This window comes from Balaenoptera acutorostrata, chromosome 9, assembly GCF_949987535.1.
Source record: "Balaenoptera acutorostrata chromosome 9, mBalAcu1.1, whole genome shotgun sequence".
Lineage (NCBI taxonomy): Eukaryota > Metazoa > Chordata > Mammalia > Artiodactyla > Balaenopteridae > Balaenoptera > Balaenoptera acutorostrata.
In genome coordinates, this window is record NC_080072.1 from 11253696 (window position 1) to 11542053 (window position 288358).

General features: G+C 41.3%; 8 protein-coding genes, 1 long non-coding RNA gene, 1 other non-coding gene and 2 pseudogenes across 19 annotated transcripts; 8 read left to right on the plus strand and 4 right to left on the minus strand.

The window, feature by feature from the left end:
• Positions 1-14163: 14163 nt before the first annotated feature.
• On the minus strand, positions 14164-58670 carry OOSP3 (oocyte secreted protein family member 3). The gene is given in 6 exon segments (XM_057552495.1): positions 14164-14238; positions 14722-14875; positions 17137-17225; positions 17938-17943; positions 23713-23900; positions 58604-58670. Coding segments are annotated over 6 exon segments (579 nt in total).
• Positions 58671-58726: 56 nt separating this feature from the next.
• On the plus strand, positions 58727-72895 carry TCN1 (transcobalamin 1). Its single transcript, XM_007196513.2, has 9 exons — positions 58727-58873; positions 61419-61598; positions 62637-62777; positions 64469-64624; positions 65901-66088; positions 68259-68445; positions 70068-70254; positions 72438-72556; positions 72729-72895. Exons 1-9 carry the CDS (start codon positions 58762-58764, stop codon positions 72788-72790), a joined length of 1332 nt encoding a protein of 443 aa, XP_007196575.2. The 5' UTR covers positions 58727-58761; the 3' UTR covers positions 72791-72895.
• Positions 72896-86606: 13711 nt separating this feature from the next.
• On the plus strand, positions 86607-101267 carry CBLIF (cobalamin binding intrinsic factor). Its single transcript, XM_007196512.3, has 9 exons — positions 86607-86685; positions 87383-87559; positions 88305-88418; positions 88834-88974; positions 90854-91035; positions 95128-95305; positions 96678-96879; positions 99032-99150; positions 101206-101267. Exons 1-9 carry the CDS (start codon positions 86607-86609, stop codon positions 101265-101267), a joined length of 1254 nt encoding a protein of 417 aa, XP_007196574.2.
• Positions 101268-111894: 10627 nt separating this feature from the next.
• Positions 111895-118097, plus strand: MRPL16 (mitochondrial ribosomal protein L16). The gene is made up of 4 exons (XM_007196511.3): positions 111895-112087; positions 112450-112515; positions 116419-116567; positions 117415-118097. The coding sequence occupies exons 1-4, from the start codon at positions 112033-112035 to the stop codon at positions 117898-117900; spliced, it is 756 nt and encodes a 251-aa protein (XP_007196573.2). The 5' UTR covers positions 111895-112032; the 3' UTR covers positions 117901-118097.
• Positions 118098-118175: 78 nt separating this feature from the next.
• STX3 (syntaxin 3) lies at positions 118176-162727 on the minus strand. 7 transcript variants are annotated; one of them, XM_057552548.1, is made up of 11 exons: positions 162407-162668; positions 145827-145910; positions 134890-134989; positions 134224-134298; positions 133028-133095; positions 129681-129789; positions 128751-128824; positions 128486-128620; positions 126603-126713; positions 120621-120718; positions 118176-120093 (listed from the first exon to the last, which is right to left on the minus strand). In XM_057552548.1, the coding sequence occupies exons 1-10, from the start codon at positions 162434-162436 to the stop codon at positions 120641-120643; spliced, it is 864 nt and encodes a 287-aa protein (XP_057408531.1). In that variant the 5' UTR covers positions 162437-162668; the 3' UTR covers positions 118176-120093; positions 120621-120640. The 7 variants fall into 7 exon arrangements, with proteins under 7 accessions (XP_057408531.1, XP_057408532.1, XP_057408533.1 ...); XM_057552550.1 differs by lacking the exons at positions 118176-120093; positions 120621-120718 and adding exons at positions 121250-123184; positions 124971-125084 and having other exon boundaries at positions 162407-162727; XM_007196502.2 differs by lacking the exons at positions 118176-120093; positions 120621-120718 and adding exons at positions 121250-123098; positions 124971-125084 and having other exon boundaries at positions 162407-162664.
• LOC103019566 (uncharacterized) lies at positions 162185-168892 on the plus strand. 4 transcript variants are annotated; one of them, XR_009009215.1, is made up of 7 exons: positions 162185-162462; positions 162844-162983; positions 163328-163464; positions 164060-164225; positions 165014-165179; positions 166353-166486; positions 167295-168892. It is a non-coding gene; the product is annotated as an uncharacterized LOC103019566 (long non-coding RNA). The 4 variants fall into 4 exon arrangements; XR_009009213.1 differs by having other exon boundaries at positions 162860-162983; XR_009009214.1 differs by having other exon boundaries at positions 162860-162983; positions 163348-163464.
• Positions 168893-172481: 3589 nt separating this feature from the next.
• LOC103009313 (olfactory receptor 10V1-like) lies at positions 172482-173420 on the minus strand (annotated as a pseudogene).
• Positions 173421-188022: 14602 nt separating this feature from the next.
• On the minus strand, positions 188023-188955 carry LOC103009016 (olfactory receptor 10V1-like). The gene is given in 1 exon segment (XM_028162420.1): positions 188023-188955. A coding segment is annotated over 1 exon segment (933 nt).
• A 14850-nt stretch (positions 188956-203805) lies between these two features.
• Positions 203806-204735, plus strand: LOC103017512 (olfactory receptor 10V1). The gene has a single exon (XM_007196501.1). The coding sequence runs from the start codon at positions 203806-203808 to the stop codon at positions 204733-204735; it is 930 nt and encodes a 309-aa protein (XP_007196563.1).
• Positions 204736-207691: 2956 nt separating this feature from the next.
• Positions 207692-207797, plus strand: LOC114235791 (U6 spliceosomal RNA). The gene has a single exon (XR_003621888.1). It is a non-coding gene; the product is annotated as a U6 spliceosomal RNA (small nuclear RNA).
• Positions 207798-227958: 20161 nt separating this feature from the next.
• Positions 227959-228879, plus strand: LOC103008724 (olfactory receptor 10V1-like; annotated as a pseudogene).
• Positions 228880-249868: 20989 nt separating this feature from the next.
• On the plus strand, positions 249869-286171 carry PATL1 (PAT1 homolog 1, processing body mRNA decay factor). Its single transcript, XM_057553317.1, has 19 exons — positions 249869-250152; positions 252124-252235; positions 259876-260093; positions 260397-260477; positions 261074-261268; positions 262205-262306; positions 262738-262827; positions 263049-263269; positions 264659-264748; positions 273120-273300; positions 273811-273934; positions 274405-274502; positions 274946-275005; positions 276042-276190; positions 277816-277975; positions 281858-282013; positions 283843-283934; positions 284031-284180; positions 284499-286171. The coding sequence occupies exons 1-19, from the start codon at positions 250138-250140 to the stop codon at positions 284518-284520; spliced, it is 2316 nt and encodes a 771-aa protein (XP_057409300.1). The 5' UTR covers positions 249869-250137; the 3' UTR covers positions 284521-286171.
• Positions 286172-288358: the final 2187 nt, after the last annotated feature.

Consider the following 288358-nt stretch of genomic DNA (forward strand, 5'->3'; position numbering starts at 1 on the left):
AATCCAACAATACATTAAAAGGGTCATACACCATGAACAAGTGGGATTTATCCCAGGGATGCAAGGATTTTTTAATATCCACCAATCAATCAGTGTGATACACCACATTAACAAATTGAAGAATAAAAACCATATGATTACCTAAATAGATGCAGGAAAAGCTTTTGATAAAATTCAACATCCATTTATGATAAAAACTCTCCAGAAAGTGGGAATAGAGGAAACCTACCTCAACATAATAAAGGCCATATATGACAAACCCACAGTTAACACCACACTCACTGTTAAAAACCTGAAAGCTTCCTATACACTAATGATGAAAAAATCTGAAAGTGAAATTAAGAAAACACTCCCATTTACTATTGCAACAAAAAGAATAAAATATTTAGGAATAAACCTACCTAAGGAGACAAAAGACCTGTATGCAGAAAATTATAAGACACTGATGAAAGAAATTAAAGATGATACAAATAGATGGAGGAATATACCATGTTCCTGGATTGGAAGAATCAACATTGTGAAAATGACTCTACTACCCAAAGCAATCTACAGATTCAATGCAATCCCTATCAAACTACCACTGGCATTTTTCACAGAACTAGAACAAAAAATTTCACAATTTGTATGGAAGCACAAAAGACCCCGAATAGCCAAAGCAATCTTGAGAACGAAAAATGGAGCTGGAGGAATCAGGCTCCCTGACTTCAGACTATATTACAAAGCTACAGTAATCAAGACAGTTTGGTACTGGCACAAAAACAGAAACATAGATCAATGGAACAGGATAGAAAGCCCAGAGATAAACCCACGCACGTATGGTCACCTTATCTTTGATAAAGGAGGCAAGCATATACAGTGGAGAAAAGACAGCCTCTTCAATAAGTGGTGCTGGGAAAACTGGACAGGTACATGTAAAAGTATGAAATTAGAACACTCCCTAACACCATACACAAAAATAAACTCAAAATTGATTAAAGACCTAAATGTAAGGCCAGACACTATCAAACTCTTAGAGGAAAACATAGGCAGAACACTCTATGACATAAATCACAGCAAGATCCTTTTGGACCCAACTCCTAGAGAAATGGAAATAAAAACAAAAATAAACAAATGGGACCTAATGAAACTTAAAAGCCTTTGCACAGCAAAGGAAACTATAAACAATACCAAAAGACAACACTCAGAATGGGAGAAAATATTTGCAAATGAAGCAACTGACAAAGGATTAATCTCCAAGATTTACAAGCAGCTCATGCAGCTCAATAACAAAAAAACAAACAACCCAATCCAAAAATGGGCAGAAGACCTAAATAGACATTTCTCCAAAGAAGATATACAGATTGCCAACAGACACATGAAAGAATGCTCAACATCATTAATCATTAGAGAAATGCAAATCATAACTACAATGAGATATCATCTCATACCAGTCAGAATGGCCATCATCAAAAAACCTAGAAACAATAAATGCTGGAGAGGGTGTGGAGAAAAGGGAACACTCTTGCACTGTTGGTGGGAATGTAAATTGATACAGCCATTATGGAGAATAGTATGGAGGTTCCTTAAAAAACTAAAAATAGAACTACCATACGACCCAGCAATCCCACTACTGGGCATATACCCTGAGAAAACCATAATTCAAAAAGAGTCATGTACCAAAATGTTCATTGCAGCTCTATTTACAATAGCCAGGACATGGAAGCAACCTAAGTGTCCATCATCGGATGAATGGATAAAGAAGATGTGGCACATATATACAATGGAATATTACTCAGCCATAAAAAGAAATGAAAAAGAGGTATTTGTAGTGAGGTGGATGGAGTTAGAGTCTGTCATACAGAGTGAAGTAAGTCAGAAAGAGAAAAACAAATACAGTATGCTAACACATATATATGGAATCTAAGGGGGAAAAAAAAGTCATGAAGAACCTAGTGGCAAGATGGGAATAAAGACACAGACCTACTAGAGAATGGACTTGAGGATATGGGGAGGGGGAGGGGTGAGATGTGACAGGGTGAGAGAGTGGCATGGACATATATACACTACCAAATGTAAAATAGATAGCTAGTGGGAAGCAGCCGCATAGCACAGGGAGATCAGCTCGGTGCTTTGTGACCACCTAGAGGGGTGGGATAGGGAGGGTGGGAGGGAGGGAGATGCAAGAGGGAAGAGATATGGGAACATATGTATATGTATAACTGATTCACTTTGTTATAAAGCAGAAACTAACACACCATTGTAAAGCAATTATACTCCAATAAAGATGTTAAAAAAAAATAAAAATAAAATAAATAAATAAATAAAATGAAAGGGGAAAAAAAAAAAAGCTGAAAGCCTTTCCTCTAAGATCAGGAACAAGACAAGGATGTCCACTCTCACCACCTGTCTTGGAAGTCCTAGCCAAGACATAGAAGTAACCTAAATATCCATCGACAGATGAATGGATAAAGAAGATGTGGTACATATATACAATGGAATATTACTCAGCCATAAAAAAAGAATGAAATAATGCCATTTGCAACAACAAGAATGGACCTAGAGAGTATCATATTAAGTGAGATAAGCCAGACAGAGAAAGACAAATATCATATGAAATCACTTATATGTGGAATCTAAGATACAAATGAACTTATACACAAAACAGAAATAGACCCACAGACATAGAAAACAAAGTTATGGTTACCAAAGGTGAAAGGGGGTGGGAATAGCAATAGATTAGGAGTTTGGGATTAACATATACACACTACTATATATAAAATAGATCGCCAACAAGGACCTACTCTATAGCACAGGGAACTGTACTCAATATTTTATAATAACCTATAAAGGAAAAGAATCTGATAAAAATTATATATATACATATATATGTGTGTGTGTGTGTATAACTGAATCACTTTGCTCTACACCTAAAACTAACACAACATTGTAAATCAACTATACTTCAATTAGAAAAACAAAACTAAAGAGCTATACAATGTGGGACTCACTAGGAAGTCTTACATATCCAATAAAACTCAGAAGTCCGTGTTTGGTTCCTTGGAATGTACTGCAGGACAGTTAAAAAGTGTCTATCTGCAGACACCTGATAGAACACAGAAATTTGAGTGGAAGTTATTTCATATGTCATGAGAAGTTTTGCATATTTAAACTAAGAAGCTGATAACATATGAGTGCTCTTTGAAATGACCTTCATGTCTGTTGACTCTCATTTACCTTTCAACCCACTGGGGAAAAAACTATCTTCATATTAAAGGGTCTAGGAAGTTCTGTTCACTCAATGAAGCAGAAGTTACTGGATTCAGAAGATACATATGTAAGTTATACAGAGTTTTAAATAGAGCAAGAAAACAATGTTAGTTAACCAAAAAGGATTACTTTAGAACACTAATGTTACCACGTTTTTCAAACAATTTAGCTGGTAATAGATGTCCTCACCATTTTGGGACATTATTGCATGATTAAGGGTATTATTGTACCTACTCATAATTTATATGAATGATTTGGGACACTGTCTAGTAATGTAAACATCTCATTATTATGACGAAAATGTATCAAGTCCAAAACACTCCTCTGCAAACATTAAGTGGTAATGATAGTACAGTTGTACAAAAACACTTCCCAAGAATAAGTTTAGAATGGAAATTAGATATTATAAAATGCTATGAAGAAGGACCCCAAAAAAGGTTAAGCTCAGAGATGCAAGAGTAGCAACTGCTACAATACAGTTGGTCCTAAGTCAAACTATTGTTTGAATTTAGTATTTTGGGGTGACCTGGAAAAAGGCAATAGTAATACCAAAAGTCTTACTACAAGTATTTATTGTGCTTTAAATTTTTGACGTTTCTCCATTTCTGTCCACCAACACATCCATCTTGTCTTATTTTGTGGGGATAAAAATAAGTCTTTAATTAGTTTTGAAATACGAGATCTGCAGCAAGATTGTTTCCTGCCCTCATCCCACCTACAGTGAGGCTATGGCTAGAAATTCCTAGGACACCACCTGGGGCCACTGAGAGCTTCCCACAGACATCTCCCCTTTCAGAACCAAGGTCGTGGCTGGCCCACTATTGTGGTTTTTCTTAGGATTGCAAGATGCCCTCAGCAATAACCATCAGGAAAGTTTGAAAGACAAGGGTTCTTACTCACAGGTCCTGGAGGGTACACAACATATCTAGGGCCACATGATGAGGTCACAGGTAGAAAGGGAGCCTGGGCCTGGGGTTCTGCTTTTATTGGGGTCCAGGGTTGGGGACCTAGGTTTTTGCAGACATACCCTTTATTGATGAGTTTATAACATTAAGAGTAGGAATTAGAGGCCAAATGGTCAGTTATCTAAGTCAATAAGAGATGGGGCCTGACTCATCTGGTGATGTGTTTTTTTGAGATAGCCATCTTTGAAGTGGATGCATCGGCAATCAAAAGCTTACGTCAGGCACTTGCATTATAATCCAAAAAACTGTCAGGAGTTTATACTACAAAGATATACCTTATATAATGTAGAGCTAGCCTATGTAAGCTAAGTGGGTGAAACAAAACCAAAAGAAGAGGGGCTTCCCTGGTGGCGCAGTGGTTGAGAATCTGCCTGCTAATGCAGGGGACACGGGTTTGAGCGCTGGTCTGGGAAGATCCCACATGCCACGGAGCAACTAGGCCCGTGAGCCACAATTACTGAGCCTGCACGTCTGGAGCCTGTGCTCCGCAATAAGAGAGGCCGCGATAGTGAGAGGCCTGCGCACAGCGATGAACAGTGGCCCCTGCTTGCCGCAACTAGAGAAAGCCCTTGCACAGAAACGAAGACCCAACACAGCCAAAAATAAATAAATAAATAAATAAATAAATAATAAAAATTTAAAAAAAAAACAAAAGAAGAGTATTTCATGACACATGAAAATTATGTGAAATTCAAATTTCAGTGTCCATAAAAAAAAAGTGTTATTGAAACACAGACATGCTCATTCATTTGCATATTGTCTATTGCTACTTTTGAGCTACAATGACAGAATAGTTGCAATAGATATCATGGTTTACAAGGCATGGCTCACAAAACCTAAAATATTTGCTAACTGCCCCTTTCCAGGAAAAGTTTGCCAACCCAGCTAGAGTGTCCTGTATAGAGGATACCCCAAGTACATAAATGAAAAGGGAAAACTCACTCTTCATCTCCTACTTTAGTAAATACCCTCATTCTTAGTAGAAAACCTACTTTTCCCTCATTCTGCATTGTTTGAAAGCAAAATTAGTAGCATAGCACCTTATTACAAAGACAAATTCGGAGCAAGTATTTGGACTTTATAAAAGCAAAAAGACAAAAGTGTGAGAAATGCATCCTACTCTTACCTGAATCTCAATCTCACAAGCCATGACAGGGTAAAAACAAAACAAAACAAAACAAACAAAAAAAAACCCACCTCAAATCAGTCTGCCAACTCATGGGTCACTGGACCCAAATATAATTCATTGCCGTATACACATTTTTGAGATTCAATCTCCTCTTCCATAACTAAGAAATCAAAGTAAAAGAAGTCACATTCTATCCCTGTTGAAATAGAAAAATATCATGTTGCAATTCTGATCCCCTTCCCCAAAAGTACTCGGAAACTCAGCACAGCCAGGTGACAAGCAAGAATTAAGAACTATTCCAGTAAAGATGAGTGATCCCCACCCATCGGCACACAATTCTCATTCTTCACACTCTTACTTCTTTTCATCCATTAAACCCTCCCCCTTCCACCAAAAAAATTGTACCCTGGAAAAAAGATTCCTTCCCCCTTTTCTGTGTCCATGGCTGAAAATTCGATACAGTGGATGCTCAGTACACGTTTGTTGAAGTGATGAAGCGGTACCCAAGATAGCCTAGCCTAACATCAGAACTGAGACTAACACCGGGGTTGTTGGCTTGGTTCAACCTGAGCCCTTGTTTGGCTCCCTCTCTGACTTGTCCAGGATTGTGTACCTATTTGCCTACCTGACATGGCCACTTGTCCAGAATTCATCTTTCTCTGCAAACTGTTCATCAGTAAGCGGCATCATAATCCACCTGACTACCCAGGTCCCAAATCCTAGACATTATCTTTGATCCATTTCCTTTACTCCTTCACCCTCCATACCTAGTCCACCAACAACTCCTGGTCACTGTGCTTTTCAAAAAGATCCCAAGTCTGTCCACCTGTGTGGCCACATTGACTTCCTCTTTGTCCTTGGATGGTGCTATGCTCTCTTCCACATCAGGGCTTTTTTTTTTTTTTTTTTTCATATCAGGGCTTTTGCATTTTGTGTTCCCTTAGCCTGGAATGCCCTTTCACTGAAGCACTGGTGGCTGGCATGCTCTCATCCTTTCTCAGCTTGGACATCACCCCCTTAGGAGGCCATCCCAGGGCATGCTGCTTCTAAGCCCTGCCCTTCCCCACCCAGTTTCCATTTTTACCCACCACTATCACTTTAAACCACTTGCTGCAATATGAAAGTATCAATTATTTGTTTATGTGTTTATTGTTTATCTTCTATGCCAGAAAGTCAGCTCCATGAGTTCAGTGGCCTTGTGTTTCCTGCCAACTGCATATCTCCTGGGACCTAAAGCAGGGTCTGGCATTGAACAGGTGCTCAAACATTGTTCATTAATATGTGGGAAAGAGAAGAGTTTGACAAGAAAGGAAAAATCACCCTTGTGTTTCCCCGTGTTCAGAGAAGAGAAATAAAAGGCGTACAATATCACTTTGAAGAAAAGGAAAAAAAAAAAAAAGATTTTCTTGGTTAGCGAGTTGGTTCTTGAAGATGAAAAATCTCTGCTGGAAGAAAAGACAGCCTCTCAAGCTAGACTGAAAATACCTCAAGGCTCAGACCTTTTCTTTATACTCTAGATCTTCATTCTCTGCCCCGCTCCCCTGCAGCATAGACTAGGACCCTCCCCTGCCCACTCCACGAATACACAGGCACACACACAGGTGATCCTGGAGAGACAGCAGTGAGCAGTCCCAAAGAGAGATCTCAGTTCCCTGCCCAGGAATTCAACCTGGGTAGCCTGGATGAAAACCAGGAATCCTAGCCACTAGACCACCAGGGGCTAGAGGCTAGAAGCCAAGTTCCCCTGGCTCTTAGCCCCATTGAAAGCAAGAGTGTTTCAAGGAGGTAAAAACTGTAAAAACAGGTCCAAAGTTTATTATTAGAGACACAGCATAACATCTGGGAGAGCACACAGAGAAACTGTTTAAGTCAGAAGCAAGGCAGAAAGGATATGGGCGTCCTCTCTAATGAGGAGTGCAGCCCTTCCAGGTCTTTGTTTACATTTGGCCAATTATCTTGTTTCTTTTTCACACCTGACCTGTCCTAGGACTCTCCCCAACATACATGTGCAACTTTTTGCTAAGATGGATCCCACTGCAGAGGCCTATGGGTGCATGTCCACACTTATTATGGGGTGGCGCCCCATCCCCTTTTGTTCCCCAAGGAGCCTTCCTGTGCGTGTGCAGACAGGGAAGTTTTCCTTGACCTCAGGAGTGGTCATCTTATCTCTTTATTCCAGCAGAGCTCAGCTTCTGCCACTACCTTTGTCCTTGGAGTGTCTGGGTGAGAACAAAGCTTCAATTTTGCTCCACTTGACAAACACCCGCTGTCCAGCCCAGGGGCCCATCTATCTCCTACCTCACAGGGAAGAAAAACAAATACTGACTTCTCTGGGGACTTCACAACCAAACCAGACATCATGAGCTGCCTTCCCTGCAGATGGCACTGTTTCATAGGTTTAGAAGGAGCCATGAGGGCCTTTTGGAGAAGAAAAAAAGTCAGGGTGAATTTCCATTCGCTCATTTAACAAATCTTTGAGCATCTGTTCCAGCTGTTTCCTTGAATCTAAGATTCTTCCAACTTTAGATACACCATTATTTTATGGACCACTAAGATTAAAGAAGCTACCAATTAATCTGACACATTTCGTTACTTAATCTTAGAATCATTCTATGCAAATTAAAAGAGCTCTGTGGACAGTTTTAATCATATCACTCACATGCTACACACAAAAGCAAATGTAAACAAAGTAGCTGGTGAAAGTAAATCCTAAAATATTTTCATCATGAGTCTGCGTCTTCCAAATCGCTTCCTGGCTCAGAATCATCAGTCCCTGTTTTCTCACATAATTATCATGCTTTGAGCCATCACAAGCATGGATAATGCAATATCTCTTAAAAGAATGCTCCACTCTTATCTCCAGAATTGCCTGTCCATGGGTGACCCCAATTTCTCAAGTTTTCATGCTGACCCTCTCTGATCTTACCAGGAGGTGTCAACAGAAAATTTCAGATCAAATTCTTCACGTGCAAGTGATCGCAGCTACAGCACACCTGTCCGCCAGCCAACTGGAATGTCATTGATTATAAAGCCTCTAAAATTCGGATGTCTTGTTATATGAAAAAAAAAATGTGCTTGTTAGAATGAGTGAAATATGCTATATGCCAGGTTCTGTTCTAGGCACTGGAGATACAGAAGTGGGGGAAGGAATCTCCTGGAGCTGATACTATAATGAAGGGATACAGAGAATATGAAATAAATAAGTAAAATATTATCATATTAGATGGTGATAAACACTCAAAAGGCTTAGAGCTGTACATGGGATAACATTTAAAATAATTTTCTCAGTCAAGGAAGGCCTCACTGTATAACTGAATCAATTTATTGTACACCAGAAACTAACACAACATTGTAAATCAACTATATGTCAACAAAAATTTATAAATAAATAAATAAAACTTCACAGCACAAAAACAAAAGGCCTCACTGAGAAAGTAACATTTAAGCAGAGACCTGAAGTTGTCAGGTGAGCCAGCCATAGAAGAATAGGCGGCAGTGAGAATTCCAGGCAGATCATCAAGGTGCCAAGGTCCTAAGGCAGGAGCATGCCTGGCCTATTCAACGAATGATAAGGAGGTCAAACAGCTAAAACAGAGTGAGGGCAGACATAGAGAACAGATGTGTGGTTGCCAAGGGAGAGGGGAGCAGGGGAGGGTTGGGCTGGGAGTTTGGGATTAGCAGATGCAAACCATTATATACAGGATGGATAAACAACAAGGTCCTATTGCATAGCATAGGGAACTATATTCAATATACTGGAATAAGCCATAATGGAAAAGAATATGAAAAAGTATACATATGTATACTTTTCATGTGTATAACTGAATCACTTTGCTGTGCAGCAGAAACTAACACAACATTGTAAATACTTCAATAAAATAAATTTTTAAAAAATAAAGTAGAGGGCTTCCCTGGTGGCGCAGTGGTTGGGAGTCTGCCTGCTAATGCAGGGGACACAGGTTCGAGCCCTGGTCTGGGAAGATCCCACATGCCGCAGAGCAACTAGGCCCGTGAGCCACAACTACTGAGCCTGCGCGTCTGGAGCCTGTGCTCCGCAACATGAGAGGCCCGTGCACCGCGATGAAGGGTGGCCCCCGCTTGCCACAACTAAAGAAAGCCCTCGCACAGAAACGAAGACCCAACACACCCAAAAATAAATAAATAAATACATTTATTTTTATAAATAAAGTAGAGTGAGGAGGATGGGGTAGCCTGGTAGGAGCTGAGTGCTGGCACTCCCTAGCTCTCTTCCCTGGAATATAATAAAACCAGACTGCAGAGTGCTTCCTGGGCCATAATTAAGACTGGAGCTTTTACGGTGAGTCAGAATGGATGAATAGGCAGAGCACAGAGGTTTTTTAGGGCAATGAAATTATTCTGTGTAATACTTTAATGGTGGACACATGTCCAAACCCATAAATGTACAAGAGTGAACATTAAGGTAAACTACAGAATTCGGGTGCGTATGATGAATCTACGTTGACACATCAACTGCAACAGAGGTGCTACTCTGGTGCGGGATGTTGATAATGGGAGGCTGTGCCTGGGCGGGGGTGGGGTAGGGGTTTATGGGAAATTCCTGTCCCTTCCTCTCAATTTTGCTGTGAACCTAAAACTGCTTTTAAAAAATTAAATATTTTTTAAAATATAAGAATACATATTATCCCTCTCTGTTAGTAGTATTTAAAAAAACACCTTTACACATATTTTTTCCTCCCATTCTCTTATTTTTGTGCATGTGATAAGAACACTTAACCTAAGATCTATCCTCTTAACAAAATTTTAAACGTACAGTATTGTTAACCACAGGCACTATGGTGTACAGTAGATCTCTAGGACTTATATAGCATTGGGATAACTAGATATCCACATGCAAGAGAATAAAATTGGACCCCTATGGTACACCATTCACAAAAATCAACTCAAAATGGATTAAAGACTTAAATATAAGACCTGAAACTGGAAAACTCCTGGAAGAAAACACAGAGAAAATCTTCTTGACATTGGCCTTGGCAATGATTTCTTGGATATGACACTGAAAGCACAAGTAACAAAAGCAAAAATAGACAAATGGGATCACATCACACTAAAAAGCTTCTGCACAGCAAAGGAAACCATCAACAAAGTGAAAAGACAACCTATGGAATGGGAGAAAATATTTGCAAACCACATATCTGATAAAGGGTTAATGTCCAAAATAGCATAAATAAATAAATAACCTGATTTTAAAATGGCCAAAGGACTTGAATAGATATTTCTCAAAAGAAGACATACAAATAACCAACACATATATGGAAAAGTGCTCAATATCACTAATCAGGGAAATGCAAAACCACAGTAAGATATCACCTCACATCCGTTAGAGTGGCTATTATCATAAATGAAACATAACAAGTGATGGCAAGAATGTGGAGAAAAAGGAACCCTTGTGCACTGTTGGGGGGAATGTAAATTGGTGCAGCCACTATGGAAAACAGTAGGAAGAGTCTTCAAAAAATTAAAATACAACTGACATAGGATCCAGCAATCCCATTCTGGGTATATATCTAAAGGAAATGAAAACAGGATCTCAAAGAGATATCTGTCCTCTCATGTTCACTGAGGCACTATCCACAATAGCCAAGATATGGAAGCAACCTAAATGTCCATCAATGGATGAATGGATAAAGAACATATGATATTTACATACAATGTGATATTATTCATCTTTTAAAAATAAGGAAATCCTGTCATTTGCAACTACATGGATGAACCTGGAGTACATTATGCTAAGTGGAAGAAGCCAGACAAAGAAGAACAAAAAATACATGACCCCACTTATATGAAGAATCTAAATAACCTAAGTAATTAAACTCATAGGAGAAAGTATAATGGTGTTTACCAGGGACTAAGGCAGAAAGGAGATGCCTTCGTCATCTAACGAGGAGATGTTGGTCAAAGGGCATAAAGTTTCCCATTGGCCTTTGTTATTAGGAGCAAATACTCCTGTCAAAGCCACCACGCTGAAGGCCCATCACTGGCAATCATTCCATTAAATCACCATCAACCCAATATTTCTCACCTATTTGGCAACAGCCCAGACCTAGTAAAAATCAAGGGGCTAAGGAAAAGCAGCTCTCTTGACCACATAGAGGCCTTCATCTTGATAATGAAGACTGCCAGCAAGGACTGTTCAGGAAACAGAAGGTGAAGGTTTAGGAAGCCTCGCAAGATTTTAGGCCTGTGCCTGTGCTCAGGTGCAAAGAGTTATCCACCAAAGGAAAACTTTTACAGCACTATCACTCAGCCTCCTGAAAGGAACATTTTTATGACCGCTCTGGTACTCAAAAGTGTATGTAGGTCTCATACAATTAAACAGCTCTTTTCCATGTTCGTGGACCTGGGGGATCTCTGAAATTCCTGAGAGTTTGTCCTACATAGGTCAAGTGACTTATAGGGGGCTTTGTGGGATCAATTTAAGGATGCCACAAAGCTTTGTCTTAACTGATGGGGTTGTTTGATTACGTACTCGAAGTCATTATTTCAGATTTAAGGTGAATCCTCCAAAAATATTTTGTTAAAATGCAATTATCTCCCTCTGGGGCACTGAGGGGGGCAGCTACAACAGACTTGAAGGCTTTTATCCACCTAGACAGGCAAGCTGAAGGGGATTCAAACCTAGAGGACCATCCTAGCCTGCTATGGAAATAAGCTTGGTGGAATCCCACCCTCCAAAGTGAATTCTTAATTAGTTTCAGATCAACTGAAAGTACTGTCAAATAAGAAATCCAAAACTCATTAGAAAAAAATATTATCAATTTACCTTGTTCCTAGAATCCAAGAATGAAAATTAACCTCATCCTATTGATCTTGGAGAAAGGTAAAGAAATATTCTTACTACAGCTGTTCCCAATAGGCCTGCAGTGTAGTCAAGCTTTGTATTCTGTCTCCTTGTTGACCCAATGGTGTTCATTTCCACCATGGCTACTAAACCTTTCTTAAAGGACTTAAGCTACCAACAGTAAAGGATTATTATGTTTCTACTGAATTGAAAATATGACGTGTCCACAATTCAGAAAACTGCTAAACAGTAGAACACTACTGCCTGCATCTGCCAATATTAATAACATCTGTGGAAGATTAGAGTATAAAAGACACCATTCAGATCTGGCTTTGCTTCTTGCTAGCAAAGTGAACATGGTGATTCCACCTCTTAGGCTTTGTTCTCTGATTTGGAAAGTGAACTTGATAAAGAACACCTTGTAAAAGTGCAGACATACAAGCCAGTGTTATTCGGGCTCTATATTCAAGGTGTAATATATAAGAAAAAGAAAAGAACTTTTCAAACAACTGGAAAATTAAAGGATATAACATTTATATGCCCACCACTCAGCTGTAACAGATTTTAACATTTTTATGTTTGTTTCAGATATATTTTAGAAATAAAACATTACAATGGAGATCCCCCCCCCACCATGTGCCCCTACTTAACGTAACTCTCCTTCCCTCTCCTGAGATAGTAACCATCATTCCCATGCATGGTTTTACACTTTTACTAAATGCGTATATATAGATAGCGTTCGTTTTACAAATATAGCGCATTTGCGTATTTTTAAAGCTTTACAAGTGAGGTCATGCTAAAAATATTCTGCAACTCGTCTCTAATAGTATTAAACTGACAGACCTATGGCTTATTCATTGTATCCGCTCCATAGGACTTAAAGTTTGAACAGAGGTTGTTCTCAAAGTTTTCCATAAATTCATTCATTTAGTCATTAAAACAGTCCTAGGAGGTAGATATTATTTTCCTCCAATTATACAGATGATCAAGTGATACATGGAGGAATTAAATAACCTGCCCTGAGCCACACAGCTAGTAAGTGGCATGTAATCTGCATAGGATCAGACTCTGAGATAAGGGTTCAAAGCTCAAGATTGGTTCAAGAGGAGCACAGTAATACAATAGCTAATATTGAGGAGGGTTCCTGGTGGGAAGTTGTGCTTAATTAAGTGACAGGTGGACCCACTCACTCACCTTTCTGAAAGTCCTTTATCAACTCTATCTTTTCCAACTTCATCTTCACTCACCATAAGAAGTCAAACTAAAAGAATTTGAATGCGTTACCCAACTACCAGTACCTCTGTGAGTGGTTTATTGAATGCTACTAACAGCTGTGTGGGTGACAATGACCCTTCCACACCAACCTCCCAGCTTAGGCCCTATTTTGAGGTTATTATTCAGACATCAAGAAGTATAGCCACAAAGACACAGCATGTTTTATTTGTAAAATCATCTCTCCATAAAGATTATATATTTATATATATCTTATCATAAGAGAATACGCAACGGCTACATTGCCACTTGTTTATAAGAAACACTTTTTAAAAACATAAAGCAGGGCTTCCCTGGTGGCTCAGTGGTTGAGAATCTGCCTGCTAATGCAGGAGACACGGATTCGAGCCCTGGTCTGGGAAGATCCCACATGCCGCGGAGCAACTGGGCCCGTGAGCCACAACTACTGAGCCTGCGCGTCTGGAGCCTGTGCTCCGCAACAAGAGAGGCCGCGATAGTGAGAGGCCCGCGCACCGCGATGAAGAGTGGTCCCCGCTCGCCGCAACTAGAGAAAGCCCTCGCACAGAAATGAAGACCCAACACAGCCAAAAATAAATAAATAAATTAATTAATTCAAAAACAAAAACATAAAGCATTAGGCACTACCTGAACCCTAACCTCTAGATGAACTCTCAGGACGTGGCACAGAAAAGTTCCAAAATCTATAATGATTGGTTTTAAAATTAAAGAATGCTATCGTAACAGAGTTATCAAGATTGCCACGGAATAATCTAGAACAGAGCTACATTTGGACTCTCATGAACTAAAGAATGAGGCATTTTAAGTGGAAGTGACTGATGGGATGGCTTTACCAGCAGAATAAAAAGACAGGGAGTTAATAAACAGCTGCAGTGTAGTTGCTGACACACTCGGTACAGAAGACACATTGACTAACACTCTGACCACTGAATATTGAGCATCTACTCTGTGCCAGTCATCAGAGGGGATGGTTGAGGAGATTGAGACCCTTGACAATTTTTATCCCAGTAAAAGCTATTTAAAGTAAATGGTTTGCTTATCAGATTATGTTTAAACCAGACTGGAGATTTACTGAATCTGATGTGATAACTGGGGTGACGGAAGATTTATCAATAAGACCAGAACATATATAAACACGTGTAAATAGCATTTTTTTCCAAACATGATTGTAATTAATGTAAGACATCACGTAGACACCATTTAAAACAAAAACCAGAAAACCAAAACAAAAACACTAATTGGCAGAGCTTTGGGCTTTTTCTCTCCTTATATCAAGCCCAGCACCTGCTGCCTGTTCTAAGGGTCCTCACCGAGGAGTGTTGGAAGTATGGAATCCAAGGCAATGCAAACGGGCAAGGGTTGGTTAAGTTCCAGGAAGAGCAAGAACTGGCAGAGGGAATATCATTTTTGAACTTTGTAAGATTGTTGTTGATAGTGCTTGGAGTGGTATCCAAAAATGATCAGCTACAAGTTTTAAAGAAGAGAAAATCTGCATGTCAGGTTAAATTTAAAAATAAACCATTGGTGGGGCTTCCCTGGTGGCGCAGTGGTTGAGAATCTGCCTGCCAATGCAGGGGACACGGGTTCGAGCCCTGGTCTGGGAAGATCCCACATGCCGCGGAGCAACTGGGCCCGTGAGCCACAACTACTGAGCCTGCGCGTCTGGAGCCTGTGCTCCGAAACAAGAGAGGCCGCGATAGTGAGAGGCCCGTGCACTGCGATGAAGAGTGGCCCCCGCTTGCTGCAACTAGAGAAAGCCCTCGCACAGAAACGAAGACCCAAAACACAGCCAAAAATAAATTAATTAAAATAAATAAATAAATAAATAAATAAATAAATAAACCATTGAGTCTCATTTTGGCTGGACTCATTGCTGTCCACCCTACTTTAACAGTCATCCGTTCAAGGCCACCACCACGCTGCCCCTACTTGATTTTTTTTAAATTTTAGTGACATGTACTTGACTTACAATATTATATTAGTTTCAGGTGTACAATCTATTAAAAACTGCATATTTTTCTAGATTATACTCCATAAAAAGTTGTTATAAAATATTGACTATTTCCCTCTGCTGCACATTACATCCTCGTAAATTATATTATACCTTGTAGTTTGTACCTCTTAATCCCCTTCACCTATGTTGCCCCTCCTCCCACTCCCTCCCCTTTGGTAACCACTAGTTTGTTCTCTGTCTTCGTGACTCTGTTTTATGTTTGTCTTATTTTGCAGAGTCTACCCATCAGCAGATGAATGGACAAAGAAGATGTGGTATATATATACAATGGAATATTAGCCATAAAAAAGAATGAAATTTTGACATTTGTGACAATGTTGATTTTGGGGGAGGGGGAGTGGGAATAACACTAATTCTTAATAACATTAAGAATTCCCCCTCCGCCTCCCAATGACCCACTATTGAAGAATCTATTCCCCAATATAGAGAATGTTAGCTCTGATAGCCTTATGAAGAAGTTATCCAAAGACAGCTCTCACTAGCATAAAGTAAGAGCCCCAGATCTTTTAAATTTTCCACTCATAAAATACTAGAACAGTAAAAGGGTTATTTCATTGATCCTTAAAATATAAAAAAAAAGTTTAGGACGTTTTCCCAAAAGCCATAGGGCCATGGTATCTGTATTAAACAAGCACTCGAATTCCCTTTTAGAAAAAAACCTTTTTCAATCCAATTATGTGCATTTGGGTGTACAGGATTTACCTAAGTTACCAAAATTGGAAAACATTAGGTCTTGTATAGAATAAAGAATTATAAACTGAAGTCAGGATTTAATTTCTTCTAAATGTTTGGCCTTAAAGAGTGGACAATGAGTGCTTTGTCTACCATTCCTATTTTTCCAAGCATCTCCAGATCTTTAGAGGCAGCTATATGAGACGGTGTGTTTAGGTCCTGACTTGCCATCTCCTAACTACATGATCTTGAGCGTGTCAACCTTTGAGCTGTATTAACCCATTTTACTGTCTTTGTAGTGTTCCCCCAAAGCAGAATCTGACAAAGAGATTTATATACAGGAGATTTATCATAGAAGTGCTCCCAATAAAGCAAAGAGGGAAACAGACAAGGAAGATAAAGATAACAAAAGTGTGCTATTTCGGTCAAAGTCCTAGCCTCAGCAGAACCTGCAAGAAAGCTTTCAAGTCAAATCCTGCCTCAGAGTTTGTCCTTGAATCAGGCAACAGAGCCAGGCTTTCGATCATAGGGGCAGAGGAAATTTTGTAAACTCCCAGGCCTAGTTGGGGTCAGTAAAGGCCAAACTGCACAGAATCAAGGGGTGGGGCACACAGAAATGGTGACGACAATCCAAGGGGATCTGGGCAGAGCATCTGCAATGAGCAAATGACATGGATAAGTATTTCCCTGGACTGAGGAACTGTGCCCACCAATCATTCCAGGACTTAAACTGCACTGAGCTTCACTCTCTAAACATTTTTTTTTTTGACCTCTAAATCTGGATTATTATTTTTTAACATCTTTATTGGAGTATAATTGCTTTACAGTGGTGTGTTAGTTTCTGCTTCATAACAAAGTGAATCAGCTATACATATACATATATCCCCATATCTCCTCCCTCTTGCATCTCCCTCCCTCCCTCCCTACGCCACCCCTCTAGGTGGTCACAAAGCACTGAGCTGATCTCCCTGTGCTATAAACATTTTACTTTTAACAAGTAGTTCATAGAAAGTAAAATGAGAACCAGCTGGCCCGTGACACTCCCCTGAAAACAATACACCTTAAAGGAATTTTTCCAGTGACTCCTCTGTGCATTATGTTACAATAGAGAACTGAATAAAAAAATCACTCCCCTGGAGAAAACCTAATGGGACCAAAAAGACTTTTTAAATTGAAGTATACCATCTCACACAGGAGTTTTAATGAAATTTGAACAAGAAACAGATCAATTCAAGATGTAAGATCTTTACACTAAAGTCTCTTCCCATGGATTCTGAAGAGACTGTTTCCACAAAGACCACTAAGAAAATGCCAGCTCAGGCTCTGGACCATCGGTGCCACCAGTTAGCGTTTCTGGAGACTGAAATTGTGAAACTGAAATGATGAATGGCCAGGCTAGAAACAAAGGCTACAGCTTCTACTTAATAATTTTACTCTGGAGATTTGGCTTTCAAACATTACCACAGTGCTAGAAAGATTACAGAGAAGCACTTTTATTTAAAACCATAATTGGAGTTTTGTGTCTTCTGACTACGTGCTTATTGGGGAGACATTCAAAAACACTGTGTTATGGCAAAATAAAAATTTCCATAATCCTAACACAGGGACAACGTCTGTAAACACATTTAGGTGTATACTTCTGCTATTACTCATTTTTAAATTGTCATACTGGATTACCATTTTTCAACCTGTTAATTTATACAATAAATATTCTCATGTAAATAAAATATTTCCAAGGACATTTAATAGACATATAACATTCAGTAACATGTGTTGCTATTAAATGTGTTATTTCAGTCAAAATTCTATCAATTGTATATAAAGTATGGAAAATGGATACTATGTACTCCTTATTTCTCTTATTAATTAAAAATGTATTCAGTAGTAAGTTCCAGTATAGCAGAATAAAGATCACCAAAAATTCACTTCTCCAAAAGGGAACCCTCCCTACACTGTTGGTGGGAATGTAAATTGGTGCAGCCACTATGGAGAACAGTATGGAGGTTCCTTTAAAAACTAAAAATAGAGTTACCATATCATCCAGGATTCCCACTCCTAGGCTTATGTCCAGAGAAAACTCTAATTCAAAAAGATACATGCACCCCAATGTTCACAGCAGTACTGTTTACAGTAACCAAGACGTGGAAGCAAACTAAATGTCCATCAACAGATGAATGGATAAAGAAGATGGGGTACATACACACAATAGAATATTACTCAGCCATAAAAAAGAATGAAACATTGCCATTTACAGCTACATGGATAGACCTAGGGATTATCATACTAAGTGAAGTAAGTCAGACAGAGAAAGACAAATATCATACGATATCACTTAACATGTGGAGTTTACAAAATGATACAGATGAACTTATTTACAAAACATAAATAGACCCACAGACATACAAAACAAACTTATGGTTGCCAGAGGGGGAAAAGGTGGGGTAACGGATAAATTAGGAGTTTGGGATTAGCAGACCCAAACTACTATATGCAAAATGGATAAACAACAAGGTCCAGCTGTATAGTACAGGGAACTAGATTCAATATCTTGTAATAACTACAATGGAAAAGAATCTGAAAAGAATATATATATATATATATATATATATATATATATAAAACAATCACTTTGCTGTACATCAGAAACTAACAACATTGTAAATCAACTATATTTCAATTAAAATCAAAAAACAAAACCAAAAATTCACTTTTCTAAAAAATAAAAGACAAAAAAAAAACTGGCAGAAACTGTCAAATTTAACTTTCTCACAATTCTAGAAATTAACCTAAGGCTTGCAACCATCCAAGGAGCATGTATTCAAGACTAACGGTGGAATCTCAGTAAGAACAATGAGCTTTGTGACATTCTAACTTGTTCTATGCCAATTCCTATCTCCCCAGCTCCATAGTAGTCATGAAAACCAACAGCCTAGCAGAACCCAAAGAACACAGACCAGTCTGGGGCTCCCTAAAATCCCATCCCCAGAGAATTGTCATTATTTGAGCTCTCTGGAAGTTTTCCTGAAATCCTGGTCTTAATTTGACTTAACTCAAAATATGCTCAATTTGAATAGACCTAGATCAAGTAAGCAGATTGAATTAATAATTAAACACTACCCACAAAGAAAAATCCAAGCCTACATGGCTTCACTGGTGAATTCTACCAAACATTTAAAGAATTAATACCAATGCTTCACAAACTCTCCCAAGAAATAGAAGAGGGCAAAACTGCTCAACTCATTCTATGAAGCCAGTATTACCCTGCTACCAAAACCAGACATCACAAAAAGAACTACAGACCAATATACCGTATGAATGTAGATATGAAATTCCTTAATAAAATACTAGAAAAGTGACACATAGACAAATGGAAAACAATAAGGAGAGCCCAGAAGTAAACCATTACATATATAGTCAATTAATTTATGACAAGCCAAGAATACGCATTAGGGAAAGTACAGTCTCTTCAATAAATAGTGTTGGGAAAACTGGAAAGCCATATGCAAAAAATGAACCTGGACCACTATCTTACACCATATATAAAAATTAACCCAAAATGGATCAAAGACTTGAATGTAAGATCTGAAACCATAAAACTTCTAGAAGAAAACATAGGCAATATGTTTCTTGACACTGGTCTTGGCAATTTTGTTTTGTTTTGTTTTGTTTTGTTTTGGATCTGACTCCAAAAGCAAAGGCAACAAAAATAAAAGTAAGAATAAACAAGTGAACTACATCAAACTAAAAAACTTCTGCACAGCAAAGGAAGTCATCAATAAAATTAAAAGGCAACCTACTGAATGGGAGAAAGTATTTGTAAATCATACATCTGATTAGGGGTTAATATCCAAAATATGTAAAGAACTCATATAGTTCAATAAAAAAAAAATCCAATTTTTAAAAACAGGCAGAAGATCTGAATAGACATTTTTCCAAAGACAACATGCAGATGGCCACCAAGTACATGAAAAAATGCTCAATCATCAGGGAAATGCAAATCAAAACCACAATGAGATATCATCTCACACCTGTTAAAATGGCTAATATCAAAAAGGCAAGAAATAACAAGTGTCAGTGAGGACGTGAAGAAAAGGGAACAATTGTGCACTGTTGGTGGGAATGTAAATTGGTGCAACCACTATGGAAATCAGTATGGAAGTTCCTCAAAAAAAATTAAAAATAGAATTCCCATATGATCCAGCAATTCCACTTCTGGGTACTTATATGAAGAAAATGAAAACACCAATTCAAAAAAATTTCTGCACCCCACCATGTTCACTGCAGCATTGTTTACAATAGCCAAGACATGGAAACAACCTAAGTGTCTACTGATGAATGAATGGATAAAGAAAATAAACACACACACACACACACACACACACAAATGGAATATTATTCCAGCATAAAAAATAAAATCTCACCATTCACGACAACATGGATGGACCTTGAGGGCATTATGCTAAGTGAGATAAGTCAGACAGAGAAAGACAAATACTGCATGATCTCACTTATATATGGAAAGTATATATAATATACTTTAAAAGCAAAAACAAACAAAAAAACCCAAGCTCATACAGAGAACAGACTGGTCAGATTGGTGATTACCAGAGGCAGGGATTGGGGGTGGGCAAAATGGGTGAAGAGGGTCAAAAGGTACAAACTTCCAGTTACAAAATCAATAAGTGATGGAGATGTAATGTACAACATAGTGACTCTAGTTAATAATACTGAATTGCATATTTTCAGTATACTTTTAAGTATATCTTGAAAGTTCTCATCACAAGAAAATGAAATTTTGAAGCTATATGTGGTGATGCATATTAACTAGACTTATCATGGTGATCATTTTGTAATATATATATAAATATTGAATCATTATGTTGTACACCTGAAACTAATGTAATGTTATATGTCAATTATACCTCAATAAAAATTTTTAAAAAGAAAGAAATTCATCCCATAAGTACATTAAAAGATACACAATATCATTAGTCACCAGGGAAATGCAAATCAAAACTACAATAATACCATTTCACACCCCCTAAGGTTACCAGAATCCAAAAGACAGAAAATAGCAAGTATTGGCAAGGATGTGGAAAAATTGGACCCTCATACACTGCATGTAAAATGCGACAGTCACTTTGCGAAAGTCTGGCAGTTCCTCAAAAATTTAGCGTTACCACATGACCCCGCAATTTAACTTCTACATATTTACCCAAGATAATTCAAAACTTGTGCACAAATGTGCATAGCAGCACTATTCATAATAGCCAAAAAGTGGAAACAACCCAAGTGTGGTATATCCATACAATGAACTATTATTCAGCAATGAAAAGGAATTGAGTATTGATATATACTATAATATGGATAAACTTTGAAAACACGCTAAGTGAAAGAATTCAGTCACAGAAGGCTACATATTACATGATTCCATTTATATGCAATGTCGAGAATATGCTAATTTATAGAAAGAGAAATTAGATTAGTGGTTTCCAGGAGCTGGGGGAAAGGAGACTGTAGAGTGACTGCTAATGGATATAAGGTGCCTTTTGGGGGTGACTAAAATATTCTGGAATTACATAGTGATGATGATTGCACATCTTTGTAAATATACTAAAACCACTATATTGTACACTTTTTAATTTTTTAAATAAACTATTCTTCCCTACTCCATGATGGGTAGTTAAACCGAGTAATAAAGCCCTGCTTTTTTTTTAATGCTAACTAATGGAATTCTAGATGCTACCCTTTGATGGAAAATCTTCATAATAAATAAAAGTAAACCTGAGAAAGAAATGAAGCCACCAAGGAAGAGATCCTTTGTACCATAAAACTTGTTCAAAGAATCTGACTTGGTAAGGTGTAAACCAAAATCCCCCTCCCCCACCCCTCCACCCACTCCTGGAACTTGAGAATTTTCAAAACTGTAAACCAAATTGTTCCACACATACAAATCTATCCTTGAAAGTATAATTTCAAAAGGGTCTTGTAATACTGAAAACTTTAAAAATGGTTTTCATGGCCTGAGAAAATAACCTTTAAAGAAATCTGTAGCTCTGATGGATTGTTTCATTTCATAGTTTTTTGTCCCTATAAAAACATTGTAGTTGATCTCTGCATCGCTCTTAGTATCTCTTATTTAATTGTATAAACTTTGTAAAGCCATGCTATCAATCTTTTAGTCTTTGTTGTTTTTTCCCTTATGCCCATAATAAGTCATGCTTTGAAATATGAGAAAGGTACATGAAGGCAAAAGAAATTAGAAATATGAGTACTTCAAAAAAAGAACTTGAGGGCTTCCCTGGTGGCACAGTGGTTGAGAATCTGCCTGCCAATGCAGGGGACACGGGTTCGAGCCCTGGTCTGGGAAGATCCCACATGCCGCGGAGCAACTAGGCCCGTGAGCCACAATTACTGAGCCTGCGCGTCTGGAGCTTGTGCTCCGCAACAAGAGAGGCCGCGATGATGAGAGGCCCGCGCACCGCAATGAAGAGTGGACCCCACTTGCCACAACTAGAGAAAGCCCTCGCACAGAAACGAAGACCCAACACAGCCATAAATAAATAAATAAATAAATAAAAATTAAAACTTAAGAAAAAAAAAGTTGAATTAGCAAGTTTTGTGGATGTAAAGTAGTAAATTGAAGGAAACTGGAATTGTTTATATCACTCACAAACCACACACCTCTCAATAGATAGTTGAGTTATTCTCCACATGTTTCTCTACATACATATTTTTTTAGCTCATGTTGTAAAACCACTGCATGTTAAGTGCAAAGTCCACTTTTTCTTCCTCCACCAAAGGTCAATGTTGAATTGCCTGAAAGTTCCTGTCAGAAAATTCAGGATCATTCCCGCTCTCCCGCTCCCTAGTTCTATTACCTTAGACAACTCACCTAGACTTGACTTCACTCTAGCTATATAACCACAAAGAAAAATGAAAAATAGGAGGTTTTACCTCCAAGGATCAAAAAATTACAATCTTAGCCAATAACTCCAAGGAGTATATTTGAAAGGGCAATTATAGACCAAACTCATTCACGGACAGAGATGTAAAAATTATCCAAGTACTAACAAATTCACCTCTCATCAAACATTCTCAGATCTTTCCTTCTGAATCCCCCTAGTGCTTTGTATCTCTGACATACATTGCGATCCACAATTTTCCATTGCCTCCTTCTTCCAAAGAAGGATGTAAATCTCAATTTACCAATATCTAAGCTTCAGTCCTTCCTCTTTTGGACAGCTGCATGACTTTGGGTAAATTGTTAGCCTTTTTTAGCCTCCGTTACTTAATATGAAAACTGGGAATGATACCTTCTTTTCAGTGTTTCTAGACTTTAGGAGATCTAAGGACCAAAGATGTACGAGTGGTTGAAAAGTCATAATAAAATATACTGCAATGTATTCTCCCCAATGGGCCATGAGCTCTTCAAGGGCAATTCCTGGGTCCCATTGGTCTTTCTATTCTAAAAGTATCAAACTCAAGTGTCATAAAAATGAGCAGGTTCTTCACCTTTGGCTTTGACCTTGACTCCACCCATCTTGCACCAGCTAAGCACAGCAGCCACTGCAAGGTAAGATCTGGGGGTAGTTTGTTATTTTGAAATGGTCACAGCTCTTACCTTTTTCCGAATCCCACACTCAATGACAAGATAATTAAACTCATACCCCTTCTCAGTTATGCTGGTGACAGGAGAGCCAGTTCCCAGAGACACGTCATCAGAATGCAAGAGGCGGCCTTGACCAAGTAGAGTCAATGGAACAACAGCCCAGAATGTAGAAGAAGTACACCCTATGGACACTGTTGAAAGAATCCAAAAAAGAAAGATTCAGACAGAAATTTTTGTCCTAGAGGACACTGAAAGAAAATCTGAGCTTCTTATTATAATATATATATATAGATACATATATATATTTATCTATGTATATGTATATATACCCCTTAGAACACCTTTGACAGATGCAGTGTGATTGTTCAGATAAAGCCATAACAGTTGTGAGTGAAAATTAACCTCAGGTCAGACTTGCAGGCTTATCTGGAGACAACCTCCATCTCCTTCACCCAGTGCCATTTCCTTAAAAACTACAGACCTATGCTAAACATGAGATGCTGTCTCTGCTTCACTTGCTGTGTGGGACTGCCCCCAGACTGGGGGAGCCTCAAGCTGGTGTGATGGCCTTGGGTCTACATGACAAAGCCAGTGTAAATGATGGGTGGGACACGAAAACAGCAGCTTCTCTGTTAGCCTCTGGCTCTCCTCTAAAGCAGCCAAACACACCTTTTGTGGGTGAAGGGACAAAGGAAACCATATATTCAAGCAATATATGGTTCTGCCAATTAATGAAGATCTGTACCTGCTGTGTCTCCTGCCCTGTATCCTTCTATAAAGCAAAATGAAGATAGTCTTACATTAAAGCCTATTGGGCTACACTGGAGGATTAACCAAGATGGCGGAGTAGAAGGACGTGCTCTCACTCCCTCTTGCGAGAGCACCAGAATCACAACTGGCTGCTGGACAATCATTGACAGGAAGACCCTGGACTTCACCAAGGAGGATACCCCACGTCCAAGGACAGAGGAGAAGCCACAGTGAGACGGTAGGAGGGGCGCATTCAGAGTAAAATCAAATCCCATAACTGCTGGGTGGGTGACTCACAGACTGGCGAACACTTATACCACAGAAGTCCACCCACTGGAGTGAAGCTTCTGAGCCCCACGTCAGGCTCCCCAACCTGGGGGTCCGGCAACGGGAGGAGGAATTCCTAGAGATTCAGACTTTGAAGTCTAGTGGGAATTGATTGCAGGACTGTGACAGGACTGGGGGAAACAGAGACCCCACTCTTGGAGGACACACACAAAGTAATGTGTGCATCGGGACCCAGGGGAAGGAGCAGTGACCCTGGGGGAGACTGAACCAGACGTACCTGCTGGTGTTGGGGGGTCTCCTGCAGAGGCAAGTGGTGGCGCTGTTTCACCGTGGGGATAAGGACACTGGCAGCAGAGGTCCTGGGAAGTTCTCCTTGGCGTGAGCCCTCCCAGAGTCTGCCATTAACCCCACCAAAGAGCACGGGTAGGCTCCAGTGTTGGGTTGCCTCAGGCAAAACAACCAACAGGGAGGGAACCCAGCCCCACCCATCAACAGTCAAGTGGATTAAAGTTTTACTGAGCTCTGACCGCCACAGCAACAGGGAGGGAACCCAGCCCCACCCATCAACAGTCAAGTGGATTAAGGTTTTACTGAGCTCTGACCGCCACAGCAACAGTCAGCTCTACCCACCACCAGAGCCTCCCATCAAGCCTCTTAGATAGCCTCAACCACCAGAGGGCAGACAACAGAAGCAAGAAAAACTACAATCCTGCAGCCTGTGGACCAAAAACCACAGTTACAGAAAGACAGAGAAGATGAAAAGGCAGAGGGCTATGTACCAGATGAAGGAACAAGAAAAAACCCCAGAAAAACAACTAAATGAAGTGGAGATAGGCAACCTTCCAGAAAAAGAATTCAGAATAATGATAGTGAAGATGATCCAGGACCTCGGAATAAGAATGGAGGCAAAGATTGAGAAGATGCAAGAAATGATTAACAAAGACCTAGAAGAATTAAAGAACAAACAAACAGAGATGACCAATACAATAACTGAAATGAAAACTACACTAGAAGGAATCAATAGCAGAATAACTGAGGCAGAAGAACGGATAAGTGACCTGGAAGACAGAATGGTGGACTTCACTGCTGCGGAACAGACTAAAGAAAAAAGAATGAAAAGAAATGAAGACAGCCTAAGAGACCTCTGGGACAACATTAAACGCAACAACATTCGCATTATAGGGGTCCCAGAAGGAGAAGAGAGAGAGAAAGGACCAGAGAAAATATTTGAAGAGATGATAGTCGAAAACTTCCCTAATATGGGAAAGGAAATAGCCACCCAAGTCCAGGAAGCGCAGAGAGTCCCATACAGAATAAACCCAAGGAGAAACACGCCGAGACACATAGTAATCAAAGTGGCAAAAATTAAAGACAAAGAAAAATTACTGAAAGCAGCAAGGGAAAAACGACAAATAACATACAAGGGAACTCCCATAAGGTTAACAGCTGATTTCTCAGCAGAAACTCTGCAAGCCAGAAGGGAGTGGCATGATATACTTAAAGTGATGAAAGGGAAGAACCTACAACCAAGATTACTCTACCCAGCAAGGATCTCATTTAGATTTGATGGAGAAATCAAAAGCTTTACAGACAAGCAAAAGCTAAGAGAATTCAGCACCACCAAACCAGCTTTACAACAAATGCTAAAGGAACTTCTCTAAGTGGGAAACACAAGAGAAGAAAAGGACCTACAAAAACAAACCCAAAACAATTAAGAAAATGGTCATAGGAACATACATATCGATAATTACCTTAAACGTGAATGGATTAAATGCCCCAACCAAAAGACATAGACTGGCTGAATGGATACAAAAACAAGACCCATATATATGCTGTCTACAAGAGACCCACTTCAGTCCCAGGGACACATACAGACTGAAAGTGAGGGGATGGAAAAAGATATTCCATGCAAATGGAATTCAAAAGAAAGCTGGAGTAGCTATACTCATATCAGATAAAATAGACTTTAAAATAAAGAATGTTACAAGAGACAAGGAAGGACACTACATAATGATCCAGGGATCGATCCAAGAAGAAGATATAACAATTATAAATATATATGCACCCAACATAGGAGCACCTCAATACATAAGGCAACTGCTAACAGCTATAAAAGAGGAAATCGACAGTAACACAATAATAGTGGGGGACTTTAACACCTCACTTACACCAATGGACAGATCATCCAAAATGAAAATAAATAAGGAAACAGAAGCTTTAAATGACACAATAGACCAGATAGATTTAATTGATATATATAGGACATTCCATCCAAAAACAGCAGATTACACGTTCTTCTCAAGTGCACACGGAACATTCTCCAGGATAGATCACATCTTGGGTCACAAATCAAGCCTCAGTAAATTTAAAAAAATTGAAATCATATCAAGCATCTTTTCTGACCACAATGCTATGAGATTAGAAATGAATTACAGGGAAAAAAACGTAAAAAAGACAAACACATGGAGGCTAAACAATACGTTACTAAATAACCAAGAGATCACTGAAGAAATCAAACAGGAAATCAAAAAATACCTAGAGACAAATGACAATGAAAACACGACGACCCAAAACCTATGGGATGCAGCAAAAGCAGTTCTAAGAGGGAAGTTTATAGCTATACAAGCCTACCTAAAGAAACAAGAAAAATCTCAAGTAAACAATCTAACCTTACACCTAAAGAAACTAGAGGAAGAAGAACAAACAAAACCCAAAGTTAGCAGAAGGAAAGAAATCATAAAGATCAGAGCAGAAATAAATGAAATAGAAACAAAGAAAACAATAGCAAAGATCAATAAAACTAAAAGCTGGTTCTTTGAGAAGATAAACAAAATTGATAAGCCATTAGCCAGACTCATCAAGAAAAAGAGGGACAGGACTCAAATCAATAAAATCAGAAATGAAAAAGGAGAAGTTACAACAGACACCGCAGAAATACAAAACATCCTAAGAGACTACTACAAGCAACTTTATGCCAATAAAATGGACAACCTGGAAGAAATGGACAAATTCTTAGAAAGGTATAACCTTCCAAGACTGAATCAGGAAGAAACAGAAAATATGAACAGACCAATCACAAGTAATGAAATTGAAACTGTGATTAAAAATCTTCCAACAAACAAAAGTCCAGGACCAGATGGCTTCACAGGTGAATTCTATCAAACATTTAGAGAAGAGCTAACACCCATCCTTCTCAAACTCTTCCAAAAATTTGCAGAGGAAGGAACACTCCCAAACTCATTCTATGAGGCCACCATCACCCTGATACCAAAACCAGATAAAGACACTACAAAAAAAGAAAATTACAGACCAATATCACTGATGAATATAGATGCAAAAATCCTCAACAAAATACTAGCAAACAGAATCCAACAACACATTAAAAGGATCATACACCACGATCAAGTGGGATTTATCCCAGGGATGCAAGGATTCTTCAATATACGCAAATCAATCAATGTGATACACCATATTAACAAATTGAAGAATAAAAACCATAAGATCATCTCAATAGATGCAGAAAAAGCTTTTGACAAAATTCAACACCCATTTATGATAAAAACTCTCCAGAAAGTGGGCATAGAGGGAACCTACCTCAACATAATAAAGGCCATATATGACAAACCCACAGCAAACATCATTCTCAATGGTGAAAAACTGAAAGCATTTCCTCTAAGATCAGGAACGAGACAAGGATGTCCACTCTCACCACTATTATTCAACATAGTTCTGGAAGTCCTAGCCACGGCAATCAGAGAAGACAAAGAAATAAAAGGAATACAAATTGGAAAAGAAGAAGTAAAACTGTCACTGTTTGCGGATGACATGATACTATACATAGAGAATCCTAAAACTGCCACCAGAAAACTGCTAGAGCTAATTAATGAATATGGTAAAGTTGCAGGTTACAAAATTAATGCACAGAAATCTCTTGCATTCCTATACACTAATGATGAAAAATCTGAAAGAGAAATTATGGAAACACTCCCATTTACCATTGCAACAAAAAGAATAAAATACCTAGGAATAAACCTACCTAGGGATACAAAAGACCTGTATGCAGAAAACTATAAGACACTGATGAAAGAAATTAAAGATGATACCAACAGATGGAGAGATATACCATGTTCTTGGATTGGAAGAATCAACATTGTGAAAATGAGTATACTACCCAAAGCAATCTACAGATTCAATGCAATCCCTATCAAATTACCAATGGCATTTTTTACAGAGCTAGAACAAATCATCTTAAAATTTGTATGGAGACACAAAAGACCCCGAATAGCCAAAGCAGTCTTGAGGCAAAAAAATGGAGCTGGAGGAATCAGACTCCCTGACTTCAGACTATACTACAAAGCTACAGTAATCAAGACAATATGGTACTGGCACAAAAACAGAAACATAGATCAATGGAACAAGATAGAAAGCCCAGAGATTAACCCACGCACCTATGGTCAACTAATCTATGACAAAGGAGGCAAAGATAGACAATGGAGAAAAGACAGTCTCTTCAATAAGTGGTGCTGGGAAAACTGGACAGCTACATGTAAAAGAATGAAATTAGAATACTCCCTAACACCATACACAAAAATAAACTCAAAATGGATTAGAGACCTAAATATAAGACTGGACACTATAAAACTCTTAGAGGAAAACATAGGAAGAACACTCTTTGACATAAATCACAGCAAGATCTTTTTTGATCCACCTCCTAGAGTAATGGAAATAAAAACAAAAATAAACAAGTGGGACCTAATGAAACTTCAAAGCTTTTGCACAGCAAAGGAAACCATAAACAAGACGAAAAGACAACCCTCAGAATGGGAGAAAATATTTGCAAATGAATCAACGGACAAAGGATTAATCTCCAAAATATATAAACAGCTCATTCAGCTCAATATCAAAGAAACAAACACCCCAATCCAAAAATGGGCAGAAGACCTAAATAGACATTTCTCCAAAGAAGACATACAGACGGCCACGAAGCACATGAAAAGATGCTCAACATCACTAATTATTAGAGAAATGCAAATCAAAACTACAATGAGGTATCACCTCACTCCTGTTAGAATGGGCATCATCAGAAAATCTACAAACAACAAGTGCTGGAGAGGGTGTGGAGAAAAGGGAACCCTCTTGCACTGTTGGTGGGAATGTAAATTGATACAGCCACTATGGAGAACAGTATGGAGGTTCCTTAAAAAACTAAAAATAGAATTACCATATGACCCAGCAATCCCACTACTGGGCATATACCCAGAGAAAACCGTAATTCAAAAAGACACATGCACCCGAATGTTCATTGCAGCACTATTTACAATAGCCAGGTCATGGAAGCAACCTAAATGCCCATCAACAGATGAATGGATAAAGAAGTTGTGGTACATATATACAATGGAATATTACTCAGCCTTAAAAAGGAACGAAATTGAGTCATTTGTTGAGACGTGGATGGATCTAGAGACTGTCATACAGAGTGAAGTAAGTCAGAAAGAGAAAAACAAATATCGTATATTAATGCATGTATGTGGAACCTAGAAAAATGGTACAGATGAGCCGCTTTGCAGGGCAGAAGTTGAGACACAGATGTAGAGAATGGACATATGGACACCAAGGGGGGAAAACTGCGGTGAGGTGGGGATGGTTGTGTGCTGAATTGGGCGATTGGGATCGACATGTATACACTGATGTGTATAAAACTGATGCCTAATAAGAACCTGCAGTATAAAAAAACAAACAAAACAACTAATACTAAACTTTCATTGGGTTATTTGTATGGAAATATGTTAATATAAATGTTTCAGACATTACATGAAATTTCTAAAAATCTTATATTTGTATTTGTATGGAAATATGTTAATATAAATGTTTCAGACATTACATGAAATTTCTAAAAATCTTATATTTGTATTTGTATGGAAATATGTATGGAAATATGTTAATATAAATGTTTCAGACATTACAGGAAACTTCTAAAAATCTTATATGTTCTGGTATAATGTTATAAGTAATAATCCTAGTTATTACTTTAAAATGTATATCTCAGAAATAACTAATTTTCTTGTCAACTGCATTATTATGAACTTTCATCAAATCTTTAACCATGGTCATTTTTAAGTCTTTTGTCATTTACAGACAGTTCTGGGTGTACTCTGATGATTTTGCAAATATGTTCCTATAAAAGGGTTTCATCTTCAAGAAATTCATGGAAAAGACTCTGACAAGTACAGGTTTCTGGTAACTGACTGTACTGCTGAACTGAATGAATAAGCATTTTCAGAACTCTAATGAAAAACTGATGAACTCATAAAAGTGCTAACAAAAGATCAAGATGAAAAAAAAAATTAATTACATGGGACTGAGTGAACTGATGAGGATCAGTATAATTTTTGTGACTTTCTGTCTGAATTAAAAAAAAAAATCCCACAAGGACTCAGAGGCAAAAAAAAAAAAAAAAAGCCTATTGGCCTCTGGTGAGTCTGACTGTGAAATCGAATCATCCACATCTGTGGGCCCCCATTAATTCTACTACAAGGAATATATCCTAAGGAAGTTTTTAGATAGAGATGTAAAGGCATTCCTACAAATAAAGCTATCCGTCACTATATTTTCATGATAAGGAAATACTAGAAATAACAAAATGTTTAAAGTACTACATAGAAAGTAAACTTATCTAGTGACTTTTTTAATAAAGAAAGAGATATATAGTTTAGGTGAGAAAAAAATGACTGTAAAGTAAGCCACGGGTATGACACATGGACAAAGTAAGTGGGTTGCAAATAACACAACAGATATTACCAAAAAAAAAAAAAGAAAAAAAACCCCCCACTAACTCAAAAAGATACATGAACCCCAAAGTTCATAGCAGCATTATTTACAATTGCCAAGACATTGAAGCAACATAAATGTCCATCAACAGACATGGTATGCATGTGTATGTGTGTGTGTGTGTGTGTGTGTGTGTGTGTGTATACACACATATACATATATACAATGGAATACTACTCAGCCATAAAAAAGAATGAAATTTTGCCATTTGCAGCAACATGGATGGACTTGGAGGACATTATGCTAAGTGAAATAAGTCAGACAGAGAAAGATAAATACTGTATGATATCACTTATATGTGAAATCTAAAAAATATAACAAACTAGTGAATATAACAAAAAGAAGCAGACTCACAGGTATAGAGAACAAACTAGCGGTTACTGGCGGTGGGTGCATTATAGGGGTGGGAGAGTGGGAGGTATAAACTATTGGGTGTAAAGTAAGCTCAAGATTGTGTTGTACAACACAGGGAATATAGCCAATATTTTATAACTGATTAAATGGAAAGTAACCTTTAAAATAGTATAAAAGATTTTTAAGTAGATATTAAAAGATAACTTTATGACATAGGAAAAATAAATGAGGAGAGAAAAATGAAGATCTTTGTTTCCACACCTCGATTTAGAAGTAACACACAAACACTCAAATAGAGTTACAGATGTAGAAAACAAATTTATGGTTACCAGGGGGTAAGGAGGTGGGGGTGGGGATAAATTGGGAGATTGGGATTGACATACACACACTACTATATATAAACTAGATAACTAATAAGAACCTGCTGTATAGCACAAGGAACACTACTCAATACTCTGTAATGACCTATATGGGAAAATAATCTAAAAAAGAGTGGATACATGTATATGTATAACTGATTCACTTTGCTGTACACCTGAAACTAACACAACATTGTAAATCAACTACACTCCAATAAAAAATTTTTAAACTAAATAAATAAATAAAAAGAAGGGGACAGGGGATGACCGGAGATAGGGGGCTGGATAATGAATAGATCAGGATGGGACATGGAAAAGAAAGCTGAAACTTCAAGCATGGAAATCTTTTCCCCCAGGCAGGGTGAATGGGGTGCAGAGCTGCGCAGTGGAAAATACCTACATCTAAAAGGAAAAATAAAAAATAGCTCTTGACATCCACCAGAGGGCAGACAGCAGAAGCAAGAACAACTACAATCCTGCAGCCTGTGGAACAAAATCCACATTCACAGAAAGATAGACAAGATGAAAAGGCAGAGGGCTATGTGCCAGATGAAGGAACAAGATAAAACCCCAGAAAAACAACTAAATGAAGTGGAGATAGGCAACCTTCCAGAAAAAGAATTCAGAATACTGATAGTGAAGATGATCCAGGACCTCAGAAAAAGAATGGAGGCAAAGATCGAGAAGATGCAAGAAATGTTGAACAAAGACCCGAAGAATTAAAGAACAAACAAACAGAGATGAACAATACAATAACTGAAATGAAAACTACACTAGAAGGAATCAATAGCGGAATAACTAAGGCAGAACAGCGGATAAGAGACCTGGAAGACAGAATGGTGGAATTCACTGCTGCGGAACAGAATAAAGAAAAAAGGATGAAAAGAAATGAAAACAGCCTAAGAGACCTCTGGGACAACATTAAACGCAACAACATTTGCATTACAGGAGTCGCAGAAGGAGAAGAGAGAGAGAAAGGACCTGAGAAAATATTTGAAGAGATTATAGTCGAAAACTACCCTAACATGGGAAAGGAAATAGCCACCCAAGTCCAGGAAGTGCAGCGAGTCCCATACAGGATACACCCAAGAAGAAACATGCCGAGACACATAGTAATCAAATCGGCAAAAATTAAAGTCAAAGAAAAATTATTGAAAGCAGCAAGGGAAAAACGACAAATAACATACAAGGGAACTTCCATAAGGTTAACACGTGATTTCTCAGCAGAAACTCTACAGGCCAGAAGGGAGTGGCATGATATACTTAAAGCGCTGAAAGGGAAGAACCTACAACCAAGATTACTCTACCCGGCAAGGATCTCATTCAGATTCGATGAAGAAATCAAAAGCTTTACAGACAAGCAAAAGCTAAGAGAATTCAGCACCATCAAACCAGCTCTACAACAAATGCTAAAGGAACTTCTCTAAGTGGGAAACACAAGAGAAGAAAAGGACCTACAAAAACAAACCCAAAACAATTAAGAAAATAGTCATAGGAACATTCATATCGATAATTACCTTAAACGTGAATGGGTTAAATGCTCCAACCAAAAGACACAGGCTTGCTGAATGGATACAAAAACAAGACCCATATATATGCTGTCTACAAGAGACCCACTTCAGACCTAGGGACACATTCAGACTGAGAGTGAGGGGATGGAAAATGATATTCCATGCAAATGGAAATCAAAAGAAAGCTGGAGTCGCAATACTCATATCAGATAAAATAGTCTTTAAAATAAAGAATGTTAGAAGAGACAAGGAGGACACTACATAATGATCAAGGGATCAATCCAAGAAGAAGATATAACAATTATAAATATATATGCACCCAACATAGGAGCACCTCAATACATAAGGCACCTGTTAACAGCTATAAAAGAGGAAATCGACAGTAACACAATATTAGTGGGGGACTTTAACCTCACTTAAACCAATGGACAGATCACCCAAAATGAAAATAAATAAGGAAACAGAAGCTTTAAATGACACAATTGACCAGATATATTTAATTGATATTTACAGGACATTCTATTCAAAAACAGCAGATTACACTTTCTTCTCAAGTGCGCACAGAACATTCTCCAGGATAGATCATATCTTGGGTCACAAATCAAGCCTCAGTACATTTAAGAAAATTGAAATCATATCAAGCATTGTTTCTGACCACAGCACTATGAGATTTGAAATGAATTACAGGGAAAAAAACATAAAACACACAAACACATGGAGGCTAAACAATACGTTACTAAATAACCAAGAGATCACTGAAGAAATCAAAGAGGAAATCAAAAAATACCTAGAGACAAATGACAATGAAAACACGACAATCCAAAACCTATGGGATGCAGCAAAAGCAGTTCTAAGAGGGAAGTTTATAGCTATACAAGCCTACCTCAAGAAACATGAAAACTCTCAAATAAACAATCTAACCTAACACCTGAAGGAACTAGAGAAAGAAGAACAAACAAAACCCAAAGTTAGCAGAAGGAAAGAAATCATAAAGATCAGAGCAGAAATAAATGAAATAGAAACAAAGAAAACAATAATAAAGATCAATAAAACTAAAAGCTGGTTCTTTGAGAAGATAAACAAAAGTGATAAACCATTAGCCAGACTCATCAAGGAAAAGAGGGAGAGGACTCAAATCAATAAAATTAGAAATGAAAAAGGAGAAGTTACAACAGACACTGCAGAAATACAAAGCATCCTAAGAGACTACTACAAGCAACTCTATGCCAATAAAATGGACAACCTGGAAGAAATGGACAAATTCTTAGAAAGGTGTAACCTTCCAAGACTGAACCAGGAAGAAGTAGAAAATATGAACAATCACAAGTAATGAAATTGAAACTGTGATTAAAAATCTTCCAACAAACAAAAGTCCAGGACCAGATGGCTTCACAGGTGAATTCTATCAAACAGTTAGAGAAGAGCTAACACCCATTCTTCTCAAACTCTTCCAAAAATTTGCAGAGGAAGGAACACTCCCACTCCCTCATTCTATGAGGCCACCATCACCCTGATACCAAAACCAGACAAAGATACTACAAAAAAAGAAAATTACAGACCAATATCACTGATGAATATAGATGCAAAAATCCTCAACAAAATACTAGCAAACAGAATCCAACAACACATTAAAAGGATCATACACCACGATCAAGTGGGATTTATCCCAGGGATGCAAGGATTCTTCAATATACGCAAATCAATCAATGTGATACACCATATTAACAAATTGAAGAATAAAAACCATAAGATCATCTCAATAGATGCAGAAAAAGCTTTTGACAAAATTCAACACCCATTTATGATAAAAACTCTCCAGAAAGTGGGCATAGAGGGAACCTACCTCAACATAATAAAGGCCATATATGACAAACCCACAGCAAACATCATTCTCAATGGTGAAAAACTGAAAGCATTTCCTCTAAGATCAGGAACGAGACAAGGATGTCCACTCTCACCACTATTATTCAACATAGTTCTGGAAGTCCTAGCCACGGCAATCAGAGAAGACAAAGAAATAAAAGGAATACAAATTGGAAAAGAAGAAGTAAAACTGTCACTGTTTGCGGATGACATGATACTATACATAGAGAATCCTAAAACTGCCACCAGAAAACTGCTAGAGCTAATTAATGAATATGGTAAAGTTGCAGGTTACAAAATTAATGCACAGAAATCTCTTGCATTCCTATACACTAATGATGAAAAATCTGAAAGAGAAATTATGGAAACACTCCCATTTACCATTGCAACAAAAAGAATAAAATACCTAGGAATAAACCTACCTAGGGATACAAAAGACCTGTATGCAGAAAACTATAAGACACTGATGAAAGAAATTAAAGATGATACCAACAGATGGAGAGATATACCATGTTCTTGGATTGGAAGAATCAACATTGTGAAAATGAGTATACTACCCAAAGCAATCTACAGATTCAATGCAATCCCTATCAAATTACCAATGGCATTTTTTACAGAGCTAGAACAAATCATCTTAAAATTTGTATGGAGACACAAAAGACCCCGAATAGCCAAAGCAGTCTTGAGGCAAAAAAATGGAGCTGGAGGAATCAGACTCCCTGACTTCAGACTATACTACAAAGCTACAGTAATCAAGACAATATGGTACTGGCACAAAAACAGAAACATAGATCAATGGAACAAGATAGAAAGCCCAGAGATTAACCCACGCACCTATGGTCAACTAATCTATGACAAAGGAGGCAAAGATAGACAATGGAGAAAAGACAGTCTCTTCAATAAGTGGTGCTGGGAAAACTGGACAGCTACATGTAAAAGAATGAAATTAGAATACTCCCTAACACCATACACAAAAATAAACTCAAAATGGATTAGAGACCTAAATATAAGACTGGACACTATAAAACTCTTAGAGGAAAACATAGGAAGAACACTCTTTGACATAAATCACAGCAAGATCTTTTTTGATCCACCTCCTAGAGTAATGGAAATAAAAACAAAAATAAACAAGTGGGACCTAATGAAACTTCAAAGCTTTTGCACAGCAAAGGAAACCATAAACAAGACGAAAAGACAACCCTCAGAATGGGAGAAAATATTTGCAAATGAATCAACGGACAAAGGATTAATCTCCAAAATATATAAACAGCTCATTCAGCTCAATATCAAAGAAACAAACACCCCAATCCAAAAATGGGCAGAAGACCTAAATAGACATTTCTCCAAAGAAGACATACAGACGGCCACGAAGCACATGAAAAGATGCTCAACATCACTAATTATTAGAGAAATGCAAATCAAAACTACAATGAGGTATCACCTCACTCCTGTTAGAATGGGCATCATCAGAAAATCTACAAACAACAAGTGCTGGAGAGGGTGTGGAGAAAAGGGAACCCTCTTGCACTGTTGGTGGGAATGTAAATTGATACAGCCACTATGGAGAACAGTATGGAGGTTCCTTAAAAAACTAAAAATAGAATTACCATATGACCCAGCAATCCCACTACTGGGCATATACCCAGAGAAAACCGTAATTCAAAAAGACACATGCACCCGAATGTTCATTGCAGCACTATTTACAATAGCCAGGTCATGGAAGCAACCTAAATGCCCATCAACAGATGAATGGATAAAGAAGTTGTGGTACATATATACAATGGAATATTACTCAGCCTTAAAAAGGAACGAAATTGAGTCATTTGTTGAGACGTGGATGGATCTAGAGACTGTCATACAGAGTGAAGTAAGTCAGAAAGAGAAAAACAAATATCGTATATTAATGCATGTATGTGGAACCTAGAAAAATGGTACAGATGAGCCGCTTTGCAGGGCAGAAGTTGAGACACAGATGTAGAGAATGGACATATGGACACCAAGGGGGGAAAACTGCGGTGAGGTGGGGATGGTTGTGTGCTGAATTGGGCGATTGGGATCGACATGTATACACTGATGTGTATAAAACTGATGCCTAATAAGAACCTGCAGTATAAAAAAACAAACAAAACAACTAATACTAAACTTTCATTGGGTTATTTGTATGGAAATATGTTAATATAAATGTTTCAGACATTACATGAAATTTCTAAAAATCTTATATTTGTATTTGTATGGAAATATGTTAATATAAATGTTTCAGACATTACATGAAATTTCTAAAAATCTTATATTTGTATTTGTATGGAAATATGTATGGAAATATGTTAATATAAATGTTTCAGACATTACAGGAAACTTCTAAAAATCTTATATGTTCTGGTATAATGTTATAAGTAATAATCCTAGTTATTACTTTAAAATGTATATCTCAGAAATAACTAATTTTCTTGTCAACTGCATTATTATGAACTTTCATCAAATCTTTAACCATGGTCATTTTTAAGTCTTTTGTCATTTACAGACAGTTCTGGGTGTACTCTGATGATTTTGCAAATATGTTCCTATAAAAGGGTTTCATCTTCAAGAAATTCATGGAAAAGACTCTGACAAGTACAGGTTTCTGGTAACTGACTGTACTGCTGAACTGAATGAATAAGCATTTTCAGAACTCTAATGAAAAACTGATGAACTCATAAAAGTGCTAACAAAAGATCAAGATGAAAAAAAAAATTAATTACATGGGACTGAGTGAACTGATGAGGATCAGTATAATTTTTGTGACTTTCTGTCTGAATTAAAAAAAAAAATCCCACAAGGACTCAGAGGCAAAAAAAAAAAAAAAAAGCCTATTGGCCTCTGGTGAGTCTGACTGTGAAATCGAATCATCCACATCTGTGGGCCCCCATTAATTCTACTACAAGGAATATATCCTAAGGAAGTTTTTAGATAGAGATGTAAAGGCATTCCTACAAATAAAGCTATCCGTCACTATATTTTCATGATAAGGAAATACTAGAAATAACAAAATGTTTAAAGTACTACATAGAAAGTAAACTTATCTAGTGACTTTTTTAATAAAGAAAGAGATATATAGTTTAGGTGAGAAAAAAATGACTGTAAAGTAAGCCACGGGTATGACACATGGACAAAGTAAGTGGGTTGCAAATAACACAACAGATATTACCAAAAAAAAAAAAAGAAAAAAAACCCCCCACTAACTCAAAAAGATACATGAACCCCAAAGTTCATAGCAGCATTATTTACAATTGCCAAGACATTGAAGCAACATAAATGTCCATCAACAGACATGGTATGCATGTGTATGTGTGTGTGTGTGTGTGTGTGTGTGTGTGTGTATACACACATATACATATATACAATGGAATACTACTCAGCCATAAAAAAGAATGAAATTTTGCCATTTGCAGCAACATGGATGGACTTGGAGGACATTATGCTAAGTGAAATAAGTCAGACAGAGAAAGATAAATACTGTATGATATCACTTATATGTGAAATCTAAAAAATATAACAAACTAGTGAATATAACAAAAAGAAGCAGACTCACAGGTATAGAGAACAAACTAGCGGTTACTGGCGGTGGGTGCATTATAGGGGTGGGAGAGTGGGAGGTATAAACTATTGGGTGTAAAGTAAGCTCAAGATTGTGTTGTACAACACAGGGAATATAGCCAATATTTTATAACTGATTAAATGGAAAGTAACCTTTAAAATAGTATAAAAGATTTTTAAGTAGATATTAAAAGATAACTTTATGACATAGGAAAAATAAATGAGGAGAGAAAAATGAAGATCTTTGTTTCCACACCTCGATTTAGAAGTAACACACAAACACTCAAATAGAGTTACAGATGTAGAAAACAAATTTATGGTTACCAGGGGGTAAGGAGGTGGGGGTGGGGATAAATTGGGAGATTGGGATTGACATACACACACTACTATATATAAACTAGATAACTAATAAGAACCTGCTGTATAGCACAAGGAACACTACTCAATACTCTGTAATGACCTATATGGGAAAATAATCTAAAAAAGAGTGGATACATGTATATGTATAACTGATTCACTTTGCTGTACACCTGAAACTAACACAACATTGTAAATCAACTACACTCCAATAAAAAATTTTTAAACTAAATAAATAAATAAAAAGAAGGGGACAGGGGATGACCGGAGATAGGGGGCTGGATAATGAATAGATCAGGATGGGACATGGAAAAGAAAGCTGAAACTTCAAGCATGGAAATCTTTTCCCCCAGGCAGGGTGAATGGGGTGCAGAGCTGCGCAGTGGAAAATACCTACATCTAAAAGGAAAAATAAAAAATAGCTCTTGACATCCACCAGAGGGCAGACAGCAGAAGCAAGAACAACTACAATCCTGCAGCCTGTGGAACAAAATCCACATTCACAGAAAGATAGACAAGATGAAAAGGCAGAGGGCTATGTGCCAGATGAAGGAACAAGATAAAACCCCAGAAAAACAACTAAATGAAGTGGAGATAGGCAACCTTCCAGAAAAAGAATTCAGAATACTGATAGTGAAGATGATCCAGGACCTCAGAAAAAGAATGGAGGCAAAGATCGAGAAGATGCAAGAAATGTTGAACAAAGACCCGAAGAATTAAAGAACAAACAAACAGAGATGAACAATACAATAACTGAAATGAAAACTACACTAGAAGGAATCAATAGCGGAATAACTAAGGCAGAACAGCGGATAAGAGACCTGGAAGACAGAATGGTGGAATTCACTGCTGCGGAACAGAATAAAGAAAAAAGGATGAAAAGAAATGAAAACAGCCTAAGAGACCTCTGGGACAACATTAAACGCAACAACATTTGCATTACAGGAGTCGCAGAAGGAGAAGAGAGAGAGAAAGGACCTGAGAAAATATTTGAAGAGATTATAGTCGAAAACTACCCTAACATGGGAAAGGAAATAGCCACCCAAGTCCAGGAAGTGCAGCGAGTCCCATACAGGATACACCCAAGAAGAAACATGCCGAGACACATAGTAATCAAATCGGCAAAAATTAAAGTCAAAGAAAAATTATTGAAAGCAGCAAGGGAAAAACGACAAATAACATACAAGGGAACTTCCATAAGGTTAACACGTGATTTCTCAGCAGAAACTCTACAGGCCAGAAGGGAGTGGCATGATATACTTAAAGCGCTGAAAGGGAAGAACCTACAACCAAGATTACTCTACCCGGCAAGGATCTCATTCAGATTCGATGAAGAAATCAAAAGCTTTACAGACAAGCAAAAGCTAAGAGAATTCAGCACCATCAAACCAGCTCTACAACAAATGCTAAAGGAACTTCTCTAAGTGGGAAACACAAGAGAAGAAAAGGACCTACAAAAACAAACCCAAAACAATTAAGAAAATAGTCATAGGAACATTCATATCGATAATTACCTTAAACGTGAATGGGTTAAATGCTCCAACCAAAAGACACAGGCTTGCTGAATGGATACAAAAACAAGACCCATATATATGCTGTCTACAAGAGACCCACTTCAGACCTAGGGACACATTCAGACTGAGAGTGAGGGGATGGAAAATGATATTCCATGCAAATGGAAATCAAAAGAAAGCTGGAGTCGCAATACTCATATCAGATAAAATAGTCTTTAAAATAAAGAATGTTAGAAGAGACAAGGAGGACACTACATAATGATCAAGGGATCAATCCAAGAAGAAGATATAACAATTATAAATATATATGCACCCAACATAGGAGCACCTCAATACATAAGGCACCTGTTAACAGCTATAAAAGAGGAAATCGACAGTAACACAATATTAGTGGGGGACTTTAACCTCACTTAAACCAATGGACAGATCACCCAAAATGAAAATAAATAAGGAAACAGAAGCTTTAAATGACACAATTGACCAGATATATTTAATTGATATTTACAGGACATTCTATTCAAAAACAGCAGATTACACTTTCTTCTCAAGTGCGCACAGAACATTCTCCAGGATAGATCATATCTTGGGTCACAAATCAAGCCTCAGTACATTTAAGAAAATTGAAATCATATCAAGCATTGTTTCTGACCACAGCACTATGAGATTTGAAATGAATTACAGGGAAAAAAACATAAAACACACAAACACATGGAGGCTAAACAATACGTTACTAAATAACCAAGAGATCACTGAAGAAATCAAAGAGGAAATCAAAAAATACCTAGAGACAAATGACAATGAAAACACGACAATCCAAAACCTATGGGATGCAGCAAAAGCAGTTCTAAGAGGGAAGTTTATAGCTATACAAGCCTACCTCAAGAAACATGAAAACTCTCAAATAAACAATCTAACCTAACACCTGAAGGAACTAGAGAAAGAAGAACAAACAAAACCCAAAGTTAGCAGAAGGAAAGAAATCATAAAGATCAGAGCAGAAATAAATGAAATAGAAACAAAGAAAACAATAATAAAGATCAATAAAACTAAAAGCTGGTTCTTTGAGAAGATAAACAAAAGTGATAAACCATTAGCCAGACTCATCAAGGAAAAGAGGGAGAGGACTCAAATCAATAAAATTAGAAATGAAAAAGGAGAAGTTACAACAGACACTGCAGAAATACAAAGCATCCTAAGAGACTACTACAAGCAACTCTATGCCAATAAAATGGACAACCTGGAAGAAATGGACAAATTCTTAGAAAGGTGTAACCTTCCAAGACTGAACCAGGAAGAAGTAGAAAATATGAACAATCACAAGTAATGAAATTGAAACTGTGATTAAAAATCTTCCAACAAACAAAAGTCCAGGACCAGATGGCTTCACAGGTGAATTCTATCAAACAGTTAGAGAAGAGCTAACACCCATTCTTCTCAAACTCTTCCAAAAATTTGCAGAGGAAGGAACACTCCCACTCCCTCATTCTATGAGGCCACCATCACCCTGATACCAAAACCAGACAAAGATACTACAAAAAAAGAAAATTACAGACCAATATCACTGATGAATATAGATGCAAAAATCCTCAACAAAATACTAGCAAACAGAATCCAACAACACATTAAAAGGATCATACACCATGATCAAGTGGGATTTATCCCAGGGATGCAAGGATTCTTCAATATACGCAAATCAATCAATGTGATACACCATATTAACAAATTGAAGAAGAAAAACCATATGATCCTCTCAATAGATGCAGAAAAAGCTTGTGACAAAATTCAACACCCATTTATGATCAAAACTCTCCAGAAAGTGGGCATAGATGGTACCTACCTCAACATAATAAAGGCCATATACGACAAACACACAGCAAACATCATTCTCAATGGTGAAAAACAAGCATTTCCTCTAAGATCTGGAACAAGACAAGGATGTCCACTCTCACCACTATTATTCAACATAGTTTTGGAAGTCTTAGCCACAGCAATCAGAGAAGAAAAAGAAATAAAAGGAATCCAAATCAGAAAAGAAGAAGTAAAACTGTCACTGTTTGCAGATGACATGATACTATACATAGAGAATCCTAAAGCTGCCACCAGAAAACTAGTAGAGCTAATCAATGAATTTGGTAAAGTAGCAGGATACAAAATTAATGCACAGAAATCTCTTGCATTCCTATACACTAATGATGAAAAATCTGAAAGTAAAGTTAAGGAAACACTCCCATTTACCATGGCAACACAAAGAATAAAATGCCTAGGAATAAACTTACCTAGGGAGACAAAAGACTTATATGCAGAAAAGCATAAGACACTGATGAAAGAAATTAAAGATGATCCCAACAGATGGAGAGATATACCATGTTCTTGGATTGGAAGAATCAATATTGTGAAAATGACTCTACTACCCAAAGCAATCTACAGATTCAATGCCATCCTTATCAAATTACCAATGGCATTTTTTACGGAACTAGAACAAAAAATCTTAAAATTTGTATGGAGACACAAAAGACCCCGAATAGCCAAAGCAGTCTTGAGGGAAAAAAACAGAGCTGGAGGAATCAGACTCCCTGACTTTGGACTATACTACAAAGCTACAGTAATCAAGACAATATGGTACTGGCACAAAAAGAGAAACATAGATCAATGGAACAAGATAGAAAGCCCAGAGATTAACCCACGAACCTATGGTCAACTAATCTATGACAAAGGAGGTACGGATATACAATGGAGAAAAGACAGTCTCTTCAATAAGTAGTGCTGGGAAAACTGGACAGCTACATGTAAAAGAATGAAATTAGAACACTCCCTAACACCATACACAAAAATAAACTCAAAATGGATTAGACACCTAAATGTAAGACCAGGCACTATAAAACTCTTACAGGAAAACATAGGAAGAACACTCTTTGACATAAATCACAGCAAGATCTTTTTTGATCCACCTCCTAGAGTAATGGAAATAAAAACAAAAATAAACAAATGGGACCTAATGAAACTTCAAAGCTTTTGCACAGCAAAGGAAACCATAAACAAGACAAAAAGACAACCCTCAGAATGGGAGAAAATATTTGCAAACGAATCAACGGACAAAGGATTAATCTCCAAAATATATAAACAGCTCATGCAGCTCAATAGTAAAGAAACAAACACCCCAATCCAAAAATGGGCAGAAGACCTAAATAGACATTTCTCCAAAGAAGACGTACAGGCTTCCCTGCTGGAGCAGTGGTTGGGAATCTGCATGCCGATGTAGGGGACACGGGTTCGAGCCCTTGTGGGGGAGGATCCCACATGCCGCGGAGCAGCTAGGCCCATGTGCCGCAACTGCTGAGCCTGCATCTGGAGCCTACGAGCCACAGCTGCTGAGCCCACGTGCCACAACTGCTGAGGCCTGCGTGCCTAGAGCCCGTGCTCTGCAATGGGAGAGGCCGCCGCGGTGAGAAGCCTGCGCACCGCAGTGAGGAGTGGTCCCCCACTCACCACAGCTAGAGGAAGCTCACGTGCAGCAATGAAGACCCAATGCAGCCAAAAATAAATAAATAAAAAATAAAGTATATAATCTTTAAAAAAAAAAAAAAGAAGACATACAGATGGCCAAGAAGCACATGAAAAGCTGCTCAACATCACTAATTATTAGAGAAATGCAAATCAAAACTACAATGAGGTACCACCTCACAGCAGTTAGAATGGGCGTCATCAGAAAATCTACAAACAAGAAATGCTGGAGAGGGTGTGGAGAAAAGGGAACCCTCTTGCACTGTTGGTGGGAATGTAAATTGATACAGCCACTATGGAGAACAATATGGAGGTTCCTTAAAAAACTAAAAATAAAATTACCATATGATCCAGCAATCCCACTACTGGGCATATACCCAGAGAAAACCATAATTCAAAAAGACATATGCACCCGAATGTTCATTGCAGCACTATTTACAATAGCCAGGTCATGGAAGCACCCTACATGCCCATCAACAGACGAATGGATAAAGAAGATGTGGTACATATATACAATGGAATATTACTCAGCCATAGAAAGGAACGAAATTGGGTCATTTGTTGAGACGTGGATGGATCTAGAGACTGTCATACAGAGTGAAGTAAGTCAGAAAGAGAAAAACAAATATCATATATTAACACATATATGTGGAACCTAGAAAAATGGTACAGATGAACCGATTTGCAGGGCAGAAATTGAGACACAGATGTAGAGAACAAACGTATGGACACCAAGGGGGGAAAGCTGCAGGGGTGTGGTGGTGGTGGTGGGCTGAGTTGGGCGATTGGGATTGACATGTATACACTGATGTGTATAAAATTGATGACTAATAAGAACCTGCTGTATAAAAATAAATAAAATAAAATTTAAAAATTTTAAAAAAAAAAGAAAAAAGCTCTTTCCCAAGCATGAGGATAAACTAGAGAAATCACTTTCTTTGGGAGGGTGGGGAGGTAGAGGGCAAAAGAGAGGAAGCAACACCACTACAGAGGTCAGGAAAATAAAATGGCAAGTCACTTCTACTCAAAATAGCACAGAACAAAAGACCCAGCAACCTCTACACCTTCAGCAAAACACGAGGGTTGTTCTTGTACCTGACTCTTGCTCAGAAAAAGCCAAAATTATGCAGAAAAGTAAAGATGATCGTAACCCCACAGAAGCCTTCACGATGTCAGCTCCCAACCAAAAACCCTGGAAAAACACAGGAAATTGGCAGCACCTGGCCTGTTTTGAATAATTTTATAGCCAATGCCACACCCAGCTGACTGCATTTACAAGTCACTTTGTCCTGATTGATTTTATTTTCCAGGAATATGGTTTGTTTTTGCTGATCCAAATCGCTTACTATCTGGAAAATATGGAAAGCACAAAGAACGAAATTAAACTCTTTATAAAAGCCACCATTTTTTATATTCAGAGAAAGACTTCTTTCTACCATCTGAAACTTGACATTCTCCTGATCACTCCATTACCGAAATCAAGGATGCAAAGAAAGTGCCACCAGCAAATCTTTGAGAACTGTGACTTCTCCAGGCCCTCTGAAGTTCCTGGGAGAAGATATTCAGAGTGTCAGTGTGTGTTTATTGAATCGTTGGGGAAAGACATTTAGGGAGATATTTTAAGCCAGTGGTTTTCAAACCTTAGCAGAATCAGAATCACCTGCAGGGCTTGTTAAAACACAGATTGCTAGGCTGTGCCCCAGATTCTAATTCGGGGCTGCCATGGGGCCTAAGAATGTGTGTTTCTGAAAGTTCCAGGTGATGTTGATGTGCTGGTCCCAGGACCACACTTTGAGAACCACTGACTCAGATAATATTACTTTAGAGGACCACATATTTCAGTGGCTCACAAACTTTAGGTTAATTATCAAAATTATCAGGAGGGTTATTTAAAAATATAGATGTCTTAGTTCCACTCCAGTCCAATGGGATCTAATTGTAGCTGAAAGCTTTAGAGGACATCTGAATCACTGCAGGTTCTTCTGAGAAAATGTACATTTCCAGAGTCTAAACCAGAGGGACAAGGCCCAGGAATCTGCATTTTTAACAATTGTCCCAGGTGATTCATGGAGGTTTCTCATACTTTGAGAAACCTGGAGCAGAGGTCCTCAGGACTACTGATGAGGGAGGGAGGGAGGGAGGCCTCCAATTCTCCTTCGGTGATTTCCATTTCATTTTCATCTGTTTTACGTTAGAGCCTTTTTTTTTAACCACCAACGTTACAAATCCTCTATGTCCTTTGAAGTGTAAGATCTTAATATTAAATTAAAAACTAGATGTGACTAGAGATTGCTCCATAAATGTCATCTTTGATACATCAACGAGGAATAAAAAAATGATTCCAAATCCTACTTCCCTTCATATATTCTCCTGGTATTTCCAACACCTATATAATATAAATGCTGTAAAACATTTATGTTATTTGTGCTAGTAGTTGTGCCCTTTTGAGGATCTGGAATGATCTAAAAGAAAACAGAGAGACCAGTCCAACCAGCATGATACTGGGTCTAATTCCAGAATCAGCAATCTGAACAAAGCCTTTCCATAAGAGGAAAAAAAAAAAACCTTCACCCAAGGCAGCACTTCCCTCCTCCCAATTGTAGCTTCTTCTAGACATCCACATATTATAATAGGAAAAAAGGGATGGGATAAATCAGCATGCCACCAGGCCATTTTGTATCACCTCCAGATCTGGGAAGGAAGGACCTCTGCTCACGACTCAGGCTTTAGAGGGCTTCACTCTGGCCTTCTCCACTGTGCCCTTCGCCTGGGGGAGAAGATGTGTTGGATCAAGAGGACAAGCCACCAAGAGCCCAAACCTCCAGAATTTTCTACCCAAATGGCCCTCATTTCACACCCAAGGCCCACAATGAGTCTCTCCCCTGAGTCTGTCCTCCCCGGTGTGGGTACCCCTTGGCCCAGTGGGTGACCAAAAGGTAGTTGCCTACTAGAAATATGACCAGAGCTTGGACACGTCATCTGTAGTGTCCACACCCATGCTCTCCATGTGTGGGGGGCCCCTCACAACACAGATCGGAGTGGGATTGGGAAGAGAGGAGAAATCGGGCCACAGGCTATGGGTAGGAGAGTGAAGTGGAGTGGAGATAAATGATGGCTCTCACCACATTGCAATGTTCCAACACAGAACTCTGAGGACTCTGAAAATTCCAAATTAAAATCTGCCTTTCTATCTCATTATGAAAGTTGGTTCGTCAAAATAGGAGGTCAGAACATATCTTGTTTAACAGTTTCTTTGATTGATTTATAACTTTTATAAGATATCTGGAACATGTGCTTCCATTTGTACCCTTGCTCCTGTCCCCATATATGCTGGATAGGAACAGACCTGGGCCATTTGGGCTCAGCTCAGAGTAGCTGGTCCTGGGCCATATCTACTGATCTCCTTGGAAGCTCTTAGGACCTTGTCTGGCTCAGCCAATGACCTTGAAGGACCCGGATTTTACTAGACATCTTGGTTCACCCCTCAATGTTCACCTCTAGTAAATCAAGCAAATAAACGGAATTACATAAGTCGTGTTTAACAGCATGTACAGAGGCCAAACAAAAGGAGTACAGATTATCTCATAGTGCATTTACTTGATTAGATAAAGAAATACTGAATAATAGATGACTCTAACGTACTTAATACTTGGGTGACCTTGACTCCAGACCCCAGATGCTTAAATCCTGAATTCTCTCTCAATCTTGCTGGAAACCACCTCAATCTTTTACTTTTATTTTCTAGTTTGTTCCTATGTAAACTTCTAACATTTATTCCAGTTGATTATAGGTCAGTACATGTTATTAATTTATTATTTGGTTTAAGCATCTGGGGCAGTTCCTTTCAGCAAATATTTGACAACCTCTCCCATAGCAGGCATTTTACATGGTGCAGTAGGAGATACAATGGTGAACAAGGAAGATTTACCCTTGCCTTTGAGGAGCTCACTGCCTGGCAGGGAAACAAACATTAAACAAACACAGTTAAGAAATATTGATAATTCTTCTGCAAATAACTAATTGCAGTTCTCCTATGTGCTACAAAGGAAAGTACAGAGTGCCAAGGATGTAGATAACAGAGGAACACAACCAAGTCTGGAGGTGCCAAGAGAGTGTCCCTGAGGAAGTATAGTCCCCCTTAACCACAAGGGATGCCTGAAACAGAGGATAGGACCAAACCCTATTTATACTGTTTTCCCTATACGTACATAGCTATAATAAAGTTTAATTTATAAATTAGGCACAATAAGAGATTAAGAACAATAACTAGTAATAAAATAGAACAATTATAACAATATACTATAATAAACGGTAGGTGAATGTGGCCTCTCTCTCCCAGAATACCTTATTGTACGAATGTAATGCCTTTTCCATTTTAACTAAGCACTTTTCATGCACTGTGGCCTTCCCTTTTGCAGTTTGAGGTGTGACAGCCAAACTAGCACGAATTTCTTTTTCCCTCTTGATAATTTCATGGGTAGAAGATTCGTTCTTACTGTAGACCTTAGCAACTTAAGCAATTTTTTTTTCTTTCCTTATTAAGTGGAGAACTTTCATCTTTTCACTTAAAGGAAGCACGTATAGCTTCTCTTTGGCGTATGCGAATTGTTAGCGTGGCGCTTTGCTACTCCAGCACTTTGGGGCCACCATTAAGTAAATAAGGGTCACGTGAACACGAGCACTGTGATACCACAATAGTGGATCTGATAACCCTGACAGTTGCTAAGTGACTAATGGGCAGGATACACCTGACAAAGGGATGATTCAGGTCCCAGGAGGGATGGAGCCATAGACATGAGATTTCAACATGCTACTAAGAATGACATGTAATTTAAAACTTATGAATTGTTTATTTCTGGAATTTTCCATTTAATATTTTTGGACCACGGTTGACCACAGGTAACTGAAACCACAGGTAACAGAATAACCATGGATAAGGGGGGACTACTGTGGTATTTAAGCTGAAGGATGAGCAGGCCATTTGAGGGAACAGGAAGCATCGCCACCTGAAGGCAAGCACTCAAAAGAGGAAAACCACACATGCAAATACTCCTTGAGGCAGGAAGGAACATGGCACAATAGAAGAACTGGAAAGAGTGAGGCTGGAACCTAATATACCAGACAGTGAGGTAACGCTGGAGAGACAGGCCAAGGTCAGAAGGTACAGGTCCTTAGAGATCACATTTAAAATATGGAGTTTTATTCAAAGAGCAATGGAAGCCTGCAAGGTTTTAACTGGGAAGCAAATAATCAGAATTATGGCTTTAGGTGTGAAATCGAATACTCCGAGCCCAAAGAATCACAGATATATTTTCAATTCTGTGGGTGTTTAAGTAACTTGTTGAAAACATTACCAGCACAATGATAAAGAATCTCTACAGCAAGGAAAATTCAAAACTGACATTTTCATAGATTAAAAGTCTTAGGAGAGTGGATGTCAAACTGTGTTCCTTGAGAATTCCTTTCCTTTAAATGGGGTCTATGTATTAATCAAGTTTGAGAATTGCTGCTCTAGGAGTTGAATGGAGAATGAATTGGAAGGGGGTACAAGTGGCTAAGACAAAAATTTGGAAGTTACTGTGAGGGTGCAGAAATTATGGTAATTTAAATCAGAGTCGTGGCAGTAACGGCAGAAAGAAGCAGGTTCCAGAAAGTAGAGTGTTTGATTAGATCAGTGATTGAGGGAGATAGAGGTTATCAGGCTTGACAACCAGACTTCAGGTATATACAACTGAATTGATAGTTATTAGTGAGATAATAAGAGTTAACAATTATGTACTGCCTATTATATACAGGGAACTATTCTAATCACCCTTACAGTAACTCATCAAATTCCCACAAAAACTTAGGGGATAAGAACTATTATTATCTACAATTTACAGACAAGGAAACTGAGACTCAGAGAGGTTAAGGCACTTTCCTAAGGTCACACAGCTATTATTTAGTAGCAAGGATGGCAGTACTAATGAAGGAGCAAGTTAGCAGCAGAAGAAAAAGATTTCAATTTTGGATATGCTGATTTTGAGATTCCTATGAGACATCCAAGTAGAAATGTGGAGAAAACATTTGGCCATAAGTTGGGACTGAGAGAGGAATCTAAGACAGGAATAAAAATGTGGAAAATATTAGAATATTTGAATGCTTCAACCTGGATGTGAGAACATCTAGAGTACGTAGCATGAGAAAAAATAATAGCTTAATACAAAGCCCTGAGAACATACAACATTTAAAGTTTAAAAATATATATATTGGTAGTGAGTACAAAGAAGGAGTAGTCAAAAAAACTGGGAGGACAACAGGGGTGGAGGTTGATGCTATTGCCACAAAAGTGATGTGGGAAATATGTCTCAAACTGGAGAATCAACTATATTCAAAGCTTTTAAGAGTTCAGGTGGAAAAGACAACCCACAGAATGGAAGAAGTTATTTGCAAATCATATATCTGATAAGGGCCTTGTATCTAGAATATATAAGGAACTCTGCAACTCAATAATAAAAAAACAAATGTTCCAATTTAAAAATAGGCAAAGGATCTTTTTGGAGTGATGAAAATGTTCTACAATTGACTGTGGTGATGGTCGCACCTATCTGTGAATGCTCATATCTGTGAATACGTGAAAGACCATTGAAACCACCTGACATGGCTGAAATGTATAGGACGCGAATTATTATCTCAAAAAAAAAAAAGCTGTTTTTTCAAAAGGGGGCCAAGTTAAGTGAAAACTGAAATTTGTCCATTGCATGTGGAAACAATTTGTACGTAATGTCAGCTGAGGAGTTTGATGTGATGGTAGAAGCCGAAGACAATTGTAGAAGTTAAGAGAGTCTGCCAGTCACTTGACTACTCTAAGAGCCATTCCCTGCCCTTCCTCTGCTCAGCTCTGAATCAGAGGGCTGATCCCTGCAAACATCTGCCCCACACGCCACCACACCCCTCTCCTAACTGGCTTCCAGTTAGGAGTCATCAGTGGGAAGCCAGATGGTAAGGATTTACAGCTGGGTCTATGGCCTGTCATCTCGCTTTCATGGATGCCTGGGAATCTGACCCTCAGTTAACTCTCCTAACGTTAACTCAAGAAATTGTTATAAATTCACCTATACCAGGTACAAAATAAATGACAATCTAGATAAAGACTACGTATTGCTTTGTTGTTGCTGCCCCCAGAAAGTGAGAGCTAGTCACGTATACTTGAGGAGGTGTATAACTAGGTAGGTATAAAAGGTGAAGAGACCCCAGCACTGCTGGTTTCTTTGAGACAAGGTTGTCCATCTTACTCAAGCCACTCATGGCCATGCTCATATCAAGCACAGAGTGACCAGAACATCAGAAGCTGTGCCTGGGACTTGTAACGTCTCCTCTATGTTGATATTGTGCTTGCTGGTACTTTCATGTCCTGTATCCTTTCTTATGGCTAGGTAGACTTGATCCTGGGTGAAGCCTACTGTGCCTCATGAGTTTGATCATGAATCTGTATCCAACCTCACTGGTGTTGGTAGAGCAGAGTAGACATCGCTGGCAGGAGATCGGAGGGTGGGAGAAAAGGAGGATCTAGGGTAGTTCTCCCCCTTAATCTCTCTTCATGAGACATCTCCAGTGAGGGTACCCCTGCCAGGCAGCCCTACCTTCCACAGTTCCATGGCTTCCGTTGGCCCCTCCAAGTCTAGGGTAGTGACAGTCTGCAGTTGCTAAACTCTGGGGTGCCTCATCTTCTCCTATTTACTCTTTCAGCTCTTCTAAAACCCCTCATTATTAGCAGAAAATGAGATATTAATAATCTGTGGCATGTGGTGGCATTACACTACTTAATTTGTCACCCCTTGCTTCTTATGATGATGAGCCAGCTGAAGGCAAGATTTCTGAAGATCAGTTAGCTTCTGCAGTTGGCTGTGATAGCAACAATAATGATTTACGAGAACATGGGGTGAGACAGCTACGTCTGACATTATGGATCAGCTTACAGGAATACAATTTTAAGTTCAAGATCTTAAGTTCTCTGTTTGACTTATGTTCAGAAAACAGAGAACTTCTATACAAGCCTGACAAGATGTCATTATTTCTTATACCCACAGGCCAGAGGAGTCTGAGAATTAATGCCAAGATCTAACTGTACAGCTTGCAGAATTACAATGCAAGTATAGCTTACAGCCCACCAAAGTCTCTGTTGTAAGGATTTGATCGTTGACTAGGAAGGAGTGGGATCCTAAGAATCAAGATAGGTATTTTGCATATACTTGAAAGGACCTGAGAATCTTAATCATCTAATCAATTTGAAACTTTCTTGTTAAAGGAATTAGCTTCTCCTATCCTGGCTGAACAGCCTAGGCTTCCTTTGCTTAAAGACCCTGTAACAATCTAATTTGAGGCAGTTTTCCTGCAAGGATACGGCTGTTCTCCTGAAAGCCTAGACCTATGACCACTCATTGTCTCTGGAACCATCACTAGGGTTAGATCCCACTATGCCCCAGGAACACAAGTGCAAAGTTTGATCCAACAGGAGACAGCTTAAATACAAAAATAATTATGAGGGCTTCCCTGGTGGTGCAGTGGTTGAGAATCCGCCTGCCAATGCAGGGGACACGGGTTCGAGCCCTGGTCTGGGAGGATCCCACATGCCACGGAGCAACTAGGCCCGTGAGCTACAATTACTGAGCCTGCGCATCTGGAGCCTGTGCTCCGCAACAAGAGAGGCCACGATAGTGAGAGGCCCGCGCACCGCAATGAAGAGTGGCCCCCGCTTGCCACACTAGAGAAAGCCCTCGCACAGAAATGAAGATCCAACACAGCCAAAAATAAATAAATAAATAAATAAATAAATAAATAAATAAATATTTAAAAAAAAATAATTATGAGATCTTTCTAATTTACATTTGCAGAAACCTAGGAAAGATATTTGGAATTGGATTCGTGGCATATTAGATCAAAGAAAACAGAATATAATGTTGGATCATGCCAAATATTAATGTAGATGCAGTTACCAGAGACTATGAATTGTGCTAACTTTAGCTATAGGAAGTGACCCCAACATTTTGCTTGGTTGAAAGCAGGACTTAATAGTGACCTACATTAGGAAGAATGAGAGGTCAGAAATGCACTGTCAAATGCTTAAGGAGATGGGAATGTTGAAGAGAATTTATATCATGTGCAACCCACTAACCTAGCCTCTCTCTTCCTTCGGAAAGTCCAGAGAATACTCTCCTAACTATGACATTAGGAAATGAACTAGTGATGGGAAATGGTTGAGAATGATAGTGAGAGACTTGATCATTGAAATTATCTCAGTCAGTCTAATGTGATCCTAAATTAGCCAAGATTAGATGACACTACTTAACCATCAAAGACAAGGTTGGAGCAATTACTATAACTGGTAACAGAACCAGAGTGACAATAGAAGTGTTTTGACTGATAGACATCAGCTAATGAATAATGAGGTAGCTAGAAATGAAATAGATGGTCAGCTTACAAAAGTATTGCTTGAACTATATAACTGGAAAAAACTCTAAGTATCACATGTCAGTTATCGACTGCTGTGTAACTAATCACTCCAAAATCTAGTGGATTAACAATCATTTTCTCACAAATCTATGGGTCATCAATTTGGGCTGGATTTAGCTGGATAGTTATTCTATTAATTTTGCCTGGGGTTATTCATGTTATTTTATTCATCTGGTGGCTAAACTAACGCAAAATGATCTAGAATCACCTCACTCCTTGCTGGGGGTTGGCAGGCTGATGGCTAGACTGTCTCAGTTCTCCACAATATGGCCCTTCCAGCAGGCTAGCTCATGTTCATACACATGGTGGGTCTCCAGATTCACACAATAGAACTCAGTGCAAAAGCAACTTTCAACCTTCCACTTACATCATATTTGCTAACTTCCTATGGACCCAAGTAAGTCACATGACCAAGCCCAAAGTCAAGTCTAGGATTAAGGAGATCTCCTGTATGGAAATATAAATTTTACAAACGTTAGTATACAGGTGTCGCATAAAGCCTTGAGATTTAACGAGATCGCTAAAGGAGAAAGAAGCGTTCCAGGAACTGAACCCTAGAATATTACAACTTTTAGAAAATCAGGCACGTTAGGAGGAACCAGCAAGAGAAAATGAAAAAAGGATCACTCAGAAAGGTAGGAAAAAAACTCCATAAAAGGATGGTGTTCCAGCCAAGTAAAGTAAGTATTTGAGGAGAAAAGAGCAATCAATCATCAGGTGAGGTAAATGAGAATTTTAAATTCACAATGAAAGCAGCAGTGTGGAAGTGACTTGTGATCTTGATAAGACCAGTTTCAGCGAAAGGGTGAGGGTATTCAAGTCTAAATAGAATAGTTTTAAGCCAGAAATGAGAAAACAGTTTTTAGCTGTAGGACATTGCTTCTGATATAATAACTAGGAAAAAATGACACATTTTTTATTTTTCTAATTTTTATTGGAGTATAGTTGATTTACAATGTTGTGTTAGTTTCAGGTGTACAGCAAAGTGAATCAGCTATACATATACATATATCCAGTCTTTTTTTAGGTTCTTTTCCCATATAGGTCATTACAGAGTATTGAATAGAGTTCCCTGTGCTATACAGTAGATCCTTATTCGTTATCTATTTTATATATAGTAGTGAGTGTATGTCAATCCCAATCTCCCAATTTATCCCTCCCCCCCTTAGATTGGAAAACTGTGGAAGTAATGCAGACTGAATGAATTAGAGGTAGTAGAATGTGACCAATAAACGGATCTGTCCACTGTAATGGACAACAGAGGCAAACCCATCAGTGATCAACATATTAGCATTAGCAGAGGAAAAAAATGGAGGAAAAGATGTCGTAATTAAGCCCATAGCTAAGGTGACATATTCTCTTTTTTCCCAACTTTATTGAGATATAATTGACAAACAAAAATTGTATATATAGTAAGGTGAACAACAAGATGATTTGATATACATATATATTATGAAATGATCACCATAATCAAGCTAATTAACATTTCCGTCATCTCACACAATACCATTTTTTTGTATGTGGGGGGAGAACACATAAGATCTACTCTTAGCAAATTTCAAGCATACAATACAGTATTATTAACTATAGGCACTATGCTGTACATTAGATCCCCAGAATATATTCATCTTATAGCTGAAAGTTTGTACCCTTTGTCCAACATTTCCCTTTTTCCCCCAACCCCTGGCAACGAGCATTCTACCATCTGCTTCTATGACTTTGACTTTTTTTAGATGCCACATATAAGTGATATCATACAGTATTTGTCTTTCTCTAATTTATTTCATTTAGCATAATGCCTTCAAGGTCCATCCGTTTAGTCACAAATAGTAGGATTTCCTTCTTTCTCATGGCTGAATAATATCGCATTGTATATATATACCACGTTTTCTTTATCCATTCATCAGTTGATGGACACTTAGGTTGATGCCATAATCCTGGCTGTTGGCAACCACGCTGCTAAGAATGTAGGAGTACAGATATCTCTGAGATACTGTAACTGTGCTTGTTTTTCCACCAAAGAATGGTTAATAGTTAAAGCTCAGGGGTTTGATGGACTGGTTCCTGTTTCACTTTGAGTTTTTTGCTCTGTTTCTGCCTTTGTTCTTATTTTTACAGAAATATATGACCACTGACCCACAGAACAGGTATGCTGATCTGGACAATGTAATGACCACACTCAGGTTCTAATATCACCAAAGCACCTCGTGATTAGGGTACACATCTCCGAAAATAGAAGAGCAGCCTACCCCCAGCAAGTAGCCTGCAGCCGTTTCCTGCTTCCCTTCTTATATAAATCCTGGCTAACACTTGAAGAGTTGGGAGTTGGTTCTTTCAGGCAGGAGTCCACTTTCTCCCCAGGTTGTCGGCTTCCTTAAAATAAAGTTACTTCTCCTTTACCCAACACTTGTTTCTCAGTGTTGGTTTCTTGAGCAACAAGCAACAGAAACTGAGTTCCATAACAATACTGATTTCATCTCCTTTGGATATATACCCAGAATTGAGATTGCTGAATCAAAAAATAGATCTATTTTTAACTTCTTAAGAAAACGCCATACTGTTTTTCATGATGACTGTACCAATTTACATTCCCACCAACATGGCACAGAGGTTCCCTTTTCTTCAAACCCTCACCAACACTTGTTACTTCTTTTCTTTTTGATTATAGCCATCCTAACAGGCATGAGGTGATGTCTCACTGTGGTTTTGATTTGCATTTCCCTGATGAGAGTGAGGTTGAGCACCTTTTCAGGTACTTACTGGCTATTTGTGTATCTTCTTTGAAAAATATCTGTTCAGGTCCTTTGCCTATATTCCAGTGGGATTATTTGGGTTTTTCACTATTGATCTGTAGGAGTTCCTTATATATTTTAGATGTTAATACCTTATCAGGTATATGGTATCTAATAAATATTTTTTTCCCATTCCCTAGGCTGCCTCTTTATTTTGCTGATGGTTTCCTTTGCTATGCAGAAGCTTTTCAGTTTGATATAGTCGCGTTTGTTATTTTTTTTTAATATAAATTTATTTATTTATTTTTATTTTTGGCTGCGTTGGGTCTTTGTTGCGGTGCGTGGGCTTCTCATTGCGGTGGCTTCTCTTGTTAGGGAGCACAGGCTCTAGGCACGTGGGCTCAGTAGCTGTGGCTCACGGGCTCTAGAGCGCAGGCTCAGTAGCTGTGACACACCAGCTTAGTTGCTCCGCGGCATGTGGGATCTTCCTGGACCAGGGCTCGAACCCGTGTCCCCTGCATTGGCAGGCGGATTCTTAACCACTGAGCCACCAAGTAAGTCCCCTGTTTGTTATTTTTGCTTTTGCTGTTTATGCTCTCAGTTTCATATCCAAAAAAAAATCATTGCCAAGACAAATGGCAAGGAGCTTCTTCCCTATGTTTTTTGTACATGTCTGTTAGGCCTATTTATTAGTTTCATTTGGTGGTGTCATGTTTGCCTACTTCTTTGTGAACACAAGTCTGTTTCCTTTGGTTTGCTTTCTCAATACAGTCCTCCTTGATGGCTCCACTGGCGTTTTACAACCTCCTACCTGGAACCCATAGTTTCCACATAGGAACTTTTGTCCATGGATGGCTGCTAAGATTACTGTTGCTGTGGGGTTATATATGAGAGACCTCCTATTCCACCATCTTGCTGACCCAGAGCAAACATTGTAAAGCCAAACAGAGTATTCTCTAACAGCTTTTGGAAGAACTATGATAGACAACATTTCCTACACGGAGCATGTAGCACCCTTCCTGGCACACCCGAAATCCACATTTGATGTGTATCTCTACGGTTTTCCTCCTGGGCTAGAAAGCTCTCAGGGCATCTATCTTAGGAAAATATCATAGGTCAAAAACCACTATGCTTATGGGCTTCCCTGGTGGCGCAGTGGTTGAGAATCTACCTGCTAATGCAGGGGACACGGGTTCGAGCCCTGGTCTGGGAAGATCCCACATGCCGCGGAGCAACTGGGCCCATGAGCCACAACTACTGAGCCTGCGCATCTGGAGCCTGTGCTCCGCAACAAGAGAGGCCGCGATAGTGAGAGGCCCGCGCACCGCGATGAGGAGTGGCCCCCGCTCTCCGCAACTAGAGAAAGCCCTCGCACAGAAACGAAGACCCAACACAGCCAAAAATAAATAAATAAATAAATATATATATTTTTTTAAAAAAACCACTATGCTTAAAATTAAAAAAATAATAATAAATTTTAAAAAAACACTATGCCAAAGACCTTCCCATGTGCCAGGCTCCCCCATCCTGCCTGTTCCAACTTCAGACTTACAACTTCTACTTCCATTTTTATACCTTGTCCCCAAAACTTAATCTCTCAGGAGACATCAATAAAACACAACCAAAGTGGAATGGGAAAGAGAGAACATTACTGAAAACAGTCATTCACATAATTTCTTCTCATTGGGCTGAAGGCAAGTAGGGAATATGAATCCTAAAGGTTTGGGATAGGAAACAAAGAAAAATTATTTCCTCATTCTCCCTGACCATACCTTTCAAGTCTTCTTCCTGGTTTATTACGTTATTTGGACAAACACACTTGACCACACCTCCTGACATTACTCAATATCTGCTTGAGTGAAAGAGACTGAGGCAAACTGAAGGAGCGGCTCTCATTACCCTCTGTCCATCACCCAGTAAATAGCCAGCCATGTCCTCACCATTCCTGTACACTGTTGGAGAGATGAGACCATCACACCAGCTGCCCCTGCTGGGGTTGCTATTGTTTTCTCTTATTCCAAGTCAACTAGGCCAGATCTGTGGTGAGTATGCTTTGACCTAAAATTGCTCTAGCATGATAGTCTGAAGGCTACTGTCAGGGAGCTTTGTGTAGAGTTACCTGAGAAAAGACCCTATTCCAATTCTGTATGCTGTTGGACTCTATGAGTAATGTAAAGGGTGGCAGGAGATGGTGAGGAAAGTTCCACAATGTATGTTGTTTTAAGAGGGATCATAGATTCAACATTAACTTGCCTAACTCTTCTTCTTATGCTAAGATCCTTTCTACCACAATTGGCCTCCCCAGTAACTGTCTATTCTTATTCATTTTCACTGATAGAAAATTCATGACCCAGAAATTATTCAAGATCATGGAAAGGTATCTTTTGATTTTGAGATGCAATCTATTTTTCTGAAGTTCAACCTATGGGTTTTAGGTTAACTCCTTGTTTAACTACGAAGAAAAAACTAATGTTAATAATCTCTTTCAAATAACGAAGACTGCTCTCTTGTCATTATTGAGTTCAGATATCCCAAGCTACACATCTTCTTCTTTTCAACTCTTTCCCACAGGACGTGGGTAGAAACCCATCATCTCTCCTCTGGGTGTAGGCTCCAGAGAGTATGTGATCCTATTTCAAAAATACTAAGAGAAAGAAAAACTGGGGTCAGGTATAGTCTGACCCCTTAATAGCCAAATGATCCAATGTTTCTGAACTTTTTTAGCTTCATCCATAAATGGAGGATAATCAGGGAAGGGTGTTGAAGCAGGTGATTTCTTAAAGTCCGGTATAGCTCACAGGCGCATGATTTCTCTATTATAAGTCTTTACCCTGGAATTGAGCTTCGAACCAGTCCAGAGGTGGTGCCACAATGTGGTATCAGCTGCAGCTTCATGTTCCTGGTCTCTGCAGCCCACAAGAAGCGATCCATCCCACAGCAGAAACACTAAAGTTCCGAATCTGCCAGCTCGAATTGTTCTTCCTGGCCTGTCATTTCTTCTGTTGTATCCTGAGAACAGGGGGTCTCCATGGAGGCTTTGGAGTTTCATTCATTGTACAAAATAATTAACTTTGTTTTTAGTGGTTAAGGAAGCTGATTTGAGTTGTTGACCAGGAACTAAAAAGTCTACTTCAGTGCCAGAAAATCTGCTGAACTGGATGCTTCCACCAAATCTCAGAGGTGACTCACAATTGTCCAATTGTACCTGTAACAAACCATGACCCTTCTACAATCACTCCATTCAGATCTTCCTGACTCTCTCTTTTAAAGTGAAGAAAGGTGGGCAAGGAAAATAACATTTCCTGGACTCTCTAAGTATAGTGATCCTTAGAAACTCGAGTTGAGCTAGAGGTAATAATATGTACAGTATTTTATAGTTTACTTAGTGGGGTTTTTTGGTCCAATATCCATGGAGTAGGTGTTAATATGCATCATTTCAACTGAAGTCAAGAAAGTTACATAACTTGGGACTTCCCTGATGGCGCAGTGGTTAAGAATCCTGCCAATGCAGGTGGCACAGGTTCGAGCCCTGGTCTGGGAAGACCCCACATGCCGCGGAGCAACGAAGCCCGTGCGCCTAGAGCCCGTGCTCCACAACAAGAGAAGCCACCGCAGTGAGAAGCCCGCGCACTGCAACGAAGAGTAGCCCCCACTCACCGCAACTAGAGAAAGCCCGCGTGCAGAAACGAAGACCCAACGCAACCAAAAATAAATTAATTTAAAAAAAAAAAAAAAGAAAGTTATGTAACTTACCCCCAGTTATAAGTTAAGGAGCAAAGAATCCAGCCAAGGTCTGCCTGAACTCAGGGTTCAGATTCTTCTCACTATTCCACAAACCCATGAGATAATCTGGAGGTGGGTAGGATTTTCTTAAGATTATGGTCGAAGAATATTTAGAAATGTTTTCAGTGATAGTTAACTCTTCTTATTCTCCAGTTCCTGGGAGGTCCGGATTCTCCTTTTACTTCCACAATGTAATGGGACTCCCTCCATCCTTGCCCCTGGGATTTGGACACGTCGTAGGCTAAAACCAGAAGGTTTTCCAAAGGGTCCATAATGCTGAATAATGATCTTGATGCCTGGCCACTTGGGCAATCAGACAATGCAGCTTTGGGCTCAATCACCAATGACATGTAGAATTTTTGCCTTCTTTCTCTTCTCTCTTCTTCTCTTCAGCATTAACCCAAGTGAATTAGAAGAAGATGGAGAAGGAAATAACTGAATCCAGAAAGTGGATTGGGCTAGGCTCCAATTACCAAGGTCTCTTTAAGGATACCCTCTCTAGGCCTCAAATTAGGTAACAGTACTAGATCTACCAGGCAGGACTTATATTCTGCCGGGACACAATGGTAAGGCTGAATAGTTGTTAAAATAGTTAACACTTCCATGCTGGTTGGCCAAAAAGTAATACCTGGCAGAGCGGGGCTCCAGACCCACTTTTGTATTGTTACAGCAACACTGCCAGAGGCTACTGGAAGGGTCTATGTCTGTGCCATATCTGTTACTAAATCTTTTAGTATCATCCTTGTTCCTAGTCCTAATATTTTATGAGTGTGTGTTTCTTATTTCCTCCCTCCCTTGCCACAGAGGTAAGCAAAGAAAACTGCTCCTATCTAAATCCTCTAGTAAACACAATGGTAAATTCAAACTATATCAAAGGAATCCAAAGTGCCAACATCCTGTTGACCCTCAGACTTGTTGGGATTCAGAACCAAAGGCTAGAACAACAGCTGACTCAACAAATTCAAGAAGATACGAACAGGAGAGGTGAGTGCCTATATTCCCCGGAAGAGTTAGGAAAAGACTTACCTATCTATAAAGATGATCTCCAGTGAATTCTAAAAACTGTGTGTCCAAAACATCCTTGATACATCAATCTTAGCTGTAGAAAACTTGAGGTGAACAGGGGTAGATATAAAATGTAGTACACATGAAACTTATTTAATGTTATGTTACCTAAATGTACCTAAATGTTACCTAAATTTTTAAAAAATCTAACACAAGTATGTAGTGGGGGTTTTTTTTTTGATAAAGTTCACATGAAATTCAAAAAAAAATTGAGATGACACAATGGTACCTCAAAACATCAATCCCCTGCCACTTACTCTAGAGCTAGGCCTTCCTTCTTTGAGCCCTGAAAATCATATTCCTTCAAGAAGTTACAAGGAAAAGCAAAAGAAATTATAGACTCTCATCCATTAAGACTGTTATATGATATAGTTGAGTTCATGACCAGAGAGGGTGTGGACCACAACAAAGAAAGCTGACAGTAGAGAGGCAGCCATAGAGCAACAGACATATGGACTGGGTTTGAGACCAGATTCCACTTTGAGCCTTTCATTTCAATATCGAGCTTTAGCTTTCTAATGAGTATAAGGGGGAAATATACCACCCCTAGCTACCTAACAATATTATTGTGAGAATTAGGAGCAGCCTGAGAGTTTGGACGCTCTATAAGGCAGAACATACAAGTCAATTATTCCTATCCAGGAAAGGTGGCACCCACAAGGAGAGAAAATTCCAAGGCTTTATTATTTATCTATTTTTATTCTTTGTTCATTTTTATAAGGATTGCATGATTCCAAAAAGAACCCATAATTTCATGGGAAAGATTAAGATCCCGCTTGCATTTATACAGTACTGCTAGAAAAGGCTCTGTTTTGGGGATAAAGAAGAGAACAATAAAATATTAGTAAAGAGTAGAACAGGAGAAAGGAGTGACAACAATATAAGTCACAAGGAAGACAGGAGGCCAAAAATATTATAAGCATGTACCTTGTTTAACTTGAATACTTTTCTTTTCAGAGTCAGAGATAACCTCAGGAGAGCTTGCCTTGGTTATCCTGGCTTTGGGAGCGTGTAAAAACCTTGATGAAGAGTTTATACGTGATGCTCATCTGGTTAGCAAACTAGGAGAGAAATTCAAAGCAGAAATTGAGAATATGGGTGAGAATCAAATGTTCAGAGACCCTGGACATCCTTGTCTTCTCCTCCACTGATTCAGAACTGTATGAAGTTTCCCCCTACTTTTCCCATCTCCTCTTCACTTCATTCATCCCACTATACCTTTTTTTTTTTTTTTGAAAAGTAATTTTAAATTTATTTATTTATTTATTTATTTATTTTTGGCTGTGTTGGGTCTTCGTTTCTGTGCGAGGGCTTTCTCTAGTTGCAGCGAGCGGGGGCCACTCTTCATCGTGGTGCACGGGCCTCTCACTATCGCGGCCTCTCCTGTTGCGGAGCACAGGCTCCAGACGCGCAGGCTCAGTAGTTGTGGCTCACGGGCCCAGTTGCTCCGTGGCATGTGGGATCTTCCCAGACCAGGGCTTGAACCTGTGTCCCCTGTGTTGGCAGGCAGATTCTCAACCACTGCGCCACCAGGGAAGCCCCCACTATACCTTTGAAGATCACTTTCCCTTCTTCCTTCTTTCAACATGCATCTTGAGTTTTCTTTTCCAATATGTTCAACTGAGCATTGACCTTACGTAGGATGATGAATGCACACACCAACACACAAACATACAGGTCACAGTTCTCTAGTCCTCCAGAAGCTTGGCATTTAGACAAATTACACCAGAAATAGCTGAGCAGTACGAGACACTGTGTCATAAGTATCAAAGCATATACATATGATTCTATAATATTACAAGAGCTAAAGATGGCAAAAAGCACTTTATCACTGGGAAAAATAGGTTGACCATCACGGCTGCTAGTGAGTTTGTGTGTTCTAGTCCTAACTATGTAGCCACCTGAACATCAGGATAGTATTTTTTTTAATTTTTATTGGCGTATAGCTGATTTACAATGTTGTGTTAGTTTCAGGTGTACAGCAAAGTGAATCAGTTATACATATGCATATATCCACTCTTTTTCAGATTTTTTCCCACATAGGTCATTACAGGGTATTGCCCTCTGCTATACAGTAGGTTCTTATTAGTTATCTATTTTATATATAGTGGTGTATATGTCAGTCCCAATCTCCCAATTTATCCTTCCCCCCCTTATTCCTTGGTAGCCATAAGTTTGTTTTCTACATCTGTGACTCTACTTCTGTTTTGTAAATAAGTTCATTTGTACCCTTTTTTTAGATTCTACATATAAGCGATATCATATGACATTTGTCTTTCTGTGTCTGACTTACTTCACTCAGTATGACAATCTCTAGGTCCATCCATGTTGCTGCAAATGGCATTATTTTGTTCTTTTTTATGGCTGAGTAATATTCCATTGTATATATGTACCACATCTTTATCCATTCCTCCACTGATGGACATTTATGTTGCTTCCACGTCCTGGCTATTGTAAATAGTGCTGCAGTGAACATTGGGGTGCATGTATCTTTTCAAATTATGTTTTTTTCTGGGTATATGCCTAGAAGCGGGATTGCCAGGAGTATTTTTTATATCTTTAATGCTGAATCTCCTCAGTTATAAAATGAAACGAGTTGAGTTGAATTTGGTGGCCCTTAAGAACCTTTAAATTTCTCAAGTTTGCCGATTCTATGAGCAATATCTCCCCTCTGTTATTCACCTCTCTTTAAATGTAAAGAAATGGAGATAAAGTAAGTAGAAATAAGTTAAAAATGTACTATTCTGGTACCACTTCCGTGAATAAGGTATTTCTTTTCTCTCTGCCAGAAACACACAGTGGCAATCCGCTGACTAACTATTACCAGCTCAGCCTGGCCCTCTTGACCTTGTGTCTGTCTGATGGGAGCTACTCAATCACCAACGTTATTCCTTACTTCACTCCTGAAAATAAAAACTATTATTTTGGTGGCCAGTTCTCAGTTGGTGAGTCATTTAAACCCAATTCCCTTGGTTTCGAGGACATAGGCACCAATAGGCCTTGCCCTTTGAATTTTTCTACCAGTAAGTACTTGAATTTTTTCTATCCTCTTTACCCTGGTCTCCTCAGAAGAGAATATTTGTTTAGAAGAATGGATATTGAGTAGTATTTAAGCCTCTTTATAGATGTGCAGTATAGTAGAAAGACATGGTTCCTACTCACACTTTTCTTTGAGTAACCAACGGATGTTAACTCTTGACTTTAATTTTCCCATCTTTAAAATGAGGATAGATCATGAGACTCTTCAGATAAGACATCTTAGGAAGTATAAATATTAGAGAAAGGGAATGCAGTGGAATTCATTTATCTCAACCCTGCATCTTTCTCTAATCTATTGGGACCATTTGGATGTGTGGGATTACTTGAATAATACAACCTCTCCAGTGGTCAGGCCCAATATTTTGATCAATAAAGTGTGTATCCGCCATGGAGAAGGACCAGAAATTTCCCACTGGATCAGCTTACACATCCAAAAAGAAGTCCCCTTTAGACAAGTAGTGTTGTTGCTCAGTCCCTAGGGGCCCAGAGCCACAAGCTCATTTTTCTCCAAGAAGTTCAAAGAAAACCACCATTCAGTGTCTCAGGATAGTAAGGAGAAAGTGAGTTTTTATACTCCTTCTTCTATGAGAGAGGGAAGGCACCGTGCCTAAAGAACATAGAGGAAACCAAGTAATGAGCCAGAAAAAAAAGACCTTATCCTCCATTCTTCCCATCTCTTGCCTCCTCCTCCCCATTAAGAAGGTTTATTGAATAAACTGCTCTTAAGCGCTATTTCTTAATCAGTCTAATGGAAACCTTGGAACTTTACAAAGACATATTTGTTTGGAGTATTATCCTGGGTTTTCTCAATTTCTTTGCCAATATGGCTAAAAGATAAAAAAGATGAGAGCAACCAGTATGTAAAAGCAGACCATTCATGTGTTTGCACCTACAAATCCATATGTGTTTCTATGACCAAGATGTGAGTTTCTGAGCACAAGGTACATGGCTATTCAACATAAGGAAGGAATCTTGCAATATTTGAGAGGTTAGTGCCAGAGGGATGACTGCTGTACCTTGAAATTCTTCTCTTCCATCATTAACAAGCATGACCCACCATCCCAGTTTGCCCAGATTTGTCCTGTTGTTAGTACTAGAAGTCCCACATACCAGGAAACTACTCAATCCAGGGTGAACCAGGATGGTTAGTCACCCTATCACCGGTGTTTTGCTTCCTGACAGATACTGGAGCAATGGCTGTTCTTGCTCTAACCTGTGTGAAGAGGAGTATAGAAAAGGAGAAGATTGAAGCAGATAAAAAGGATTTAAACAAAACTAATGTTTATATAACATCACTGGTAAACAAGATTCTGTCTGCAAAACATGATGGTCTCTTTGGAAACATATTTAGCACAGGAGAATCTATGCAGGTAAGTCAGAGGGTAAACCAGGAGACAGAGAAGGGATTCATGGAGGAAAGCAACATCTTCGTCCTCCCTTACTGGCCTCCTAAAGACTTATTATCCATTCTGTTTCCTATACTGATTTTGATTTTACTCATGTGATTCCCCTCCCCTGCCTGAAATGTATTCTCCTCTCCTTTACCTTTCTATATCCGATGCTTCTATGAAGCTCTTCCTGACTACATTTAAGAAATTCTAGAGCCTGCTACAATCTATCTTGTTGTTTTATCACATGCAGTTTCACACTTTACCATATACCATTGTTTGGCGTTTCACCTTACCTCCCAAATTAGGTTACTGGTATGGAAATAATAAGTGGTAGTGGCAGTAACAGCAGCTGGTATTTATTGACATTAAGTCATTAATGCACAACCACCCAGTGAAGAAAGAATTATTGTCTCTATTTCCTAGGAAGTAATAATAATGAGTGTGAATCATGGAGTACCAGTAACTTGCCTAATAGCACAAAGCCAAAGAGTGATGCAGATGGGGATAGGACTGAAATAATTGGTTTCAAAACTCATACTCAATGCCAACACTATCCTGTATATGTTTCTTGAAGACTGATAATTTATTCCTGCATTTACTCACTGATCTACTCAACTCTAAGGGGTAGATGCAAGAGGAGATGAAGAAAGTTTATAGAAAAAAAAAAGACTTCACTGAGTCTTTGGTATGAATTTGGGTCTGCTAGGCTGACTCAGGGTGAGAGGACTTTCAAAGGGAGAGAAGAAGCAAGGACAAAGGACAAAGGCACAAAAGAACATTCCGTATTTTAGGAAGATCAAAATGTTCAGCACAAGGTGCTTGGGAAAAATTACAAGATGAGGCTGATGACGTAAGCAAGGGTCCAATCATAAAAAGTGTTCATATTATTGTTACTGTTCACACTTGATAAGTTTGAAATTAATATAAAACCGTGGTTTCCCATTCTGGCTGCACATTTGAATCACCTGGAGGAGCTTTTATAAAATACTAATGTTTACACCCTACACCAACCAGTTAATACAGAAATTTAAGGGTCGAACATGGGCCTTGGTCTTGTTTAAAAACCCTACAGGTGGTGTTCATTCACAGCAGGACCAAGAGCTGCTTACCTACCAGACAGTTTATAACAGAAGATATAATACGATGAGTTTTTTTTTTTTTTTAATATCCCACAAATGCTGGTTGACTACTTGGTTATCTTTAAGAGTCTTCAAGAAAAAATGAAAAGGAGAACTGTCCTTCCTTGAGAAACCACAGAGCAACATCTTCAAGTTTAGTCCATTTTAGTCCTTGTCTTACTCACTCTAATACCCTCTTAATTTTTCCTACCCTGTAATTCTGCCCCTTCAGTCCAGTTTATATCTGCTGCCTGGATAGTTTCTGTTTAAGAACCTGTTAGACTTCCCACTGTCAAGCAAATGATGGCAGACACCGCACCGTGAAATTCAAGAGTCTACCAATCTGGTCCCAACCTCCTTCTCCAGGCTGTCCTTCCACAATTGCCCTGAGTGTTCCCTCTACACCAGTTCTCCTAAGCCAGGAGGAATCCTCTGGGGATTTTACTAAAACGCAGATACTCTCATCATGGCCAGGCCAGGCTCTGGCCATTCCTACTTTATCTCCTTTGGTCAGGTTGTTGCCTCCTCATGTCACCTACTGAAATGCCATCATACCACCAAGCCTATTCAAGTACTGCCTTCTCCACCAAGTCTTTCCTCAGTCTCACTAAATGTTTATGAGCTCTTCCTCTTTGGAAAGGCCATGCCGCTAGATGCTTCTCCTAGGGCATTCAACTTAGGGACTCCTTTACAAGAATCTGTTCACACTATTTATGGATTGCCTCCTATATGACAAGTACTGTTTCAGCATCAGTGGTACAAGAGTAAATACGGTATAGAAAGTCTGTTCTCATTGACACTATGAGAGATTGCGTGATTTAACAATTCCCACCTCCCCACCCAAACTAGCTTATAAGCTTCTTGACAGTGGGAAAGGTATTTTAGTGGTCTAAGGTGGTTCCTATGTAGTCAATGTCCAATAAAGGTTTACTAAATTAGTTAGATGCAGGCTTTCCCATTATGTGAAGTTTCTCTCATTTATTCTCATTCTCTCTCTGTCTCTGTCTCTCTCTCTCTCTCTCTCACGTTAGGCTCTGTTTGTCTCATCAAACTATTACAAAAATGAAGGGAATTGCCAAGAAACTCTGCACACAGTACTTTACAACATTTCTCAGGGAGCATTCCATCTGCCAATTGCTGCAGCCCAGATCTTACCTGCCCTGATGGGAAAGACCTACTTGGATGTCAACAAAGACTGTTCTTCTGTCTGCAGTCCAGGTATAGCACTAATGAGCAAACTGTTTTGTCTTTCAGCATAACACCCAAAATGTGTGTGACTTAGGTTTCCTCAGGGACCAAAAGTGACCAGTTAAACCTCTAAAGCATAACAGTTCCCAGATAGAACTCAGTCCTCCATATGTGATCATAAGCACCTGAGGATTTGTCCTTAACAGAGTAGTAGATGCTGTTCTTGGTTCAAACACTGATGAACAAGGTAGACTTTATTAAAGGACGTCTATCTCCAAAGGGATGTTTTCTGACTGCTGGATACAGAGATTTTCTGAGCATCATTCCCATCCTAAAAAGTATGGTGTCTCTAACTTTTCATTATGCTCAATGAGTGGTCCCTCAGAGACATAAGACATTAATGTGGAAAGAATATGGCAGTATTATAAGAAAATTGCAGGATGAATCATTAACCAAACAACTGATTTTGCAACAAGGTACAAAGAAAGAAGACTTTTCCTTCTGTCTTGTTCATTTCTGGTTCAGGCACATGTAGGTTTAGGGATCTTAGACAAAATGTTTAGCTTCTAAGCTTCAGTTTTCTACTATAAGAAATGCAAATGATAATAGTATGTAACATAGGTATTTGTAAGGACTGAAGGAGAAAATCCATGTAAAATGATTAGTACAGTGCCTGGCACATAATGTTTTCAATAAATGTTAAGAAATAAAAAGGCCGGGGATTGAGAAAAAATAGGGGAAGGGCACTAAGAGATACAAACTTCCTGTTGTAAAATAAATAATTCAGGGCTTCCCTGGTGGCGCAGTGGTTGAGAGTCTGCCTGCCAGTGCAGGGAACACGGGTTCGAGCCCTGGTCTGGGAGGATCCCACATGCGGCGGAGCGGCTGAGCCCGTGAGCCACAACTGCTGAGCCTGCGCGGCTGGAGCCTGTGCTTCACAACGGGAGGGGCCGCGATAGTGAGAGGCCTGCGCACCGCGATGGGGAGTGGCCCCCGCTTGCCACGGCTGGAGGGGGCCCTCGCACAGAAACGAGGACCCAACACAGCCAAAAATGAGTAAATAAATAAATAAAAAAAAAAAATTTTAAAAAAAAATAATAAATAAATAAATAAATAATTCATGGGAATATAAAGTACAGCATAGAGAGTATAGTCAATAATATTGTAATAACTTTGTATGGTGACAGATGGTTACTAGACTTTCCATGGTGATCAATTCGTAATGAATATATATGTCGAATCATTGTTTTACACTTGAAACTAACATAATATTGTATGTCAACTATACTTCAATAAAAAAATTAAAAGACAAAAAAAAAGGGGGGGGGGAGCATTATTGTATGCTACACCAAAGCAAAAAACAAAAATCAGGAGCCTGTGTGGGAAATGGGAGATGGGGCAATTGAATTGCTGAAACAGCTGGAAGTTGACGCAGGCACAAGCCTGCACAAGCCGGTGAGTATGTAGTTTTAATTTGTGCTTTAGTCATATGACAGATCTGCCCCTCGACTGCTGACCCTTGTTCCTTGTACAAACCTTCCTCTGCATCAAGGGAAAGAGTCGTTGCATAGGGGTTGTATAGGTGTGCAGACTCTAACATCATTTTTATTATTCCTTATAATCATTCTTCTCTGCTTTTCTGTCTCTGCCAGTTAAATTCAACATCTCCACTGACAAGCCTGTAACTGTGACACCTATCATCTCACCCTCGTATATTTCAGTCAATTACTCTGTGCAAATCAATGAAACTTTCAATTCCACCAGAGTCACCGTGAGAAAGGGTTCTGTCTTCCTCGATGTGATGAAGGCAGCTCAGAAACAAAATGAGGCTGCATTTCGGTACGTCTGTACGTAACCTAAGGTTAAGGAATTTAATGTGATTATGACTCAGCAAGAATACATCTGCACCTGAATACAATGTACATTTAAAACACCTCTCAGTCAGTACTTTTGCTGTTCACCAACATCGCACGGCAGGGGTTAAAAAAAGGGAGGTGAGGGCTTCCCTGGTGGCGCAGTGGTTGAGAATCTGCCTGCTAATGCAGGGGACATGGGTTCGAGCCCTGGTCTGGGAAGATCCCACATGCCGCGGAGCAGCTGGGCCCATGAGCCACAACTACTGAGCCTGCGCGTCTGGAGCCTGTGCTCCTCAACAAGAGAGGCCGCGATAGTGAGAGGCCCGCGCACCGCGATGAAGAGTGGCCCCCACTTGCCGCAACTAGAGAAAGTCCTCGCACAGAAACGAAGACCCAACACAGCCATAAATAAATAAATAAATAAATAATTTAAAAAAAAAAAAAAAAAGGGAGGTGAAACTTCTTCCTCTTCTAGCATGTAGCAAGTATTAAATTATTGCTCAGTGAATAGATAAATAAGTACCAGGGATCTCTCTTCTGTCAGTAAAACTCCTTCAATAAATAGAACCTCTTAAGTCAGACATTTTGTGTCTGGAACAGTGGTTCTTAACTATTTTTGAATCACTGACCCCTTTGAAAGTCAGATGAGTGGGATTATCATCCCAGAAAAAGGAATATACACACAAAATGTGTCATTTGTTTTTTTAATTTTTAGTTTATATTGGAGTATAGTTGATTAACAATGATGTGTTAGTTACAGGTGTGCAGCAAAGTGATTCAGTTATACCCATAAAAGTGTCCATTCTTTTTCAAATTGTTTTCCCATTTAGGTTATTATAGAATATTGAGCTGAGTTTCCTGTGCTATACAGTAGGTCTTTGTTGGTTATCTGTTTTAAATATAGTAGTGTGTACATGTCAATCCCAAACTCCCAGTCTATCCCCCACCCCCGCTACCCTTTACCCTTTACCCCGGTAACCGTAAGTTCATTCTCTAAGTCTGTAAGTGCAAAACTTGTCATTTATGGTTTTTTTACATGTGCGGGTTTTTAAAAATTAATTAATTAATTTTTTTTTGGCTGCGTTGGGTCTTCGTTGCTGCACGCGGGCTTTCTCTAGTTGCATCAAGTGGGGGCTACTCTTCGTTGCGGTGCGCTGGCTTCTCATTGCAGTGGCTTCTCTTGTTGTGGAGCACGGGCTCTAGGTGCTTGGGCTTCAGTAGTTGTGGCACGCGGGCTCAGTAGTTGTGGCTCATGGGCTTAGTTGCTCCACGGCGTGTGGGATCTTCCCAGACCAGGGATCGAACCTGGGTCCCCTGCATTGGCAGGCAGATTCTTAACCACTGCACCAGCAGGGAAGTCCCCAAAACTTCTTATTTAAATCAGAGGTTTTACAAATGCCCAGAAGCTTCTCCATGCCTCCCCCACCTTTCAGGAGGTTCATGGACTCCTAGATTAAGGTTCCCTGGCCTAGAGAGTTCAAATATTAAAATTAAGATATTGACTTTGCCTCTGAAAAATATGGCTTATTTGGCTCCTTAAACCTAACTGACAATAGCTTATTGTGTTTAATAACATGCTGTAAGATGCAACAGAGAAAATCGTATATATATGAAAATATATGTCTATGTGTATATATATAACTATAAAGCCTGCTTTCAAGTGTTCCCAGGAAGGTAGAGAAATGTGAGTAAAGAATGTGAAAAAGACATTGACTATGTCACTTTTTAATAAACAGATATGAATTACTAAGTTATCCTTTCCTGTTCCTCTTTCCTAAGTGCCTCTAGGACAACCAATTAACACTTTCTTTTACTGCTTTAGTGTCTTCATCAGTTACTGTCTTGGGTAGAAGATTCGAAATTTTTGATGGCAAAGTGTCTACTATGGCAGGAAGGAGGGGGAGAAACCAGGGGAATCATTTCGTTAATTTTGCATGGATTGTAGAGGGCCTGCATCAGAATGACCTGGAATGTTTATAAAATGTGCAGATTCCTGGTCCCAGCCCAGACCGACAGAATCAAGGTATCTGGGGATAAGGCCAGGAGATCTGTGTATTTTGAAGCATCTTCAAGTGATTCTTAGGTATGTTAAAGTTTGAGAAACGCCCATGGAGAGTTGCCTTTGACCATTCTAAGTTCCTGTAACCCATTCACTGTCCCCCACAGTTTCAAAACGGAGGACAGCCCATGGGGGCCCTACATCATCTCTGTTCAGGACATAAGGGCCAACAATAATGACAGAACCTACTGGGAACTTCTGAGCAATGGCCAACCGCTGAGCCAAGGTAAGGGAGAGTACGACAAACAACGCTGCAGAGTGAGATGCCCAAAGCATTCAGGTGTGAGGGTGTAAGCTTTGGCAGGGAACGTGCCAAGGAGTTGGGAGAGCCATATCCATTATCTGATGATTTGGTGGTCAAATCATTTGACCCGCTTCTCCTTCTTCTTCCTTTTCAGGAGCTGGGAGTTATATTGTCAAAAATGGAGAATATTTGGAGGTTCGTTGGAGCAAATACTAATAAACCCAAACCATCCTCAGCTGGGTCTAACCCTTTTGTAGTGAGATTCCATGTGGAAATTGATCTTACACCTTCCTTTTCATTTATCTCGATGGCAATAGCATAGTCAATAACCTCTAATTCTCTCTTTGCATGTTCAATAAAAGATCAACAACTATACAAAAAGAGCATGTTCTAATAATTTCATAGCAAAAAGGAATTACTATTAGAGAGAAGACTACCTCAGGAGGAAACAAAGTGAAAGAGATTAGACCCACTTGTCTAATAAACTGAGTTATACTCAAGGTTCCCCTGCTAACTATCTGGGTGACCTTGGGCAACTGGGGAAAATGGAGATAAAGTTCTAGGTCTAATGGTGCAGCAGCAACCAATGAGATCAAGGAGAAAGTTCATAGGGAGACTGAGCTCTCTGAGACCCAGATGCAAGGGAGGAACTGAGTGGATGTATTGGCCTCATACAGGCAGTGGGTAGAGAGAAAAATATTGCCCTGGAGAAAGGGTAAAATGTGAGGCTTACACATAAAAGTCAGTCCACAAAGTTTGAGGAACACTTTCATCCCCTCCTCCAGCTGCTTCCCCTGGGTCCCACTTGTTCTCTCACATTTATTTTCCTTTCATTTCACCATAAAAATCACCCTTATAGTCATATCATCAAAATACACATGTAAAAAAAATGACTCCAATGTTCATTTCAGCAGAATTCACTTAAAAAAAAAGTTGAATCATATCTTAGCATGAGCTGGGTTACACCTTTTACTGAGTACCTGAGCTATGTGCACATTCAGTCGGGAACCAGAAGTGCCTTTAAGAAGCTGAAGGACAAAAGGTGCTTCAGATAAAGCATAAAGTAACCCACTTAAAATAACCTCCAAAAGGAAGAGGCCTTGAGGTAGAATTAGTTAACTTATTTCAAAAATGTCTTCCTCATTGCTCCTTGTGTTTTCATGATACTCTTCTCTTCTCCCCCTCCACCAGCAACCCTGATTCATTCATAGTCAGGGTTTGAACCCTCTTCCTACACACTGTTTTCTGGCACTGATCTTCAACTCTCAGGTTCAGCTCTGCCCTGGCCTTCATTAACCGGGTGTGACAGATGCCTTCACAACTACACAGCAAGGGATTCCATCCTCTTGGGTCTGTGTCACATCTTGAAAGCTAAGTTAGAGACAGGGGGATCTCCATGGTGCTGTGTGTGTGCAGTACCAGCTGTCAGATCTATTTGTAGACTATACAATCTATGTGAAATTGAAGGGTAATGGTTTAGGTCACAAATATGCAAAATATTAGGACTGGCATTGCTGTCCATCACAGTGTGACCATACAGTTAATCATCCAACCATAACTCTGTTAAGAGTGAAAGTGAACATTATTGATAAATATACTCAGAAAAAAAAACAGATTAAAAACTGGGACTATCCTGGGAAAACCAGAACATATGGTCAATGCTGTCCAAAAAGGGAGCTCAAGCAAAAAATATAAATACAAATATGTCAAAATAACAGAAAATATTGCCCCTGAAATAACCAATGAAACTGAATCTCAATATAACAAAGTTGGAATAGGTCTCTCCAACATCCCTAACTGTCTCTCAGTGATTCTAGCTCATTTTCTGTAATATTCAGTCAATACCAGTAAAGCACCCAATTTGTATTAGACCTATTTTCCCAAATGTGGTACAAGAAATTAATCTCATTGGTATACCAACATGGAGTCAAATAACATGTCATCACAACATTAAAGTCATTTTCTTTTCAATTCTCATTTAATTCTGATTGGATTAAATATCAAACCTCACTTTATGCCACTATGTTTTCCAACACCCCCCTCTAGCACTGCTAACCTCCGTTTCTGACGGAGAAAGATGAGCTTCTCCCAGCCCATGGTCTTTAAGTAGAAGGTAGTAACACTGTTGTCTGATAGAAATGCCTTCAATCTCTGAAACAGACATGAAGGTCAATGGAATAACATTTCTTTAGCATTCCACTAACATTGGCCAGTGAAACCAGCTCTGGCCACACTTGCATTCTGAGAAGATCCTATGGCTTGAGGTTATGTCAGAACCTAGACTGAGTCTGAGGGGAGAAACTTACACCTGCAAAGAAGTAATCAACACAAATAAACATTTCAGATGCCCAGAGAAAATCGCAGTGCTTTGATACCAGAAAATTAGGCACAGGAAAAAACAAACAAGGAAATAAATAAGTCCAGTCAAGAGTTAACCAAAGACTGTCAAAACATATTCTTTAAGAAACTATAGAGGAGATTGGTTCAAGATGGCACAGTAGAAGGACATGCTCTCACTCCCTCTTTCGAGAATACCGGAATCACAACTAACTGCTGAACAATCATCGACAGGAAGACACTGGAACTCACCAAAAAAGATACCCCACATCCAAAGACAAAGGAGAAGCTGCAATGAGACGGTAGGAGGGGCGCAATCACAATAAAATCAAATCCCATTACTGTTGGGTGGGTGACTCACAAACTAGAGAACATTTATACCACAGAAGTCCACCCACTGGAGTGAAGGTTCTGAGCCCCACATCAGGCTTCTGAACCTGGGGGTCCAACAACGGGAGGAGGAATTCCTAGAGAATCAGACTTTGAAGGCTAGTGGGATTTGACTGCAGGACTTCAACAGGACTGGGGGAAACAGAGACTCCACTCTTGGAGGGCACACACAAAGTAGTATGTTCATTGGGACCCAAGGGAAGGAGCAGTGGCCCCATAGGAGACTGAACCAGACTTACCTGCTAGTGTTGGAGGGTCTCCTGCAGAGGCAGGGGGTGGCTGTGCCTCACCGTAAGGAAGGACACTGACAGCAGAAGTTCTGGGAAGTACTCCTTGGTGTGAGCCCTCCCAGAGTCTGCCATTAGTTCCACCAAAGAGCCTGACTAGACTCCAGTGTTGGGTCGCCTCAGGCCAAACAACAAACAGAGAGGGAACCCAGCCCCACCCATCAGCAGACAATCGGATTAAAGTTTTACTGAGCTCTGCCCACCAAAGCAGTAGCCACCTCTACCCACCACCAGTCCTTCCCATCAGGAAACTTCCACAAGCCTCTTAGATAGTCTCATCCACCAGAGGGCAGACAGCAGAAGCAAGAAGAACTACAATCCTGCAGCCTGTGGAACAAAAACCACATTCACAGAAAGATAGACAAGATGAAAAGGCAGAGGGCTAGGTACCAGATGAAGGAACAAGATAAAACCCCAGAAAAACAATTAAATGAAGTGGAGATAGGCAACCTTCCAGAAAAAGAATTCAGAATAATGATAGTGAAGATGATCCAGGACCTTGGAAAAAGAATGGAGGCAAAGATCGAGAAGATGCAAGAAATGTCTAACAAAGACCTAGAAGAATTAAAGAACAAACTGAGATGAACAATACAATAACTGAAATGAAAACTACACTAGAAGGAATCAATAGCAGAATAACTGAGGCAGAAGAACAGATAAGTGACCTGGAAGACAGAATGGTGGAATTCACTGCTGTGGAACAGAATAAAGAAAAAAGACTGAAAAGAAATGAAAACAGCCTAAGAGACCTCTGGGAGAACATTAAATGCAACAACATACACATTATAGGGGTCCCAGAAGAAGAGAGAGAGAAAGGACCCGAGAAAATATTTGAAGAGATTATAGTCGAAAACTTCCTTAACATGGGAAAGGAAATAGCCACCCAAGTCCAGGAAGCGCAGAGAGTCCCATACAGGATAAACCCAAGGAGAAACATGCTGAGACACATAGTAATCAAATTAGCAAAAATTAAAGACAAAGAAAAATTATTGAAAGCAGCAAGGGAAAAACGACAAATAACATACAAGGGAACTCCCATAAGGTTAACAGCTGACTTCTCAGCAGAAAATCTACAAGCCAGAAGGGAGTGGCATGATATACTTAAAGTGATGAAAGGGAAGAACCTACAACCAAGATTACTCTACCCGGCAAGGACCTCATTCAGATTCGATGAAGAAATCAAAAGTTTTACAGACAAGCAAAAGCTAAGAGAATTCAGCACCTCCAAATCAGCTCTACAAAAAATGCTAAAGGAACTTCTCTGAGTGGGAAACACAAGAGAAGAAAAGAACATACAAAAACAAAGCCAAAACAATTAAGAAAATGGTCATAGGAAATACATATCGATAATTACCTTAAACGTGAATGGATTAAATGCTCCAACCAAAAGACACAGGCTTGCTGAATGGATACAAAAACAAGACGCATTTATATGCTGTCTACAAGAGACCCACTTCAGACCTAGGGACACATACAGACTGAAAGCGAGGGGATGGAAAAAGATATTCCATGCAAATGGAAATCAAAAGAAAGCTGGAGTAGCTATACTCATATCAGATAAAATGGACTTTAAAATAAAGAATGTTACAAGAGACAAGGAAGGACACTACATAATGATCAAGGGATCAATCCAAGAAGAAGATATAACAATTATAAATATATATGCACCCAACATAGGAACACCTCAATACATAAGGCAACTGCTAACAGCTATAAAAGAAGAAATCGACAGTAACACAATAATAGTGGGAGACTTTAACACCTCACTTACACCAATGGACAGATCATCCAAAATGAAAATAAGGAAACAGAAGCTTTAAATGACACAATTGACCAGATATATTTAACTGATATTTACAGGACATTCTATTCAAAAACAGCAGATTACACTTTCTTCTCAAGTGCGCACAGAACATTCTCCAGGATAGATCATATCTTGGGTCACTAATCAAGCCTCAGTACATTTAAGAAAATTGAAATCATATCAAGCATCTTTTCTGACCACAATGCTATGAGATTAGAAATCAATTACAGGGGAAAAAAACGGAAAAAACACAAACACATGGAGGCTAAACAATACGTTACTAAATAACCAAGAGATCACTGAAGAAATCAAACAGGAAATCAAAAAATACCTGGAGACAAATGACAATGAAAACACGACGATCCAAAACATATGGGATGCAGCAAAAGCAGTTCTAAGAGGGAAGTTTATAGCTATACAAGCCTACGTCAAGAAACAAGAAAAATCTCAAATAAACAATCTAAACTTACACCTAAAGGAACTAGAGAAAGAAGAATAAACAAAACTCAAAGTTAGCAGAAGGAAAGAAATCATAAAGATCAGGGCAGAAATAAATGAAATAGAAACAAAGAAAACAATAACAAAGATCAATAAAACTAAAAGCTGGTTCTTTGAGAAGATGAACAAAATTGATAAACCATTAGCCAGACTCATCAAGAAAAAGAGGGAGGGCTTCCCTGGTGACGCAGTGGTTGAGAATCTGCCTGCCAATGCAGGGGACACGGGTTCGAGCCCTGGTCTGGGAAGATCCCACATGCCGCGGAGCAACTAGGCCCGTGAGCCACAATTACTGAGCCTGCGCGTCTGGAGCCTGTGCTCCACAACAAGAGAGGCCACGATAGTGAGAGGCCCGCGCACCGCGATGAAGAGTGGCCCCCACTTGCCGCAACAAGAGAAAGCCCTCGCACAGAAACGAAGACCCAATGCAGCCATAAATAAATAAATAAATAAATAAATTTAAATAAAAAAAAAAAGAAAAAGAGGGAGAGGACTCAAATCAATAAAATTAGAAAGGAAAAAGCAGAAGTTACAACAGACAACACAGAAATACAAAGCATCCTAAGAGACTACTATGAGCAACTCTATGCCAATAAAATGGACAACCTGGAAGAAATGGACACATTCTTAGAAAGGTATAACCTTCCAAGACTGAACCAGGAAGAAATAGAAAATATGAACAGACCAATCACAAGGAATGAAATTGAAACTGTGATTAAAAATCTTCCAACAAACAAAAGTCCAGGACCAGATGGCTTCACAGGTGAATTCTACCAAACATTTAGAGAAGAGCTAACACCCATTCTTCTCAAACTCTTCCAGAAATTTGCAGAGGAAGGAACACTCCCAAACTCGTTCTATGAGGCCACCATCATCCTGATACCAAAACCAGACAAAGACACTACAAAAAAAGAAAATTACAGACCAATATCACTGATGAATATAGATGCAAAAATCCTCAACAAAATACCAGCAAACAGAATCCAACGACACATTAAAAGGATGATACACCATGATGAAGTGGGATTTATCCCAGGGATGCAAGGATTCTTTAATATATGCAAATCAATCAGTGTGATACACCATATTAATAAACTGAAGAAGAAAAACCATATGATCATCTCAATAGATGCAGAAAAAGCTTGTGACAAAATTCAACACCCATTTATGATAAAAACTCTCCAGAAAGTGAGCATAGAGGGAACCTACCTCAACATAATAAAGGCCATATACAACAAACCCACAGCAAACATCATTCTCAATGGTGAAAAACTGAAAGCATTTCCTCTAAGATCAGGAACAAGACAAGGTTGTCCACTCTCACCACCATTATTCAACATAGTTTTGGAAGTCCTAGCCACGGCAATCAGAGAAGAAAAAGAAATAAAAGGAATACAAATTGGAAAAGAAGAAGCAAAACTCTCACTGTTTGCAGATGACATGATACCATACATAAAGAATCCTAAAGATGCCACCAGAAAACTACTAGAGCTAATCAATGAATTTGGTAAAGTAGCAGGATACAAAATTAATGCACAGAAATCTCTTGCATTCCTATACACTCATGATGAAAAATCTGAAAAAGAAATTAAGGAAACATTCCCATTTACCATTGCAACAAAAAGAATAAAATACGGAGGAATGAAGCTACCTAGGGAGACAAAAGACCTGTATGTAGAAAACTATAAGACACTGATGAAAGAAATTAAAGATGATACCAACAGATGGAGAGATATACCATGTTCTTGGATTGGAAGAATCAATATTGTGAAAATGGCTATACTACCCAAAGCAATCTACAGATTCAATGCAATCCCTATCAAATTACCAATGGCATTTTTTACAGAACTAGAACAGAAAATCTTAAAATTTGTATGGAGACACAAAAGACCCCGAATAGCCAAAGCAGTCTTGAGGGAAAAAAATGGAGCTGGAGGAATCAGACTCCCTGACTTCAGACTATACTACAAATCTACAGTAATCAAGACAATATGGTACTGGCACAAAAACAGAAATATAGATCAATGGAACAGGATAGAAAGCCCAGAGATAAACCCACGTACCTATGGTCAACTAACCTATGACAAAGGAGGCAAGAATATACAATGGAGAAAAGACAGTCTCTTCAATAAGTGGTGCTGGGAAAACTGGACAACTACATGTAAAAGAATGAAATTAGAACACTCCCTAACACCATACACAAAAATAAACTCAAAATGGATTAGACACCTAAATGTAAGACCAGACACTATAAAACTCTTAGAGGAAAACATAGGAAGAACACTCTTTGACATAAATCACAGCAAGATCTTTTTTGATCCACCTCCTAGAGTAATGGAAATAAAAACAAAAATAAACAAATGGGACCTAATGAAACTTCAAAGCTTTTGCACAGCAAAGGAAACCGTAAACAAGACGAAAAGACAACCCTCAGAATGGGAGAAAATATTTGCAAACGAATCAACGGACAAAGGATTGATCTCCAAAATATATAAACAGCTCATTCATCTCAATATTAAAGAAACAAACAACCCAATCCAAAAATGGGCAGAAGACCTAAATAGACATTTCTCCAAAGAAGACATACAGATGGCCAAGAAGCACATGAAAAGCTGCTCAACATCACTAATTATTAGAGAAATGCAATTCAAAACTACAGTGAGGTATCACCTCACACCAGGTAGAATGGGCCTCATCAGAAAATCTACAAACAACAAATGCTGGAGAGGGTGTGGAGAAAAGGGAACCCTCTTGCACTGTTGGTGGGAATGTAAATTGATACAGCCACTATGGAGAACAATATGGAGTTTCCTTAAAAATCTAAAAATAGAATTACCATATGATCCAGCCATCCCACTACTGGGCATATACCCAGAGAAAACTGTAATTCAAAAAGACACATGCACCCCAGTGTTCACTGCAGCACTACTTACAATAGCCAGGTCATGGAAACAACCTAAATGCCCATTAACAGATGAATGGAAAAAGGAAATGTGGTACATATATACAATGGAATATTACTCAGCCATAAAAAGGAACGAAATTGAGTCATTTGTTGAGACGTGGATGGATCTAGAGACTGTCATACAGAGTGAAGTAAGTCAGAAAGAGAAAAACAAATATCGTATATTAACGCAGGTATGTGGAACCTAGAAAAATGGTACAGATGAGCCAGTTTGCAGGGCAGAAGTTGAGACACAGATGTAGAGAACAGACATATGGACACCAAGGGGGGAAAACTGTGGTGGGGTGGGTATGGTGGTGTGCTGAATTGGGCGATTGGGATTGACATGTATACACTGATGTGTATAAAATTGATGACTAATAAGAACCTGCAGTATAAAACAAACAAACAAACAAAACAACTAATACTAATCTTTCATTGGGTTATTTGTATGGAAATATGTTAATATAAATGTTTCAGACATTACATGAAATTTCTAAAAATCTTATATGTTCTGGTATAATGTTATAAGTCATAATTCTAGTTATTACTTTAAAATGTATATCTCAGAAATAACTAAATTTCCTTGTCAAGTGCATTATTATGAACTTTCATCAAATCTTTAACCGTGGTCATTTTTAAGTCTTTTGTCATTTACAGACAGTTCTGGGTGTACTGTGATGCTTTTACAAATATGTTCCTATAAAAGGGTTTCATCTTCAAGGAATTCATGGAAAAGACTCTGACAAGTATAGGTTTCTGGTAACTGACTGTACTGCTGAACTGAATGAATAAGCGTTTTCAGAACTCTAATGAAAAACTGATGAACTCATAAAAGTGCTAACAAAAGATCAAGATGAAAAAAAAATTAATTACATGGGACTGAGTGAACTGATGAGGATGATTATAATTTTTGTGACTTTCTGTTTGAATTTTAAAAAAAAATCCCACAAGGACTCAGAGGCAAAGAATACACAAATCAATTTTCACTGCAAAGTAAAGGAGCTGTTACAGTGGAGGATTACTGGACTGAATGTCAATATTATGACATAGTATGAGTGTGTTTCGTGTTTGGTAATTGCAATCATTGTTGCTTTTGTTGTGGCATCCATTTACAATGCTTGATGTCAGTCTATTTATCTCTTGTAAAAATAAAATACAGTGTGTGTGGAAAAAAAAGAAAAAGAAAAGAAAATGGTATAGCTGAACCGGTTTGCAGAGCAGAAATTGAGACACAGAGGTAGAGAAAAAACATATGGATACCAAGGGGGGAATGTGGCAGGGGTGGGGGGTGGCGGTGGGATGAATTGGGAGATTAGGATTGACATGTAAACACTGATGTGCATAAAATGGATGACTAATAAGAACCTGCTGTATAACAAAATAAATTAAATTAAATTAAAAAAAAAAGAAACTATAGCCTCTGTGGTTTCTGTTCTGAAAGTTATTTGCTAATGGAAACAACTGTGTCAACAATAGTCTTGAAGCAACCATGGCTGTAAGAAAGAGTATGTTCAGAGAGCAGGCACACCAAGTGTGCACGGGTTATCTCAGGACGGTTATGAGCAGGTCTGGAACCCAAGGTCAGCACCATGCTGGTTCCTAATCCTGTATTAGATCCTTACTGCTGCTCTAACAAATTACCACAAATGTACTGGCTTAAAACAAAGATAGATATATTCTCCTACACTTCTGGAGGTCAGAAGTTTGAACTGGGTCTCACTGGGCTAAAATCAAAGTGTTGAAAGGGCTGTGTTCTTCAAGAGCTTCTAGGGGAGAATCCATTTCCTTGTGTGTTCCAGCTTCTGGAGGAATCCTGCGCTTCTAAGCTCACGGCCCCGCCGCCTTCAAGGCCAGCAATTGTATCATGCTGACCTCTGCTTCCTTCATCACCTCTCCTTCTCTGACTCTAAGTCTCCTGCCTCTCTCTTCCACTTATGGACCCCTGTGATTATATTGGGTCCATCGAGATAATCTACAATAATCTTCCTATTTTAAAGTCAGTTTAATAACGACCTTAATTCCCTTTGTTATCGACCAGGGTTTTTGGCCTCCTTAGTCAGTAGAAATTGATCAGAGGCCAGACAAGAAATTCAGGCAAGGCTTTATTGGGACCCCTGCTTAGGTGGTCTGCCCACCCCTTTGGCGGTACTGTGCACAGGAGGCATGCACAGTACCCTGCTTTTGTTCCCAGCTTTTCAGAAGTGCCAGTTGAGCTTGTTTGGTCTTTTTGTATTTTTTGTCCAGAATTTGCCCCAACTGCACATTCATGAAGTTATTTTTAGACCCTTATAGTTTCTTTGTATTTTGTTGCTCAAGGAGACGTTTGTCCAGGTTCAAGCGTTGCAGCACTGCACAAAGGGTCCCAGGTCCCAGCCTGACTCACCTTTACCATGTAATTTAGCATATTCACAGATTCCAGAGATTAGGATATGGACCTCTTGGAGGTGGGGGAATTATTCTACTCCTTCATATGGCATACAAGGCTCTCTACCATGCAGACCAAAACTGTCTTTCTGGCTTCATCTCCCACCAAATGCTGTGTATTAGTGATATATCGCTGTATAACAAGTCACCCTAAAACTTAATGGCTTAAAACAACAACACTTATTATCTCACAGTTTCTATGGGTGAGGAATCCAGGGACAGGTTACCTGGGTCCTCTAGCTCATGGTCTTTCATGAGGCTGCAATCAAGATATCAGCTGGGGGGCTTCCCTGGGGGGCTTCCCTGGGGGGCTTCCCTGGTGGCGCAGTGGTTGAGAATCTGCCTGTCAATGCAGGGGACACGGGTTCGAGCCCTGGTCTGGGAAGATCCCACATGCCGCAGAGCAACTGGGCCCGTGCACCACAACTACTGAGCCTGCGCGTCTGGAGCCTGTGCTCCGCAACGAGAGGCCGCGATAGTGAGAGGCCCGCGCACCACGATGAAGAGTGGCCTCTGCTTCCCGCAACTGGAGAAAGCCCTCGCACAGAAACGAAGACGCAACACAGCCAAGAATAAAAATATTTTTTTAAAAAAAAGATATCTGCTGGGGCTGCCTACATCTCAAAGCTCAACTGAGGAAGGATCTGCTTTCAAGCTCATTCTCGTGACCCTTGGCGGGATTCTTTCCTCCCTGGCTGTGGGCTGGAAGCTGCTCTCAGTTCTTTGCTGCGCGGGCCCCTCCATAAGGCAGCTTACAGCGCGGCAGCTGCTTCATCACAGCAAAAACCAAGAAGAGCCAGAGAGACTGCAAGCAAGACGGAGCCGGTCTACTGCAACCTCATCCCATCACTTTTGCTGCATTATATTTATTAGAGGCAAGGCCAGCCCACACGCTAGAGAAGGGGATTATTACTTAAGAGCATGAATGCCAGGAGGTGGGAACATGGGTCGATGTTAGAAGCTGTCTAGCACACCCCAATACGTATCCTGTGTTCTCACCTACGAAACCACCAAATTAATCCAAGAAAGAAAAAAAAAATGCTTTTTTCTTTATCACCCATGCTATATATTTGTTCATTAATTCACTCATTCAGAAAGTATTCATTTGATAATGCCACTTGCAGCAACATGGATGGACCTAGAGATTATCATACTAAATGAAGTATGACAGAGAAAGACAAATATCATGAGATACTTACATGTGGAATCTAAAATATGATACAAATGAACTTATCTACAGCACAGAAACAGACTCACAGACTTAGAAAACAAACTATGGTTACCAAAGGGGAAAGGGGGTGGGGGAGGGATAAATTAGGATTTGGGGATTAGCAGATACAAACTACTATATATAAAATAGATAAACAACAAGGTCCTACTGTATAGCACAGGGAACTATATTCAATATGCTGTACTAAACAAAATGGAAAAGAGTATGAAAAAGAATATATAACTGAATCACTCTGCTGTACACCAGAAACTAAAAAATAAAATAACATTAAATAAATAATATGAAATAAAATTTAAAAATAAATAAAATTTTTAAAAAGTATTCATTTGATTCCTACTGTGAGCTGGGCAGTGTCTCAAGTACCTGGGACAAAGCAGTGAACAGAATAGATTAAGCTCCTGCCCCTTTGGAGCAGACATTCTAGTGGGGAAGGAGACAGACAGTAAGTGAACTACACATAGAGTATGACAGAGGGAGAGGAGCTAGAGCAGGTAAGGGGCACGGTGGGTGTCAGGGGGGTGAGGCTGTCTCATATGGAATGGTCTGGAAGGCTTCTCTAAAAACTGACCTTTGAGCAGAGACATGAAAGAAGTGAGGGAGCCACCATGAGAGTATTTGGAGTAAGGATTTCCCAGGCAGAGAGGACAGCAAGAGCAAAGGTGGCTGATGGGTTCAAGGAACAAGAAGTGCTGCTGGAACAGAGTGAACAAAGGAGAAAGTGGGTGGAGGTGAGGTCCAGAAGGAAACCAGATGCCAGATCTTACAGGGCCTGGAGGTCGTTAAAAGGAATTTGAATTTTTTTTTTTTTTTTTTTTGCTTTTTCATCATATGGTATATTTTTTCAATTTTTATCGGAGTATAGTTGATTTACAATGTTGTGTTAGTCTAAGCTGGGAGTCACTGTGAGAATGGCCTCCTAAAAGGAGCTACTTAAAATGCGGTAGTTAGAAAAAAAGTAGCCCCCTCCTTCATAATCTCATTATTTCCAGTTCTCTGTGTGAGGGGGAGATATACTTTGCTTTATTATACAGCTACAATTCTAAAAAAATTTTTAAATATATACATATTACTAAATATAGTTCATTGATCTCACGCTTTGCAATTACTTACTTTAAAAGATAATATCTGGGGGCTTCCCTGGTGGCGCAGTGGTTGAGAGTCTGCCTGCCGATGCAGGGGACACAGGTTCGAGCCCTGGTCTGGGAAGATCCCACATGCCGCGGAGCAACTAGGCCCGTGAGCCACAATTACTGAGCCTGCGCGTCTGGAGCCTGTGCTCCACAACAAGAGAGGCCGCGATAGTGAGAGGCCCGCGCACCGCGATGAAGAGTGGCCCCCGCTTGCCGCAACTAGAGAAAGCCCTCGCGCAGAAACGAAGACCCAACACAGCCAAAAATAAAGCTAAAAAAAAAAAAAAAAAAAAGATAATATCTGAAAGCCCTGGGTGTTTGAAACTGCTTTCATCCCCAGATAAGGAAAGAGAAATCAAACAAAACAATTTATGGCCCACTGCTTTCCCAACATCAAACAACTTCAAAGAGCCTAGGCCGGAACCCAGGTCATGTCAATTTAATTCATTGCATAAAGCCAGACCTCACCTGGCCGATGCTCACCTGAGAGCCTAAGAGGGCTTATTGGAAAGCAAGTGCCTCAGACTGTAAGTGAGGTGGTGCCTTAGGAATCCCCCAAACCTCAATGAAGTGGTTGCCGATAAACAGCCAAGAGGCTGTCTGGGTGTGCAAAGGCTTAGGAGAAAGTCTCTGTTATACGCACACATTAGCCGGCCTCCCAGGATTTTAGTAAAGGACACTTGGTCATCGCTGCCTTCACCGCATATTAAGCCCTGAGTGTCTCCTATGACTGTGCGGCCTAGATGTGACCTTCAGGCACCTTGGAGGCTCTATAGTAGGTAAACTTAGATAAGCAAATGGAAATTAGTTTTATCAGGGAGAGAGCATAAGTCAGCATAAGTGGTTAGGAGTGGCTGGAGGATGGGGGAGGAGGGCAGATTGTTTTACAAAGAGAAGCGTATATAACAAAAAGTAGAGAAATACTCTACTTGCAAACACTGGGACTTGTGAACGGGAGACATGGACAGGACAGGGGAGAGTGGGATGACCCGGGTCACCCTCCAACACCTGACCCTCCTCTGGGCTATGACTGGGACCAGCACCCAGACCCGAAGCTCATGCTGTGAGTAGAGCATTTTTTCCAAGGTCAGGGAAGCAGTTACCCTGGGGATAGGCAGAAACCTCAGACACTGACGTCTGCTCATGAGATAGTGCCTGAAAATAGCGATCACTCTAGGAGTTCCAAAACGGGTGAGTCAGGATGTGAGTGTGTGTGGTGCATCTTTCCTGACTTAATAGCCTAAGTTCTTTGAGAGGCAAGTCTATGCATTTTACTTTAAGAGAAATTGAAATACCATTGCAGGAATGATGGTTGATGATACAGAGAAAGACCCTCAGTGGCCGTTCTGACCAGGTACCACTACTAGTGAGAATGTTGGGTACCTGCTGAGGATAGGTCATATCCCAAATCTTTCATATTTTTCATGTAAGAGGGAGAAAAAAATGGATGCAAGGAAATCAGTGACTTCTAGGAACATGCTAGAAATAGCATGAAATGTCTGTGAGCCATAGTGCTCGATGTTACAAAGTGAAAAATCATTTTCTTAAAGATAAGGGTTATTTGGGAAGATGTAGGGACTAATTGGCCTCAAAAGAAAAAGCCCAATGTTTTCCCCATTGCTCTTTAAAAATCACCCCAAAGGGAGCATCCCTGAGGATACCAAGGCTAATCCTGTCTTCTCCTAAGAGACACAGGAAACATGTTTCTGAGAAGAGGGAATGAGGATGACGGGTTTGGTAAACGGCTTTGTCCCTTGCAGCTGTTCCCTTAGCAGAGCAGCCCTTGGTTAATGGCATCCAAGTGCTCATGGAGAGCTCCGTGGTCAACTCTGCCTTCCCAAACCCCAGCATCCTGATTGCCATGAACCTGGCCGGAGCCTACAACTTGGAGGCCCAGAAGCTCCTGACTTACAAGCTCATGGCCAGTAACACAGCCGGTGAGAAGACAGGGCCCCTCTGCCCGCTCCCTGAATCTCCACCCCCAGGGCCCACCTCCATGTCGCCCCACCCCAATGCTACCTGTGATGGTACCTGAATCACCCAAACACCTTTCCCTGCATACCTGGAAGGACTCATGTGTGAAGTCAGGGCATTCACACAGGAGGGCAGTAAAGCAGAAAGAGCTCTAGATTAAATGTAAAAGAGTGGATTTCCAGGTCTGGCTCTGCCACTTACTAATTCTGTGACCTTGAACTAGTCACAGATCCCCATCAACCACAAGTTTGTCATTTGCAAAATGCAAATAATTCTAATAACAATAACACTAATAGCAATAACAACAACAATAACAATAATAATAAAATCTCTGTTCTGCCTACCTCACAGGAGTTGCCTTGAGGTTCAAATTAGATAAACTTGAGTAAAGTTAAAATTATCTTGTAACTATACATTTTTTATATAGGAATTTGTATGGGTATTCTTGCTGTTTTTCTAAACAGATACCAGGAATTCCTATGGGGTTGTCAAGTCACATAGAGGCCACTAGATTAATGGCCTACTTAATGTTTTTCCATACTTCTTCAATGTTTTTCCATACTTCTTTCCTTAAGAAAGATCAAAAAACTAATCACATTATTTAAAAAATCGAAATGATCTGGAAAGAAGCAGAGAGCTCAGCCTGGCCCCTGGTGCTCTCTCCCCTGAGAATGCCTTTGTTTAACTATATTGTTCTCTCTTCTACAGACCTTACCATTGGTCAGCTTGCCCTCACCATTATGGCCCTCACCTCCTCCTGCCGAGACCCTGGGAACCGAGTATCGATTCTACAGAGACAAATGGAGAGCTGGGCACCCGCCAGTAAGACCTCATCAGAAGGGATGGGGAAGTGAGGCAAATGGCCCTTCCTGAGAATTTTAAATCTATAAAGAAAAAGGAAGGGAGAGTGGAAGTTTAGGCAAGAGACACAAAGTACCTCTGATGATCCCACAAGTGAGATCTCCACTTCCAATCCAATGAACTAGAAAAGACCACTATCCCAGGGAAACAGTTCTATGCCATCATTGAAGAGAGCAGCATCCCTTTTATTCTGTTCTCATGCCAGATGACAGTCTTACTCTGAGACACATGGACGTTATCTCTTGCCATATGGTATCTTTCTTTTTGGACAGGTTTTCTAGCAATGTCTCTTTAAAAGGTTTGGTTTTTCCTTTTTCACAAATATCTTCTTTATGGTGAATGTTAGTCTTATGAAGTCCCTCTATCCCTTTCCAAGGCCTCAATACCCATGCTTCCTCCTTCTATGGGCCCAGTCTGGCGATCTTGGTGCTGTGCCAGAACAACCCGGAGAAGACCTTACCCATAGCGACCCGCTTTGCCAAGAGCCTGCTGGCCAATTCCTCTCCCTTCAACGTGGGTGAGTAGGTCACCACTTTCACACAGTGCCCTGAGCTGGGAACATCAAGGTCACTGAAGGGTAGAGCTGGAGGGAAAGTGGGAGGGGGGGGAGCTTTCCATGGAAGAGGAGCTCAGGACCATGAAAATGTCTGTAGATGAGAGATACTTGGCAAATATTTGTTGGACATGTGTATTAAGGTATAAATGAAAGAGAGAAAATAAAACAGAAACCAGGACAATACTTGACATGTCTGACAGTTACAGACAAATCAGAATCTCCATTGAGAACAATAAATATGTCATCCAAGTCAGGAGTTGTTCCCAGACGAGTGATTAAATTATTAAATCAGTGTCTGGACTCAGTCCCACCCTGAACCTCCTCTTAAATCGCTGCTGATGCTTCCACACTCTATTCTTCTTGATGCTTCTCCTTACTACATCCAAATATTCTCTCTTTTTTTTTTTTTTTTTTTTTTTGGCTGTGTTGGGTCTTTGTTGCTGTTTGTGGGCTTTCTCTAGTTGTGGCGAGCAGGGTTGGAGCATGGGCTCTAGGTGCATGGGCTTCAGTAGTTGCAGCACGCAGGCTTCAGTAGTTGTGGCTTGCAGGCTCTAGAGTGCAGGCTCAGTAGTTGTGGCGCACGGGCTTCGTTGCTCCGCGGCATGTGGGATCTTCCCGGACCAGGGCTCGAACCCATGTCCCCTGCATTGGCAGGCGGATTCTTAACCACTGTGCCACCAGTGAAGTCCCCAAATATTCTCTTTATACTAAACAGCTACTCTCTGAACATTAAACCCATAATGCTCCCCTTCAAGGATGCACTGGAACCATCTTATTCCTTCATCCTGCAAGCACGTGGCTGCTTGTGAATGGAAGCTCTATCCTCTACCACACCATGTCCTTCTTCTGCACATAACGATCCCTTCTCTGTATGATGCCCTCTGTGGGGGCCACTGTTATGTCCCTCATTGGTGGTCATCTTTTCTCCTCTACCACTATCTAAGCAACAGTATTATCTCAGGTTTTCACCCCTTATACATGCCACATGAGCAACCTCTCTCCTTTCAGGCTTTATCAGACCAGCACACAGGTAGATATTTACTCAAGTACCCTCCCCATGGGTCAAACACACACTGGCCTCTGTTTCCCATCTGGGACCTCATGCATTGCTGGGACCTCTCTGCCAGTTCAGGAAATTGGGACTTCTTTGCCAACATTGTCATCCTTAATGAGGTGATGAAATTTTGGGTGGAGATTAGGGTGGGGAGGAAAAGATTGATGAAAAAAGTGCCATCTGGCAAGTCTTTGATTTGTTCAGGTCTCGTCATGCCAGAGTTTGCCCATTCAGTTCACACATAATAAGAATGAAATAATGAAAAAAGCCCTTGTGCTGGGTACTATGGGAGATGAAAATCCCCGCCCTCCCCCCATCCGAGAACACACAGGGCACAGTAACAGCAGAGAGTGCCGAGATTGCAAAACAGGTACAAACAACAAATGCTAAAGGAATCCAGAAAAGAGACTACACTTGTTGTATGGGGTGACAGAGAGGACTTCAGTGAGAGGTGGTGATGGCTGGACCTTCACCACTGCTGACATTTTGAAAGATAAACATTGGGACAAGAGAAATGGGATTGAAAATGCTGCTAGTTGACTTTCATTCAAAGCATGAGCTGTGGAGTCATACAGATCTGCATTCAGGTGTGTGGCCTTGGGCAGTTACCTAACCTCTCTGAGCCCCCATTTCCTCATCCCCTAAATGGAGATAATTATAGGTCCTATTTCACAGACTGTCCTGAAGGGTAAAGGAGGTAATGAACCTGAACACAATAAGCACACAAATGTTAGTTGTTCATATTGTGGTGGTGGTGGTTGTCTTATCCCGTGCTGTGATTTTCAGACACAGGAGCAATGGTGACCTTGGCTCTGACCTGTATGTACCACAAGATCCCCGTAGGTTCAGAGGAAGATTACAGAGTCCTGTTCAGTCAGGTACTAAAGAATACTGTGGAGAATATCAGCATGAGGATCCAAGACAATGGCATCATCGGAGACATCTACAGCACTGGCCTTGCCATGCAGGTAAATGCGTCATTGATGCCCTTTGCTGGGTCCATGTCCCTAAGCCTGGATTGTAGGACCAAGAGACCAGGCTTCTGGTAGTATCTCTGGGGAGGACCAGCTACTGTGACTAGAGGTAGATTCCTTACGGTACCTGTGCCTCAGTTCCTCTACTGGTGAAATGCAGGTAAGTGTTAATTCATCCCTACCTCACAGGTAAAGTATAAAACCAAATATGCATGAACTCTTTTCCCTTCCATGAAAAAAAAAAGAAATAAATAAATCCAAGAAATTTATTGGTTTATTATGAATAATGATCAGTTTGTTCATAATAATTATAGACAATTGAAAGTTTGGTGTATTAAAAAATAAGGATATTCAAGGAGGTCCTCAAAAAATATTGAATCTTCTGATTCCATGCTGCCAATCAAGTGTTCTTTTATCAGATCTTTACCTTGATCAAAAAAAGGTGGGATTGTATTCAAAATGATTAATGAAAATAATCTAAAACTGCCTGGACATCTAGTCTTTGTCAAGGTCTTTTACTATCTCAGTCTCAGTTCAACCTCACAAAGATCCCTAATATATGGCAGCGCCAGATGTGTCTGGTCATCAAGTCTATGCTCAGTCCTATGCTTCCCTAGTATAGAGTCTCAGGCTTGGATTCTATAAGATGCTGCTTGATATAGCTCCAAATACAACCACACACACACACACACACACACCCCTCCCCTTCCGTTGATTAGGGCAACATCTTCCCATGGAAAACACACCAATAATAACGGGGTGAGAGAACCAACTAGAATCAAAAATTAAAGGGTCATCTGTGGCCAAATCCTGTAGTCCAAACTAAGAAATTTATGCTCCAGGGTCTCAAAATGCCCCATGGGATTAATAGAAAAACTACATCATGACCTTCCCAACTTGGAAATCCCAAGAAACAGAGAATCATAATATTATGCTTAGTGAATTAAATCAAGCAAAGAAAGATGAATGCTGCATGATATCACCTATATGTGGCATCTAAAAAATAATACAAATGAATGTATATGCAAAACAGAAACAGACTCATAGATATAGAAAACAAACTTGTGGTTACCAAAGGGGAGAGGGAAGGGGGGAGGGACAAATTAGGGGTGTGGGACTAACAGGTACAAACTACTACGTATAAAATAGATAAGCAACAAGGATATACTGTATAGCACAGGGAATTATACCCATTATCTTGTAATAATCTATAATGGAGTATAATCTGCAAAAATACTGAATCACTATACCATATGCCTGAAACTAAAATAATATTGTAAATCAACTATACATCAATAAAAAATAAAGAAACAGAACCATGGAGTTACAATGCCAACCCTAAATCTAATTTAGCTCTGGACTAGTGCAGGGGGTTGGAGACTGGTCTGATATTCTATACATTAAAAATTAGTGATGTAATGTACAGTATGGTGACTATTGTTAATAATACTGTATTATATATTTGAAAGTTACTAAGAGAGTAAATCTTAAAAGTTCTCATCACAATATAAAAAATGTGAAACTATGTGTGGTCATGAATGTTAACTAGACTTAAACTGTGATCATTTGACAATGTATACAAATATCAAATCATTTGTTACTACACCTGAAACAAATATAATGTTATATGTCAATTACATCTCAATTTTTAAAATATTTTTTAAAATTAAGATTAAAAAATGAGCAAAGGGCATAAATAGACTAGAAATTAGTTCATGTTAAACATAAGAGTAAATACAAAGTCCCCACTCCAACGTGCCACAGGACCAACTAATGAAAATAAAGTCAGTTTCTACATCATGTCGTGGTCAATAAAATTTTGTCAGAGAACAAAACACTGCCAGGGCTCAGGTCTAGAAAGCTTTGTCGGGGAACAAAGGAAGTCTTGAAGAAATCTAAGGCAAGTTTTATTCATGACTCACTTAAAATAACCTTGCTCACCTTAGAGCCAGACAGAGAAGTGTTTGCTTTTGCTAATTTGGTTTGTGAATTCTATTTGGGATTTTAGCACCTGCAGAGTACACCGTGAAAAGCTGTACCTGGGAATTAAAGTTTTTCCTTGGAAAAAGGCAGGACCTCCATATCCAGATATCATCCATATCCAGATATCAAAGGCCACGTGGATTACTTATCAGTTAGGATACATAACCTCTCCCTACCTGAGTTATGCCAGAGTTTACCCAGGCAGTCTGAAGTCTGAAATCACCAGATATCTACTATATAAACTTTTTCTAATCTAAAATGTTCTGGTGTCAAAAACAAAGGGTTTCTAAGGCTGTAACAACTTGGGTTTGCATCCCAGATTGGCCACCATCTTAGGCAAATATTGAATTTCCTGGAATTTCATTTTCCCCATAATAGCAAAGGTATAAAAAAAGTCACAGGCACAATGTGGCATTTAATAATTGTTTGTGATCTCTCCCAGTGGAAGAGAGGTGATATTTAGCTTCCTTTGCAACCTTCACTCACCCTCTGCCAGCTGTCAGTGCCCTTCAAGTGACCTAGGCCACCCACATTGTTTCCCAGAGGTATTTCCTCCTATTTCTTCCATAAATATTCCAAAGCTTTCAAGGTTCCTCTGACAAGAACCTAACTTGGGGACATAAACTTCTTCATGCGAAGTTATTATTGACTTCTAACTGGCTAATGCATTACTCCTTTCTAAAGAGTTGGTGTTGTGATGTTTTATCCCAAGGGGATACATCTCACTTAGTGGGATTTGGGATATGAATATGGCAAGTGGACGAGATACAGATACGGTTGCTGGGAAAGCCTAACTGATGCCCTTTAACCAAACTGCCCTGTAAAGGGGCCTCTGGGAAGAGCCATTGTCATGGTTAGGGAGGTTAACAGAGCCTGTCAAAACTGCCTAGTTGCTCACAGTACTGCCTCTAGCTCACAGTCATTTCTGGCTCCCCTCCCTTCTCCCATTTCCCATTCAAAGCTTCAGGTGAATGGGTCATCAGCAACCCCAGCCCATTAACATGCTCTGGTGGATGAGTCAGCACAACCCTAAAGGCAGGGAGGTGCTAAGGACAGCTTCTGCAGCACACCATTACAAAATGCTTTTGCATAGCATCCCATCTGAACCTCCAATGACCGCCCCAAAGGTAGGCAGGAACTATGATTTCTATTTTACCCACGAGACAGAAAACTCAGCAAAGTAGAGTGACTTGCTTGGTGTATTCATCAAGACTTATTTTGCAAATAACAGAAACCCAAATAATTTTTGCTTAAGAAAAAAAAATGGAGATTTACTATTTCACATAAACTGGGGGATCCAGGGCTCGATTAGGTGATTTCAGGATTAATCAGAATAGAGGGCTCAAATCATATCAGGGATCACTCTTTCATCATCTCTCAGCCAGTTTTTCTCATTCTCTCCTGCTGTATGGCTTCTTCAGAGTGGCTGAGAAAGATGGTCACTAGCACCTCAATGACTACTAACCCCTCAATGATTACTAACCCCAGCAAGGCGGAAGAAATGTTTCTCTCTCCCAATGTCTGTGTATCATGGAAGGACTCTGATTAGTGCATGTGTCCATCAATCACTGTCACCAAGAGGATGGTACTCTACGATTAGCCCAGCCCACAAGTCCACCCTTGTGGCCAGGATCGTGGAGCCTCTAGCTGACAGTACTGACATGATCAAAGAATGTGGGAAGAGTCCACCAAAGGGTGTGTAGAACAACAAAAAACAAAAGAAGTCTACTACTGTTAGATGGCCAGGTTGTCCTACACTAAATCTTCCCCAGGAGCTTGCTTTGCCAGCTCTCATCCTCCTTCTACATGCAAGAACTGTTAGTAAATACAGCAGCCCTAATAGCACTCCCTGAATCTGAGTGTAGCTCAGATATTTATTGTGTGACTGCTATGTGACAGACACTGAACTAAGCAGTGGGGACACAGCCGTGAATAAGACAGATGTTGTCCTGGACCTCATGCAGCTTCGGTTTTGGACTCTGGTTGATCACAAAGATTAGTGATCAAGTCTGTCCCTTATAAAGCTAATAAAGGCCAACTCTCAGCTATACCTAATCTGTCTCTCTCTCTCTCCCCACCCTCCCACCCCAACCCCGGCCCCAGGCTCTCTCCGTGACACCTGAACGACCTAACAAGGAGTGGAACTGCCAGAAGACCATGGATTCTGTACTGGATGAGATTAAGGAGGGGAAATTCCACAACCCCATGTCCATTGCCCAAATCCTCCCTTCCCTGAAAGGCAAGACATACCTAGATGTGCCCCATGTGTCTTGCAGCCCTGGTAAGAACTCTTAACATCTGTCTCTCCCTATAAAGTGGCAACTTATGCCAGGAATGATACGTGGACCAATTTTAAGTGGCATAAGGGCTTGTTAAATCCATGACTGCCATGTAGGCAGGGCCAGTTCCTAAGAGTTGTGTGTTAGCACGCAGCCGTGCTGTCCTGCCCTCAGAATTCTGCTCCCACGTCCACTTCATTCAACACACATTTACTGAGCACCTACTACAGGTAAATCATTTTGTTGGATGCTTGTGGAGAGAGAAGATCCATGGTCCTAACAGTCAAATAACATATGACTTCATTCATTCATTTGACAAATGCACCAAACATTAGGCAATATCTTATCATATCTGCTATTTACAAAGTCAGGAGATGGTATGTAGACAAAAACTACAATATTTGGAAGAATGAAATAAGTATTAAACAGAAATAGAAACCATATACAGTGCAAAAGCAAAGAAAGTATGACCAATCATTGAGTTTGGGAACCTTAGGAGAAGAACAGAGTTGACATTTCAGCCAAGACTTGGAGATATAAAAATGTGCTCACAGCACACCAAAGGGATGGGGTGGAAATCTGGCACATTACTTTTTTATTTGAAATATCTTTATTTTATCCATTTACAAATATAATACAGAGATACTTAAAATTCAAACATGGCAGAAATATACATCTAGAAAGTAGAGTCCTACAAAAAAATTTATCACCCCAGAGTCTTTGGTATAGAGTCCTCCAACTCTTCTTTCTAATCAAATACTAACATAAAGTATGATTCATCTTATGTTGCATGGACTTCCTGAGATAAGCAGAGATTAGTAAGCTCCTTGTCTATCTCAGTACAGAATCTATAGAGACCACAATTAAGCAATCTGACCACAATCATACCAAACATAGCCACATTCACTAACTCCTTAGGCTGCTTCCCAAATATTTCCCAACTTGAACAAGGTGGCCATGGAGTCCTTCCTAGGATTCTACACTAGGTGCCCAGGTATTTTGTTAAATGGTCTGAAACTTACTACCTTTGCTTCCAGATTCTTCGGGTTAACAAAAAACCCCAAGTGAACAGAGAGCACCATGTAAAATACATGACTTAGGGCTCACAATCCTCCCTTCAGTTTACAAATCCTTTTAACAAAATAAACGTTCGTTATTAAGCTAGCTGTCAGTTCTTCAGCTACGATCAATTCTCTAGGATGGAAATGAGAGCTTCATAGGTCACACCAGTTCTTCAGAACAATCCACAAAGGACACAAAACCACTGTCATCTCTTGAAATGTGTTCTGGGATAAGCTGCCAATAACAGAGATTTTGTACCTATACTACAAACCCCATAATCTTTAACAAACTTGGCCTCTTTGCTCTTCCCAGGTCATGAGGTGCAACCAACTCTACCCAACCCTCCTAGCCCTGTTCCCACCTCAGCATACAATATCACCGTCAAATACACCATAAATAACCAGCTGAGGGGTGTGGAGCGTCTCTTCAATGAGACCATCAATGTTAGTGTAAAAAGAGGATCAGTGCTACTTGTTGTCCTAGAGGAAGCACAACGCGAAAACCCCACATTCAAGTGAGTGTTACAAGTGACATGCACCACTCCTCCCAAGCCCAACCTGAATTCCCATTCTCTCTCTCCTTCCTTCATTTTCTTGCTTTTTTCCCTTCTGATAATGTAACAGATCTTTATTTAATAGCCCTTTGAGGAGCCTGCAATCTAGTAACTAGGCAAGGCTCTCATAAAAATTAAATCATTCAAGTCAATATAAGATGGAGTTTTTAAAACAGGAATTCAAAGGAGAGAGAGCACAGTGTGGATTAGAAGAGTCAAGGAAGGCTGGTGGCTTTGGACCACATTCAAAGAATAGGTACCATACAGGAAGATATGGAAGGATGGTATTCAAGGAAGAGGGGGATGGTGAGGACAAAGCATTCGAGACAGGACTGAGCAAGGAATTTAAGGTCAATGAGTAGACCAGCTTGACTAGACAAGAGAATACAGGACTGAATTAAATGAATGATGTCTGGAAGGATAGATTGGGTGATATTGTAGAAAGCCTGAAATACCAGGCTAAGGAATTCGGACTTCATGTTGCAGAGAAGGGTTGAAAGTTTTTGAGTAAGAAAAGTCATATTGTAAAATGTTAATTGGTCTGGGGAATGAGTGACAAGGAGGAAAGCTAGGGCATGACTACAGAAATGAAGCTGTAAACTGATGAGGACTTCATCTAGGAGAAATGTACTCATACCAAGGAAGATGCCCCAGGACTCATGAGTGACTGGATGTGGGGGTCAAGAGCAAGAAGCTTCAAAACTATTGGTAGGAGTGTCAGGAAGAAAGAATGTCCTTCAGAGAAAAACCCAATTCCTTTAGATGATTAATTGTTGGCATTCAAAACTGAAACATTAGGAAGCTTTTGGAGGTATAAAGGAAGTCCTAGAAAAAGAGGTCAGGACAAGCAAAAGAGATTGGGTAGTCACCTGATAGAGTTGACGACTGAAGTTAGGGACAGTGTAGTAGGTGGCAGATACAATGCTTCCAATAAACCACGAGACAGATATAATTATTCCCATTTTACAGATAGAACCACTTAGGCCCAAAATGGTTAAGTAATATTCTGAAGATCACATAACATGCAACTAGTGGAATTGAGATCTGAACCCAGATTTGACTGACTCTTATGTTCTTTCTACTACCCAGTTGGGAAAGGGAGAGATATAGAAATAAATCACAAAGGAGGACATTAAACTTTGGGGAATGTTTATAGTTTGCAAAAAGAGGGAACAGTAGAGAAATATGGAGAAGCCTAAGCTATAGGAGGAGGAGGGGGAAGATGCCAGGTCATGGAAAGGAAAAGAGGAGATACTTTCAAAGGAAAGATGGCCCAATCCAAATTCTGCAGACAGATGTCCAGGAGAAAGACTGACAAAGGCCAAGGAATACACGAGTGACATGGGATCTATTCTCCAGGGTTAGGATAAGTACATGTGTCTGCCGCCCACAGACCAGCTCCATAACTTCCCTAACTTCTGTAGAACAGGTCAAGATAAAGATCGCATTTCGAGAATACTTAATTTTCCAACAACCTGCTGAATATACTTTACTTCTTCTCTAAGCTTAGCTTTAATTTTGCCTGATTTAACTTTTCCTAACTATAAATGTAATAAATACACATAGAAGAAATTTTGAGGGGGGAAAGCATAGAGAAGAAAACAAAGCATCTATAGTCTATCCACAATATAATCACTGTTGATATTTTTTATAATTTTATAGGTATTTTCTCCATGCATATTACAAATAGTTGTGATCCATAATATACGAGATAGATATTTCTGATACAACGTGTATCCCACATTTTCACTTAATATTATTGCATAAGCATTTTCCCATTTCACTGAAAAATATTGAAAATTATGATTTTCATAACTGCAAAAGAGTCAATCTTGGATATTCATTCCATCACTCACCTCATTTTTTTGCCCATTGTTGGACATTTACATTTTAAAAATTTGCTTATTGATAGGTTTTTAAAAAATCTGTTCATTTTATTTTTATTTAATTCCAAGTGAAGTAATTTTATGTTCATTAGTCATTTGCATTTTCTCTTTGAAACATGATTTTTTCTGATCTTTAAAGCATTTAGAAGGTCTCTGTCCCTTCATCTTAACTTCTTATTGCCTGACTTAAAGTGAGGTATTAATCGTATATGATTTTATTCTTACAGATTTGAAACCACAATGACATCCTGGGGACCTATGGTCTCTTCTATTAACAATATCGCTGAAAATGTTAATCACAAGACGTATTGGCAGTTCCTGAGCGGCAAAACACCTTTAAATGAAGGTGAGAGAAGAAAAGGAATGTGGGCATTTTCTCCATCGTTTGAAGGCTAATTCTTTCATTGCCATATTTAATTTATTCATTTATTTCATTGATAAATAATTGTGAGACTGTATGTATATACAATAATTGTACATATAGCTGTTACATACGTATGTACATACGCAGATATATTATGAATATATATACAGTGTTGATAGATAGATAGAAAGATAGAACAGATGGGTTGCTCTCTAAAATAGCTTTTGAAAAAATCAAGAATCCTAACTCCACTCCGAGCCAGTGGGAAAATATCCAGTGAACAAGAAAAGTGGATTGACCTAAAGTAGTAAGAGCTAAAGAAGGAAAAAGCAGATGTGAGAAAGATTTTTTTTTAAGTGTGTGATCTAAGAAGATGGCCAATTTGGGGTTAAAAAATTAAACACGTATGTGTAAAGCAAAAGAACAGTGAGTTCATAGCCAGTGGGAAATAAATGAGAGGGATAAGATAACATCTATTAATGTAGTAACGTTATCTTATTTCATACTCACATCAACTCTGTAGGCATTAGTGACTCTTTTTACAACAAAAAATCTAAGTCTCACAAACAAAAAAGGGACTTGCCCAAGGTATACACATAGTATGTGATAGAGCAGATAATCAAGACCACAGCTTCACTCAAAATCCATTCTTCGCCTTCTTTTGTTGTAGTGTTGTTAAAAATCACCAGAAAGAAGAATGTTTGGGTGGGGAAAGGGGGAAGAATAAAACTCAGACTTCAGCAAAACCTTAACAATCTTTAAAATGTTTGTGCAAATACTAAAATATCCTGCAACTTAAAGAGTACTGGTCTATGGTTTTGTCGAAGGATGATGTTACCTAGTTAACCTGATGTTCATTGTCACCGTGCTTTGTCAAGATGCTTCATTATCCAAGTCTACAATGAGAGAGACGTTTTTCCTAGAGCCTACCATGGATTTGACAAAAAAATCTGTTCAGAATTTGTGGAATTGAAGCACAGCATTTAAGAAAGATCTTAGAGTCACATAAGCCTTGGTTAGGATACCCTTCTCTCGCTCCCTCTCTCTCTTTTTTTTTTTTTGCCACACCATACAGCTTGCAGGATCTTAGTTCCCTGACCAGGGATCAAACCTGGGCCCAGCAGTAAAAGCGCTGAGTCCTAACCACTGCACCACCAGGGAATTCCTGAAGCCCCTTCTCTTATTTTCTAGCTATACTAGGCAAATAATGAATCTTCTCTGAGGCACAGTGCCCACAGCCATAATATGGAAAGAGCAATAACCATTTCTTAGGTTATTGTGAGGATTAGAAATAATGTGTTTGAAATGAGTAAATTCAGTACCTTTTGCATGGCATTTGTTCAAAAATGCTAATCACTATTGTTATTAATTCTCTTACCACCTTCATCTCAAGAATTGCCCTGGGAACTTAAATCAGGCTAATTCTCATGTCTGCCAGTTACTTTTCTTCTCTGGGGAAAAGAAAGTCCTCTGAGATCCAAAAAGATTTGGGCCTGAAATTGTCATGCTTTCTGATGCCTGGCTGCTTCAGAGTTAATCATCGATTATGTCATCATCTGTGTTTCCTGCCCAGAAAGACAAGAATTCTCAACCCACTGCCCTTCCTCACTTCTTACAAAATCTTCCAAAATGAACATGAGTTCCCGCCTTGAATGCTCTAAATTTGGCTTACATAAGCCACTTTAATAGTAACTACTTTCTTGCATACTTATTATGTGTCAGATACTGTATGAGGCATTTGGCAGTCATTATTTCTAATCCTGAAAATAATTCTTCAGCATAAATACTAGTAGTACAATAGTGTATATGAGGGAAGGAGGCTGGCACAATATAAGGGGCTTGGCCAAAGATGTGCTCCACATGGCAACTGAGAACCTGGAAACAAGGACCCCTGAATCTCAGTTCCATGCTCCCTTCATACTAATCAACTCTTTGGCGATTTTGTCTCTCTAACCAATTTAATGGGCTGGTCCCGTGGGAGGGTGGTGTGGTTATGGGCACCATGGGCACCTCGTGTTGTTCTCTGCTTGTTTCCAGGAGTTGCTGACTACAAACCCTTCAACCACGAGCACATCACAGCCAACTTCACACAGTACTAAGGAGGAGAAGGATTGAGCTTCTATCAAACGTCCCCAGAGGACGGCTGGAATTTTTTTTTCACCTCATTTCAAATCTGTGCAAAAAAGTCGGTATTTACAATGCTACCATATTCCTGGTTAAAACATGGAAACTACAATGTAAAATAAATGATGCAAACTTCACTGGAGTTTCAACATCTGTGACCCATGAAAGAAAAAGTCCGGCTTCTCAAGACAATGACGGCCAGTCATCATTTAAACCTAGGGTGAGGGGGAAAAGGGGGCGTCTCGCTGATATTTTGGAAGGTCATTCTGATCTTTTTGATTAATTAACCAACACACTCTTTTATTCTATAAAGGAAATGATGTATCTTTAAAACTTCTATTTTTATTTCTTATACCAAGTACTCCTTTTCAAATCACTTAGTGTAAACATATATATGTACACACACATTCATCCATACATAAAGTGACCAAAATTATTTCATATGAAGCTCCCAGATGGTTCAGAACTAGGTAAATCATGTTATCAATATATCACAACTCTCCCCTTCCATTTCCAATATTTGTTCTGTGTAAATCACATTTCAAATATATTTTATATAATTTATATATGTATTTAATATATTAATATGAACATAATGTGTATTTAATATTAATATAAATTTAACATATAATATGTTTTATATATTAAATGTAGATATATAACTGTGTCCCATAAATAATACATATAATATTTTAGATATAAAATATAGATCTATAATCTCACCCTGTCCTACATATGTATATAAATACAGAAGTTACAGATCTTTGGGAGAAAAATTTAAGACAATCAACTGGTAAATTCTGCTTGTTGGAGTCAACACTGGAACAAACTTTCTAGAGAAGAATATGAACATTTGTATCAAAAGACATAAGATATACACTTTGATCCCCAAAAGTCCTAATTCTGAAATTTATAGAAAGGGGGAAATCATAAGAGGACACAGATATATATATAAGAATCTAAATGTCAGCTGGGATGATTAGAGAAAAAAACTTAGATATGCAGCCTCAATACAGTTCCTAAAACTGAAGCCCAGAAGTGGACAGCCTTCACGGCCCCATCACAGGCCTCCCCTCCTGGCAACTCAGAGTAAGAACCTGCTCTCTGGTAACAATCTGGCTCCCAGGAGAAAGAGGCGTGAACCACACAGGCCCAGATCCTCACACCCATCACAACTATTAGGTAAGTCACCGTATCCCCGAAAAAGACCAGGACTGTTACAATGATAGAAACCCTCAGGGAGTGGTGAATAAGTGCTCTCTCATAACATATCATAATGTTTGTAATATGGAAAACATGGAAACAATGTGTATGTCCAAAAACAGAGCAATGCATAGGTAAACCCTGGTGGGTCTGTATGATGGGATTCTTATAAGTCACTAAAATTCATGTTGAAGATAAATACTTGATGACATGAAAAGACATTCATGCATAGCCAAGTGAAGCAATCAGACTACACAACATCACAATATCATCCGTCCCAGGGTGTGACAGTGGTTATCTCTGCATGATAGAATGATTAGTGATTGATGTTTTTTTGTTTATTTGTTTCTCTGGTTTTAAGTTTTCTCCATTCAACACATAATAATTGAGCAATGGAAATGGGGGGAAATTATTTTAAACAAAGATGACTTTTTCTCCTTTAACAAAAACTTGGGCAACCAAAGGAAGGTGTGTGTGTGTGTGTATTCTACACCCAGCATTTGCTCTAATGATAGAAATTGAAGGAAAAAGAGGGGCATGAAAGACTAGGGGGAATCTCAGGCTGGTTTCATGTATGAAAACCTCGTTTTAACTATCTACCTAGTAATTAACTGTGTTCATCTGTATTGGCAGGGGTGGGGGACAGGGGAGTGAGGTTGACAATGGGTCTGCTATAAGAAGTTGCAATTCCCCTTTGAGGAAGCACCTTAATTAAATGTAGTCTGTGTGGGTTCATTTTTGCGTAATCTGTAATGCCCCAGACTGCATTCCGTTGTTTCAGTGACTACAATAAGTGCTTTTGTGACCTCTAGTGGTCATGGCTGGTAAAGGCTAAGCCTCCTTTAGGGAGTGGTCAGTTATGCATAACCACTTTTGTGAAGATGCAGGAGAAAGAGGAAGGAAGATTGCTACCAAATACTTTCCCCCTATTTAAAAATAGTATGGAATTAACAAAGTGGATATAGAGGGAACATACCTCTACAAGATAAAGGCAAGCCTACAGCCAATATCTTACTCAAGCATGAAAAGCTGAAAGCATTTCCTCCAAGATCAGGAACAAGACAAGGATGCCTATTCTTGCCACTTTTATTCAACATAGTATTGGAAGTCCTAGTCACAGCAGTCAGACAAAGAAAAAAGAAATAAAAGGAATCCAAATTGGAAAGGAATAAATAAAACTATCACTGTTTGCAGATGACATGATATTACATATAGAAATTCGAGACATTACCAAATAACTAGAGCTAATAAATGAATTCAATAAAGTTGCAGGATACAAATTAATATAAAGAAATGTCATGTTTCTATACACTAACAACAAACTATCAGAACAATTAAGAAAACAATCCCACTTATAATTGCATCAAAAAGGATAAAATAAGAATAAATCTAACCAAAGAGGGAAAATACTTGTACTCAGAAAACTATAAGACACTGATCACAGAACTAGAACAAATTCTAAAATTTGTATGGAAACACAAAAGACCCTGAATAGCCAAAGCAATTTGAGAAAGAAGAACAGAGTTGGAGGTATCATGCTCCCTGATTTCAAACTACACTTCAAAGCTACAGTAATCTAAACAGTATGGTACTGGCACAAAAAATAGATCAAAGGAACAGAATAGTGGATCCAGAAATAAACCACACTTATATGGTCAATTAAGCTACAATGAAGGAGACAAGAATATATGACAGGGAAAAGACAGCTCCTTTAATAAATGGCTTTCGGAAAACTGAACAGCTATGTGCAAAAGAATCAAACGAGACTACTTCCTCACACCATATACAAAAATAAACTCAAAGTGGATTAAAGTTGTAAATGTAAGACCTGAAACCATAAAACTCCTAGAAGGAAACAGAGGCAGTAAGCTCTCTGACATCAGCCTTAGCAGTATTTTTTTGGATATGTCTCCTTAAGCAAGAGAAACAAAAGCAAAAATTTTTTAAATGGGACTACATCAAACTAGAAATCTTTTGTACAGCAAAGGATACTATCAATCAAGTGAAAAGGCAGCCTACTAAGTGTAAGAAGATACTTACAAATGATGTATCTGATGAGAGATTAATATCCAAAATACACAAAGAACTCATACAACTCAACATGAAAAAAAATACCGTGATTTTAAAATGGGCAGAGGACCTGAATAGACATTTTTTTTTCAAAGAAAACATACAGAAACCAACAGGTACATGAAAAGATGCTCAATATTGTTAATCAGCAAATCAAAACCACAATGAGATACAACCTCACACCTGTCAGAATGGCTATCATCAAAAAGACAACAAATAACAAGTGTTGGCAAGGATGTGGAGAAATTAGAACCCTCGTGTACTGTTGGTAGGATTGTAAGTTGATGCAGCCACTATGAAAAACCATCTGGAGCCTCCTTTAAAAATTTAAATAGAACTGCCATACGATCCAGCAATTTCACTTCTGAGTATTGACCTGATGAAGATATAAAAAAATATAATTCAAAAAGATATAAACACTGCAATGTTTATTGCAGCACTATTTACAATAGCCAAGATATGGAAGCAACCTAAGTGTCTATCAATAGAAATCTTACCATTTGTGACAATCTAGCTGGATCTAGAGGGTATTGTGCTAAGTGAAATAAGTCAGACAAAGAAAGACAAATATTGCATGATCTCACTTATATGTGGAATCTAAAAACAAACAAACAAACAAAACAAAATGAAAACAGATTCACAGATACAGAGAACAAACAGGTGATTGCCAGAAGGGGAGCAGTGAAATAGGTGAAGGGGGTTAAGAGGTACAAACCTCAGTTATATAATAAATAAGTCAAGGGAATATATAGCATAAGGAATGTGGTCAATAATATCGTAATAACTATTTATGGGTCCAGATGGTTACAAGACTTATCGTGGGGAACATTTCATAATGTATGCAAGTGTCAAGTCATTATGTAGTACATCTGAAACTAACATAATATTGTATGTCAACTATATTTCAATTAAAACAAGTTTTAAAAGGTACAAATGAACTTATCTACAAAACAGAAACAGAGTCACAGATGTAGAAAACAAACTTATGGTTACCAGGGAGTAAGGGCGGGGAGGGATAAATTGAAAGATTGGGATTGACATATACACACTACTATATATAAAATAGATAACTAATATGGACTTACTGTACAGCACAGGGAACTCTACTCAATACTCTGTAATGGCCTATATGGGAAAAGAATCTAAAAAAGAGTGGATACATGTATATGTATAAGTGATTCACTTTACTGTACACCTGAAACTAACACAACACTGCAAATCACCTATACTCCAATAAAAATTTTTTAAAAAACCAAAAATATTCCAAAACAACTGACTACAATTAAATTTCACAAGTAAATGATTCTTGTTCCTTTGGGTCTGGGTTTGCCAATCAGCTTTCATACAGTTGCCTGCTTCTGGAACCAAGTCCTTGACTTTGTTTGCAGGTACACTCTTTAGAGTTGTCTCAGCGATGCCAGCTTTAAGCTCCGAAACCTATGCTAATAAATCAATTTCCTGAAATACCATTAAATACATAAATAAATAAATAAATTTTTAATAAAAAGTAAAATAAAAACAATATGCAACGGTACTTGCCTTTAACCAGCTATCTGAATGACTTGTAGCAAGTTCATGATTGAAGATAACATGCTGATGAGGACGTAGAACTAAATACTTGACTCCTCTAGCCCCTCCCAACTGAGAGCCTGTAGTTCTTTGAAACAGCAAAAGCCTAGAGTCTTGCTCAGAAGTGCAAATGATTCTGAGATTAAAATGAACACACACACACAAAAATATGAAGAACAAGAATTCTGGCCAAGGAAATAAAAATGGAAAGGGAGAGAAGATGGAACTTAACTAAAAGTTTTAAATTTTATCTTGAAGACCAAACATGCAAAATGTGCCCTAATGTTTTTTGCAAAGTAAAGTGCAAAAATGGAGACCTTGACAAGACATATATAAAAATGTGTAATAAAGTAACAATGATTAAAACAGTGTATCGCTGGTTTCAGAATAGAGAGAACATCAGAACGGAATAAAATGTCAAAAGGAATCAAAAAAATTATGTGGGAATTTAGTACATTATAAAGTCACATATTAAATGAGAATTTTCAACTTGGAAAAGAATTATGTTAGATCCCTACCTCTGGCCCTTATAAGCATATGATCAGAGTCAAAAACTCTTAAGAAAATTACTGTCAGGTTTTTCTGCTTAAAAAAAAAACATAATGGGGAATTCGCTGGCGGTCCAGTGGTCAGACTCCTCGCTTTCACTGCCAAGGGCCCAAGTTCAATCCCTGGTCAGGGAACTAAGATCCCACCAGCTGCGTGACATAGCCGAAAAAAAAAAAAAAAAAATCATAATGGTCATGCCTCCAAAAAAAATTAAAAGACATACTGAAAAATGAAAAAAAAATCAAAACATATACAACTGAAGAGGAGTTAATGTACTTATACATAACAAGCAGTTTTGAATCGATAAAAAAATGAACAGTATGATCGAAAAGTACACAAGCAAGCAAATCACACATACAGTAAAACAAACAGACAAAAACATATGAAACCAAAGAGATGAGAAAAAGTTCAACATTGCTAGTTATTTTTTAAAATTTTTATTGCTAGTTATTGCAAACTAAGGGACTTCCCTGGTGGTCCAGTGGTTAAGACTCCGTGCTTCCAATGCAGGGACTGCGGGTTCAATCCCTGGTCTGGGAGTTAAGATCCCACATGTTGTTTGGCCAAAAAAATAAAAAATAAAAACAAAAAAGCAAACTAAGTATAACCAGATGTAAGTTAGATCACTAAGTAGAACTCAGAGAAGGCTATCAGAAATCAACTTTAGTTTACCTTGCTACTATTTATCCAAATCAACTCTGTATTTGCATTTTCTCATTACTCTTTCATTTTCTCATTACTCTCTGATATTTTCTCATTACTCTCTGATATTAAAAAAAAAAGTTGTGTTGTCACTTCTAACCACAGAAAACATATTGATTTCAGTAACTAAAATGTCCAAAACTGTGTAAAAATCAAAACTCTGAATTGCATTTGAAGGTAAAGCTGCTCCCCGCTCCCAGCTCAGCCCAACTCCAGATAGAAAGTGGGGAAAACAAAAATGGAGGCAAGGGAAGAGGTCTCTATTTCCTCACTTCTGCACATTTACCAATCACTTAAGATCTTTTCTGTCCCTGACCCCTCACCTCTGACCCCTTTGGGATGGCTTACCATCATGGCACCTGTTATGAGTTGACTTGTATCCTCCTCTCCCCTGAAAAAAACACAAGTTGGAGTCCTAACCCCTAGCACCTCAAAATGTGGCCTTATTTGGAGAAAGGATCTTTACTGAGGAAATCAAGTTATAGTGAGGTAATTAAGGTGGGCCCTAATCCAATAAGACTAGCGTTCTTATAAAAAGGGGGAATTTGGACACATGACAGACAAACATAGAGGGAAAATGATATGAAGAGACACAGGGAGAAGACGGCCATCTACCAGCCAAGCAGAGATCCTTCCCCACAGCCCTCAGAAGAAACCAACCCTGCTGACACCTTGATTTCACACTTCAAGCCTCCAGAACTGTGAGGCAATAAAATTCTATTGTTTAAGCCACCCAGTCTGGGGTACTTTGTTACAGCATCCAACAGTACCGACTCGGGTCCGGGTATAGTTTAAAGTATACTCTTTCTCTTATGGTGCTTTATGGAGTCTTCAGAGGACACACACACACACACACACACACACACACACACACACACCCTAACCCTAACTGCTGAGGACATCTCAGTTCCCTTGATGCAGGCAAATTCACCTCTGCTAAACGTTTGGCTGTTTGCATATAATTCTTCTCACAGGCCCTGGACATCCATCATTACACCTCTTCCACCTTCTCTCTCCTTGTCTCTCCATGGGGTCCCACTGGACAGGATATAAGAAAACCGTAAACCCACACACTGCACTGGGGTCCGCATCTGGTCAAGAAGATATTCACACTTTTGACCTGCCATCAATAGTATTGTGGCTACTTCTCTCTACTCTGATGTCACAGGCTGCTTTGATCAGCCTCCAAACATAGACTTTCCCAAGCCTGTGTCAACACCAACCCTCTTCAAACTGCAGAGGCCTCATATCAAGCTCTCTGCATGATCTTGAAGTGTCTCTCACTAAGCTTGATGGATCACCTCACCCCGAACCATTGGAGAGGGGAAGTGAAACTCACAGTATATCAACTCTGTCCAAAGAAATCTTTATTGTCATTGCCAGTTTCCACTTCCTTTCTTGATTTTTCCAGTGCTTTTTACAGGCTGGAGGAGAGTGGGTAGCTAAGGAAAGCAAAGCCACTTCCAACCAGCTCCTTTATAAGTCCAGCCTAGGAGGCCCAGCTTCTCACTTTGGAATACGGGGATTACCACATACCTTGGGCCCTCAGGCAAAACTAAGTCAGAAGCAATTCTGCTTTAAAACCCTGTTATAAACATAACATTGGATGTGGTTTTTCACCTTTCATATTGGCAAAGCTCTAAAAGAACTTTCATATCCTTCCTCAGAAAGGGTGTATAGAAACAGTCACGCTGATACATTGTTGGTGAAGGCCAGTTTCAAGCAATTTTATGAGGTAAAATGATTTTAAATGAACATCCCTTTGATCCAGTGATTTTTTTTTTAAAGAAATTCACGTTCTTTTATTTATTTATTTATTTATTTATGACTGTGTTGGGTCTTCGTTTCTGTGCGAGGGCTTTCTCTAGTTGTGGCAAGTGGGGACCACTCTTCATTGCGGTGCGCGGGCCTCTCACCATCGCGGCCTCTCTTGTTGCGGAGCACAGGCTCCAGACGCGCAGGCTCAGTAATTGTGGCTCACGGGCCCAGTTGCTCCGCGGTATGCGGGATCCTCGCAGACCAGGGCTCGAACCCGTGTCCCCTGCATTGGCAGGCAGATTCTCAACCACTGCGCCACCAGGGAAGCCCCCTTGATCCAGTGATTTTTCTTTGGAATTTGCTCAAAAGAAATACCAAAACAGTACGAAAATGGTTATGTATAAGGATGTTTATTACAGCATGGTCTATAATAACAGACTTGTAAATAACTTGACTAAGCCACAATAGGGAATCATTTATTATGGTGAAAAAATTCACAGGAATACCACGGATCTAGTCTGTAAACGCCAAGACAAAAGCATGAACAGTAGTTGGCATTGTTCCCTCTTCTTGGCCAAACAATTAGGACTAGATCCATTCTTCGTGCCTGTTGACTTACTCCCTGAGAAATGCTGGAAATAGCTCTCTTGTAAAACTCTATTAACTCCCCAAGTTGGGACTGACTCTAATTTGGCTGGAAAGCTCTGGAATATGTGTAGACACATTCCTTTTTCTCATGGCAGTAAGGTGTGTGTGTGTGTGTGTGTGTGTGTTTGTGTGCCATTTAAGTCAACAACCGGACCTGGGGCTGGGCTACAAGTTTCTGTTATCTCTGGATGTTTAAATAAGAAGATTAAAAACTGAGGTGTTAGATAATTTTTATACAGGTGGGAAAAATATACATCCCAGTGAATACTGGCCTGGATAGTCCAGAAACAATGCCTTGTACCTATACTCTACTTCTTAAATTTTCAAAGTGCTCATAGAGCACCGATTCCCAAACTTGATTGGTTATTAGAATCACCTGTGGGGCTAGTTCACACTAGGACTTCCTGAACCCCACCTTTAGAGTTTCTTAGTAAGTGGGGACCAGATATTCACATTTTTAACAGAGGCCTCAGGAAAGTCCAAAGACCAACTTTTGAGAGATGTTAGCAAATGCATTCCAATAAAAGTAAGTTCATCAAGGTTCTTAATCCTACTTTGCATCATACTACCTGTGTAGCAAATCGTTTAATCCCTGAACCTCAGTTTCCTACAAATAACTGCCATTGAACTATCAGAAGAGAAGAGTAAATCAAAGAGCTGTGAAAAATCGAAGGGAAAACTGATTTTCTGTGATCAGGGAAGACCTCAGGTCCACCCTTCGATTTTTCACAACGCTTTATTTAAACTTCTCATATCTCAACGTTAGCTATTTGTATTCTCATCATATCATCCCTACATAAATATAAATTCATAAAGGATCACTGATTTTTCATATTTGTATCCTCCATTGTACTTAACACAACTCTTACAAAGAAAAATAGATATTACAGTTACTCCTTAAATGTAGAATTTTGAGTTAGTTTTTAGTTCTTTTAAAATAAGCAATGAGGTAGACGTTTCAGGGCACCAAAAGACTTAGAGACCCATCAAAGAGTGATTGTACTGCAGCTTTATTCTCCATCCAAACAATCTTATACAATATTCAGCTTGAGATTTTTAAATACCTGAGTACATTTGAATCTCCCACTTTCGGTGGAAGGGAGAGGGGAGCACAGAAGAGCTGCCCAGAATCCGACAGGGGCTGAGGGGGCGGGGGCAGTTTAACCCTTTTAAAACTGCTCTTGGGACAGAAATGATTGGCTGTAATAAAATTGACTAACTCTTTTGATACAGATTCAGTGCGCAAATAATCAAGAAGTACATAAAACTGTGGACAGGGAGCGTTCTTCCAGTAGCTTCGCGAGATTACATGTTTTATTTGTTGCCATTTACGATATTAATCCTTGGAGAAAGACCACGCACAGAGTTAGCACGATTTAAATACAACAGACATCAGCCTCAATTGGTAATCCCATCGGTGTCCTAGAAGCTTGGAAAAAGATACTCCCTCTTTCTAAATATTAAAAAGCTTCAGGCCCATAAAAATGATTTGCCCAACATTCTCCCATAATAATTATACCTTTTTTTCATGTTAACTTGATATCGAGTCATATTGTCCGTTCACTGGGGTCTGTGGAGTCACACCGACTGTGCTCAATTACTGATTGTACTGTTTTCCTGCTGTGTGACCCTAGGGAAGTTAAATCCTTTGAACTTCGAGATGGAATCTGCAAAGTGGGTGTCATGACTTATCGCATGGATTCGTTGGGAGGACTAGACGCAAGGATGAGGTACTCATCGCCCGACACATTGCAAGAGCCAGTAAATGTTAAGACAGTGATGAGTCCTTCGCTTTTTTCTAACGTCTTGCGGGAGAGAAAGGGGCTAGAGACGCGGCGTAATGTAGTGAATTGTAAGGAACCAACTTGCCATATGAACCCAGGCTTTCTCAGCATGGTACTTCGCGGAGAAAACCGCCCGCCCTGCCGCCCTCATCTCCGGAGAGACCCCAGAAAGAACCCAGAAAGACCCCAGAAAGAACGCAGAGCCCCCAACAGCCAAAGGTGCGCCGGGGCGTGACCCGCAGACACCAGGCCGGAACCCAGGTTCCGAGGCTCCGGTTTCTACCGCTTCCACCCGCCCTCACTGCAGGGGGCACCGGCGCGAACGCAACTTCCGGTCCGACCAGGTGGGGGCCGGAGCCGGTTCCGGCGTGGCTCGAGAGTGCCGATTTCCCTGCCCGCGTCGAAGTGTCCGCTGCGGTCGCCGTGGGGAGCCCGACGCGACCGCCCGCGCGTGACCATGTGGCGGCTGCTGGCTCGCGCCCGCGCGCCCCTCCTGCGGGCGCCTTTGTTAGGTCAGAAGTCCCCTGTTGTTCCCTCCGGGCCTTGCCTCTCTCCACACCCCTCCCCCGCATCGGGTATCTCGCACAGTCCCAAGACTCTGAGCACGGTTGCGGAAGCACGGGGAAGGGGCTTCGCTTTGCTGCCGCCCCTCCCGCCATAAGATTCGTGCAAAAGGGTCAACAGCGTTCGTGCAACCTGGGGATCGGCGCCCAGAGTCCCCGGTTTGTCCTTTGGGGGCGGGGGGCAGTGAGCCCCTTTAGTGGAACCCACGTCCCAAACCCACAGGACACCTCTGTCAGGAGTATATTTGGCCCAGAGTGTACCAAGCCCTGGCCTTCTCGCCTTCGTCGTTTAACTTGATCTGTCTTTGTAGATTCTTGGGCAGCGCCGCCCGCCAGCGCTGGCCTAAAGACGCTGCTCCCGGTGCCAACTTTTGAAGGTGAGAGCTTATGTTTTCCTGTTTGTAAGCCTTTTCTGTGATGGAACCCAGCGGAGGATAGGTTAAGAGTAGGAGTATTCTTGTGCCCCCTATCCCCATTCACCCATTCAGTAATTATGTATTGAAGGCATACTGATGCCAGGCAGTGTTCTAAACGCTAGAGAAAAATCGAAGAAAAAGAGACTCAAAAAGGCTCCTGCTTTTAGGGAGCCAACCTGTCATGGAATATCTCCCCTATGGCCTACCACTGGTGCGTGGCCCACAGCTGCCCACTCAGCTAAACCTAATTGGCCTCAATTCAGACTTTTGATGTTTTCTCCAAATGAGGTTACACATGTGCAGTCAGTAACAATATTATGTGAAAAGCATTAATTTGTTAATATAAACAAGGTAAGCCACAATTTGGTATATCTAACTTACTTTTTTTTTTTTTTTAATATATTGGAAATCTCAAAAAAAATGAAAGGGGCCTTGACCTCTGAGGGCCTTATCTTCTACACATAATTGTGAAACTACTACATGCATTGGAGTACATATGGCTGTGGAGGCAAGAGAAAGCATTACGAAGTTTCTCTTTAGCTACATATAGAAATGGTAGTGGGCAGTTTCTGTAGCCCTTAAAGTCTCCTGTTTTATATTGGACTCCATCACAGAGCCATGCTTGTTTTAATATAGCAATACTTTAGATGACTTACAAGTTAATTTTTTTTTCCCATATTGTCAAAACGTCAGACATGATAAAGACGTAGCATGTCTGGCCCTCACCCAGCAAGCACATTGTAGTACAGGTCTCAGCATGAAAAGCCCCTGTATATATAAAGAGCACTGATCAAAGGAGTACTAGGTTGTAAGTTGCCCAACAGGAATGTGGCACAGCAGGAGAACTTAGGTATTTTGATGTACTATATAGTATCCTTTCCACTACCTCTGTTATCAGAGAGGCAGTGTGGTATTTTTTCTTAAGTGACATACTGTCTAGCTTTGCTGTTTTGACTGGATGACCCGAACCAAATTATAAAATGTCTCTAGGCCTTAAGTTCCTCTTCTATAAAATGGAGATTAAAAATACTACCTGCCTAATGTTCTATTTCTTGATGTGGATGATAGTTATGTGGGTATGCTTGTGTGTTCACTTTGTGATAATTCACATTTTTTTATGGGGCCCTTTGATACATGTGTGTTAAACTTTTAAAGGTTTAAAAATATTAAAAAGGAAGCCCTAAAAGATACCAAGGCTATCAAGTTGTTTTAAAGATTAAATGAGATAATGCATGTAAAGCATTCGGCTCAATTCCAGCACTTAGTAAATATTCACACACACACAAAAATGTTACCTAGTGTTATTTTGTGACACTCTCATATCTCTATACCTTCTCTAACAGTCCCTTTTTCAGTGTTAGGTACAGAGTAGGCATTTTAAAAAAGTGTTTTGGTTTGAAGGTTAAAACTCTGTTCTCTTAATTACCAGAGTAAAATGATGGAATTAAAGATTCTTCTTGCAACCTAGTTGGGTATTTAGTGTTTGATGAGTGCTGGAAAAGATAAATACATTTTTCGAGGAGGACTGTATCAATTTGCAATCATGAATGAAAGACTCTGAACATGATTTAGATATCAAACATATGGTTTGCAAACACAATCAATCTTTCTCTAGGCAGTCAGAGTTAGTTGACAATATATTGTACCTCTTTTTTTGTTTCTAAATTGGAAAAGGCTTTTTTAGTAGTGAATAAATTTCCTGCACCAACAGATTTTTTTTTTTTTTTTTTTTTGCTAAGGAAATATGCTATAAGATAGATGGTGCTTTAGAAGAGACCACGTAGATGGTCTGTAGAAAATCTTATAAATATAATCCCATATAAACAAAGTAAATGCATTCTTCATATGAGAATAAAATGTTAATTAGTTTAATTACAGATTTGCTACATGCTAGAAGTTTAAATTTAATGGATTGGTGATTCAATTTGATAGATCATAAAAAATAACTATGAGCATATTCCTGGTTGTTTTGCTGACTAACTTAACAGGGATGCCCCATGCATCTTTAATTCAGCTCTGGCTCAAAATGTACGTTATTCATAAAGGAGCCCATCAGATAATCAAACGTATCTAACTCATGCTAACATGGGCTATGTACATCAATCTTTCTTTAAAACTAATCATGGGGGGCTTCCCTGGTGGCGCAGTGGTTGAGAATCTGCCTGCCAATGCAGGGGACACGGATTCGAGCCCTGGTCTGGGAAGATCCCACATGCCGCGGAGCAACTAGGCCCGTGAGCCACAACTACTGAGCCTGCGCGTCTGGAGCCCGTGCTCCGCAACAAGAGAGGCCACAATACTGAGGCCCACGCATCGCAATGAAGAGTGGCCCCTGCTTGCTGCAACTAGAGAAAGCCCACGCACAGAAACGAAGACCCAACACAGCCAAAAATAAATAAATTAATTAATAAATTAAAAAAAAAAAAGATATCCTCTATGGTATTTTAAAAACTAGTCATGTGGTCCTTTTATTATCTTTCACAATACACCCATAAGAGAGAGTTACAAAGCAGTAGAGCGTTCTCTCTGCAATAATGTAAAATTTGGAAATGTTGCTGTAATTTTGTTCTCAAAAATTTGAAGGGGTAAGATTTTAGGAGTGGGCTGTAGTTATTCTGCATTTTTTATGCAGGCAAAAAAAAAAAAACCACAAAAAACAGGGAAGAGATACCAATCACATCAGGAAGAGACTGATGAGGAAACTTTTGATTCAAGAGCATCTTAAGATATCAGAATGCATTATTTAAGGCCACTGTAGAATCTCTAAGATTATGAAAGATATTAGTGTGGGATGATTACTTGTCATTTTGTTACAATGCTGGAGATTAGACCAGACTAGTTTTAGAAATACATTTCAGAAGTGATTACACTCCAAAACTTCTCTCTAGCTAGCCTACTGCATTTTCATTGTTCACATTTGCGCTAACCCATGCTATCACTTCGTCCTCATCTACTTACTTCTTTCCCATTCTAAAAAGCGTGGATAATAATTTCACATCAACAGAAATTTAAACAAAAATAAAAACAAATAGAAAAGTGAATAACTTCAGTACTGATATAAATTATTTGTGCTACCTGATTTGGTGAAGTCCTATTTTCATGCTTAGATTATGGTATTAGTCACTGACGGTTTTATGAAGTTCTGTTATCAAATTATTTTATGAAAGAAAACTAAAGACTCATGACCAAAAAATATAACATCAGCTCAAATAGAAATAAGTGCAGTGTTTCTTCTGTATTAACTGAGAAACACAGAGAAAAGTGTATCAAAACTATTTCTAAAAGCAAGGGCTAAGACCTGATGAGCTTGCTTCAATTTTCATCACAGTTCCTGTCACTGTGTGTCCTTGAAATATGTTTATTTATGGGTGACCATGAATTGAAAGGATTTACAATATTTCAGTTAAATTATTTGCCATTGAAGCATTTTATATTTATAAAAACATTACATTAAAAGAAGAACCCAACTCTATTTTCCTATAGATATATTGCTTTTTGCTTGATGTAGACCATTTTCATAAGATTACTTAATTTTACTAGTCTGCTGATGAGTAATAGTTGTATTCCCCTCCTGTCTCTTGTGGAAACTCATTCACAGCCTGTTAAAATTCATTAAAATTTTTTCTAAAAAAAAAACTCTGCTCTCTTAAAAGGTTCAAAAACATTTGCATCAACCACTGTCGTAATCAGAAGATTCCAGTGTCAGTGAAAGGACCCACAAGATAAACCTAACACACTTTTGGAATTGTTGTTCAGTGGTAACTTTAAGACTTTGACCTGATTGTTATAAATCTTTCTAGGAAGAAAATGAATCCTTTGAGATGTGTGGTTTGACTTATTCTTGGTTGTCTGTGCTCCTTTTAGATGTTTCCATTCCTGAAAAGCCCAAGCTCAGATTTGTTGAAAGGGTACCACTTGTGCCAAAAGTGAGAAGAGAGCCTAAAAACCTGAGTGACATAAGGGGACCTTCCACTGAAGCCACTGAGTTCACTGAAGGCAGTTTTGCGATCTTGGTGAGTCCAGCGTCAAGCGGCTATAGGATGGAAGCCAGGGATTAAAATAGACTCCTTGAGTTCATTCTCGTCTCTTCCTCCACAGGTTTTACTAGAACTGCCACTAGCTGCTCTTTAAACTCATAAGCAGGACCCAGTAAGCATTAAGTCATAAATGTTTTTTGTTTTACGTAGAGTGAAAATAATGTAAAAGCAGAAGGAAGAGGCTACCTAATTTACCCCATAATCAGACCATGAGATTTTCTCAAGCCTCTGGTCAAAATAAAACTATCCATGTTTTAGTACATGGGACAGACGTTTCCTTACTCATCAAGGAGCTTCTGTGAAGACTTGACGTCAGTACCTACACAAACGGCTGTGGACAAGGATTTAGTTCCCATCAGGCAGCCAGAGTGATGTTTTAACGTCCGATTCCCACAGCCTGCATGATCAGCCCCTGCCAGCCTCTCAGATCTCAGTCTGTTCCCCATTCCTCTCTCTACTCCGGCCACACTGGCTTCTGCTCAGACTCACCAAGCCATTTGCTGCGCCAAAGCCTTCGCATACGCCGTTCCTCTGCCTGGAACACTCATCTGTTTTCCCTTGGCTGGTTCGTTCCATTCTGGCCTCAGCTATAAAGGTCACCTCCTCAAAGAGGTCTTCCCTGGCTGTCCATTGAAGCGGGTCCACCCTTGTTCCCATTTATTACTGTACCCTAGGCTTTTCCTCCATGGTACTTACTAGAACTTATATTTTTACTTTCACGTGTATCATTGAAGCCACAGTTACCATAAAAGAAGAGACATAATAGATCCCATGAAGGATCTCTCAATCCCCATATGTTTCTAATTCTTCCGTTTACTTTTAGGCACTGGGTGGCGGTTACCTCCACTGGGGGCATTTTGAAATGATGCGCCTGACAATCAACCGGTCTGTGGACCCCAAGAACATGTTTGCCTCATGGCGAGTACCAGCCCCTTTCAAGCCCGTCACCCGCAAGGGTATGGGACAGCGCATGGGGGGCGGCAAAGGTGCCATCGATCACTACGTGACCCCTGTGAAGGCTGGCCGCCTCATAGTAGAGATGGGCGGGCGTTGCGAATTCCAAGAGGTACAGGGTTTCCTCGACCAGGTTGCCCACAAGTTGCCCTTCCCCGCGAAGGCCGTGAGCCGTGAGACTCTAGAGAAGATGCGGAAAGATCAAGAAGAACGAGAACGGAACAACCAAAACCCCTGGACCTTTGAGCGCATTGTCACTGCCAACATGCTGGGGATACGGAAAGTGCTGAGCCCCTACGACCTGACCCATAAGGGGCGATACTGGGGCAAGTTCTACATGCCTGAGCGTGTGTAGTGAGGATGTGAGCAGGAAACGGACACAGGCTGTTTATTCCCCTCAGCCAGTCCTTCAAGTCTTTGGGTAGCTCTGATGTCATAACCAAGGAGCAGCATACGAGTAGATGCTTTCTGAAAAGCTGTACATTATCGGTCAGGTTTTTTAAAGTGGATTATATTTATATTAAATAAAGTTTGAGCATCACCTCAAGATGATGTAACTTCTCATTGGTCACTAATTCCCTTGTATGATTAAGAACCAGGCCTGACTGACTGACTGTTAGGAGCTCTGATTCTCCCCGGCTATAAGATAAATGTCTTCAAGGCTGAAGCAAATGTTTGCATCTCCCACCTCTGATTCAAGCCAGACTTAATATCTGTACTGCCTTTTATATATACACACTTCAGGGGCTAGTTTCTATGACATTATACTAGTTACAGACTTTTAATGTTTTTGGAAAAGCAAAGAAAACTACAGTACATAGGTTAATTGATTCAACATATTTATTTACGCCCAGCTACCCATCTTCTCTCAACGTTGCTTAGAAGGGGGGATGTTGGACAACACGGCAACAGACATACTCTTGCCTTTCAGCAAAAGGAACTGATAGAAACAAAACCTGAATTGTGTGGTCCTTCCTAGGCCTGAAACCCTCCGGGGATGGGGGGTATTTGGCTCTATGTCTGTGTCCCTACAGGTCCTAGCACAGCGCAGGGTGCCACACAGCACTCAAATCATGACTGTTGAATGAACAAGGGCCCTGGGTGACTCAAAGCCCCATGGTTCCAGCTCCCTGTTTGCCTTTAACAAAATTCGTCTATTTTTCAGAGCTAGCCAGCAATGGTTTCTATCCTGTATTCAAACCAAAGGAAATACAGATTGATAGGAAAAATATTAAACCATTTGCTTTGAAAGTGGGCAGAAAACAGCACACTGACTAAAATGTCAATTTTTAAAATCCCACTTTCTTAAAAAGTAAGACCTCCGGCAAAGAATAATTTACTTTCAAAAGTACGAATTTAAGCAGTGGTGTGGTCCTTGAGAATTGTATACCGTGATTTTTTAATATATTTTTAGTGAACCTCTTGTACTATAACTAATCACTAAATTGCATTAGAACACACCTGAACCTTGAATTGGGGACAGTGTTTGGAACAGTTTCTTGTACACAAGTTACTGGCCAGCAAAGCCAGTTTTAGCTGGCAGCGTGAATCAGTGAGAAGGGGTGTGAGTGACAGCCTCGTTTTTCTGACCTAACTTTGTCACTTCTTCGTTAGGGTTCACAGAGCATGGTATTCGTGACTGTTGGGCATTCAATCACAGCATAATGTGTTTCTTATGGGGTCCACGTTTAATTACTGAACCACAGTCCTGGGGCCAGCCATCTCTGCAAAGTAAGAGGCCGTTGACAGAACTCTATCACCACCTCCCGTAAAAAAAGGACTTTCAAGTGTATGTTGTGAAAGGGGGGCCTGCTGTGCTCCTGCGTGGGTGGATGGACCATTCCCAGGCATTTCTACACAGCCTGTGACACAGACCATTTCCCACTGATGCCTTAAAGCGTTTAAGAGGCAAGTCCAAGGACTCGGCCATAGCAGAAATCAGAGCTTAATTTCAGATAAAGTCAACAGATTCTTGAGCAGCTATAAGCGGCAGGCACTGTGCTAAGTACTGGGGACACAGCAGCGAGGGAGACGTGCCTGGGGCCTATCGTTAGACAACCACCTTGGAGAACACTGGACCCTGAAGAAGGAAGGAGACAGAGCGTTGGTCAAAGGTGAGACCCAGAACTGGAAGAGCAGAAGTGACAAGTGCCCTGATCCTGACTGACTCCCAGCAGTTAATATCAGATCCTGATGAGCCGGGTGTGCTTCAGGCATTACGGCAGCGTGGGCTCTCTGGCTCCGAGTTTATTTCCTAAACAGGTACCTATGCTTTCTCCTCTACCCTGCAGTCTCCTCCTTTAACCATCCTCCTAACCGGCTACACAGTGCTGTACTCCCTGTTCCTTCACCCCTGCCTGCCACCCAAGTCCATGTTTTGGTAAATCTCCCTTTGCGTAACTTTTAACTGGTAGGTGGTTGAGGTCCTGTGTCCTAAGAGGTTTCCTGATGGAAAGAAGAGCTTTTGAGGGATCTGCAGCGGAGAAGGGGTGGCACCACAGAGGTGGAAGAAGAATGAAAATGCCAGGTGAGGATCCATCCGTGAGGACTGAAGGGGTAACAAACGGAGGGAAAAAAATCATAGATTATACAGCAAAACGTGTGGGGCTAGGATCACCAAGCCTGTCTACAGGGGTAAGGGACTACTCACAAGGCTGCAAAAACCTGGCCTAACCTCATAAGGGGAAAATTTTATCGATATTTACTTTGGGCTCCCTGTGTGGCCCTCTTCCAAAGAGTTCAGGGTGCTTCTAATGCAATAATGAATTCATTCTCCTCTGCCGTTCCCACATGCCAGTGCCCAGATTTCACTACAGGAAATCAACACCCTTAGGCAAAGCATTCTGAAGAAAACAGTCTGCTACCAGACCTGCTTATGGGACAGACTGCCACCTTCTGTCTCCCCATTTACCTACTCCCTACCAACTCCCTCTTCACTCATTTTTCTTGGTTTTCTCCAACCTTTATTCCAGCACCCAATCCCACATAGATTAAGGCACCTGGTGACAACCAAAGCCCTCAGGACACAAGCGTCTCGAGCGAAAACAGGCCTGACCCTCCCCACAGACGGCTCACCTGTTTTGTTTTGGCTTTTTTCAGGCAAATATGCCCCCAATAGTAGAAGCTAAGATGATCGCAAGGATAACACAGCAGATCATGATCATGATCTTCTTCTGCTCATCCAGACAAGGAAAGAAAAAGCACGTGAGAAACAATGTCACTGCAGAGAGGGTTCCAAAGGAAGGGAGACAGGGGTGGGTCTGGGCATGGAAGCAGATGTGAAGGTAAAGGGAGATGGATCTGGCTTCTAGAACCCAGGGTACTAAGAGAAACGTTACTTCTCGGTGAGAGATGCAAAAATCAGATCAACGGCAAGCTCAGAGGATGTTTCGTATGTAACGTGTTCTGCCTTCCAGCTGCCATCCTATCAGATTTACCCCACTTCCCCCCAGAGCGAGATACTCTCAGTGAGTCAGCTGAAGTCTTTTGGGGGGGGGGGGGAATCCCTTGAAATCTTAAGACTCAAATACAGTTACACTGCACTCTTTGAGAGTGAAACCATTTTCAAAAATTAGAACTTTTGATCCACCTGACCTAGCACACGGTTAAAAGAAAATCTAACCCTTTTCCGAAACCTAAACAAAAGTCATCACATGGTGGCAGCCAGTCACCAAGTGTTTTACAAGGACATCGAGCCAGAACTGTTTCACAATCAATATAAAGTCATTTATTTTTAAATTAGCAATAAAATAATCAAGTTTACATTTTTTAAAAAAAAGTACAAAGAAAGAACAAAAATCCCTTCACTTGTATTCCAAACTATAAGCCCCAGGCCTCAATCTCAGGAGAGCAAAGATCTGTCTGCGATTGAAGCTCGTCTGCCCTCGTTGCGGAGCCAGGCCTGTTGGACATCACAGCCACAGGCAGGAGGGCGTCCCCTGGGCTCCGTCCAAGTGCTGGGCAATGATGAGGAGTAATCATTCCTTTGCAAAGGAAGCCAATGGACCAGGCCTGGGTCAGGGTGCTCGCCCTATCCTAGAAGGCATTAAAGTCAAAGCTGAAATATCAATCCGGGAGGCCGGCAGAGACCAGCAGGGAATCTAAGGGGCTCACACTGGCTCAGCACGTACACTACACTTAGAAACTTCCTGGCTTTTGTTTGCTCCATGACAAGCGGGGGCGACAAAGAATCTATCAAGCTCGTGAATCTGGGAGCAGGAAGAGCTGCTGAGTAGACCCTGGCCTCCCCGAGCTGACTCCGTCCTGGAGACGGGACATCCCGAAGGTCCCATGAATGATATCAGATTGCTGTGGGATGTTCTCAGGACAAGCCTAGCCCAGGCAGCAAGTGGGGAGAGGTGTTGAGCTTGTCACACCTTCTGTCTGCTAAAAACCTAATGGGGGTCAAGTTAGTCCTCACCCCAACCATCTGTGATTCTCCGAGCGCTTGTGCAGAAAACAGCAGGTTTCCCGATGATGTGGGAAGGTCACATTTCTACTATGATTCATTTGCAGGTAAGCAAATGTCTCTTACCTAATTTTTAGCCTAGCTCAAGTTATTTTTTTGATGTTATAAATATCCTCATTTCCAGTTTCCTACTTCCTGAGAGACACATACATATATGTACATACATCTCACACACACGATTATAAAAATACACTTGGAACACATGAAATGGCTGAATACTCATACTCGCCCCGGCCTGAAACATTCCCAGAGCCTGAGACTCAAGCACCTCATCCCTGGCCTAATTTTAGTGCCTGGTTATTCTGGGCCTCAAGGCAATGGCTTCACAAAGCATCACTCTAACAGTGAACAGCCAGTTCCCAAGACTGAGACACGGAAACAGTTACTCCATACGCCCAGCCTTTACAGACGGTAACCTCAGACGACTGTCTCATGGCAGCGCCTCGAGTCAACATGAGGGAGTACAACGTAGGCAGAGATCGAGTTGGCCATCGAGCTGAACACACTGAGAGCTTAATTTGAGGCTGAATTTCAAACAAGAAGTCAGCTTCCAAGACCAGAACGACCTCTGCCAGTCCCTCCTGCTTTCAGGACAGGGACAACCAGCCATGAGCACTGGGGTCCTGCCATGTAGAAGACTCAGGTCCAAGCCTTACTGTTGCCGAACTTGGAAGAATCCCCTTGCTTTGTTAAAGATATCCCCCCCGGCAAAAAAAAAAAAAATACACTGCGATTCTGGGGAGAAGAACACTCCATGAGGTAGAAAATACAGCACCTTGGGGAGGTCTCAGGTAGGCTCTCCAAGGTGTGGGGCATAATTTGACACATCAGAGGGGAGAAGGAGAAGCTGGGGCAGTTCCTACAGTCCAGGAGAAGGTGCTTCAGAGTCGGTGGGGCAGGAGAAGGTTCTGAGGGCTTCATCAGTAGTTTAGATTCCTCCTGGGCTAGACTGTTTGCTGGGTCAGGTCCAAGGTTGGTTACAAGAAAACAAAGGAACAGGTCCCACTCTCTCTCACGAAGGCCATTCACACTCCGTTCCCATCTGAAGACAAGGGTGGCCACACCAGGCTGGGGTGAAATGGGCTCTACAAGAGGCAGGGGGAGGAGGAGCCGGTCAGCGGCCAGGGTGACGGTGAAGAGCAACAGTAAGACTCAGCCACAAGCCACACACCTAGAAGGTGGAGAGGAAAGGTCAGAACCAGCTGCAAAAAGAGAACAATGGAAGACTCAACACAAACCCAAGAAATCCAACAAGCACACCCACGATAGGGCCTGGAATTAAATACCCCACCGCACCAGAAACAAAAAGCCCTGTTATAAGAGGCAAAAAAATAGGAAAATCCCTGGGCCTTTTACAGCCCTTCCCGGGGGCTGTCGCGTTACCGTGGAAGGACTTATGGGAAGAGAGGCACCATCGCTGGTGGAAAACACCTGTTCTGTCTGTGGGGCTCCCATCAGCACCTTTCGAATACAAGTTTCAGAAGCTTGCTGGCACTAGAATCATCTTCTCCTTAGTCCCCCTATCCCCCACTCATCTTAGAAGGCAGAAAGGCACCGTGAAAAAGATGCAGAAAAGTTCAGGCGTCACACCTGCTCTGCCTTGCGAGCGGTGTAGGCTTTGGGCAAGTTCCTAATTTCACTGAGCTTCACAGAGCTTCCCCAATGAAGATGGGGTGATGATGTTATCCTAGAGCACAACTGGGGAGCATAAGCATATTCAGAAAAATAATACTTAAGAAGTCACAGAAGTCTTCACGGTGCCAGTAACTAGATCATTCTTGTCATGCTGCTGCTGTACACATGAAACCCTGATTCAGTGGTCAGCTCTATTCTTTTTACCAGATTTTAAAGAAATTAATATCCTGAATTTTAAAGTTGCTATTGGGACTTCCCTGGTGATCCAGTGGTTAAGAATCCACCTTCCAATGCAGGGGACGTGGGTTCAATCCCTGGTCAGGGAACTAAGATCCCACACACCACGGGGCAACTAAGCCTGCACACTCTAGAGCCCACGCGCCGCAACTACTGAGCCTGCGCACCACAACTAGAGAGCCTGCACGCTGCAACTACTGAACCCACGCGCCACAATTAGAGAGCCCGTGCACCAGAACTAGAGAGAGAAGCCCGTGCGCCACAACGGAAGTTCCCACATGCCACAACGAAGATCCCACATGCTACAACTAAGACCTGACACAGCCAAATAAATAAATATTTTTTTAAAAAGTTGCTATCCTCTAAGGTTCTCTAGACTTTGTAGATGATGATAAATGGCCACCTTGTTTTACAAAGAGAAGCTAGGTCCGCTATTAGCTGTGTGTTCCAACATGCCCGTTACCTAACTTCTCTAAGCCTGAGCATCTTCATCTGTAAAGTAGGGACGATAATAGCACCTGTCTCACGCGGGTGACGTGAGGACTCAGTGATGCATGTGTAAGGTGTTTAGTACACTGTCTGATACAACCCAGCCCTCAAAAATGTTAGCTACTCTTATCGTTCGAGATCCAACCAGTCAACCACAAACAAAACCCTACAGACCCAAATCCCGATTCAAAGCTTCATTTACACTGAAAAGGATACGGAAGGCAAAGCCCAAGATACCTGAAAGCCAGTAAGAACTCACAAGACAAACCCCAGATCCCAGACATAGACTGCACCCAGCTGAGGAGGAGCAGGCTTGCTGGGGAAGGGGAGTGAAAATGAGGGACGGTGTTGAAACAGGACAAAGAGCGGGGACAGAACCCACAGAATAGGAACAAACAGGAGACCCAACCCCTGTATGCAGCCAGGACCCGAGAACAGGAAGTTACACAGATGAAAGAACGCACAGGTACTGAAGTCTCAGAGCGCTCGGTGTGTCCAAGGACAACCACGGGGGGAAGAAGCAGAATTTTAAATCCCAGGCTCATTTCTCAAGAGGGAGCCAATCCAGAGTCCCCGAGTACCTTCCGTTTACTTACATTTCAGGGCAGCAGCCTTCCGGGCCGCCCTTACTTCAGCCCAACGGAAAGTCCAATAACCAACGCTAAAATGCCCAGCAACACAACCACTACCACAATGATAATTATCAATTTCTGGAGAGAGGGATAAGAGAAATAAAAACAAGTCATTATTACAAACAACCAGAAAGCCATAGTAAGGCATCCAAAACCCAACCCCTCTGCCTCTACATGGGAAGCATCTTACCAAATCCAAATAAAGGAAATAAAAAGCCAGCATCTCTACGTAAAGACACTCCATTAGGATATTTTGTTTCTTAAATTACTTGTGCACTAGCAATGCCAGCAGATGGGAATATGGAGTTTGCATCAGCTCTCAGCTCACACGGCGGCCTTCATGTGCGCACAGATATAAGGGCAACCATAATGGGGTCTCCAAGCAGCAACAGGCCAAGATACAAGGGACTCATTTGTTCCTTTTCAAGGAGGAGTATCAAGACATTTTTGACATAGTCCTAATTACACACATCTGTCCATCTCTCCCCCAAAGTACATTCCCACCTGTCAAACCCAGTACAGTGACTGGGGATCAGAAAGTATGGTTACGGTGCTGTTGCAAACCAGCCTGGATTCATCATGTAAAATAACTTCCCAGCTCCCTAGATACCTGCCCAAGCAACAGGTAAAGTTGGAAGAAAAAGAAAGAATTGAAGAACAAAAATATCAAGAGCCCAAGAGAAATAGAAAAGAGCAGGCTAAAAAGCAAAACCCACCAGAGCTAGCCGCCACCGTCACTAGGCAGAGAAGCTTACAAGTCCTCAGGCGACAGGGCCACCACAACTAGACGTGGGGGGCGGGCCGTGGAGACAGGATGGAAACAGCTTGATTGAAAAGCTGAATTTAAATCCTGGTTCCTATGCTTCCTAGGTGGCCCGAAGCCAACTACTTAACCTCTGATTCTCAACTGTTTCATCTATAAAGGAGAAATAATAGATGCTCCCAAGATACAAGATAATGTTCACATAGCCATCAGCACACCACTGGGTTCATGGTAGAGAAAAAGAGACCAAGTGGGGCAGGGCTCGGGCTACCGGAGTGGAAGGCAATGAAGGGAAGGCTTCTGAACAGCAGAGGAGTCAAGTGTAACAGCTGAAGGGACCATGAGCTCTGGCCAGGGGCTTAGCAGCAGCACCTGGGCAACGATGCAGAGCTGCCTGCAAATGTGGGTTCTCGGGTAGAGGGCACGTGAGCCAGATCCATGCGAGGCACACCTGGGAAGGAACGGCAGCTATGCTCTAGGGAAAGCTGAGGTAGGCTTTTGGACGAGGCCAGGACGGAGGGAAGGCACGGGCTCAAGGACACGGGTGGGGGCGACCAGAGAGAGGAGAAGCCGGTGGGTCCAGCTGGGACTAAGGGCTCACCCTCCGAGCTTCACTCTGATACTTGACAGCCTTTTTGGTATCTGCCACGGCCCGCTCCACGAAGCCCACTGACTGGTCCATGTTGTTCTCAATACGGTCAATCATGGCTCCCTTTGCGCGGATGCAAGAGGTGGGTCCAGCAGAAAGAGGGACGGGGAGGGGGAGGAGAGCAAGAGCGAGAGACGGCGCGCACAGTGGGCTCTCTTCTCCGAAGGCAGCAGGAGAGGCTCACCTTCCGGGCCTGACCCTGGTACTTCACGGCTCTTTTTGTCTCCTCCCGAGCCTTCTCCACGTGGTCCACCGTGTGCATGACATTCAACTCTATGTTATCTAACATCTCACCCTGCAAAGGACAGACACTCGTCACCCCCAGGAAACCCACCCCAGGACAGTCCTAGCTCACACGAGAAAGGGGTTCTCTTTCTTTTCAGCACCAAGAGGAGCATCTGGAAACTTTAACATGCAGCCTTCTGCAGGGCAAACTTGCACAACTTCCCCGTGATTACCTGTGGTTCCCCAGGCCTTGGTGGCTGTCACTCATTCCAGAAACATTCACTCAGTTACTTCTCTGTGACAAGCACTGCACTGGGCACCTGGAGCACATTGTCTAGATGCCTGGAATATTCTGAAGGATCCCGCCACCTTTTTTTTTTTTTTTTATGTGAAGAGAGAAGCCAAGGTATTGGGTTGGCCAAAAAGTTCGTTCGGGTTTTTTCTCTAACATCTCACGGAAAAACCCAAACGAACTTTTTGGCCGACCCAATACATCTATCTCATGTTCTTAGGGCATTGCCAGGATGCCGGCTTCTTCCTGGTCATTCAGACCTGAACCAAGTTCATTCGGCCTGAACTGAGTTCATTCACTACTATAGAATAGTGCCCAGCACACAGCAGGTGCTCAATAAGTAGCTGAGGTGGGAACAGTTGCTTTCTCTAAGGTACTCCCAGGTCCCGTAAGTGACAGACATTGGTTTTACCTGAGTTATCTGGTTAAGAGACAGCAGTGTCTTAGTAAGATTCCCAACCTTTCCCCAGCTATTACTTCCTGACCAGAAGTTTGGTCTCTCCAATTGATTTCTGTGCATCTTAGGACGGGAATTCCCTTCACCCACCTAGACCTTCCTCAACCCAACCCATGGTGTTATGGCAGTCTCTACACAGACAACAGAACTTACCATCACTTGAATCTCAAACCAGTTCCTCGGCAAGGCAGTGTGGGGAGAAAAAAGAAGAGCAGGGATGGAGGGGCAGGAGAAATGGTCTCAAAGGCCGCAAGGGGGTGGAAGAAAGGCACCCGAGCCCAGAGCAGGGAACTGATGTCAAAACCAGCCAAGTGGTGCTCGGGCTTCAGTTAGGTTTCCTTCTACAAAGGAAGCAGTTTTCAATCCTCTCCAGGTGGCAGCGCCACTGGGAGTTCATGGTAATAGTGGCACCAAACCATGACACAGTGGCGAATTTAACTGCATCATAAGAACCAGGAGACGTGACCATGTGACACTGAGACCATGTGCTGGGGACAGGGCCATCCATCCCTGAGCAGGCTTACCCGGGACAAAACAGACTGTCAAGCTAAGCACTGTGAGAGTTTCAAGTTTCTCTGTAAGTATTACTTTGCTGTCCCTTCAATCCTTTTGTTGTCTGCTCTTGTTCCTTAGCAAAAACTGTCAACATTTTTGGAAAAACACACATACAGAAGAAAAAAACAAAAATGGAAAAATACAAAAACCTCTGTTAAACCTAACTTTTCACCCTAAACTGGGGAAAAGGCCCCATGTTTTCAATGTCACCAGTGAAATAGTTCCTATCAGGAGATTGTTTTAAGGCATCACCATTAAGAACCCATATCTCTAATTTAAAAAAGACAACGATCCTGAGGCTGGAGGGAACCAGGTACTTGACAGAGCACATCAAACCCCATATTAATCGGAAATGACTTCCAGGCCAAAGTAACAGGCGTGAATGATGAGGCTGCGATTGCCCAACATGTCAGCATCTACTTCGCAAGTTCCCAATGATTCTCCCACCCCACCCGGCTTTCCAGGAGTCCCGTCTCGCCCTTCTCAGGAAGCCCCGGGCTTCCTCTCCTCCCTGCCCACGCGGCACCCACTGTGCTACCTGGTTCTCCACCAGCACGGCGATGTCCATGAACATGTCGTGAAGCTCCTTGATGCTGCTCTCCAGCCTCACGATGTCCTTGTGCCGTCCCTCGATCTCACTGAGGGCTTGCTTGGAAATCTGAGAGTCGATGATCTAGGCCAGGCCGCACAGAGACCAACCATCGGCCATCACGCCCACCGCAGCCTCACCCACACCCCTGCGGGGCTCCTGCCGCCCCGTCCTCCCTGCCTCTGCAGCCCAGCCCGCCCCCACCATCACTCACCCCCGAGGTGAAGATGGCAGGGTTCCCACTCTCCAGCATCTCCTCCAGCTCCTCATCTGTTGTCTTTCTGCCGGCTTTATAACAAAAGGAGGAGAGCATCAAATATAAGATTAAAGCTCACCATTTCAGAAGTTTCCTGAAAATGGGAATACAGCAAGTTCACTCTAAAGACCATGGCCTTACAAGCCTCCGGACTCGCCTTTCTCTGGATTTCTCCCCTAATCCAATCCATCCTCAACATTCTCAGCAGTTACCTTCCTGAAGCCCATGTCTGATTACATTCCTTTCCAGCTCAGAATGTCTCCTGGCCCCCTTCACTCCACCACGGAGTCCAAGGTCCTCAGGACAAGGAGCCAGTTCCTGGGTGAGCCCTCCCTCCATCCGCCTTAACCTCACCCTGCTCCACCCAAATGCGCCCTGTTCCCAGGCCCTGGATGGCCTCTCCCTCCTGAACTCCCGTGCTTTGTTCTGCCTGCGCCCTTGTTCGTTCGGTTCCTGCACTCAAAGCACTTTCCGCCCTGTGGGGCCCTGCAGTCCGGTTTCTGATTCCTGAAGGGCGTGGCTCTAGTAACTTCTTTATTCCTCATGGCAACTAGCACCATTCTCTGCTGTCAGACAGGCAGCAAAAAGATGTCACGAGCCCCACGGAGTGCAGCTGTGTAGCAAGTGCTTCCTTCCATGGATGCAGAAACGCTGGCTCCCACGGCAATCAAACGACTCGGGCCTGGTAACTCCGAGCCATCTTTCAGCCTAAGACGCAACGTCCAGGACGCACCAGTGCTGTGAGGCCTGTCCTCAGCTTGGGCACGAAAGAGAAGGCAGAAGCCACCGGCGGGGCTCCTGCTCCCTCTCCCCGGGCCTCACGACTGGGGACGGACAAGCACGTGGCAGGAAGGGTGAAGGGGCACAGGCCAAACTTCAAACACGCACTGATCTCGAGCTGCCGCTGGATTCGCCCTTTGCTGCGTTCACGGAAGTCCACCTGAGCCTCGTTGTATTTGGTCATCACCTCCACAAACTTCCGGGAGAGGACGGAGTGCTGTGGGAGCAAGGTCAAATGCTGTGAGCCCCCAGGAGGCGAGGGGAGGGAGGGGAAGGTCCACAACTCTTACAGAACCCCAGCCCCGACGCAGCCTCATCTACAGCAGCACTGGTCCTGGAACCAGAAGACCAGGGACAACTCGTGGTGGGAATGCAAACAGGTGCAGTCACTGGAAAACAGTTTGGAGGTTTCTCAAAAAACTAAAAACAGAACTACCATATGACCCAACAATTCCACTCCTGGGTATATATCAAAAAAAACCCCAAAACATTAATTTGCCAAGATACATGCACCCCAATGTTCATAGCAGCATTATTTACAATTGCCAAGCAACCTAAGAGTCCAGCAACAGATGAATGGATAAAGAAGATGTGGTATAGATATCTACAATGGAATACTACTCAGACATAAAAAAAAAAGAATGAAATTTTGCCATTTGCAGCAACATGGATGGACTTGGGAGGCATAAGTGAAATAAGACAGAGAAAGACAAATACTGTATGATATCACTTATATGCGGAATCTAAAAAATACAGCAAACTAGTGAATATAACAGAAAAGAAGCAGACTCACAGATAAGGAGAACGAACTAGTAGTTACCAGTGGGGGCAGGGAGGGCAATATAGGGGTGAGGGAGTGAGAGGTACAAACTATTGGGTGTAAGACAGGCTCAAGCATGTACTGTACAACACGGGGAATACAGCCAACATTTGGTCATAACTATAAATGGAAAGTAACCTTTCAAAATTGTATGAAAACAGAAACAGAACAAAACAAAAAACAAAGACCAGGTACAAGACTCAGTCTTTTGGTTTCCTAACTTTATACCGTTGGAAAGGTCAGCTGACCTTTCCAAAGCATGTTTTCAGTATGTATTAACCTGTCTTGCTGAACTCCTATAGTAATTGTGAGGCCAAAGGAGATACCCTGTGAATCTCAGAGGCCTTGCTTTCTAAAGCTACCAGACTCCCTCCTACATCCAAAGATCCTTGGGTTGTTACTCAAACTGACCTCCCCAACTTTTCTTGCTTCTAACTCAGTGCCTTCAGTCAATGGCCCTGGTGCCTAAACTCAAATCTTTATCATTTCTTTTCCTTACCCACCTCTCAGCATCAAGCCCTACTGGTTTTTCCTTTGCAAAATCACCAATATCTATCTTTTTTCAAACCAACTACCACCAGGAAAATTCAGACCAAAATCATTGCAAAACCCAACTAGAGACCCACCTGCCTCTTGCCTCTTGCCTCTTTCCCACTCTGATCCAGTTTTCAAATGGTTCCCATATTATCCTCCTAACAAACTGCAACCCAAAGTAAATGCATACAGGCTACTCAGTCAGATCCAAACTCCCTGGACTGTAGCCAAAGGCCTCTGGAATATGGTGCTGTGTTCTCTACCAAAAACTCAACGTCCACTGTCCCATGACAAACTTTTTTCTCTAGACAGGCTGCTCTCTTCACGTCTGCCCCTCACACCCACCCCTACCCCCGCTGCTACCAACCCGCCCAGGCACCCACACACACCACTCCTGCCCCTATGTCTCTAAGGAGAACCTCTCCCCGAGCCTATCCATGTTGCCATCTTGCCCACCAAGGCTCAGCCTCCTCTGGCCACCCCAGTTTTTCCCGAGATTGTCTGATGCTGAGAGCACATGCATTTGATCCCGTCTTCGTACACGTTCTCCTGTGGGTCTTATGTCATAGTTTCCTTGTGCTACTTGACCATCGTGCCAGTTCAAGGACAAGGATCATATCTTTGATGACCACCAAACAGCCTGACTCCAAACTGGACAACTAATGACCAACAGTCTTCAGAGAGAAGACTTCAGTTTCCTCACCTGTAAACCAAGGAGGCTCACTAAACCCTCAGCAGTGCTCTGGGAGCCTCAGGCACCTCCTTAGAGGACAGTGTGAGAGGGGCCACCAGCTGGACTCGGCCCTGTCCCCCACTTCAACCTGGGCAGCTCCCCTCCACCAGTTCTTCAAATTGAGTTCCAAATAGTGGTTGTCGGTTGTTTTTTGTTTTTTGTTTTAAAGGCTCCACAGCTAGAAAAGGGAACCCTCCTACACTGTTGGTGGGAATGTAAATTGGTGCAGCCACTATGGAGAATAGTATGAAGGTTCCTTAAAAAACTAAAAATAGGGTTACCATATGATCCAGCAATCCCACTCCCCATCATATATCTGGAAAAGACAAAAACTCTAATTCGAAAAGATACATGCACCCCAACATTCATAGCAGCACTATTTACAATAGCCCAAGACATGGAAGCAACCTAAGTGTCCATCAACAGAGGAACTGATAAAGAAGATGTGGTACATATATACAATGGAATACTACTCAGCCATAAAAAAGAATGAAATAATGCCATTTGCAGCAACATGGATAGACCTAGAGATTATCATACTAAGTGAAGTAAGTCAGACAGAGAAAGACAAACATATCACTTACATGTGGAATCTAAAAAATAATACAAATGAATTTATTTACAAAACAGAAGCACAGACATGACTCACAGACATAGAAAACAAACTTATGGTTACCAAAGGGGGAAGGGGGGGGGGAATAAATGAGGAATATGGGATTAACAGATACACACTACTATATATAAAATAGATAAACAACAAGGATTTACTGTATAGCACAGGGAACTATATTCGATATCTTATAATAACCTATAATGCAAAAGAATCTGAAAAAGAAGCATATATATATATATATATATATATATATATATATATATATATATATGCAAAACCGAATCACTTTGCTGTACACCTAAAACCAACACAGTATTGTAAATCAACTATACTTCAATAAAAACTTTAAAAAGGGACTTCTCTGGTGGCACAGTGGTTAAGAATCCGCCTGCCAATGCAGGGGACACGGGTTCAAGCCCTGGTCCAGGAAGATCCCACATGCCGTGGAGCAACTAAGCCCATGAACCACAACTACTGAGCCTGCGTGCCACAACTACTGAAGCCTGCATGCCTAGAGCCCATGCTCCATAACAAGAGAAGCCACTGCAATGAGAAGCCTGTGCACCGCAACAAAGAGTAGCCCCACTCGCCGCAACTAGAGAAAGCCCGCACGCAGCAACGAAGACCCAACGCAGCCAAAAATAAATAAATTTATCTAAAAAAAAATTTTTTTTTAAATTAAAAAGACTCCACAGCTAAGAAAAAAAAAATTAAAAGATTGGACTAGATGCTTGTTAGACCAGGGAAAATCTCACCTGGGATTTCCGAATCCGAAGGTCTGCTGACGACCGGACCTCGTCTTCTTCAATATGCCTCTCCATGCCTGGATGGGAGAGGAGATTATTCCAGCAACGCATCTGCTGCTCTCCTCCAAGAAACACACTGTGCAGTGCGGCCTCCTCTCTCTTTCTCACACACCCGGCCCAGGAGACGTAACAGCAGGCAGGCCCAGTCTCAAAAGGTCAGCTCACACCTGAGCCACGGGACATGCGTTCCATGACCTTTACTACTGCCGGGTCTTCTTCCTTGGATACCTCTCAGCACAGTGGTTAACAGCATGAGTCTCTGTCACTAAGAGACTCGGACTCAAATCCTTGCCACTGAGTAGCCACGTAACTTTGGAAAAGCCACTTAACCTCTCTTAGTGTTCCTGTTCTCTCATCTGTAAAATGGAATAAACAGCAGTGCCCCCCTAGCAACACCAACGTGAAAATTAAATGAGAATGCACACAGAGGGCTTGGCACATGATCACGGCTATGACTGGAAGCTGCCACTAATGACTTCCACCTCCACCCACATGAAAACAGGCAGCACAGTCTGTTTGGGGGGAAGAAATCATAAATTAGGCTGAGCAATGCTGCTTTCACTCTCAGACCAACAGCATGCACTAGTCACCAAATACAGTGGGGCAAGAATGCAGATGATAGCCATGGAACTAAGGAACCTTCTGGGCCCCCAGAGGAACTGAATCTACGACAGTGGCTTCACTGAACAATGCCCTAAATTGAGGGGTGGGCATGGGGGTGATGGGAGGGTGATACCTGGCCCCCAAGAAATGTCTCTAGACTCTATAATGCATCTGGCATCCATACATCACTAACATCACTGTTCGAATGTACGTAGGTGCTGGGGAAGGAAATGGGACCAGGAAGAGAAAAGTCGAGGGACTAAGCTAAAGGACCAAGTCACACAAATATCCAATAGCTGAAAGCACACTTTCATTCCCATCTCCGAACTTCAATTCTGGTCTCTCTCAACCACAGTCATGACTCAAGAGCAGGTAAACTGTGTGGGGCTATAATAGGTCATTCCAGGGACAGTGCCCAGACCACAAGCAAAGATGGCAAGGGTGGTGTCACTCCCATCAGGAAGTTTCGGTCCAGAAGAGTTGGACCCCGGATGCGAGACGGATGGTGGGAGTGCTGCCTGCTCCCTTTGTCCCTTTCTTACTCTTCAGTTTGTTCCGGACATTGTTGGCCCTTTTCTTGATCTCAGTCGTGAGCTGCTCCAGGTCATCCTTGGTTTCTGGGTAAACAAATGCAGGTAGAGTCAGTTAGAAAAGACTGAAAGCTTAGTCAGCTACAACAATCAATAGAGGAGGTGGGGAACTTTCTCAGGTGCCCACTGCCCAGAGCAGTATGTATCCTGGTGGGCTCTCAAGACATCTGTCCTTAGAATCACAGAGAGCTTATTTTTAAAAGGCATTTTTTCCTGGCATCCTACCCCAGAACTACAGAATACAAACACCTCATGGAAAAATAGGGGGGTACTGGGGAAGCATTTAAGGCAGAGGAAATAGCACAGGGGCAGTGGTGGGTGGGACAGAGATGAGGTATGTGAGCAGCTGTAAGAGCCACTGCCAGTTATGAGAGGAACTAGCTGGGAAGGAGAGGAAAGTTTGGCTAAATGGGTTAAGTGGGACCATGAAGAGAAGAGGTAACAGAAGCAGAGCAGTGAGCCAGGAGAGGGTAGAGGAGGATGGGAGATGACATGGCACATACGTTAGTGTAAGGTAATACACCCCCTCCCCTGCTGCTCACACAGGGAGGAAACCAAGGCCCAGCCCCAATGGCCAAGGGTCACTGTTGGGTGATTCAGCCCTGAGTCAACACTCACTTGGCTCTGGAATGGGCGCAGACAGGATGATACTGTAGAGCTTCTTAGCTTCCTCCACGTGCTCTGAGATCTTGTCAATGTTGAATCGAGTTTCCTCGATCTATAATTAGAAAGATGATAGCCTTTGTCATCAAGAGGAAGAATACAGCCATGACTGAGATGAAAACAGAGCTCCCTGCCCACCTTCTGGGTTTGTGGAAGAAGATGGTGACAGGAAAAGTCTTCTGAGGACCAGTGAGCCCAGCGAGTCCCCTTTCCATAGTCAGAGAAACGAACGTCAACAGAGCAGTCATTGAAGACCCGTCCTCATGGCTCCCTGAGAGGAATACGTTTACTCACCTTGGATGGGAAGATCCGAGCCAGAGTCGAGAAGAGCCAGGACAACCCATGAGGAATAATCAGAGGGAAGGGTCAAGAAACCTTACTAGGCAGATCCTCGGCTCCTCCAAAAGTGCAACAGCGGAAAGTGAGGACAGGAGAGAGGGAAAAAGGAAAGAAAAAAAGTGAAAGGGAGAGAACAAACCTGGAGAGTGAGAAACACAGAGAGAAGAATGAGAGGAAGAGAAAGACAGAAACAGAGATGAAGAAGAGAGAAAGAGAGAGAGACGAAGCAATGACCATCTCAGGAGATGCTGAGCTTCTCTTGGACACGTGTTCTGGGGAAATGCCTCTTACTAGCTGATCGCCTTAGATGATCAAGACCCAGGAGCTCAAGCCGTGGACCATTTCTGCCCATTTCTGAGGTTCCTAACCGTACAAGGTGTGTATCAGGAAGTACTTCTAGCCGCGCCTCATTCCCAGATGGAACACGGTCCCAGGACGCTGCCGCCTGAGCATTAAGTTCAGCCTTGGCTCCCTCTTCAAAGGCACCGCTGTCCTGGCACCACGGCCTCTGCTGCGGTGCCAGTGCACATGCAGGGAGCAGCACATGCCAAAGAGACCTCAAAACCCGCCACATCTACCTGCCTCACTTCCACAATGAGGGGCACGTCAACACGGCCACACTCAACGAACAGAAATCTTGTAAAATGCCGAAGAGTAGGATCTTAACACCTGAGATACGACGAAAATACAACTCAATATGCAGCTTCCAGCAGCCCTTTCTTCTGGTGAATAATTCACTTAAAAAAAAAAAAAAAGATCACAGCTCTCCTGATCACAGCTCTCCAAATTACAAAGAAATAAAGCTTGAGTTCTCTACCCCTCAAATAAATACCCCTTAGTATTTTTGACAGTGGAGCAGGGATTTGACCCTCTACAAATATGGCTTGGCCAAAAAGTTCCTTTGGGTGTTTCCCATAAGATGTTACAGAAAACTCAAACCAACTTTTTGGCCAACCCAATATATTGGCTTTGATGCACCATAGTTTGAGAATAGAATTACTTGCTTAAAGATACAGAATAAAAAAAACAAACCAAAAAACAAACAAAACAAAAAAAATGATACAGAATAAATTTTCAGTCTAATAATATCATCACAGTGTAAATACAAATACAAGTAGCTACCCAAACATTTGTGAAGCATTTTCACAGCTGGCAAAACAATCCATAGCATTGTATTCAGACCATTATTGAAATGAGGAAACTAAGGGTTAAAGAGGTTAAAGAGGTCACTGGGTTGGTGGTAGGGACAGCAAATACTGCTCTCCAGAGTCCGACTGGGGTGCTTTTTCCAGTAGAGCTAAGACGACAATGTTTTTGGCTTCTTCATACTGCTTCCCTTTTAGCAGCATCCCAAGCTACCCAATTATCAAAAAGGCCTATGTTATCACCTGTGAATGCCGGTGGCTCTAGGCGTGTAACCACCTCAGACTCAGGCCCTCGGGGGACCCAGAAATTGCCACCTTACCCTTCCCTCTCTCTTTATCTCTCCCATCAAACACTGACTCCTCTTCCAACTCCTAAAGTGTCAGTGCATCATACCATGTTTCCACGTCCATCACGTGACTGTCTTGCCAGAGCAATTACATTGTATAAAACAGGACTGAGAAAAAAGACTTTCTAGAATAACATGTCCTCGCCATTTTAAAATGAATTTTAACAACGGAACTAATCACCCTATTTTAAGAAGCCAGAGGCCTTTGCATGTTCAACGGATTGGATGTCTTAGAAAATAGCTCCTGGAATATTATTTCATCAAGTGAAGAGCATCCTGACCCAAAGCTGGGTCAGTGGTAGGAAGACGAGGTAGGAAGCTTTTAGGATGAGACTGCTGGACCCCAAGCTTCGAGTCACTCCAGGCACTTGGAGACCAGATGGTAAATGGCTTATCTGGCCCGACAGACGGGCGCACTGGGCCTCGGGCTCCGTCCTCAACCTGCCCACAGAACTTTCCAGGTCAGGGGCCTCCACCCCCACCTGCACTCATCCTCCACCCATGGCTGCTGCTCTCTTCCCTCTGTCCTCAACACCCTCACCATTTGGAGGTATTGCAGGGACTCTGATTTAGTAATCTAGTAATTTAGTCAGTTCACCAAATAACCTCAGAATCCCTTCAGGACTTCAGGATGGGCAACTGGCTGATCACAGAGCTTTTTTTTTTTTTTTTAACTTTGTGTCTCTGTTTTTTCTTGGAAGTGTTAGTTTTTCTCAAAGGTGACTTTCTGAGTATTTCATGGTAGCAGGTATACGTGCAATTAATTTCCTTGTGTGCATTTGCCAGACAACCAAAGATCGGGGCAGGGGGTCAGGGCTAGCAGGAAATCTACCAGTGCTGAATCTAAAAGTTCAAGTGCTATTTGTCTGTGTGTCTGTTTGGGGTTGTTTTAAATAGACTGACATTACCCTGCACAATAATATATTTAAGAACTAAACCCGATTTAACATATACCTGTCCCAGAAACAAGGCCCTTCACTGGATGTCTGGGAAGTCACCATCACTATCTCCTTTTTATGCACGAGAGCACTGCGGCTCAAAGAAATTGAGGAAGTCAATCAAGGCCATAACTGCAGAAAGAGGCAAAACCGAGGTTTGAACCAAGGCAACTGTTAAATCCAAACCCTGTCTCCTGAACCAGGTGAAGGTGCAAGAATCACCTACTGGAAGCTCTCTATCTTCTCTCCCAGGTCCGTGTGTATTCAGCCTGTGCCAGGTGAATGTGTGTGATCCACTCACCAGTTCTGTGAGATTGGCTCAGTTACCTTTGACTCACATCATGTGCCTCATTTCCTTGTTCTCCAACCAAGGCTCCCTGTAGAGAGCTTTTTACACAAGGAATGCTCAAGCAACGTTGCTGACTGAGGGAACCAATCTGCAAGTTGTTTTTTTTTTAATTGCCATGCTAAATTTGCAGCTAATACATCCCCAATGCCCACTTATTGTTTGTTACTTTTTAAAATGTAATTTTCAATGATTTGTCAGTAATGGGGCAATCTAGATAGCACAGTTTAAGAAAATAAGTTAGAATCATATCAGGTTCACGTTCTGGCTCCACCCCTTAGCAGTTTTTTGACCTTGAACAAGCCACTTACCCTCTCTGAGCCCCAGTTCTCTCATCTGTGAAATGAAGATTATCATATTTCCCACTTCCTAGAGTTTGTGTGGGCATTAAATGAGATAAGATATGTCAAAGGCATAACACAAAGTACATGCTCAATAAACGTCAGATGGTGATAAAAACAAAAATAGCCAGCAACTACTACACATTTATTGTGTGCCAGGTACCACACTGAGCCTTTACAAGCAATGTCTCACTTAATCCTCACAGCAATGCTAATGTTAACAAGATGTTCTGTGATGTCAGTAGCCACCCAAGGAAATCCAGTAAGGACAGCAAGTCAACCAACCACTCTTCACATTGGGTGTCTGCCTCATGGAACCAACTATAATTACCACAGTATATAGGCTGCCCTCTGTATCCTCAAGTTCTGCATCCATGGATTCAACTAACCCCGGATCGAAAATACTCAGGGAAAAAAAAAAAATTCCAGAAAGTTCGAAAAAGCAAAACTCAAATTTACCACACTAGCAACTATTTAACATAGCGTTTACATTGTATTTATAACTATTTACATAGCACTTACATTGTATTAGGTATCATAAGTAATCTAGAGATGATTTAAAGTATACAGGTGTGTGTAGATGATATGCAAATACTATGCCATTTTATATGACACTTGAGCATCCAGACTTGGTATCCACGGGGGTCCTGGAACCAACTCCCCCCACCCCCGCAGATACCGAGGAAGGACTGTACTAATCGCCATCATCTAACTAAAAGGAGGGAGTTATTTTCAAGGCATGGATGGCCTCTTCCCTCTGGACCTAATTAGCCAGTGGAATCTAATCCAATCTAATGTAATGTAATCTAATCTAATCTAAAAGCAGAGAAAGTACTACTTTGGAGACTGGCAGATGCCATGGGGTAAGGTATAAGGCTTTGTCTCGTCTACCTAAAATGTCTCTGCCTCCCCTAAATTCCCATGTGCCTTGCACCTCTAAGTTAGGCATTAAATCTTACGTATTTATTTATTGAAAACTTATTATATGTCACCTTTTTAAGGTGACAAAAGTAATGGGGTTGTAAGGGTCAAATAAATGATTCCTGCTTTGCACAATTCATATACCTTTACTTTTCTCCAAAAATAGCACAATCCAAAACAGTCCTTGTATTAGAAGTTCTCGGTGAAGTCCTCTTTGATTTGTTTGCTTCTTTGCTTTGGAACACAAACATTGACAAGAAGGGACAGAGAAAGGTCTCAGTCAGCCAAGCAACAGAAGTCAAGTCCCTCAAGGGGTTTTATCAAGACTGAGAGTAGTATTTCAACTCTCCTTTTACGAATGAAAAGAAACATATGATCTCAGAGTTATACTGACCAGTGAAAGGTAGTAGTCTTGGACAATCACCTCAAATCAATTAAGTGTATCTGGGCTTTGCATCACTCAAAATAGGGTCAGGAAAATAAAAACCTATCTAGTTATTTTAACCGAAGTAATTGGGTAGTTTGGGTAGCTTTCCTCCCGCATAAAAGGACTTCTGAGCTTTTCTAGCTGCCCGCTAGAAAATACAGGGAATTCTTGACACAGAGATGCAAGAGCTGAGAAGCCAAACAGAGGATGGTGAGGCACTCTGGCAATGAGCAACAGCAGCTTGGAGGGGCGACAAGGAAGGCAGGGTCACCGGGGCCCCTCTGATGGCAGCCAGACGACGGTGGAGTCAACAGGCAGAATAGGACCACGGAGGCAGGGTCTATGGAGTGAAAGGCCGTGGAGGAGACACGTCTGGGAGGAAAACCACAGCTTCATCCCCCGACCTTGACTCTTCTGCGGTGCCTCCCCTGGGTCAAACACACCAAAAGCCAGCTGGCAAGCGAACCTGGGCAACGAGTACCTTGCAATACAGAGCAGAGTACAGGGAGGGCGGGGAATGGACCTGAGAGTAAACAGGCAGATGACCGGCAAGGGCTTCCTGCCTGCCTATGGAAAGAGCCCAGAAACGCAGAACCTACCAGCTCGCCTAGTCATCCAAAGATGCTACTTCAAGAACGAGTTGGGGGCTTCCCTGGTGGCGCAGTGGTTAGGAATCTGCCTGCCAATGCAGGGGACACAGGTTTGAGCCCTGGTCTGGGAAGATCCCACATGCCGCGGAGCAACTAGGCCCGTGAGCCACAATTACTGAGCCTGCGCGTCTGGAGCCTGTGCTCCGCAACAAGAGAGGCCGCGATAGTGAGAGGCCCGCGCACCGTGATGAAGAGTGGCCCCCGCTCGCCGCAACTAGAGAAAGCCCTCGCACAGAAACGAAGACCCAACACAGCCAAAAATAAATAAATAACTAAATAAAATGTAAAAAAAAAAAAAATCCTTCCTTCTCCCCATCTTTGGCTTGGCTGTGTCTTTAAAAAAAAAAAAAAAAAAAAGGAACGAGTTGGAGAGTATTTAACCTGCTAGATTCAACTTAATGCCTAGATTTCCAAGTTACATCCACTTTGAGGATCTTCATTTTAACAAAAATCACAAGACTGCTCACCTCTCAGTTCCGCTAACCAGCCACGGCTCCACCCGTCTTGCTCCCCTCAGACGCCTGGATCTCCATCACTATGCCAAGCACATGGTGTCCCTCAGTAGAAGCTTGTTCAATGGATAGACAAATGAATACAAGGAACTCCAGGGGTAAGCTTGCTTCATACACCACTGCCAAATTGCCTCACACACCTTTTTTAAGCACATCCAAGAAAGAAAACTTTATAATAGCATTTTCTGAAATCTATTCATTCATCTTGCTAACCGAAGTTACGTGTCAGAAAGGGTTCTATGAAAAAAATAAGTGTTGAGATAGGTAAGGCAACCAGGTTTCTTTATTATAGGATTTCTTAGAATCTTTAATAAGTTCATGTGCATTTTCAATCTCCATGGGAGGAAAAGAGTATGAAGTGTTTCTCAAACATGTTTGATCACAGAAGTCCTTCTGCATCTCATACTGCCATCCAAATAGCCATCCCCACCCGCCCCTGCCCTTTCTTGTTAACAGAACTCTGATTTGGTTTGGGCAGCATGTTGCCAGCCCCAGAGGATGCACCATGATCGGTTCTATGGCAATCCTGACAACCCTGCCCCTTCGCTAAGTTCTCACTTTCCTGGTCTCCATTCTAGAAAAGAGTGGCCATGACCATGTGATCCACTGCCGGCCAAAGAGCCACAGGGGAAGTCAGTGTGGAGGATTTGGGTAGTTTTCCTCCCTGATCAAAGGATTTCTGAACTTTTCTAGCTGCCTGCTCTCTCACTGCCTGTGATGCTGGTGTAGGGTGATGGCATATGGAGCTGTGACTCTGGCAGTTTTAAAACATGGCACAAATTCTTCAATCTCCTCATTGAGAGGTGGTATCTATGTACTGCTCTCTTGAATCTGGCGGGCTTGTGACTGCTTCGACAACAGAGTACGATACAAGTGATGGGCTGTATGACTTCCACAGCTGCAATGCTTGTCTTGGAGCCCTAAGCCTCCTCTACCAAACCGATGACCCTGAGTTGGTCATGCTGAGGAGCCCATGCCACAGAAAGAGGTCAAGTACAGGTGCTCCTTTGAGTCACCCTAGGTCAGGCACCAGATGCTTGAATTAAGAAGTCTCTGAGATTCCAGGGACTTCTCTAGTGGTCCAGTGGCTAAGACCCTGTGCTCCCAGTGCAGGGGGCCCGGGTGCGATCCCTGGTCAGGGAACTAGATCCCACATGCCACAACTAAGAGTTGGCATGCTGCAACTAAGAGTCTGCCACCTGCAACTAAAAGATCCCACGTGCTGCAACTAAGACCCAGCACGGCCAAATAAATAAATAGATAAACAAATATTTAAAAAAAAAAAAAAAAAAAGAAGTCTCTGAGATTCCAGACTCTGGCTATTCAAGGCCCCAGAAACTGTGCAGCAAAAATAACCCACCTCCAGGAGCTCCCTGGTGGTCTAGTGGTTAAGAGATTCGGCACTTTCACTAATGGGGCCCATGTTCAATCTCTGGATGGGGAACTGAGAGACCCCACAAGTCGCAAGGGCACAGCCCCTGCCCCCCCCCCCCAAAAAAAACACCTTCACTGGGCCCTGTCTGAATTCCTAATCCACAGAATCCATCAGTATTACAAAGTGGTTGCTTTACCCCACTAACTGGTAGGGTGATTTGTTACATAGCAGGCAGACTCCATCTCTCAATCCCAATCCTGCCCTCTCAGGCAGGTTCTGTCTCCTCTAAAACTCTGCACTCTCTGCTGACTGAACAAAGAGACCAAGGAAAATACAGACAACTGCAAATTAGACAAAAAATCTAAGGTTTATCATTTACTAGACCCTGGCTTTTTAACAGCCAAGGAGGCCTAAACACCCAAGGGTCAACTCTTTTCTATAATAACTGGGAGGCTGGAGAAACCATTTGAGTTTTACAGGACAAAGCACATTTTGAAAACATCCTGATCTTGTGACTTCATCTGCACCTTGCAAATGCCTCTCTGACCAAGCTGTGATTCACACCATCAGTCCTCAGCAAATAACCAGGGGTGACCTACTTGCTGAAAGCAGTCCAAAAGGTACCTTTTATCACAAGAGTGCATTCCCAAGAAATCTACACAGCTATCAGTGTATCCTGCAGGATGTACTGGGTGTATTCCTTAGACACATAGAGAGGGGAACCTTTTCATTTCCCCAAATCCCTATTATCTGGAATGCACTTTAACCCACCTTCAAGGATATTTCCAGACCACATTCTCTAAAGTAAACTTTGCGGTCTATTTATTCACAAATACACTGGGGAACAGAATGGTGATGAGAACTAAAATTTACTGAAGACACACTTACTGTAGGTCAGGCACTGTGCGGGTACATCCGTATACTTTCTCATTTTATGTTTATAACAACCAGCAGGTAATGCCGCTAGGCCTGTTTTAGAGGAAACTGGGGTCTAGAGCAGTTAAACAACTTTTCCAAAGCTATACCACTGTAATGGGCAGAGCTGAGACTTAGACCAGGATCCGTGGGGCACCAGAGCCTGCACAATCTCTTCCCATGATGGGCTCCCTCCTGCCTCTGCCCCACTCCAATACTGATCCTCTCTGTGCTCTATCTACACGAGTACAGAGGAAGGTAACATTTACCTAAGCCCCCTCTAAGCACTTTCCGAGTGCTGGCTCCTTTCATCCCCAACAAATCTGTCTGGTGAATATTTTTCTCCCCATTTCACAGCTAAACCCACAGAGACTTAGAGAAGTTAAGGCATGTGCCCAAGATCACACAGTTAGTGGCAGGTAGGGAATTATGTCCAAAAAAATAATGCTGTTTCCACCCCACCATGCTGTCCCCTTCTCCACCCTAAATATGATAGGTCTTATTTTTTTTCCTAAATGATAGAAAAGCATTTAACTAAGAGAAAGCAATAAGAAAAGCAGCAGCCCTCGAGACCTTGTTAAGTCCCCCTAGATAACTACCATCCGTCTGGTGCTGTTCTGTTCAGATGATGCTTTCCAGATGTACAATCTTCATGTGATCTCATGTGATCCTCACAACAGCCTTGAAAGGTAAGTACTGCCATTCCCAGTTTCCAGAGCAGGAATCAAAACCCAGCTGGGTTAAGGAACCTGACCAAGGTCAACTGCTATTAAAGGCCTGAGGGATAGACTCAGACCAGGTCTTGGAGGCCAAGGCCCACCATCTTCCCACCTCACAAGGAGCACTGCCTCTCGGGGCCCCTCTTACGGGTTAAGAAAAGAGGTAGGACACCGTTAATGGAGAAGAATCCTTATCCTAGGAAAGAAGTTAATGTAACTGGTTCTCTAAGGCAAGTTCAGAGGGATGAGCTACAATGATGTCATGCATCTCCTCAAGTCCACCCCCAGCACTGAACAGAAAGACCCTTTCCTTCCACAGTCCACACCTAGAACAATACTGGACTCACAAAACTCAAGCATTGTTTGATCTCACTATGACTCCTCCACCAAAGGGATGGACCCACCCACGGAGAGGGTGGGGATCTGAGCAGTATTCACAGCCAACTTCCCAATCAGGTCAGCACACACTCAGGTTCGCTCTGAAACCCGCTTGTGACTCTCACAGATGAACTGGCATAAGCCATCAAGTCCCGCTCCACTCCCCTTAGAAAAGAACTAGAGGGTGGCTTTTCCACACTCACAATCCAGATGACCGGAAGCACGCACATCTCCCCTGCAAAAAGAATATGACGCCTTTTTATATATGCAATGAAAAGCCTAAATAAAGAAACCATAACATGGTGGCAGAAACTTCAGTGCCGGAACTTCTTGTGGTTTGGTTTGGTTTTATTGAAACACATGTACGTCAGTTGCTACGTGGAATGTTTTAGAAACACTAACCCATTTAATCCTCCTAATAGCCCTATGGGGAATTACATTATCAATCCCAATGTACAGATAAGGAAACCAAGCCTGTTAAGGAAACATTCACAAGATCAACAGCTGTCAGAAGCAGGGCTGAGATTTTTTTTTTTTTTTTTTTTTTTAAAGAAATTCACGTTCTTTTATTTATTTATTTATTTATTTATTTATTTATGACTGTGTTGAGTCTTCGTTTCTGTGCGAGGGCTTTCTCTAGTTGCGGCAAGTGGGGACCACTCTTCATCGCGGTGCACGGGCCTCTCACCATCGCGGCCTCTCTTGTTGCGGAGCACAGGCTCCAGACGCGCAGGCTCAGTAATTGTGGCTCACGGGCCCAGTTGCTCCGTGGCATGTGGGATCTTCCCAGACCAGGGCTCGAACCCGTGTCCCCTGCATTGGCAGGCAGATTCTCAACCACTGCGCCACCAGGGAAGCCCAGGGCTGAGATTTGAACCCAAATTTCCCTGGCTTCAAAGGCTGTGTTTCTGTCCATGATACACAACGCCCCCCAACCCCCCACCCAAGCTTCCCATCACTCACTGTCTACCACAGCACCTTCCAACAGGACCCTCTACGTCAAAGACTATGTGAATCTGTACACACGGGACACCCATGTTTGCCTCTGCTGAATTTCGAAAAAAATAAACTGGTGGTTTCTTGGTTTCTCAGTTATCACCAGAAAAGTCAAAGGGATTGAATTTTTGGAAACAACAATTCTGATCTACCCAAATCACAGGCCTAAAAATGCAATGAAATGCGATTTTTTTTTTTTTTTTTTACACACTTGTGGCTGGGCCCCCAGGGTTGGTTCTGTATTTAAAATATGTAATTCAGGCAAGAAAGGATATCATTAAAATGTTGTCATGTAGCATAAGACTTTAAAAGCATCTCTTTAATATATATAATTTACCTTCTCCTGACTTTCTCAGTAAGATTAAAAATCCTTCCAAGTACTGAAGAAACTCTCCTTGTAACTTCTTGGTGTGTTCATTCCACCCCAGCAAAAGACTGACTTTCCTCTGCTACCCTTGAAAGATCTGGGGGTTTTTATTCTTTACTAAGGAAGTTGTGTTTCCTTATGCCCATTCAGAAAAAAAATACCGGAAGGGCACCTACCTCAGAAAAGAACTCGTCCATGAAAGCTGTGTTGTCAACAGCAATCTCGACCTCATCGGCATCGTCATCCTGTGTCAGCTGCTTCTGTGAGAGACAAAAAGGAGGAGGGTGAGACCAAAAGCACCGGAAATAACAGCACTGAATGCTCGCTAAAGACGAGAAGCTATATCTGTAGTGAACATTTTACATACATAATCTCCTTTAAAACTCAGAACAGCTCTGTGATGTATCAAACTCTGATGTCACACTGTCTGAGTTTAAATCCTAGCTCCACACTTACTGATATTTTACAGGGGGATGAGGGGAAGAAGGGAGCAAGTTACTAAACTCGCTGTGCCTAGGTTTCCTAATCTGTAAAGTGCTAATAAGAACACCACTTACATCATAGGTTTGTTTACAAAATAAATGAGATAATGAATATAAAACACTTTGGCACAGTGCCTGGCATACTGTAACTACTCAATAAATATTATGTTTTGGTGGTGGTGGTGGTGGTATTGGTGATGTTACTATAACTCATTCCAGTTGGAGAATGTAAAACAGAGAGGTTAAGTAACTTGGCCGAAGTCACACAGCTAAAATGTTCAAGACAGGCAGATTCTGGCCCATCCTTTGGATTTGGACCATATGTTCCTAAACTCTTCTCCACAACGTTCAGATGCATGACCTACCCTACTGGGGATCTGTATTAAAACAGTCCCAATTCCTCCAAAGCACTAGCTTCAAATCATCACAGTAGGAGCAAACATTTTCCTGTTTTCAGAAACCACCTACTGCAAAGGAAACAGCACTGTGTGCTGTTCCCTGTCAGAGCTCACGTTTATGGGGAAAAGGAAGCTCTCCCGGCAGCCCCCAGCAATCCCCGGGGACCCCGGCTTTCATAATCTCATTCAGCTACCTCTACAAAAGCACAAAATGGCTATCTAAACGAAGTGCTTCCCTTCCCACCCAGCTAAAGGGCCTTAGCGGCTTCTGCATTCTTCCCAGATGCTCCTCCCAGACGACTGCTGCATTACACACAGCCCACCTCTGAGCAAGGAAGAACTGGTTGTTGGGAGTGGAGGTGGGGAGGGGGTGAACCCCTCGACACCTGCTTCTCCACACCCTTCAGTGGCCTATGGCCTCCTAAGCCAAGACATGTCACTCTCAACATGGGAACTCCACCAGCAAGGAAAGCCACCAGGGAACTCTTTCCTTCCCCTGCTACCATCCCCCTGACCTGCTACAGCAGATGGAGTTACCAGGAATTCCCACTGAAATTTGGGACTCTCCAGCCATCCGGGGAGCCTCTTTTGACTGGCTCCTCTGTAATCTCATTCTCTGGCTTGTCTGTAACCATCAGCCACCCAAGCTTAATAGCCACGTTCAAAGGAACTGAATTCGAGGACACTGCTACAGCCCCCAACAATCACCTTCCTAAAACTTAGGACTGATCCCGTCCTTTTGCCACTTAAAGTCGTTCAATGATAGTTCATCTCCCAGGATTGAAAGTCCCAAAGCCCAACAGAGCACATGGGGCCCTTTAAGATCCAGTCCCGCCCACGTTTCTCCCTCTATGATGCATCTCTGCACCAGGCGCTTGGAAACTCCTAGCACTTCCTGGACACACCATTCTTTCATATTGCTGAGCTGTCACACAAGGACTTCTTCCTGAAGTGCATTTGTCCAGCTGGCAAAATTTTATTGAGCCTTTAAAACTCCATCTCGAACAAACTTCTCTGTCTCCCTGATCTGACACTCCCCGACCCCCCATGCAAACCCGAAAACCTCCCTGAGTTCCCAATGCATTTTGTGCAAACCTTCCACAGCATTAATCCCAGCCCTCTATTAATTATCCCTTCACTTATCTATCCTTCCCCACTGACTGTAAACTCCTGGAGGGTCAGGGTTGCCTTACGTATCCACTGGAGAAGATACTTTGAGTGTGCCTGCCCAGAACACCTCCCTTTGTGAAGATAACCCCGACCTTCCCCACATGATTCTGGGAAGGTTATCAATCCCCACCCAAGCTCCCTGAGGATTCTGAATGTGAAATGAACAGAGCCGAGTCAACCTATAGCAGCACCCAACACAGATACCTGCTTGGTTCCCAGGGCTACCCTTGTTTCTATCCTCCCTAAGCCACCCCTTGGCTTAGAGCTAGTTCTACACATCTTCCCCAGTATTCTTTCAATGAGCCCAACAGTATTCTTGTAATGCTGTTTTTATTCATTTAGCCAGAACTGGCTTCTGTCACTTGTAATTAAAATTACTTGTACTTGGGCATTCCCTGGCGGTCCAGTGGTTAGGACTCGGTTCTTTCACTGCTGAGGGCCTGGGTTTGATCCCTGGTCGGGGAACTAAGATCCCACAAGCCATGGGGAGCGGCCAAAAAAAAGAAGTAAAATAAAATTACTTGTACTTGTCATTAATTAACTTATTCCGCATGTATACTGAGCACTTACCATACGCTATATATGTAACGGAAACTTAATCAATTCTAGTTGAATAAATAACCCTTACCAGAGACCAGCAGCCTGGATCCACCCAGCAGTTTCTAAAGTGTGAGATAAAATGCTCCTTTTATCAACTATCATCAATACTTGGGCCTCTCGGCAGCCTCCTGAGAGCTCCATCTCCCAAAAAGGATCTCGGAGATCCTCTCTAGAAAATAGGAACCTGGTCTCCCTCCAGGAAGGTGAGTTAACAAGCATTTGTTGAGTTTCCTCTCTTTGGAGGTCTTGTAGAGACCCCCACTGAGGGGATATATCCCATGTCTGTGTGTGTACAGACACACATGAGGGTGTCAACTCAAGTTTTCTTCAAATCGGTACACGTGCTATGGAAATGGGATGAGGCTGCCATCGTGGGGTGGACTAAGGGAAGGTTTTGGAAGCTGGGAACACCTGAGTCCTGAAGCATGGGCACAGGCCCCTAGCCCTCCATCCTAACATGCACTTGTGAGACCCCTGGAATTTGTACAGGGATTCCCCACCCAAGACGGCCACATGTTGGCTTTGAACAGGCTCTAACAGGGCAGCCTGGGCCACCTCCAGTGAGAGGACATGTGAGCTGGGAAACAAGAAGCCTTGGGTCACCCACAACCGAGGTCCAAAACCTGTTATTACCAATTACTGGCTGTGAGACCTCTGTCAAGTCCCGTACTGACCTGAGTTTACCTGCAAATGGTAATAACACCACATACTTTATGACTTTTACGAGGCTTGGAAGAGTTCACACGTGGAAAGCTTCTAGCACAACACAGGGTACACAGTAGTGCCTAATAAGTGACAGTTTCCCCATCACCTAGTCGTAAAGAAGTGATGTCTAAAAGTGTGTGTTCTGGGCTTCTTCCCTCGTGGCGCAGTGGTTAAGAATCCGCCTGCCAATGCAGGGGACACGGGTTCGAGCCCTGGTCCAGGAAGATCCCACAGGCCGCGAAGCAACTAAGCCCGTGTGCCACAACTACTGAGCCTGCGCTCTAGAGCCCGCGAGCCACAACTACTAAGCCTGCGTGCCTAGAGCCCGTGCTCCGCAACAAGAAGCCACCGCAATGAGAAGCCTGCGCACCGTAACAGAGAGTAGCCCCCGCTCGCTGCAACTAGAGAAAGCCCACGCACAGCAACAAAGACCCAATGCAGCCAAAAATAAATAAATAAGTAAATAAATAAATAAATTTAAATAAATAAAATAAAGGGCCTGTTTTTAAAAAAAAAAAAAAAGTGTGTGTTCTCCTCTGCGGAAAGTGCTCACACAAAGAAGTTCAATTCTGCAGCATCAGGACCACCAGGGTTCTATAACTGGCTCCACCTCATGCTAGTCACTGAGCCTTAAATACTGGGCTCAACATCTCAGAGCTTCAATTTCCTTATCTACAAAACAGGAACAAAAGTGACCACCAGGGCTTTTGTAAGGATTAAATAAGGTAATAATTTTAAGCTCCTTACACAACGAATAGCACAAGATAACATCTCAAAAAAACAACCATACATAAGATCCAGCAAAGTCATCTTCTCTATAGCTTTAATCTGGATCTAAGTACCCTTAAACAGGAAAGAAAAAAAAAAAAAGATACAGAGCTTTTAGAGCTGAATGCAATCCTACCGATTCTATCATCAAATTCTCTCACTTAAGAGATGGGTAAACCAAGGCCCAAGACCAAATAATGAGTTACTGGAGCAGCCAGGAATAGAACCCAGGTTTCTTGATTCCCATCTTCCCATGCAGAGTTTTTCCCACTGTGGCGTGCTGCCTCCAAAATATAAAATAACAATGGCAACAAAAGCAACAAAGTTTAGTCCAGGTCAGAAAATTCCAGAAAGAGGCCATCATCCCAGGTTATCTGAGTCACGTGACGCTGGAACCAGGCTTCTCCGGAAGGGGATCTACCAGATCCTAAGGCAAGGGTCCTTCCCCTCTGACACATCTGTGCTCTTACAGACCAAGAGGCCTCAGGGACCCCAAGGGCAAGGAAAGCATATGATGCACTTTATCTTCAGCCCATATGACTGGGCACAGCCAAGAAGAGAACTTTGGCATCTTTATCAAAGCATCAAGGCATGTGATAACAGGAACGTCACAGTAGCTGCAACATCAGCTGCAGTAAAAAACGTACATGAGAACCACAAGCCCCACCATCCACTTCCTCTCCCCCGACCTCCTGCCGCCTCTCCTGCCAAGAGATGGGAGATACCACCAATGACTCAGGCAGCACTGAGCTCGAATCTGGGCTCCATCCCCCGCCCCCCACCCCTCACATGCACCCCAACACTCAGTGAGCACAGCCAGGGCTATGACTCCCTCTCTGGACACAGTGGAAAGAGTTCAGGGGCCCAGGCCTCAACTCAACCTGCAATTCCTCTCACTCAACCTCACTGCCTTTCTCTCAACTGCCTTCGCGTCACCCTTAGTCTGTTCGACTGTGGGTCCCTCCTCATCAGCTCCTTTAATAAAAATAGTTGCCGCCTGCAGAGCCCCTAGGAGGTGCTAGGTGGCCGCCACACTCTGGCTGCTTCACGTACGCTGTGTCAATGAACCCCTCCTAAATTCTGTCACTGAGAACCTGCAGGGCAGAGAAGTTCTCATTTATTCATGGCCTTCCAGCTACTGATGTGCAGAGTTGGGGCTCACGCTTCCGTTGTTGGTCCTGAGCCCCTGTTAATTCCACTGCACCCCACTCACAGCAGCCCAGCCCTGCAGAAAGCGGGGCCGAAAGAAAGGCACTGGGGGCCTTGGGGACAGCACTTGTCTCCACTAAGCCTTGGTTTTCTCACCAAGTAAGGAGCTTAGCTTTCCAATGCGGCTTTGTGGAACCCCAGACCTCCGGGGTGCCTCAGAAACCACGCCGGGGGGGACTTGCCTGGTGGCGCAGTGGTTAAGAATCCGCCTGCCAATGGAGGGGACACAGGTTCAAGCCCTCGTCCAGGAAGATCCCACATGCCACGGAGCAACTAAGCCCGTGCGACACAACTACTGAGCCTGCACTCTTAGCCCGCAAGCCACAACTACTGAAGCCCACGAGCCACAACTACTGGAGCCCACATGCTGCAACTACTGAAGCCCGCGCACCTAGAGCCCATGCTCTGCAACAAGAGAAGCCACCGCAATGAGAAGCCCGCACACTGCAATGAAGAGTAGCCCCTGCTCGCCGCAACTAGAGAAAGCCCGCGCACAGCAAAGAAGACCCAATGCAGCCAAAAATAAATAAATAAATGTATTAAAAAAAAAAAAAAAGAAGAAGAAGAAACCACCAGGGGAAGTCAAGCAGGTTGGCCCGCACCCCCCCTTCAATCTGCATAGCTTCATTTTCATCTGCTTTTTACACTGAGGTTGAATATATGATTTCATTTTCAGAACAAGGCCTCTTACCAAGAGAGAAAAAGGAAGGGAGGGAGGAAGGGAGGGAGGAAGGGAGGGAGGGAGGGAGGGAGGACTATAGGGAGGGAGGACTATAGGGAGGGAGGAAAATAGGAAGGGAGAAAGAAAGAAGCAAGCTTAGCTAGCTGGAAAGCCACCAAAGTAAATGAATGTATGCCTTCTAAAGAAAAGGGAAAGAAGAGGGCATCCTCTCTCTCCTTTACAAGTTAAAACACGGCTGCAACGTACGTTTAAATCATCAGCAATTCCTTAAGGATCATTACAAATCAGAGCGGCAAGATGGAAGGGACAAAGAAAGAGACAAAAAAAAAAAAAAAACAACCGCCATCCCAAATGAAGAGGTCACGTTTACTGGCTCTCTGATGCCCTCCCTGCCGCAGGTGTCAGACCCCAGAAAGATGAGAGGGTCCCCGGACAAGAGGGGAGACCCAGGAGCCCTCGGGAAAGTTTTGGGGCGAAGGAAATAATAACAGAAAGGATGGGACCAGCAGTCTGGACTAGGAAGGAGCATCTGGTCCTGATTTCCCCCTGTGGGGTATTAAAGGGTTGTGGCCGGTGGGAACAAGTGAGCACAAATTCCCGCATCTCCTCCTCTGAACATGTAAATAGCTCTTTGCTTGGGGGTATAAACTCTTCTTTATAAACCCAGATCTTCACCCAATAAATCCGATTCAAAGAGACAAGGACGCGTGATTTTTCTTGTCCCTGCAGCCTACTTCGCCCACCAGCCTCCTTCCAGGATGAGGGACTGTGGATTCCCAAAGACAAATACCACCACGTCCAAGGATTCCAAACACACACTCATGCCCGTGCACCCTCGGCCCAGCATCTGGTTTTTCCAGTCTCTCTTCTCTAATTAAAAGAGCCAGAAATTCTGAGTAAGTGTCAGCTCTGAATAGGCACTCAGTGTTCTCTGTTCCCCATTTGAGAGTCAGAGGGACCTTCTCCTATGCCCCTTCTCCCTCCTACACTGTGGTCTCTTCCAGCAAAACCCTCCCAGAGGGAAGGTTCCCAGTGGAAAGGGGAAGGTTTGCTTCCCCTTTCCACTGACTGCCTCTTCCCTAACACCTGCGATAGAGGAAATCAAGCGATAACGGTACCCTGGGTAAGCCTCGCACTTTTACTTTCAAGATGTTGTTCTGGCTGAACAGTTTGAGGCAAGAAATGGCCCCATTTGGAAATGAAGACACTGAGGAATAAACCCAAGGCCAGTGAGTCGCTGGACAACTGAACAAGAGCCAAAGTCCCTGATGGCCCTGCTCCTTGCGTTCCGCCATAACAATGATACCACCAGATAATATGTGTATTTTGTTGCAGGCACTCTTGTGGTTTCACACATATTATTTAATTCTCACGGCAACCTTATGAGGGACAAATAGGACTTTCCCCATTGACAGCTGAGACAACTACTTAATTAGATTAAATAACTTGTCCCAGGTGATTCAGTTAATAAGTGGCAGAGTTAGAACTCAAAAGCAGGTCTGTGGGAGCCAAGAGCCCCAGTTCTTACCCTCTACACTCTATTCGAAGATGTCCTTCCCATGCTGGATCAGAAACACGCCCTCACTTATTTCAGGGGATGCTGCAATGTCAGTACAACTAAATTGATCTAATCTATATGCATGAATGAAAAAGATAGCAGTGCATATAATCCCATGAATGTGCAGGTATGTGGAGATACATCTGACTGCCTGAGTTGAAAACGCAGCTCTGCCACTTAAGTAGCTGTGTGACCTTAAACAAGTGGCTTAACCTCTCTGAGACTTGGTTTCCTTGTTTGTAGCATGAATAATCTGCTCATCGAACTGTTGTGAGGATTAAATTAGTGAATGCATGTGAAGTGTTCAGAGCAATACTGGGTACATATTAAACTCCCAAGACCATGCCATGCAGACAGTTTTCTCTAAAAAGTGTTTCTGCAAAAGATGCAACTCTAATGCCAATTCTCAGAAGGTGGCAGCAGGACCCTCAGAATGAGCTAAATTGTAGTTCATTTATTTGAATGAAGTCATTTCTCTACTATATGGATTTAAAGAAATAAACCTCCTCCTGAATTTTGCTTCTGCGACATTCTCACAAATTTTGACCTTTACTACTCTCATTATCATTCATTTCTAAATAGTCTGTCATTTCCATTTTGGTTTCTTTTGAACCCAAGTGTTATTTTAAAAGGTGGTTTTAAATTTCCAAAGCGGGTAAACCTGGGGAGGACTCTGATTGTATTGTTAATTTCTAATTTTATTATATCAACATCAGGGAGCATGGCCTATATGACTTAACATTTTGTGGAATTTGACATTTTATTTATGTCTTAATACATGTTCAGTATTTTTTAATCTTCTATGTGTGCTTGAAAAGATCTTGCATTCCATTTGTTGCATACAAAAATCATCAAAGTTTCATCCCCACATGCCACGTTAATTCCTCTGCTTTTGTTTCTCAGGACCTGAGCTAGGTCTAGAGAAGGAGCAGTGACAAGGGATGGAAGTTCATCTAGAGAGAGGAAGGAGGAAAAACAAAACAAAAATGCCCTGTGGGCAGGGGTTATCTATACTGATGAGTAATCTGTGGTTAGGGAGGTTAATTCATCCAGAATCACACGGCTAGTAAGGAACAAAGCCAGGGCTGGAACCCTGCTTGGTCCAACCCAGTGTTCACAGTGGATTATTTTGAAGAAGGATCTTGGGGTCTCATAACCAGCCACCTCGCCTACTACATTCTCCTTCTCACTCACTACAAGGTCCCATCCACAATAACAGATCCATCTGTCCATTTACTCAGCCAACAGTATTTATTGAACATCTATCATTTCCCAAGCAATAGTAGAGAACACTGGAGAAACACAGACCAAACTCAGCACCCCCTGCCCTTCGGGACCTTATGGTCTCAAATGGGAGGCGGACAGGCACACAGGTCATTGCAATGCCACACGGTAAGTGATGACAGCACTTAGCACAGGAATTGTACACCCAGGAGAAGATGGGGCACCCAACGTCACCTGAATTCAAGGCGGAGCCCAGGGAAGGGGGAGGTATTAGAAAATGGATGCAAAGGTGACTTCTCAGGGAAATTTTGAAGGTTGCATGGATTTACCCAAAGGATACCTACAGGAAGGCCATTTGGGGTGAGAAGACCACACCTTTTCGTGCGTTCCCTCTCACCCCAGGAGCATTCAAGGAGATTCAAAGATGACCCTCTTCTTCTTCCTCCCCTACCACAGCCTTCTCCACTTTTTCCTGACTTCCTCCCCCTCCTCCCACCCCCCACTGCCCCCTCAGCACCCCACAGTATCCAGTTGCCAAGGATACAAAAAGGAGAAAGGAGCTCAGAGTGTCTTCTCTAGTCCGTCCTCAGCCTCCTCAACTTCCTTTCAGCCTCTGTCCCACAAGCCCCTCGCCCTCAGGATCCTCCCAGAGCACTTCACTAATAGTTACAATACCGAACAGTTACTAAGCAGCACCCTGGGATGAGGATTCTAAGATATGTGCCTTATAGTTATTCCCCAAGGCACTTAATCTCTACGAGAATCTTCTGGGGACCCTCCCCGCCTTACAGATGAGAAAACTAAAGCATAAAGATGCAAGCAACCTCCCCAAGACCATGCAGACAGTGAGTGCCAGAGCCGGGAGGAGAGCCCAGGCAGTTTGCTGCAGAGCCCTTGTTCTCCACCACCATGGAGTGATGCCTCGTAACAGCAAACCCCACCCCCAGCTGTAGCCTGCAGCCCGCCCCCCCTCCCCACCGCCGCCCCCCCCCCGCAAACATCCAAAGCACTAAAACACAGATGCTGTACCAAAGAGGTCGTGAAAAACAAGGAAAGCCTGAGAAACTGTCACAGCTCAGAGGGCGCTGAAGAAACATGACAGCTCAATGAAATGCATTATCTTGGGTGGGATCCTAGATCAGAAAAAGGGACATCCATGGGAAAACAAGTGGAATCTAAATAAAGTCTAGAGTTTAGTGAATAGCAATGTACCAAGGTCAGTCTCTCAGTTTCGACAAATGTACCATCATAACTTGAGATATTAACAATGGAGGAAACCCAGTAGACAGGAACTCTGTACTATCCTTGTAACCTTTCTGTAAATCTAAAATTAGTCCAGAGTAAAACGTTTATTCCTAAAAAAAGCAATCTTGCCGCCGTACCGCGTTGCCCTGACCCAGGCAGCTAAACACACCCAGATAGTATACGCTCCACTAATCTCTTTGGGTGGGGGCTGAACCTTACTCACGTCTCCAGATGGAGACAGGAGAACGTTGCCATGGACACGGCCCAATGCCAGAAAACAGGCTGACCTAACATCGAAGACAGTAATGAGGGGAGGAAGCTACAAAGGGGCCTAATACAAAAGGCTGGAGGTAAGGCCCCTCGGGACTACAGAATCTCCCAGCAAGTTCATTTGTAGAACATCCCCGTTCATCCACTGGACAGCAAGGTTTCACAGGAAGTGAAAACACAGGGGGAATGAGGCATGTGTGGTCTGGGCTCTCAGAGAGGAGGATTTAACATAACATTACGTGGCTGCTTTTACATATCGACGAAAATAAAGATTTGTGGAAGCCCAGGGAAGGCCTGGTGAATGCCAAATCTGGAAGCTTCCCTGCAGCGATGACACTGGAACTGAGCCTTGAGGGACATATAAGATTTTCCAGGGGAAGAATGAGGTTGCTAGATTTTCACCGTGGTATCCACATCATCTCCTTCACGGTCTTTCTGAAAAGGGGCAGCCCTCCGTGAGGTGCTGGGCTAGGGTACAGCTAGGAGCCTTGGAACTCATCCATCCTCATCCTGGAGGATGGAACAGTGACCTCTGGCTTCGTCAGCAAATTCATGGGTTCCCTGAGTAAACACTGCACTTCAAGCAGGTAAAGTTTCACCAACCCAGAGGGGACGGAGTGGGAAGAGCAAGTCCTAGTGATGAATCAGGGGTGTGTAAGGGCCAAGGTGCCGTTGATCAGTCAATGGACAAGTGTTTACTAGAGAACTACCATGCAGAGTGCTGGCCCTGGGACCCCAGAAGAACGTCCCATCAGCCACCGCATCAAGGGCATACAGCGTAGTTGGGGAGATGATTATATACAGTGTAGGGTGATATAAATAAGCAAGACAGACTTGTTCAATTCTTGATCTCACCACTTCCCAGCTGGGGAATCTCAATCCAATCTGAGCCTCAATTCCCTTAGTTGTAAAATGGCAATAATATATAACACCATCGTGCCTTGTGGGGGTTCAGACGATTAGAGATAAGGTGTGTAAGGCACTGAACACAAGTCCTTTCCGACAGTAAGTAGCAGCTCAATAAATGATCATTGTTACTGCAGTTGATACGGTGACACCAACAAATAATAGAGCCATCAATCTTAAAGACAACGGGACCTAGGAGGCAAAAGAGTCCAACCCATAAAAAACAGATGGAAGGTGGTTTCAAGCCCACTCCATGGTAAGAAAAAACCCCGCTGACTTAACAGAAGTATCAATATTTCACTGCAAAGCAACATGCAGCCCATGAGGGCTGCCGGCATGGAGGGGGCATATTCTAGGCTGCGTTCAGGGAGCGTTACCTGTAAAGTGAGTTTTGGAAGATGGGCAGGAATTTTGACAAAAGGGGAAAGGAGCCCCGAAGGGAGAGAAAACAACATGAACAATCGTTTCTCCCCGGGCTCTTGCCAGCCCCCCACTCCCGGCCTCCCCTCACCCCCTCCCAGGAATAAAAATAACACTAATCCCCTGCTCTCAGCCAAGCATTTTCTCTCTGGCCTCTGGCTGATGGGTCTGTAATCCCTACTCAATCCCTATAACTCTCATCTCAGCCCTGCTCACGGCAGAACAGCTCTCCCAGGGGATGAATCCTGCCAGGGAGAGGGAGGAGGTGAGGAAGGAACCACCGACGAGTTAGCTCACAGGGGATGAATCCTGCCAGGGAGAGGGAGGAGGTGAGGAAGGAACCACCGACCAGCTGGCAATCTTATCACCAAAGGATGGAATCCCAATGCAGAGAGTCTCCAGGCGGGGTGTTACAACCTGGCCGTGATCCAAAGCACCTGGCACGCAGTAGGGGCTCATTAAATAGTCTTGGAAGGAATTAAGCTCTAAAGGGGACGTACAGCTCCATGTTTCTGATGGTCATACTATAACCGTGCTCCTGAGGAACTCAAATGGGGGAACTTCAAATGGGGAAGGAGGCCAAGGACAAGCCATTTAAGATGCAGCAAGACACAAGGCAGAACAGAAAGAGTGACAAAGTCAGTCTGGTCTTAGGGCCTCAGGTGGTTGATTTCATTAGCGTGTCCTTAATGGCGCCGGCTGTGGAGGAACCAGTAAACCCCCAGATGTTTCCAGTTCTCTACAGATCAATCTCCACAGGGATCCAAAGTCCTGGCCCTCCATTCCATACATCACTGCTTCTCTATGAGCATTATCTACCTTTGATGTTGGGGGTTCTCTTTTCATGGAATATACTCCTTTGTTTTCCCTATATGACCATGTATTCTTTCAGACCAGGACTCTGTATAAGAACTCTGCCTAGAATTCCCTGGCGGTCCAGTGGTTAGGACTCGGTGCTTTCACTGCCGTGGCCCGGGTTCGATCCCTGGTCGGGGAGCTGAGATCCCACAAGCCATGTGGCGTGGCCAAAAATAAATAAATAACTCTGCCTAACAGGATGCCCAGCAGGATGCTAGGCACGTAGAGGTCAAAGAGCACCGACCGTGTTGTCTGTGTGAAGCACTCGCCAACGGGAGAATGGCTGAGAAAACCCAGGATCCTTGCCTTTCTTCACAGGAGACTCCCCATGCCTCTGAAGGAATTGGATTTCAGCCTCAACACGGACTTGAGCAGAAGCATCACTTCTTCTGGGAAGAGCCCCCAGGCCCTAATGCCCTGTCCCCAGGGGGCTGGCCAGCAGGGTCTTCCTGCGGTTGCTTCTGTCCCAAGGATGGGACACTGTGTCTGTTTCTTGTGTGTCTCCCTAGCTGACTGTGACCTCCCTAAGGCCCAGGAGTACATGTTCATCAGCATTACCATCCCCATCCCCAGCACCTATCAGAGGGCTTAGGACATAGTAGGCGCTCGGTTTTTTTGTTTTGGGTTTTTTTTTTTTTTTTGGCTGCGTTGGGTCTTCATTGCTGCGCACCGGCTTTCTCCAGTCGCAGGGAGCAGGGGCCACTCCTTGTTGCAGAGCACGGGCTCTAGGCACGCGGGCTTCAGTAGTTGCGGCACGTGGGCTCAGTAGTTGTGGCTCACAGGCTCTAGAGCACAGGCTCAGTAGTTGTGGCGCAGGGGCTTAGTTGCTCCGCAGCATGTGGGATCTTCCCGGACCAGGGCTCAAACCCGTGTCCCCTGCACTGGCGGACGGATTCTTAACCACTGCGCCACCAGGGAAGTCCCTCCGTAAACATTTGCTGAATGAAAAGAGGGCCAGGCAAGAGGTTCCTGGATGGGAATTGTCTGGACTCAGCGGATCCAAAGTTCAGCTGGTGAGAAATCAGGAGGAACCGCCTTGTGAGACAGGCTGGGTGTAGGCACCGCACATTCCTGGCGAGCCTGTCTGATGTCACTGAAAGGGCAGGCTGCTGGGATGGCCAGCCAGGAGGAGCCATGCAAGAGATAAGATGAGTCCGGGCTTGTGACTGTAGCCTCAGGAAGGTGCGCCCTTCAGTGTGGATGCTGCTCCCAGCAGGTCAAGTTTGGGGAACTCGAATTTACTGTGGTGGGTGATTATCACGGATTATCTCGTTTCACCCTCAGTGACCCTACAGGGAGGGTACGATGATCCACTTTACAGGAGCAACTCTGAGGCCTCAGTCCTATGGACTTCAGAGCCTCCCAGTGCTTGGGACAGGCTCACAATGAAGCATTTCTAGAAACACACATCTTCAGAGTTGATGGAGGCCTTGAATCTCCTCATGTGCTTCCCCTCCCTCCAAGAACACTCAGATTCCTACAACATTCAACATCCCAACAAGCTTCTTGCCTCCCTCCCATGTCCTGCCAGCCCAGCCCATCCTCGGGCAGCTCTGACTACCGAAAACGCTTTCTACAGAGCCCTCACGTCTGCCCATCAGCCTCGCTTCTTCACGTCTTCTCCTCCTATCTGCACAGAGCAGAGCTAATCCCCTGCACGTGACAGCTCTCCAGCTATCTGGAGGCAGTTAACGCCTTGCCTCCCCCAGAGTTTAGAAAGAGCCCCACAGACAGAGATTGCACCAGCGCTCAGGGTAAAATTCGTTTCATGCAGGTTAGCAAACGTTGATAAAAGGAATCAGAGAGAGAAGATGGTTATTTTGTTGCTGGGGGGAGGGGGGCGGGGCAGGGGTGTCTCTCTCCCAGGGGAAGGAGGGGCTGGTTAGGGGAGGTGGGCCAGAAGCCAAAAGCCATCTAAACCTTAACAACAGTCTTCAAGAAAAACGTTAATATTGCCGGAAGGGGCTTCTGAGATCAACCAAACTCCTAGCGTTCCAAAGGGGGATTGGAGGAGCAGAGAGGTAAAGTGACACCAAGGAACACAGCTCTTAAAGGGCACAGCCACAACTGGAATCCTTTGAACCCACAGCCGGGGCCTCTTGCACAGTGTTACCACCCGTCTCCCTGCTCCACAAGGCTGGAACAGCACCTGTGATGTCAGAACAGCACTGCCATCATAACGGCGCCGTCTACAATCTCACTTCCACCACATCCCCAAGAGGGAAAGGGAGAAACACAGCATTAGCTCCATTTTACAGAAGGTAACAGTGAGGCTCGGAGAAGCAAAGGGACTTGCTTGGGTTCCCCGGCAAAGTGAATGTATACTTGGAACTCAAAGCTCAGTGAAGGCTCTGTGCTGTTTGTTGGCAATGGCCGTTGAAAGGGCCGTGGGAGGGACTTCCCTGGCGGTCCAGTGGTTAGGACTCCATGCTCTCACTGCCGAGAGCACAGGTTCCATCCCTGGTCAGGGAACTAAGACCCCGCAAGCCGGACATGGAATGGACTTCCTAACACAAGGAAGGGCGCCACCTCCACCTGCCGTCCAGTTCTGCATTGTTTCGGGACTGCCGGCTGCGCGCTCCAGGAAGATCTTCAAAACCACGCTCTTCTTCCCTTTCTGCCGCCCCAGCCAGCGTGCTCCAGGTCAAGAGGGGTCAGCGGCCTGGGTTCCTCCCCCGGCTGAGCCCTCACCAGCTCTGTGACCTGCGGCGTCCCTCCTTCCCAGTCTGAGCTCTAGCTTCCTCACCTTTAAAAACAGAGGCAATCAATTCTGCCCTGACAGTAAACGGGATGATACGAGGCTCAACTGACAAAGAGCAAGTAGGAGGCTGGGAGGCTCACTCCCACCATCGGCTGCTGCCCCTTGGCCTCCATCACTTCCCCATCACCCCCGCCTCCTCCGCAGCCCTACTACCTAGAGCAGGTGAGAGGGTCAAGAAGGTCTCAGCCAAGACAACGGAGGAGAAAGAAAAATAACTGTGACATCAGCCCAGAAGTCCCTCACACTTGTACAAAGCTTTATTTTTCCGAAGAGCTTTCGCAGGGACGAGCATAAGATTTACCGTTGCTTAGTCCTGTATGTGCCAGGCACCATACCAAGGGCTCTGCATGCTCTCTTGGGTTCAGTCCTCACAACTACCCATTTGACAGATGACAAAACTTCAGCTCCCAGGTTAAGTAAGGGATGGCTGGTAAGTAGTGGAGCCAGGAGGCAAACCCAGTTCTATCCAGTCCCCTGTTCCCCAACCTTCAATGTGCTCATGATCACCCGGGGAGATTTATGAATAATCAGATTCTGATTCCATAGGTCCAGACTGAGGCCTAAGCTTCTGCGCTTCTGACAAGCTCCCAAGTAGATGGACTACCTTGTATCACGGGCTAGATTTTAAATTCCGTTAAGACAGAGCCTGAGTCACCCAATCCCCGGGGCTTAGCACTGGGCCTGCCCCATAGAATACACTCAATAATTATTTGTTCAATGAATGTTGGACTTAACCCATGCTTTAACACTTCTCTATACTAAGCCCCATTATATCATTTGATCTCATAACAAATCTCTAAGGCATATCACTCTCCCTTTGACAGATAAGGAAACAGGCTCAAAAGAGTACGTAGCCTAAGGTTTTACAGCTTTTGTGCAGCAGAGCTGGAAACGATCTACCTTCAGATCCTTGGCCCTGACCACAGCTGTCCCAAGGATGGGGGTGGGCGTGGGAGGGGGGAATTAATAATTACAGACAGCTGGGTAGTGAGGAGCTGGACCCATCCAGGCACGTGACCAGCTCACAGCTCGGGAGGTCACCCACTAGAGCTGCTCTCCGGGGGCGAGGGCAGTCGTCTCAGCGTCCCCCAGGAGAGAAACTAGGAGGAGCGTGGGAGGAGGCGGGTCCTGGGCACAGTGCCAGGCAGCATTGGGCAGGTGGTGAGTGACCCCTGACCTCACAGAGAGCCCCGCTGGGCCCAAGCACCCACCACCTCCCGAGGATCCCATCTCTAGACTGATGCTGTCCAGCTTGGGGGGCGGGGGTGGGAGGAGACTAGAGGCATCCAGGGAAATTGCAGCCTAGCGATGAATCACCCGGCACATGACCCCAGAGAGGAGGGGTGGGTGCGTCTGGGGCTTGGGGAGGACAGGCCTTGCGCCCGCCCCACACTCCCCCCCTCCCGCCTCGATTTGGGGGAGCGAGGGAAGCCCCTCTCCCGCGCAGCTCCACCCCCGCAGCCCCCGGCCCGCCCGCTTCCCGGGTGCGGCGAGACTCACGGCCTTCAGCTGCTCCAGCCGGTCCTTCATCCTGGTGCCCAGGCGCCCGGAGGCAGGTGAGCACGTCCCAGGTGAGCGGCCGGAAGTGGCGTCCGGGCCCGGCCAGGACGAAGGAGCAGGAGGCGGGCGGCGGCCGCGGGCGAGAAGGAGCGTCCGAGGCCACTGGAGGCTCCGCCGCGCCGCCCCCTCCGGCCCAGGCGGCGCCGCGCGCTCCAAATCCGGCTCCCCGGCAGGCGCCGGCGCGCAGCGCTGATCCGCCCGGCGGACCCGCCCCTTACCTGGGCCGCGCCCCGCGCTCCTCCTTAAAGGGCCAGTGCCCCCGCCGCCGCCCGGCCACCCTCCGCGCCTCTCACTCCACCTCCCCTAGCTCCAGGTCCCCCGATGGACCAGCACTGGGAGATCTCGCCGCGAGTGGGTCTGTCTGACCTCAATTCCAGCCTTTGCATTCAACAGCCATTCACTACCTGTGCCGGGCTCTGTGCTAGGATCCAGCCCTCAACAGACTGATTCATTGCTAGGCGGTGCCAACATCCCGTAAACGAGGAACTCTAAGACAAAGTGATTTGTGCTATAACAGGTGGGGGAACTCTAAGACAAAGTGATTTGTGCTATAACAGGTGGGGGAGAGAGAGCAATTAATTCTGCCTGGAGGAGGGGTATTCCAAGTAAAGGAATGCGCACGGTCCGGCGGACTGCGTGCTGGAGCTGAAAGAGTGTGCTCCTCGTGGAAATAACTGGAGGTGAGGCGGGGTGGGGAAGGCCGGGACGAAGAATTTGGATTTTATGATGTTGGCAATGGGGATCCTTAAGAGAAATGCAAGCAGTTCAGTGATGAAGTCAGAACACCTGCCACTAAAAAGTGTATACCTTTGGAAAGTGATTGTTTCTCTAGGCGACTCCGTTTCTGTATCTGTAAATCAGAGATATTACCCACTTCCCAGTTTGCTGTGAGGCCTTGTTGACAGAGGAGGAATGACTGATTCGTCACCTGTGGAGCAGAGCTGTAAGAGAAGGATGTGTGTATTGGAAAGCTTAAGCTTTCCGACCTGATCCCCTAGGTGAGTAGTACCTGATCCCACTTTCTGAAAAGTGGGCGGTTTCTTCGCACTGCCCCTCCGTCATTCTCCCCTCCCCTGCCCCACACCTCCACCCTCTCTTCCGTCTTCCCTATTTATCTTCCTTCTTGGGAACAAATGACATATCCAGCAGATATGGAGTGGAGCTCAATAAATAGGACTGACAGACCTAAGATTCAATCCTCAAATCAGGGAAAGAATCTGAGCTATGCATCCAGATTAAAGGGCTGTAGGACTTCCCTGGTGGTGCAGTGGTTAAGAATCTGCCTGCCAGTGTAGGGGACACGGGTTTGAGCCCTGGTGCGAGAAGAGCCCACATGCCACGCAGCAGCTAATCCCGTGCGCCACAACTACTGAGCCTGCACTCTAGAGCCCTCGCGCTACAACTACTTAAACCCGCAACAAGGGAAGCAGCCACCGCAATGAGAAGCCCGTGCACCACAACGAAAAGTAGCCCCGCGTGCAGCAACAAAGACCCAATACAGCCAAAATTAATTAAATAAATAAATATATTTTTTAAAGGGCTGTAAATATTTTCATAATTCTAACAGAACTTTGCCCTGTTCTGCAATCTTAGCGCTTGCTCCGTGCTGACTTCATCGCCTCCCATGAAGATATGGTCTGTAATCCTCGCTGTAGTCCTGCACACTTCCTTCTACCCCAGGCGTTCGCTAGGTGAATTAATTTCCAGTCTTTGGTAAAGGGAAGGCTTCTGCGCCCCCTGGTGGTCAGAAGTGGAAACGGTAAGCTAATCAGAAATCGCATTCCACCTCCTTTCCTTAACAAAAAAAAAAATTTTTTTTAAAGTTCTATAGATGGATGATGGGGATGGTTGCACAACAATGTGAGGTTTTTTGTTTTTGGGTTTTTTATTTAATTTATTTATTTATTTTTGTTTGTGTTGGGCCTTCGTTGCTGCATGTGGGCTTTCTCTAGTTGCGGCCAGCGGGGGCTACTCTTCGTTGCGGTGCGCGGGCTTCTCATTGCGGTGGCTTCTGTTGTTATGGAGCATGGGCTCTAGGCGGGCGGGCTTCAGTAGTTGTGGCACGTGGGCTCAGTAGTTGTGGCTCATGGGCTCTAGAGCACAGGCTCAGTAGTTGTGGCGCACGGGCTCAGTTGCTCCGCGGCATGTGGGATCTTCCGGGACCAGGGCTCGAACCCGTGTCCCCTGCATTGGCAGGCACATTCTTAACCACTGAGTCACCAGGGAAGTCCCAACAAACTTTTGTTAATGGGGATAGCTAAGTTTCCGCGCTTCAGGAAAAGACAGTCTTCTGAGGAGACAGATATGTGAACAACTCTTCACATTAGACGTCTGAAAAGGGCCACAGGAAATGATCAAGGATGGCCATTCAGCCTCTGCCTGAATGCATTTTAATTTTTTCAGTTTTTTCAAACACTCTCAAGCATCTTCTCTGGTTGAACAGTTCCAACTGTTGTTTAAAAGTGTTTTGTTATATGAAACAAAAATTTTCCTTCCTGTAACTTCCACCACTGTTTCTTGCTTTTTGCCTTTGTCCAAACAATTAAGAAATTTAATCTGTCCTTCGCAAGACGGGCTCTCCATGAAGGGACAGTAGCTATGGATCCACGGAACAATTGCTGACACATAGCCAGGAGGACTGAGTTCTAGACGCAGTTTCTGCCACAAAACAGCTGTCACTTGACATCGCACAATCTATTTTCTCATCTGTGAGGTAAGGAGGCTGATCAAAACTAGTGATTCTCGAACTTTTCAAGGTCAAGAACATCATACATTCTTTATTTTCATTTGTGGATATCTTGTTTCGAATGATTCCATATCCCTTAGAAAATACATTTACTAGGTAGAATTTGGTTTCCTCAGACTCATAGATACAGAGAACAGATGATTGCCAGAGATGGGGGGCTGGGAGCAAAATGGGTGAAGGGAGTCGAAAGGTACAAACTTCAAATTATAAAAAAAGTAAGTCCCGGGGATGTAATGTACAGCATGGTGACTATAGTTAATAATACTGTATTGTATATTTGGAGTTGCTAACAGAATAGATCCTAAAAGTTCTTATCAAGGGTCCTCTCTGCTATTGTCAAACTTGTTTTTATAAACTCCTATTTTATATTTTATTTTGGTATATCAATCTTGAGTACTTTATTGTCAGGTCTTCATTGGTAAACCCCTTCCCTATGACAGTACAGTGTGTACTCAATTTTGGAGCATGGAAAATACATGTACTTGTTCTGTACCTGTAGTTTGGAAATATAATTGACATCTTTGTGCTTTGGTCTTTCAAAAATTTTAAGGCTGTAATGAGGAGTCACATTTACAATCATCAATATATTCTCTACAGTTCTCTACAATGAATATGCTCCCTTAATTAAATCATGATGCTGGAAAAAAAAGAAGTTCTTATCAAAACAAAAACAAAGTTGTAACTATGTGAGGCAATGGATATATTGTGGTCATCATTTTGGGATTAACATATACACACTACTATATAGAAGATAGATAACCAACAAGAACCTACTGTATAGCACAGGGAACTCTATATTCAGTGGTAACCTATATGGGAAAAGAATCTGAAAAGGAATGGGCATATGTATATGTATAACTGAATTACTTTGCTGTACACCTGAAACTAACACATTATAAATCAACTATACACGAATAAAATCTTTTAAAAAATCATTATGTTGCACACCTTAAACTAATGCAATGTTATATGTCAGTTTATATCTCAATAAAACTAGGAAACAAAAAAGAAATTTGGTTTCCTATGAGAGGATGTTTCCATGAAGGGGAAAAAAAAAAAAATGACCTTTTGGTTAGCCTGTGTGGCCATAACAGAAGTGACCATTTGATTTTCCTTAACCTTTTTACACATTGAAAACAGCATAAAGAGCGCTCTTAACTGCACGTGGAGTCCAGGAACCCAGGAAGGGAAGCATCAGCAGAGTTTTCTTATGACATTCTATTCGAAGGGAGTTGTCACAGACTTCCAGCCTTTTTTTAAAAAACTCCTATTAGGTATGAACCCTATTTTGTTCATTTTCTATGAATATTTGCTCTTCCATGACAGGCAGAAGTCTGGATGGCAGCAGCTAGTTGTGTAAAATAAACTGAAGAAAGTCAAGTTACTGAGGGACAAGGGACCTGGGTGAGGAGAGGTAATGGGCTGGTGAGGAAGACTCCGACCTTGTGCCCAAGTGGACTGTAGGGTCTCCACGTAGACCGACAGTGACTTAAGGTTCCAGGCTTAGTAGGATCCCCTCCTCTCTGATGTATTTTTATTTTTCTGCTCTACCAGGGTACTTGGTTTCCCACCATGTCTAGTGTGTAGCTGTTTCCCCACTAAACAAATATAGCAAGATTAAATCAAGTGTTTGCATTTTGCCTATAGATAAGGCAGCCAACACTTCATTTCACCTTTACAAACAAACCAAAAAGAGGATCCTGGGGTTTCAGGCTCCGCTTCCCTCTCTCTTTCCTCTAAGCCTGTTTCTTTCCCACTGGAGAAAAGCACTGAGCCTTACCCCACCTTGACCCTCAGGGCCTGCTGAGGAACAGGTGAGACCACTTTCTGGCTATTGTACCTGGAGGCAGTGTCCCCAGGGTGTGGTGTTCAGTAGAAAGAGATAAAGGAGCTAGAAAATGGAAGGGGAAGGTCCTTTCTGTTCCCCACAGCAATTCTTCCCCACTGCAGGGAGGATGGAGAATACACTTCCTGACTTGTAGTTTTCACCCCCTTACAGTTTGTATTAGTTATCTATTGCCACATAACAAATTGCCCCAAAACGGCTTGAAACAACATTACCCTCTGGTTTCTGTGATTCAGGACTCCAGGTGCAGTTTAGCTGGGTGCCTCTGCCTCAGGACTGCAGTTAAGGTGTTGGCTGGAGGCTGCGTCTCATCTCATGGCTTGACTGGGAAAGGATCTGCTTCAAAAGTCACTCACATGGTTGCCAGCAGAATTCAGTTCTTCAGGGGCTGTACTTCACCCCACGGGCCTCTTCATAGCGCAGCTCACAACATGGCAGCTGAATTCCATCAGCCCAAGCAGGTGAGAGGGATAGAGAAAGAGAGAGAAAAGCCAAAGTGTTTTTGTAACCTAATCTCGCCTGTGACATCACTTTTGCCGTACTGTATCGATTAAAAGAGAAGCGCTAGGTTCAGCCCACACTCAAGGCCAGGAGATAACACAAGGGGATGGAGACCGAGAGCCATCTCAGCAGCTGCCTAGAACACAATTCAAATCCCAAATTCATGCCAGAGTTACGCTCTTTCACCTACTTAGAGCTCTCTTCTCCCCTGTATCTGAACTGGACAACCCTCACCCATTCTAGGATTAAGTGTCCCTCAAGCATGCTTCCCTGACAGCCTGGACTTCATTATAGCCCTACCGCACTGTGTAACCCGGTCTACCTCCTGTACCTTCCGTGAGCTCCGCGAGGTCAGCAGCCTGGTCTCTCCTTTTCACTAATGCGAACCCAGACCCCAGCCTCGGCCCCAAAACGTCGTTGTAGGCACTCAGTTAGGGTTTACCAAATTAATTAAATGAATCTTCTTGTCCTAGGGCTCCATTAGTCTTTCTTCTGATTAAAATTCATCAGTGGCTCCTTATTACAAGATTAGGGAGTCCAGACTCTTCCTAGAATGTCATTCAAGCCCTTGCACAGTCTGGCCCCAGCCCCAGGTTCTGTCACTCCCTGACACACACAGCCCCACCTTCAGCCTCCTCAAACACTCACCTCTTCTCTGCATCTAATATGCCCAGGATTTCCCACCCAGCTCTGCCTGATTTGTCCTTTTTCCGTTTCATATCTGACAAATCCCTACTCCTCCTTCAAGACCGAGGCCTTCTCCAATTCACTCAGGTGGTCTCCTTGGCCCTCTGCCCTCCCGCCCCAAACAGTACTTGTTCAGATCTATTTTAAAAGCAAACCCTGGGTTGTCTTATACCTCATTGCTTACATATCTGTTGAGAGCAACGACCAGGTATTATATTATTCACCTTCCAGGGGTACTGTGAGGTAGGTGCACTGCAATTATTTGGACGATAAATCAAAGAATAGTTGACTACTATTCTTATGTAGTGTGTGACTGCACATACACACACATACACACACACACTCACTCACACACACACTCCCTAGGGATTCTCCTCTCCTCTGCCTAAGGAGGAAAGAAGATCCTTCCTGGATCTTAAAACTAAATGCAATTGCAACTCCCTGTGTCACTGAACGGTGTGTTTAAACTACTGTAATTTAAAGACATAGAGAACAGACTTGTGGTTGCCAAGGGCGAGGGGGGGTGGGTGGAGAAGGGATGAAGTGGGAGTTCGGAATTAGCAGATGGAAAATGTTATATATAGAATGGATAAATAACATGGTCCTACTGTATAGCACAGGGAACTATATTCAATATCCTGTAATAAACCATAATGGAAAAGAATATGAAGGATGTATATATATATATATATATATATATATATATAACTGAATCACTTTGCTATACATTAGAAATTAATACCACATTGTAAATCAACTATACTTCAATAAAATAAATTTTTAAAAAATAATGTGCTTTGTTTATAAAGATGTTTTATATCATGTTGTTCAGATGTTTTTCCTAACACGAATCTCCCTATACCACATACCTATGCCTATGATTTAACAATATAAATAATTTGCACCATGTTCATTTGTTTTTGTGTTTATACAAACTCTTCAATCCCTGGAGCCCTTAAGCACATAGTTCTCCGAGGAGCCTGGTAAGGTAAGTGGGAAGACTCAGTGAGGAAGCCTCATGCAGAGAAGCCTGCTGTTACTTCTGAGCTGCAGAAGACATGCTTGTTTCTTACAAAACCTGTGAAACACCTATCAAGAGTAACAGGATAAACATAGGGAAACCTTAGGTGAAAGGAATTGAACACTTATGTCTTTAAACTTTTGGTATTTAAAAAAATGAGCCATCTAGTGTATTTCTCCATGTCGATGTTTGAATAACCGTGCTGCATCTTTTATTATCCTTTTACAGTTTGGGGGTTTTTTTCCTTGGAGATCTCACAATAACTCGGGAGTAGATAGTATTGTCCCCATTTTATTATGCAACTGAATTGTCAGAAAAATGAAGCGATTTTCCCAAGCTCTTATTGGACAGTCATAGCATGTTGGGAGAGTGGTTTTTTGCCCAGGCTTTGGTGACCACGCTGCCCAGGTCAAATCTCAGTTTTATGTTTACTGGCTGTGTGACCTTGAACAAGTTACTTAGCCTCCCTGTGTCTCAGTTTCCTTATATGTAATCAGAGATAATAATAAGACACATTTCATGGGTTACTATGATGATAAATGGGTTGATATATGGCAATCATTAATTCCCTTATTCAATCACTGGAAAAGAAGCCTGCTAACTCATAACTACACTGTTTTCTCAAAGAGCGTGGGGAATTGAAAAGTGCCTGGAATATTTTAATCACTAGTGAAATCGCCCTCTTTTTATCCAGTCAGCCTTAGCCACGGCAGCATTTTCCAAAGTAGATACAACACGATAAAATATTTCCTAAGAGATTCCAAGGAATAAAAGAGTTTGGTGGTGACAATTTAGAAAACATGCAACATGCGTCCCTCATCTTGAAGAGTCATGACTGCACGTTTGCACAGTACAGGCACTGAATAAACCTGCAGTAAACCACTAGTTTTATTTTGATCAGCACAGTATTCTTCACATTTGTTTGACCGTATAATGTTTATTTCCCCCAAACACCTGTTATTCAACAGGATTGGTGTCCTACAGATAATAACGCTGACCTAGTAGAATACTGCAGTAGAACATAGGAGGAGCAGCAAGCCTCTGTAAGTGAACCAAAGAAGATCCTTTTGGGTTCTCGTCTTTCAAAAGAGTAAGGTGACATTTCAGTTTCATGTAATATGACTTCTGGTCATGGTTTCTACCCTATAGGCCTGTGACACACGTCAGAAAAAATAAAAGAAAAATGTCATGGCACACGTGTTATGCTTTTCCAGGTAGGGAAACAGAGGTTGTTTCCCTACGTAGCTGATTCCCTTGTTTTTGGGCCCTCACAGTTCCCTCCTCCAGAAATGCCCTTCCTGCCCCTCTGCGTACACGCAGACCTGAAGACCTGGCATGGTGCAGCTCATGTGCCACCTTCCCCAGCAAACTAGCCTGGATTCCCTTCACTGACCCTCCTTTGGTGGCTCATAGCATTGTATGACTTGGCCCTTGGTGTAATCGTGGTGTATGTTCTCATATACTGCTAGACTTTTAACTTCCTTCCAGGCAGGAGCTGCCTCTTACTTACCTTTCCATTTCCTGTTCCACCTACCACAGGTGGGAGCATAGTACACAGTAGAGTTCAATAAATCATTGCTTACTGTCTCAATGTTGGTGAATAAATAAATCCCTCAGTAATCAACAGGTAGAAGAATGAATGAGCTTCCTCTGCCTTACAGAAAGATAGTAAAGCATCTATGTTCTGCTGCCGTTGCCTTGAGACAAATGATCATCGTCAGAACGATTATCATCCTACGGAGACCGCTCGGAACCGTATGAATGAGTTCTTTCACCTCCTCAATGTATCCAGTCAGTGTTGGTCTTCACAGAATTAGCTCTGTTTTACCTGAATCCAGATTTGAACCAACACTACCTCTTTTCTCCACCAAGGGGCTTAGTGAACAAAGCAATTTTTCCATATTATGCATGCTTAGCATAATACATACACTAGGCTTAGTCCATTTGGGCTGCTGTAACACAATACCACAGACTGGGTGGCTTTATAAACAACAGAAATTTATTTCTCACAATTCTGGATGCTAGGAGTCTAAGATTAGGGTACCAGCATGGGTGGGTAAGGGCCTTTTCCAGGTCACAGACTTCTCATTGTATCCTCACATGGTGGAAGGAGCTAGGGAGCTCTGAGGGGTCTCTTTTATAAGAGCACTAATCCCATTCGTGAGATGACCTACCCTCATGACCTAAGCACCTCCCAAAGGCCCCGTCTTTTAATGTCATCACACTGGGCATTAGTAGTTCAACATGTGAATTTGGAAGGAACACAAATATTCAGACCATATCTACTAGGGGTAGGCAGAAAGGGAGACTATGAGATAAATGTGTATGTGTGTGTGTGTGTGTGTGTGTGTGTGTGTGTGTGTGTGCAAGAGAGCGAGAACGAGAGAAGAAAGGGACAGAGAATGGGGAAGAGAACAAATGGATAAAGGGAGAGGGATTTGGAAGCAGACTAATAGAGTCAGAGATTGAGATGGAGACAGATTAGCTCCAGGTATAAAGTTAAATAAAGAGAACCTAACAAAACTTTAAAACTCTAGTGCTTTCCCTAACACTTTTCCCTGGAAGATAATTTAGGATGAAAGATAAATAATTCAAAGCGGCACAAACTCAGCATTTACATAATGGGAATCATGATTGGGATGGTCCTGGTTTGATCTGCCTCTTATTCTTGGCTCTGCCCCTGCCCATATGTGCAATGCTAAGAACCTGAGAACTATATCTGGAGAGAAGTCCAAAGCAGGACACAGACTTTTCACTTGATGCTGAAGATAGTGATAATGATGTACACTGCTACATCTCCCTCTAAAAGTCACAAAGTAGGGACTTCCCCGGTGGTCCAGCGATTAAGACTCCATACTTCCACTGCAGGGGGCGCAGGTTCAATCCTTGGTTGGGGAAATAAGACCCCACATGCCCTGCGGCAAAATAATAATAATAAATAGAAGTCACAAAGTATTTCCACTTAATATATCTTTTGATCATGATAACTATCCCAGAATTTAGGTCTTGTGGGCATTTTCATCCCTATTTTAGAGATGAGGAGTCTAAGAATGAGAAAAGGAAAATGACTTTTCAAAAATAATATAACCAGGAAGAAGTAACAGTGTAAAACCAATGACCTCTTAGCCCCTGTCGTCTCCCGTCTTTCAGAGAGCATACCCATTCGTCTCTACTCAGCAATGTTACACAGGAACATCCAGGGTGTTTGTTGCGTTTAGGATGACAGGACCCTCATCAATGCTCTCTTCAAAGCATCCTTAAGCTCTCTGTTCCTCATGCTGTAGGTCAAGGGGTTCAGCATAGGGGCGATGAATGTGTAAACCACAGACACTACCTGGCCCCTCTGTGGAGAGTAGCTGGAGCCGGGGCACAGGTAGATGAGGCTCGCACCTCCATCCTGGAGGAGAACCATGGCCAGGTGGGAGGAGCAGGTGGGGAAGGCCTTGTGCTTCCCCTCCACAGAGCGGATCTTCAGGATGGCAGGATGATGGACACATAGGACAGGGTGATAAGCAGGAAGGGGATGGTGAAGACAGTGCCACCGACCACAAACAGAGTGGCCTCGTGGACCCGGGTATCTGCACAGGCCAGTCTCATAACAGGAAGGACATCACAATAGAACACACCGATTTCTTTGCTCCTACAGAAGGGGAGTTGGAAGATGAGCACAGTCAGCTGCATGGCCAAGATGAACCCCAACACCAGAGAGCCCAGGGCCAGTCGGGCACAAAACCACCAGTTCATCGCGAGGGTGTAACGCAAAGGGTGGCAGATGGCCACGAACCTGTCATAGGCCATGACGGCCAGCAGAATGCAGTCAGTGCTGCCCAGGAATATGAAGAAGAACATCTGGGCACCACAGCCAGGCAGGGAGATGAGGGTTTTCTCCATGGACAGGGTGCTTGCCAGAGTCAGAGGGGCAATGGTGGAAGAGTAGCAGATCTCCAGAGCTGCCAAGTTTGGCCAGGAAGAAATACGTGGGGGCGTGGAGAGAACGGTCAATCCAGAGGATGAGAGAAATGGAGAGGTTGCCGCTGATGCTGACCAGGTACATAATCAGGAAGGTCACGAAAATCAGCAGCTGTACCTCGGGGAGTTTGGAGAAGGGGTGGAAGTGGAGGTGAATCATTCCAGTCTGGTTTGCATCCTGCATGTATTCAATGCATCGGGCCTGCTGATGGCACAGGCGCTGTCCCCTGAGGATAGATAAATGTCAGGACACAGGGCTCCTGCTGGATGACCCATTCAGCTCCTGGCCTCTCCCTTCCTTCCTCAACGAAAACCATCTTTACCTCCAAATTCAGCAACTTACTTCTACAACAGCTTTTTTGTTGTTGTAATCACCCAGAAGTAGCTCCCCACTGAAATCTTTTCTTTTTAATTGTGGTAAAATATACATTACATAATATTTATCATTTTAACCATGTGTAAGTGTACAATTCAGTGACATTAAATACATTCACAATGTTGTATAACCATCACCCCTATCTATACCCAAAACTTTTTTATCATCCCCAGCAAAAACTCTACCCAATAAACTAATGATCTCCTCCACGATCTCCTCCTCCCAGCTCCTAGCAACCTCAATCCTACTTTGTCTCAGTGAATTTGCCTATTCTACATACCTCATGTAAGTGGAATCATATAGTATTTGTCCTTCGGTGTCTGGCTTATTTCACTAAGCATAATGTTTTCAAGGTCCATCCATGTGGTAGCTTATATCAAAATTATGTTCCTTTTCATGGCTGAATAATATCCCATTGTATGTGTGTATGCCACATTTTGCTATCCATTCATCTGTTCATGGACACTTGGATTGTTTCCACCTTTTGGCTATTGTGAATAATGCTGCTATGAAAATTGGTGTATGAATATCTGTTCAAGTCAGCGATGAAATGTTAACCCACAGTATACTATTCCTAGACCACAAATCTCTACGCCCTCAATCTCTTGTCTGGTTATCATTGACCAACAGTATGACCTTGAACAACTTGCTGAAGCTTTCTGCTTCAATTTCTTCATCTGTGAAGACAACAGTAGGACACAGCAGGTAGGATTGCTGTGAGAACTAAATGTGTCTGGCCCCTAGGAAACTCTCCATAAATGTTAGCAATCATCATTAATACTATTCTTCTTCCACCTTTTCAAGACCACCTTTGATGCCTCCAGTTCCCCCAAATAAGCCTCCTTTGGGCTTTCCTCCCTGCCCCATCCAACCAAGATCTATGGTCCATCTCTTCCATCAGTCTTTTACCAATACTGTCACTGTCTTTGGCTCCTTGATCTTCTGCCAACTCTGTTGCCTTCGGTAATATCCAGCATCTTCATTCCAGGCTGAACATGACTAAAGAAGATCACAAATTTCTGCTGACTTGTGCTACGGTAGGGATACAGGTATTATCAACCCCAGTGCTGTCCCCAAGGCTCTGAGTCAGCTGCTCCTTTGGGTCCCCACCAAGACCGGGGCAAATTTCCCTGGTGTCTTTAAGACCTCTCTTCTGCTACCTCCCCTCTCACCAACAGTAATGACCCAGCCTCCGACTTCACTGAAAAAAATAACAGAAGCCACCTGGAGGCAACTCATCATCATGCTCACCAGCTCTAGACCCACAACATTCTCCCTCCATATACCCACAGCAAATCCCCATATGCCTCTCTAGAAGTGTCCCCTCTCCTCTGCAAAGCTAGTGGTCTCAGCCCCTCCTGCTTCGTCTGTGATCTTACTTCACAATCATTCAGTCTGTCTCCAGTATCTGCCTCTGCTCCCTCATGGCAAAAAGCAACTTCCCTTAATCTTATATCATCCTCTAAAGGCTCCCTGTCTCCTTTGCATTTCAACCATTTCCTATTCTTTCTGTAGCACAGTCTGGTTCCGGTCTTACACCCAGAGACCACTCTAATGAAGGTCACCAATGACTTCCAAATTGCTGAATCCAGTGGCTACTTTTTGACTTGACCTCTGTTGCACTGGAGTCTCCCTTTTCCTTGAAATTCCTCACCCAAGGACTCTGTGATGCTATTCTAGCCAAATTTTTTTCCCACCTCTCTGGACACTATGTTTCCATCACTTTTGGAGACTGCTCTTCCTCTTAGTGATACGCAAAGGGAAGGTTTTGTTGGTTAATCTAGGTCTACCCCCCCAGATCCACTCTTCACCCTGCTCTGCCGCCTGGGAGGCTGGTCACTAAGGCCTGAATCATGTGAGCTCACTCACCCTGTGGCTTCTGGTTGGATGTGGCCAATGAAGGTACTTGAAGGAAAATAAAGAGTAGCACAAAGGTCTGTAGGGTATTTATCCCTCTCCCCATACACACACCACTACCCCCTTCTCCCTCTACCATGATGGTTCTATGACCACAGCTCTTGTTGGGTGGCCCATCTTCCATGGCTCCAGTTTTTGCTGGGCTCCAGTAACAGTGTTCTCTCACCTTGTCACTTCAGGCCCCAGGATGCAAACAGTTTCCTACCATTGCTAGCCCTGAGTGCCTCACCATCCCTTACAGTGTAACAAGGAAAAATAAATCTGAGTCCATATTGGATCTTTTTCTTTTCGTTTAACCTTTGTTTTCTATTGTTTTTGCTACAAGTTAATCACTAAAGTGTTGCCTATATGCTTAAAGTATACATAATGGCCCATCTCTGGGAACCCTGCCTCCCATGCCTGAGCTTAAGCTAAAATACCTTTGTTTAGCTCACAGGAAACATCCTGACCAGGCCCACCCGTGAATGACTGCAGGAAAGAAGAAATTAACACCTTCCTGGGAACCTGGCTGGAACCAGGAAATATTTGCAACAATTTATTGCCTTTTTTACTTTATCTCCTCATCTCCCCCTCTTTGTTCTATAGAAGAAACTAGCATCCAAACCCTAGCAAGATGGTTCTTTGGGACACGAGTCCACCATCTTCTCAGTCTGCTGGCTTTCTGAATAAAGTCACTGTTCCTTGCCCCAACAACTCGTCTCTCGATTTATTGTCCTGTCTTGCGGTGAACAGTCCAAGCTTGGACAGTAAGTGCCCTTAATTCTGCCCTCACTTCTATAAATGGTCCCCAAATTAAATGCCAAGTCCTGTCCATATGACTAGCATAGAGAACATTTTAACAGATGATTGTTGAATGCATAAAGGAAAAGAATCTTATTATTTTAATTTATTTTAGAATCTCTTTATCCAGTTTTCTTTCTGCTGCCCATGATCGGTAGGAAAGAATTTCAGGGCAAGTGTACATGGTATCCAAAACAACATACCCTGACTACACACACACACCAACACATCATATCTACTGTAGAAACAAAAACTGATACTTGGCCTTGTGTCCAATGATTAAGTGTCAATACTTCACATGCCACAGTAAGTGGGGGGGGGGGACACTTTGCACCCTGAGTTAAACCAAAACTAACAGGATCACCTGACTGGTTTTGTCCCCCCACCAAAGAATGTATTTTTGCTTACTTTTGCTGTGCTGATGTCTGAAGATATATCACAACCTTTATGAATATGATAATCATGTAAGGACATTGTTGTTTTCCACCACAAACAGAATAATTCAACCTTAGTATTCTTGCTGATTTGCAATTTTTTCCTTTGAATGTTTGTTGTGTTTTTTATTCTGGCAGGCCGGTACTTTTAAAGTCTGGCTCCCTGCATGTTTTGCAAGTTTTTCTTTCCTTTTCTAAATGCTTCTGCCTCTGTACTGTCATCTGTTGGGCACAGCCTTGTGTGGAGTAAGAGGGTTGGAAGATGGGTGGAATCATAGTGGGAAATTTTTCACTTGGAAGTTTCTAAGACTATTATTCCTTGAGAATTTTAATTCCTTTTCTAGGAGAAGCATTGGAGCACACACCTGCCTGCCTCTCTTTCTACTTTGGGTAAAGACGACCAACACACCCTCTACCCCAAATAATCTTCGTGAATTAGACATTAAGGGGACAAGTCGGGCACAAGAAAGAGAACTATTATTTATAACCAGGGATCTCACCACTCCTTTAATGATGTGTTTGTCTCTGTGATCACTTGTGTATCTCTGTCCCCTCCTCATCTCCATGAGGGCAGGGACTGATTGGATTCTGTTCTTCACTAATACCCAGGACCTAGCACAATACTGGGTACCATGTAACTCTGTATTGACATGAACACTGGAGAGTTACTGAGGTTCTATCAATGTCAACGACTGCTCCCCAGTACTTTTGAAGTAGAATAATCTTCAGTTTAGTACTCTGATGCTAAAAGAGCATATCCCTTCTAGAAAGAAAATCAGCAATTTTCAAGAAATTATATGTATTGAATCACTACCCTCACATTGAAGGATCTGTCCTGAGGTAATAGTCTGGAATATAGAGCCAAATACACAAAGATATGTGCAGTGTGCTTTGATAATAATTTTCATAAGGAAACAAAACAAATGCTTAACAAGAGGTGACATTCTAGTCACTTGAGGTGTATTAATATGATGAACTGTTGTATTGACATTAAAATTGTTATAAGGTTTAATACAGTGAGAAAGTGCTTACAATATAATGTTAAATGAAGAAAATGAAAAGGCAACATTGCATGCGGAACATGACACCAATTCTGCTACCAGTCTAAAAGGAAACAATAAACTCTCAATGGTGTCTTAGAGAAAAATGGGAGATGACTATTTTCTTCATGCTTTTCTCCATTTTTCAAACTTTCTGTGAAGAATATGTGTTTATTTTTAACATTACAAATGTTATTGCTTTTTTAAATGCCCATTTGAAAGGCAAGGACACTGAAGTACATAACATACCCCTAGTTATACAACCAGGAATTGTCAGAACGAGGATTAACACCTAAATATAGCCACAAAATCTGCACACTTGCCAATGATGTTGTCCAAGATTGTGCTAAATCTAGTTATTTATTTATGTGCTTGTTCATTTCCAGACATACCACAACCTTGACTTGGGCTGAGTTTGTTGTTAAGTAGTTAACCTTCCTTCCTTCCTACCTTCCTTCCTTCCTTCCTACCTTCCTTTCTTCCTTTCTTCTTCCTTCCCTTTCTTTTCCATCCCTTCCCTTTTCTTTCTTCCTATTTTCCTTTCCCGCTCTCTTTTTTTTCTTTACCTTCATCTCTTTTTAGAGTCAACCTTTCAGACTTAGCTCATCATTCTAGCCCATTGAGATCTTATGGAGAATGACAATTCTTTTTTTTTTTTTTTTTAATTATTTATTTATTTATTTATTTACTTGGCTGCACCAGGTCTTAGTCGCAGCATGCGGGATCTAGTTCCCTGACCAGGGATCGAACCCTGGCCCCCTACATTGGGAGCACGGAATCTTAACCACTGGACCACCAGGGAAGTCCCAGAATGACAATTCTTTACTCCAACAAATAATCAATTTCTCCCCATTGTCATCTACGACTCTAATGAACATGCTTCCCAAAGCTATAACTGTGCATTAGACCATAGCTCAAGGAAGCCACATCCCTCAAGCATACTGCCCTTAATATCCCTCAAAATTTTCTTCAGAATATCAGTCAGTTTTCAAATCAGTTTAAAAATACAAGGCTCTCTGTGTGGAATATCTCTGAAACACTTAAAAACTACAGTGAATTCCACTGCAACAAACAATCACATTGTTTATACAATGGATGTTCAACATACCTGGGATAAAGACTCACCTGACTTCTCAATGCATTCCCCACACCCTCACCCAGACACATACATATCTCTCTTAATGAACACACATAAGTCATCCTACTTGTCTGTGAGAGCTACATAATTCATTTCCCTTTTTGCCTTAGCTGCTAGGAAGCCCAAAACTAAGTTTTATATTCAATCGCTTAGCATTTCTCAGCCCCAATATCTTCATTTCTATTTAACTTTTGTCTTTTATTCTGCCTTTTATAAGTTGATCTTGATCTCATTGTAGCTAGGGTTTTACTGTAAGGCACTCTATTTTTAGGAGTATTCAAAGAATAATAAATATATTATACAAATAAAAAATTATTCTTGCCTTTTGTGTCTTCATCCAAGGCATTGATGAGTGAGTGAGAAATCTCTCCCTTCTTCACTCCCAAGTTTACTCCTCCTCTGGGGTCTTCTCAGTGGGATAAAAATAACAATACTGTGAGCTTTGGTGGTGGTTAAACATTCTCTTCCACTGTCTGCTTTATCCTGCCTTTGCTATTGCACAGTTCCTTGCTACGTGAATCAGGAAACGCCAGACCTCTTCTTACCCAGGAACTATAAACCCTCAGTAACACTGCATCCTCTTTGATGAGTCTCTTTTGTGGCACCAGCACTGCCTCCAAAGACATGGCATTCTTCACACGGAGAGCCCTTCCTTTTCCGTAAAGACCTTTGCATACTCATCTACCTTCTCCCCTCACTGAGTGTAATTAATAGGACTGTTCGTGCATTCACTTATTTGACAAGAATTTATCTAGCAGCTACTATCAACTAGGCATTGGGTGTGTAACTTGAAAACTGAGCAGATTACACTATGTTTTCTGGGTGTCCCAACAAAGCATGTAGTCCTCTTTGAACAACTCTCTCATACCCGTCTCAGACAACCTAGGAAATGGGAAACATTTCTGTCTCTCTAGGGAGAGACAGAGTTTCCTTCTCTCACCCTCAGCAGTGGAGTGTCTTTTGAAGATCTGCTTGTTGTTAGTATATTTGACATCAATAGTGTCACATCATTGGCTCCAGGAGGTTAAACTAATGTTCCAATTCATTTGTATCTATCTCCACATGAGGAAGCCCCTCACAGGATCAGGAAAGCCCAAGGTCAGTAGGGTTCATTGGTTCATTCCCCAGGGTCTAGACCACACAACAACTCAATCAGCCTGGTCTTCCCTTACCCTCCTTACCTTCTGCCTAGAGAGGCTGGCAGCCACATCCTTCCCTGAGGTTTAGTGAAGCCCAAGGTGGAATCCTCTTCTTAATACCTTGGGAACCATTGAGACTGAATCTCTGAGAAACTACCCAGAGAACTGAGGAAAGCACACATCTAGAAAGAGTTAATCCTTCCCTGCTGCTACATCTCAAGGGAAGAATGTGGGACTTTGGGATTTGCAGAGTCAGAATTCTGGGTTCTTTCTCAACTCTCACCCCTTCTCATCTCATTTCTGGAGAATTCCCTGCCTACTTTGGTTCAACCAAGCCCCAAGAGGCTATCTTAGCTTTTAACTTGACCATCCCCTGTAGGTCAATATTTGAACACAAACAGGAATTGTTTAAGGACATGATATTCTAAACTGGTCTAATTGCTGCTAGACTTAGCTATATTTTAATTATTGCCTAAATTTTTACTCTCCAAGTTTGAGGTAGTTTAGAAAGACATACAGTTTTTTTTTTAATTTATTTATTTTATTTATTCATTTTTGGCTGCATTGGGTCTTCGTTGCTGCACGTGGGCTTTCTCTAGTTGCCGCGAGTGAGGGCTACTCTTCGTGCGGTGTGTGGTCTTATTGCGGTGGCCTCTCTTGTTGCGGAGCATGGGCTCTAGGTGGGCGGGCTTCAGTAGTTGTGGCACGCGGGCTCAGTAGTTGTGGCTTGTGTGCTCTAGAGTGCAGGCTCAGTAGTTGTGGTGCATGGGATTAGTTGCTCCATGGCATGTGGGATCTTCCCGGACCAGGGCTCAAACCCGTGTCCCCTGCATTGGCAGGCAGATTCTTAACCACTGCACCACCAGGGAAGTCCTTCACTCACTCTTTTTTTTTAATGTAACAGCATCATTGTACTGGCTATATTTTTTATCCCTCACTTTTAAATAAATACAAAAAAAAGGTTTAAATGCTCATGTATGTATCACCAAAAACTTTCATCTCAAGGACAAGTAGCTTTGAAAACTCTGGAAATATTGTTGAAATGAAGGCCTACAGGTGTATGTGTGTGAGAGAGAGATTGAGAGAGAGAGAGAGAGAACTTGGCAGGAGTTTGTCAAAGCAATCTTGAAAGAAAAATGCAAAACAATTCCAGAAGAAACAATCACCAGCCACTTGAAAGTCTAATTGTATGTGTACTGAGCTGGGACGTATTTTAGCAAGTATCAGTGGTTGACTCAGAGAAGAACAAACAAAGCCACTCTGCTGCTCTGGAGCAGAGGCTGCCAGCTGCTGACCCACACGCTACACATAGGCGGTGGATGGCTTTTCAGACGCTTTGTGTTCAGCGGTTTTGTTAACACTGCTCAACACTTCAGAATGCTATATAACAGAACAGCTGCCGTGCTGGGGCTGGAACTCACTTTATTTGGAGTCTAGACCCTTTCCGCTGCAGCCAGAGCTACAGTCATCTCTGAGTGACACCACAGGCCCTATCTGGCAGTCTACTTTTTAATTCCAGCCACACAAAATTTTTTTAACCTTTCTTCTTTAAGTTCTCCATTTTTGCCTCCCAGTTCCATTTCTCCCTCTCTCCATTTCTTTTGCCTTTCTTTCTCTTCTTTTTTTCCTAGTCCCCTATGATTTTCTATTTGCTGAATTTAATGTGCCTATACCTTACAGGTGCTAAGTAATTATTCATGTTTAAAAGGCTGCAAGGAGAAAAATCTGCTGACTCTGAAACCATGCCCCAGAGGGTTAACAGAAATTGGTGACTAACAGAAATTCTTTTTTTTTTTTTTTTTTATAGCTACTTTATTTATTTATTTATTTATTTTTGGCTGTGTTGGGTCTTCGGTTCGTGCGAGGGCTTTCTCTGGTTACGGCAAGTGGGGGCCACTCTTCATCGCGGTGCGGGGACCGCTCTTCATCGCGGTGCGCGGGCCTTTCACTATCGCGGCCCCTCCCGTTGTGGGGCACAGGCTCCAGACGCGCAGGCTCAGTAGTTGTGGCTCACGGGCCCAGCCGCTCCGTGGCATGTGGGATCCTCCCGGACCAGGGCTCGAACCCGTGTTCCCTGCACTAGCAGGCAGATTCTCAACCACTGCGCCACCAGGGAAGCCCTAACAGAAATTCTTGAACCTGTCTTAAAGCTTGCTAAAAACCCCTCTGCCTGGTGCCTGCCTTCACGGAGCAAGTTCACCTTAATTATTTTCTTGCAGATTGCGTACCCTCCAAGCTTCTCATAGCCTAAACAGTAAGATGTTTGCCCTAGGAACTTGGAGTCAGCTGTGTGTAGTTCTACTTCTAGCTGGCTAAGACTGGCTGGGACCACTGACCCTAAAACTGGGCCTGTGCAGGTGTCTAATGACCTTTTAACATCAGAAGGCCAAAAACTCCACCCTCAGATCATGCTTAACACCACCATTTTGAACACACATCCCATGAAGAAGCATGTAACTCAGATATGCCTGCGCAGAACACCAATTACCTCACCTTTTCCCTACCTCAAATCGCCTTTCCCCATGTCTAAGACCACCTTGGTTCTTTCCTTTTTTTTTTTTTTTTTTTTTTTGGCTGTGTTGGGTCTTCATTGTTGCACGCGGGCTTTCTCCAGTTGCGGCGAGTGGGGGCTACTCTTCGATGCGGTGCGCGGGCTTCTCATTGCGGTGGCTTCTCTTGTTGTGGAGCACGGGCTCTAGGTGCTTGGGCTCCAGTAGCTGTGGCACGCGGGCTCAGTAGTTGTGGCTCGCGGGCTCTAGAGCACAGGCTCAGTAGTTGTGGCGCACGGGCTTAGTTGCACCGCGGCATGTGGGATCTTCCCGGATTAGGGCTCGAACCCGTGTCCCCTGCATTGGCAGGCAGATTCCTAACTACTGTGCTACCAGGGAAGTCTACCTTGGTTCTTTATCCCAAAATATCTCAGGCCCCTGGCCTTCAGGGAGATTGAGCTGTGAGACTGGTTTTCCTGTCTCCTCTCCTTTCTTGGCTGTCTTGTGAATAAACCTTTTCTTTGCTGCAAATCTTGGCGTCTCAGTGTTTTGACTTGCTGCATGTCAAGCAAACAACCTGGTTCAGTAACAACTCCTTAGTGACACTAGCTTTTAGTCATCTTCTGATCCTTCTTCTAGAATCGGACTCCACGGAGTTTAGATGAGAAAATGACTGTACCCAGTGAGGCCACGAAGCTATTTCTATGACCAATGTATCATTTTCTCCCAGGATGCTCTCTCCACATTCCCCACTGGTTCACTGAGTCTTTCCAGCTGTTACTGAACCAAAACTTGGGTCCGCTCGCCCACACACAGTAAAGCCAATCTACTGACACCAGGTTGTGGGGAAGGAAAGTGCACTGCTTACTGTAAGGCGCCATACAAGGAGTCCAGGACAGCTAATGCTCAAAAAGCCAAACTCCCCGATGGGTTTCAGCCAAGCCATTGTAAAGGCAAGGTGAGGGAGGGGAGTCGCAGGGTATGTGATCAGCTCGTGCACAATTCTCTGATTGGTTGATGGTGAGGTAACAAGGCAGTGTCACAGGGGTTAAACATGATCAATCCACGAAGACATGAGGCTGCGTGCTCATGGTCATCAAGTAGTTAATTTCTTCCATTTGGTGGTGGTTTTAGCATCTGTAAAATACTCAGGAAACGTGCATCAGATACTATTATCTAGGTACTTCAGAAAGGAGCTAAAGCAGAGGATATGGGGGAGAGGTCTGCCCTGGGAAGGCCCCCTAGGGTCCTGCTCAGGTACACAGCTGACCCCAACATTCAACCTGGTTCTCCAAAATGCAATTGAAAACCACAGTGGACATAGTTGACAGGTATGTGCAGTGTCTCTGTGGGCTGAAGGGGGGCCAGTGAATCCTGCTGTTTCTCAGTGAGGCCTTGACCTTTATCCTGACCCACATCTCACCTCTCCAGGAAGAGGAAGCGGAGACGTGCTCCAGCAAAGGCTGTGTGGCCCCAAAGATGTTTTTTTTTTCCTAAGAGGAAAGATCAATAGTGGCGAGGTCTGAATGTCACTACAAAAAAATCGTTTCTTCTATTTGTTCTTGAAGTTTTTTTAGTTCCCAGGTCAAACTTATCTGGGTAACAATCAAATCTTAAAATATATCTGAAAGGATTTGTGTTTGGTAATGCGAAGAGGGTATGGGTCTAACTGGTTGCATTTTCTTTTTTTTTTTTTTTCTTTTTTGACGCAGCAATTTCACTGCCAGGAATTTATTCTACAGATTTACAAGTATGCAAAGATTTGTGGACAGGGACACTCATTGCAGCATTATTTATCACAGTAAAACAAATGTCCAAGGGGTGGGATAGGGAGGGTGGGAGGGAGACGCAACAGGGAGGAGAAACGGGAACACATGTACATGTATAGCTGATTCACCTTGTTATACAGCAGAAACCAACACACCATTGCAAAGCAACTATACTCCAATAAAGATGTTTAAAAAAAAATACCCATCAACAGGGGGACCAATTGAGTAAAATCAATACTCTGCATCTATTAAAAAGAATGAGGTAGATCTATACGTGCTGATATAAAAAGATGTACAAGATACATTAAATGAGGAAAGGGGCAGAAGAGCCTTGTAACACTATCCCATTTGTGGATTTTTGAAGGAAACTGACTATACCTATATCTGTACTGTAATAGAAAATCTCTGGAAAGATATACACAACAAGAAACTGTGAATGGTGGTTACCACTGGGGGAAGCTTTATTTTTTATTTTGCATTTTTCTCTACTGCTTTGAATTTCTTTTCATGAACACGTATTATTTTTAAAATGTAAAAGAAAACATTTAAAGAAGGAATAAGGGACCAATGAAAGGTAACGTATCAAAAATTAAAGAAGAAATTTCTCAAACTTACCATTAGAAGGCAAATTCAGCAATAGGACCTGAGGTCAGTAAGACATGGTAGCTCACTGGTGAACCCTTCCTGACCCAGCTGACTTGGCAGTATGAACACGCTGCCCTCCCTCGTTCAATTTGCTCACCTGTTTTACTTCCTCACAGCTTGGTGTCTGTTACAACAGACTCATTTCATCAAGACGCTGCTTGAGTAAAATAGTGTTTGCGAAAGCACTTCCGGAAAGACATGCTTGCCAATCAGGTTCTCATAGTTTTAGGTTTATTCCCTAAACTAAAATCAAGTTAGAACATCAGAGAGCTGTGTTCTTTAGTTGACTGTGATCATTCCTTCCAGAACTGTGTTAAGTGACTTGAACGTCAGTGTCACTCCATCCATTTACATTGAGAATTAGCCCTAGAAAATTCACTTCAAATTTACTATATGTTATACTGGTTAAGGTCACAGGCTCTGGAATGAAACTGTGCCAGCACTTACTGCCTGTGTGATCTTGGGAAGATGACTTAACCCCTCAGAACTCCAGTTCTTTATGTGTAAAATGGGGATAATAATGGTACCTATCTCCTAAGACTTTGTGGGATTCAAGTAAGGTAATGTGTACTAAGCACCTAAAACAATATCTGGCTCATACTTCAGTGCTCAATAAATGATAGCTAGTGTTATTATTATAATTGTTGGTAGGTTGTTAAATGTGCTGTATTCTCTTTTGAAAAGCAGTAAGGAAAGATTCTTTTACATCTGAGATTTAACCCCAAAAAGTGTTAAGTTTCTCCCTATGTCTAGAAATTATATGACCTTTGAAACTCTCAAATTTAATTGTATTTTATTTTTTACTTTGGCTACTAGGAAGCTCAGATACCTGTAGGTGACCACTATTATAAACTGCAGAGAAGCACATGGTTTACATTTCTTTTGTTTGTTTGTTTGTTTTTTGTTTTTATTTTTGGCTGCATTGGGTCTTTGTTGCTGTGTGTGGGCTTTCTCTAGTTGCAGCGAGCGGAGGCTACTCTTCGTTGCAGTGCACGGACTTTTCATTGTCGTGGCTTCTAGGCGCACAGGCTTCAGTAGTTGTGGCGCATGGGCTTAGCTGCTCCGCAGCATGTGGGATCCTCCCGGGCCAGGGCTCGAACCCGTGACCCCTGCATTGGGGGGGACATTGGCAGGCAGACTCCCAACCACTGCGCCACCAGGGAAGCCCATGGTTTACATTTCTGCATAGAAATCTTACTACTATATTCCTCCTGAACTTTGCCTTCACCCTGATCTTCTTGACTATGTGGGGGTTTTTTGTTTTGTTTTGTTTTTGTTTTTTTAATTTTTGGCTGCACTGGGTCTTGGTAGCTGCACGTGGGCTTTCTCTAGATGAGACAAGTGGAAGCTACTCTTCGTTGCGGTGCACAGGCTTCTCATTGCGGTGGCTTCTCTTGTTGCGGAGCACGGGCTCTAGGTGCTCCAGCTTCAGTAGTTGCAGCATGTCGGCTCAGTAGTTGTGGCGCACTGGCATAGTTGCTCCACCGCATGTGGGATCTTCCTGGACCAGGGATCAAACCTGTGTCCCCTGCATTGGCAGGCAGATTCTTAACCAGGGAAGTCCTGACAATGTGTTTTTAACTTTTGTATTCAATGTATTTCTAAGCTGCTTCACATCTTTTGTATAAGGATATTGGGAATAGAATAAATTAAAAATAATTAGAGAAATAACCTATTAATTTCAACAAATACCATTGTTATCAATAAAATATTTACTGACTCTCCACACTAGCACTATTCAAAATTCTGCATGCTCCTGTACTTCTTAATGTTGCTGCCTGGCCAAGGGTCCCAAGAATTCTTGTCATCAGGTTTTCATACTGTTTTTCCCCTTTTCCCCCTTTCTTGTGTGTAGCACAATCAGATATGGAATAGGGTGGCTTTTATCATCTATTGCATTTGCAACATCAAGAAAAGAATGGGATTCTTTTCTTTTTCTCTTTAAGGATGGTATCTTGGAAATATCTTTCCCTGCTCTCAGTCCTCCTTCTGGTCCTCTCCACCAATCTCCACGACAGCCCTGCTCATTGGCTATTGTTGTTTTGGGATTCTCCTGCAAGTATCACAGGAGCCAATCTCCTGCCATGAGAAGCAGATGACTCTACTGAGATAGGCTGGGACCTGGGACCCTTTACCAGAGTGCTTGCACCTGGACAAACATCTCCTTGAGCAACAGAATACAAAGAAACTATAAGGGACTAAAAATAACTGCAAGCATGCACAGTTGGGGCAATTATGAACAATAGGATACAAAAAGGCCACAAACCAACTGCCACTTCTGAGGTGCTGGGAGCAAAAGCAGGGTATTATGCATGATCCATGGGCACGGCACTGCCAAGTGGGTGGGCAGACCACCTAAGCTACACCTCCTGCCCAACCCACGGACCTGCCCCCCCCTTGTTACCGCATTTAAGGACCCAAGCAGCTCCTTTCTGGAGCAAGCAAGGGCACCTGTTACTTATTTTCTCTCCCTCATGCTGCAGCACAAGCCCCAATACAGACTTGCCTGAAATTCTTGTCTGGCCTCTTATCAATTTCTATTGATTAAAGAGTACAAGGGCCTGGGTCAGTAACACTACTGTTACAAAGAAGAACAAACCTGACTCCATATTGAATCTATTCCTTTAGCTCTAAACTTTGTGCTCTGTTGCCTGTGCTTAGTCATGCTGGCTCTGCACCTTTGTAGGAGAATGTTACCTATAGCCTGAAATATACATGATGGTCCATTCTCAAAACATCTACTTTATCAACTGCTGTCATCATCTTATCCATCCATTCAATCATTCTCTTCTTCACTGACATTCCTGTGCTAGTCCTTATGCTAAGCACTACGGTGAGAGAGGAGGCTGGTTTTGTAGGCAATCCAGGGTTTCATCATCAGAATCTAATACAAAGTGGATGAATTAGTCCTGATTAGCATTTCACAGGCGAGACAGCCATGGGACAGTCATCTCTCCACTCCCTCCTTTTTCCTTTTGAGCTTCCTGTCCTTAAGATCATGTCCCTACTTCTGATTTGAGGAATATTTTTTCTAAGAAGGATTATTTCTGGCTCCCTGATCAAGTACATTCTTGCCATAGTCTCCTCACTGCATTAGTCACTTCTTGATTCCTTATGCTATAGACCAAGGGGTTCAGCACTGGTGAGAAAAAGTTGTAGACAACAGACACTGCCTGGCCTTCTTCTGGGGAGTAGCTGGAGCTGGGGCAAAGGTAGGTAAGGGTACAACACCCATACTGCAGGAGAACCACCATGAGGTGGGAGGAACAAGTGGAGAAGGCCCTGCGCTTTCCCTGGGCTGAATCCATCCTCACAATGGTGTCCACAATGCAGCCATAGGAGAGGCAGATAAGGAGCAAGGGAATGGCCACAGCGGCCACACTGATGGCATAGAGAGCTGCCTCGTGCCTGTGGGTGTCTGCACAGGCCAGGTGCATAACGGCAGGCGTGTCACAGAAGAAGTGATAGATTTCATTGTGGCCACAGAATGAAAGGTGGCAGATCAGAATGGTCAAAGGCAGCACCAACAGGAATCCCAGACCTAAAGAACCTAAAGTCATCTGCCCACAGAGCTGCCAACTCATGATGAGGTTGTAATGCAGTGGATGACAGACTTCCATGTACCTGTCATAGGCCATGACAGCAAGAAGGACACAGTCAGATCCCCCAAGAAGGATGGAGAAGAACATCTGGGCTCCACAGCCAGGGAGAGAGATAAGCATCCTCCCCATGGAAAGGATGCCAGCCAGAGTCAAGGGAGCAAGGTTGGTGGAGTAGCCAATCTCCAGCATGGCCAGTGCAAAGAGGAAGAAGTACACTGGGGTATGGAGGGAGTGGTCTCACCAGACTGTGAGCCCAGTGGTGACATTTCCAATGAGGCTTCCTGGGTACAACAGCAAGAAGGCCGTGAATATGAGGGACACCACTGCCTGGTCTGTTGAGAAGGGGTGGAAGTGGAAACGGACCACTCCTGTCTGGTTGTGTTCTTCCATTAGCCCTGGTACCAGGAAGGACATCATGGGCAAAGTGTTCCTCCTGTGTCCTTGAGCTTGCCTGTGTTAGAAACACAGCTTGCAATCATTGATTCCTTACCTTCATTGCTTCCTTTGGAGTTCAGTTCAGGTGATCTTGCCTCCTGCACTGCTTAATCTACTAGCTGTGTGACCTTGGAGAAGTTATGGACATCAGCGTTCTCCTTTTAAACATGGGAAGGGTGTGACACACACCTCGGAGAGGCGGTGTCTGAGAGTGCCATGCCCCATGCCAGCCATGCAATAGAACGGTTCTCAACAGGGTTTCCTTCCAATTGCATTTTTTCCTTGATCTCCATTCCTCTTTTTTTTTTTTTAATTTTTATTTATTTATTTATTTATTTATTTATTTATTTATTTATTTATGGCTGTGTTGGGTCTTCGTTTCTGTGTGAGGGCTTTCTCTAGTTGCGGCAAGCGGGGGCCACTCTTCATCGCGGTGCGCGGGCCTCTCACTATCGCGGCCTCTCTTGTTGCAGAGCACAGGCTCCAGACGCGCAGGCTCAGTAATTGTGGCTCACGGGCCTAGTTGCTCCGCGGCATGTGGGATCTTCCCAGACCAGGGCTCGAACCCGTGTCCCCTGCATTGGCAGGCAGATTCTCAACCACTGCTCCACCAGGGAAGCCCCCCTCTTTTTTTTTTTTTTTTTTTTTTTTTTTTTTTTTTTTTTTTTTTTTTTAAAAATTTTTATTTATTATTTATTTATTATTTATTTTTTGCTGTGTTGGGTCTTCGTTTCTGTGCGAGGGCTTTCTCTAGTTGCGGCAAGCGGGGGCCACTCTTCATCGCGATGCGCAGGCCTCTCACTATCGCGGCCTCTCTTGTTGCGGAGCACAGGCTCCAGACGCGCAGGCTCAGTAGCTGTGGCCCACGGGCCCAGCCGCTCCGCGGCATGTGGGATCTTCCCAGACCAGGGCTCGAACCCGTGTCCCCTGCATTGGCAGGCAGATTCTCAACCACTGCGCCACCAGGGAAGCCCCCCCCCTCTTTTTTTTTTAAAAAGCAAACCTTCCTGAACATTCTCATGCCTCTTCATTACTATGATTGTCCAGTCACCCCCAGGACACCTTAAAAGTACATATTTGTACAAAGAGCATATGATTCTCATATCAAACCTAAAAGGCTGGCAACACAGGTGTTTCCTTTACCTGTTTTACAAAGGTGGAAACCGGAAGCCCAGATAAGTTAGACAGCTCACACTGCTCTCCTCCCCATTCCCAAACTCGAAATTTTGGTATCGTATTTTTTGTTTTTTTGTTTTTTCTTAAACTTTGAACAATCCAATTTTGTTCTGTTTTGTTTTACCAAATACTAACCCTACTCTTGTTTTACCTTCTTTCTCATATCTGCCTTCATTTGCATCATTACGGTGTCCACCCTAAATAAGGCTTTCATCCCCTCACTGCCCACCAACCCAACTTATCATACTTTTAGATTAACCTCTCTTAAACACTTTTAAAATCATATTACTCTACTCTGACCCTAAACTTAAAAAGCAAAGGAACCTCAAATTTATTAGTCAATTATACCCCGATAAAACTGAAGAAAAAATAATACAGGAATCTCTTATTCTTGTGATATCACATACAATTATCACAAAATAATTTTATAAGTGAAACTAGCATAACTTACCTGGGGTATAACTTCAGGAAATCCCTCAATGACCAAAATCCACTGTCCCATCTCACCCACCACACCTTTGCTCTAAATTGCCCAGTCCTTATGCACGACTCTTAAATTTTGTTTTAATTTGCTGCAAGGTAGACTTGCACATACGCAAAAATACTTTATTGTGTTTATGGATTACCTTTTCAATGATATTCAAACAGCCGAAGGTAGCAGCCTACAGAAGGGTCTTTGCATTGATCTTCTCAGGGGGATTCTCAGAGAGGCTGGGCCATGCCAAAAACACTTTCCTGCTAAAATAGAGGGGTAGGGCCAAAAACATATGCAAATTACAACGTTCAACCACCATTGTTTTTTTGGTGTAACAAGTGAACCAAGTTTTACCATTGTGTTTTCTTTTGGTTTAGTTGTTAACAATGATCCCCAGCACTGGCAAAGTTGTGGACAAGTGAGCATTACCAAGCTCACTGGTGGAGAGGTGAGAAGTTCAACACTTTAGGAAAATAATAATATTTTTAAATGCTTATATTTTGTCAAAATATTGACAGTTTTCCAAGGTGAGTAATGCATACCTAAGTATTCATAGTACTATCCTCTTAATTTGTGTAGATTTGAAATTTGCCAAATAAAAAATTAGCATTTGAGTTTAGTTATCACACTTCGGGAGTCTAAAATTAGAAATTAATCTGAAATTAGAATGACAATGACAACAACAAAAACCTTTATATACAAGGTAAAAATCATAGCATAATTTTAATAGGGAATAATGAAGACAACTTAATACGGAATGCTAGATTCAGCTGAAGAAATACTATGCAATTGTTTAAAGTTATATTTATGAAGACAATGTAATAACATGAAGATATCTGTGATATAATACTAAACAGAAAATGAGATTTAAAAAATTAGGATCACCACACTGTAGAAAGAATGCACTCTGAGTGACGAGGCTGAAAAGTGTTTTTCCTGTTCTATATTTTCTAATATTCTTTAATAAACATCAATACTCTTATCATTTTAATTAATTGCAAACTTATAACACGATAAAAGGAGAAACAAGCAGTGTTGTCCTCAAACTGTGGAGTACAATATTTTGCAAATTTTTAAAGCAAAGTAAACAATTTATACAGAAATTAAGAAAAGAGTTTGTCTAACCACAACTGATCACTATATTTTCGATAAGAAAAGTGTCATTCCATGAATGCACAGTTCATCCTTCATTCAGGTAACTTATCATCAATCACCCCTGGAACGGAATTGGAGGAAGTTTGTTTTTCTAGCCAGGCTGCTTTCCTGGAATGCTTACTGCAGAACAATCCCTGTGCATCAGCTATTCTGTGGAAACATCTGAACCAAAGCCATTATGGCCAGAAGCACCAAGCACCTCAAAGGAAAGTGCTGATTTTGGAAGCTTGAAACTGGCTCTTTCACACTTGGTACATGGTCAACACATTCCTTTCACTCTACCCTGTTCACTCTTGAGTTATCTGTGTATATGCCTGTCTCCCTGGCTGCACAAAACACTATTAGCATCTTTGAGGGCAGCTTCTATATTTCGTTTGCCTTAACACACATACTCACACATAATTTGCATATAGTAAATGCCACTCAATTTTTTTAAAATAATGAAGCCAACTTGACAAAGCCAAGTATCCTGAGTCACAGCAGGGAAAACTGTAAAACAAAATAAAACTAAAATGCCAGCTAACAGGTATTGAGTGCCTCTTAATGTCCACTGCATTACAAATAATAATGACTGACATTTATTGGGTGTCAGGGACTATTCCAAGCACTTTATGCCAATTAACTCATTTGCTCCTCAAAATAAACTTATGAGGTAGGAGCCATTATTGTCCTTATTTTACAGATGAGAAAAACCAAAGCATAGACTCCAACCCTGGCCAAATACTGCAGATTGTACACACTTAACCACTACTCCGTGTTGGCTTGCCATGAACATGTCCTCATATTTGTCTCCTTTGCAGGTTTCAGCTTTGTGTCTATGGACTTGGGGAAGAATAAAGATTTGCTATATTCTATCTATAGGAGACAGTACATCATCTCCTAGTTGGGAATCTTTTTAAAAAAATTAGACACAATATTCCTACTGCAGGGAATTAATTCTAAAGAAGCAAGTCAAAGGGATGAAAAAGGTATTCATATAAAGCTATTTCTAGTAGTATTGTTTCTGTATCTAAAAGAAAGAAGCAGGGCTTCCCTGGTGGCGCAGTGGTTGAGAGTCTGCCTGCTAATGCAGGGGACACGGGTTCGAGCCCTGGTCTGGGAAGATCCCACATGCCACGGAGCAGCTGGGCCCGTGAGCCACAACTACTGAGCCTGCGCGTCTGGAGCCTGTGCCCCGCAACGGGAGGGGCTGCGATAGTGAAAGGCCCGCGCACTGCGATGAAGAGCGGTCCCTGCACCGCGATGAAGAGTGGCCCCCACTTGCCGTAACTAGAGAAAGCCCTTGCACGAACCGAAGACCCAAAACAGCCAAAAATAAATAAATAAATAAATAAAGTAGCTATAAAAAAAAAATTAAAAAAAAAAAAAAAAAAGAAAGAAGCAGATCACACAACATATAGGGAATAAAAATATCTAACTGTTCTATAGTCATTAAATAATACAGTGTATGAATTCAGTGCATTAAAAGGCCTTCACTAAGAAAAGAATCCAGAAGTAGTGATGAAAACCTTAATGAGGAGGTAAAAGACCCATACACTCAAAACTATAAAACATTGATGAAAGAAATTAACTATGACACAAATAAATGAAATGATAACCCATGTTCATAAATTGGAAGAATTAATATTTTCAAAATGTCTGTGCTACTCCAAATTATCTACAGATGCATGCAATTCCTATCAAGATTCCAATGGCATTTTTCACAGAAGTAGAAAAAACAATCCTAGAACTCAAATGGAAGGAACCACAAAAGATCCCAGAGCAAAAGCAATCTTGAACAATAAGAACAAAGGTGGAGATATCACACTTCCTGATTTTTAATTATAATACAAAGGTGTAGAAATTAAAATAGTATGGTACTGGCACAAAAACAGACACATTGACCAATGGAACATATATACATTAGTCAGCCTAATAAAGAATGAAATCCTGCCATTTGTGACAGCAAGCATGAACCTGGAGGAAATTATGCTAAGTGAAATAAGCTAGACACAGAAAAACAAGTGGTGATATCACTTATATGTGGAATCTAAAAAAAAGTTGAACTCATAGAAACAGAGAGTAGAAGTGTGGCTACCAAGGGTCAGGGAGTAGGGGGAATAGGGAGATGTTGGCCAAAGGGTATAAGCTTTCAGTTATAAGATGAATAAATTCCAGAGACCTAATGTACAACATGGTGACTAAATTTAACAATAATGCATTGTATACTTGAAATTTTCTAAGCGAGTAGATATTGTGTTCTCAACACACACAAAAAAACAACTATATGAGATGAAAGTTATACTAATTAGCTTGATCGTGGTAATCATTTCACAATGTATAACAAAATGTCACATTGTACACCTTAAATACGTACAAATTTTATTTGTCAATTATACCTCAACAAAGCTGAAAAATAAAATATTGAGCATAAGTATCTGTATTGGAAGGAAGGTTGAATAATCGGTAGCTCTTAACATTCTCTGCACCATATGAATTTTACAGTGTTTTCTCCATAAACCCCACAATAATCCTTTTAAAGCTAATGAAGTGTTATGTAACGTAATGAACACTGCATGTGCATTATCTCATTCAATCTCCACAACTTCTCTATGAGAGGGGAACAGTACTATCATTGCCACTTTACAGATAAGGTAACCAAGGCTTAGAAAATGTAATTAATGTACCCAAGGGCACACATATAGTCAGTGGCTGAGCCAAGGTTTGCATCCAAGTCTGTCTGAATTAGACCTACTCTTTTAACCGTTCTTATGTATTGCCTCCAACCCCCAAGTTTTGAAAATTACTATCTGCCTAACTCTATCTTTTAAACAAACAAAAAACAAAGAGTAGTAGTAATAATAATAACAATACATGTATAGATGTATCCCAAGAAAATGTATGACATATGCTAGGGCTTTTGAAATATTAAAATTACCTTGAAAACTCCATTAATAATCTTGAAGGCCCTTTGAGATATGGAGATCCAAGATATGGTCACCCACTACATGACCTCTAAAATCCCTTCTAGTTCTATGATTTCATGAAAAACCTTAAAAAAAAATTTTTTTTTTTAAATAAAAAAAGAAGCTCTAGATGGTCCCCATTTCTCCAAGAGACACTGAAAGAAAACCATCTCTTCAGGTGCTTTACATGAAATTGAACGAAGCATTAGTTTCATCAATGTCAAGTAAAATTTTTTTTTGGCTGCGTTGGGTCTTCGTTGTTGCAGCGAGTAGGGGCTACTCTTCGTTGTGGTGCACAGGCTTCTCACTGCAATGGCTTCTCTTGTTGCAGAGCACGAGCTCTAGGGCACGCGGGCTTCAGTAGTTGTGGCACACGGGCTTAGTTGCTCTGCAGCATGTGGGATCTTCCCCGAGCAGGGATCAAACCTGTGTCCCTGCATTGGCAGGCAGATTTTTAACCACTGCACCACCAAGAAAGTCCCAAATGTCAAGTAAATTGAGAGACTACCGTCAGGATTTGAATGGTTCAATACAGAACACCCAAGTAGATGGTGGGTGAAAAGTTCTGGTTTTGATATGTTAAATGTGAGATACTTACTAGGATCCAAATAGTGATGTCAGCTAGACAGTGGATATACTAGTCTGGAGTTCAGGGACAAAGTTAGGCTGCAAATAACATATCTGAGAGTTATCAGCCTGTTTTTGTATTTAAAGACAAACAACTAAACTGGATTACCTACCAAAAAAATGTAAATAGAAAAGAGGGCCTGGGGCCAAGATCCAGCCTGAGTGGGAGTTAGGGCAAGTACAGAAGCTAGCAAAGTAGACTAAGAAGGAATATCAGAGATATGAGAGTAAAGTCAAGAGGAATTAATTTCCCAGAAGCAAAGAGAAAAGGGGATATTGCAGAATATGGAAAAGAAAAAAAAACAATGAATAATGCCACATGTGGAAATTTTCTTTTTTGAATATTATTTCAAGGTAAATCAAGTGAAAATAGTAATTTTTCTTTTCCCCAACTGACCTCATCACTGAGTTCATCAACAAGTGACTAAAAAAATAATCCTTAGGGAAGCTGTACCAATGGAATAATCCTGATGCAATTTTAACTCTTAGGAACACTGAATTTAATCTTGTTGTTTTATGCTTCCCAAGCAGACCTTCCCAAGTCATCTCAGGGGACCAAGAGCATCACTTTAGCCAGCTTAGTTATTATGAATGTCATTATTTGATGATAATTTCAAGTCCAAATATCAAGGGAACTTCAAAGGTAAGTTCCAGGCTACAGAGATATAAGTATAGCCAGATGTTACCTTATACAAAGAAGAGGCAGGATGGACCATACTCTCAGTCCCAGAATTGATCAGATAGGAATCAGATCTAGTTTGAGAAGAGCTTTAACATAGTGCCCTGAATCAGTGAGATACATGAATCTAGAAGTGGTAAGCATGCCAGTCCACAGATCTCTGAGGACAGACCACTGGGGCCCTCAGCATTTAGCAAAGGATTCATGTAAATCTGCAATGGCTTACAGTCCACAGGAGTACATTAAAAGGTAAGAATCTCCTTCCAGACTCCAGATTTTAGAAGATTAGGAAAATCCCTAGCATGTAACCAGGACAAGGCTTGCTGTGGACATTGGCCAAGGAACAGAAACTAAATATGGAGTGGAGCTTTTCCCAGAAAGAGTCAAAGTTCAGTTTTGACTCAGAACCAGCGTCCTTTACTAGACAGTTTAAGGAGAATTCAAGCATGCATACTGTGAAATCCATGTTCTTCAAAATGATTAATGGCAAGAAGGAGGCTCTGTCCAAAATAGTCAAGGGATCATGCTCTAGATCAGATTGAGTCCGAAATTAACTGGCCTTGAAATATAATGTCAGTACTTTCAAGGTTTCTCCAGTTTAAAAATATATCTGTCATCCCAAATGTCAATAGAAGCTGAAGAATTAGAAAATATCTACTTCTGTTATAAAAGGAATGGCTAGAAGGTTTCTTCTCATTAAGAATCCCCCATATGTTCCGGTACATACAAAATGAAATTTGATTTTCTCCTGTTTAAAAAAAAAAAAAAAAGAATCCCCTGTATGCATTAAAAAATAATTCTAATTACATGCAATTTTTCAAAAAGCATTTTTGGAAAAGAGAGATACGCCTGAGCTTTCCTAACACATTGTCCTTTTACAACAGCCCTTAGCTGAATTTGACTTGTATTCTTTTTATTACTATATCTCTCATTCAGTATTGGCCTCTTTGTGTATTGACACCCCCTCTCATTCTCTACACTTTTCCCTCTTCTCTAGAGCTATACCTTACATAGACAGGGGTCTTAATAAATATTTTTTAAAGATTTATTAAAATAAATATTGATTAAATGAGTAGTTGGTGAGAGAGGATGAAAAGAAGGAGCAAAAAGGAAAGAGAGAGATTACAAATCAGGGCACTGAGCACTGACTTTGTAAGGATATGAAAAAGGCTTGTGGCATGTCACTTTACAGTGAAATAGTTTGTAGATAAAGGACAATTAGAATGAAAGGATTTGTCTTTCTAGGACACCTATCAGTCAGCCTTACACGCAGTGCATTGTTCAGTGAGGTACAATTTATTTTTGTGATAGAAGCTTAGACTTGCTTCTGACTGACCTAGGAATTGTGTTACTTTGCCATTTACTAGCTGGGCAAGTTGGTTAAACCTTTAAGCCTGAGTTTCTTCATCTGAAAAAAATACGGACAATAAAGGTACATGTTGCATAGGACTGAAGGGTCCCTTAAGTGAAAGGATGCCTGTAAAATGATAAGCATGGTGCACAGTACCCAATAAATGTTACCTATTATTATGCAGTAGGAGAATAATAACTTTTTCTTAAATTATTTATTTCTTTATTTATTTTTGGCTGTGTTGGGTCTTCGTTTCTGTGTGTGGGCTTTCTCTAGTTGCGGCAAGCGGGGGCCACTCTTCATCGCGGTGCGCGGGCCTCTCACTGTCGCGGCCTCTCTTGTTGCGGAGCACAGGCTCCAGACGCGCAGGCTCAGTAGTTGTGGCTCACGGGCCCAGTTGCTCCGCGGCATGTGGGATCTTCCCAGACCAGGGCTCGAACCCGTGTCCCCTGCATTGGCAGGTGGATTCTCAACCACTGCGCCACCAGGGAAGCCCCGAATAATAACTTTTTGTTGAGTGTCTGAATATGTCATTTGATATACTCAAACTATGCTTGTAGAAGTATTATGTTGAAAAGTATTATGTGCGATTGCCTATATGCTACCATTATTGACTTTCAGAAGCAAATTCTATATGACTCAACCTGTTAACAGTAAAGCGAATGATCCAGCAACCCCACTCCTGGGCATATACCTGGACAAAACTATAATTCAAAAAGATACATGCACCCCCATGTTTGTAGCAGCACTATTCACAATAGCCAAGACATGGAAACAACCTAAGTGTCCATCAATAGATGAATGGATAAAAAAGATGTGGTACATATATACAATGGAACACTACTCAGCCATTAAAAAGAACAAAATAATGCCATTTAAATACCATATGATATCACTTATATGTGGAATCTAAAATATGGCACAAATGAACATATTTATGAAACAGAAACAGACTCACAGACATAGTGATCAGACTTGTGGTTGCCAAGGGGGATGGGGGGAAGGGAGGAACTGGGAGTCTGGAATTAGCAGATGCAAACTATTATATATAGAATGGATAAACAACAAGGTCTTACTGTATAGCACAGGGAACTATATCCAATCTCCTGGGATAAACCATAATGGAAAAGAATATTTTAAAAGACTGTGTGTATATATATATATATATATATATGTGTGTGTGTGTGTGTGTGTGTGTGTGTGTGTGTATAACTGAGTCACTTTGCTGTACAGCAGAGATTGGCACAGCATGGTAAATCAACTATACTTCAATAAAAAAAAAAGGAAAAAATAAAAATGAAGTAAAATAAATTAAAAAAAAAAATTGTAAAGGGACACAACTTTGGCTCTTCTTTCCAGATGCTGCTGCCAGAAAATACTCTTAGAGTCTCTTCCAGAAAGTAAAAATATGCTCTTCAGACATAATTTCTTCAGATTTACCGACATATGTAAAATCTGTATTTTATTTTATGAATTAATTTTATGAATATTTATGAATTCATAAATTCACATATCAAATTCATTTATATTGACATATAGAAAATGTTATTCAAAGATGTCTTGTAAAAATAAATATATCCATCTGATGTTGGAATCTTCCAGCTGCTATGAGTAACTTCAGGAGAAACAAATACCTATGCTCCAAGCAGGGCTTTTGTCCCCTGAATGATGGTTGGAACATTATTCTTCCTTCCCTGTTTATCCCACAGTCAAAACTCCCAAATTAAGATTTCATTTTCCTCTTCAGGTGAGTCCAAATTTGTGCTAACAGGTATAACATAAATTTCAATTAGGCCATGTAGATAAACCTAAAGTCAGGACATTTTATATAAATTATCTTTTAACTGTAACAACTAATTTATAAGTAGATGAAACAGTGCTCATCCTTCAGTCTACTTAAAGAGGGATTCTGCAATATAAGGTGACACAGGAAACTAGTAGTGGAACCAGATGTAATACAAAATTTCTCCCAGAAAATGTTACATAGACCGGCCAGGCATTCTGTCTACTCAGCCATGTAAATCTTTTTCAGTCTCAGGATAGATCATGAAGGAATCAATGGATCAATATACTCTATTGAACAGTTAATATGTGCCAGACATTCCTATAGGTTCTTTTATGGACATTGTTTCATTTGCACATCATGACAATCTTGTAAAGTAGTGAGGTGTTATTCTGAGCAAATGGGGTCTTAGAGCAAATGAGCTAGCAAGATCACAAAATTAATAAGTAGCAAAGCTGGGATCCTAATACACATCATTCAATTCCAACATAGCTTACCTTCTACCATCTTGCTTGGAATCATCATCTCCCCCAAATTTGTATGCTTTTTTTAATGAATGCATTCTCCTAAAATCTCGTTGTATAATCAAAGAGACAGTTTACTGACTTAGTTAAAAGATTACCTTTTCACTACCTTTTTCCCCTTGTTATTAAATGTTGTGTACAATTTAAATTGAGAGAAACTGACAAGAGAGGGTGGAAGGTGTTGCAAACAGAACAAGAGTAAGGGAAAATCTGGCTGACAGTCTTGTCCCTATGACTCCATGAAATAGACGGCATCTAAATCATCTTTGCATCCTCTACAGTACCGTGTATATTTAAATGATGAATTAAAGAATGACCTACTGGGGCAACCTTGAACAAGTCAGGCATTCTCTTTGGAAGAGATGGATCATATAACCTGACAGAGCTCCGATTCTGTGGGTATGTGTGATCTTTTATGGCCACTAGTCAACTTGTACAGGGTTTACGTGAAGGACGAAGAACTCATGAAGCTTTGTTCTTGGTCGCATGATTGTAAACAGTCTCAAGAGATGATAAACCATCTTTCCAAAGACTAGTTATCCCCTGGGAGTTTTCTCTAGGCATACCGATCTTAGAAAGTGTTGACTACTACTTTAGTTGTGTTCTTTGGAATAATAAAGGAGGGGGTGTTCCAAGTCAAGATTTTATATTTGGGAAGTTTGGGGAATTATATTTTCCACTGAATAATAGCCAATCTAGGGTCTAAATCAGTACTTATAGATCTTTTCTACTTAGGTGATCTAATTAGCACGAGAGACAATTTACAGTCCTAAGGACTTGGTGATCAGCCACCAAGAAATCTCTCGGAAATCTTATGTTTTTATCTCCCAAAATTCATGCAGATCTTTTTTCTATGCGTACTATCTCCACGTTTTTATTTTTTTATATCCAAAAATTTTCACATTAAAATTGACTTTTTTAAAAAGCTGTGCTATGTTGATCCTAGGACTTCACTTTGTTCTGGACACAGCTCTGTACCTTCTAGATTCTAGAATATATACATTCTAGTCTAGGAAGCACAACATGGATTCAAATAACCCCTACCATCCCTCCAGATCTACATAAAGAATGAAGTAAGCAAAGCACTCAGTTATTTGTTTGCATGATGCCCGACATTTGGTTCAATATTTTGGCATCATTTAAAACAAATATGTTCCAGACCATCTTTTGAAACATGTGTCTAGTTGGTTTCTTATTTGCAATAACAAAAGCACTTCATATAATCTAAAGTTGAGATAGCTTCCAGATAAAACATAACTTACAGCTTTATCTTGTCACAATGAAGAGACCACAATGAGTGAGAAACTTTCTTTTTAAATAAATTTATCCATTTATTTATTTTTGGCTGTGTTGGGTCTTCGTTGCTGCACACAGGCTTTCTCTAGTTGCGGCGAGCGAGGGCTACACTTCGATGCAGTGCACAGGCTTCTCACTGTGGTGGCTTCTCTTGTTGCGGAGCATGGGGCTCTAGGCGCACTTCTCTTGTTGCGGAGCATGGGGCTCTAGGGCTCTCAAGTTGTGGCTCTTGGGCTCTAGAGCGCAGGCTCGGTAGTTGTGACACATGGGCTTAGTTGCTCCTCGGCATGTGGGATCTTCCTGGACCAATGCTTGAACCAGTGTCCCCTGCATTGGCAGGCGGATTCTTAACCACTGCACCACCAGGAAAGTCCCCACTGTTTTTAACCAAACACTTTCCCTCTGCTCCTTATGAGAGAAAGAAGGGAGATTTTTTTTGTTGCATTGACAAGGGCAGTATTTACTAGATAAACCACAGTCTAAATTATAATTATGCTTCTCTTGTCTGGAAATAGTGTAATCAAACATTTTTGGTCTCAGATCTTAAGTGCTCTTTTCCCAACAGAGCATCCAGAGTTCTACCTATAGCTGAACTATAACCAATCAAATAACAAAGCCACTTAGGAGATATAAAGTATAGGGGGAGGCAGTGTAGTATAAACAAAGATTAAGGACAAAAGCCGTATAGACAAACTTTCAAATCCCAGCTCTCCCATTTCCAACTTATGTGACTTCAAAGCACTTTTTTTTTTAAAGTACACCTGAATTATACATTATTTAATTTTTATTTATTTATTTATTTATTTTTGGCTGTGTAGGGTCTTCGTTTTTGTGCGAGGGCTTTCTCTAGTTGCGGCAAGCGGGGGCCACTCACCATCGCGGCCTCTCTTGTTGCAGAGCACAGGCTCCAGACGCGCAGGCTCAGTAATTGTGGCTCACGGGCCTAGTTGCTCCGCGGCATGTGGGATCTTCCCAGACCAGGGCTCGAACCCGTCTCCCCTGCATTGGCAGGCAGATTCTCAACCACTGCACCACCAGGGAAGCCCCAAAGCACTTTTTAACTTTTTTTAATCCTGTATGTCTTCATCTGTAGAATGGGGATGATAATAGTACATGCCTACTAAAGTGGTTTAATGGATGAAGTAAGCTAACCCATTTCAGTACTTTCACTTTGCCTAACACTTAGCATGGAATAAATGATAATTTGTCATAAGACAGAGCCCTCGTCCTCCAGGAACCTAGAATATAATTTGGGACAGAACATACAGATACAGTAAAGACAGTATGTTAGCTCTAAAATCATAACATTATGAGTGACATAGAATTTCAGAGAAAGGAGAGAGAGATTTAAACTGGAGTGGCCTAGAAAGACTTTGCAAAAGAAGAACATAACCTAGAATTTTAAAAGTGGGCAGGATTTGAATCAGACAAAAGAGAGAAGACTTCTAGCTAGAAGGAAAATAGAATTATATGAAGCAGAAAGGAGAATGATGGATAAGAAGCCAATGAGTAGACCATATGGTATATAACAGGGATAATTGAGGGCCATAGTGGGATTAGCCTAAAAAAAGTCTGATCCAGGAGAGACTGGAATAATCAGCAGAGGAGTGAGAAAGCTGTCATTTAATAAATAGGAAGGCATTGAAAATTTTTAAGCAGATGAATAATATGATAATGGAGAGCAGGATGTATTATAGAGAGAAAAGAAGGGAAATGGAAGATTAGATGGGAGGTGATCACAAGAATCCAAATGTAAGGTAACAATGGATAGAACTGATAGGGCAGTGAGAAGGGACCAAAGTAATAGATATGAGAACTTTAAAAATTTTTTATTTTATATTGAAGCATAGTTGATTAACAATGTTGTGTTAGTTTCAGGTGTACAGCAAAGTGATTCAGTTATACATATACATCTATCTATTCTTTTTCAAATTCTTTTCCCATTTAGATTATTACAGAATATTGAGCAGCGTTCCCTGTGTTATACAGTAGGTCCTTGTTGGTTATCTATTTTAAATATAGCAGTCTGTACATGTCAATCCCAAACTCCTAATTTATCCCTCCTTCCCCACTCTTCCCCCCCAGTAACCATAAGTTCATTCTCTAAGTCTGTGAGTCTGTTTCTGTTTTGTAAACAGGTTCATTTGTATTATTATTTTTTTTAGATTCCACATATAAATAATATAATATAATGTTTGTTTTTTATATGAGAAAACTTTGAAGGACCAACTATCAGTATTTAGGGACAAATAAATACTGGTATTTATTGGATAAAGGAGGGGAAGCAAAATGAATCAATAAAGTCTCTAGGTTTTGAGCTAAATTACAGAGCTTGTGATGCAATATCACAATATACCTCTAGCACAATTTTCTTTAAACTACGACACACAGCTATTTATACATTCCTAAAATTTCACATTTCAAGTTTCCCATAATGAATTGATACCCTATTTTATCTATTTTGTAACTTTGAACTTTAAATTGACTTTATTCATTAATTCATTCAGCAAATACTTCTTGGAAAACTTTCTCTATCAGGTATTATGCTAGGCACTGGAATTAAAGCAAAGATCATCAAAATCCCCACCACTGAGGATTTCTCAGTCTTCAGTACTTGAGGGTAAAGGTGGCAAATGTACAAATTATTATGTTCCATGATCTGCTTTAAAATGAAAGTGTGCACATAATTGCCAAAGTACTTCCGTCAATGGAAACGTTGGGAAAGCATCGTATTAAATGAGAGGTACCTAGAGACCGTGCCATCTTCCCTTTTCGTAGGTCCAATGCTGTACCCATGGAAGAAATAAATAAAACTGCAAAGATACAATTCTTCTTTCGTCCATTCTCAGCTGACCCAAAGGTACAGGTGGTGATTTTTGTGGCCTTCCTGGTGATGTACCTGACCAGCCTCGGTGGAAATGCCATCATTGCAGTTATTGTCAAGATCAACCACTCTCTCCACACCCCCATGTACTTTTTCCTGGCCAACTTGGCGGTTCTGGAAATCTTCTATACATCTTCCATCACCCCACTGGCCTTGGCAAACCTTCTTTCAATGGGCAAAACTCCTGTTTCTATCACTGGATGTGGCACCCAAATGTTTTTCTTTGTCTTCTTGGGTGGGGTTGATTGTGTCCTGCTTGCAGTCATGGCTTATGACCGGTTTATAGCAATCTGCTACCCTCTACGATACACCCTCATCATGAGCTGGCCCTTGTGCGTGGAGTTGATGGTAGGATCCCTGGTACTGGGGTTCCTGCTGTCACTACCACTGACTATTTTAATCTTCCATCTCCCATTCTGCAACAACAGCGAAATCTACCACTTCTACTGTGACATGCCTGCCGTCATGCGCCTGGCTTGTGCAGACACGCACGTTCACCAAACTGCTCTGTATATCATCAGCTTCATCGTCCTAAGCATCCCCCTCTCAGTGATCTCCATCTCCTACGTCTTCATCGTGGTAGCCATTTTACAGATCCAGTCAGCAGAAGGGCACCACCGAGCCTTCTCCACCTGCTCCTCTCACATCTTAGTGGTCCTCCTGCAGTATGGCTGCACCAGCTTTATATACTTGTCCCCCAGTTCCAGCTACTCTCCTGAGATGGACCGGGCGGTGTCTGTGGTCTACACTTTTATCACTCCCATTTTAAACCCCTTGATCTATAGTATGAGGAACAAGGAATTGAAAGATGCCCTAAGGAGGGCACTAAGCAAGTTCTAGGTAGGATGGTTCTATGACTTATTTAAATCAGGACACTTCTGAGAATGAAATGGGATGCGATTAATAATTATGCTGGGATGATATACATGAGCCAGGACTGTCCTCAACAAACTGAGACATAGTATTCTAGAAGAATAATGAATGCACTGGAGGAAATGAATACTACTAATTGAAATAAAGCTTTATCACATAGGGCAACATGACATCTTGGGCATGGATGGAGGAGCTTCAGCATTTATTTATTGGACCTCTACTGCGTACTAGGTACTTTATGTGGGTTATCTCACTCAGCCTATAATAAGTATCATTGTCTTCATCTTTAAAAAAGAAAACTAAAATAGCTAACAAAAGACATATCCAGGATGAGAACACAAGTATTGGGAAATCTAAAGACTAAGCTGTCTTCACACAATGATGCTCCCCTTGTTCTAAGCTCGCTCTGCCAGTAGGAATATACGTTACCTCGTGCAAGTTTCTCCATCTCTCTAGGTTTCAGTTTCCTTATTTCTGAAGTGGCAGAGATGTGTTCTTTCCAAGGTCATAACATTATGTTCTAAATATTGGCCCAGCAGACCCTGAATGGGAAAAAAAAAAAAAAAGAGGCTTTGCAGTTAGCCAAAGGAAGGAGGAATTTTTTTTTACATTTCCTGTTTTGTTAACCAAAATGAAAACTCATGATTCTGTTCATAACGTTTAAAGAGCACCCCAGTAATAAAAAGCATAGTAATAATGGAGGAAATGTTTAATTTAATAAGTGAAAATATAGGAGAGGAAGAAAGTGGGCATCACTGAATTTGGATTCCTTGAGGATCTCTTCTATCTCAGAGAGTGTTCCAGACTCTGCTTGAGCTTCCAAGGAGAGAGGTCATTAACTTGTAAGACACTCCATTCCTCGCTGGACAATTCCAGTTATTAAAGTACTGTACCTTATCTTGAGCTAAAGTCTATCTACAAACAACTTCCTCCCACTGATCCTGTCTTTCCCCTCTAAGAGCTCTCTTCTACATGACAGCTCTTCACACGTATTAGGACCAATTGTGCATCTTCTATAAGTTTTCAGTCCTCTTTTCTCTAGAGCAAGTACTCCATCAACTTTTCCTCCAGGAGATTACATTATTTTTTTGAATTTTTGAATTTTATTTTATCTATTTTTTTATACAGCAGGTTCTTATTAGTTATCTATTTTATACATATTAGTGTATACATGTCAGTCCCAATCTCCCAGTTCATCCCCCCACCCCCACCGCTCCCACCACTTTCCCCCCTTGGTGTCCATACATTTGTTCTCTACATCTGTGATTCTATTTCTGCCCTGCAAACCGGTTCATCTGTACCATTTTCCAGGAGATTATATTTGAACTCTCTCATCATACAAGTCACCTTCTAGATTTTCTCTAGCTCCATATTCTTCTACGAATTTTCAGAAATAAACAAAATACACTGGGAATATTTTGTTCTGGGGAACTGCTACTTTTACCTGTGAACTATATTTCTATTAATTCATCTTGATCATTTTAGTCTCATAAATATGGTATCAAATATAGTTTTCATATGGCTTTCAATGCTGCCTGACCATAATTTATTTTACTAACATACATGGAGGACTTTTCATTTAACACTGATATATTGTGTTTTTATTAGTTTTGGCCAAGTGACTAAACTGACAAGTCATCTTCAGGATTTATTTTATTCATCATCATTTTGTGTCATGGTCAAAATTGCGATCATATTTCATTTCCTTTGTCTAAGTCATTAACAAATATCTAAAATAGGACAGGATGAATGCAGCATCTATGGTAGTCCTCCTCTTTGAGAACTGTTGTCCAACTAGATAGAAACCTGCTCAGTTAACACCATCTGTGGTACACTGTCACAATTATGAGCCCCACCCCCTGTCGACCCCATCATCCTGTATCCATGTTTTTAGGTGACCCCTGTCACCCACGGATATGTGACTTGCTTTGTTGCAGGCAGAGGCTTTACCCTTAACCTTTGGTGCCTGTCCTCTCTTGCTGCCCCGAGACTGACATGTGAAGAAACCAGGGCTAGAATGACACCTTGTAGAACACAAATTGGATGTCAAGTTGAGGCTCCCTAGACCAATTCCAGTCAATCCACCAGTGACTGCAGCCACATTAGTGACCCCAGTAAGACCAGCAGAAGAACTGCCCAGTTGAGCTAGGCCAAAATGCTGACCCACAGAAACCTGGGCAAATAAAATGATTGATATTTTAAGCCCTTAAGTTTGGAGTGGTTTCTTTTGCAGCAAAAAATAACCAATTCGCCATCCAATCTATAATAAACCATCTCTCCAAGAAGGACATCATAGGAAGCATATCAAATCCTTTCATACAATCAAAATACACTGCAGCACTTGTATAAACTTAACCATTTAGAAGCCTTATTTTTAAAGTGAGGTGCATTTGTCATAATTTGTCTTCAGTAACTTCCTATGGGCTCTTAGTCATCACCAGGTTTTTCAAATGCTTACAAGTTATCTGCCCAATCATGCACTTCCAGAATTTTCCTAGAGATTGGCATTGAGATAGCTATTTTATTGTTTGGAAACCCACTAGTAAAATAAGTCAGAAAGAGAAAGACGAATATTATATGTTATCACTTACACATGGAATATAAAAAGTAAAACAAACTAGTGAATATATCAAAAAAGAAACAGACTCACAGATATAGAGAACAAACTAGTGGTTACCAGTGGGGAGAGGGAAGAAGGAGGGGCAAGATAGGAGTAGGGGATTAGGGGGTACAGACTACTATGTATAAAATAAATAAGCTACAAGGATATATTGTGCAGCACAGGGAATATAGCCAATATCTTATAATAACGAGTATAATCTATAAAAATTGTGACTTACAATGTTGTACACCTGAAACTTAAATAATATTGTAAATCAACTATATCTCAATTTTTTTTAATTAAAGGAAAAAAGAGAAATGAGCGCTCCTTTTGCAGCACATATACTAAAATTGGAATGATACTGAGAAGATTAGCATGGTCCTTGTGCAAGGATCCCATGCAAATTTGTGAAGTGTTCTATATTTTTAAAAACAAAAAAGCAAACTCATAGATACAGAGAACACATGGGTGGTTGTCAGAGGTGGGTGGGGCGGGGGGAGAGGAGGCAAAATGGGTGAAGGGAGGGGTCAAAAGCTACAAAATTCCAGTTACAAAAATAAATAAGTCCTAGGGATGTAATGTACAGCATGGTGAGTATAGTTAATAATACTGAACTGTACATTTACAAGTTACTAAGAGAGTAGAACTTAAAAGTTCTCATCATGAGAAAAAGAAATTTGTAACTATGTGTGGTGACAGATATTAACTAGACTTGTTGTGATGATCATTTTGCAATATATACAAATATTGAATCATTATGTCTCATACCTGAAACTAATATAATGTTATATGTCGATTATATCTCTATAAAAAATAAAGAAAATTAAAAATAAAAGAAATGTGCATGATAGCAATGTGGACAGCAGATAACCAGCTAGGCTGTGTGTGTGCATGTGTGTGTGTGTTAGTTATAAATTACAAACTTGAATATTCTCCATGTGTTTGACTTGTATGGGACAATTTTCTGATCTGTATTTTGCCGGTCCAATTAGACAGCCTACCTACCCAGGGGTATGGTACTAGATGGTCTTTGACTTTTGCAGTCGATGTACAACTTGTGGAGGCAACTTGGCCTGTACATAATCTGTTCCAACCACCATCTGGGGAGTGTTCACAAACTTCAGAATCTAAAAGGATTTAGACTTCCCAGACACCCTAACAACTTAGTATGCTATTTAATTTCCACCAGTCAGATGCAATCCCTCAAGACATGAATTATAACTGAGTAACCTGGAGAAAGAAGTGCCCTGAGCATGAGGCTTCCATTTTTGCTGCTGGGAGTCTAGCAGTTGAGGTGTGGCTCTGGAGCCAAAAATTCCATCAATGGGGACTCCTTGATCACCCAGACTCTTTCAGATAAATGTCATGTTTCCTCTGGGTGTCCAGTTCTGTGCTATAAAGTCTTTCCTAGAGTCCCAGCCTAGAGCCTGCTTCTCCATGCCTTTCAATGATTTGGTAAGCACACATCTCACTACATCCAATCTTTTCTGTTTAAAATACAGAGGACTGTTAAAATCTAAACAATATACCTCCACGCTTTCTTATTAGATACCTTGTAAGGATATGTATTTCTTATTGAGCTATTTAGCCCAGCAACATGTCATCTAAAAAGGCTTTCCTGACCATGCTTCCCATGCCAGAACAAGTGACCACACTCTCCCCCATGCTCCCTCTGTACCTTGAGTATAACTCCATCACAGCATCTGTAACATTGTAGTGCTCATGTACACTCTGACCTCTTTGGAGGAAGTAACTATTTCTGTTAGCTTGGTGTCTAGAGATTTCAAAAACATCAAATTAATCCATTCATCATTAATTCACAGTCATTCTTTCAGGACCAGCTCACCTCCACCGTAAAGCCTTACCTGACTCTTATTGTCCCTCTGTCCTCAACTATGATAACATCACTCTCAAGGGACAGTCTCACATTGGACTTCATTATTAGGGAAACATTCCTGGCCTGTGTGTTTTATCTCCCAAGTCAGATGCTGACCTCACTGATTCCAGAGACCCTACCTAATATATCTTCAAATATCACATAAATTTGCCACAATGAATGGGTGACACTCAAAAAAATAAAATCATCTGGAGAAGTACAGGTTAAATAACCTAATGGAAGAAACTGAACACACCAATCAAAGCACAGAAATACTCCAAAGACTAACACAGACCATATAAAATACTGTCTTTCTTAGTTATCCACCACTGCTCTTTATTACACATGTAGGAAGATGCACTATGCTCAGGGTCTAACATCCAACTCTTCTTTTGTGACTGTCTTTCAAGATTCCCAGCCTCTTTGTCATCCTTGCTTTCAGTGATCCCAGCATGGGGAAAACCCCCAGCTGTGCACAGAAAGAGACTTTCTTTATCCTTAGTAGCTAGGTGCTTGTGGTTCAGTGACAACCTTTCGATAGAGAAAGTCTGAGTCTCCTAGAAGTAACTTCCTAGCAATGTACATTACCAACCTATTTACACATCTTCCAAGATGAAACTCCAGGCAATATCATGTTATTCACACTTCACGGGATGCTTGGGGATATTATTGTTTTTATTATTGAAAGAATGGAACTAGGGAAGGAAGGAAGGAAGTAATGAAGGAAGGGAGGGAGGGAGGAAGAAAAGAAAGAGAGAAAGAAAGGTGGGAGAGAGGGAGGGAGGGAAGATGAAATAGAGCCCAGGTCAAAGGCACTTTCTCTACTACCTCTCTTTAGAGAAAGCATAAAGTATATTCTATTTATAATGTAATGTAATGAGTTAGTTCTGCTCCAGTTGCAATGATCCTCTGAGTCTTGGTTACAACAATCAATAATTCCTTCCTTCATTCATTCAATGGGTATTTACTGAGTATCTACTATGTGTGGCATCCTGGAACATACTGGGAATGCAGCAGTGAATGAACAGAGAATATCTTTGCTCTCATGGAGTTTACAGTCTAATGGGAGAGACATAGAGTAAACAAAGTAATTACATTTCAAGATGGAATCTCTGTAAAGGGTTGCTCAGTTGAATTAAGGTGAAGGATTACATAAGATGCTATTAAAAGGAGTTGGGGTTTTGAGCACAAGCCACCTGTTCTCCTTGCTTGGCCCTGCAATAAACCTTTCTCTGCTCAAAAAAATAAAGAAAAAGAAAAGATGCTATTAAGAAACAGGCCTATATGTGATGCTTCATTGTGAGTTCTGGGAAGAAGCAGTGGCTCTAAATTTTAACCAGGATCCCCTGGTATATAGAGAAGTAAGGAAATGAAAGATGCAATGAAAACAGTCTTTGCGTACTGTACATTTTGGTGTCAATTTGCTAATAAATTAAATTCTGGTGTTAAAACAACAGAAAAGATAATTATAGACTGTGATAATTGCCATAAAGGCAATCAACATGGTAACACAATAGGAAATAAGTGAGTGAGGAATATCTATTTTAGATAAGAATGAGTATGTACACACTGTACTCAGTTTCCCCTATTGTTAACATGACTAAAGTACATTTGTCATAACTAATTAACCAATATTGACACATTCTTATGAACTAAAGTTCTTACTTTATTCAGATTACTTTATTTTTAACCTAATATCCTTTTTCCGTTCAAGGATCCCATCCAGGATACCACATAACATTCAGCTGTCATGTCTCTTTAGGTTCTTCTTGGTTGTGAGTTTCTTAGACTTTCCTTGGTTTTAATAACCTTGACAGTTTTGAGAAGTTCTGGTCAGGTATTTTGTAGAATGTCCTTCAAATTGAATTTGTCTGACAGCTAGACAGGGGGTTATGAGTTTTGGGTAGAAAGACACGGAGGTAAAGCATCATTCTCATCACATCATGTCAAGGGTACATACTGAAAACATGACTTCACTGTTGACGTTGACTTTGATCACCTGACAGAGGTAGTGTTTGTCAGGTTCTCCAGTGTAAACTTACCCTTTTTTCTCCCTTTCCAAATTGTATTTTTTGGAAGGAAGTCACCACTTAAGTTCACACTTAAGGAATAGGGAGTTATTCTCCCCCAAACTGAGAGGGAAGTATCTACTACTTGGAACTCTACTGTATGGGAGATTTTTCTATTCTCCCCCTTTAATTTTATTCAATTATGTATCTGTATCAGCAACTAATCATGAATATTTATTTTGTCCTTTAGGTCATAATCCATGTACTGCTTTATATTTTTACACTGTGAATATTTTTATTTATTACAGGTAAGAATGGGGGAAGATAAAAGAAAGGAAGGAATGGAGAAATGGGGAATGGTAGGAAGCAAGAAAAGAAAAGAGATGAATAATAATGAAGAGACTTCTTGGCTCTGTCTTTTGAGCATACATCCATTTCAGAGAAGAGATGCAGGTCAAAAATTAGACTAAGTGTTCAAGCACTGAGTTCCTCCCCCTCTCTTCTGATTTCATCCCATATCCAACATCAGATATAGTATGAGATCTTGAGACCTAACTGTGGAAAAACACATGCTCCTCTCTTTAAGGATCTTATAGTCCAGAGGGGGTAACAAACATGATAACAAACCACCATGATTTGATGCAACAAAGGCTAAACTGAAACATGCATGAAGTACTATGAGAGGCATGGTGGGGAGTGAATTACAGTCTGGGGTAACCAAGCAAGCCTTCACAGAAGATGTGGCATTGGAGCACCTGAGGAAGGATGAGCTGGAGTTTTCTAGGAAAATAATTGGAGAAGCGCACTCCAGAGAGAGAGACTGACATTTGGACTGCCGTGAGGAACTAATAGAATTGCTTATTTTACCATTAGGGGAAAAAGTATATTTATTTTCCCAAGGCATCAAGATTACAAGGAATGAAATAACCAGGATACTAGGGCTTTGTAAGACATGAGAAAGAGGGAAAAGAATATAAACTGTGCAGTCTTATAAATGAGTTGTGTCAGTGCATGAAACAAGAAAATATCTCTGAACTATTGGTCCCAATATTTGAGAACTGGCGTACTTTATTTAGATGTGTGCTAAATCTTTGTTTCCAGTTGTTATCAGAGTTCTCTTTGTTAGAGTTAATTTAATACAAATTCAACTTTATTCTTGAGTCAGATAATTACGCCTTAAGGTGACACAGTGCCATCAGAGAATTATTATAACATGCCCACATATATATCCCTAAAGGTTCTAACTCCATTTAATAAGCCTCAGGGTAATGAATCCAGGGAGTGGATAAACACTGAGCTGAAGCCCTGGTCTCCTGACAAATCTCTTGCTCCAATGTCAACCTTCAAAACTCCAGCTTCCATTTCTGGTTCTTCTCCAAGTTTTGAAACTAATTATTTCTTTTATTTACTTTTTTTTTAACACCCATGGCCTTTGGTTATTCCCTTTACCAGCTTCATTCATTAAAATGAGTGAAAACAGGCAATGCTATACTTTCAGATGACTCACCCCTGATCATCAAAGTAGACACTTTGCATGTGTACAGTACTTTTCCATAAGAAAGGTTCTTCCAAGAATATTATCATTTTTATCCTCTTAACAGAATCACTGTGAAACGGACATTATAATACACATTTGTCAAATTGAGAAATGGAGCTTCAAGACACTTAAGGGATTAGCCCAAGGTCACCCAGCTAGTAAGAGACAGGAGTAGAATACCAACTTAAATGTTCTGATTAAGTCCAGCTCCCATTGAAGGCAGCACACAAGTTCCCAAAATGATGTTTCAGTATATTGTGTGGTTCTAAATATGAAACTCCATGATCTACTCTGTTATCTACATTATGAAAACTTGGATTCCACATTTTTTTTTTTAAATTAATTTATTTATTTGGCTGTGTTGGGTCTTCGTTTTCTATGCGAGGGCTTCCTCTAGTTGCGGGGAGCGGGGGCCACTCTTCATCGCGATGCGCGGGCCTCTTACTATCGCGGCCTCTCGTTACAGAGCACAGGCTCCAGACGCGCAGGCTCAATAGTTGTGGCTCACGGGCCTAGTTGCTCCGCGGCATGTGGGATCTTCCCAGGCCAGGGCTCGAACCCGTGTCCCCTGCATTGGCAGACAGACTCTCAACCACTGCGCCACCAGGGAAGCCCTGGATTCCACATTTTAATTGGTCCATTTCCTCTCACCAGACTTGCACAGATTTGCATGAATATCAACCCAGCAGACAGTAAAAAAAATCAACCTAATTACTGTAAGCAAATGCTGGCATTTTGCCATCAGTTGTCTGTCATAGATAGAGGACCCTTTAACATCATCTAACCCAACCTCCTAATTTTTACAAAAAAAAAAAAAAAAAAAAGTGGAAAGGCCTCTCAGAATGTTACAAGTCTAGTTAATGACAACAACAGACCTAGAACCCAAGCCAACCCGGTCATCAGCCCAGTACTCTTTCCAACTGACCACATGAAACGAAAGAACAAGACAATTTCCCACAGCCTGCTGTCTAAAACATGCTATCATGGTTATCAACCTTCAGATTCTAGCTCAGAAATTGGTCTCAGAAATAATAATAATATCTTACAGTTGTATGGCAAGTTTCCATTTACAAAATGTTTTCACGTGCACTTGATCCTCAAGACCAAAATGTTCCTAGTTTGCTATTATATTATCCTCATTTGGCAAATGGGGAGTACACCTAGGTTCTGTGAGTTTGAGTGATTTGCCCAAGGTCTTCTGATGGCAAGTATATGCTCTTTCTAGTTTTTTATGCTTCCTTTTCAGTAAACTAGTAATAAGAATATTAGGGAAGATTGCACATCCAAATAGGTAAGATGCCTTGCCCAGGAATTTAAGTTTATGTCTAAATTTGAATTTGGCATCATTATTTTCATTATAAATATAATCCATAATTATTAAAGAAAGTGTTTAAGGGGATAAAAATTAAAAGTTCTTAAAAATCACATTTATTCCCACTACTAAAGAAAAACTGTTATTAACATTTTGTTAAATTTCCATTTGATCTCTTGTTTAGCATGTTTTTTTTATTATTAATTAATTAATTTATTTATTTATGGCTGTGTTGGGTCTTCGTTTCTGTGCGAGGGCTTTCTCTAGTTGCGGCAAGCGGGGGCCACTCTTCCTCTCACTGTCGCGGCCTCTCTTGTTGCGGCCTCTCTTGTTGCGGAGCACAGGCTCCAGACGCGCAGGCTCAGTGGGTGTGGCTCACGGGCCCAGTTGCTCCGTAGCATGTGGGATCTTCCCAGACCAGGGCTTGAACCTGTGTCCCCTGCATTGGCAGGCAGATTCTCAACCACTGCGCCACCAGGGAAGCCCATCATTAGGTTTTTTTTTAGTTTTGTTTTCTGGTTTTTGGCTGCGGCGCGACCAGGAATTGAACCCGCTCCCTCGGCAGTGAAAGCGCGGAGTTCTAACCACTGGACCGCCAGGGAATTACCAGCATGTTTTTAATGTACCTGTAGTCATACATTATCCTCTTTCACTCAAAGTTATATTCATTTCCTATGTCATTACAGACCTATTGTAGACACAGTTTTTGATAACTAAGATTCTTTCATGTTCTTAAGAAATTATCTGTTCAAGGGCTTATGGCTAATGCTTTTTAAAAAAAATTACCTCTTACAGATAGATCCTAAAGTATGTGGTATCTAGGAGTTAAAATAGCCCAACTAGGGTAGTGAATGGAAATATAGATGAAAGAAGGGAAGCCAGGAGTTGATGACTGCTAAAGCTGAGTGATGGGCACCCAGGGATTCATTGAACTCTTCTTGCTACTTGGGTATTTTTTTTTTTCATTTTTCTAAATATTTTATTTCCCACTTATGTATTTCCACCAAATTCTCTAATGATATTCCCCACTTGAGACTCATAAAAAATAAATACATTCTTTCAAATTTCACTCTAATTTAGTCCACTATTTGCGATTGTCAATATGATTCTTATCCAAACTTGAATGCAAGATTTTTATCATTTGAATTGATTTATAGCATTGGTATGCCTCCTCTCAGGTTCCCTGGGAGACATGGAATGTTCTCAACCCTATAAAGAACTTCAACATTTAGCCACTTGGGTATTTTGACATTACCCACAATAAAAAGTTTTTTTTAAAGAAAACATCTCACCATGTTGCAGGGAAAAGTGGGGGCATCAGAGGATGGTAATGTCCCAGGTCTCAGGCGACTCCTGGGACGCCCACCAAGTGTGGATTCTTGGCTTTGCACAGGAAAGAATTCAAGAGTGAGCCATAGTAAAGTGAAAGCAGGTTTATTTAGAGAGATATAGGTTCCATAGACAGAATGTGGTCCATCTCAGAATGTGAGAGCAGCCCTGGGAGAAACACATTCCCCAGAGTGTGGGCCATTTCAGAAGGTGAGAGGCCCCGAAATATGGCGTAGTTAGCTTTTATGGGCTAGGTAATTTCATAGGCTAATGAGTGGAAGGAGATTATTCCAACTATTTTGGGGAAGGGGTGGAGACTTCCAGGAACCGAGTCACCACCCACTTTTTGGTCTTTTATGGTCGGCCTCGGAACTGTCATGACGCCTGTGGGTGTGTCATTTAGCATATGCTGATGTATTACAATGAGCGTATAATGAGGCTCAAGGTCTAGTGGAAGTCGATTTGTCTGCCATCTTGGACCTAGTTGGTTCTAACCAGTTTATGTTTTGTCCTCAATGGCCATGTCATCCTTTTAAGGACTGTGCCCTGCCCCCTTTTTGTCTCAAGCATGTGATTGTAAAAGTGTGTTGTAGATTTAGATTGTTGTTCTCAATTCATTACTCTCTCCCTCTGCCACGTAACCTGGCTGTACCCTAGAGGAGGCAGAGTAAATTGGCAGGCTCCACTGACGGCAGTCTTGGTCATGTGACTCTCTCTGACCAATGGAATGTTAGCACACATGATGGAGCACAGATTTCAGACATGCTTGCTTGATTTGACTAATCCCCTTACCTTCCTGTATCACAAAGAGAAAACCATGCCCCAGGAAGCATGACCCTTCAGTTTGGTCCCAAAACAAGACATGTGCAGAAGACCTAAACACAGTCTGAAGCCTGAAGCCAAGTCTATCCAACCTTCATCCTGAAGCAGAGCTGCCCAAGCTGGCACACAATCACATGCAAAATTTTTTTAAGTAGATAAATAAATTCATGCTTATAAGTCACTAGGTTTGGGATTGGTTTGCTATACAACATCTTTGCAGCAATAGCTGATTAACACAGAGTCAAACCATTCTCCCCAAACTAAACATTTTAGGTATTTCCAGTTTTTTAATAATATAAATAGTGGACATGTTTTCGTATATAAAACTGCTCCGCCTTTTCTGATCATTAAGTTCAGATATGCTGTTATGATGCTGTTTATGTGGGTAGGTTGAGAAAGTTTTATTTGTGGATATTTTTCTAAAAAGGACAATTATGAAAAGAATTAGAACAAACTCATACTTTGTTTCTTGATGTCAGAAAGATTGTAAATATAATTTTGTTTTCTTTCTTGACATTGAAAAAGATTCTTTCCTCTTTCTCATGGAACTTGTTAAAACTAGCTCATCTGTAATCTTTCTCAAGTTCTGTCTCTTTCTTCCCAAATTCCAAGAACAAAAAAAGTACAGAGGCCTGATTGTGTAGTAGTAGCATCCAATGTTGATGTGGGTGGGCTTCATTGCAAATAAAAGGGCCCTTTAGTTTGATTTTCTAGAGATTGATCAGTCTTAATGGATATATGTCATATGTTCAGTTTACAAAAACTGGAACTGAATCAGTGAATCCCACCTAGATCCATTTTTCACCTGGAAAATTCAGGAGTATGTGGCTAACTGCTAAATGGGTCAAAAGGTATTATAGTATCTATGGGCAATGGAACCCAGTGTCCAATGTTGCAACAACTTGTGAATAATTCTTTGGAGAGAAACTCTGTGACCTCCTCTGAGTCATCACTCTGCTGAGAATTCTAATTGTTCTCATGAAAATTCCAACTATGTTTTGTTACTGTATCTAAAATAAGGAGGGAGTAGAGTAGGGAGAGGGGAAGGAGAAGAGAGAAGGGAAAGAGGAAGAGGGAGGGGAAGGAGATAAAGAAGAGTTGTTCCTGGAGGTCAGGGAAATTATACATATTCTTTCACTACTAAATACAATAGTTGCTAGAGAAGAAGGAGAAGGAAGAGAATGAGGAGTGAATATGGGGGGGTGGGGGAGGAGGAGGAGATGAAGGAAAAAAAGGCAAAGTAGAAGAAGGAGCTGTTCCTGGAGGTTAGGGTTAGGGTTAGGGACCAAACTGTGCGTGTGCGTGTGTGTAATATGGAACACATAATTGCTAGACAAAAAATGTTAAATCACAGAGGAGTCTTTCTGGCTTCTCACTTATTCCAATTAATACTATGCACCTGGGGGCTTCCCTGGTGGCGCAGTGGTTGAGAATCTGCCTGCCAATGCAGGGAACACGGGTTCGAGCCCTGGTCTGGGAAGATCCCACATGCCGCGGAGCAACTGGGCCCGTGAGCCATAATTACTGAGCCTGCGCGTCTGGAGCCTGTGCACCGCAACAAGAGAGGCCGCGATAGTGAGAGGCACGCGCACCGCGATGAAGAGTGGCCCCCGCTTGCCACAACTAGACAAAGCCCTCGCACAGAAACGAAGACCCAACACAGTCAAAAATAAATAAATAAATTTTAAAAATAAACTGTAAAAATAAATAAATAAATAAATAATATGCACCTGGAACCAAGGTTGTTCCTCTGCAATGCTACTTTACAACAGCGATCCTCAAAGTGGAGTTCCCAAGGCCACGAGAATCCACATCACCTGGGAATCTGTTACAAATGCAAATTCTCAGGCCCTCCCTCAGACCTACTTAATCAGAAACTGGAGAAGGTGGGGTCCAGCAACCTGAGTTTTAACAAGCCTTCCATGTGATTCTGATACATAATAAAGTTTAAGATCCACTGCTCTAGAAAGTGGCCCAGCTGGGACATGATCAACATTCACAGCTATCCCCAAATTTTTACCATCTGTTCCCCATCCTCATTCTCTTCCGGGAGACTAGGGTTGGCATGGTTACTATCACCACAAGTCTCAGTAATTTCTCTGGTTATTAGAGTCAAAGCGTGGGAAATTCTCTTACCACTACTACCCCTCTACATTGCGGTTTCAACGTCAGTTCCATTTTCAGCAAGAAGTGATATTTCAAAACGAAAATGTGATATTCAGATACGCTCCACATGTGTTCCACCCAGTGGCCAATCTGGCACCTGAAAAGCGATTTATCTGTTAGTTCAGTTCTCAAAGTCTTTAGTATGCTGTTTGGAATCATTTCCACTAGTATGTGGCTCAGGGGTGAGCCCAGGAGTTCATCAACAACCTTATCAGGTCATTTTCCTAAGTTCCTCCCTCTCCAAAATCTCCCTGGTACTTTCCAGTTCCCTAAGGTTCTCCTATTTGGGTCAGAAAGCTGAGGCTTTATTTACCCTACGCTGAAGGGAGTTTCCCTTGACAGCACCCAAGTCTGAGTCCAAGCAGCAGGAAGATGGGAGAGGAGAAATCGACAGGGGTTCACCTACCTTCTAGAACAACAGGTCCTTTGATTGGAGAAGGAAGTGCCCTCCCTCGAAGTTTTAGGTGCCTTTGGTTCCCACTGCTGCCATTGTCACCACCAGCAGCTCCCTTCTCACTCCTCAAGTCTGCACCAGATGGTTTCTCTTGGAGCCCTGTCTATCCTTGTCAAAACCCACTTCTGGGTTTCAGGCTGCCTTGAGTTCAGGCCAAGGAATACTGGAGAGGGAACAAAATGGGGTAAACCAGCCACCAGTTGAGTAGTACTTAATTCTGGTCTTCTTCCCCAAACTGCCTGCAACTATTTGCTTTTCAGAGTCCCCAAATGGCTGCTCCTTGCTTTTTGTCCAAGTTTTATAGCCGCATTCAGTGGGAGGGACAGGGTAGATGATGCTTACTTTATTTTGCCCAGAATCAGAACCAATCTAGACATTCCTTTTTTATTGAACTAAAAGCTATCTCTCCGTAATTCCTTATTTTTAGTTTTTGTCTTACATCCTGGGGTCTCACAAAATAAAGCTTACTTTTCTTCCCCCCCAAAATCCCTATATCTTCAAGTTTCCTCTTCTCAAAGCTAAAATTAAAAGTGTAATGGTTTTATAAAACTTAGATTTCTTATTTTAGGGTAAATAAAGTCAAACCACAGATGCACTTGGTAGGTACAACTTGTGGGGTATCCAACTTCAGTTGCTTTTTTGATCTCCATTTGAAATTGAAAAGTAGACATTGCACAAAGTTTCTTTTCTATCATAAGATATATCAGGATTGGCAGATCTCCTGCATCTGGAGATAACCTCTGTCCCCCCCACCTGCCCACCGCAAATCTGCTTCTTATCTTGGTTTCAAGATGAACCCCAAGAACATCCACTGTGGTCTCAGTCTTACTCCACATAAGTTCTGCAGCAGCTCTGGTCTCTGGTTCCTGGTCTTCTGGAGAAAAAGATAGTTTGCATTCTTTATGGATTTTGGCAACTCTCTATTGACCTTATATTGACTTTTCTCTCTATTGAAAGCTTCGATGGCTCTGAGCTCGAGAAAATCCAGTTCAGAACCCTGATTTGTTCAACTTGTCTGAAACATATGTACTAACCGGTTTCTTTTTTTTAAGTTGTTCTAATTTTTACAGTAATCTGACATGTTCGTCTTTGGTTCTTCTGCAGCATCTACACCTAACCTGCCTAGGTTTTCTGTTGTTTCTTATGCTCTCATTAACTGATGCCATTTTCCCATGAAGTTTACTTCTTTTAAAATCTCTCCTCTCACTAAGAGCAGTCCCCAATTTTTTCTGTTTCAAAGTTCTGCTCCTTTGGGAGACAGTTCCTCTAGGTTCCTGTTTATTGTCTCCACTTCTCAGGTCAATTGCATTCTTAAATGCTTATATATCATCTAGCACAAAGAAGATACTCAAAACAAATATTTGTTGAACAAAAATCTACTGTGAGTCTCACGGAGGATCAAGGCTTTCCAGTCTAAAGTAGTTCTTCCCATATCATTAGACCTTCTTTGATGTCTCATTATTTATATGCCCACGAAGATCGATTTAAATTAACTCAACAAATATCCATTAACTACATGTGTAGAATTTTAAAAAAAAAAAAGCACACCATTGTGTTTGACTTTAATCAGACATGTAGTCTAATAATTTTTAAGTACATAATATTACCTATAATATGAGACAGAATGCCATAAGAAAGGTTCATATAAGTTTAAAGAAAAGCCTGTTCCTGATTATGCTATTAGGAACGACTTTATGGAGAAAATACCTCTTTAAGAATGTTAGGATAGGTTGGAGTTTGACAAGAAGTGACCATGGGGTATGTTCTAGTGGGGTGGAATAATAAGATGAACAAAGGCATGGAGGTGGGAAAGAATAAGACCAACGTAGGAAATAGCTTGATTAGCATGCAGAGCAAAATTGGAATTCTACTGGGAAATCTAATGGAATTTAAGACGCAAGAAAAGAATTTATAAAGCGTCTTGAATGGCAAGTAGGGATTTTGTTTTTAAACAATAGGATAACAGTGAGCCACAAAGCAGAAAAATAACATAAACAATTAATATTTAATACATGAGTCAGAATATGGAGAGATTTTATAATTGGATAATAAAAGGTACTACTTACTGGGGACTTACATATAATAGACATTGTACTGGATGCATTGCGTTTTTCTTTTTTGTCTGCCAAGAAGAGCTTACTCCAGGGTTTCCCTGGTGGCGCAGTGGTTGAGAATCTGCCTGCCAATGCAGGGGACACGGGTTCGAGCCCTGGTCTGGGAAGATCCCACATGCCGCGGAGCAACTGGGCCCGTGAGCCATAATTACTGAGCCTGCACGTCTGGAGCCTGTGCTCCGCAACAAGAGAGGCCACGACAGTGAGAGGCCCGCGCACCGCGATGAAGAGTAGCCCCCACTTGCCGCAACTAGAGAAAGCCCTCGCACAGAACGAAGACCCAACACAGCCAAAAATAAATAAATAAATAAATTTATTAAAAAAAGAGCCTACTCCAGATAAAAATGATTTGAGTGGATGCAATATATGACAACTGTACAAATTTGAATGGAATACATAATAGATTGAAATAGAAGATCCTCTACAAGTAGACAACATAGCAAAACTCTCTTTGATACCACTGAACTTTTATATCCACCAAGAGCTATAACAACTATTTTTCAATTCCAACAAAATCCTGGAAACTACTGAAGACACATTTACCAAATATAAATTCAGAGCTATTGTCAAATACATAATAGAAAATGTGAGTTTGCTGCCATGTTTCTAAAAACACAGTAAAGGCAATATACAATGCTCTTTAGAAAATTGCTGATGATATAAATAAGAATAGTTTCCAGAATGCAAGCCAAAGAAATACCTTAGAAAATATCTACTTTTAAATTTACTTTTCCAAGTTATAATTTGACATAATATTTTATGTATATTAATCTTTTAGGCAATATGAGGCAGGCACTAAAATTCTTTATACATAATGCTCTTGGAAGCAATTGAAAGGACAAAATAAGTCCTTTCAAAACAAACAAACCAGCGGTATTACAAAAAAAATACATCACACACACACAGATATATATATATGTATATATATATTTGATGCCCAGTCAATTTTCAGAGACTCTGAACCTTATGCCAACTTTGCCAATGTAGAAAAGTAAAAGAAAAAAAAAAGAGCAAATTCATTTCAACTGTGAATTGTGAATCCCACAATCAGTTATCTCTTATCTAAAATGTAGTGTCAAATCAGTTTATTGTTTTTCTCTATTGGATACAGCAATATTATTTTTCAAAGAAAGATTTATACTACTAAGAAAACTTTGTGGCCTTTTCAGTATCCTAGTTGACTTGCGTAATTTAAAGAATTATGAAAAAGTAAACCACTGTACTCATAAATAAAAATTTATGATTGAAATTGAGTGATGAACACAATAAAGAATGTGATGCTGAAGTAAACTCAGTATATGAGGAATTAGAACCTTAAATACTTTTCTAAACTCTGGTATGAAATTTGTTTTAATAGTGCAATAAATTTACTGTAATAATTTACTAGACACATTTTCAAATGCTACATAGTTCTCAGGATTTTTTAACTCTCGTGTTTAACTTTGTCAATGCCAGTTGCTAGTGGAGAGCATAGCTTCTCAAATTTAATATTTATTAAAAATTTAAGGTCTACAATGGCACAAGAAAGAAGACTGTCAAATCTAGTGATGACTTCTATAAAAAATGAGATAAAAAAAAATGAGATAGAACCAGTAAGCACTGAAATAATCATAAAAATTTCATCTCCATGAAAGCAAGATGTGTATTTATAAGAAAGTATTATATCCTAGTAATTTGAGTAGTATTTATTGTAATTAAAAATTCAACTTTTCTGGACTTCCCTGGCGGTCCAGTGGTTAAGGCTCCACGCTTCCACTGCAGGGGGCGCGGGTTCCATCCATGGTCAGGGAACAAAGATTCCACATGCTGCGTGGCGTGGCAAAAAAAAAAATTCAATTTTTTTATTATTTATGTTCAATGATTGTGATCTGCATACTTTATACAGAAGGAATTCATGTTTGTTCTAATTGTATTGAAAAGCAAATAATTTGCTAGTTTAATTTTTTAACTTGAAAAAGAAGCATCTTTTTCTAATTCAAAGATGCTTTATAAGCCAAGCAACCTTGAAAATGATCCTCTTCTAGGGGTTATATGACCAAGAGAAACATGTGATGAAAAAGAAAGTTTTATTTGAAAGAACTTTTAATAAAATTAAACCTATAGTGTTTAATATCAATAACAAGTAGTAACGATCATCATAGCCACAGTAATACAAATTAAAGGCAGCTTAATATAATAAAAGAAAAAGGACCTCAAGTTATGAAATCTGGATTTCAGTCCTGTCTCAAGTACTGTACATTACTTAGCCTGGGTGAGCTTCTATTAATTCATGTGTAAAACAGGAATGATAATCTCAACTTCACAAGATGGTGTTTAGAATAAAAGAGTAATGCAAGAGAACCTGGAAAACATTGCATATTGTGAAATATGCATATTTTACATATACTTTATATTATTTTTAAATGAGTATTTTTTTAATCCACAAGAATTTGTTCACCTTTTTTTCCTCCAACTTACTCCTTTTATAATAAAGTAAATTTTCGAGTCCCTTGAAAATAATGGTGGCATCCCGCTGTGGTAATGGTGATATCAAACCAATTCTTGAGAGAAGAAACAGTAATGATTTCAGAAGTTGAAAGACATACCCTAGAGTTGTGTCTACATAATTTAAGAATATCTGAAAAGCAATGAGATATTCTGTTAATCCAAAATTTTGCCTTCGTCACATAAAATTTCAAAGGGCTTGCATCAAAATAATCAGGTGTTTGACCCAGTCTCTCAACCCTCTAGGTAATTAGATATTGTATTATTTAATTTTTTTAAAAATAAAAATGACACTAATGATCTTACTTTAGAAGAAAGATGATTCTGGTTTTTGCCTTCTGGCTTAATGACACTATCAGACTGTAACACCCTAGGAACTATTTTTTTATAGCTTTTTCATTTTTTTTTAATTTTATTGGAGTATAGGTGATTTATAATGTTGTGTTAGTTTCAGGTGTACCTAGGAACTATTTTTAAAACAATAAGGGGGATGACATCATCAAGGCAAAGTACCAAAGAAAAGTAAATCAACTAGACTCTTTAAAAGCTACTAAACAGTGACTAATAAAGGCTTTTTGCTTTTCCTGCTTTGAATTTCTAAGGGCTATCAATCACTGTTGGAGAGGTAAATTTATTTGTGGACTGTGAAACACTTTTAGTGACCTGGCTCTGAAGGGGGAATGCCTCACTCCAACTAAATCAGAGCAAGATGCAAAACTGCTGAAGAGGTGCTTTGCCTTAACAGAAATTCCTGAAGGTGAGCCTGACTTCTGAGCTGGAGCAGCAGTGACAAGGTGTATGCCACAACCTGGCACTTGTTTGTGGGCAGGGATCTGGGGACATCTGCGAGATTAGTGCCAAAGATCCCTGCAGGAGCTGTAAAGGCCTGAGGACTGCGGGAAATCGTTAGAAATTATGCTTGGATTACAAGATAGGTGCATCCTTCTAGAGGAAGGTAAGTTCTCAGCCAAACCCAGCATCTCTTGTAGCTGCCTTTTATGGTGTCAGATTCCTTACCTGTGTGCTTAAGATCCAACTATGAAGATACAGATTATAGTAAAGATACAGATTATACCATTCAGAGTTCTTTATAATAACAAAATGATCCTAATTATTCCTTAGAATAATAAAATTATGTCTTTCTCTGGTTTATGTAATATTTTCAAAAATTTGGAAGACTGGCAGCACCACAGAATTTTGACCTAAGTTTTTTTTTTTTTAATTTATTTATTTTTGGCTGCGTTGGGTCTTTGTTGCTATGCGCAGTCTTTTTCTAGTTGTGTCGAGCAGGGGCTACTCTTCGTTGTGGGCTTCTCATTGCGGTGGCTTCTCTTGTTGCAGAGCACAGGCTCTAGGCGCACGGGCTTCAGTAGTTGTGGCACTCGGGCTCAGTAGTTGTGGCTCGCGGGTCCTAGAGTGCAGGCTCAGTAGTTGTGGCGCACGGGCTTAGTTGCTCCGCGGCATGTGGGATCTTCCTGGACCAGGGATTGAACCCATGTTCCCTGCATTGGCAGGTGGGTTCTTAACCACTGTGCCACCAGGGAAGCCCACCCATATAATTTTTATTTGAATCAGTAGTATTTTTAGAGTAGCCCCAACCATAGACATCTTGTAGATTCAGGGAATTAGCTAGAAATTCTGGGTGGAATTCTATTTATTTTTTCTTCTAGTATCATTAAGGTCATGCTTCCGTGTATATGAGAGCCATGCCCTGGGAAAAGCCATTCACCAGTTTATCCTGCATTCCCTGGGAGTTTTCAATGACAAGATCACAGATGGTTCATGGTCCTGTGACAAAAATCAAGCCAAGATTTATGTAATCATTGCTACGTACAAGGTAGATCTAAATGCTAGCCTCTCTTCCACCTTTAAATCCCTGCAAGGTAATGAGTCAAGTTAATTACACTTCCTGTACGGCAGCCACAAGATGGAGGTATTAATAGCTATCCTCCTACCTGCTGAACGTTTTAACAAAATTAAATAAGCTAGTGGAACATAAATATGTTGACAAAGTATAAAGTGGTCTTTGACAAATTGTCACTGAGTTGCTGGAAGACATCTAGTCATTCACCGAGGTTTACGCCAGGTTTACGTCGCTCTCTCCCCCCAAATGCACAGTGCTCTAAAATGTTCCCTCTTTCCAGGGCCTGAAAAAGAAGCTGAATTGATTCTGGCAAATAAGATCAGGTAAGGTGCTGTTGACCAATACAACGGTATCATATCTGACCCTCTTGATGTACACCCCACCCCCATCCATCTTAGCTCACATTCTTATTTTAGCTGGGTAAATTTTCTTTTTACCAGGGAAAAAATTAATTTTATGAATGAGAGTCTTTCCAAGGCCTTTAGAATCCTACCCCTCAGGTAAATGTCTAAACTTCCTTCCTGTGAGAATGACCCTGACCCAGGTCCAAGCAGTAATGAACAAAACACATGAGAGTTTGGATGACTTGTTATGTGATGATTTCTGAGTGGGAGGAAGGTTTGTCTGTGTGACAAAGCACCTGAAACAAGACCCTTGTTGTTTTAAATTCTCTAGTTTCCCTTCGAGAGTCTATTCTAGCCTAATCTACTCCCAGTAGTCTAGAAAATGCCGTACATTCAGTGTTCAGTCCCTTTTAGTGGTGCAGCCCAGAGCAGGGCAGTGCCCAGACCAGAAATGCACATCAGCCTGATTTCCTTCAAGCAGAGATTCAGGGAGATGGAGAGGGCGGATATTTTCCTCATACACGAAAACAGTTGGAGCTTTGAGCACTAAATTATTTAAAGTCAAACTAATGAGTGCTAATAAGATGGGCACATTTTTAGTGACCATATTTTCTAAATACAAAGGAATTAAGCTGTAGCAGGCTTGTAAAAGGAAGGTTTTCCATCCATGAACACTAGGTCACACTTTACAAGACCGTGTGCTCTGCCTAAATAAAAACCTACCCAGGCCATGAAAAAGACATGAATTACTTATGCATTCAACAAACATTTATTAGTCACCATACTAGGCATTAGAGGGGGAGGAACAAGATACAGTCCTTATCCTGCAGGAGATTATATATCTAGGAGAAATAAGACATATATAAAACAAATTATCATAAAAATAGAATTGAGTTTGTTTTAGAAAGGTGTACAAGACATTGTACTTGATTTACCATCTAGAAGAATGTGGGCATTGTCCAGTTGTGATGGGGAGAAGAATTTTTAGAAACTCCCCAAAGCTAAAAGTCTATATTGGTGCTGTTTCCAAAACTGCTGTACTTTGCTTTACTCTTGGTGAGAAGCATGAAGAAAGTTTATAAAAGCTATGGGAGTGTTATGCCTATAGTTAAGGGCCAATGTACTAGAAGGCTCAGAGCTCTCTCTGCAACCACAAAACAATAATGAAGCCATCATGCTCAGTGCTGCTGAATTGGCACAAGCTGACCTCTTTTTCTCTCCAGGAAAATAATCCTTCAGAGAAAAATGAAGCACCTTTTATACGGGACAATATGACCCTGATGTATATTATAGGTCTTAGAATCAAGATCATTACGACCTTATATTTGATGGCCAGTATATTAATGCTAGGCAATGTATACGTTTAGAGGCTCAGGGTTTTTAGCTCAGCTTGTTCTCGCAAACAAAAATGAAGTCAAAATCCTGAGCTCAATTGCCACATGGGGCAAATTAACTTGACTCTTATTCATAGTGATAGACTTTATAGTTAACCTCAGCCAACTCTCTTGAAAATGTGAGCTGACCAACACAAGCAAAGATGAGAGTGGCCTGCCCAGCATAAACTCATCTTCAAAATTATTAAAGCTTTTTGAACTTCCCTGGTGGCGTAGTGGTTAAGAATCCACCTGCCAATGCAGGAGATACGGGTTAGATCCCTGGTCCAGGAAGATCCCACATGCTGTGGAGCAACTAAGCCCGTGCGCCACAACTGCTGAGCCTGCGCTCTGGAGCCCGCGAGCTACAACTACTGAAGCCCGCACACCTAGAGCCCATGTTCCACAACAAGAGAAGCCACCGCAATGAGAAGCCCGTACATCACAACGAAGAGAGCCCCTGTGCAGCAACGAAGACCCAACGCAGCCAAAGATAAATAAATTTTTTTTAAAATTATTAAAGCCTTAGGATAAATTAGGAGTTTGGGGTTAAAATATACACACTACTATATATAAAATAGATGAACAACAAGGACTTACTGTATAGCACAGGGAACTATACTCAATATCTTATAATAACCTACAATATAATGGAAGAGAATGTAAAAGAAGAATATATAGATATAGAGAGATATATATAGAGATACATCTCTATATATCTGAATCACTTTGCTGTACACCTAACACAACACTGAAAATCAACTATATTTCAATAAAAAATTTTTTAAATTATTAAAGCTTTAGGTGCTGAAACAGTATCATCGCCGTCATCCTAAAGCACACAGCACTTTCTTTCCTAATATATTTCTTTCTTTTGTCCTAGAAAACCCAATGTGCCACTTTTATGGGGGATGAAAACCAAACCATAGAGATCCAGTTCCACTTTCACCCATTTTCACCCATCCTGGAGGTGCAAATGTTAATTTCTGTGGCTTTCTTGCTAATATATATTGGAAGTCTCATTGGTAACACCACCATCTTTCTCACTGTCTGAGCAGAGCATTTGCTCCACACACCCATGTACTTCTTTCTGGCCAATCTGGCAGTTCTGGAGACCTTTTACTCTTCCACTGTTGCCCCTCTGGCTTTGGTCAGCTTCCTGACCTTGGGGAGAATACTCATCTCCTTCACTGGCTGTGGCACACAGATGTTCTTCTTGGTCTTTCTGGGCAGTGCTGACTGCATCCTCTTGGGGATCATGGCTTATGATCGGTTTGTAGCTATCCGGGATCCCTTCTGTTACTCCTTCCTCAGGAGATGGCAGCTGTGCACCCAGCTGGCTATGGGAGCCCTGGTCCTTGGTTTCATTCCAGCCTTACAACTGACAATTCTGATCTTCCTTCTGCCGTTTTGTGGCCACAGCAGAATCCCTCACTTCTATTGTGACGTATTCCCGATCTTGCGGTTGGCATGTGGAGATACTCGAATGCAGGAAGCCATGATCTTCATTGTCAGTGTCATCATCCTTACCATTCCCTTTTCCCTGAGCTCCATCTCATACCTCTTCATCGTGGCTGCCATCCTGCAGATCTACTCAGCAGAGGGACGGCCCAAGACCTTCCCCACCTGCTCTTCTCATCTGACTGTGGTTCTCCTCCAATACAGCTGCTGCAGCCTTATCTATTTACGCCCCAGCTCCAGCTACAACCCAGAAACGGGCCGGGTGGTGTCTGTTGTCTACATCTTTGTCACCCCTGTCTTAAATCCCTTGATCTACAGTATAAGAAACAAGGAGCTGAAAGATGCACTGAATAAGGTAATGTAGAGACATTTACTGAAGTTGGAAACGTGGGAGTTTCTGGGCTCATGTAAATGGCAGGAAATAATTCTTCACAAAATGATAAACTCAGGGATTAGATGACATAAACATTTGGGGAACTGGATTTACTACTTACTTTCCTTTACTACTAGGAAATAGAATAGTTCCTATATCTAGCTCCCAAGTATAGTGTAAGCTCCTGAAAGTAAGATAGTATCATTTAAAATAAGAGTGAGTAGGGGAATTCCCTGGCAGTCCAGGGGTTAGGACTCAGTGCTTTCACTGCTGAGGGCCCGGGTTCAATCTAAGATCCCTCAAGCCAGGTGGTGCGGCTAAAAAAATAATAATAATAATAAGAGAGAGTAAACTCTTGATGGGCAGGTATTTCTGTTTTGTTCACTGATCTATCCCCAGGGCCTAAAACAGTGCCTAGCTAAACACTCAATATATATTTATTGAATTAATGAATTCATTCAAGTGATGGCAAATAATGTCTCTATTTCTTTGTATCTCCCCACAATGTTATTCAGAGATTTGCATATACTGGGTATTCAATAAATATTTGTGGAGTAACTAAAAAGAGATTCCTCTAAGAGCAATAATGATTCTTCAAGTTTCCACTCATAAACTCTTATTTTTCTCCTTTCTATTGACTGAGTATTGGGAAATGTTTATTGTGAGACCAATCAGTGTTGAGAAGTTGTAAAAATATAAGACATAAATATCTGGTATGTATTGTAATTTTAAAAAGTGTAAATGGTGACTTTAAAATTAGAAACAATATCTCCATTCCACTTTCTTCTCATTACAAATGGGAAATTTCAAGAAGGGGATGAAGGGACCAATGGTTGTTTGGGAGAACTGATATGAGACCTTCCTTTCTCCATTCTTGCCAATCTGTCTTCTTATAGTTCTACTTTTAAAATAACATTTTTCCATTTTTAAATATAGTGACATCTATTTTAGAAAAACTGGAAAACATAAAAGTAGACAGAAAAAAAATTAAAAATCATTTCTAACCCCACCAATTAAAACAAACCTCAGGGGGCTTCCTGGTGGCACAGTGCTTGAGAATCTGCCTGCCAATGCAGGGGACGTGGGTTCGAGCCCTTGTCTGGGAAGATCCCACATGCCACGGAGCCACTGGGCCCGTGAGCCACAACTACTGAGCCTGCGCGTCTGGAGCCTGTGCTCTGCAACAAGAGAGGCCGCGACAGTGAGAGGCCCACGCACCGCGATGAAGAGTGGCCCCCGCTCACCACAACTAGAGAAAGCCCTCGCACAGAAACGAAGACCCAACACAGCCAAAAATAAATAAATAAATAATTAATTAAAAAAAAAAAAAGTCCTAGGCTGATTCCAATTAAAAAAAAAAAAACACCTCAGGTAATATTTGGGTACTTTATACATTACATATATTATATTATGAGGAGCTTTTATACCCTGCTTCATTCTCTAACTTGTAACACAAACATCTGCCACGCTGAAGTAGCCTTCTAAAACATGGCTCTCATAACATATCTATTTATTTTTATTGTCATTTAGATGGCTACCAGTTCTTCACTATTCTAAGTATCACTGTGATAAACAGCCTTATATTGTGCGTAATAAATTGTGCGTAACTCTGATTACTTCCTTAAGGTTAAAATATTTTAACCCCCTACTTACACATCACCAAATTGCATTCCAGAAAGACTACTAATTTGTACTCCCACAGACTATTCACAGAAGTACTGGCCTTATAATTTTATGGTCAACACTGGACTGGTTTCCTTCATTCCTTCCTTCCTTCCTTCCCTCTCTTCTTTCCTCCTTCCCTCTTTCCTTCTCTTTTGTTTTTTCTTTCTCTCTTATTATTTGTCAACTTGATGGTTTTACAATAGCAACTATCTAGTTTACATTTGTTTATGAATTGATCTTTTTATATATTTATAGCCATTTAAATTTTTGTTTTTCTAAGATTCTTAAAGAATTTTAAAATTTATTTTTAAGTCTTTGTATTCTATGTCAACACTTTATCATATGTGTGGAAAATATTTCAAAATTTTGTTAATGCTTATATATATACATATATATATATAGATTTATTATTATGGAGTTCAGTATTAAAATTTTGCTTTGTGATTTTTCCATTTTTATAGTAAATAAATCCTGAAATTATACAAATGTTCACTCATATTTTGTTCTTGCTGCCTTTTGTTTAAAATTTCACATGGAACTTATTTATTATTCCGTCGTGTGCTGTGTATTTATTCTGCTTTACACTGTGCATTAACTTTTCTCCCCCAATAAGTAACCACTTGCTTTAGCATAATTTTCAGACCCTTTATCCACAGAATTGAGATGTCATCTTTATCACATACTAAAGGCACGTTTATGCTAAGTTCTTGGCTGTTTACTCTGTTCCATAAATCAGTCTGTATATTCCTGCACCAATATCACCTTATTTGCATCACTGGTATTTTATAATCATTTACATCATGATATTAGAATCTGTTTATCTTTCCAGAAAAGTACCATGGTTAAAAGGTCTGGAGTTTGCCTTCACCTAGGCTGTGGTGGTTTTAAAATATATCCATAAATTCATAATATATCTCCCTTTACAAGGTGGGGCTTAATCCTGCTCCCTTTGAGTGTGGGCTGTACTCAATAACTTATTTCTAGCAAATAGAATGTGGCAGAATTGGTGACATATGACTTCTGAGGCTGGGTCATAAAAGATATTGTAGCTGCAGCCTTGCCCTCAGATTACTCACTCTGGGAGGAGCTGCCATGTCCTGAGGACAATCAGGAAGCCCCATAGAGATGAACATCCACATGGCAAGGAACCACAGCCTCCTATGAACAGCCAGGGAGGAACTGATGCCTTTTGCCAACAGCCATGTAAGTGAACAATCTTGGGCCCAGATCCTCCAGCCCCAATCAAGCTTCAGATGACTGGAGCCCCAGCCAACACTTTGACTGCAACCTCCTGAGACACTCTGAGCCAGAGCCACCCAGCTAAGCTGCTCCCAGACTCCTGACCCGCAAAAGCTCTGTGAGATGGTAAATGATTTTTGTTTTAAGCTGCTACATTTGGGGGTAATTTTTATCCAGCAATACATAACTAACACACCATGTTAGTGAACATAGCCCCCATTGTCTTGGAAGTGATTGCAATGAACACAGCAGCCACTGACAAGTTGAATTTTAGGGGGATTTTACGTGCACGTTGCCTACACTCCACCGTGGAAATCAGGGCATGTCCTTACCAGAGATTTAATAAGCCCCCAAATTACAAACATTTCCCAAGCCTCCTCCAATTCTATCCCATCCTCATACACCATTATAATAAACACAGGTAGTGGTGATGGTGGTGATGACTTCTTAAGGGGAGAAAAATATTTACCTTGTGAGATTTGACTTTTGTTTCCAGAGGTTTCTGAGCCTTTCTTATCCTAAAAGCCTTATCTCCTATTCCTTAGCTGTTGTTACAGACTGTATTTTCCAAAACGATCTTGATGTCATATTCCTTCCCACATGTTCTTCTCACATTATGATGTTGACACTCTTCCCATCCAGAGGTGAGGTCCATCTTTCTTTCCCTCGAATCTGGATGGGCCTGTAACTAGAGCAGAAGTGATGCTTTGTGACTTTCTAGACTAGGTCATAAAAGGGAGACACCCAACTGACCCTTCTGGGACACTTGCTCTTGGAACCCAGCCACCATGCTGTGAAGAAAGTAAGAAACCACATAGAAAGCCCACATGTAAGTGCTCTGGCTGAAAACCCCACTGGGGTCCCAGCTGGCAGCTAGCACCAACTGCCAGATAGTGAGTGAAACGTCAAATGATTCCAGCACCTGACCGTTGAGTCACTCCCAGCCTTCAAGCAGTACCAACTGATGCCACCTGGAACAGAGGTGAGCTGCTCTCATTATGTCCTAGCCAAACTGCAGATTCAGGAGCAAAATAAATCATTAGTGTTGTTTTAACCCACTAAATCTGGAATGGTTTGCTATACATATTATATAATCTGAAGTTCACCCTCAAAGTCCTAAATCTCTTGTGTTTTATGTTATAAATATCCTAACTCACTTAATAGGGAAGAAACAAAAGAAAAACATAATGCAGGCATCACCCCGATCAAAATTTTCCTGTCTTCAATGTCAGCTAACAGGTGAGGGAAGCAAGTGTGCCTGAGTGCTTAAGCACCCTTGTAATTTCATCGGGCTTCTACATGATTGTTAATAGAATACCTCCAGACTTTCAATAGTGTTCATGGAATACTGACAAATTTTCAGACTTTATTGAACAAGCCTCTCTTCCTTTTGTGAGTTTTGCCCCAAGAAACAGATACAGCCAAGTTTCCTCCGGTACAACAGGCTCATGAAACCATCTGAATCTCTCTTTGCTTCTCCCAATTGCCCCAGAAAAAGGCCAGGAACTAGAAGCTAACCTATCCTCCCTCACTTAGGTATGAGCAAATATGGGAGTCTGACTAATGCCAGAAACATAGTACCATTAAGCCTTAGGCATAGGGAATGCCAAGGAATTGGACAGAGAGTTAGGCAGTAGGAGCTGATTAAGCTTTCATAGGATTTCCTTCCTTACTCCTGATCCTTCCCATCCTCATTCTGTTAGCATCAGCTATTGCCAGTAAAATGGGCAAAGATGTATTTTGAATGGGATGCTGCCATCCAACCCTGTTCTGATGATTCTACAGCAACCACAAGAAATCAAGGTAAGGATATATACTAAGAGGTACTTGAAGAGGACCTGGACCTATAAGGTATAGCATGTGAAGACATTGCCTATGAACCAGTAGATAGAGTTATTTTCCCGTTTCTTTTCTATACATTGGTTTGTAATTAAAAGAAGAACTCAGAAATGTTTGAACAATTACTATTGAGTGCTGAAGTAGGTGTTGCGGAAAGAATGAAATGCTGAATAAGAAATCGTTTCTGCGCCAAAGCAATCTTGAGAAAGAAAAATGGAGCTGGAGGACTCAGGCGCCCTGACTTTAGACTATACTACAAAGCTATAGTCATAAAAATAGTATGGTACTGGCACAAAAACAAAAATATAGATCAATGGAACAGGATAGAAAGCACAAAAACAAAAATATAGATTGATGGAACAGGATAGAAAGCCCAGAAATAAACCCACGCACCTATGGTCAATTAATCTACGACAAAGAAGGCAAGACTACACAATGGTGGAAAGACAGTCTCTTCAACAAATGGTGCTGGGAAAACTAGACAGCCACATGTGAAAAAATGAAATTAGATCACTCTTTAACACCATACACAAAAATAAGCTCAATATGGATTAAAGACCTAAATGTGAGACCAGACAGTATAAAACTCCTAGAGGAAAACATAGGGAGAACACTCTCTGACATAAATCGCAGCAATATCTTTTCTGATCCATCTCCCAGAATAATGGAAATAAAAACAAAAATGAATAAATGGAACCTAATTAAACTCAAAAGCTTTTGCACAGCAAAGGAAAGCATAAAAAACAAAACGAAAAGACAGCCCACAGACAGGGAGAAAATATTTGCAAATGATGTGAATGACAAGGGATTAGTCTCCAAAATTTACAAACAGCTCATGAGGCTTAATATCATCAAAACAAACAACTCAATCAAAAAATGGGCAGAAGACCTAAACAGACATTTATCCAAAGAAGACATGCAGATGGCCAAGAGGTACATGAAAAGATGTTCAACATCGCTAATTATTAGAGAAATGCAAATCAAAACTACAATGAGATATCACCTCACACCAGTCAAAATGGCTATCATCAAAAAATCCACAAACAATAAATACTGGAGAGGGTGTGGAGAGAAGGGAACCCTCCTACACTGTTGGTGGGAATGTAAATTGGTACAGCCACTATGGAGAACAGTATGGAGGTTCCTTAAAAAACTAAAAATAGAGCTACCTTATGACCCTGCAATCCCACTTCTGAGCATATATCTGGAGAAAAACATGGTCCAAAAGGATACATGCAACCCAATGTTCACTGCAGCACTGTTTACAATGGCCAAAACATGGAAGCAACCTAAATGTCCATCAATAGAGGAATGGATAAAGAAGATGTGGTATATATGTACAATGCACTATTACTCAGCCATTAAAAAGAATGAAATAATGTCATTTGCAGCAACATGGATGGACCTAGAGATTGTCATACTGTGGAAAGTAAGTCAGACAGAGAAAGAGAAATATCGCATGATATCCCTTATATGCGGAATCTAAAAACAAATGATACAAATGAACTTATTTACAAAACAGAAACAGACTCACAGACTTAGAGAACGAACTTACGGTTACCAGGGGGTAAGGGTTGGGGGAAGGGATAGTTAGGGAGTTTAGGATTGACATGGACACACTGCTCTATTTAAAATGGATAACCAACAAGGACCCACTCTATAGCACAAGGAACTCTGCTCAATGTTATGTGGCAGCCTGGATGGGAGGGGAGTTTGGGGGAGAATGGTTACATGTATATGTATGGCTGAGTCACTTTGCTGTGCACCTGAAACTTTCACAACATTGTTAACTGGCCATATTCCAATATAAAATAAAAAGTTAAAAAAAAATAAAGTTCCCCAAATGAGTTCATTGTGCGGCCAAAAAAAAAGAAAGAAAGAAAGAAAGAAAGAAATAGCTTCTGGGGAAGAAGAACTACAATCCTGCAGCCTGTGGAACAAAAACCCCATTCACAGAAAGACAGACAAGATGAAAAGGCAGAGAGCTATGTACCAGTTGAAGGAACAAGATAAAACCCCAGAAAAACAACTAAATGAAGTGGAGACAGGCAACCTTCCAGAAACAGAATTCAGAATACTGATAGTGAAGATGATCCAGGACCTCGGAAAAAGAATGGAGGCAAAGATCGAGACGATGCAAGAAATGTTGAACAAAGACCTAGAAGAATTAAAGAACAAACAGACAGGGATGAACAATACAATAACTGAAATGAAAACTACACTAGAAGGAATCAATAGCAGAATAACTGAGGCAGAAGAACGGATAAGTGACCTGGAAGACAGAATGATGGAATTCACTGCTATGGAACAGAATAAATAAAAAAGAATGAAAAGAAATGAAGACAGCCTAAGAACCTCTGGGACAACGTTAAACGCAACAACATTCGCATTATAGGGGTCCCAGAAGGAGAAGAGAGAGAGAAAGGACCCAAGAAAATATTTGAAAATAGTCAAAAACCTCCTTAACATGGGAAAGGAAATAGCCACCCAAGTCCAGGAAGCGCAGCGAGTCCCATACAGGTTAAACCCAAGAAGAAACACGCCGAGACACATAGTAATCAAACTGGCAAAAAATAAGACAAAGAAAAATTATTGAAAGCAGCAAGGGAAAAACGACACATAACATACAAGGGAACTCCCAGAAGGTTAACAGCTGATTTCTCAGCAGAAACTCTACAAGCCAGAAGGGAGTGGCATGATATACTTAAAGTGATGAAAGGGAAGAACCTACAATCAAGATCACTCTCCCTGGCAAGGATCTCATTCACATTCGATGGAGAAATCAAAAGCTTTACAGACAGGCAAAAACTAAGAGAATTCAGCACCACCAAACCAGCTCTACAACAAATGCTAAAGGAACTTCTCTAAGTGGGAAACACAAGAGAAGAAAAGGACCTACAAAAACAAACCCAAAACAATTAAGAAAATGGTCATAGGAACATAAATATCAATAATTACCTTAAATGTGAATGGATTAAATGCTCCAACCAAAAGACACAGGTTTGCTGAATGGATACAAAAAAAAAAAAGACCCATATATATGCTATCTACAAGAGACCCACTTCAGACCTAGGGACACATACAGACTGAAAGTCAGGGGATGGAAAAAGATATTCTATGCAAATGGAAATCAAAAGAAAGCTGGAGTAGCTATACTCATATCAGATAAAATAGACTTTAAAATAAAGAATGTTACAAGAGACAAGGAAGGACACTACATAATGATCAAGGGATCAATCCAAGAAGAAGATATAACAATTATAAATATATATGCACCCAAAATAGGAGCACCTCAATACGTAAGGCAGCTGCTAACAGCTAAAAAAGAGGAAATCGACAGTAACACAATAATAGTGGGGGACTTTAACACCTCAATTACACCAATGGACAGATCATCCAAAATGAAAATAAATAAGGAAACAGAAGCTTTAAATGACACAATAGACCAGATAGATTTAATTGATATTTATAGGACATTCCATCCAAAAACAGCAAATTACACTTTCTTCTCAAGTGCGCATGGAACATTCTCCAGGACAGATCACATCTTGGGTCACAAATCAAGCCTCAGTAAATTTAAGAAAATTGAAATCATATCAAGCATCTTTTCTGGCCACAACGCTATGAGATTAGAAATAAATTACAGGGAAAAAAATGTAAAAAACACAAACACATGGAGGCTAAACAATACGTTACTAAATAACCAAGAGATCACTAAAGAAATCAAAGAGGAATTCAAAAAATACCTAGAGACAAATGACAATGAAAACACAACGATCCAAAACCTATGGGATGCAGCAAAAGCAGTTCTAATAGGGAAGTTTATAGCTATACAAGCCTACCTTAAGAAACAAAAAAATCTCAAATAAAAAATCTAACCTTACACCTGAAGGAACTAGAGAAAGAAGAACAAACAAAACCCAAAGTTAGCAGAAGGAAAGAAATCATAAAGATCAGAGCAGAAACAAATGAAATAGAAACAAAGAAAACAGCAGCAAAGATCAATAAAACTAAAAGCTGGTTCTTTGAGAAGATAAACAAAATTGATAAACCATTAGCCAGACTCATCAAGAAAAAGAGGGAGAGGACTCAAATCAATAAAATTAGAAATGAGAAAGGAGAAGCTACAACAGACACCGCAGAAATACAAAGCACCCTAAGAGACTACTACAAGCAACTCTATGCCAATAAAATGGACAACCTGGAAGAAATGCACAAATTCTTGGAAAGGTATAACCTTCCAAGACTGAACGAGGAAGAAATAGAAAATATGAACAGACCAATCACAAGTAATGAAATTGAAACTGTGACTTGAAATATTCCAACAAACAAAAGTCCAGGACCAGATGGCTTCACAGGTGAATTCTATCAAACATTCAGAGAAGACCTAACACCCATCCTTCTCAAACTCTTCCAAAAAATTGCAGAGGAAGAAACACTCCCAAACTCATTCTATGAGGTCACCATCACCCTGATACCAAAACCAGACAAAGATACTACAAAAAAAGAAAATTACAGACCAATATCACTGATGAATATAGATGCAAAAATCCTCAACAAAATACTAGCAAACACAATCCAACAACACATTAAAAGGATCATGCACGATGATCAAGTGGGATTTATCCCAGGGATGCAAGGATTCTTCAATATACGCAAATCAATCCGTGTGATACACCATATTAACAAATTGAAGAAGAAAAACCATATGATCCTCTCAATAGATGCAGAAAAAGCTTTTGACAAAATTCAACACCCATTTATGATAAAAACTCTCCAGAAAGTGGGAATAGAGGAAACCTACCTCAACATAATAGAGGTCATATACAACAAACTCACAGCAAGCATCATTTTCAATGGTGAAAAACTGAAAGCATTTCCTTTAAGATCAGGAAAAAGACAAGGATGTCCATTCTCACCACTATTATTCAACATAGTTTTGGAAGTCCTAGCCACGGCAATCAGAGAAGAAAAAGAAATAAAAGGAATACAAATTGGAAAAGAAGAAGTAAAACTGTCACTGTTGGGGCTTCCCTGGTGGCGCAGTGGTTGAGAATCTGCCTGCCAATGCAGGGGACACAGGTTCGAGTCCTGGTCTGGGAAGATCCCACATGCCGCGGAGCAACTAAGCCCGTGCGCCACAGCTACTGAGCCTGCGCGTCTGGAGCCTGGGCTCCGCAACAAGAGAGGCCGCGATAGTGAGAGGCCCGCGCACCGCGATGAAGAGTGGTCCCCGCTTGCCACAACTAGAGAAAGCCCTCGCACAGAAACGAAGACCCAACACAGCCATAAATAAATAAATAAATAAATAATTTTAAAAAAAAAAAACTGTCACTGTTTGCAGATGACATGATACTATACATAGAGAATCCTAAAAGTGCCACCAGAAAACTAGTAGAGCTAATCAATGAATTTGGTAAAGCTGCAGGATACAAAATTAATGCACAGAAGTCTCTTGCATTCCTGTACACTAATGATGAAAATTCTGAAAGAGAAATTAAGGAAACACTCCCATTTACCATTGCAACAAAAAGAATAAAATACCTTGGAATAAACCTACCTAGGGAGACAAAAGACCTGTATTCAGAAAACTCTAAGACACTGATGAAAGAAATTAAAGATGATACCAACAGATGGAGAGATATACCATGTTCTTGGATTGGAAGAATCAATATTGTGAAAATGACTCTACTACCCAAAGCAATCTACAGATTCAATGCAATCCCTATCAAATTACCAATGGCATTTTTTACGGAACTAGAACAAAAAAATCTTAAAATTTGTATGGAGACACAAAAGACCCCGAATAGCCAAAGCAGTCTTGAGGGAAAAAAACAGAGCTGGAGGAATCAGACTCCTTGACTTTGGACTATACTAAAAAGCTACAGTAATCAAGACAATATGGTACTGGCACAAAAACAGAAACATAGATCAATGGAACAAGATAGAAAGCCCAGAGATAAACCCATACACCTATGGTCAACTAATCTATGACAAAGGAGGCAAGGACATACAATGGAGAAAAGACAGTCTCTTCAATAAGTGGTGCTGGGAAAACTGGACAGCTACAGGTGAAAGAATGAAATTAGAACATTCCCTAACACCAAACACAAAAATAAACTCAAAATGGATTAGAGACCTAAATGTAAGACCAGACACTATAAAACTCTTAGAGGAAAACATAGGAAGAACACTCTTCGACATCAATCACAGCAAGATCTTTTTTGATCCACCTCCTAGAATAATGGAAATAAAAACAAAAATAAACAAATGGGACCTAATGAAACTTCAGAGCTTTTGCACAGCAAAGGAAACCATAAACAAGACGAAAAGACAACCCTCAGAATGGGAGAAAATATTTGCAAATGAATCAACGGACAAAGGATTAATCTCCAAAATATATAAACAGCTCATTCAGCTTAATATTAAAGAAACAAACAACCCAATCCAAAAATGGTCAGAAGACCTAAATAGACATTTCTCCGAAGAAGACATACAGATTGCCAAGAAGCACGTGAAAAGCTGCTCAACATCACTAATTATGAGAGAAATGCAAATCAAAACTACAATGAGGTACCACCTCACACCAGTTAGAAAGGGCATCATCAGAAAATCTACAAACAACAAATGCTGGAGAAAAGGGAACCCTCTTGCACTGTTGGTGGGAATGTAAATTGATACAGCCACTATGGAGAACAGTATGGAGGTTCCTTAAAAAACTAAAAATAGAATTACCATATGATCCAGCAATCCCACTACTGGGCATATACCCAGAGAAAACCATAATTCAAAAAGACACATGCACCCCAATGTTCATTGCAGCACTATTTACAGTAGTCAGGTCATGGAAGCAACCTAAATGCCCATCCACGGACGAATGGATAAAGAAGAGGTGGTACATATATACAATGGAATATTACTCAGCCATAAAAAGGAACGAAATTGGGTCATTTGTTGAGACGTGGATGGATCTAGAGACTGTCATACAGAGTGAAGTAAGTCAGAAAGAGAAAAACAAATATCGTATATTAACGCATGTATGTGGAACCTAGAAAAATGGTACAGATTAACCGGGTTGCAGGGCAGAAGTTGAGACAGAGATGTAGAGAACAAACATATGGACACCAAGGGGGAAAGCCGTGGGGGGGTGGGGATGGTGGTGTGATGAATTGGGTGATTGGGATTGACATGTATACACTGATGTGTATAAAGTGATGACTAATAAGAAATGTATAAAAAAGTAAATAAAATAAAATTTAAAAATTAAAAGAAAAAAAAGTGTGGGACACATAGCCGAGGCTCAGATACACGTGCTGGTGTATAGTCAGATGATTACAGGGAGAAGTAACATGGGTATTGGGGTTTGTAGGCACAAGCAGAATCTGAAATAAGTTTAGAAGGGAATATTGAAGGTTTTTTACATCTTGCTCTTAAAAATATATTCATTTCTTGAGAAATTGAAGAAGTTTTTTTGTCTTTTTCCATTAATAATCAAAATAAGATTATATTTAAATATATCTTTATATATAGTCCATGCATTTAAACTCCAGTGAGTTAGGTGTCTGTTTTGATAAACTGAATAATCTGTTGTAACTTGTCTGGTGTTCTGTTAATTTGGTGTGAAGATGCAGACAGTCTTCTGTTCTTCTGTTTACAGGGTCCCTTTAATTTTGTGGCTCCCCTGGCAGTAATTCATATTTTCTGCTAAAAGGTAACAGAGTTATAAGTGCAAAACATTTATTTAATTTGTTTAGATTTATTAAACCATGCCCATTCTCTAGGCCTCTGGGGCATGATCTAGATAAGAACATATGGCATAATTTATTATTTTCTCAACTCTAGTTATGTGGTAAAGCATTGTTTAACTGTCAATGAGAAAATCTCAGATTGCTCTCCTTGGAAAAGTGATTTTTTGGATAATGTTCAATTAAATTTAACAAAGGAACATTTTGTTTTCTTTAAAAAAAAAAAGCTACAAACAATAAATGCTGGAAAGGGTGTGGTGAAAAGCAAACCCTCCTGCACTGTTGGTGGGAATGTAAATTGATACAGTCATGATGGAGAACAGTATGGAGGTTCCTTAAAAAACTAAAAATAGACCTACCCTATGACCCAGCAATCCCACTACTGGGCATATACCCTGAGAAAACCATAATTCAAAAAGATATATGTAAAACAATGTTCATTGCAGCACTATTTACAATAGCCAGGACATGGAAGCAACCTAAGTGTCCATCAACAGATGGCACATATATACAGTGGAATATTACTCAGCCATAAAAAGAAATGAAACTGAGTTATTTGTAGTGAGGTGGATGGTCCGTCATACAGAGTGAAGTAAGTGAGAAAGAGAAAAACAAATACCATATGCTAACACATATATATGGAACCTAAAAAAAAAAAATGGTACTGATAAACCTAGTGGCAGGGCAGGAATAAAGACACAGACATAGGGAATGGCCTTGAGGACACGGGGTGGCGGGGCAGGGGGAAGGTGGGGGGAAGTGAAAGTAGCATCGACACATATACACTACTGAATGTAAAATAGATAGCTAGTGGGAAGCAGCCACATAGCACAGGGAGATCAGCTCGGTGCTTTGCGATGACCTGGAGGGGTGGGATAGGGAGGATGGGAGGGAGGCTCAAGAGGGAGGGGATATGGGGACATACATATGCATATGACTGATTCACTTTGTTGTACAACAGAAACTAACACAGTACTGTGAAGCAATTATACTCCAATAAAGATCTAAAAAAAAAAGTAAACCCGAAAAAGAAAAAAAGAAAAGGAAAGTAGTATTTGGAGAATTAATGGAAAGAAACAAAGTATCACTGGTTGAAAACATTTTCATTGATATCCTATCTTCCTTGATGCTACCATTAAATTTTTATTTGTAATTAAAAATAGCAATTTTTAATTACTTAATATTTATTCCTAGTTTTTTTTCCATTTCCATGTGAATAAAAGTATTCCATATTATGTGCAAAAAAAAAAAAAAGAAATAATTTCTGGGAATTCCCTGGCAGTCCAGTGGTTAGGACCTGGTGCTTTCACTGCTGAGGACCTGGGTTCAATCCCTGGCCAGGGAACTAAGATACCACAAGCTGCACAGCCAAAAATAATCACTATCGGGCTTCCCTGGTGGCGCAGTGGTTGAGAATCTGCCTGCCAATGCAGGGGACACGGGTTCGAGCCCTGGTCTGGGAAGATCCCACATGCCACGGAGCAACTGGGCCCGTGAGCCATAATTACTGAGCCTGTGCGTCTGGAGCCTGTGCTCCGCAACAAGAGAGGCCACGATAGTGAGAGGCCCGTGCACCGCGATGAAGTGGCCCCCACTTGCTGCAACTGGAGAAAGCCCTCGCACAGAAACGAAGACGCAACACAGCCATAAATATAAAAATAAATAAATAAAATTTAAAAAAAAAATAAATAATCACTATCGTCATCATCATCATCCCTTTCCCGGATTGTGTAAATGATGAGGGGAATAGTTCCCAATGCTCCAACCCCCGCTCTGCAATGCTCAGAGAGTCAAAAGGAAATAAGGGGAGCAATGGCACTGTAAGCTCCCCGTTCTCTCACCAGTTCAGTAATAGAAAAATGTGCAACAAAACTGGCTTTCTGCTTTTATCTTCCAATGCCATGATCTACCCCAACAAACCATCGTATTTCCTCACCTCTAACTGACAGCCAATCACATACTCATAGAGGAGAGATGTCCCTACAACCTGTTCTTACTGTCTAGGCCTGGTCAGCACGGAGCTGCCCCTTCTGGGATCCATGGCAGGAGTGGGGGGCCTGCATGTTCTCTTACTCATTCTTTTTTTTTTTTTAATCTCATTAATAGCTTTTTAATATGATTTTTTTAAATTAATTTATTTATTTTATTTATTTATTTTTGGCTGTGTTGGGTCTTTGTTGCTGCACGCGGACTTTTTCTAGTTGAGGCGAGTGGGGTCTACTCTTCGTTGCAGTGCGTGAGCTTCCCATTGCGGTGGCTTCTCTTGTTGCGGAGCATGGGCTCTAGGGCATGCAGTAGTTGTGGCATGCGGGCTCAGTAGTTGTGGCTCGCAGGCTCTAGAGCACAGGCTCAGTAGTTGTGGCGCACGGGCTTAGCTGCTCCGTGGCATGTGGGATCTTCCCAGACCAGGACTCGAACCTGTGTCCCCTGCATTGGCAGGCGGATTCTTAACCACTGCGCCACCAGGGAAGCCCTCTTACTCCTTTTTGATTCTCCTTTTAATGGCCCTTCATAGTTTCACCTAGTAAATCTTTTTTCACCTTTAAATAGTATAGGGATGTCCCTGGCAGTCCAGTGGTTAAGACTCCACACTTCCACTGTAGGGGCATGGGTTCCATCCCTGGTTTGGGAACTAAGATCCCACATGCCACACAGTACAGCCAAAAAAAAAAAAAAAGTATACAAAACAAACACTTAAACTTTAAAATGTTTTCTCATTATACTATCAAAAATCATTTTGGATAACTTTAAAGTGTTTTCTCATTATACTATCAAAAATCATTTTGGATACCCCCAATGGTTACCACATACCACATGTGGTAGGCTGAAAAATGGTCCCCCAAGTCCTAATCCCCAGAAACTGTATGTTACTCTATATGGTAAAAGGGACTTTGTAAATGAGATTAAGGGTCCTGAGATGAGGAGATTATCCTGGATTATGCAGTTGCCCCCACTGTTATCACAGATTATTTATAAGGAGGAAGGAGGGTGGGAAAGAAAAATGTGACAACAGAAGGAGGGTGGGAGAGGGAGAGTTTGGGAGATGCTATGCTGCTGGCTTTGAAGATGGAGGATGAGGCCATAAGCCAAGGAATGGAAGCAACCTCTAGAAACTAAAAAAAAGGAAGAAAACAGATTCTTGCCTAGTGCTTCCCTAAGGAACACAGTACTACAACCCATTTTAGACTCTGACCTCCAGAACTATAAGAGAATAAATTTGTGTTGTTTTAACCCACTAAGTTTGTGGTAATTGGTTACAGTAGCAATAGTAAACTAATATACTACCATTCAGCACTTAACTCATACCTAATACACTACCCCCATCCTGCTCAAGACATTTTATATAACAGATTCTCAACTTTTTACATAATAGACTCTAAAATATATTATTAGCTGTTGGAGGCTGTCATTGAAAGGACATGATCGGGACTCCCCTGGTGGTCCAGTGGTAAAGAATCCACCTTCCAATGCAGGGGATGAGGGTTCAATCCCTGGTCGGGGAACTAAGATCCCACATGCCGAGGGGAAACTAGCTCCATATGCTGCAACTACTGAGCTCGCGCACCTCAACAAGAGAGCCCGCCGCAAACTACAGAGCCCATGCGCCCGGGAGCCCACGCCACAACTAGAGAGAGAAAACCCGCACGCCACAATGAAAGATCCCGCATGCCTCAGCGAAGATCCCAAGGGCCACAACTAAGACCCGAGGCAACCAAAAAAAAAATAAAAGAAAGAAAGAAAAGATAGATAGATAAATACATAAATAAATAAATAAATAAATAGGACATGATCATCCATGGAGCCATGAGCTGGACCCTGGCAATTGGACACTCCACACCCCCTCCTCTGTCCTTGTAATGTACACTTTGCCCACCATTCCCACAGTGGGAGCTATTTTCAAGAACAAGAGAGTAGGATGTTGTTGAGACCACCTGGACAGTATACGTGACTGGCCCTGTTCTGGGCTCCACATAAACTTTTAAGATTCTGGCAGGCGGGTAAGGAGACCTACTTGCTTGCGGCTGCCCAAGACAAGCCCGTATGTAAGTTCTCTTGCTCTGTAGGTACTTCCTACCACCTACCAATCTGGAGTGGCTGCCTCTTTCTTCAGTCTCTCCTTGCCCTCTATGTATGGGGGGCCAGTTTGTGAACCAGCATGAGCACGGGCCATTTATTTATCTTGTTAATGACAGAACCGGCAGGATGTTAAGGCTGGTTCAAAAGAGATATAAGAAACTATGAACTATAACTAGTGTGGAAAAGAATGCTGGAGTGGGCTTCCCCGGTGGTGCAGTGGTTAAGAATCCGCCTGCCAATGCAGGGGACACAGGTTCGAGCCCTGGTCCGGGAAGATCCCACATGCCGTGGAGCAGCTAAGCCCGTGCACCACAACTACTGAGCCTGTGCTCTAGAGCCCGCGAGCCACAACTACTGAAGCCCACACGCCTAGAGCCCATGCTCCGCAACAAGAGAAGCCACCGCAATGAGAAGACTGAGCACCGCAACAAAGAGTACCCCCCGCTCGCCGCAACTAGAGAAAGCCCGCACGCAACAAAGACCCAACTCAGCCAAAAATAAATAAATAAATTTATTTTTAAAAAAAAAAGAATGCTGGAGTAAGACTCAAATGTTAAATATCATACCAGTTAATATCCGGCAAGGCAATAAAACTGTCCCCTTTGGGATTATCTTTTCTATCAAAATGAAATCATCTCAACTGGACAAAATTAATTTGCAATTTAGCAATCTTCTACAAATTAACATCTAACTTTACTGAGTCTGGTACCTCACTAATAGTAAATACTAAGTCAAATAAAGTTGCCTCCCCTAGAACTTCAAATTATCCTGAAGCAGGCTCGTTAGACAATGTTCTTGTTATAACATAGAAAGGGCACACAAAAACCTTTTTTCCTTATTTCCCAGTTTTGTACAATTTTTCTAAACACACTTGTCCCAGTTACCTATTAAGGAGTAATAAACTACTCCAAAATTCTGTGCTTTAAAACCACAACCATTTGATTATAATACCACAATGTTATGGGTCAGGTATCTGGGGAAGGCTCAGCTGAGTGATTCTCCTGCTCCCCATGGTGTTGAATGGGGTCACTCAATGACATTCAGTTGCCAGCTGAGCTGGTCTGGACAGCTTCATTCACGTGTCTGGTGTGGCTGGTAAGCTGGGTATAGCTGGACGCCTCTTCCTCTTCATGTAGTCTCAGAGCCTTTCCATGTGACCTCTTCAGCAAGGTAACTGGACATCTTACACGGACTTACACCATCAATCTTCTTAAAGACTAGACACAGAACTGCCATAGCATCACCCCCCCGACCCCTACTCCATTGGTCAAAGCCATCATAATCCTACCCAGATTCAAGGAATAATGGAAGTAGAACCCACCTCTTATTTACTTATTTTTATTTTTGGCTGTGTTGGGTCTTCGTTTCTGTGCGAGGGCTTTCTCCAGTTGCGGCAAGCGGGGGCCACTCTTCATCGTGGTGCGCAGGCCTCTCACTATCGTGGCCTCTCTTGTTGCGGAGCACAGGCTCCAGATGCGCAGGCTCAGTAATTGTGGCTCACGGGCCCAGTTGCTCCGCGGCATGTGGGATCTTCCCAGACCAGGGCTCGAACCCGTGTCCCCTGCACCGGCAGGCAGATTCTCAACCACTGCGCCACCAGGGAAGCCCCAGAACCCACCTCCTGATGAGAGAACAAAGAATTTGTAGCCTTGTTTAATCTACCACAAGTTTCGTCTTATACATTTTTATTTTCATTATATTGCTAATCCTTTTGTCTAAAGTCTGCTGCACCAAGAGTTCCCATAGCTTTCTGGGATGTCCATCACAACTTTGTTGGCTACATGAGAAATGACCCTCTGGGCAGCCCACCACTCTTTTTCTCCCTCTCTATAACCCTTTGCAAGCACTCATGGACAATATCTTAAAGGAGCGGTACGCACTTTAAGGTCCTAGAACCAACAGCATCAGCGTCACCTGGGAACTTGGCATAAACGCAATTCTCAGGTCCCACTTCAGACCTACTGAACCAGAAACTCCAGGGATGGGGTCCAGCAGTCTGTTATAACAAGCCCTCTTGGCGAGGCTGGGAACCACTGTTGTAGAGCTGTACGTTGCTTAATGAAAATGAGCACAACATCTGAAACTAGTCTCACAAGAAAGTACATTTTATGTTCTTTTACCATGATCTAAAAAAAAACAAGCATGTATAGAATCTGTAGATACCACAGTGGATTATTTACAGCCTCTGGAGAAAGGACAGACAATGCCAAAGCACGGTGGCTTTCACTAACTGATGTTCTCTCTCAGCTGTGAAGAGCCTTTTCCATATGCCTGGGCTCGCAGGAAAGACTTTTCTTCCACCCACTCAAGGGACACTCTCCAGAGGCCTCGTATCTTATTTCTACAGAATTACTTGTGAAAAGAATTTGTATGCTCTCCATCTTAATAATGGGCCTATTACACAGCTCAAAAAAATACATTATTCACCTAAAGGGACTCTCATTAATCTCCTTCAAAGACAGTTGGTGCATGAGAAAAACAGGTAATTTTATTGATTGTCTATATGACCCCTTGTTTTCTGTTTCCTTCTCTGCTCTGTATTATTTCTTTCCTCATCTTTTCTTTAAAATTTTCCTATAGTTCATTTATATTCAAGCTTTCCTATTTTCTTATATAAACTGCTTTAGCTGTATCCTAAAAGTCTTTATATGTTAATAAGTTTATCATTCAGTTCTAAGTATTTTCTACTTCCCATTATGTTTTCTCAAGTAGTCCATTAATTAGAGGCATGGAATTTTTGTTTTTTTTTTTAAATTTCTGATCTCTAACATAATGATCAGAAAACAGTATCTGCAACATCAGGAATCAGCAAACTCTTTGTGTAAAGGGCCAGACAGTAAATATTTCAGGCTTTGCTAGCCAAATGGCCTTCATTGTAAGTATACAACTCTGCCTTGGTTGCCCTAAAGCAACCAAAGACAATATGCAAATAAATGACGGTGGTTGTATTCCAACAAAACTTTACTTACAAAAACAGGCAGCTGGCCAGATCTGGCTGTGGGTCACAACTTGCCAACCCTTGGCCTACACGGCACCAATTCTTTGGTCATTGTGCTGTTACCTGTACTACAGGAAGTTTTGTAATGTTCCATGAATGCTTGAAAACTAATTATCATCTTATCCTTGGCCTGCTCCACTTTAAGCTTTAGGCCTGGCCCATGCAAACATTCGCTTTTGTAAAACCATCACAGTGATTAATAAGAGATTGGATTTTTGGAATCAGAGAGAACTGGTTGCCACTTTCCACTGGGTGGTTTAGGATAAATGAATTAACATCTCTAATCCTCAGGTTCCACATCTATAGGGAAAATAACAGTACCTACCTCACAGGGTTGGCATAAGGCAGACTTCAGTCATTAGTAGAAGTAGTATTAGAATCATCACTGAACCACTACTCTGCGAGGCAGGTTTCATTAAACCCATTTTACAAAGAAATTAAGCCTCAGACGTGTTTAGATAACCTGCTCCACATCTGACAGCCAGTGACAAAGTACTGATTCCCACCCATAACTTCTAGTTCCAAATCCAAAGTTTCCACTACTCAGACTCTGATTAATCAATCTGGTCATACTAACATGTAAGGAATTTATGCCACTCCTAGGCGAGGCTGTATTTTAAGACACCGGGAGAAAGGAGTTGAGAAACCCACTCCTTAATTCTTCGAATTAATTCTTTGTGGTCCAAGTTGAGTCTTTACGGGGAAAGAAAGAGTTCTCCAGGGCCGAAAGGGCATGCAAGGCGCTAGCGGAGGTATACATCCCAAACAGACTTCTGGAAGCAGGCTGCCGAGGCTTACACCCAGGACAAACGTTTTTCTGGGCTTGATCCTCTAAGCAGGTGGTGTCACCCAGCGGCGCACTCAGCCTCGATGACCTTGCTGCCCACGGCTGTGCTGCCCTTCTTGGCTCTTCCACTTCACCTGCCTGGAGCGCCTGGGACCTAAAAATACCTCCCTGGTGGAACCTCCCGGAACATGCATTCGGCTTTTTTTTTTTTTTTTTAATCGCCCTCATCACTTTGAGACACATAAATCACAGCCCTGACCCGCTGTCGACTCAGCAGATGACGTGTCGCCGAAAGTGGCGACGAATTCAGCCCATTTCAATGACCTGAACTTTTATCTTTTTCCCTCCACTCGGCGCATATTGTATGTCGTGAGGACTGCCAAGCAAAACCCGCGAAGACCGTATTGGACGCTGGCAAAACAGTCTAGAAATCTCCATTTCTCCCAGTCCAGGCTAATCCTGGGACTCTTCAAAGCCTTACCCTGTGACAATCACAAGGCTTTTCTCCGCCCCGTCGGTGACGGAAAACTCGTGACTCGAACCTGAGCGCCGGGCGGGCGCAGAGAAACCAGGGGCGGAGCTACAAGTCCAGATCGCGAGGAAGCCCCCGACGGGCGGCGCGTGCGCAGTGTCTCTCCATGGGACCTCCTTCCCGCCGCGGAGACTAGGAAGCGGGACGCCAAATCTGTCCCCGCGCAGCCGCCGCCGCCGGGCGCCGAACGGGGCGGCCGCCCTCCCCGAGGCGCGCCTGCGCACGTTCCCACGCACGCTCCGGCGTACGGCGGCGGCCAGGGGTCGCGAGCCGGTGGAGGACCCGTGCGCGGAGGAGCGCGGAGAGTCAGCGCTTCTTCCCTCCCTCCCCCATTCCCCTCCCCGCTCCCTCCCCCCCCTCCCCAAGAATGTTCCGCTACGAGGTGAGTTGTTGCGACCGGAAGTGACCCCTCCCTCCCTCCCTCCGTCCCGCACGCGCCCCTCTTTCTCTCTCACCCCCCGCGCGTCTGTCCAGCGCTCCTGGGGGGAGGGGGCGGGCGGCGGGACCCGCGGGACCGAGCGGAGTGCGTCGGGTCTGGGGTCGCGGGTTTAATCCGAGGGCTGTGAGCTGGCTTCGGGGGGCGGGACTGTCCTATCAGTTGCCACCGAGGAGAGCTGATCTCTGTTTTGGGGTGGGGAGGGCCCCTTACGTGCCTTAACCAGACCACTCCCCCACCCCCCGAGGAGCGAGGAGTAGAGAGCGTTGCACCCACCCTCGGTGGCTCTTGAGGAAGCGTCACTCGAGAAAGCCCAGAGACGCGTTTCCCGCCCTGGACCCGGAACCATCTCCCCTCCAATTACTTATACACGCCCCCTTACAAACCGGCGACCGTCAGGTCCCGGGGGCGTGGACTCGCCCTTTGACTGGGGCCGAAGACCTTTTACTAAAGAGGACTCCGAGTTGGGAAGGGGCGTGTCCAGCAGAAGTTCCTTCTGGGAGAGTGGAGGGGGACGTGGGTTTGGTGACGGTCCGGGTATGTAGCAACAGTCGAGAGCCCTGACAGTGTCACTGGTTTGCTCTATGACCTTTAGCGACTCCTAATCATTGGACAGGGTTTCTGGATTTGTAGAACCAAAGGGTTGGTTTAGATGACCCCTAAGAGTCTTTCCAATGTAAAAAGCAGTGATTTGGTTAAGTAGATCTTTGTGATTTGGGAGTGCTTCTGGAAGTTGCCTGTGATGGGGAGGCAGTTGCATGCTTGCTTTGTGTAAGTTTGGGAGACTTAAGATGGGTAGGATGGCCCTTTGACCTAACCTTTCATTTGGGAACAGCCTGGCTAAGAGGTAGCCAGTCAGGGTGTATCAGAAATGTGACTGCAGAGAGAGTGTGGAATTCCGATCCTGAGTCTTTGAAAACTGGGGACACATATACTTGGTATTTGATAGGAATGGTTCAAGATCAAACTGCCTTTATGTAAACATGGAGAGAGATGATGAGATGCAGTAGGCAAAGTTTCCAAAAGAAAAGAAAACTTGGAAAATAAATCAGTTGAAAACTGAAATGGGGGTGGGGGGGTATGTTTAAGATAGTACACACCTAAGTTGTTAAACTGGTGATATCTAGCATTGTTTAACAATACCCAATGTTTGCCTAAATCTTTGCCTCATTTGATCCTCACAACAACTTTCTGAGGTAGGTGGTATTGTCCCTGCATTACCACTTAAGAGATTGTGGCTTAGAGGCTAACACAACCTGAGACAAAATAGATGCTCAGGGAGTATTCATGAATTAATCAGAAAGGATGTGACTTGCCCAAGTTGGTATGACTTGTAAGAGTAGAGACACAACTTAAACCTGTCACATCACAGCTTTTCAAAAGTCCACTTAATTGTGATTGAACACTTAGCTTTCTCCTTTATCACCAGAGTTTGGGCCTGTAGGAAAACAGAAGGGGAAAAGGAAAATGAAGAGAAAGCTTTAAAAGGGAATAATAAAATAGTTGAAAAGGTGACATGAGTATGGGGAAGATGAGAATTTCATTGGAAAATATGGGTAGAACTCAAGCAAAATAATAAAGTGTTCATTTTCATTTGTCATTATTATTGTAACCAGTGATGGAAAGGAAGTTGGCAGGCCTCATTTCTTGGTTGCATGAGGAAATGCTATTATTAGATTCCTGATAAATAGAGAAATGGAAGTTTGGGGGAAGAGGTTAAATAAGGAATAGGAACGAGAAACTGAAAGAAAAGGTACTGAAGTCTTCCAGTGTCAGGGAAATTGGGGGATAGAAAAAATGCCATCTGCACAAAAAGTCATAATGAAGCTATTGTGTTGATCGGGAAGATAAAAACATTTTTTTAGAATGAGGTTGTGAACTTCATGCATAGCTGATCTCTTTTTTCTCTTTTTTTAGTCTTTGGAGGATTGTCCTCTGGATGAAGATGAAGATGCATTTCAGGGCCTGGGAGAGGAAGATGAAGAGATTGATCAATTCAATGATGATACATTTGGGTCAGGTGCAGTTGGTAAGTGACGTCTTTCTTTTATAATGTCATCTTGGTCTCTTGCTGTTTTCACATGCTCTCTTTTATAAGTACTTTTGTCTAAGTAGGCGTAACCTCATTCACAGAGTTGGCAAACTGTTCTGTTCTTCACTCCAAGCATCTACCCTCCTCCTCTGGGCTTCCTTTTTGCCTCACTTATAAAACCAGGTGTTTTCTAAGCCCTGTCCCTTCCAGCTTATGATCTATGGCTCTAAGTTGACACTATAAGGAATTCAAATGATTAAAGAAGTGGACATTTTACAAAGGTTTAAAATAATCCTAGAAGAAGGAAATTTTTATTTGTGGAACATGGAACTTAAGGAAAACTAGTGGACTAGGAGAAAACTCAGATTCAGGTGTATATGTTTTAAAATTCAGTTGATCAATAATATATTGCATGACCCTGCTATTGCCCTATAGTATATTCAATAAATAAAGCTTTTCATTCCAAGAATTTTGGTGATAGAAAGTCTTCATAAGTTAGAAAAGTGTTGTGCACAGATGAAATTTTCTCATCCTTGGGTATAGATAAATATTCCTGGTGTTGGAAGTGGTTAAAAAATTAAAGAGCCAAACTAAACTAGAGGCCACAGTTGTAATTACTGAGATGAAAGGTTTAGGGAGCAAGCTTACATAATAAAGTTTGAGAGTTAGAGATCCTGGAACAAGTATACTAATAAGTTAAAATTAAACTGTACTTTGGAAAGATGAATAGGTAAGGGAAGTCCCTGGTGGTCCAGTGGTTAGGACTCTTCGCTCTCACTGCCAAGGGCCCGGGTTCATCCCTGGTTGGGGAACTAAGATCCCGCATACCCCCTGCAGCCAAAAAAAAAAAAAGAATACGTAAGGCCAGAAACTATAAAACTCTTAGAGGAAAACATAGGCAGAACACTCTATGACATACATCACAGCAAGATCCTTTTTGACCCATCTCCTAGAGAAATGGAAATAAAAACAAAAATAAACAAATGGGACCTAATGAAACTTAAAAGCTTTGCACAGCAAAGGAAACCATAAACAAGACAAAAAGACAACCCTCAGAATGGGAGAAAATATTTGCAAATGAAGCAACTGACAAAGGATTAATCTCCAAAATATACAAGCAGCTCACGCAGCTCAATAGCAAAAAAACAAACAACCCAATCCAAAAATGGGCAGAAGACCTAAACAGACATTTCTCCAAAGAAGACATACAGATTGCCAAGAAACACATGAAAGGATGCTCAACATCACTAATCATTAGAGAAATACAAATCAAAACCACAATGAGGTATCACCTCACACTGATCAGAATGGCCATCATCAAAAAATCTACAAATAAATGCCGGAGAGGGTGTGGAGAAAAGGGAACACTATTGCACTGCTGGTGGGAATGTAAATTGATACAGCCACTATGGAGAGCAGTATGGAGGTTCCTTAAAAATCTAAAAATAGAACTACCATATGACCCAGCAATCCCACTACTGGGCATATACTCTGAGAAAACCATAATTCAAAAAGAGTACCACAGTGTTCATTGCAGCTCTGTTTGCAATAGCCAGGACATGGAAGCAACCTAAGTGTCCATCGACAGATGAATGGATAAAGAAGGTGTGGCACATATATACAATGGACTATTACTCAGCCATAAAAAGAAATGAAATTGAGTTATATGTAGTGAGGTGGATGGACCTAGAGACTCATACAGAGTGAAGTAAGTCAGAAAGAGAAAAACAAATACCATATGCTAACACATATATATGGAATCTAAAAAAAAAATCATGGTTCTAAAGAACCTAGGGGCAGGACAGGAATAATAAACGCAGACGTAGAGAATGGACTTGACACGGGGAAGGGGAAGTTGGGATGAAGTGAGAGAGTGGCATGGACATATATACACTACCAAATGTAAAACCGATGGCTAGTGGGAAGCAGCCACATAGCACAGGGAGATCAGCTTGGTGCTTTGTGACCACCTAGAGGGGTGGGGTAGGGAGGGTGGGAGAGACACGCAAGAGGGAGGAGATATGGGGAAATATGTTTATGTATAGCTGATTCACTTTGTTATACAGCAGAAACTAACATATCATTGTAAAGCAATTACACTCCAATAAAGATGTTAAGAAAAAAATCCAAAACATTGTATAGAGGTAACATTTTAACCACAATTCTGTCAGTATTGTGGTTTTTTGTTTTAGTATTGTTTTAAAATCATTTCTGTAATTGCTTTAAAATATTATCTCGTAGTTTTAATTTTGTCCATTCCATTTCAATAAGATTTGACAGACACATTTGAAAAAAAAAAAAGATGAATAGGTAAGAGTCCATGCAACTCTCTTTGCTTTGACTGTTGGTGTTGAAAAGCAGCAATGACCACATTTATGTTGGGATGTGTGAATATGTGGGATTTCAAATATTCAAGTTAAGTAATAGGAAATTTATCAGTAGTGGGTAACCCCAAAATGTTCAATATCAAAAACAAATAAGAGGTCTTAAAAATGTTGTATTAGGACTTCCCTGGTGGTGCAGGGGTTAAGAATCCACCTGCCAATGCAGGGGACATGGGATCAATCCCTGGTTGGGGAAGATCCCACATGCCGGTGAGCAGCTAAGCCTGTGCGCCACAACTACTGAGCCTGCACTCTAGAGCCCGCGTGCCACAACTACTGAAGCTTGCCCGCCTAGAGCCCGTGCTCCGCAACAAGAGAAGCCACCACAGTGAGAAGCCCGTGCACCGCAACAAAGAGTAACCCCTGCTCGCCTCTACTAGAGGAAGCCCGCGTGCAGCAACAAAGACCCAACGCAGCCAAAAATAAAATAAAATAGTTGTATGGGTTACTGGTTTTGCACTGACCTAAACAGCTTAAGTTTATTTAAGCTTAGACTGAGTTGAATGAACTGGCAAAAATGAAAGAGCATACTATTTTCAATCAGGGTTTACAAAATTCCTTGGAGAGCTAAAACTGCTGCTGTTGGAAGCAGCAAGAGAAGCATTTAAGGTAGAAGCTAGGCTTATTACAGAAGGGAACCAAAGACCTTTTGGATTACAGCCATAGTTTAGGGGATGAGATTGTCCAAGAGGATGACGTGATCTCAGATGCTGTTCTCTCTCCACGGAGATCACAGGGAAAGGGACATAGAACAGAATGACGAAAGCAGGGAACTGCTGTGAATTGCAAATTATATTTGAAACTTTAGTAAAAACCTATAGAATACAATAGAAGCTACAAACAGTGTGTGCTTGTTTCTGGAACTCTTTTTCTCTTAAAATATTGTACTGAATGTTACCATTTTTTAGCAAATTCATCTGTATTAAAATGAAATTTATTAAAATGAAGTATGTTGAGGTTAGCCAGCATAGTAAATGTCCTCAGTTTTTAACCTGGACAGAAGAGGAATAGTTTTGCCTTCTCATTGACTTCCAGAGTGCTAGTCTTTTTTTCTGAGTTTCTATGTTTCTCACAAGATGAGGAAAGTATTGCCTTAAAAGAATTTTAGTGTGTGCAGAACTGCATTTTATGTGGTGGAAAATGAAAAAGCCCCTGGGGTTACATAGTAAAAGAACAGGTGATAAAAAGTAAAGGCAGTGAAGTAGCATATGGTTAGCCCATTTTGTACCCTGAGGCACAAGGATGATTAAGGACTTCTTGGTCAACAAAGTTTATAATGGAGAAAAGATTTCCCAGTGTGAGCCCTTTCCATTGAGAGTATAATATACTTGAATTGTGAAGTTAAAACCTTAGTTCCTCATCTTGATATAAATACTATACGGGTTTATAAAAAGAAAATTGCTTTCTAAGTCGACCTGTGACTTGTTTAATATACTTCTAAAGGTGGATATACAGCTGGTGTAGAGAATTTAAACCAGGAGGTAAAATGTCAGACCTATGACATACATTTTGGTTTGTTGGTTTTTAACTCAAGGAGTATCTTGAGTAATACCTGTTAGTACAGTAGTTATTTTAAGTCACTGGCTACAGATGCTCTGATGTCACCTTTCCTTAAGAAACTAGTCACTGTCTTCTGCGTGGAAAAATATTTGCATCATCTTTGAGCAATAAATGGGCCACAATAATCTCAACTCGTTCTCTAAAAATAAAAGTTTACACTTAAAAGGTGCTTATTACATGCTAGGGACCGTTCTAAGTGTTTCACGTATATTGTTAATCCTCATAGCAACCTTGCAAGGTAGGTACTATTATTATCCTCATGTTAACAAATGAAGAAGGAAAATGCCAGAGATGTTAAGTAACTATAAATACAATCAATGTAAGCTACCAGTTATGTTTTAACAGTCTTTGGGGGCTCTTTGGGGATCTCCTGCCTCCACATGGAAGGGCTCCCCATTCTTTCTACTTCCTTTTTATTGATAGCTGCTGAAATCTTTAGGGACTGAGATTGCTCTACAATTAAATCACCTCTACTTCCTGTTCATTTTGTTTTTATTCAAAAACAAATAGCCCTGAGACAGACTTGAGGGGAATTACCATAACAAGCATACATTTATAAAAGCAACCAGGAATTCAGTAACCCACATCAGGGTATAGGTTAATTAGTTGAAGGAAAACAGTTACCTGTTTCCCTTCATTTCTCTGTTATTTTTTTCCCCTACCCTTTATCATTTTGACCAATGTGGGTTGAGGTCAAGCATTGGCATATCTAAGTATGTTTCTAGGTCATTTGAAAAAGATACAGAGTGAAGTATCCTTTTATACTAAGGACCTGTGATCTCTGACACACGGTTTCAGATGATTTTTCGCAAGAGCAAGAAATACCTAAAATGAACATGATGGTGTTCTGTGGCATAGGTTTCTTTGCTTACATGTTTGAAAAAGTAACAATTCACAGCAGAGCTTTTCTTACAGAATATGGCTACTTAACCAGCATTTTTTAAATTAATTATTAAGGACAAATAGATTATCATCTTTGGTGGGACCTAGTAAAGTTAGTAAATAGGATTATGAGTAGTGAATGAAAGCAATGCAAATTAGAACTCTTTTGCATTAGAATCAATCTTAACAAATCAGTTTCTTAAATTTGGGAAATAAATGTTTTAAAAAATCCCTTAATTCAGGATTATAGACTCCCTTTTTTTTTTCTGGCATTGTTGAGTCAGTAAAATTGCAAAAAGCAGTTAGTCCTTCAAAACATGCTTAGCTTACTCTTCCTTAGCAAAGATGATACAAATATTAATATCACAATGGATTTTTAATTACACTGTTCTTTAAGCATATTTTTTAAATAACTGATAACTTAAATTAGTGCTGTAATTTTCATCTAAAGTAGACTTTTCCCTTTACCACAAGTAGTACATTCACATCTACCACTGTGCTCAAAGACTAGACAGTGGTTCTGATCATACAAATTATAAATTTGGGAGTGTCACTTACCTCGTTTTTTTTGTTTTTTCGCCGTGACATGCGGGATCTTAGTTCCCTGACCAAGGACCGAACCCGTGCCCCCTGCACTGGGAGCATGGAGTCTTAACCACTGGACCGCCAGGGAAATCCCTTACCTTGTTTTTTTTTTTGGATCACTAGTGTTATATGATACATTGTTATGTAATAAATGTAGCAATTTTAAATGTTTATGATCTGACCCTGAAAGAGACTTAGGCTACTTAAATTTGTTATACACCTGAAACTAATGTAATGTTGCACGTCAACTATACTTCAATAAAAAAATTAAAAATTGCAAATAATCCAAATTTCCATCAGTAAGGGATAAGTTAAATTGGTTTATTAGTAGAGTAGAATCTTATATAGGTATGAAAAAGAATGAGATGATATTGTCAGTAGTTATGTGTTCCCACTTTAAAAAATTTAACATTCCTGAAGAATTATGGGGAACTTTTACTTTCTAAGTTACATATTTGTGTAATGTTTAAATTTTTTTAACAAACATGTATTTTAACAAGTTGCATATGAGCCCCTCAGAAAGTCTAAATCTTTTTTTTAAGTGGCTACCATTAATTACACCCTTAGTATATACCAGGCGCTTTTTTTTTTTTTCTTGTCATGGTGCTTCCACTTTTTCCTTCTCCTTTCTTTAAATGAGGTATATAGAAAAATTATATGGGGAGGATTGTCATTAAGGACACTTTTTCAGAATTCTGTGTTTTTACGTTAGTCATTACCTGTTATCTCTCTGTTTTGAATTTTGCAGGACATACAAAACAAAACTAAAATAAGAATAAAAATACATAACATTTACAAAAGAATACATGGGGTTTTGGTGGGTTAGAAAGTAGTGCATGTTCAGATGAGGTGAAGGTAGAATTAAAATGAAAAGATTATTTAAGGAAAGCTTCAGTGAGGGGGTAAAGGTATCTGAATTTGAATGCTGAAAGGAGCAAAATAGTAGAGCTTTTATGCTGGAGTCAGAAGGGAATGATGAGTGATGAGGTTGAGGAGCACTGGAATGAGAGAAGCGATGGAAGTAAGGTCTGGTCCTAGAGGAGCTGATAAAAGGTTCTGAAGATTTTCATCTGTGCTGTAGCTGGACTCAAAAATAATGCTGTGTCAGCATAAAAAACAAAAAACAACAAAATAACCTAGTGTCAGTGCCACAGATTATATAGTAGTATGTAGAAATAGACAGTTAAAGCAGGAGAGGACTGACGCGGGTCCAAGTCACCCTCACCTTTCCTGTGGCATACTTGTAGTAGCCTTCTAACAGGCCCCCATGCTTCTAATAGTGCTGCCCCCTTCTCTGCAAATCTGTTTTCAAGACAGCAGCCAGAGTGATTCTTTCAAACAGTCAAGCCACATCCAAACCTGCAGCAGCCCCCCTTTCAGAGTGGCTCTAAAGACCCTGCAGGAGCCCTCCCACTTTGACCTCATTTTTCTTCTGCTCTTCACCCCTGTTCATTCCAGTCCAAGCACAGTCCTTGCTGCTTCTCAGAATCGTCAGTCTCTCATCTTAAGGCCTTTGTACTGACTGTCCCTCTGCCTGAGACACTCTTCTCCTACATATCCACATGGCTAACTTATTCTTGATATTTTGCTCAAATGTCACCTTCTCAATGAGACATACCTCTGACCATCCTATTTAAAGTTTTCAATTTGCTTCTCTTCCCCCGTATTCCTGTAGCATATCATCTTCTAATACAGTATCTAATTTACTTATTTGTTATGTTCATTATCTATTATCTGTCTCTTCCCTGCTTAAAAAGCCACAGGAGGGCAGGGATCCTTGTCTGTTTTGTACACCAATGTACCCCATGCACCTAAAACAATGCCTGTCACATAATAGATGCTCAAAAAATACCAATTGAATGACACGAATGGATTTAAAAGCTTGTAAAGAAGATGACAGTTACCTAAGAGAAAGTTGTACGCTAGCACGAGTTTTTGCCTGAAATGTCACAGAATCTCAAACCAACGGGTTGTACTATATCACCAACTTAGAGATTGGTTTCAGAATGTAGTTTGCACATCGTTGCTAATGTATTAAGCTATTAGTCTAAAAGTTTGAGTTTATTCCTGGTAGGATGTTAGTTGTTCTCAGTAGTGAAAAGCCCACTTTAAATGTGCCCCTTAGTTTAAACCTTATTTCATGTCTCTAGATGGATAACAGAAGAATTTTATAAAACTTTTTTATTCCAATATGAACTCTGTTTCTTTTTTATGATTTCCTTATAGATGATGATTGGCAGGAAGCACATGAGCGCCTGGCTGAATTGGAAGAGAAGCTGCCTGTGGTAGTTAATGAACAAACAGGCAATGGAGAAAGGGATGAGATGGACTTGTTGGGTGATCATGAGGAGAATCTGGCAGAAAGGCTCAGTAAGATGGTGATTGAAAATGAACTAGAGGATCCAGCTATCATGAGGGCAGTACAGACCAGGCCAGTGTTGCAAGTAAGTTACTGTGATCTGAGAGCTATAGCAGACTGATAATTAAAGCAAAGTATTGGGCTTGGCTATTGTAGTTCATCTACTATACTGAGAGAATTACATGTGTTATAGAAATTTGGTAGTATAATTCCTGATGATAGCAATTCTAGACATGAAGTTGGGAAATAAAGTATATTCTAGAACACTGTAGTTTCTATTCTCAAGCAGTTGAGGCTCTTTGGGAGCTTTGCTCACCGAAAGCTGGTAAGTTGCCCAGCGAGCCCGCACTCTTCTAGACTTTGTGTGTATGTTTTCCTTTTTTGTTAGCCCCGACCAGGAAGTCTCAATTCCAGCATCTGGGATGGATCTGAAGTTCTGAGGCGAATCCGAGGACCACTGCTTGCTCAGGTATTAAACGTTTTCTCGTTATATAAAAATCCTAATACCCGAAAGCTGGCTCCTGTTGTTATCCTTTCCTTACTGGAACGATGTATGGATGTATATCCTTTGCCAGTCTTACGTTGATTATGTCATCCAGCACCCATAGCTGGACCGGTTGACTGTACCCTCCCCCAGACTCTATGGTCATGCTCACTTGACTGTGCTTTCTTTGAAATGGTTGAAAGGGAGCCATTGGAACTCAAATTTGACACCTTATGATTTGAATTACTTAAAGTCATTTTTAGGCAAAACTATAGGGACAGAGAACAGATCAGTGTTGGCCAGTGGTTGGGGGTGGTAGGAGAGGTTGACTACAAAGGAACAATACAAAGGAAGTTTGGGGAGTAATAAAACTTCTGTGTCTTGATTTTGGTGTTAGGTCCAGGACTCTCTGCATTTATCAAAATTTAGTGCTATACACTAAATAGGGTAACATTTTTACTGGATGTGAAATAAAACTAAATAAAAATTTTTAAAATCATTTCTCAAGATATCTGGCATCTGTAAAGGTTATTAAAACATTTCAAGGTAGCTAATTTTTTTAACACTACTTCCTCAATTAGGAAATGCCTACAGTGTCTGTGTTAGAATATGCCTTGCCTCAGAGGCCCCCACAGGGCCCAGAAGATGATCGGGACGTTTCTGAGCGTGCATTACCGAGGCGGTCAACGTCGCCTATCATTGGGAGTCCTCCTGTTAGAGCTGTCCCCATAGGCACCCCACCTAAGCAGATGGCTGTACCCAGCTTCAACCAACAGGTACCTCTCATTAACAGGCACTCAGCCCAGGATATTGGGAATCTGGGCAAAATTATTTGGGAAATTGGTGATGCTGGGAGGAGGGTGGAAGTTTGGGGTAGGCATTAGATTAGAGAGAAAAGTAGCCAATTAGAGGAAAAGTTAGTACAAATAAGAGACACATTCCCCAATGCCCATTGCTGGTGCTACTACTGTTGCTGCTGCCTTTTAATTGGGGGAGAAAAAGGGTAGTTAACCACATTTAGTGTAAATGTCCTTTTTAAAGTGTTTTGCTGGCTGCCCAAAACATTGGCAGAGAGGTAACTGAAAGCTGGGGGGAGTGGGAACACACAGCATTGTCCACATCCCTTTTTACCTTTAAGATATCCCTGCTTTCCCTAGAGCCTGTGCAGTCCTGTTCCATAGACTTTCCTCCTCCTGAAACCAGCAGCTGAAAAGGAAGGCCAATTTGGAAGGTATGGGGGGAGGGTGGTATCGGTATGGCCTAGTTAGGCTCAGTATCCTATGAAACGGTGGAGTCACAACGTGCACGACAGAGCTGAGCATGGCGGCCATATCACAGGGGCTTCAGAAGAGGACTTAGTTAATCCTCCAGCTTTCTTATCATTCCATCTCCCTCACTGCTACCAAAATATATCCTCTTGGAGAGAATTTGCAAGTCAGAATATCTGCTGGTACCTCCCTCAGATAGCATGGAAGGGTGGGGATAACTGGAGAATTAGCTAAATCTTCCTCACTTAAAAGTGGCACGTTGCTTGATATTTGTGAGAGGAAGTGACCAAAGGTTCTGTATGTGGACCAAAGCCATAGCAATTTGCTTAGAAGTAGGGCTTTGCATTGAGTTCTGTGTCTCTGCCGGTACTCGAGGGGAGGAAGAATAGGTAGAGGAAAAACTGACTTCACTGAGTGTAGTTGTATATATGTTTGTCCTGATAGATTCTGTGTCCGAAGCCTGTCCATGTTCGACCCCCAATGCCACCACGCTATCCTGCTCCCTACGGTGATAGGATGTCTCCAAACCAGCTCTGCAGTGTCCCGGTATGTCACTTTACAATCTAGTGAAAATATTTTCTGATCACTGCCTAGTATATAGACATCTCCTAAATCTTACATGTTTTTTATAATCTCCATACTTGAATTTCTGGATCTTATAGTCCCCGGGTCAGAAGACATAGTTCATCATGTTCAGCTATTTCTTACCTCAACTCTTTTCTTATCTTAAAAATCTAAACTTGACATGATGTGGTTTCTTGCTATTATAGTCCCTCATTCTACTTTCTCTTTCACGTTACATGATCATAGTGCTTTCTCACTTCTAGCATTACTCTTTCGTGTTCCTTCAGTGGACCGCTCAGCTCTACAATTTGAGAGTTTTTCTATCCAAGTTAATTCTGTATTTCTGTTGAGTTCCCCTGTTATTTACCTGTTTTCATGGTATAAATATAATTTTTTTTTTTTTTTTTTTTTAGAACTCTTCCCTACTGGGTCACCCTTTCCCTCCTAGTGTTCCTCCTGTTCTCAGCCCCCTGCAGAGAGCACAGCTTCTTGGAGGAGCACAGGTAAGCCTAGGGTTAGCTCAGCCCTTAAAGAGCTTTCTCACTTTCCTAAGGTTCACTAGCTGATATCCCCCTTTTTTGCTGTTAATCAATCACTGCCGCCTCTTATTTTTTCCTTTACTTTCTCAACCAAAGTTACTGATGGAAGCAGTATTCACTTTTCTGTGGATAAAAGTAAGGGGACTTGCTGACCAACTAAATCTAAGATCTTGTCCCTCTTGTAGCTACAGCCTGGACGGATGTCTCCCAGCCAGTTTGCACGGGTCCCTGGATTTGTTGGTAGTCCACTTGCTGCCATGAATCCCAAGTTGCTGCAAGGGCGAGTTGGGCAGATGCTTCCCCCAGCACCAGGCTTCCGTGCCTTCTTTAGTGCTCCAGCCCCCGCTACACCGCCGCCTCCTCAGCAGCACCCTCCTGGCCCAGGGCCTCACCTGCAAAACCTAAGGTATGCAAAACAAATGCCTCCGTTTATCCGTTGTCATCTAAGTCTCTTGATCATTGACGTTTAGTGATGTAACACAGAAGTCTGTTGATATTTGCAAGTGATATATTTTGAGATGTTATTTGATCCTCAAGTTGCCAAACACAGAAATGTTTGACAGTCTCCAGGCTTTCTTATGAATCACATTTCCCTCCAGTCACATGCTTCCTGTGTACATTTGCACATTACTAATCACCTTTTTTATTTCTCCTGAAGTTTCTTATGTCTCACTTATTTTACAAACACACACATACTTACGTATGCACAAAGTGTTTGTCATTTAACAAGAATTATTGTGTACTAAGGAACAGAGAGGAAGTTCCCTGGTGGTCCAATGGTTAGGATTCGGTGCTTTCACTGCCATGACCTGGGTTCAGTGCCTGGTCGGGGAACTAAGATCCTGCAAGCTGCACGGCTCAGCCAAAAAAAACCAAAAAGGGAACAGAGATATAGATGTTGAGTTGTCAGCTAATCTCAGTGCTGGCTAGTTGCTTGCTTCCACTGTGATTTTATAACAAGAGGGGTTTTAAGTTCCTGCTTCAGTGAAATTGTGTTTTATTACGTATCGTATTGTATCAGTTAGGATTCTCCAGAGCAGCAGAACCAGTAGGATATAGATAAATAAGTAAAGAAGAGATTTACTATAAGGAATTGGCTTGTATGATTGTGGGGCTGGCAAGTCCAAAATTCATAGGGCAGGCCAGCAGGCTGGACATTTTGGTAGGAGTTGAGGTTGCAACCTTGAGTCTGAATTTATAGGGCAGGTGGGCAGGCTGGAAATTCAATCAGGACTTCCGTGTTCTAGTCTTGAGGCAAAATTCCTTCCCTGGGAAACATGTTTTCCTTTCAACTGATTGGGCAAGGCCCAACCACATTATCGAGGGCCATCTCTTTTTTTCTTAAGGTCAACTAATTGTAAATGTTAATCGCATCTACAAAATACCTTCACAGCAACATCTAGATGAGTGATTGTCCAAACAACTGGCTAGCTTAGCCAAGTTGACATATAAAATTAACCATCACACATATATGTTTCAATGTCATTCCCAAATAGTTGAAACTAAGTACATTAAACATATTAGAGACTTCTCTTTAACAGTAGCAAAAAGAAAAAGAATTAAACTGCTTTACTGCTGATTCATTCTAATTTTATGATTGTCCTCTTAGGAGTTGAGAATTGGCTTTTGTGGGAGACATAAAAATACAGTGGTGTCTTCCTTCTGAAAGATCTTAGAATAGGCTTTAGCATTCCCTTGGGTGAACCTGTATGAAGTTATCCTGTACTGACCACATTGTTAAAAACTTCAAGTCATCAGGATGACAGAATTGCACATCTTTTCCCTTTTTGCTTAGATCACAGGCCCCAATGTTTAGACCAGACACAACCCACCTTCATCCACAGCACCGTCGACTCTTGCATCAGAGACAGCAACAGAATAGAAAGTAAGTACTTATCCTACTCTTTTGTGGTTTCTTAATTTAGCATTCATTTTTGACTGATTTAGTTTACTTTTTAAGTAAATCTGATCAGTATTGCACTTATTTTAACTGGTTAAGTCAGATCATATATGCCATTATTTTATGTTTTCAATGCACAAATTTTTTTTTTTAATTTTTGAATTTTACTTATTTTTTATACAGCAGGTTCTTATTAGGTATCTATTTTATACATATTAGTATATACATGTCAATCCCAATCTCCCAATTCATCCTGCCACCACCACCACCACCACCCCCGCCACTTTCCCCCCTTGGTGTCCTTGTCCATATGTTTGTTCTCTACATCTGTGTGTCTATTTCTGCCCTGCAAACCGGTTCATCTGTACCATTTTTCTAGGTTCCACATATATGCATTAATATACGATGCTTGTTTTTCTCTTTCTGACTTACTTCACTCTGTATGACAGTCTCTAGATCCATCCACGTCTCTACAAATGACCCAATTTCGTTCCTTTTTATGGCTGAGTAATATTCCATTGTATATATGTACCACATCTTCTTTATCCATTCATCTGTCGATGGGCATTTAGGTTGCTTCCATGACCTGACTATTGTAAATAGTGCTGCAATGAACATTGGGGTGCATGTGTCTTTTTGAATTATGGTTTTCTCTGGGTATATGCCCAGTAGTGGGATTGCTGGATCATATGGTAATTCTACTTTTAGTTTTTTAAGGAACCTCCATACTGTTCTCCATAGTGGCTGTATCAATGTACATTCCCACCAACAGTGCAAGAGGGTTCCCTTTTCTCCAGCATTTGTTGTTTGTAGATTTTCTGATGATGCCCTTTCTAACTGGTGTGAGGTGATACCTCATTGTAGTTTTGATTTGCATTTCTCTTATAATTAGTGATGTTGAGCAGCTTTTCATGTGCTTCTTGGCAATCTGTATGTCTTCGTTGGAGAAATGTCTGTTTAGGTCTTCTGCCCATTTTTGGATTGGGTTTTTTGTTTTTTTAATATTGAGCTGCATGAGCTGTTTATATATTTTGGAGATTAATCCTTTGTCCATTGATTCGTTTGCAAATATTTTCTCCCATTCTGAGGGTATCTTTTCGTCTTGTTTGTAGTTTCCTTTGCTTTGCAAAAGCTTGTAAGTTTCATTAGGTCCCATTTGTGAATTTTTGTTTTTATTAACATTAGGAGGTGGATCAGAAAAGATCTTGCTGTGATTCATGTCAAAGAGTGTTCTTCCTACGTTTTCCTCTAAGAGTTTTATAGTGTCCAGTCTTACATTTAGGTGTCTAATCCATTTTGAGTTTGTTTTTGTGTATGGTGTTAGGGAATGTTCTAATTTCATTCTTTTACATGTAGCTGTCCAGTTTTCCAAGCACCACATATTGAAGGGACTGTCTTTTGTCCATTGTCATAGATTAGTGTGTGGGTTTATCTCTGTGCTTTCTATCCTGTTCCATTGATCTATGTGTCTGTTTTTGTGCCAGTACCATATTGCCTTGATTACTGTAGCTTTGTAGTATAGTCTGAAGTCAGGGAGCCTGATTCCTCCAGCTCCATTTTTCTTTCTCAAGATTGATTTGGCTATTCGGGGTCTTTTGTGTTTACGTACAAATTGTGAAAATTTTTGTTCTAGTTCTGTGAAAAATGCCATTGGTAATTTGATAGGGATTGCATTGAATCTGTAGATTGCTTTGAGTATTATAGTCATTTTCACAATATTGATTCTTCCAATCCAAGAACATGGTATATCTCTCCATCTGTTTGTGTCATCTTTGATTTCTTTCATCAGTGTCTTACAGTTTTCTGAGTACAGGTCTTTTACCTCCTTAGGTAGGTTTATTCCTAGGTATTTTATTCTTTTTGTGTGATGGTAAATGGGATTGTTTCCTTAATTTCTCTTTCTGATCTTTCATTATTAGTGTATAGGAATGCAAGAGGTTTCTGTGCATTAATTTTGTATCCTGCAACCTTACCAAATTCATTGATTAGTTCTAGTAGTTTTCTGGTCGGGTCTTTAGGATTTTCTATGTATAGTATCATGTCATCTGCAAACAGTGACAGTTTTACTTCTTCTTTTCCAACTTGTATTCCTTTTATTTCTTTTTCTTCCCTGATTGCTGTGGCTAGGACTTCCAATACTGTGTTGAATAATAGTGGCGAGAGTGGACATCCTTGTCTTGTTCCTGATCTTAGAGGAAATGCTTTCAGATTTTCACCATTGAGAATGATGTTTGCTGTGGGTTTGTCGTATATGGCTTTTATTATGTTGGGGTAGGTTCCTTCTGTGCCCACTTTCTAGAGACTTTTTATCATAAATGGGTGTTGAATTTTGTCAGACGCTTTTTCTGCATCTATTGAGATGAGCATATGGTTTTTATTGTTTAATTTGTTAATATGGTGTATCACATTGATTGTTTTGTGTATGTTGAAGAATCCTGCATCCTGGGGATAAATCCCACTTGATCATGGTGTATGATCCTTTTAATGTGTTGTTGGATTCTGTTTGCTAGTATTTTGTTGAGGATTTTTGCATCTATATTCATCAGTGATATTGGTCTGTAATTTTCTTTTTTTGTAGTATCTTTGGTTTCGGTATCAGGGTGATGGTGGCCTCATAGAATGAGTTTGGGAGTGTTCCTTCCTCTGCAGTTTTTTGGAAGAGTTTGAGAAGGATGCGTGTTAGGTCTTTCTAAATGTTTGATAGAATTCACCTGTGAAGCCATCTGGTCCTGGATTTTTGTTTGTTGGAAGATTTTTAAACACAGTTTCAATTTCATTACTTGTGATTGGTCTGTTCATATTTTCTATTTCTTCCTGGTTCAGTCTTGGAAGGTTATACCTTTCTAAGAATTTGTCCATTTCTTCCAGGTTGTCCATTTTATTGGCATGCAGTTGCTTGTAGTAGTCTCTTAGGACGCTTTGTATTTCTGTGGTGTCTGTTTTAACTTCTCCCTTTTCATTTCTAATTTTATTGATTTGAGTCCTCTCCCTCTTTTTCTTGATGAGTCTGGCTAAAAGTTTGTCAATTTTGTTTATCTTCTCAAAGAACCAGCTTTTAGTTTTATTGATCTTTGCTACTGTTTTCTTTGTTTCTATTTCATTTATTTCTGCTCTGATCTTTATGATTTCTTTCCTTCTGCTAACTTTGGGTTTTGTTTGTTCTTCTTTCTCTAATTCCTTTAGGTGTAAGGTTAGATTGTTTATTTGAAATTTTTCTTGTTTCTTGAGGTAGGTTTATTGTATTGCTATAAACTTCCCTGTTAGAACTGCTTTTGTTGCATCCCATAGGTTTTGGATCGTCGTGTTTTCATTGTAATTTGTCTCTAGGTATTTTTTTATTTCCTCTTTGATTTCTTTAGTGATCTCTTGGTTATTTAGTAACGTATTGTTTAGCCTCCATGTGTTTGTGTTTTTTATGTTTTTTTCCCTGTAATTGATTTCTAATCTCATAGGGTTGTGGTCGGAAAAGATGTTTGATATGATTTCAATTTTCTTAAATTTACCGAGGCTTCAGTTGTGACCCAAGATGTGATCTATCCTGGATACTGTTCCATGTGCACTTGAGAAGAAAGTGTAATCTGCTGTTTTTGGATGGATTGTCCTATAAATATTAATTAAATCTATCTGGTCTGTTGTGTCATTTAAAGCTTGTGTTTCCTTATTAATTTTCTGTCTGGCTGGTCTGTCCATTGGTGTAAGTGAGGTGTTAAAGTCCCCCACTATTATTGTGTTACTGTCGATTTCCTCTTTTATAGCTGTTAGCATTTGCCTTATGTATTGAGGTGCTCCTACGTTAGGTGCATATATATTTATAATTGATACATCTTCTTTTTGGATTGATCACTTGATCAATATGTAGTGTCCTTCTCTTGTAACATTCTTTATTTTAAAGTCTATTTTATCTGATATGAATATTGCTACTCCAGCTTTCTTTTGATTTCCATTTGCATGGAATATCTTTTTCCTTCCCCTCACTTTCAGTCTGTATGTGTCCCTAGGTCTGAAGTGGGTCTCTTGTAGACAGCATATATATGGGTCTTGCTTTTGTATCCATTCAACGAGCCTGTGTCTTTTGGTTGGAGCATTTAATCCATTCACGTTTAAGGTAATTACTGATATGTATGTCCCTATTACCATTTTCTTAATTGTTATGGGTTTGTTTTTGTAGGTCCTTTTGTTCTCTTGTGTTTCCCACTTAGAGAAGTTCCTTTAGCATTTGTTGTAGAGCTGGTTTGGTGGTGCTGAATTCTGTTAGCTTTTGCTTGTCTGTAAAGCTTTTGATTTCTCCATCGAATGTGAATGAGATCCTTGCCGGGTAGAGTAATCTTGGTTGTAGTTTCTTCTCTTTCATCACTTGATATATTCGGCCAATCCCTTCTGGCTTGTAGAGTTTCTGCTGAGAAATCAGCCGTTAACCTTATGGGCGTTCCCTTGTATGTTATTTGTCATTTTTCCCTTGTTGCTTTCAATAATTTTTCTTTAATTTTTGCCAATTTGATTACTATGTGTCTCGGCGTGTTTCTCCTTGGGTTTATCCTGCCTGGGACTCTCTGTGCTTCCCGGACTTGGGTGGCTATTTCGTTTCCCATGTTAGGGATGTTTTTGACTATAATCTTTTCAAATAATCTCTTCATCTCGGGTCCTTTCTCTCTCTCTTCTTCTGGGACCCCTAATGCGATTGTTGGTGCATTTAATGTTGTCCCAGAGGTCTCTTAGGCTGTCTTCATTTCTTTTCATTCTTTTTTCTTTATTCTGTTCCACGGCAGTGAATTCCACCATTCTGTCTTCCAGGTCACTTATCCGTTCTTCTGCCTCAGTTATTCTGCTATTGATTCCTTCTGTTGTATTTTTCATTTCAGTTATTGTATTGTTCATGTCTGTTTGTTTGTTCTTTAATTCTTCCGGGTGTTTGTTCTTTAATGCTTCTAGATCTGTGTTAAACATTTCTTGCATCTTCTCAATCTTTACCTCCATTCTTTTTCCGAGGCCCTGGATCATCTTCACTATCATTATTCTGACTTCTTTTTCTGGAGTTGCCTATCTCCACTTCATTTAGTTGTTTTTCTGGGGTTTTATCTTGTTCCTTCATCTGGTACAAAGTCCTCTGCCTTTTCATTTTATCTTTCTGTGAATGTGGTTTTCCTTCCACAGGTTGCAGAATTGTAGTTCTTGCCTCTGCTGTCTGCCTTCTGGTGGATGAGGCTGTCTAAGAGGCTTGTGCAAGTTCCCTGATGGGATGGACTGGTGGTGGGTAGAGCTGGCTGTTGCTCTGGTGGGCAGAGCTCAGTAAAACTTTAATCCACTTGTCTGCTGATGGGTGGGGCTGAGTTCCCTCCCTGTTGGTTGTTTGGCCTGAGGCGACCCAGCACTGGAGCCTACAGGCTCTTTGGTGCAGCTAATGGCAGACTCTGGGAGGGCTCATGCCAAGGAGTACTTCCCAGAACTTCTGCTGTCAGTGTCCTTGTCCCCACGGTGAGCCACAGCCACCCCCATCCTCTGCAGGAGACCCTCCCACACTAGCAGGTAGGTCTGGTTCAGTTTCCTATGGGGTCACTGCTCCTTCCCCTGGGCCCCAGTGCACACACTACTTTGTGTGTGCCCTCCAAGAGTGGAGTCTCTGTTTCCCCCAGTCCTGTTGAAGTCCTGCAGTCAAATCCCGCTAGCCTTCAAAGTCTGATTCTCTGGGAATTCCGCCTCCTGTTGCCAGACCCCCAGGTTGGGAAGCCTGACGTGGGGCTCAGAACCTTCACTCCAGTGGGTGGACTTCTGTGGTATAAGTGTTCGCCAGTCTGTGAGTCACCCACCCAGCAGTTACGGGATTTGATGGTATTGTGATTGTGCCCCTCCTGCTGTCTCATTGCAGCGTCTCCTTTGTCTTTGGATGTGGGGTATCTTTTTTGGTGAGTTCCAGTGTCTTCCTGTCAATGATTGTTCAGCAGTTAGTTGTGATTCCGGTGCTCTCACAAGAGGGAGTGTCCTCCATCCATTTCCACCTTCCAAAACCCCGAGCCCTGAAATTTATGTTATTAGATTCAATACCTGCCTGCATACCAATGCACAGGCTTTAAATGACAAGAGCTTATCAACTTATTTCCAAGTTACTATAATTCTGAAATACAATTTAGATCTGGGGGGTGGGGAATCAACGTTTTATATTCATTGCTTACCAAGTTCTTAGCGTACTTTTAACTACCTTTTGTTGACCATCTCAGCTCAGACATAATCTTGAATATAGTCTCTAGCATTACATTTGGGTCTTATGTAAAGCCAGCAGTCACTCTTTATCTTTGCCTCTGTTTAATCCTCATTCAAATATATATTTATATATGTGACCTCAGCTGCGTACCAGGCACTGTAGTCAGTTTTGGGGATTGAAAGAAGAACAAGACATATCAAACCCTTGCCTTCATGGAGCTTATATTCTATCACCATTCTTATATATAAAATAAGAGAATTAAACATAATTTTGAGGGGTTTTTTCAACCTTCCATTTTATGGTTCTTTGTGTGTAATTTATTTTTTCTTTCAAAAAAGTTCCAGAATATTTTTTTCAGGGGGAAAAAAACCAATATGGGCTCTTAAGACACAAAAAGTACAAACCATAAAGGAAAAGATTAATACATTTGACTGTTAAAATATGAAACTTCTTGTGCCTGCAGTTAACATTATGGTATTGTGTACTTCAGAATTTAAGAGTGTAGATCTCATGTTAAGTGTTCTTACCACCACCAAAAAAAGAAAAAGAAAGGGACACAAGGAGTAGGTGTTGGATATGTCTATTACTTTATTTATGGTGATGATATCACAAATGTTTGCATATGTCCAGACTTACCAATTTGTACACATTAAATATGTGCAGTTCTTTGTATATCAGTTATCACTTAATAAAGCAGTTTAAAAATATTTTAATAAAATTGCAAAAATATATTAAACTTCTGTGTAACAAAAGGCATCAAACACATGTAAATTTCAATAGAGGAAACCTACATGGCTCATAAAAATGAAGAGATTTTTCAGATTCACTTGTAATCAGAAGAGTGCAAATTAGATAGCCATTTTATATCCTCAGGCAAAACGTGAAGTGCCTCAACTGTCGTTGTTGGCAGGAATGGCGTGCACAGCCTTTTGAGAGAGAATTTGGCAATAAATAATAATGTCGATAATGTGGACACACTGCATCCTAGCAGTTCTACTTTTCAGTATATACCTGTGTATATTATCGTCAACATGGAGAAATATGAAAGGCATAATGTTGAATAAGAAACAAGGAGCAGACCTGTATAGACAGTACCAGTTATGTAAAATGGAATAATACTGTATAATATTTAAAGGTGGATGTACAAGTAATAAAAGTATAAAAACATTTCATGGAGGTTGCATAACAACGTCAGGATAGTGGTTCCTATAGGAAGGAAGGGAAGCTGGAAACCGTGATCCGGAGGGGTATAGGTGGGCCTTCAACTGTAAATGTAACACTGTATTACTTTAATATTACTTTTTAAAAGTCTGAAGCAAATTTGACCAAATAATTTTTTTTTCATTAAGTCTAGATGGTGAGTAAATGGATTTTTTTTTTTTAAATAGTATTTGCTGGGCTTTTCTATATGTTTGAAGTATGTCATGATTTTCATCAAGTTTTTTTAAAAGTATATAGACTTGGGCTTCCCTGGTGGCACAGTGGTTGGGAGTCTGCCTGCCGATGCAGGGGACACGGGTTCGAGCCCTGGTCTGGGAGGATCCCACATGCCGCGGAGCAACTGGGCCCGTGAGCCACAATTGCTGAGCCTGCGCGTCTGGAGCCTGTGCTCCGTAACAAGAGAGGCCAATAGTGAGAGGCCCGCGCACCGCGATGAAGAGTGGTCCCCACTTGCCGCGACTGGAGAAAGCCCTCGCACAGAAACGAAGACCCAACACAGCCATAAATAAATAAATAAATAAATAAAAGTATATAGACTTGGGGTCAAATTGGCGTGTGTTCAAAATCTCTCACTCTGCTGCCTGGTGTCCTGCTTTAGGCAAGCTACTTGATCTCTTTTGGCCTCGGCTTGTTGTCTTAAGTGGAGAAAATAAATCTACCTTATTACCTCATAGGGTTATTGTGGGGCTTATGCAAAAGTCCATAGGTGAAAGTGCTTAGCTTATGGTAAGGCACTTGGATCTTAGTTTTATTTCCTTAATTATGTATTGCACAGCTCTTTCCTTTCAAATTCTGTTAAGGTTCGATTCTTTTTCACTCCTCTTTTAACAAAAGCAAAGGGGAACCTTTTTTTCAGTTGGCCTGGTTTACTCCAGTGCTGTTACAAGGCATAATGCATGTATCCACTTGGAGTGAATGTGGCGTATATTTCTTTCTCAGTCAGCATCGGAATCTCAATGGTGCAGGAGATAGAGGAAGTCACCGGAGCAGTCATCAGGATCATCTCCGAAAGGATCCGTACGCCAATCTCATGTTGCAGCGAGAAAAAGATTGGGTCTCTAAAATCCAGATGATGCAGCTGCAAAGCACTGATCCCTACCTGGATGATTTTTATTACCAGGTGAGTACTCTGTGCTAGTTTTGAGGATAATAGTATAGTCCCTTACCCTGGTGAAGGTACTCATTTAAACATTGGTAGAATTAAATATTGATAGAATTTTCTTTTGAGGTAGTCTTCAAGTGGATAAGAATTGACTAAGCAAATTCTGTCCTCTTTTCAAGCTGAAGAACCTGTCACACTATTCACTCAAAGGTTTGCATATATGCCTTTTATTTCTTACCTACGGAGGCTCTCAGACCAATATTTTCAAATCTTTTCAGCATCAATAATCTGGTTCTTTCAATGAAGAATATTGGCAGTCTAACTTTAAAGATATTTCCATTGATGATTATTTTGAAGGCTGGGATTTTTTGATAAAGTAAATTCATAGCAATCTAACAAAAGTTAAAGATCAATATATTTATAGAGTACGAGTAGTGTTGCTACCACTAGTATAAGTTAATTATTTCATGATAAAGAAAGACTATATTCTGTGCTTGTTGCAACTGAAATCATCTTCTCATGTGGTAGAATTATTTTGAAAAACTGGAGAAACTGTCAGCTGCTGAAGAAGTGCAAGGTGATGCCCCAAAAAAGGAGCGTACCAAGCTCATTACCCCTCAGGTGGCCAAACTGGAGCACACCTATAAGCCAGGTGAGGTCCTTATCCCCACAGCCATAATGGAGAGGTGGGGTGCTGCTGATAGGATAGAATAAAAATAACTGTATAGATGATTGGATAGAGATGTTTGAAACTGATGTATAAAGTATCATTGTCCTTGACAAACGCACAGGTCAGCCTTATTCAAGCATGGAGTGAATGGTTTGACAGATGGCCTTTTAGATCCTTTTCTACTTGAGAGTCCATGACTTTTTAAAACCTATTATAATTTCTAGTATCCATAAAATAGATAGGGGGGAAATACTTCAGATTTTTATTTATTATTACAACCAAAAAAATGGGAAAGGATAGATGTTGATAAGAGATTGCTTTAGATAATACATAGATTTTTGTAGTAAATTGTTAGGCTCTGAGTGAAGAATAGACAATATAAAGATCTTCTTTGAAAGCTGTCTGCCTGCATTGCTGAGTTTTTATTTGTTGGAAATTTTTTGTCCCTGCAGTGCAGTTTGAGGGCTCTTTGGGAAAGCTTACTGTCTCTAGTGTGAATAATCCCCGAAAAATGATTGATGCTGTTGTGACGTCTCGGAGTGAGGACGATGTAAGTGTCTGTAGAATTGTGTGTTTAAAAAAGTCTGGGTCATCACTACTTCTTTGGGGGTCAGTGGATTGGAATCCTGAGGCAGCCAGGCAGGACCTGGGTGGCAGGAGTCTTTGAACTAGGTAACTCTGGCTGCAGACAGCATCAGCTATTTACTCCAGTTTTTAAAACTATGATTTTCTCTGTGTTTTAAGATTTTCCTATGATATCTTCATCTTCCACTGCATTGTGCAATTACCTTTTGCCTATCTATGAATTCAGTTTATGTGTGGGTTGATCAGTCAACTCTATGACCTTTGTCCACATTAGTTTTGTTTTAGAGTATTAACTTTCAAAGAGTCAGTATTCTCAGAGTATTGTTACAAATGGAATTACTTATGTGCCAGTAAATTATTTTTAACATGGGTAAAGAGTTCCCATTGAATAGTCTTGTCTTTTTTTAGGAGACAAAAGAAAAACAGGTTCGGGACAAAAGACGAAAAACCCTTGTCATAATTGAGAAGGTAAGTTTTAGAATTTGTTACTGTCGTTTGTTTCAGATAAGGAACTATTAAATGTATGTGTACTCAACAATGGGAAAGTAAACAATCAGTTAGTGTTCCATGATTTTAATTAATGGATATATTTGTGTAAAGTGCCTATTGTGTACAGGGCACACTGGAAAGGAATGTGGTATACCTCACCTATGGCCTCATGAAAAGAACACTGCAATTAGAAGTCCTGGGTTTTTGTCCAAGCTTGTTCAGTTAACAACTGAATGTTTTGGGGCAGGTCATCTTCCTAAGAAAATGAGAATAAAAATTACACTGTTCTGCCTATGAATTAATTCAGGTCTATTCAGTCAGCTCACATATATTTATTGGACATTCCCTGGGTGCTGGGCACTGTCCTGGGTTCTAAGGAAAATCAGGTAATATATAAGCAGTTAGTGTTAAAGCATAAATACATATTGCAAGGCATAGAGCATAGGGGTTAGGAGCACAGACTCTGGAAACAGTCTACAGATCATGTCTTTTCCGTTTCTCAGAGCTGTGACTTGAGGCAAGTTATTTAACCTTTCTATGCTGTCCTCAGTTTCTTTATCTTTAAAAATGAAAACGATAAGAGTCTCTTTCTCACTGGGCTGTGGTGAGTGAGTATTCAGTAAATGAGTACTTGCAGCGTGTTTAGAGCAAGATGCCTGGCACCCAGTAGTAAAATTAGCTGTGACCATTTTTATTAATATAAGGCATTACTTGGAGCAGTGGTACACATTGTTTATCTTACAGTGCTGTTGCTGCTGCTGGAGAATTTGGAAAGTGTGTAATCATTTCACTGTCTGCCTTCTGGATTAGAGGTCAAGGAGGTACAGGGAATGATGTTCGAAGAATTTTTTTAAGTTATTTCACTATGTTTTTCTGGGTTTAAAAGAGAACTTTTTTCCTCTCAGTCTTATTACAATGCGCTCTCACTCTTTTTTCTTTATCTGGTATTCCTAAACTGTGAAGTTGTTTATCTAATACTCTGAGCTTGCTGAGGCCTGCTTTGTCTCTCACTTAGACCTATAGTTTACTCCTTGATGTGGAGGATTATGAAAGGCGTTACCTCCTAAGTCTGGAAGAAGAGCGACCTGCCCTGATGGATGAAAGAAAGCACAAAATTTGTAGCATGTATGACAACTTAAGGGGGAAATTGCCTGGACAGGAGAGGTAAGAGTAGTGTACTTTGGTAAAAACATAGACTAGCTAGACTCCTTCCTCTGCTACATTGAACTTTATACGTTCTACCCTTTGGATATCCTTCCTTACCCTCTCAGTAAGCTCAAAATCTTTCCTTTTGGCCTCAAATGCCACTTCATATAAAACATTTCATAATTCTTTCCAGCCAGGAAAAAAACCTATTTATCCGGAATTCATTTTTCAGCAAGTACCTCTTCAGGTATCAGCTGGGAACTGTGCTGGGCACTGGAGACACAGTGGGGAGCGTTACTTAGCCTGTGTTGTTGAGCTTACAGGTTGCATCTGGCTTATGCTTACCAATGGTCAGCCTTGTGATCTTTATGTATTTTCTTTCCTACTAGGAGGGAGAGTATTAACACTTACACTTCCTTGGGATTTCCATACAATACTTACTTGCTATGGAAACCAGTTGGTTTTCCAGTGGAGACTAAGCTCCTTAATATAACTTCTCTGTATCTCTCTCATCTCTCTCCCACCCAGTATCTGGAACAGCATCTTGCTAATGGTAAATGTTCTATAAATCACGATATTTATTTGATGAATGCAAGAGGACTGTGTCTCCTAATCACTCCCTTTCCCTTTGCCCATCCAAGAGAACTGATGATCCTTCTAAGCCAGGACACGCGCAAAACAGAACTTCAAAAAAGGACCTTCTTTTCGACACACCTTTTCTGGAGTCGGGCTGACAGGGAACTGGTTGAATAAATTTGGGTTTATCCATAGATTTGACTGTTATGCAGCCATTAAAATGTATGTAGTTAAAGTATTATTTACTGCCGTAGAAAAGTGTTCACAAGAAGTTGTTCAGTGAAAAAAGTCAAGTAACAGAGCCATATAAATTATACGGACCCTTTCTTTTAAATGAAAGAAAAGTATACAATAGACAGCAAAAATGTCTTCAAAATGGTAACACTAATAAATTGTCTCTGAGATTATGAATATTTTATTCCTTTTTTCTTATATATATTCAGATTTTGCTGTTTTAACCATGTCATTTGTGTAGTTACTTAAAAGTTAATAAAGGAAATTAACGCATATAGTTTGATCCATTCTTTAACATACAGTTTTTGAAATGATGATTTTCAGTATTTATGAAACGAAGAATTACTTTTTTTTTTTTTTTTTATTCTTTGAGACTATACCAAAACTCCACAGTAGCTTCTTTATTTATTTAGTTTTGGCTGCATTGGGTGTTCGTTGCTGCGTGCGGGCTTTCTCTAGTTGCGGCGAGCAGGGCTACTCTTTGTTGCAGTGCGTGGGCTTCTCATTGCGGTGGCTTCTCTTGTTGTGGAGCATGGGCTCTAGGTGCACGGGCTTAGTTACTCCGTGGCATGTGTGATCTTTCCGGAGCAGGGCTCGAGCCCATGTCCCCTGCGTTGGCAGGCAGATTCTTAACCACTGCGCCACCAAGGAAGCCCCAAAGAATTACTTTTTATTATTTGGTTGAGAGTTGGAGAAGTAATTGTATTTTGTAGTACAGATAATTGTAGAGTGAAAATAAATGCAGTGTATTCACTCAGTAACATGTAAGAGGAAAAAAGGGATTTCTTACATTGTTCTTGCTGACCTAAGTTAGCATTTTTCTTTCCCTGCAGGCCCAGTGATGACCACTTTGTACAGATCATGTGCATCAGAAAAGGGAAGAGAATGGTTGCCCGTATTCTTCCTTTCCTCTCCACAGAGCAAGCAGCTGACATTCTCATGACAACAGCCAGGAACCTCCCTTTTCTTATCAAGAAGGATGCACAAGATGAGGTGATCCACCTTATGTGGGACATCTTTCCTTTGGGTCTTCATAGTTGATAAGATTTCTAGAATCCAGATTTCTTTTTGTCCCCTTTTCCCTTTTGTATTCTTTTATCTTTGGCAGAGTGATATGATTATTTAAAGCAAAAACTTTATTCCAGGCCTGTATTTTTTTTTTTTTCAGGCCTGTATTTTTAATGTCACTTTTTATCCAACAGACCATGTTCCTAAACAGGAGGAAAGCAGTAATTCCGTCTTACTTGACGTAGTTATAAAAGCTGTGGTCTGTATCAGAATTGCTTGGGAAGCAGATAATTCAGCCCTACGCCAATCTTGCTGAATCAGAATTTACAGAGAGACGATCAGGGCTTCTGGGTTTATAACAACATCCCCAGCTGAATCTGATGCTCACTAAATTTGCCACTTATGATCTTGGTTACTTTGTTGGATATAAAGTATCATTCATTGGGCTGTTATTAGTAGCTAACATTGACCTGTAGACTTAGTTGAATGGTGTCCCACAGGAATTGGGCCAGTGCTTTTAAATAATTTTATCTAACCTGAACTGGGCTGGAATTTGAAACATGATTATCAAGTTTATAAGTTAACTCTTGGTAAGAATTGTTCTCTGCTTATGCGTGTCCTAATACTTGAAAGATTAGCACAATTTAAAACAGTCTTAGAATTTCAAAACGAGGAATTGATAAGGTTAGCACAAAGGACTAGTATTACTAAATGTGAGATTCAGAATAATAGAATTTATAAGCGTGAACCTGAAAGATGTGAAAATTATTCCTTCTGAAATGATAATAGAATTGAAAGAATTTCTTCATTCAGCAAATATTTATTGAACACTTCTATGTACCAGGCACTGTTTAGGTCCTAGAAATATAGCACCTAGTTCTAGGTGCTGAGAGTTAGGAGTCCAAAGATGCCTGCTTTGGTAGAGCTTATCTGCTAGTGAGGAAAACTTGGTTAAATGTAGAGGCTAAGTTTTTACCTGTATGCATTAAAGAGTAATAGACCACATCTCTAAACAACATTTCTTTGAAGTAATAGTGTGTTCCAGGTCCTGAGGCATAAAATGTACAAGATAATTCTGGAATATCTTGTATCAGAAAGCAAGGAAGCTAAAAGATTACTAGGGTCCTGTGTAAAAGATGCACAGACCAATTTGAAGGGGTCTCCTTTTGGTCAAAATGGGATAATTTGCATCAGAAAGAAAAATTATAGGAGTGGATTGAAGTAAATCAAATATATTTAATGAGTTCATAATGGTATGAAAAAAATATACTAATCACCTTCAGAGATTGCTAGGCTATCAACTCATTATTCTGAAAAGTGGTAAATAAAGGAAAAGAAGCATTTATCCTGCCACATTACAACCAAATGTCATGGTGACCAGAGAGTGATAATAGAAAAGTTCTTCTTTATAGAAGATATATCAGCTAATAAATTCAAAAGAAATGATAAAATTAGAAGATTGCAGTTTTACAGCTCCTAATGGAAAAGCAATCAATCTGGGCAGCAACCATTACTGGTGCTACAAAAGCATTAGGTAAAAGGTGGATGGGGACCTTTACGGTGGTTGGAGCAGGCTGGCGACACCTTAACCCACTGATGACTGTTTTTGGTTTTATTTATGTATGTATGTATTTATTTATGGCTGCATTGGGTCTTCACTGCTGCGCGCGGGCTTTCTCTAGTTTCAGCGAGTTGGGGCTACTCTTCATTGCGGTGCACGGGCTTCTCATCGCAGTGGCTTCTCTTGTTGCGGAGCACGGGCTCTAGGCACGCGGGCTTCAGTAGTTGTGGCACGTGGGCTCAGTAGTTGTGGCTCACGGGCTCTAGAACGCAGGCTCAGTAGTTGTGGCGCACAAGCTTAGCTGCTCCGCCGCATGTGGGATCTTCCTGGACCAGGGCTCGAACCCATGTCCCCTGCATTGGCAGGCGGATTCTTAACTACTGTGCCACCAGGGAAGTCACCCACTGTTGACTGTTAACACCACTAAGGGGAACAACCAGACACTAGTGCACCTTGATGTGATGCAGTAGAAAACACACAGCTCTCTCCATGAAGTTTCTTTGCCATGCACCACCCTGACCCCTCCATTGAACTTGAATTGAATCAAACCTCTAATTATCAGTTTTTATGGGAAAAAACAGAAGGTGGTGAAACCTGTTAAGTGACACCACAGAGGTGCAATTAGCCAGATCCAAACTATGGGACAGATGACCCAGTTTCTTCAACAAATAAATGGCATGAGAAAAGGAGATGGACAGTGACAAAGGAGCTATTAACAGATTTTAAAAGCCTTACCAGCCAAATGCAGTGTGTGGATTTATTTGAATCGTGATTAAAATAAATCAGCTACTGGGACTTCCCTGATGGTCCAGTGGTTAAGACTCCCACTCTCCCAACGCAGGGGGCCCGGGTTCGATCTCTGGTCAGGGAACAAGGTCCCACATGCTGCAACTAAGAGTTCGCATGCCGCAACTAATGATCCCGCCTGCTGTGACTAAGACCCAGCGCAACCAAATAGATAAATATTTAAAAAATAAAAATAATAATTCACATTGCTGTTTCTAGACTGAATGTCCTTCAAGCTAGGATGGGCATGTACCGTATTGGCCAAAGCATTGAGGAAAGCCTTTGCTGTGTTGGACTATATTAACTGATGGCATTTAAAAAAAAAAAAAAAAGAATAAATCAGCTGTTAAAAGACATTTTTCAGACAGTTGGACAAACTGAATTTGGAATAAATATTGGATGATAATTAAGGAATTAAACTTTGTTAGGTGTGATAATATTGTGAGAGATTTTGTTAGCAATGCCAATTAAAGTATTTATGGATGGAATGATCTTATATGGGAAGAACATAGATTTAATAAGGTTGGCAACCTGTTGTTGATTGAATTGTTGTTGAAGTTGGGTTATGGGTATGTGGACTTCACTATACTGGTCTTTGTACTTTTGTACATTTTGTGTACGTTTAAGAATGGTTTCATTTTTAAAGCTCTGTTTATTTAGAGTAGTAGATCATGAAAAGGAGTCTTCTGCATCCTTGGATGCTGTTTAAAGTAGAACCAGCCATCACTTTTTATGCCATGGGCATTGAGTGCTGGAAGCACCCTCAATTTCCTTTCAAGTGTCATAGCCTAGTTATACCAGTAGCTCTGTATTTTAACTTCCCAGTCCGGGCCTTAAGGCACAACGGAATGAGTGGACAGCAGGCTGGAATCCAGCAGCCTTGGAGTCTGGTTCTAGCTCCTAGCTTTGTAACCGAGCACTGAGTTTCTGATCGCTTAGCTTCTCTAATAATCTATAAACATTGGTTAATCATTTCTCCATTTCCTCATTGAGCTTTTATAAAAAGATAAAACAAGATACAGTTAACTCTGAAAATACTTCTCAATAACTCTGTAGCACTGAAAATTTTACCTGTGTTAGAGTCCCTCTCACAATATATTAAAGTTGCCAATTTACTCATGGCTTCTCCTCTATCCTTGAGACCCCTGAGGGTCTGTGCTGTTCACTATTTGTTTTTAGCTCACACGCCTGGAACACTGTAAGCATCTAAATATTTGTGGAGGGAACACTGATGTTTTATCCTGAATCTTGCTATGCATTTGAGAAGTGATTTTTACACCCTTGGTTCACACAAGGAATGCTGTTTCCTTTACAAGTTGAGTTGAAAAAGTTCTCAGTAGCTACCATAGAATCCGCTGTTAAGATGCTGGTAGTATCTGCTAGGCTTGTCAGCCCTTCTTGGTTAAATCTCGCCTCGGGAAGTTGAATGTACAGCTCAGCATCCTTCCATCCATACCCACTGACGGGGTGTGACTGAAGTAACAGTTGCCAAGATGTAATGCCTTTTTTTTTTTTGGTAGGTGCTGCCATGCTTATTGAGTCCCTTCTCTCTTCTCCTCTATCATCTTCCATCAGTGACTGTCACCAGCCTTCTGCAACAGCTAATGAACCTACCTCAGAGTGCAGCTGCACCAGCACCCGCCAATCCTCACCTCACTGCTGTGCTCCAGAACAAGGTGGTCTTGCCCTTTTGTGTCCCTGAACTTTGAGAGGCGCATTTAAATTTGAGTTATGAGTAAAAATAATGACTGCTGTGGCAATTGTAAAAAAAAAGGCTTCCTTCAGCCTTTTACATTAAGCTTATAGTGATAAAAACTAGAAATAACAGTGGTTTCAACACAATAGAACGTTCTGTATCTCATGTGGAATAAATCTGGTATGGTGACTGCACGGTGTCAGGGGTGCAGGCTCCTTCAGTTTCCCTTCTTTGCCATCCTTAGCAGTGGCTGCCATGCTTGTGACCTCTAATGGTCCACGATGGTTGTGGAATTTAAGGTTCCACTTTGCATCAGGAAGAGAGGTGTGTTTAGAAGGCCAAGAGGTGTGGAGTAGCCGTCTGCCCTCCTTATTTGGACGTTTTCCAGGACCTCTAACCACCAGCTTCTCCTTCATCTCAGTGGCCAGATCTTAGTCACACGCCTTGCCTAAACTGCAGGGAAGGCTGGAGAGCATCTCTTAGTTCACGCCATTGCCACCACAAATAAAATCAGATCTAACAGGAGAAGGAAAGCATACAGAATTAGGTAGGTAATTAACGGTCCCTGTCATAAGAGACCATTTCATATTTCATCTATATCAGGTTAAAGATCCAGAGACTCCTAGGGGAAGCAGGATACAGAAGAAGAACATGAGCTTTTAGAGAGAGCAGGTTTCCACTCCTTGTCTGCTACTTCCTAGCTTTGTGACCCTGAACAGATTATTTCACTTTGCTGAGCCACACTTTCCTGATCTGTCATGTGGAGGTGATGAGGTCGATGTCAGAGCTGTCCTGTTTCTTAGATGAGAAAGCAGCCATGAACGGTTCAGTATAATGCCTGGTACGCAGTGAGCACTCACGAAGGGCCATCTGTTACAGTAGAGGGAAAAGGAGACCCAAGGCCTCTTTCTTCGTATACCTGAAAACCTGCCAAGCGTGGCTCGGAAGGGCCGTGAGTACCTCAGAGGCTGAGAGGGCGATGGCGCCTCAGGGGACCTAAGACAGGGGTTCTGGGGTAATCAGTTGTGTGCCTTCCATGTTATTTGGTCTCTTAGCTTTAATTTTGATAAAGACAGTAGAAAAGCATGAAGTCAGACAAGGTTATGTAACCCGTTGTTTTTCTGACAATGACATGAAGGGAGCTGTTGTGGAAAGGCAAGGTTATCCTGTGTGAGGTGAACTCAGAAGGGAGGGATGGAATCCCAGAATATCCCCAGCTTCTCTTTGTGGTCCATTATGGCTGTGATTCGTACACTTAACCTAGGACTTGGACATCCTCGCGAAGCCTTTATGTTTCCAGATGTGTGTGTGTCCTTTTTAAGGAAATTTTCTCTTCATACCCTGATCATCCCAGTTACCTTTCTTTGTATGTTTTCTCACAGGTCTTAACACCATTTTTCTTAATTCAGATTCTATTTAATGTTTTTTGTTCTATGAACTTTTAACTTTCTGTATCAAAATTTGTCTTCATTTAACTCTTCTTTTTAATCCACTTCTGTTCTAGTAAACAGGAGAAAAGCTAAATCCCACATTACCCATGGCAAGGAGAAATTATCTTGTCCTTTCAGGGTGGGGTGGGGTATAGAGGACTGCTGGGCACTGGGGCTTCCTGTCCCCTTTGAGTGAGCTCGCTGCTGCTGTGCCAGGAGGAGGACACAGCCTCTCGGCTCGGCCCGCTTCCACAGAGCAGCACGGCAGTGGGGTTGTTGTGATCCAGCGCCGTCCCCCATCTAGTGCTGCGGTCCCCTCAGCGGTGGTCCAGGAGGACTGCGTGCAGTGTTGTTTGACACCCTCTGTCTCCTCTTGTAGTTCGGCCTGTCACTGCTCCTCGTCGTCCTGAGCCGTGGGGAAGACCTGCAGAGCTCAGACCCCACTTCAGAATCAACGCAAAGCAACCAGTGGTCAGTCTGCACTGTGTTTCTTCTCTCATTTTAAGTTCTTTCAGGTCATCTTTTCATTCTTTTTCTTATATTGTTGTTTTCGATTTTCCCTTTCAGGACGGAGGTGATGTTCATGGCAACCCGAGAACTTCTGCGGATTCCCCAGGCAGCCCTGGCCAAGCCAATCTCTATACCCACAAATCTAGTATCCCTGTTTTCTCGTTACGTTGACCGACAGAAACTGAACTTGCTGGAGACAAAACTGCAGTAAGTTGGAAACAGGAGAGTTCCACATCTCACTGAAGTTGGCACTTTAGAAGTTATGTTGAGGAGGCTGGGGAGGGCATAAAACTGCATTTGGTGGAAGAGATTAAAGATTTCTGTCAAATACATGAGTATCTGCGAGATATAAAAGACTGTATTGGATGCAACAGAACCCTCATTGTTAAATAAATGATAAGGGTACAAATATCTTAGGTGTTTTGTTACGAGAGTTCATACAAGGATGTAACTCTAATACAAATGACTGACTTCTGTTTTAACTCATTTATACAGGTTTCCTTTCTCTCTTTCTTTGTACCGTAGGCTAGTTCAGGGGATACGATAAAAGATCTCCACATGTGTCCTGTACCTCCTTTTGGCTGCCACCTGCACTGCTGCCATCACCAATGGAGTGTTGTTTTTAATGAGGGAGGGAAGGTAGCTTATTCCCCAAAGCGTCTTGTGGGACCGATTCCTGTTCTCAGGGGTTGTCTCTGAATGCCAGGTATTTCCCCACTGGTCTGTGAAATTTGGCTGGGTGATACTTCTGCTGGTTTCTTCTTACCTTCTATGTTACAATTCTGCATGTCCTACTTTTACTCAATTCTTCTCAATTTTGCATTTTCTTTGCCCTAGAAACACAAATATAATCTCTCCCTTTATCCCACCACCACTACTCCAGTTCAGAGTAGATTGTAGCTTGCCAAAGGATTCCTTCCCTCATCCTACTGAAGTCTTTTTTCATTGCCCCATATTAATATGACTGTAGGAGAGCCAATTAAGTAGGCGTCTATATATATGCGCACACACACACCCCTATACACACACTTATGTGGTCTCCAAAGGATGCTTAAAGAACGAGTTTTAGATTGAGAAATATTTAGGTGACACATCCCTTCTTTAACCACAAACCAGTTGATGTATTTTTAATCTGTTTCTCGCCCCTCTTGTAATGAATTTGGTGGGTTCTACTTGTTTTAATATAAATATAGGGTATGGAGCACGTTTAATAAAATCAGAACTCTTGATTGGCTGACGCCCAGCTCTAGGCTGAGAAGTTCTTTATCTCCTCCCCACTTGTACTTCCTTTGGTTCTGTCCACCTCAGTGGAAACAGCACACGGTTAAGCCTTTTTCCTGCTACAACTGCAGTGTACTTGAGCCTGTGCCCTCAAGTGCATGGAAGATTGCCCAAGATGACCCTAACCTAGAGCCTGCTTCCACAGTGTAGCTTTTACACACTCAGTCTGTCTTCCTGAGACTACTTCAGTAAGCCATGCTTTTGCTTCTCTCTTTTCTGTTTTTATTTGGTGTCATGGGGAGAAACCCCCACACCTATAACCATGGAAGCTGGGTCCGGCCTGTGCTGCTCTTCAGTCTCCTCCACGCTGTGGGCAGAACTGCTGTCCTTGCTGCTTCATCCCACCCAGGTCCCATTCCCAGGCAGCCAGGGGCCTGGGTCTGAATGCTAGCAGGGACAAGCCTGCTGTGACCCTAGTCACTTATCCCTCTCCCATTCAGCAGTCAACCAGGATAAGGGGTTTTGGTCCCTGGTGATGATAGCCCTCAAGAAAATTAAATCTGAATTAATTTCACATGACTGTCCTGATGCACATTTTGCTGTTCTCGCCTTTTCGAATGTAGTGGGGGGACAGGTTGTGATATTTAATGAGAGTAAACATTTTGCACATAAATGTACAACAGTAAGGTCCTCCGTTACATCCAGCTCTCCTTGTTCTCCACCTCCATTTCTTCCCATGCGGTGGCCCTAGGTTCTGCCAGCTGTTCCCCATGACATTCCCTAGCTTCCCCTCTGCCATCATTTCCCACTAGGCGCCTTTCCTGCCTTCCCTTCACAACCGAGCAAGTGAAGGCTTGATTATTATTTCTTCTTTTCTGTGCTTTATCTTTTTTGTTTGGTTTTAATTAATAAAAATTAAAGTTTCTAAATTTACATTTTTATAGGGTATTGTAAATAAAAACGAATTGTATACTTGAAAAAAACTGTGTGCCTCCATTTCTGCTTCTTCTGAACATGCTTTTTAATGTGTTTCTAGCATATTTAGATAGACCTCTTGGTGTTGGGGATTGGTAAGGATATTATTACCTAATTTTTTATCTTTTTTATTTTGTCATGAGGGAGACAACATAAAAAGATCTTATGTTTACATGATAACTTTCCTTTAAAAACCTAGGATGCTTTCAGGACTTCCCTGGTGGCGCAGTGGTTGAGAATCCGCCTGCCACTGCAGGGGACACGGGTTCGAGCCCTGGTCCGGGAAGATCCCAAATGCCGCAGAGCAACTAAGCCCGTGCGCCACAACTACTGAGCCTGCGCTCTAGAGCCCGCGAGCCACAACTGCTGAGCCGATGTGCTGCAACTACTGAAGTCCGTACACCTAGAGCCCATGTTCCACAACAAGAGAAGCCACCGCAGTGAGAAGCCCGCGCACCACAACGAAGAGTAGCCCCTGCTTGCCGCAACTAGAGAAAGCCCGCGCGCAGCAACAAAGACCCAACACAGCCTAAAATAAATAAATATATTAAAAAAACAAAAAGCCTTAAAAAAAAAAAAAAAAACTAGGGTGCTTTCGGCCATTGTCGTTTGCCCGCAACTTTTTTTTTTATAAATTTATTTGTTTGTTTTTGGCTGCATTGGGTCTTCATTGCTGCACGCAGACTTTTCTCTAGTTGTGGTGAGCAGGGGCTACTCTTCGTTGCAGTGCACGGGCTTCTCATTGTGGTGGCTTCTCTTCGTTGCGGAGCACGGGCTCTAGGCACGCGGGCTTCAGTAGTTGTGGCTCGCAGGCTCTAGAGCACAGGCTCAGCAATTGCAGCACACAGGCTTAGTTGCTCCGTGGCATGTGGGATCTTCCTGGACCAGGGCTCGAACCTGCGTCCCCTGCATTGGCAGGCAGATCCTAACCACTGTGCCACCAGGGAAGTCCCTCCTCTCCAACTTTTAACTACAAAGCACAATTATAAATTTCAATAGATGGACTGCAGTTCATCTTCATCTCTAGGCATATGAGACTTTTTTTTTAATTTTTGGCTGCGTTGGGTCTTCGTTGCTGTGTGCAGGCTTTCTCTAGTCGCAGCGAACGGGGGCTACTCTTCGTTGCGGTGGCTTCTCTTGTTGCTGAGCACGGGCTCTAGGCTCACAGGCTTCAGCAGTTGTGGCTCACGAGCTCTAGAGTGCAGGCTCAGTAGTTGTGGTGTGTGGGCTTAGTTACTCTGCGGCATGTGGGATCTTCCTGGACCAGGGATCAAACCCATGTCCCCTGCACTGGCAGGTGGATTCTTTTTTTTTTTTTTTTTTTTTAATTAATTAATTAATTAGTTTTTTTGGCTGTGTTGGGTCTTCATTTCTGTGCGAGGGCTCTCTCTAGCTGTGGCAAGTGGGGGCCACTCCTCATCGCGGTGCGCGGGCCTCTCACCATCGCGGCCTCTCTTGTTGCGGAGCACAGGCTCCAGACGCGCAGGCTCAGCAGCCGTGGCTCACGGGCCTAGTTGCTCCGCGGCATGTGGGATCCTGCCAGACCAGGGCTCGAACCCGTGTCCCCTGCATTGGCAGGCAGATTCTCAACCACTGCGCCACCAGGGAAGCCCGGCAGGTGGATTCTTAACCACTGTGCCACCAGGGAAGTCCTGGCATATGAGACTTTTTAAAGAAACTTCACATAGCCCAGTTTGGCCTTAAGCTGCCCTCATGGTTAGTATTTCCTTAGCTCTCATTTATAACTCCTCAAAAGAGGTGGGAAAAAGTTGGTCATTCTTTATAGTAAATTCATGTTAATTATTTCAAACTTATCACAGCATTATTCATGATAGAAAAATTAGAAATAGCCTAAATGCCCAAGATCACAATAATGGTTAAGTAAATGATAATCTGTGTCATGGACAATTAGAATATTCAACCATGGAAAGTGTTTATGATATAGTATGGGGGGAAAGCAGAAAGTATATATGCTTTGAATCCAATTCTTTTTTTAAGAAAATGTATATATGATGAGAAAAAAATTGGGAGGATATGCTCCTGCAGGTTACCCCTAAAGGTGTCCATCTGTAGATGGCGGGATTATGGGGAACTTTCCTGTCTTCTGCTTTCAGTATTTTCCAAATCTTCTATAGAGAAAATGCATTGCTTATATTCTTAGAGGAAATATTGTCTTTGAACAGCTTAGT

What these genes read in the sequence shown, in the direction of transcription:
- TCN1 (XM_007196513.2), top strand. Translation starts at nt 58,762, where the DNA reads ATGTCCTCACCATTCCTGTACACTGTTGGAGAGATGAGACCATCACAC. An exon ending in TTCTTCTGTCTGCAGTCCAG is followed by an intron (nt 68,446 to 70,067) that starts GTATAGCACTAA and finishes TGTCTCTGCCAG; the next exon opens with TTAAATTCAACATCTCCACT. An exon ending in TGGCCAACCGCTGAGCCAAG is followed by an intron (nt 72,557 to 72,728) that starts GTAAGGGAGAGT and finishes CTTCCTTTTCAG; the next exon opens with GAGCTGGGAGTTATATTGTC.
- CBLIF (XM_007196512.3), top strand. Translation starts at nt 86,607, where the DNA reads ATGACCCGGGTCACCCTCCAACACCTGACCCTCCTCTGGGCTATGACT. An exon ending in CATGGCCAGTAACACAGCCG is followed by an intron (nt 87,560 to 88,304) that starts GTGAGAAGACAG and finishes TCTCTTCTACAG; the next exon opens with ACCTTACCATTGGTCAGCTT. An exon ending in GCACTGGCCTTGCCATGCAG is followed by an intron (nt 91,036 to 95,127) that starts GTAAATGCGTCA and finishes CCCCGGCCCCAG; the next exon opens with GCTCTCTCCGTGACACCTGA.
- MRPL16 (XM_007196511.3), top strand. Translation starts at nt 112,033, where the DNA reads ATGTGGCGGCTGCTGGCTCGCGCCCGCGCGCCCCTCCTGCGGGCGCCT. An exon ending in CCCGGTGCCAACTTTTGAAG is followed by an intron (nt 112,516 to 116,418) that starts GTGAGAGCTTAT and finishes TGCTCCTTTTAG; the next exon opens with ATGTTTCCATTCCTGAAAAG. An exon ending in AAGGCAGTTTTGCGATCTTG is followed by an intron (nt 116,568 to 117,414) that starts GTGAGTCCAGCG and finishes GTTTACTTTTAG; the next exon opens with GCACTGGGTGGCGGTTACCT.
- STX3 (XM_057552550.1), bottom strand. Translation starts at nt 162,436, where the DNA reads ATGAAGGACCGGCTGGAGCAGCTGAAGGCC. An exon ending in TGCGCCCATTCCAGAGCCAA is followed by an intron (nt 134,299 to 134,889) that starts GTGAGTGTTGAC and finishes TTGTTTACCCAG; the next exon opens with AAACCAAGGATGACCTGGAG. An exon ending in TTCGGATTCGGAAATCCCAG is followed by an intron (nt 129,790 to 133,027) that starts GTGAGATTTTCC and finishes TTGCTCCCACAG; the next exon opens with CACTCCGTCCTCTCCCGGAA.
- LOC103017512 (XM_007196501.1), top strand. Translation starts at nt 203,806, where the DNA reads ATGGAAGAAATAAATAAAACTGCAAAGATACAATTCTTCTTTCGTCCA.
- PATL1 (XM_057553317.1), top strand. An exon ending in GGAGCACACCTATAAGCCAG is followed by an intron (nt 273,935 to 274,404) that starts GTGAGGTCCTTA and finishes TTGTCCCTGCAG; the next exon opens with TGCAGTTTGAGGGCTCTTTG. An exon ending in TTGCTGGAGACAAAACTGCA is followed by an intron (nt 284,181 to 284,498) that starts GTAAGTTGGAAA and finishes TTTGTACCGTAG; the next exon opens with GCTAGTTCAGGGGATACGAT.